Below are 243,793 nucleotides of genomic sequence, written 5' to 3' on the forward strand. Positions count from 1 at the left end.
GCACATAGGTTTTCTTTTTTGTATCAATACTGCCAGCATGTTTGCATAGCAATACCGCACCGACCCCAGCCATACAAGCTATCACATTGAATATAAGCTGCTGAAAAATGAATTCTGCTGATGGCTGCAGGTGCTTTCACCCAAAGCTAAGTACAAGGGCACACAAAGGTTTATGCAACGTTAAGAGCTGTCAGCTGTCCAGTACAGGGCCATGGAGACACGTAAGGGACCTTCTCCATGTGTATAAATACTTGATGGGGCAGAGGAGGATTAAAAAAAAGGCTCCTCTCAGGGGTGCCTAGTGACAGTATGGGAGGCAGTGAGCACAAACTGAAACAAGGAAAGTTGTTTGAAGATGAGAAAAACCTGGTTTTGCTAGCAAATATGGCCAAGCATTAGGAAGGCTGCCCAGGGAAGCAGTGCATCTCCATCCTCAGGGATAACTCAAGACCTGACTCGACCTGCTGGTGAGCACTGCGCTCCAGAGGACCCAGCATGCAGCAGGGACTGGACAAGGAGATCTCCAGAGGAGACCATGAGTGGACGAAAACAAACTTGGCTTTAGGAGAGCTTACTTTCCCTGCCCCTGCTGCACACCATGAAACTCATTTCTGAACCCATGTACTGTACTGTGCTCCATGATCTTCCCTCCCACTATAACAAAATACACCTCCTGGAAAGATCAGGTCACCATGAGTCAATGACAACACAACTGAAAAACCCAGCCCACAGAAGAGACTTGAGCTATTCCATCTTCAGATCTGAATGAGGGCAGAGGCAATACTATTGGAAATCTGTATTTCTCTGGTTAGAATAGGTTGCCCCATACAAAGCAGAAGTTAATGACTTGCCTTTTCATAGGGAATTAAATCCTATCCTGGTGTAAAAAGAAGCTCAGTTATCAAATAACTCCTATCAGATCTATAAACTGTAGTGCAATAAATGAAATGAATGATTTATAAAGACTTATCATAATAACTCAGAAGGAGCACGTCCTTTGTCAGTCTGAAACCCTGGCCAAGGATTACTCTTTTACAGCACCAGGGAGAATTGGAAAGAGAATGCACAGCTCACTAAGAGGCCTCAGAAATGACCAGGAGTGCATCCAAATCCCCAATCCTTTAGTGCCTCCCAGTGCACCTGCTTTCTCAGCACTGCACGTGCTCAGGTGTTTGTGTCACTGAACTGCACTTCACCAATTAGTCAGGGACCCAGAGAAGGGAGAGCCTTTGGAAAGCCACCAGCAGCACCCAGAACCACATAGGACATGTCAGGTGGTGCGTGGGAACAGCCTACAAAGAACAGGTAAGAAAAGGAGGAAAAAAAATAAGCTGTTATGCAGTGCTGGAAACTACGAAAGCATAGAAGATACAATGGAGAGTTTAAAAAGAATTGAAACAGGAATTGCCAGTACCTGGCTGCAATGCTCTCATGAATATTCATCTTCCAAGAGTGGGATTCTGCATCTGAATACTCATCAAGTGTCATTGCAAACAGTGGATAGAAATCCTCTTTGGAAAGCAATTCAACTCATCTAAAAGTAAATCTGCAATTAAATAGGTGATTATCTATTGACATTGTCTTTTCTAGCACCTACAAACGACAGCTAAGGGGACTAGATAAGACACAGACATTTGAAGTTTGGGAAAATAAAGCCCACCTTTAGTGCATTCTTCATAGCATGATGCTATTGAAGAGATTTGAGAGCTACTTGAGACACTGGGACCATGCACTTCTAAAGGGAGCAAATATTATATTGATAAATAGCAGATTTAGGTGCTTGCTCTGAAAGAGACGTTCCTTCCTAGAACAGTAAATATTTTTGTATCTTTTTCTTCTGAAGAACACTCAAAGACTCCATCAGATGTCAGCGAAGCAGTGAACTTACCCATGGACTCTGGGATAGCAGGTCCTGCTGCTGCTCAGGGATGGTGTGCCACCACCTCTGCCTTCAGAAAACAGTGCTCTGCCAGTAATACACACCGAGAAAGGAATTTAATTTTCTCACTACAGAAAGCCTTTCCTCAGAAAATATCAAAGTCCAGAATGGACTCTGGAATGCAAAAAAAATAATCTTAGCATAATTTGGTTAAAGAAGCAAACGTATGCCTCATTAAGAATTTAAATAAGGTAAACCCTACGCGAGCTTAAAAATGCTTGCACTGAGAAATAGATCTGAAGGCATTCGTTGTGCAATAACCCATAACACGAGCAAGGGAGTCGTTAAAGTCAGGCAGGTAGTGTTTCTTTAAAACATCCCTTCAAATATCCCTGTGACACACAGCCAGAGCACGACAGCCTGCAGCCGCTCAGCCAGGGCCGCAGCCGCCTGCTGCCTAAAGCCCATGGCTCACGCCTGCAGCAGGCTTTCTGGGGAACCACTGGACTTTTGCAACGTGTTAGAGAAGCAGACAAAAATGTTACAACGTGTGACAGGGTTACTGAGGTGTGATGTCCATTAGAAGCCACTTAGCTTTATGACACAATATGATTTGGCACCGGCATGCGAGGATATGCTGTAAAAGCCAGTATGAATTACATTACGATGTGAAGAGGGACTCATTAAATTAGGAATAGGATCTCTCATAGAAGCCAATAAGCATCAGACGGAGCTGTGGAAAGAGTTCATTACATTAGAATATAAAAAGGTGGGCTGTTACATTTTGATTTGTTAAAAAAGCCAAAAGGCATCACATGAAAAGAGCCTATCATCATGTTACAACGCGCAATAAAAGCCAATATAAATTGCATTATGATTTTAATAGAGTAGTCATTGAGTTACAACACATAATTGAAGCCAGTAGGCCTTATGTAAGGCTGTGAAGCAGGGTTTGTTATCTTCATAGAAACACACACAAACCCCAAGACTGCGCATGACAACACGAAATGGGGCTTCTCCAGACTGACACAAGAAGAGATTTTCACACTCATACTGCATTATACAGTGGAAGCCAATGGAAAAATGAACGATGACGTGTGGAAGGGTACACTTCCTAACCATAGGCAATAGCAAGGAAATAAAAATTTCAGCTAAATGGGACAGGATGGATGTAAGATTAGCAGCACCACAAAAATCAGACCTGGTAGGACAACAAGGAACAGGAATCACGCAAGCTGCTTGGCCATGTGCTGCCAGCGTACAGCACAGCACGATGCAGCTGAAGCCCCAGTGTTGTTTCATTTTCAGGAAGGTGACCAGAGAAGCACGTAAGATACCTGTGTAAGGACTGGGTCTTTTGCCCAGAACAAAAGGAAACAAAACACTGCAATAACCAGCAGAGAAACTGTGCTCATTCCTGGCGCAGCTGGTGGTGGCATTATTTTAGCAATGACACTCCAAATTGACCTGATGATACAACAAGCACAGCCAAGTCACTGCTATTTGCTACCAATGGTCAGCATTGGCTCCCACCACAAAGGTTTAACTCAGAGTTGAAAATCCTCCTTCCTATGTGCACCCTCATGTTCTCAGTGAGAGCAGGACACAGCTGTGGGCAGCACGCAGCCCCAGGGGTTCCAGCTGCAGGGCAGCTCCTGTCCCTGCTGCCTCAGGAGCCGGGCTGCTAAAGGCAAGGAGGGAAAGGAGCTGTGCCCAGCCTGGCTGCCCGCAGAGGGCAGCTTCGGTACCTGCTGCAGGGAGCGAGCAGGGAGGAGCCGGGCAATCATTTAAATCAATTAGCAAGCTAGGTTTCCATTTAGACATGTAGCTATGTCAGGAGCTTTCCAAGAGTCTGTTTCTTCTCATAGACTTTTTCCCCCGGCATGTTTTTAATTACGGCCAACGCTAATTTTAACGAGTTGTCTGCCTTCAGTTCTGCGTGACTATAATGTTCTCCAGCTGACTTTAAAAACTCAGAAGGTTTTAACTTCTCGGGCTGCATTCTCAATGAAAACAGCCGCCCGCTGCACGGCTTGGCAGCTGGCCGTGCTCCCTCTGGGCAGCCCTGAGCTGGGCCCCGGGCAGCCCTGCCGTGCTGCCACTCACCGAGCTGCCCCCTCCTCTGGCTGTGCTCCCTGGGGATCATGCAGCTTTGATACACTTTCAAGTAACAGGAAGCATTAAGAGACCTTCGAGACACCAAGGAAAAACGATGATCACCCAGGTAACCTCCTGCATGACAAAGCACGCAAAGCATCACATATGATTCCTGTCAGGACAAATCTTTTCTGTTCAGGTAAGATACAGTTAAGGGAAAGGTTTGGTCTTGACATGAAGCAATCCAAGTTAGCGTTGAAAGACTTAGCAACTTTTCAGCAAACTTTTCTTCCAAGAACAGGGGATAGTGTCAACATCAGGGGACTGATTTTGTTCAGAAAAGGAGAGAAGATTGAAAGCTGATGCCCAGAGCCTTCTGCATGCATCAAGGTGGGCAAGGGGCTGGCAGGGACGCTGTACAACACTGAGAACATCAGCACCGAGTGCATCCCTGAAACGTTCCTCACATACCTGGCTCCTGGCCCATCTTGATCTCAGGCTCTTATTACAGTTCAAGAGCATTCAGAACTCAAATTATGCAACAATGACTCTGCTGTTATCACCAGGACAGGCTTTTCCACTTCTAAAATATGTAGAGCACGTGAAATATCCCACTGGTTTTGCCTGGTAGTACCCACAGATGCAAATCATCACTTCTCTTACTTTTCATTTTTATATCACTCACATATCTCCTGAAGAAGCCTGAAAGGAAAAACATGTTCACCTGTTTCATGGAGAATTCAGAAGGTCCAAGTTCCTGTGTCACTGCAAAGAAACATGTTCTGCTGTTCTCTGAGCCCATACACCTGCTCTGAAACTATATTTGTCTTCACTTATTTTCCTAACACTTGTGCTATCCACCTGGACTCTTTTTTTTTTTTCCTCTCCACATCATAAAGCATTTATTAATTTATTTTTAAGAGCAAATGCAGCTTTCAGACTTTCCACCTCTTTGGGAGTTTTATAGTTTACTTTAACAGTTTGGAAAACCCTCTCATTTTGACAAATACTTACGTTCCTGCAATGAAGCAGAATGATGCTCAACCCTTACTGTATCCATGAATAAAATTACACCTACAAAACCACTGTAACACAGGAAAATAAATCAAGTTGTGATGAAATGGGGCTGCAGGCTGAACGGTGCCCAGCTATAGCTGCAATTAATTCAGCAATTAATTGCCGAAGTTTGGTATCATCCAGAGAGAAATGAGTTTTGGCCCCCCAATCTTGAGGTCAACTCTGCCCCAGTGATAGAGAATAACAGCAAGATTTGTATTATTTCATCAGAATGAAGAGAGCCCCTTTCTCAGACCCATGCTCTATCTCCCATGAACCTGTTTTATTTTGCTTTAGTCAATGCTGCATTTCTCTCCAGACATCCAGATATTTCTCTCCATGTATATTTGTACCACTCTTTACTGTTGTATTTTTCTCTTCCAGATTAGAGGTTAATTCACAGTGTAATGAAGTCCTACAGCTCAAGTATATTCCCAAAGCATGCCATATACCACATGTAAATGTACTGATATCTTATACTCTACGTCCATAAATCACAGAGAGCATTGAATACAAAAAACAAGACTTTCAAAACCATTACATTATTTGAGAGTGAACCCAAATGGCAAACCAAGCAAAGCAGCTGGATGGGGCCCTTCTGAGTCACTCACTGCTCCAAAGTGACAGCAAACCCCTCAAACATTTTGCACAGCATCCGTCCTGTTCCCCATCTGAAAGAGAACTCCTCTTCGTTAGCACGTAGGTAATCAAGTCCCTCAAGTTGACTCTTAGTAACACTTTGGGTGCAGGTGTGAGCCCATCTTTAGTGGGCCACAATACCTTGGCAGAATAAGCTGCTTAGGTTTAGAAACAGAAGCCCAGCTAGAGCCCCAGAGGTAGTTCTACACAGCTGCATGGAGATTACAAAAGGAGGAAAAAGGCATCTGCATCAAAGCCCTCTCAGTGGAAATCCCACTGGATCCAATCAGCTGAACCTGCCCCTCCATGAGCAACACACATCCACACGGCCATGCAGCAGGGCCCCATGGCATGGCCCTCGTGCCATCACTGTCTAAGACATCACAGGGGGAAGCATCTAGCACTGCAAACTGATGCCTGATTCATGGGCTTGTCATTATTCATGGCTATAAAATATTAGAATGCTCTAAATAAGTAAAAACATTTTTGCAGCTGCTGCAAATGTTTCATTCCTAGATGTAAGCCTGGCCGAGAGCACAGGGATCTGCATAAGTGCCAAATTCACAGTGAAGTAATTAGTACTTTAAAAATATATAGACCTAATGTGGTATGCTTAGTGCTTAGTGCTTAGTTGCATTAGCCAGTGCTTGGACACGGCCAATGCTGATAACTGGCCACAAATGCAAACGTTGCCCAGGCTGCTCTCTCCCAGACAGGTAACTTTATCCTTATCCCAAAGGTGTGGAAGAGCAAGGATGAAGTGTTACAGAATTGGAACGACGTCCCGGGTTACAGATGTGTAAAACAGCTGGGCAAATGATGTCATTAAAAATACTTTGCCACCTCTGCTACTTGCTCTTGTTATTAAAAGCAGACATTAACTTTCTTTACCTAATCGCACTGTGTAAACCTGTTGTGTCAAGTCCTCAGCGTGCTCTGTTCCTAATTAGCAAAGACAACCCACAGCTGCTTCCCATAAACTTCTCCGAGTGGCTTTGAACTTGCCGTGCTGCAACGCAGATGTATTTTGCTTCTGAAATGCACATTTTTATCTGGTTAACAGAGGCTTCATCTGAAAATCTACGCATGCTCTTTTCCAATCCCAAGGCCACGGAGCATGCATGAGCCATAACTCAACATGAGATGGAAATCAAGCCATAATGCTTTTTGTCCATCTTTCCATTGCAGACAGACAGAACTTCAACTCAAATCAACCAAGTACCTACCCAGCTGCTTGGAACTCAGCAGGAAGGTCCAAATTCCCCTGAAAACAAATAAGAAGATCTCAGTGGCCTTCTGGTCCCAAAATGCAGTTTCTATTAATAAAGAGGAAACAGTATGTGCTTCAGAAGACACGGCCCTTAAGAATTATTAATAGTGTTGTAGGTCCTGATGGCACCACCCACCCTTCCAGTAGAGCAAATTTAAGTATTTCTGGGATCCTTCTAGCTAAGCTTTCACATCTGCTGCACTACTGACAGACAAAGGCTTCAGATGAACTTGGCGCTCCCATGCCCTGCTGACTGCAGTCACCACCAGGGCACGTGGTTGATCATCACACAAATAAAATCAGGATGGCACTGAGAATCAAACTCTATCCCAAAGATGCATGCATTTTCCCTTATTTTAGTTTTATTATGATAGGATCTTGAACTACGAGCATTATAGACACTGTTTGCTTGCTGTTTCCCAATGTCCCTCAGTGCCAGCACAGCCCATCAGGGAGAGCTGTGTCTGCAGCCACATAGAGAGTATCTTCTTCCCAAGAACAGCACAGCTCCCCTCATGGTAGGAGGAAAAAAAATCTGACTATGTATTAGTAAACATGGATAAAAGCAGATTATTTGATAATCCTATTAAATTGCAATAGGTTTTAAATAACTCCAGCTGACAGCATCACAGCTGTTTTTCTCAGCTGTGCAGCAGGACATCACACCAAGCAACTTCATGGTGTCTCTTTACAATGACTGGCAGTGCACCCCAAAACCTGCATCCTGGATAACCAACCGGCCAGCTTGCAGTGGGGATACCAAAGAATAACCCAGCACACAGAGTCAGAGGCAGAACAAGCAGGTATATTCCCTCTGCTCTAAAGCTCAAGAGATGTTCACAATTCCACCTGGATTCAGCACCTTACGGCCTTTCACAGAGCCTTGTAACAGACTAAGGTCACATCTGCTGCTGCCATATCTCCACATACGCTGAAAGATAATTTAGTTCCCACTAAGGTCTAAACAAACGGTACCTTTTTTTCTGTACAGGAAGGCCCACCAGTTATTAACGACCGCAGTGACAGCACCTCATAATTAACATGGAGCTCTGACTACACCTATTAATAACATGGATTTCTGAGGGTCATCAGGGCACAGCAAGCAACCGCTCTGCCCCTGCTTTTTGTAAGTATGCCAGCAAAAGACAGCTCTGCTTCAGCATTTCTGTGGCACGGACCTCCGAGATGTAAATACACGTGTAGCAAACACACTAAGTGACTGAGGCACCAATCTTCCTAAGAAGAACTCTTATTAAGCTGTTACTACTCTGAAGTAAACACACTGAAGGAGCTAAACATGCTGGCACAATTTGATTTTTATACTCAATTACAGCTTATTCTTAGTTTCCAGCCCCAGAAAGCCTCTGTGACTTTCTACAGGTATTCATTTATTTTATTCCAGATGAACAAAAGGTATCAAAGCAGAGGATAATAACATAAGAATAATGAAATAATTCATTCCTTTGGGGGAAGTTTCACATGTGCAGCTCATTCTTCTATAATGCTATTGCAAAGAGATGCTTCTCTTTCAAGTCAAAAACAGTAATAATACCAAAAGTGCGAATGGCCTTTTTGCAAGCAGACTTCTTGCAGTTTGCTTTGTGTTTATTGTTTGGTTGGTTGTTTTTAATCCTTCAGAGGGCCTAGCAAAGGGTGTAAAATGCTTCCTAATAGATCACTCCTAGAGGCAATGAAAATGCTTTCAGCATAAGAGCTGAAAGATTTTATTATTCCTGGTAGAATCACTATTAAAATGGAGAAAAGGTGATAAAGCTCCTTACTAGGAAAATACTCACAGCTAGAAAATGCAGAGTTCTCAGCAGAGGGCACGGCTGCCTAGAGAGAAGAAAAGCAGGGATAATTCCAGGTCCATCATAGCTGCTTGGCTACACAACCAGAACATTTGCTGATTCAACTTAGCAAATTCATTTTACCCTGAAAACAGCTCCTCTATGGAAGGAGGGATTCTCTACCATGTACACTCGAAGGGACAAGCTATCCTGATAGATGTTTTCTTGTCACATTTCATAACACAAAATTCTGTTGTTTTGTTATATTATACCCTTTACAAAGCCACTAGAACATGCTATCTGTACTATATTAATTTTTCACTGCCCGAATACTGCTTTGTTCACTCAACTCACAAAAGACATGATGGCATAAACCATCACAGATAAAACAATTTTTTTACTGCTTTTCTTAACGTACCTCAAGCACTGAAACTCTCGAAACACCACGGCCCACGTGCTGTGACTGACAAGCAGATGCTAGGGTTATAAGCAAAAAAAAAAGAAAAGTGAAACAAAGAAAAGCTCTGTGTCCACCACAGCAACCAGGTTGCTCAGTTGCTGGGCTTTTTTTTTCCTATGGACTCATCAGGGGACGTATGCTCACAATCCTTATTTGATGCTCTGGTTTTACAGCCTTTTTTATTCCTCAGTCCAGCCATATGTCTTGAGTTACTCAACTTGTATCTCTGCAAGGTGTGAGAAGGCACAGGAGCACCACAGCCCGGTGATTTAACAGCACACCTCCTCTCCATCCCAGGGCCACGGGTCTGTCCTGAAGATAACCCGCAGATCTCTGCCCACACCAGCTATGACTCACTTGCCAGGAGCAGCACAGGAGGACAGGTTTGTTTAGATTAATGCTATCATTGCTGGTAGTTAAAAAAAAGAAAAAGAAAGAAAGAAAGAAACACTTTTGGTCATAAACTAATTTGACAGGAAGAAGCCATTAACATTCTTGTCTTTAAGACCACCCTGAGTCTGTAAAACTGACACAAGCAGTTTGGCTAAAACTCACTCAAAAGAATACGTGAGCCAAAACTCAAACTACTCCACAAACTACACATCAGCATGGCTTTCAAGGCCTTTCTTCTCAACAATACATCATTAATATTGATGGTTTATAGCAATACGTGTCCTCTTTGGATGCAACAACAGAGTGACAGGATTTGGCAAATTAGGGAAAGCACTGCTGAGGAGCAAAGTGAAGAGGGAAAACCCGTTCATACCTGTCTCACCTTTATGGAAGCAGTGGTGAAAGAGTTTACAATAGGCTAAGGCTGATGGACAGTGGAAAAGGCTGCTTGCCTTTAAGTGACACTTGGAGTGGACGGCAGATAAAGACATTCTAGAACAGCCTCATGACTGGCTTTGCTTTCTCCTTCTCCATTCACTCTTTTCAGGAATAAGACTCGTGCTTGCATTTTGAGGCTGCCTGGGCAGCAGGCACCTTCAGCTATGGGGAAATATGTTCTTGGGGTTAGGAGGGCAGAACCAAGAACAGGAACCTACCCAGTGACAGCACAGCTCAGGAGGCTGCAATTCACCCATACACCAAGCAGCGAGGGAAAGTCTTCTATTCTGGTCTGGATAACCTCTGAAACATTCGGATGCTTTTCCAAATCCCTTTGGCTTGGAAACCAGGCTGGCAAGCTCCCCAGCAGTCTGATTTTTTTTTAATTTTTTTTTTTTTCTTTTTGGCTGGTTTTCCAGTGCTTCCTGTTTTTGGCTGGGATGGAAATACCACAAGAATGGTCTTCCTTGAGTATTCCAGAACTTTCACTTCCAGTCCCACCTCAAGCTAGGGTGTGCCGAAGCATGCGGAAAAGACAGACTAAGAAGCACTGCCTGGTGGCATGGCAGCCTGGAGCTCCTTGCTGTGCATGCTGGCTGCAAGGCTCGGTTGCTGTGGGAGCAGCAAGCTACCTCTCTGGCAGCAAACTGCCCTTTAACCAGCAGACCAGAGAGCTGTGTCACATGGATATGCATTTTTAATGTTCCCATCGTCAGGGTCTCCGAGTTCCTCTACAAACAGCACAGCTGGGGTTGGTTTTCATCTCTGAAGGGCTTTGTTTTTCTCTCAATTCTTCCATTAGTTGAAAGTCCCTCTATAATGCTCAAGATACAGACAACATGTACTGCAGAAATAAATAACATGGAGCTCAACAGTGCTTACCCCCAATTTAATGCAGTCATTAACAAATCTCTGATGGGACTGAATTCGCTTTAATGAGCGTGCACTTCTTGATCCAGGGACCAGATCTAGATAGCCAAGTTTCAGTTGCAGCATCAAACGCCACAGACAGTGCTGATCCTACAAGCAGAGCAAGCTGACCCACTGCTGGGCAGCAGCTGGGCACAGGGGCTGGTGCTGCTGGTCTCATGGCATTGCTAGAGCTGTTAAGGCATTAAGTAACAACATCTAATGTAAATTAGATGTTTCATCATTTCATCATTTTGTTTACCTCAGAGTAATTACATGGTCACACTGTAACCTATATTCTCCCCCAGTGGCCCCACTGCAGGCGTACAGACTAAGCTCAGATACTTGGAATAATTACTGACATGAATAAAGAGCCTGAAATTCCCCAATTCCTATGGAAGCAAAATCAGCGCAGCACACACACAGACATCAACAGCAGCACCTATAGCTCACCCAGAAGGGACGACAGAAGGGCATGGCAAGGACAATTTCAGGGTTTCCTACCTGAGATTATGGAAGTCTGTGCTGCTCATGTTGTAACACACAAGTAGAGAACGATTCACTGAGGAACACTCCATTAAGAAATCCCAATATATTTCTCTGCTCACTTTAGTCAGTGCACGCTACAGTGTTTGGGGGTTGTTTGATGGCTTTTTTGAGAATACTGATTAAAATATTTCTCACCCAGGAACACCAATAAGCAGAAGTTCTCCAACAAAAACACTGGAGCACTAATGCACTGACTTTATCCCTTTTTTGCATGCTTTCATTTGTACAACCACGGGAAATTACCATCTGCTATTCACTGTTGCTGGCAATCTGCATTACATTCTCATACTTACTCGGAGTGCTGGAATAAAGGAACTCTTTTCACTAACAAACAATCCAGGTATGTGCTTCCTCACTGCCTCCAGTAGCATACAACAACCTGTTAAAGAATAACTGCCGCTGTTACCGACCGGCACTGCAGAAGTTCTTCAAATTCCTTGACCAAATTTTTCAGATCTAGAAAATCTGTTGAGACCCAGAAAGAGTTCACATATTTCCAAACCGACCCCAACTGCTGTCTCGTGTCTTCCTTTCTGCTCAAGCAAACTCCCTGATAATACCGAAGGATGCAAAGTGATGAACTACTGAAGCAGCAAAAGCATGAGAGAAGCACTTGTTCCAGGGGTTACTCATACCTACCTCTCAATAGCTAGAGACAGAACATTACACAAAGCACTTGCATACATTTCTTCTCATTGTCAAGCTTCGAAAACAAAGCTGAAAGGTTAAGCACACTGTTACAGATGCGTGGGACAGGAATTAAACAAGCACTTCAACACACCTTGAACTCTCAATGTGTACTTCAGACCCAGATTTTTCTGTGACTGAAGTACATGCTGAAGAACTTTGCTGAACAGGCAACAGTCACGGGATGACATGTCCATTTAGAGCTGATGGATGTGCTTGAGCACTTTATTGCACAGATAAAAAAATCAGATAGTTTAAATGTAATCATAGTGCTTAAGCTTCAAGTTCAGAAAAATTCTCCATAGTATTTGTTATTACAGAGTGAATGTAGGGTTTAATCTCATTTTCACTCAGCTATTCATTGCATTTTGGATTTAAAACTTTTAAAACAGACTAACAAATTAGAGCAATTCCAGCCCAATTACCAACAAAGCTTTCAGCTTTATCTGAGGCTTTTCACCTCTGTTATCACAGAAAAACCATTCCCACTATCTAAATAAGCTCAATTTTGCCAGTCATTGCAGCACACTATAAATACACATTTTAGCCTTCTGGGTCCAGAGGAGAAAAAAAAAAAAAAATGGGGGGAGGATGGGTGAGGGGAAACCACACTTTAAATGTCAGGCTGAGATCCTCTAACAACACAGTTCATGCAACAGCAGAGTAGGCATGGCTGTGTTCTGGTTTTGTTTTATTTCACTAGAAAGCCATGCAGAATACAAGAACTAAGCTAGATAGCCATTTGGCTCCAGGAGCAGTAGAGCTGCTCATCTCAGACTGCCAGCAAACGAAAGCAGCTGTGTGCACAGAACAGAGCATAGGGGCACAAGGGAAGACCACACCTCTGTTCCCTGCAGGCATTCCCCACAGCAGCAGCCTCCTCTAGGGCCAAAACCACACCGAGGTGATGGGACCACGTCTGACAGCCTCCACAAGCACAGCCTGCAGCTCCTTGAAAGAGCAATGGGATATCAAGCACTTTTCCTCAGAAGTTACTTCAGGAGGTATCCTTTGCTGCAACTCCTCTCATGTTCATGGCACATACATGCTGTTTGGATCACCTCAGCTATGACACAGTGGGATGCTATACAAATTCTCCATCGGTTATTTGCCCAAGGATGGTGTGGCCCATGCAGCATTCTCTACAGACATAATGCAGTCAGGCTGTACTCTGCCACGCTGGGAATACACCAGCTCTGCAAGCCCACAGCACGGGGAGATGGGCTCCTATCAAAAGGGGGACAGATTCACATACCATGATGCCATCAATTCAACAGGGCTTGCACGAAACTAGAGCAATTCTAACTTGCTGCAGAAGCTGGACTAGTCCCAGGATCAAGTCATCAAAAATAGCTCCAAGTCACACTTGTTTTCCCTTGCCTGGTCTTGGTTCAAACACAGCTTGGGCAAACCAGAAAATCTGGATCACATGCTTCTTTCTAAGCAACATTCTTGGCATTCTGAACTTCTGGCAAAGGAGGAAAAGTTGCAATTAGCACGCTAAGAAGACATGTACGTGTTGAAGCTAAAGCATGGACCTTCGTTGAGAACAGAAGCACCGGGCCTTGGTGAAATGTTGATAGCATCACATTACCTCTATTAACTGCCAACGTTAAGCCATCGCAGCCACATCCCTGGGCAGGTCAGTGCTGGCTGAGACACACCATGGCCACCAGCTCCAGGGGGTGGGGGCATCCATGCTGATGGAGGACTGTCCTGTCACAAAGCAAAGCAGCACTAGCATCAGCTACTTTGACATCTGCCCTCAACTTGAAAAGTCTGCTCTGAGAAAGCTTGTTCAACTTCAAATGAGAGGATGAGTGGAAAAATATATCATTTTTCTGCCCAACTGAGATACGCAGATCGTGCTATTAAGATGAACAGCACAGCTTCTCTTTCAACACTTGTTATCTAGCCAGTGCTACTCTTCACTTCCCTTTTCATCAAGAAATCAAGTCCTTTGTAGCTGAAGAGCAGCAGGCAGAACAAAGTCCTCATGTTTACAGCTGCCCTTTCACTGCAGTCACAAGCCAGCATTAAGAAGAAAAAAGAAATCACTCTCACAGGGCTGCAGTGGACTCTTTCAGCCGACAATGAATATAGTGCCTTCCAGTTTCTTCACAATATTTTACTGGCAGGATTATTTAAGGGGGTGAAAAACAGAAACACTGCAGGATGCACAAGAAAAGGGAAATTTGCACTTGCAACAATTCTTGTGTTGCAAACTTGATTGACAACTATGTTCTCAATAAACAGACCAAATGTGTTCCACCAGTTATGCATTTTAAATAAGCAAAAGAAAGCTGCAATAATGAACTGAAGGACTAAACATTATCCAATGAGTTGGTGACAGAACCCTCCTTATGAGCACAGCAGAGGAAAGAAATGGCATTTCACTGGAAGAATAACAAATAATTACACTGAAAAGCCTAATAGCACAATTTTCAAAAGCACTTTCATGACTTTAGGACCGATTTCCTGATTTTGCAAGTAAAATTTGATTTTCCTCATCTATGTTACCTGAAAAATAAGGATTTGATTTTTGTTATCTCGATGTTATTACTTAATGCACCTTCATGCCTCTTTGCCAAGTGAAAAGAAATAAGTATGGTTTGCAGAGTACAAAAATGATGACTCATATAACAAGCTCAGTGAAGCAGGAGATTGCAATATTAATCTCACCACAGATGATCTGAATACTCGTGGGTGGAGTTCACCACCAAGCAATCTCTTGAATGCAGTGCACTTCTGCTTACCAGTGCCAGCAATGGGCGCATCATACACAAGTTATAGTTACACACAGCAGGGCAAAATTTCACCTTCTCTCCCAGCGACAGCCTGAGCACTGTCTAGCATTTATTTTGTTCATAGCCTAAGGTCTAAGATTAGGTAAATTCACAGTTATCTGCCAAGAGAGATAACAGATTTCATCTTAGATTGCTATAGATAAAGAGCAAAAAAAAAAAAACCAGCACCAAATTCACCTGGACACACCTCTGCTCAGGTTTCCACCTGTCTGGCTTGGTCATGCCAGGTTAAAGGAGAAAAGCTAGAAAGAAGAAAAACATTTTGAAGGAAGAAAGTGTTAAATGTCCCACAGATATTTCTCTCAGAAAGTGACCAACAATGTGATATAGCAATTATTTAAACCATTGTAAAGAGAAATATCCCAAGTTGAGACTTCACTGGCAGTCTCTGGACACTCTCAGACATGGCGTTTGGATTTTGGGCGGTACTGTGTGGAGCCATGGGTTGGACTCAGTGATCCTCATGGGTCCCTTCCAACTCGGGTGATGCATGCGGTGGCATGGAGGCTCCCACTGCTGCAGGCTGTTCTGGAGTGATGCTGCTGGCCTGCTGTTCCCTGCTCCCCAGCAAGAACCATATCAATTTGCTGTTCTCCCTCACAGCTTCCCCATATTTAGACTCTCCTCATCTCGTACCCAAAAAAAAGCAGACCAAAGAAGACACACTGCTCTTTAAAAGTTATTTACACAGCCCATTTTCCCCACCAAACCAATAAGTGCTGCCAGCCAGCAGGTGGGGACAAAGCCAGAGGCTGCCTGCCCCCATCCCACAAGCTTCCCAGGAGGAACTGGTGCCAGGTCCCACAACACAGGCACCAAATGCACGCTTCAAACACAGCCATACTGTTTTCCTGACATGCAGAGAAGCAGCTCAGCTTTATTCTAGCAGAGCGTCTGTGTTGCTCATCTGCAGCGCAAGGTATTTTGTAGCACTACTCAGCTTCAGAGCCATTGCAACTTATTTACTACAGGAAAAGAACTGCTGAGCAGAAAGCTCCAGAATACAAACAGCTAGAATGCCAGCTACATGCCCAGTCATTGATAAGAAAACAATGTACCTGTTACTCCGCTTTGATTCAAGATGTTGCTGTCAAAGATTCCAGCAACCACTGTTTCTGTACCAAAACACAATGTGCATCTGCTTTTCACCCTGCATATTCTCTCCAAAGCTCTCAAGGTCTAATTGTAAAATAAACTTTCACTAAGTAATGAAAAATCACGTAAAACACTGATTTCAAAAGATGTGTTAATAGTGGCCATAACTTCTGTGTCATTTTTAAACTTTTCCTCCCTCTTGTCTTCCATAGTTTGCATCACACATGCAATTGGCTTTGACTATAAAACAAGCACTTTGCACCATTTGCAAAACAGGCATCAAGTACATTATAGATCCTGAGAAATTAAGAGCAGACAATTGAGCTGTTATCTCAGCATCATGTTTATGCTTTTTATTTTTGTCCAGGCTTCTCAGAAGTAACGCAGCATTTCATAAACCTCTGGCAGGCTCTGGAGAGGATCTGGGTCTTTTACATGAGATAATGTAAGCTTTCTTTCTGCTCGCTTGGAGCAGGTCGTTTTGGGAACCACCCAAACTCACTTCAAAATATTTCGTCCATGTGCCAGAAATGGCTTTTGAAGTGCTGTGCCCAAGCCACAGGCGGCTCGGTGCCAGCAGGCGCGAGAGCCGGCGCAGCAGCCCATAACAGGAAGCGTGTCAGCACTATCTGTCCAACAAGAGGGTGGGGAAGAGACAAGGGAGTGGTGCAGACACTCATTGAGTGGAAAATCATCTGACATGTCCTAGGTCTAGGATCAGATCATGGATGGGTCAAATGACATCCATTCAACTCTCGAGATCAAACAGGGCTTTATTCTTTCATATTTTTGGCTCCTGGATGCGAGAGCATGTTGTAATATCATGCTTTTTAAAGTGCAATATGCAGGAAATCATATTTGAAGGGTCTGGCATGTATGGTATTTTTACGAAGTTCACTTTTCCCTTTTGCTTTTCATCTGTTTTCTACTTTTTTTTTTTTTCTTTCCACCATGCGTTTCCTTCTGATTTATTGTTTTATTATTCTATTTTTAAAGTAAGAAATATTTCAACTTAAGAGTTTTTAATGTAACTCATATGAAAATTAGTGATGGACAAACCTCAAGCTTTTGAGAGGTTTGATCTGGTTAGGAGAAGCATCCAGAAGCTCAGAGGCTTATCCAAAGCTAATCTGAAAATGTCCAAACCTCTTTGGTCTAGACAGAGGCACAGCCACCCGTTGGCTCAGGACTCCCACCACTAACTGGGCTCGCCTCTCTCATTGCTGCTCCCTTGCCGAACATCCAGGGCTGGTTCTTACCAAGTCCTTGCTGAAGAGCACACAGGATACGCAAGCACAAAAATAGGGCTCTTGGGCATCTGTTCTGCAAAGCAACAAACAGATGTTTAAGTCTTATAGGAATCAGAGAAACTTAAAGCATGTGCTTAAGGCCCCTGTTTAGCAGTAATGGTTTGCTGAGTTTGGGCTCATACTATGATTCCGACTTGTCATGTCCCTGCCCTCCAATTGCCATCATTGTGCTTCGAAGCTAAGATCCAGTGCCTCAATGCACCTTACATAACAGCAGCTATTTCATCAAACACAGAGGAAGAAATGTCTCAGCACTGGATGTCACACGCCAGTCAGGCTGATAAGGACAGATAACACTTCTGTGACAGCTTCATAAAAGCCTCAGTGTATCAGCCTTGGTATCACCTGGAACTTGTTCTATTCACTGTTTCAAGGGGTCAAAACCTGAACTCTACTAAGATGCCAAATACCATCACGAAATCAGGTACACCTGGTACAACCACATCAATAAAGTTCCTTCACTAAATTTCAGTGGTTCCCAATATTCTCTAAAAATGAAGAAATCCAAAGTATCAAATGCCAACACTTTTCTCAGTATCACATCTCCATCTTGTCCATCTCCGACCAGCAGGACTACATTCAAAGCAGTACAAACCACAATTCCACAGAGGTGGCCTAAAGCCATGTTGAGACTTGTCACAAAATTTGCAGATCAGAGCTCAATAAACACTGGCTCAGCACGAGTCACTCACAGAGAACAGGGGCTCTGCTGTCACCAGCACCTGCTGTACACCAGAAATGAACGTGTTGAGGAAACTGAATGCAGCAGCACACAACTAAGAATTCATTGTGGCTATTAGCACTGAAAGGAAAGCAGGCTGAAGAAAAACTCGGGTGAATCCATACAAGTGGAGAGGACAAAGGACACGTACTGATCCTGAACTGGGCACATTAGAGAATAACAGCTTTGACAGGAATGATTGATTATATGGGTAAACAACACAGAAGTCTGGAATGCTTTTTTCTGCAGAAGATTCTAGGGTGTTCCTCATCAAGAAAAAGGACAACACAAAGGAAATCAGGATGGAAATAACTTGAAAATACTTTTAAAGGGGCCTGGCATCCTGGGGCAAAAAGAAGACACCAGGATAGGAAGAGAGGACTAACAGTGTATGGAGGTGCCACAGAAAAACTGGGAGGCAACGAAGTCCTTGCTCAGATAGAAACTGCTGTGTGAGGTAGAAAGTTGATGGTGATACCTTCAGCCAACGAGGAGCACAGTGGGAAGATGAGGAAGGATGCCATCTGCAGCTCACACACACACACCAGAGGCATAGCCCAGCACAGAGCTACAATTCCAACAGTGATTATAAGGTTTTACTTAACAGTTCTGTGTGGGACAATTCAACTACTTCAAGCTCTAGCAAGTTGCTAGTGATTGATATACCAATACGTCTCAGTGACCTCAACGGTTTACAATCTTTTTTTTTTAAAATAAGAACATTCCATCTCAAATAGCATATAATCAATCTACAGAATTTCATCCAGCAGGCAGTCCTGTGGCCCAATTCTGTGCTGGCAGTGGAGTCTTTTTATGAGCATTAGGAACAATCCCAGTTACAAATGAAAGCATTAAGACCTTTTACCACCTGAATTTGGAAGATCCTCTCTTACATTTTGTTTAGAACTTTAAGAACTGGGGAAGAGGAGAAGCTGAACTATACGCACGTTTTTTCTTGAGGCCCTTCTAGATGTTCATTTATCAGCAATACCATCAAGTAGCCAGAGCTGGCAGACCTGAAGGACAAGAAGCTGCAAGTCTTGCTCCACTAGCTGAGAGAAATGCCATGTCTTTGATCAAATTACAGCCTAACGTCCACTCACATAGGTAAAATAAAGATCTTGGTACTGAGTTCATTCACATCCACTGTAACTCAGAGCAAACAGACTGGCACAGTGTATCTGGAAAGATAAATTAGAAAAGGCAAAGGGCAGAACACTGGAAGACTGATTTCCTCCCTGCTCAATGCCAAATTCTTTTTATCAAAGGGATTTATACAAGCTTTCTTGGGAAAAGAACTCAGTTTCTAAAAGGGTTCTGGCTTTATTTAGGGAGCTTTACACCAGGAATCTAACTTTCAAGGCTAGAAAAAGGAGATCCTTACGGAGATTTCAATGCTTTGTCAACAAGAAGAGAAATAAATGCTTGAAATGGCAATGACTCTAATTTCAAATTGCCATTGCTTTGCTCTGCTCTTTATTTTTCAAAACAAACAAAAATACATCCATCTCCCCTCTTCTTATAACCCATTTTTCTGACCGTGACATCTTAGAAAAACTAATCAGTATTATTTTTCCAACACAGCTTCAGTATCAATGAGCCATGTTATGCATTCTACAACACTACAGATGTATTCCCTCTCCTTAGAGCTATGAGCTGCACATATGTATCTAACCGTACACCATGTTATGTGGTGTTATGAGGTGAGGTTCATGAACTACACACTTCGCCACTCTTTATCCTCAAGTGGTGTCCGATGCCATACACAGGATAACAAACACTGCTGCAGAATTCCCAGGATCGTGTTGTGATTCATCTATACTCAGACATTCTGGAAGACAAGCATCTGAGACCGGCCAGAAGTGGAGTGGAACAACTGTTTGCTGAGGGCTTCTTTTGCAAAAAAATATTTTAAACATTCTTCATTTTTCCGAATATCAATTCAGCTTCCCACTCCCTTTTCTAAAGCTTTTCCTCTAAAGCGGATAACATTTATGTCTGACCCTGAAATTCCACGTGAAATGAATTATACACCCAGTGATTTGAGCTTCCCAGAACAATAACTGAGAGACGGTTTGGCCTTCTTAAAAGAGGTGATTTGCAAGTCTAGATGCATCCAGGAGTGCCTTATAAGGCAGCCCACCAGACCTGCTTGCCATGCAGTTAACCGTGCGCTATCATTCCTTAATTTCTCACAGCTCACTATTCCAAAATACCAGTCACATCAGCAAACGCTGACAACTATCAGCACTTCCCTCACAGGCAAGGCAGCTGCAAGGCAGTCTGGCCAGCAGACTGGAATGGCCCCAGTGGCAACACGAGCCCCAGAGCCCTGCCATGTGAATGGGGCTGAGCCACAGTCAGAGCCAGAGACCCTCAAGCCCAATAAGGAGAACCATCAGCTCCCACAAAATTGGGCAGGAAATACAGAGTCCCCACCTAGGAAAACAGAAAATAAAGAAACTGTTACCCCTACCCTCAGCCAATTCCTCTCCTAGCTTTAGAAGTGAAACTAAGAGTTCAAAAGCCATGAAAAATGGGAAGAAAAAATAATCTGGTATTTCCCAGGCAAACCGCTGATAACATAGAATCATAGAATATCCCAAGTTGGAAGGGACACACAGCATCATCAAGTCCAACCCCTGATGATACACAGGATCACCCAAACACACAGTCCTTCAGCTCCAGCAGCTCGAGGCCGTGCCCACTGTCCTGGGCAGCCTGTGCTGTGCCCACCGTCCTCTGGTGCAGACCCTTTCCATAACACCCACCTGACCTTCCCCCAGCACAGCTCCATGCTGTTCCCTGGGCCCTGTCGCTGCCACAGACAGCACAGCCTGGTGCTGCGCTCCACCCCCTGTAAGGAGCCACCATGCAGCCACCACGAGGGCTGCCCTCAGCTCCTCTGCTCTGGGCAGAGCAAACCCAGGGAACTCAGCTGCTCTTCACACACCGTGCCATCAGACCCTTCCCCATCTCTACAGCCCTCCTTTGGACTCTCTAATAGCTTTACATCCTTCTTGTGTTGTGGCACCCAAACCTGCACAGGGCTGGAGTTGAGGCCACACAGCACAGAGCAGAGCAGGACAAGCGCTTCCCTCGCTTCCCCAGTGCTGGACCTGACAAGCCCAGGGTACAACTGGCCCTTCTGGCTGCCAGGATGCACTGCCAGCTCAGATTCAAGTTGCCACCAACCAGAATGCCCAGATGCCTTTTTTGCAGGGCTGCTCTCCAGCTCACCACCCCTCAGTCTGTACACACAGCCAGGGCCGCCCCATCCCTGGTACAGAGCCCAGCTCTTGCTCTTCTTTATGCAGATGAGGAACATCCCCATGTTCGTCCAGATCTCGGAACAAGGTCTCTACCCTCAACAGAGTCAACACTCCTCCCAGCTTAGCATCACCCACAAATTCACTTCATACAACTGCCAGATCTTTATTGGAATCAACAGTGAAAACATTCCAGAGAAAGGACCTTAAAATGGAGCCCCGCAGAATCCCACTGTGACAAGTAGGACAATGTCAGGCCATAGCCTCCCCTCACCCAACACAGCCATGTTTTGGTTGTCATGGGACATTCTTAGGGTCGCACTGCCATGGCCTTATGATGTCCTGAGCCACCTCCCTGCTGACGGCTATAGAAACAGGGACCCTGACAACAGAACACCAGTCGCTGACCGACTTCTGTCGAGGAAGCACGCATCTGACACACAGAGCTCAACAGACAGATCCTTCCCTCCCACTGTAGGAACTTCCAAGGAGGACAATGAATCCTCCTCCAGCAAAGAAGCGGAGGCTTCTGGGGAGCAGCAGTGAGCCCAAGCCAATGGACGTAGACCCCCCAAACAGCAATGTTGAGCCTGTGAAGGTGGACCTACCTCCAGAGAACAAACCCGGTTCCCCTCTGCTCTCCCCATTGGAACGGCTCTGCCCCACAGGGTGAGATATCAAAGTAAATTTAAAATGACTGCATAAAATAAAACTCAAAGATGCAGCCAGAGAAAATTGAAATGTTGTTTGTTTTAAGCAAATGAAGGGAAAACATACTGAGAAACATCACTGCTCTGAATTCTGCTTTACTGGTCCTCTCTGCTCATTCATACAAGTGAAAAAGAAGATTGTGAGGGAAAGAGAAAAACCTCTCTGTCGGCCTTCTGGTTTCAGGGTAACTGACACGGCTCTGATGGGCAGCACGGCACCGTGCAGCTTCACTCACTTCATCCGCTGTGGCCAAAGCAGAGAGCGCTGCCCGGTTTGTAATCACACCATCCATCATCTCAGCTTCCTTTTGCTCTCCAGCACTTCTCTTCCCATGCACCACTCAAGTCACTCCTCCTGTCCCCAGAGTGCATAAATTAATTTGTTTCCTTTTTCTGGCTTCTTTATTTCAAGGCCTCTGGAGGGGACAGGACAGTCCCCAGCACAGCACCAGCATCCTTTGGCTCTGTTTGTTTGTTTGCTTTTACTATTTTTTACTATTTTTACTATTACAATATCAAGCAGATACTATTTTAGAGTGGTGTGATTTGAAACCATTTCTTAAGTACGAGAACCGTCATTACATCCATTGTTGCTATATAATTTATTATCTCAACATACCTACTAACAGAGCAATGCTACGTTTTTCAAGCACTAGGGAACAATGAATTATGTTAGCCCACCCAATCGATGGCTTCAGGGCACTGCTCATTTAGGAGGGATAATGAAAACAGACAGAAAGCATAAATCAGGCGTGTGGTAAACTAAAGGAGAATGCTTTATATCTTCTAAAACTCTCTGCAACAAACAGTTCCTGATTTTTGTCTGAAGTGTCCACCGCTGCCCACCCTCATGCACCTCCTTGGATTGCTTTGTTTCTGGTGAAGTCAGCCCTTATACTGACTCCCAAAGCACAAGTGGGGCTCGACTCAGAAAAGCTCTGGATCAGCTTCAGAAAATTACAATATCTACAGTAATTTAGGTACTCAGAGATATAACTCAAGTGCATGAATGTAAATTCAGACTCTCAAGAAGCAACCAACATCCACATGATTCCATGTGCTCAAAAATCCACATGGGCTGCTGGCTCAAAAATCCACATGGGCTGCTGGCTATTGACAAGGAAACTGTTGGTAGCCCAAGAGCAAACAGTAATGGAAGCTGTTGTGAATGAAGGCCACAGTAACTACAGAGGAAGCAGCTCTTGCATGTTTTGGTGCTACGCCAATTAATCTGAATCTGACTCCTACATCCCCTGTGCTGCACACACAGCTTTGGGGTTTTTCTTCCTTTTTCTAGTGGGGCAGGATTTCTCTCCTGTCCCATTTTGCAAGGTATGTTCAAGTGTCTTTTGCTCCGCACACACCAATGGCTCTGCCAAGGTCAGGGGGATAATTTTTGCTTAAGGAAAGCAACACAACTACTCCTGTACTACCTAAATGAGGTCAGATGTTTAAGTATATGGCTTAATAGGGTCTCCCAGGCCTTCTCCTTGGCATCACCTCTCTTTTTCCTAGTTTTTGCTCACTATATATTTCCAGAGTCCCAACTAACTTCAGGAAGGTATCCATGAAATTGCGCAGCTTTTTACTCTCATCAGTAATGCTACTGAAGTAAAAATTAGTATTTTTTTGTAAATTTGATACTTTCAATTATCTAATCTTTCTCAAACTAAGATTTACCTTTAACACTGAATTTAAAGGTTACAAGAACAAAGGAATCTTTGCACACAAAAGGAACAGACTCCTGCATTACCACAGTTTTGAATCAGCCAGGTGTTATTGGAGCCCTAAGTGATCATTATTGAGGGTTCCTAAGCACAACTTAGCATAAAATTCCCCCCAAACTAGCACAGAACTTCTTTTGAGAAGCTTCACAATCTGCAAACATCAGCATGCACAACTCTATAACAACCATTTGCTTGAACACTGTTAGGTACTTTTTTGGGGAGAGGGAGGGAAGAGGAAGTGACTTTTTTAAGGTTTGCAATAAAACCAGTTCAACACATTCAATGTCAGTTGATCTTTACGTATTTTGAAGCTCACTGATACTTCCTTTAACTTTTAGAGTGGAAATGCTCTGGCTTATCCTGTAAGTATCTCACCTTGTGGCTGTTCCCTCATACACATACCATGGTGACATCTGCCACAGAAGAGCCAACACGGAGCAGAGCACCATAACTACGTAATACCATAAGCGACATACAAAGCAGCTGGTCTTTCAACTTGTAGAGACATCCCATAGCTGGGAAAGGCTTCATTCCTTTCTCTGTCAAATCCCTATCTTTATAATGAAGTACACTTTTTCAATCTGCAAATGTATTTATAAGGAAAAGCCTTGGCAGGTTTGTTTTGAAATGACAATTTATATACAGGACAGGAATTAATACAAGGATATTATACAGGATATTACTTTACTTCTTATTCCGAAGAGCATCTTGCATTCTTTAAACCAAGGAAACTTAGAACTTGACTTTTAACAAAGAAAAAACTATCCCACAATCCATATCTTACTGCTACATTAGACCCAACTGTCTGAAACAGATCTGTGTGCCAGGACAACGTGATCCAGAAGACTACTTCTATTCAATTAGCTTTGCCAGTAAGCACATCAGTGAAGCCATGCAGTCTCCACTGTCTTTTATGGGACTCAGCACAATCAGATCCTGGGAAAGAGATCAGACTCCTGCAACAGCAAACACACTGCATAGCTTGATTTCTAAAGGTACTCAGAAATCAAAAGTATAGAAATGCTGCCCATATGAACTGCCCCCAAATTAGTAAGCCCCAGGAAAGAGTTGTACCTCAGGCTATGAGGTGCTCTGAAGTATCACAGATTTAAAGGACAGGCATTCAGAAGATTTGAAGGCTCTGTATACCGAGGTCTCATGAGATTATACTGGCAAACAATTCACAGCAAGAGTGGCAGGCTCCAAGAATGCTGAATGCTGACAATACAGCTCCACCTGCTTTTTGCAGATCTCTGCAGACCTCCAGGATTGCGCCTCTCAGATCAGAACTGCAGTTTTCACACACATTCACAGGGTTCGTACCTTTTACTGGCCCTGTGAAGTTATAAAGGCAAATTCTTTCACATTACTGCAAAAAAAAATATATTAACACTGACAGAAAAGACATCTGCCTAGAGAAAATCAGTGAGATCAGAGGAATTAATAACGCTAGTGATATACACAAGCTTACCAGGTTCTAAATACGCTCACACAATCTGGCCATTGTCTTTAAAAGCTCAACGGTATCTGTATTGATTTATCCCAGGTGGAAAAAAAATCCACAGTAACCTACATCTGGTACAAGTGTGTTCAAACAGATATTAATGAGGAAGAGTTTTTCTTCTGACTGATGTGCACAATGAAAGTGCAATTATAAGGAGAGAAATACGGTACATCCAAGAGAACATATGTTTGAATTGTGATGGATCGTCTGTGACACTAATCCCTGAATACAGCAATCAGACTATTGACCAATTATTGTAATATGATAGAAAATGAAGCAAGCAGAACCTATCCGGGATGGTGAAATCATAGGCATTTCACATAGTCTTGCAATTTGCTACCTTCTCATATTCTCCCGGTCACTTGCCAAGACAAATCAGTTAAAATGAACGGACCTGGAGCAGCGTAACAGAAGTTTGGTGTGTTCTTCCTAAATGTAAAATTCATTGAATCTTTTCTTTAGTTTTAAATATACTGACTCTCGAGAACTATGAAACAGACTCTATCCAAACTGGAACTCATTCCTGAACGTCTGAAGTTTAATCCAGCTTCCCAGAATGGGGCAGGCTATGCTCTCCATACAGAAAAGGCAGCAGCAGATGACAGTGGGAAAAAAAAAAAAGAAAAAAAGAAAATCTAAAAGTGCATATGAATTTTGATTTGGGGGCAACGATCTTCAAAACAGATTTTAACCTGCCCTCTTCTACCTAATTCTGATATTTTAAGTTCAAATCCTCCTTCATGTAGTAGGCTCACAAAGAATTCATTTGGACCCTCAGCTCTCTACCTTTTCTGCCCAAACTGTTTGAGCCTATAATGTTATTCTGATCCATATTAGTTAATCAATCACAATCTTCACCCTTACATGATAGCTACATGCTTCAGTATTTTTCAGAATTTCCTCAAAGGAATTCCTCAAGTTTCCATAAGGACACCTAAAAATGGCAAATGATCACATATTTAGAGGACTCCTTAAGACACTCTCACCATCAGGTGAAACATTTACAATTATCATCAAAGCCCATTTGGATATTCATGGCAAGTCTTCTGCTTGCAAAATCTACATCCCAGTTCCTGCTAACATCTGATGCTGAATTTGGCAGAAGCCTCATCTCTACACGTTCAATATCAGTTGGCTAATTGACATTTCCTAGAAAATCATTCTGCTCCACCAGAGGGTTCAGCAATCAGAGCAATTCTTGCAACCTCTGACTTCTATTTTCTGCGGGGTTAAGAAAAACAAAGGCAGAATATTTCAATAACTATGATATTTATTTCGACTGATCAGTTCCTTGTAGTGCTGAACTGCTCAACAGTGACGCTTCAAATATTTCATAGAGAATGAACAATCCACACTATGCCACAAACATGGAAAGTGCAACATCTGAATGAGGTGAGGTGGGAAGAAAGCTGTTCAGGTACATGCCCAGCACTGCCGCTGATTTGCAGTACTGTCAGACAGCTCACAGCATGGATCCCAAAAGTACAATTGAACTCTTCTTGAAATCAGGGATAGCTTCTGATGTTCATCCAGTCTAAGAATTAGGCCACCCACCATATACAGTGGAACTCCTCACATCAGCAGGAAGAGCAATTCATTAAAACATACAGAGAACAAAAGCTCCCTTTAAGTAGTTGTCCTTGTTAATGACAATTCTTGAGGTGGCTTTCCATTGGCAAGTAACAAATGTCAAGGTCTCTATTAACATGGAAGAAAAGAGAAGACCTCAAAGATTTTTTTTTTTGTATGCGTGTTTGTTTTCTTTCAAATAAAACAAGAATTTCAGGCAAATCAAGGGAGATGTTCCTGACTGACCTTCATACAAACCCAACAGTAACAGGGGTAAAACATCTCCACTGAGAACTGGACAACTTACATCATTCATGTGCAAGAAGAAAAACCAAACAGATTTGCTTTTCTGAGCATCCACTTCCGAAATGTGATATAGAGAGACAGCGATGAGAAAAGGTGTGAGTGATACAAAATGTCAGCACGTCAGACTACACCAAGCCATTTAATAATCACCCAGGTCCTCGATCAGAGAAACGTGATCAAGGTTGTGAGATTCAGAGTGCAAAATATACATTTTCAAATGTGCTGATTGATAAATACTGTTTTTCTTCTAGTACCTTAGAACTACAGCAATTCTTCCCATCCTGCAGAAAGCAACCCTTTATTTCTTGGTAATGTATGGTACTAGAACAAGGAATTCAAGACTGATCACTGTATTAGGCACATTCATATTTAGCACTTCCAGCTGGAAGAATCCTAAAGGAATTCCATGGATGTACATGTAACAGTTAATTCTTCTAGATGTAGGCTCAAGTCTAAAGTCATGCCTGGATCTGAGTGCTGCACACTCCATAACTCAAAACACTTGTGCATCCCAGGCTGGGGCTTCAGCCAGTTCCTACTGGTGGGTCACTACTCCTTTGAACTCAGCACATAAGAGTCCGTATATAGAATATACATTACAGCGGTCACTCCATACTGCACTCTCTTAACCCATCCTGTTACGATATCATGCATTTTAACAACTATTGTATTATGCCTTAGAAGTAACTGCACCTCAGCAATAAATTTTGACAGCATCTCTTGCCACAGAGGTGGCATCAAAACTGCAGTGACCTGACACTTAGCCAGGGAGCATGCAGGTAACAACCCCTTCATACTGCACAGAGAGAAGGCAGAGAGACGATGCACGTTAAATGAGCCACATCAAAATCAGAGTTGGTGAAAAAGTCTACAGCGGATTTAGAAGTATGGATTCTCTATCAAAGATGTGTGAGGCATAAATATGTACTACAGAGTTGCTACAACTCTGCCTTTCTCATTTCATCGAATGTAGGAGGTCGGATAGCCTGGTAACATTTTGGCTGTCTGTAAACAACGCATGTACTGAAAAGAAAAAGGACAGGCATGTCCCATCATACTGCTCGGTATCCACAGGGGAATAGCTCCCAAAACAGAAATGGAATGTGCTGCTGCCAGAAAGAGCTGCATGATTAAGAGCCTGAAGTCTGCACCACTCCCTGTTACTCTTCAAACCAGACCCCCATGCTAGCGAGCACAGAGGTACCAAAGCTGCAGAGCTCTGGATGAAATACAGACTGCACATGCTCCTCCTTCCCTCTCAAGGGGATGGCAGGGTTTGACCCATTCTCACATGGGGAATTTTTTGTGCATTTTCACTGGAAAACAATTTATCCCTATTTCCTGCTATTTAATTTGAATGCTGTTTACGCTCACTTTCCCCAGTTAAACAGCCCTCATCTCCTTTTTCTGGTATAACCAGACCCTACCAGCTGTACATTCTCTGCTTCAGGAGCAAAGAGAGACTTTGCTGTAACTGCACTCAACCACACTTGGCTCCTGGCACCCATAAGCATCTTCAATGCATGGAGAGCCCATCAAGGCAAAGCAAGCTGTGTGCTCCCCTCTGGAAAGCTGTACTTACTGATGTACTGGGGATCCAGCAGCAAGACATCTGAAGGCTTGCTCACCATATCAAGACTAGGGGGAAAAAAACCAACAGAATACATATATATACTTCCTTGTCTGCACAGGATCAGCAGCACTACAGATCACTTAGCACAGCAACACTGAAGCAAAACATCTGAAGATCCTCTTCTGCAATGCACCACCCCTGGTCTATCAGCATGATGCGCGCAGCAGCTAAGCCATGGTAAAGCAGCTGTAGGGTGGGCAGACAGGGAGCTGGAGCTGTAAGCTATGTGCAGAGGTGGTAGAAATCAACTTCACCCTTCTAAAGGTAGCATGTACACTGACATAGATAAGTACTTACAGCCTCTGCAGAATGGCTGTCAGCTACTGCAGCACTGAGTAGAGATAAATTTGTTACTATCCATAAAAACTGCTTAATAGGGATGTAACAATAGTTTTAATTATCAATGAGTGGCTTTAGTTCTGATGAGGCTTTTCTGCATCCAAAACAAAGTCTTTTCAACATTACCATTAATGAAGCATTTGTGTGTCCCCATTTCCTTCCTCCCCTGTTCTCTTGATCAGTTGTTTTTCCAATTTATCTCGTACTTTTGAAAGGCACAACAATGACAGTTCTTCAGACAACATCTCCTTTATCTTAACAAGCAACAAGATAAAACCTCACAGCCTACCTCAGTCTTTAGTTCCAGTATTTCTGTGGAGTTTGGGACTTCTGCAATTTCAATCTCTTACTTATCTACTGAAATGCCAACAAAAAAAAAAAAAAAAAGCAACACTAGTGGCACATCCTGAATTGTTCTTTTAGCTACTGATTTTCTATATTCCTTTCCATCTCATGTCATTTGCCCCCCTTCAGACTTATCAAAATGCACAGTGCTTATTCCAAGTCCTAAATGCTGGACAACAAGTTTAAAACAAAAACCACTGCTGACCTCAAACTCTGAAACTCAAATCCAACTCACTCTCCAAGCAGAACAGCAGCTGGCACTGGAGATATCCACCTCATTTCCTTATGCTATGGATAAGCACAGCCTTAGCTGGCTCCACTCCCCATGCAGCAAAGAGTTCTGTCAATGCAGGCCTCTCCCCGAAGGAAACATCCCAGGTCCACATTTCCTATTCAGTATTTTCAGTACCTGCCAGGCTGCAGTGCATTTAGCCCAGATACGCTGCCTCTTCATGAAGCCTGTAAAGCCTGTACAGCTGGATGCACGGATGGCCTCAGGAAAAGAACCTGTTGCATTCACAAACTAGCAAGCCCATGCAGGAGTTTAGTGAAGAAAAAAGCGGATACATTTGTTCATCACTGCTGAAAAAAAAATAAGTACCTATTCTCTCCAAAATGGAGGAAAAGAATAATGCTAGGAGAATCTCTGCCATTTAGTTAGTCTTATTAATATTTGGTTTGATTTCTTGTTTTAAATCCGCATTAGAAACTATCAACTCTTTCCCCTTCACCAAGTGTTGGGCATTTTCTGCCGTGTTTGTACAGCATAGTTTGAACCCACGCACCTACGGGCAACGGGAGCATCTTCCAGTTGTCTAATGGCTAGAACCATTAGAAAACAGACTTCCTGCCCCCAGAAAGAACATACATTGGTGAATAAAAATTAATAAAAAATAAATAGAGACAAAACACTACTAAATAATCTAGCCCTTTGAAGAGCAACTTTACAATGAGCAGACGAAACAGGCAGCAGCAAATGGACTCATCGTGTACAGGTGAGAAAAGTGTGGAGGTCCCAGAGCCTCTCTCCCAGCTGGGAGGATTCTTGTTTCCCTCTGCTTTTCTTCTGAAGGTCCATATTCTAAAGGGGCAGATTTGAGGAAGGTTTTGCCCAAACCTCTGCGCATGAGTATGCAACAGCGCTGCAGCCCAACCCAAAGCAAGTCGCTGTGTACCTCTGTAGCCCAGCACATGAGAGTGCAGAGGTGTACCTTTCAACTCTGATACCTCCCCATGGATTTTAAGCTCGTATTATAAAGTTTATGTTACTGGTTGCTGTTTCTTAGGTTGCCATAGAAACCTTCAAAAAACTGACACCCTGACCTCTGCACACAACAGACACGGCCCAGAGCCTCTAGAAATCTAAGGGAAGGCTGCCATGCACAGCCCCTGTAGCTTTGAATCGGACGAGTATTCTCCAAGAAGGTGGTGCAGGAATTAAACCCAGCTCGGGCTGCTCTGGAGGCACACGGTGGAGAAGGAGCCTGGTGCTGTCCTGAGTCGGGGTCCCACAGCCCTGAGGCTGGAACAAAACAACAGCTGGCCCTGAGCTCTAGTTTTATTCAAGACACTACAAAGCATACCAGGGCACTGGTGAAGCACATCCGTTTATACTTGAACTCAAGTGTACTGGCTCTCTCCTATATTTTTTTGGGTGGAAAGGGAAACACAGTGGGTCATAGCAGGGTAATCTCTTTTTAATGTAGTGTGCTGTGCAAAATCCACACAAAGCCAGCCAAAGCAAGACAGATATTAATGATATTAGCTTGCCCACGTACAAAAATAAGACATCGAGAGTGTTATTAATCCACCTCGATGGCTTTCTCAACACAGAACCACTCCAAATTACTGTATCTGTTAAAAAGGACAGAAAGAATATCAATAGAATTAAAATGCATTTTCCAATCCTGTTGTGTATTTATTTTAGATATTTAAACGGTCTTCACAACATCAGTATCTGGACTTCGTACATTTTTAACATAATTTTTCTATGTGGTAGGAAAGCATTTCCCCCCATTTTGCAGATGGGGCATTAAAAGAGCAAGCAACTCACCCAGCAATGGCAACCAGAAGTACTTAATTAACATCAGGCTTCAAAACACATACCAAAATGTCATCTTAAAGCCCTGAGTTTCAGGAAGAAACAGTACATCTTTTTGTATTTGTCTTTTGTTTGCTGAACCCAAAGATGCTTCTTGGCTTTTGTTCCCAAATATCTCTGAGGAAATAGAAGATATTTTAAACAAAACAGGTGCACAGAGGCATGTGGTTTCTGAACACAAGTAATGGGGAAAAAAACTGTGAAATGCATTAAAAAAAAAAACATGTTGTGCCACAAGTGCAATGAGAAACACCAACCTGAGGCAAGCCAACATGTTGAGAAAAGCTGTTCAATGTTTATTCTTCTTTCTGCCTTTCTACATTTTATTGCTGTATATTCTGCTATATTTTTCTGCCTGTACAAAGCATCCCTTCTACAGCAAACATGAAAATGAAAACCACTTTGAAACCTGCATTATGGATGCTGCTGCATTGCTAGCACTGGGACACCAGGCAGAAGAAGCCCTGCCGCTTCCAGCAAGACCCAGCCACTCAGTGCAACCCATCTGGACAGCAGCAAGAGAGAGCAAGCCCCATCTTGCCACAGTACACAAACATGTCAGCACACCAAGTGTGGATCTATTAGTATTACACGACACAGGGAAAGTTCTGAGTTTGGTGAATAATTGACATATGCTCTGGTGCACTGGACCTCAACATGCACAAGTACAGCAGCAGCCTGACTAGACTGGAGGGAAGCACACAGGTTGCCTCTGGAGCAAGAGAATCTGAGAGCCTTTTTCTATGAAATCTTACACAATTACGTGATATAAATGAGCAAACAGATCCTCAGCCTTTTGCCAACAAGTTCCCTGGTGCTGCTAGAAATAGGCTCACTTCTCAGAAAACAGTATTTTCATAATCAGAATGAGGAATCTTCTGGTGGAAACATGTCTTCAAGTAAAACAACAGTGAAAAGTCAACAAAAAGACGCAGCAGTTTGGCAGGGATGGATTTGAGCCCAAGTGCAAAGCAGGCTGCACTGACCAGTGCCTTGGACAGAAACAACTGCACAAGGCAGACCCACTGGGTTCTTGATAATGACCCAAAACCAAAATGTAATAACGCTCCAAATTTTTAATTACCTCCTTTATAAGGGTAAATCTTATTTCTTCTGCTTGCTCTCTGCTTGGAAGCTCAATATGCACACCAGCACCCAGAAGACTCACCAAAACACCACGCCATGCTACAGACAGGGCTGCATGGCAAGAATTGATTTCTCCTGATCTTGAGGTGATCACCAAGGCAGGCTCAGAAAGGAGATCCTCTGCGTGGATTGGACACAAGTCCTGGAACTACAGGGTTTTCTGGTGTCATCCAGTGAGATCCCATTGGGGATTTTTCCTTGGCTGACAGAAGACATATTTGCACATTTAAACTGCTGTCTGCATTTACCCATGTGGCTTACTGCTTCCTTACACAAATGTGGTTTTCCACTGTTGTTTTTGTAGACGTTTTCACAACAGGACAGTGACATCAAGTCACTTGAGCTTGATGGTCTGGTAACCACAATGAAGTTAATCTGCCTGGGTGTCAGCTACGCTATCACCAGCTCCAAAACTTCTGAATGTTTAGGATTTTTTTTTTCCTTTTTGCTTCCAGAACACTCTCATGTCAGATTATCTTATTCCTTGACTTACTGGAGGAAACAAAATACTTTCTTTCCCAATGAAAGTTAAGATTTTGATTGCATTTCTTGCTTTATGAGGAAAGGCATTAAGAAGCAGAAGACTTGCAATTAACTTCCTACAGAATCGTTAATTCAGTCGGAAGGGACCCACAAACCCTGTTGAATCCAGCTGTCTGAGCTGAGAATTTAGAGCTGGCATCATTGAGACAAGTACCTTAATGCAGTAAGACACAATCATCCTGGCTCACCACATCTAAGAAGAAAATACACTTAGGGCTCACACCTGATTTTCAACCCAAATGATGTTCTTTGACTCTCTGGCTCTAAGAACAAGTCCCTGGACTGGTCAGTGCTTTCTGCAGAGGTGAGGAGCAACGCCCTGGGCCAGCACCCTCCCAGAGGCAGCCGCTGCTGCCCACCTGCTGCCCTGTGCCCAGCTCATGGTCCTGCCCCAGGCCAACATGCTGCTCCTGCCATATGTGTGTGCTTTCCAACCCTGTGACCCACCTCAACACCAGAGAGGATGGCCTTGTGGGACACTACTGCGTGTTGAAAGACTGGATTTCTGGAGCTGCTTGCGTGATGTTATTTAGAGACACAGAACAAGGGGGGAAGAATGAGGCTAAAGGATTTTGCAGCTCTCTCCACACCCAAATTCAGCATATCAGAATTAATTCCCAAAGAAACACTTCCTGCTTTGAGCGTGAGGGCAGCTTCTCCTGTCCTGCTGCACACCTGCTAGGTTTGCTCAGCCTTGCACTAGCTCAGCTATGGGGAACCAAGCACCAGCCTGGGCTTCAGGTCCTAACAACCCCAATCTATATCCATGCAACCAGTTCCTCTCAAGTCACTGATTGAACTGTAGTCTCTGTGGACTTTACAGCAGCCCAGTCTTTGAAGGAGGAGCTGGTAGGAGCCATTAAGTCAAGTAATGCATGCCTTGCTGATACAATGCACACTGCCCAGCAGCTCCCCACCTCTGCATACTCCCAGGATCAGTGCTTTGACATTTGCTTGATACTTCATTCCCTAAACAAAGTGAATCTAAGCTAAATACCAGCATTTATTCTGCTTTACAACTGAATCCATTAAATTTACAGATGAAATGTTAAGGTTTGCAGTCACCAAGCTCATATGAGGCCAAATTTATGTCACCTGGAGAACACAAATATTTTCAGTGACATTAGTGTGCTTTAGACCAAACACACAAAAAATAATACTTTGGATGACCAGGAACCTCTGCTTCAAAAATGATTTAACAGCTTTAATTTCATAACGAGTCACAAACAGCAACTCAAGTTTCTTATCTATTGCTCATCATTTCTCAGAGTAAGTTACAGAGATAAACCCTTCACTAAGAAGGGATGCAGCATTTACCAGGAGCAGGTATTTTGCTTTTTCTGAGCAATAGCTGGTGTTTTCAGAGCATATGGTATCCAAATGCCCTTGTGGAAACAGCACTCGCTCTCCTGGGGCAGGCATACACATACACCTCATAAAAAAAGACTTGCAAGTCAAAATCCGCTATGATTTGGAATGCAGGACCTTTTCTGTAGATGCTGCAGAGCACGAGGTGCTCCCCAGATGTGCCTATTGTAATAAAACACAAGCTTGCAGGACCAGCAACCAACCAATTCATTTTGGCTTCCCACTTATGTGATCGCATTATAGAGCACAGAACCATTAGGGCCCAAAGGGCAGGTAAGGGAGGCACGGCTTGTTAACTCTTTTTCTGCTGAATTAGAAATGGGGTGTGCATACAGGTCATAGAGACAGCCCCACAGAAATAGCTATTGCACAACTCCACCAAAATGCAGAGAAACAACCTCACTCCGATTCTCTATTAAGCTACTGGGACAGGAATGTCTTCTATTTGGGCGCAGAGGGCCAATAGAAAAATTATCCATGGATAATATCAGCGCTCTTTCATTCTTTTTGTTTTTGTAAATGAAATACATATGTTTTTGTTTGTTTTTGTGAATGTGTGTTTTGTTGCCTTTTTTTTGTTGACTCCCCTTTCTTTCCTGACTCACTTCATACTCCTTTCAGAGTCCTTTCAGCCTGTGGCTCGCTCCTCAGGTTTTGACTTCAGCGAGATGTTCACAAGCCACGGCTGCACAGTCTGACCTCTGACTAATCCCACACTCCTCACCCAGGGAAATAATGAATGGCGACCAACCTTTTGTAAACACAGAAACCTGTGTTAAGAGCAGTCATCCCTGAAATATTGGTACCAACAAAACACGCGCGTAAATTACTTCAATTGGTAAATAAGGATTAGACAAGAGTTGTCAAAACAGAGCCAGTTGTAGTAGATTTACTAAGTTTTTCTGCTGCTTAACTCTGCCCTAAGTGTAAAGGGGGATATTTTTGGAAAGTCTTATAAAATCCATTCAGCTGTTTCTGAGGTAGATGAATGTGGAAAGAAAACCTCACAGCTGTCAACTTTATTTTTCAGGTTTTTTTTTTTTTTGTGCGTGCTCGGATAATTCTGAAATGGCTTTGATTTAAAACTCCAGACTTGGCAAGGGCAAATGGTAGCCTTGACAGAAAAACGAGTGCTCTGTTTTCAGTTCTGAAATAACCAACTTCGGGATGTTTAAAACTGGCTACAGGAGCTGACGGCACCATGTTGGGTGCTCCATGTTCATGCCTGGATATTGAAGCTGGAGCTAGAAATGCAAGTGCTAGGAAGGGCCCATTTAAAGAAAAATCTCCTGAATTCTGCTCTCCGTGCTAAGTCCCACCGCTAAATATCATGCAAAACATCATCTTCTTGAAACCATACTTTTTTATTCTTTAATTTTGCACTTCTTTCTATACTGAAATATAAGACCGGTGGTGGCTCTGCCTGCAGGAAGGGGGCTGGAGCTTGATGATCCTTGAGGCTCCTTCTAACCTATTCTATGATGCTATGATAGCAGCCATGCCAAAAACCAACGCATCCAAACTGGGCAAAAATCTCACTTCTCACTCCCATCTCACTTGTGTGATGAAGCAGTGCCTGGAAACCAACAGCTGCAGCGATTGGTCCTAATCTGTGTTCAATGGATTTTCTTCCTAGTATAGGATGCCTGAGTGTTTTTACACATAACAGCACCGTTTGTTGAACACTCATCTTCAATTTAGCATCAAAGGTGGTTTTTCTATTTCTGTAAATGATCGCTCGCTCAAAAACCACACCTTTTGGTCAAGCACAACTGCCGAACTCTGTAAGTTAAGTGCTGAACTCTGACATCTTGGAATATTCTTCCCAAAGGCCAACCCAGTTTAATTCACAAAAACTTACATTAGGAGAAAAATAAATTAAGAGTTTTGGTAAAACAGAGGGCTTTTAGTAACCTCCGTTCAGTAGCCAAGAATTAGCAAGGAAAACTCCATTTCCCATTTTTTAATTGATGCTCATGCCAAAATGCCTCAGGTATGTACAATCCCAAACAAAAGCCTTTGGGGAATTTCAGCCTCAGGAAACATACTCTCCTGGGCAAAATGTGGTTTCCTGGAGTCGGTAGTTCTACTGCAGAATACTGGATGTTAACTTTGTTAATAAGAAAACATTTTTCAAATGAAAAATGACTTGTTAAACCACTTTCATGTCACTTTTTCAGTAACACATTAAAGTAAACAAACCTAAGATGTTAAATAAAATAAAAACCCACTACACCTGCAGAGTTTTACCAGCTCACATTACAAAGTCCTCTCTGAAGTGGCTGGTGAGCTATTTCCATTACAAACAGCAAGTGTTCTTGAAAGTAATTCAAAGAGTCAAATTAGGCAGATTACATCAGAGTATATTTCCCTGCAGCATAAGGAGTTTTGAAACACCTGCCTGACATATTTCAACCGCTGTAGAGAAAAATGGCACTGACTGGTTTCAGGAACTGCTGGTGCCTTGAAAGAAAGATCATTTTATATTTAATTATTTTCCAACAAAACAATTTTGTTTGCAATTTGTGCTTTTGTTTTTCAACAGAAAACAATACCAATGGAGGGTGCCAAAAGCAGACTTAATTAGAATGAGATTATTTTACATTTCACATTAAACATCACGTGTCTGCTATTTGTCCCAGTGCTTTCCTGAAGATTTTTTTGTCTGGAATATGCTCTAGCTAATTAACTACACTGCCAACAAAACTCAAGTCACAAGTTCAAGAAATTACAAACAGCACAGTGGGATAACCCAGCAGTGACAGAGATAAAATACCCCGTTGGCCTGGGGGAAAAATGTGTGTGTATACAAATAGATCCCGTGTCACAAATCAATGGCCGCAGAGGATTTTCATCCTTGGGTACTTAGAGAAAGTCTGAAAGTTTCAGAGGTCGAAACAATTGCCTCTTCACTTCAATTCTTGGAAAAATACTGGAACAAATCATTGCACAAACAGTAAGCAAGAGACAGATGACTAACAGCCAACACGGGTTTCTCAAGAGCAAATCATGTCAAAGCAATCCACCTCCTTCAGGAGCAGACCGAGAGATTTTGCAGGGTGGGGAAAAGCAGTAGATGCAGCCCAGGCTTTAAATTATCAGGAGCAGCAGACAGGGCAGCGAGACCAGGAGTACAAGTCACTTGACTTAGAAACACTTTGTCATTCTGGACATTTCTTAGTCAAGATGTATGCACACAGCTGGCTAGAAAACCATGCTGACCGATTTGGTAACACTGATTCCTGCAGTGCACGAGGCTTGCCTTGGTGATGCCCTTAATATATTTTATTTAGAGTTTTCCTGAACAGCTCCAATGATGAAATAGGTAGCATGCTTCTTAAACAAATGGCTAACACCAAGCAAGCCAGGGCTGCAAAGAAAGAGGAGGCGATTAGAAACCAAAGCACAAACATAGAAATAGTTCAGGAAAAAAATGGGATTGCATTCAATGTGGAAAAATACATCATTTAATCCCAATCTAGAATAATGAGATTGCACAAGTCAGCCTGGGAATGCTTCGTGTCTGATACTAAGTATATTTAAAACGGTGGAACTGTAATCACGGAATCTGGGCAGACAGCAACTTCATGGTGCAGGAAAAGATGGAAACCAAAGGACAGCCAGTTAGAAGCCACCTGCAGCAGCAGATGGATCTCAGCTCAGACACCACAACCTGTCTTGAAAACTCCTCAGAAAGATAACACTAAAAAACAACTGAATAAAGGTTTAAAAAATAAAAATAAAAAAAAAAAAGTCTTGAAAAATAATGAAGATTTTTGGAACAGAAGAGATTAAAAGGTGCTTAAATAATCTTCAAGTATACTTGGAATGAAAAAAAATATGTACTTCCTGTTTTCACTTATGATATTGAAGTGGCACATAGAATGTGGAAATATAGTGGGATCACCAGGTGGACGACCCGATGGATGAGCAATTGGTTGAAAGGCTGCAGACAGAGGGTGGTGGTCAATGGCTCCATGTCCAGGTGGAGGCCGGTAACAAGTGGTGTCCCCCAAGGGTCTGTCTTGGGACTGGTGCTCTTTAACATCTTTATTAATGACATCGATGAGGGAATTGAGTGCACCCTCAGCAAGCTGAGTGGTGCGGTTGATACGGTGGAAGGAAGGGATGCCATTCAGAGGGACCTCGACAGGCTGGAGGGCTGGGCTCGGGTGAACCTGATGAGGTTCAACACGGCAAAGTGCAAGGTTTTGCATTTGGGCCGGAAGAACCCCAGGCACCCGTACAGGCTGGGAGGAGTGGGCCTTGAGAGCAGCTCGGCAGAGAAGGACCTGGGGGTCCTGATGGACGAGAGACTGAACATGAGCCAGCAGTGCGCTCTGGCAGCTCGAAAGGCAAATGGGATCCTGGGCTCCATCAGGAGAGGGGTGGTCAGCAGGGACAGGGAGGTGATTGTCCCTCTCTACTCGGCTCTTGTGAGGCCCCATCTGGAGTACTGTGTCCAGGTGTGGAGCCCTCAGTACAAGAAAGACAGAGAGATTTTGGAAAGGGTCCAGAGGAGGGCGACTAAGATGATCAGGGGGCTGGAGCACCTCCCCTATGAGGACAGGCTGAGGGAGTTGGGCTTGTTCAGCCTGGAGAAGAGAAGGCTGCGGGGCAACCTCATTGCAGCCTATCAATACCTGAAGGGAACCTACACCCAGGAGGGGAGTAAACTCTTCAAAAGGGCTGACAACAGCAGGACTAGGGGAAATGGATCCAAGTTGAAGGAGGGAAGATTTAGGTTGGATGTTAGGGGGAAGTTCTTCACAAGGAGAGTGGTTAGGCCCTGGAACGGGCTGCCCAGGGAGGTTGTGGATGCCCCGTCCTTGGACGTGTTCAAGGCCAGGTTGGATGGGGTCCTGGGCAACCTGATCTGAATGTGTACGTTTGGTGGCCCTGCTAGGCAGGGGGGTTGGAACTACATGATCCTTGAGGTCCCTTCCAACCTGGGTGATTCTGTGATTCTGTGATCTGTGATCACCTCAATAACAGCAGAACTATTTGTCTGATACTTGTTAAAGCCACTTCCATTATGGCAAATTGCTGAGTCCAGAGAGTTGTTCCAGTTGCACTGTAGATTCTCGCAGTGGCAGGATGATGCTACTGACAGTCATACAGAAGAAGTACAAATTCGGAAGAGCTTTCCAACTGCAAAGACAATTATGCACTAAATCAGACTGTCTAGCAATGCTAGAACTGAACTCAGTTATTACAAGCACCATGACTGCATTCTTCCTAGAGAATTCTCTAGAGAATTATTTATGATCTCTGTAGATTCTCCATTACCCACACCATACAGAAGCAAATAGCAGCAGAACCTGCTCTACAGATCACCAGGTGACTCTACAGAGGCAGGGAGCTGAGAAATGAACAGTTGATTCCTCAGCTCAAACAAGGCTCATCTCCAAGCCTCTGAACAGAAACCACGATTTCTGCAGTATATTCAGAGATTAAAGATGTCCTGGAAGTTGTAGTTATAATTTGAAATGTAATTCAGTTTCCTAAGGAGGTCTGTTGTATTCTTCTGACTGAAGAACAGAACAGAAAAGTCAGTAAGTCGCTGTTTACTTCCTACTTCCCTGTTTTTGCAGAAGTGCACGCACACACAAAAAAATTATTGGTCCTACTGCTGCAAGCTGTTAAACGCTCTCATTGCCATGGCTGAAAAGAATAAGCTTACTGGACTACTCACAATTCAGTTTTCAAACGTCACTATTTAAAGTGAGGTTCTAAAAAGCTGATTGTGTGTAGGTCACAATCACTCACTGTGATTTCAATCAGAAGAAAAACCAAACCTTTACACATGAGAAACAACAGTTTGCTCTGGAAGGCAGTACTACACCGTCCAGCCTTGTCTCTGCACATTGGCTGCATTCATTGCACTCTGCAGAACGAGATTTGGGTGGAGTGCAGGACATCCTTTGTCTCTTCCTTTGTTTGAGAAGGGCAAGACGAATTACTAAGGTTAAAAACATCCCAGTATTCAAGTACACTGTTGCTTAGATGAAATAACAGGACCCAAAGTTTCAACTGTATATAGCGAACTGTGTAGGGAGCACCTATCCAGCAATCACAAACATGAGGACCTCTTGCATCGATTCACGTTTCAGATTCTGCTTTATGTTAACAATCTGGCACCTGAAATTAAGCAGAAAAATATTTCCTGGCATATTTCTCACTCTTACTTGATTCTATGATATTTGGAAACATAAATCTAAACTGAAACTCAGCATCAGGTTTTGAAGTTTCATCTTTTTTCTTTATAACAGGCAGAAGCTCCTTAAAGTAGCAATGTAAGCCAATATAATGTATTTCCAGGACTGCTTTTAAAAAATCAGTGATAAGAAAAAGGCAAGCCCATTCCTCACTTTAGCATCCTCACCAGTCTAAGGACAACTGTGTTCTTAAGAAGCACCTCTCAATCTCAATTACTCTTTCTGCCTTTTTAAAGCTGTTCCAATACCTCTGCAACACGATGGTCTCTGAGGAATAGAGCTCCAATTAGCACGCACCTGGCACAAGAAAGCAATTAGTTAAGCAGGGTGCATTATACCAGCAGCAGTGCTGGCCCTTTCTAGGAAATGATGGAAGAAGTTCATAAGGAGGGATAAGTATCTTTTACTAAAGAGCGCTGTTGAGGATTACACGTCCCAATTTCTATTGAAATCATTGAACTATCAATCAGTTTAAGACTTAAGAGAGTCCTTCACCTCTTATTTCTACCAACTACAGGCATGCAGCATTGCAAATTCTGCATGTTAGCATTTTTGATGAGCAGTTTTTAGCTGCATATCAGAGCCTGATCATCAGCTCACACTGACAACCCTGTACATGCTTCTCTTACAAGGAAAACATAGGAGGTGATCAAACACCTGTGGCTCTGTAACAACCTGCCTTTTCTGATCATATGAGAAGAAACACAACAATTACAGAACAGAAGTAGGTAACAGCCCCAGTAATACCCAGAAGAGCAGAGCTACATTGGGGAGCCAGCTGAGAAGTACGGGAGCATCACTCAGAGCACAGACAAGCAAAGGAAAAGTACTGCTGAATTGCAGCATGCTTCTGCCATGCCAGACCTGAGGAGTTCTACAGAGCATTCCTGGGAAGGCGAGGAGGAGGGGGAAGACAGTTTGATCAGTTCTTACCTCTTTATCTCCTCAATTTTAAGTACCAAGTAAAAGATTGCTTTCAGCAGAGTTGAAGTTTTTTCTTATTATGTAATGGGTCCCAGCAATGGCTAGAAGTTGGCTTTAATTTTCTCACAGGTACGAGCTGGGATCATTACTTTCAAAAGCAACTTTGCAGTTGTATTATGTAAAGCATTGCAGATCAAGTATAATGAGGATGTCACGGTAAAAGCATCATTTCTAATGCTGCACAAGTTTTAAAACTGTAAAACCAGCACCTTGTGAGTCAAACCCTAATTTTATGGAGTTAAGAAAAATAGTTCATAAACCTATTAGAGCACTTGTTGCAAGTAAATGAAATCAGTGCTTCAGAACAGCACTCTGAACTGGGATCCAAGAAACTGACTGTGCATCAGAAGCAGTTTGATAGAGAGGAAGGATGCTGTACATTTTTAACCTAATTACAGGTCTTGTGACCTTGGCACAACCAACACCTGTTTTCCTTCTTATGCCTGGGTTTCACACAGTATTCATCACCTGCATGACAAAAGCACGTCACACGTAGGGGCAGTTTGTTCCCTCATGCATCTAAGAAATCACACTTGCAACCTAAGAAATTACTAGCATAAGAACACAAGACTATTAACAAGGTGACCCACAAAATCAGACCCCAGTGTTTGTGATGAAGTCAAAGAAGCTTTCAGTCAGGAGAAGAACGCTCAGGAAAAAATAAAAACGTGGCCCTGAAAACTGCATTCAGAAAGATGAAAGTCTCTGAAGGGCTTCACAGCACCCTGAGCATCGTTCAGCTGTGAGATACACACAAGGACTCTTTCCGGCCAGCACATGCAGCTGGATATTGTGTAATAGATACACACACACATACACATATATATATATATATATATGTACATACATATACCAGTATATCTATCACTTTTGCTGTTCTCCTAATTGACCCAGGTCTCACATCCTTTCCTGCTTCCTGGAGTGATGACTTCCACCTCCAGGCCCCACATGACTAAAGCCACTATTTGTATCCTTCCACACTGTACTAACGACCTACGTTTATAGAAAGTCTTCCATTCACAAGCCTCTTAAATTGCTGTACAAGGTCCATAAGGCACAGAAATTATTTACATGCAACTAACAGCACAGGATCCATCTGAAACCACAGCAGGAAGTACATGCTGGAGCCTTAATACCTGAATTAACAACAGTCTTCAGGCCATGCAGCTTCAGCCAGGACTACCACACCTGGCACTACACAAACCACACAACAACAGAAACTACATTCTGAGGGTCATGAGAGTCCCTAATGCACGTAGAGAAGAATTGAGACATGAAGAGCTTAAGCAACTTATTCAAGGTTGTATTAAAAATATAGTTAATTTTACAGGTCCTTAATTTTACAGGAGCTCAATACCTTAATTGTAACGGCAGAGAACATTTAAAAAAAAAAAAAAAAAGAGATACACCAGTTCAGGGTCTACAGGGACAGCTATTTAGCCTTAGTGAAAAAAAATCCCTTACCTCGAGGGAAGCTCCCAACAGACATCATAACCTTTACAAACACTTTGTATGAAGCCATTGCTGACACAACCCCACCAAGTCTGAAGCTGCATCAGCAATGTGTCCACATACATGCTTAGTGCCTCTTGGTGGACAGCACAAGTGTGGCCAGCCAGCTGGTACAGGCTGCAGAGCTCCTCAGGTCCTTGCTGAGTACATCATTAACATCCGGAGCACTTAGCAGATGTTATTAAACATTGCGAACCACTTGACAGATAACATAAATACCATCAAGTGTTTGGCCTACAATACAACATCAGTCAATGCTTGGAAAACGTTGTCAGCCTCTTGGGAAATCCGGCAATGTTTGTAAGCAGTTTGTAAAGCTAAGCGTTGTTCCCTCCAAATGGGGCTGTTTTGTTCTGTGGGGTTTCTTTTGTTTTTGAGAATGACTGCTGCATGCTCTTGGCTTTTCTAAAAAAATGTGGAGGCATCAGGAGAGAAAGATCTGGACTGGGACCACCAGGCTTTGTACCAAAGGAACTGACATCTCAGCACGGCAACCTCTAAAACCTTCATCTTCACATTACAAAAAACTCTGATGTTCACAACAGCACCAAGTTCAGCAGAGTGGAAATGTTTTTTCAAAGCAGCTATAAACACAAAGTTTTCCTGTCTGGCCTGCTTCTTATGCTAGTTAAGTAATACAAACTTACTCCTTCATTCAGAATTTCTTTTTAATCCCAATACGCAAACATTTGAATGTTCTAATTCAAGTTTAACCCCCAGTCTGGGAACATAATCAGAAATAAATTAACGAATTATAAACTAAATTAAGCTACTGATATACTTAGTAATTAGCTTACAGTGAAAACAGATGAATATTGAAATTACTTCTCCAAACTCTGAAGAAGAGTCCCCTTGGGACATCAGTACGTAATATCCAACTGAACTCATCTTCAACTTATGCAGTGCCCTTCTCATTGAGCTATTGGTATTACATTCATGAAGCCCACAATTGCTCTTAAACTCATTATAGAACTCAAAACTGACACACTGTAATAAGGGAACATAATGGTTTATTAATTGTCTTAAAATAAGCTCCCTCTGCCAATAAACCTTCCTGAAGCCAGTTTCCGGAAAGGATGATGAGCAACAGGTTCTCCTAGAAGGATACAACTATGTGCCCAAACACACTTCCTTTGGAAGCCCATCACAAGGTTTCAGCTATTATTTACACTACTGCACTATTCCAGATCACACATACTCAGGGACTGTAGAAATAAGGATGGAAGATCATTCCCGTGCTTAAGAAGCTATAAACTAAAGAAAAGCCCACTGAGCAACTAGGAAAGTAACACTGCCACATACTGACCACTTCTCTACAGCTACTCTCACACTGGCCCTGCTGCCATACTCCTTGCAACCGTCCTGAAGACAGCCTAACTTCTTAGGGCTCTTATTGAGTAATCAGATTTTCAGTTATATATTTGAACTTCAATCAAGAAAGGTATAGAATTGCTTCAGTAATCCCTTGCACTGAGAACAAAAGCTGTACAATGAGGTCTGAGGGCTGTCATAGATACATGTTGGAAGCGTAATTCCACGTATACAACAAAGTACCTTTTCCAGGTCATTTGCCACATAGACACAGCATTCCTTTGTAACTTTGCTCTTGAGCAATCCCAACAGTTCAATAAGGCAAGCTGGATGTTTGCAGGAGTTACTTCAGCCTCTGGAAGAGCACCTATCTCCGGAGCAGAGCAAGGCAGCTGTTTAATAGCATGTCAACACCCATTCAGGGGAGGAAGTGAAGGAAAATACCACATCCACTGAAATTTAATTTGAAAGAATGCACACGTGGTTTAGGAACAGAGCGAGACAGAGTCATTTCAAGAGAAATGCTATGCAAACAACTTCCCCTTCACTGTATACCACCACTCCCATTTTTGAGGGACTGAGTTCAGAGACATAACGGGGCCAAGCTTGTTAGCTGCTGGATGGAGCCCTTCCACAGGAGAGTGTTCAAGACGGGAATCTCATCCAAGTTAGCTCAGAAGCCTTTGAAGTGGGAATGCAGTTTATAGTCCTCTGGTAATTCCTTCCTTGATAGGATGGGGATAAGGCGTTTTGCTGTTGGGCTGTTGGCTTTTTTTTTCCTCTCTGAATGGAAAATGACCACCATTAGAAGAGGGAAGACTGCACCGACCCTGAGTGCAGTTCCTAGCCTCAAGAGGGAGTGAAGGTAATTTGTAGAGATGCATCTTCTTGTGATCAAAATACACTCGTCTAGAGTAAACTTTACTGAAAGGTAAGTACACCAAAAGCTGTGAAAGGCAGAAAGCCTTGCCTTGGGCCCGCAGCACAGAGACAGAAAATGATTTCATTGTTGTCACGGATCTTGCCAATAATACAGAAAAACGTATCAAGCTGGCACTGTCCTTTTCTAAAGAATTTCCTGGGCAATGCAGCTAAAAAATCTTGGCAATAACAATATTAGCACAAGAAATGATATAATTTACACACCTGTTTGATTCCCCAGCAACACTCTTCTTCAAGAAAATCCATCTTATTACTCTCCAGTTCCTCTCTGTTTTCTCCTGCTGTTTGCAAAACAGACTGATTTTTTTTTCAGATGAGTCCAGCAGCTGATCACCCAACACTGCTCTACAGCCAGCTTGCCTCTTTACCCCACACTAAAAGTGAAAGACCTACCACTGCCATGACCAGATACATAGCATTGAATGGAGCTTTTCCCTTTTGTGCCTCACTGTCCTCACCCTCTGTCTCCCTTTCCAATTAAACCATAGGAACTTCAAAGACTCTTCTCCAGCCCAGGTTAACGGATACAGTTCTAGAAGTGTGCTGAGGCCTTTAGGAGCTACAATACCAAAGTCCTTCAGGATTTTTTTTGTTTCCAGACTGCAATCCAGCAAAGCTCTTGTTTGAAAAAATGAAGGATTCCAACCAAGTCTGAACTACAAACTGCCTTGTTAGAAGATTCAGTTCTCTGAAATGCAATGACAAACGATAAATAATCATCTGTAGTAAAAGCCAGGAAATGTGAAGATAGTCTAAAGTTCTTAGCACCACCAGCATTTACTTAACAGGGACATGGGAAGGGACCTTGAGGGCTCCTTTGAGAGATCATGTGGCAATGGGACACAAGCAGCGCTTGCAGACAGCATCTCTCTTTTGTCTGTAGGGCTACACCAGCTCTCAGTTACAGTCAGAAGTAACCAACAGGCATGAAGGTAAAAGGGGAAAAATATGGAAAGAATAAACACACATGGAATGGGGCCTCAGAGGCTCCAGCAGTGTTTCAGAATGTACTGGTCACCACATGAGTATTAGTAAAAGCAGAGAGGATCAAAGAAGCAGAGTCTATCACTGATAAACTGTACTCCAAGCAGGAGAGGCCATTCTTCATTAAGAAGTTGGTAGCCAGTAGGAAAAAACTTCATATAATTGCACTCTTTGAACCACCTACATGCAGCACCAGTAACAGATACCTTTCTGTTCTATGTGCATCTAGAGAAACAATCTTTTTCCTAAGCATGCTCAGTGCCTACTGCAGTTTCTCTTCCCTTCTAATTTTCTTAAATCTATGCTTTGAGACATTCCTTTAATTAATTTACTTATTTTAATTAAAGGAGGAGTGAGAGACTTGGTTAGCAGCAAGTCAATTTTTGGCTAGCATAAGCCATTGTAGCTCTAATTAAAACTAGGTTTCTGGATAGTCTCAGTATTTAAAGACAAAGTAATGAGTGTGCACCAGACCTTGGCACAGAACCCAGTAGAAGACCCCCCCCCCCATTTAAACCAACTAGGGATCAAACCTGTCACTAAGGTTGATTTGGGTAACACTTATATTATAGTAACACAAGTGAACTTTAATTCTGCCTGACAGCAAAGTGTGCAGAAGAAGAGCATAAGCTATAATTTACATGCAAATAACTGGAGTAAAAAGACTGAGAGACCAATGTTAGAAGCTACGCACAACACAGACCCTTATGAGAGATAAGCTTGCTGAAATCAGGCCTCAAGTGATTTCCCAAGGATAAACAATAAATCAAAGTAATTTGATTGTTTCTAATGCAAGTTAATTATTTACAGTTTTCACATCAACTTTAGGCATCCAAATGTATGTATGTAGGCATTATGTTATAAACTTTCATTTTCTGAAGGAAATGTAAATATACGTACACAAAATCATCAAGGCTACAGACTCAAGCACTCAAAACTCAGGAAATGCCAGAATTAAGTTTGCATGGCAAAAGAAAATATTTTTCTCTTAATTTCATTCCCAGAAATGGTGAAACCATTTTTTGTTTAAGCTTTCCAAACAATTCATCTGAAGCAGACATTCAGCATGGAAAGTTTCAGCCCAAACAGTTAAAATTTGGCCAACTTAGATGCCACTGAAAACAGGGTCTTATAATGGGAAATGTGAGGCAAGTTTAATTATAGGCAGCACTACCAGCATCACTTATAATGTATTTAGGATTAAAATTTCATCCTGAATTTGCCTGGTCTGTTTATCTAGAAATACTGTACAGAAGTATTTGAACCTCCTTTCATGTCTCAATTTCTTACAGTGTTTGTAGGTCTGGGGTCTTCAACTCAGTCCAAAGTACAACACAGCTATTTACATCAGTTGTCAGAAAGAGAAGCCATTACTCAAAGCAAAAATCCCAGATGCATGACCAAAAAGAAGCTGCCACAGGTATTCAGAGGGTCTCAATGCCCACCATATCTCAATTCTTCAGCCTTTCAGAAAGTGATGCATTTTTCCTGGAAAAAGTTGATTACAAAATAAAATTAAATTGGTAACAGCTCTGTTGAAATTAGCAGGTCTGATTGATGATGACTGCCTGGAATTTCATTGGGAAATTAGCTAAATTCAAAATAGACTGTTTGCTATGCTGCTGTCCATAGATCTGGCTGGCATTCTGGTATTGCCACTGCAGTGCTCTGTGTTCTCGCTGGCCCAGCTTCCTCTGCAGGCTTCTGCTGCATGCACTCTGCATTCAGCTCTTATTTTTGATGCAGCTAAAATTCAAACATTAGTCTGCAACACTGGACTAATAGCCAAGTACTGAATCACAATCTTCAACGTTTCACTGATGATAAAATAGCACATATGTATATTACAGAATTCTTAAGCTCCAAACACACAGTCAGAACTAAGAAAAATTAAGGACAATACCAGATGTTAACACACTTACTGTTGGGTTTTTTAGTTTTGTTTTCGTTCTTTTAAATCTCAGTCACCTGCTTCCTGTCTAATACTAACCTACCCACCACAGTTACCAAGTCAAACTTTTATATTTGCAAAGAAAATGGCAGAACAACCCCTGAAGTAGAAATTCAGCAGGGTTTGTTTCTATTGTAGCCTAGAGCAGAAGATGGTAGTCCTGTTACCTCATTCCTACTGACTACCAATTTAAAGAATGATTTACAGGAACTCAAATACAGTAGTGAAGGGCTGCAGAAATATTTTTAAGCATTGCAGGATGAATTTCTTTGGTCCAAGTATTAAATTCTGGTTTATTCAAGCTCTAAGAAGAATGAATTCTTAGAGCTGGGAGGGACCTTTAAAGGTCATCTAGTCCAACTCCCTTGCAACGAACAGAGACGTGAACAGCTAGATCATGTTGCCCAAGTCTTGATCCAGCCTTGCCTTGAAAGTTTCCAGGGATGGGGCATCAACCACATCTCTAGGCACCACCCTCACTGTAAAAGACTTTTTCCTTACATCCACATGAAGACATATAAGCATCAGGTTGTGCTTTGTTCTGTTATTAACCAAGATGTGTTAACCGGGAGTGAAGGAGAATGAGCTTTTGCCCAGTGCACTGCCTGAAATCTGCTTCCAGGCTTCTCACCGATTATAAACTTTGTTTAAATTTGGCTAATTCATCTGCCTCTTTCAGGCCTCAGCTTCCTATTTCCACACTGTAAATACCATCACCTCCATCCTCCTGCCCTGCTCAACTTAGACAGCAGGCTTTTCCACGCGAGCACTGTTCCATCCTGCACATTTTGTACTGCCACTTGCACAAGGCAACGTACCTCCGGTGTCTTTATGTTGTCAGTTACATACAGGCAATCCTTCCAGCAAACTTTGCACCCCCTGTCAAATGTTCATATTTTATTTGGTGCTTCTTCACTTCCTCTCTTCTGAGGCAAGCCCCCCAAACGACATTTAATATTCTACTCGGCTAAACACACAGCGGCTTCTTTATTCACGGCAATAATATGCAATATATGGACAGACTGACATAAAGGAAACATGTGAGGCAAGGCATCCACGGTAGGAAAAATAAAGGTGACCCATAAAGTACTCCACCAACTTTCCTAAAGCCTTGACATCTGTAATTTATAAATCATGGAGGTTTGTTCCATGGTGGCTTTGCCAATTTTGCTATGTTGCAGTGAACATCTTAACAAACTCAAGGTGACACAATGGCTTCTTGATGGAGTGTATTTACACAGAATTTCCAACATCAATCTTGCAGCACAAATGGAAGTGGTGTAATAAAGCTGGGAAACAACGATCATGTACAAAAAAACCCCAACAACCTAAGGAAGCAAAGCATCACATGTTATGGTTCTGTTTTTCTGTTTTCTTTTTTTTTTTTTTTTTAAATGATGTTGAAGTTTTAAGCTTTGCATGCCACATTCTTACAAAAAGAACTGAGAAATAACTTCATTTATAGCAGCACATTTCACACTAAACGTAGCAGCACACACTGCAAAAAGCCACTGTGGTCAGTAGCATGCGAACACATCCTACTGGATTCAATTCAACCACAAAAACTTGGTTCAGATTGGTACTTGACACCCAGCTGCTTAGCTGCAGCAGCATATGAGTAGGAGAATCATAGAATCATAGAATCACCAAGGTTGGAAAAGACCTAAAAGATCACCCAGTCCAACCGTTCACCTATTCCCAATAGCTCCTACTAAACCATGTCCCTCAACACAACATCCAGTCTTTCCTTGAACACCCCCAGGGTCGGTGACTCCACCACCTCCCTGGGCATCCATTCCAGTGCCTGACCACCCTTTCTGAAAAGTAATACTTCCTCATGTCCAGTCTGAATCTCCCCTGCCGTAGCTTGAAACCATTCCCCCTGGTCCTATCACTAATGACACAAGAGAAGAGACCGACCCCCAGCTCACTACAGCCTCCCTTCAGGAAGTTATAGAGAGCAATGAGGTCTCCCCTGAGCCTCCTCTTCTCCAGGCTGAACATTCCCAGCTCCTTCAGCCTCTCCTCATCAGCCCTGTGTTCCAGACCCCTCACCAGCTTTGTTGCCCTCCTTTGAACACGTTCCAGGGCCTCAATATCTTTCTTGCAGCGAGGGGCCCAAAACTGGACACAGCACTCGAGGTAAGGCACATAGATGTTCATAGTGAATAAAATTATCTGCTCCATACAATTACAGTATACTTGTGTTTCTCTGGGTTATGAGAATCACTGTGGGCCAATAACAGAAATGCAAGCAATTCCTCCATGCTTTCAGAACCAGTCTGATATATTATTCTGATAAAAGCTGCATTCAATTTGTCTCTAGGCTCAGAGTATTCCACTTCATCTCTATCTATACATTAAATAAGTTGTTCTTAGTAGTTTTCTAGCTTGCACATTTATCTACGAGATCCATACATATGGATCTTCTCTTGTTTGACACAGATGTCTATTACCATCTCTCCTGAAAATCTGGGCCATAAATCCAACTAATCTTGTTTTTATTAAAGAACTCTGGCACATTTGTTGCTCAAGGAACTGCTCTGAAAATTCAAATGGTGACCATTTCTCTCCAGCTATACTCCAGGGATTCTTTTTAAAGGAATGAGACTCAACTTGGTTTTGACATGACTCCATCTGGTGAAGCTGTAGAGTAAGGAGAAGACGCTACAGAAATGAGCTACGTGCTCTGTTCAGAGTCAAGGATATCTATCAGCTGGGGCACCAGAATTTTCAGGCCTCCTGAAAATGCAAGATGAGAAAGAAAAATCTGTGCATGCTGATACATAAAGTGCTGCCTTGCTGGACGGTGAAGCAACACAGTTTTCCTTCAATAGCCTGCAGTCAGTTGTGCACTCTAAGCATTTATTCAGACACTCTAGTAATAAAAAACAATTTATCTTCCTGATTCTAGATATACAGTAAACACTTGGCAAGTCTTCTTGCATGCCAAGACACTATAAAGCCACATGAAGACAAATCATTTAGCAGATTCTACAGACTGGTCACAGAACACCATTTCACTGGAGAAATTGTGCTATTTTAGAGGATTTCAACTAACTGCCTTAGAAATTAACTAGCAGCCATTTCACTTTCACTTAGATGTGTGAAAATACAGATTTATTCAGACTTCTCTTTTATCAAATACACAGTGGGGAATCAAAGTCTTTGTTCAAGACAATAAATCAAATTTCCAGAGCAATGTTTTAATGAAACTGATGAGATACTCCTACCATCACATTTCTGAGAGATGCAACATCACATAGCAATAAAGGGTTTGAGGAACAGCACAAGGACAGGTTATAAACTTGACAGTAATCCTGAACTACTATGTACTAGCAGGGCATCTAGAATAAACCAGACTAATTCCTGGAAGATGAAGATATACAAGAAACTGTCAAAGCTGCATCTTTTCCTCTAGAAATAGCTAGGATGCCTGCCAGCACTGCGAGGCATGAGGGGTATTAGAGCAGTGCCCCTTCTAAGCACAACTCTTGACTCCGTTGTCCGTTTCTGTTAGAGAAGAGCAGCCTTCACCCTGTGGTCCCTGAACCACAGAGGCTTGTGCTGCAGCATGGTTTCAGGGGAACTCTGTAAATGGTGAGGAACTTGGGAACACAAACGTAAACTCACATCTGCCAGCAATTACACTCACTGAAACACAAAAAAAATTCTGCTTATTTGTATTAAGCTGTAAATGCAACACAGCATTTGCTTTCAAACATAAAGATAAGCCTGCCACTATCTAAGCTGAACACTGTGGCTTACCATCAAAAACCAGATGTGCCAGCAACCGTGTTCCTATTTCCAAACTTTAATCTGGTTGCATATAAATCAGTATTGTTTGCTATCAAAACTTCAAGATTTATTAGTTCAATAAAAGAGATCCACTCTTAAAAACTAATATACTTTTTCATAACTGTATTCCTATACACGTACTCTAACACCTGAGAAATCTTCTAAGCCTAACAAGCATAGCCCCCAGGAAAAAAAAAAAAAATAAATCAACATCTAAAGCACAAAGAGAAGAAAGTGCCAATACAGTAAGAAAAAAATGAATAGTTCTTATAAGGTCCCTGTGCCACTGCCATCAGCAGTAATGGGATGGTATTTCAAGGAAAACTCAATACCTCGCAACTCTGAAGAAAGCTGAGGTAGCAGCCAGAACCTGTAAACCACCAGAGCAAAGAGAAGAACAACAAATCTCTGCACAGCATATCAAAGGAGGATGTTGGCAAGATGGCAGGAGAGGTTGAACCTCCCAGTGTTAAACTACGTTTGTGGCTGTTTGACAGAAGGCAGCAAAAGGGCAAACAAAATGGCATCTGACATGGAAGTGCTTCAGAAGTAAAGGTGTATAATTGAATTCCTCTATGGAATTCCTCTATGCAAAATTCATCAACACTTGTGGAACAATGATAAGGCCAAACAATGGATATGAGCACAGTGAGGTGGTGCATTTTAGCAAGGAACAGTGCCAGCTCAGATTCAATTTGCCACCAACCAGAATGCCCAGATGCCTTTTAGCAAGGATGCTCTCCAGCCTACCTCCCACAGACAGCACACAGAGTCAGGGTCACCCCATCCCTGGCACAGAGCCCAGCTCTTGCTCTTCTTTATGCAGATGAGGAACATCCCCATGTTCGTCCAGATCTCAGAACAAGGTCTCTACCCTCAACAGAGTCAACACTCCTCCCAGCTTAGCATCACCCACAAATTCACTTCATACAACTGCCAGATCTTTATTGGAATCAACAGTGAAAACATTCCAGAGAAAGGACCTTAAAATCTTAAAAGGACCTGCAACAAGTAGGACAATGTCAGGCCATAGCCTCCCCTCACCCAACACAGCCATGTTTTGGTTGTCATGGGACATTCTTAGGGTCCCACTGCCATGGCCTTATGATGTCCTGAGCCACCTCCCTGCTGACGGCTATAGAAACAGGGACCCTGACAACAGAACACCAGTCGCTGACCAACTTCTGTCGAGGAAGCACGCATCTGACACACAGAGCTCAACAGACAGATCCTTCCCTCCCACTGTAGGAACTTCCAAGGAGGACAATGAATCCTCCTCCAGCAAAGAAGCGGAGGCTTCTGGGGAGCAGCAGTGAGCCCAAGCCAATGGACGTAGACCCCCCAAACAGCAATGCTGAGCCTGTGAAGGTGGACCTACCTCCAGAGAACAAACCAAAGGAGGTGGATCCATCTCCATCAAGCACAGGCAAGCACTATAACATCATGATATGCTTGCCTGGAGACATCACTAAATCTGTTTGTGCCACAGCAGGGCTCTCCATTTCCATCTCGGCATTGAAGTCACCATCTGCCAGAGAGCCCCTAGGACAGCTGCTGCTCTCCGGAACCCCTCCTTCCACATCCCCCATCCTTATCCTTCCCCAAAACCTCTCACCTCTTCTTCACTGAGGTCTCAAGAAAAAGGCACCTAAGACTACAATATGATAATAGCAAGGTGGAAAAGTCTTTGGCTACAGCAAATGAGAAGGAGCCCAAATGGAGCAGCCACAGATAAAGAAATAAAGGGAAAAAGCTGCTTACCTTTGGAAGGCCTCAGGTAGGCAGCGATCTCCAACAAGACCCACACCACCACTGACAACCCTTAAATAGGGTCCCCTCTGGACCTCAGGTCTCAGTGCTGGGGAGGGGCTCAGGCAACTGAGGAACCCCTGAGTCCTCACTAAGACCAGCAATAGCTGCCAATGGGGTACAGTGACCTCCTAGCTGCACAAAAACAAGGCACAAATCCCACTAATTCTGCTCTGAAAGTAAAGGGGTTGCTCCAAAAGTAATGCTGCCTATTTGATTATATTGGCTCAAGAGATTAAAGGCAAATGTTGGTGGGATGGCAGCAGAGGCTGAACTATCCCATGTATCCCATTACACCCTTCTGCTGTACAACAGGCAGCAGCAGAGGGGAAGGCTGGCAAAATGGCCACTGAGCTGGAAGTGTTCATGAACTCCTCCCTGCAGAAAAAAATGGCAGTCATTGGCAGTCACTATCACTTGCTGAACATTGATGGAGACCAAACAGTGAATATGAGCATAGCTGTGTGTTTCATCAGTGGTGACAATGCATCACCTGTGCAGGTGTAGCCTTTGAGGAGCGCAGCTTGCAGCCTCCTATTCATCACTGGTAAGACTGCACAGCTACTGGTGGTGACTGTGTTGAAGAAGCATGCTTTGTAGCTGAGAATTTGCCCTATGAAATAGTATTTTGCCTTTTGTGTCTGCTGCTATTTCCCTGGAAATAAATCGGAGGCATTACTTCTGGAGCAGCCTACACGTTATCACTCATGAAGAATACAGCAAGCAGCTGTTTACTATATATCCCAGTGGATTTGTGTCCTTCATCACCACATCCTGAACTCCTTCTGAATCACCCTCTTCAATTTCTAGCTCCTGGAAACTGGAGTGACCTCAAGGAACCTGTTAAAATCATTTATAGTCACACTGATTGAACTGCAATACCTATTTAAGCCTCTGCTTCCCCAAACTATCGTCTATAGCTCAGAAAGTCACACTTCCACAGAGTCTGGATCAGTCTGGAGGCTGTCAAGGACTGATAACAGTGCTGCGATAATGAAACAATCTCACAACAGCTAGAACAGCCATGCTATCCCAAAATGCCAGCTAGTAAGCCACAGCTGTATAGCTGGTGGTTACAGAAATGGCTTTTAAATGGTTTGAACAACATTGAAAATGTCACCGTTAGGAAGACTGTAGATTCCTCCTGGAAATATTTTTAATATGTCCTCCCATACAGGGAGGCATTTAATTTTGGGCTTGTTTCCCTGCAGAAACAAGGCTTATGCAACCACAAAGTCTGCATTCCTACCCAGCAACCTTTGTTATTCATTACTGCAGCTCTGTGAGATTTATCTGAAACTGGCAGTCCTGTAAAAGTCATGAGAGCACATGACAGTAGGAGATTACCTTCGAGACTTAAAAGATGAACTCACACTGAAGCCTTCTTTAAATACCTCTCGTAGTTCACTCTGACACCAAAGATCCCAGCTGCTGCAAAGAAATCCCTGAGAACTCAGTTTTGTTCCTCGTGTAGCACAGTTAACAACTGGTGCTGCAAATAAGGGCAGACGAGGCAGTCCCATCTTTTGCGCTCTCCTTCAGCTTAGCAAAAGTCAGTTGTACAGCAGTAGCCAGTGGGCATGGCCAGTTTTGTGGCAGCCAAATAATGCAAGCACTCAGACAAGATACTGAGCACAATTGCAGAAGTACTAAAAATATTCAACTTTCAACATAAGATAATGTATTTGTGCCCAAACAACATAGCATGGATTATCCTGTTTTTAATGACTCCTACTAGATGAGTGTTTTCCTCAGTAAAGGTTACTGGTAACTTTGGTCATATAAACTCCTTAATTCCCTAGGAAGCATCCACACTGGTAACAGAGGGAGGATGGATGAAGAACTCCATGCTGCTTCCCTCTCCAGGCAGCATTCAAGGGAAGACTAAACCATACACATGATCCATAGCAACACTCAGAGCTGGTATGTGACAGTGTGGTAAATTAGAAGCACATGTGCAAAGGGAGAAGTGTAATGCAATTGGCATGCTTGAGGCGTGATTAAAGCAAGACATTGACTGGAAGATTGAATTACGAGAGTGTCAAATTCGGACAAGGGATGAAGGCAGCAAAGCAGGCATAGTTGGCAACATGGGGAAGAGAAACATTACATCAGCAAAGATTAAATAAAATTGCAGGTTTTGTTGACACCACAGAACCTACTTGCATTAAATAAAAATTGAGGGGGGAAAAAAAAAAAAACAAAAACATGAAGAAGTGGTAATTGACAGCAGTTGAAACACCTGAGGTCCAAAGAGGACATTGTTTTATATGAAAAGAATGTCAGCAGGGCCAGAAAGGAGAAGGAAAAAAACCCAAGACTTCAAAAGCGCATATTCCTTAAGCAGAAGCCTGTAGAGCATTCTGGGTGTCCTTCTTGAAAGGAAGCCAAACACAGCCAGCAATAAAAACCTTTGTGAACATGCACACGTCAGGAAGCAGGGTAAACACACACGATTGCTCTATGGCCAATATCACATTAACATCAGCGCAAAGGAAGCAGCAACTGCTATAAAATAAAACAGGAAAGTGCCTCTCTCTGAGAGGAAACAGAAACACAAAGATGAAGCAAATGGCCTTTCTATAACCAGAATGCTACCAAAATGTCTACTCACATGCTTTGCAACCAACCTTTCTGCCCTTTGCTTCCAAACCACTTCCAAATTAGTGAATAGCTCCTTCATTTCACTGAATGCTGGCTTGCATATTAATCTTTGACTGAGCACAGGCTGCATGTACATCCTTCCCATGCTTTAGCAGTTTCAAGACCATATCCCAAAATCTCTATTATTCATCTCTTGGGGAAGTAAGAAGATGTGGTGAGAGGGAAATCCTTCAGCTATTAGCTACCAATGTACAGATAAGTAGATATGGAGAGTAACGTAGTGTCAGTTATCAAAAGAGCACCAAAGCAGCCAGCCCAAGGCCTCAGAGGGGCAACCTAATGATAGCAATTCCTCCAGCACTCAGAATTCTCCCCTCCCAAAGAAAAGGTTTCTGAAAGCTCTGTTGCTGCATTAACCAAGTTATCTAGCTGACTGCAAACTCAGACAAGGTGCTGCCAGTGATGAATGTGACATGAGACCATACAGCCACACAAAGCTTAAAGGCAGTAGAAATAGCTCAAAAATCCCTACGGTAAATAAATGTTAAATATCCTATGCAGAATATCTACATCAACATGTAGGATAACCCACTCACACACACATAGTTAACTATTGATTTTTTATTAATTTGAGATCAGTAGATTAGCTACGTGCAAACTGTAATACCAGAAAGCTAAACATTCAGTGTTAGTTCTTTTTTAAAGGTACTGAGATACCTTAAAAAAAAAGAGTCTTGGTTTCAAAGAGCAAAATAGAAAGCTATCTTCCAAAGCAAAGTAATTCACCTTTAAAATTCAACTATTTCAGTTGCCTTCCTTCAAATTACAACAATCAGCTCAACTCTGTGTAAATACACAGAAGCTGTATAACCAGGACTATGTGTAGAAATATCAAGTGTAAAAGCCATGTCATATGAACCTGAACTGACAAAAAGAGGAAATCCCAAACTTGCCTGCTTACTGACAAAAGCTATTGGTGGCAAAAGAAAAATGGGGGGAAAAAGCAACAAGAATTACTCAACACATTACAAAGTCCAAAAAGCTAATTTATAATAATGCTAACTGATCCCAGCTATCATACTAGCTTGCGGCAAGAGGCAGGAGATGACAAGCAGTTTATAAACAGAGGCAAAGGACATGGATAGGCACTTATTCACCTTAGCTATTAACTCAGCCACTAGGCTGTGTACCAGCTAGTGTACCAACCCCCAGCTGGACAAAGCCTATGAAATGTCACCTGCTTTCTCCACACCGTAACCCTTCACAACCTTGTTTCTAATCTGTCTGCAGTGCGATCTGAACTATCCACAATGCTCTCAGACCCTGCAATCTCAGAGTACTTGAACACAGAAAAGCATTTTAAGTTGAAATGTATTCGTTTTGATCACATTTGTCCTCCAGGAAGAGTTGTATTTGTGTATAGCTTCATTTCCTCATTGAATACTCCGCAAAAGCTATTTATTGTCTCATGCAGTTTCTGCAGTGAACATTATCTCTTTAGTGCTACCATGAACCACGGATCTCTGTGGTTTTTCCTGCCAAAAAACATTATTTTGACATACCCTTAGATTAGTCATACATAACAGCCCTACAAATCAATCATCTTTTCTACTACTGATGTCAAGGTATTACTATTTGCTAATGTCATGCTATTACACTTAATCATTAGATTACTTCATTGTTAACTTACTTCCCCAAGCAGTTTACAGATCTTCAGCAAGAAATCTCAGTGTTGAAACGTGTTCTCCCATGAACACTGATTGCTCGTGCTGATCAGACTGGAGAGGCAAATCATTTTTTTTTTAACCATTGCATTTCAGCAGTGCCAGCTCACAGTCTGACAATTCTCAGCCACCCCAAGCCACTGTTTCAACGTGGAGAGATGAATGAAGTTGATTTCAGAATTCAGATCTAGACAAGAAGCCTTCTGAAGAAGGAACAAGTGGTGACTTACAAGAGCTGTAACAGGAATATATGAGCACATAGGGTTAAACAAGCTCTTTTTTTTAACATATAATTCATTTCCAAATATAAACAGTAACAACAACAAAAATTAGAGTCCATCTGCACCTGTACATTTTCCTCTAAAAAAAAAAAATATGTAGAATTGAGGAGGAGGTGTTCAGAAAACACAAGCAGCAAGCAAGTGAATAGGGGAGAAACTTGAGCGTCTTGTTCCTTTTTCACAGTATCTTACACCAGAAAAAAAAAAGCAGACAACCACTTAACACGCTTGCTTTCCTTCACATACATCTTTTTACTTTTTTTTCCCCTCTCACTCTTTTTAATAAGTATTTTAAGTAGTTCTCTTCTAACCTGGTCATCTTTCCATCTGGGAACTCAAAATCCTGACAAAAGCCACGGAAATGATTCACTCATCACTCCCTTCAGCACCCTATCTCACAAAGGAGACAAACTGGAGAGCCACTTTGGGGACCTGCAAATGATAGCCCCTACCCAAGATGGGTCTTGGGAAGCATCTGTGCTTCCCATAAATAAAGCATCACAGGCTAAATTATAAAGAGATGAGGATCTGAAAAAAAGAAAAAAAGAGGCTGCAGAAAATGTTCCTGTAGAACACAACTTGAGCAGATCAGCAGCTTTTCTGAGCATTCTGTTCTGTTTGACAGTAGATAATATGAAAAGAAATGTCAGAATCTAGTCATCCCACAATGCTCCCAGAGTTATTAGAGCATCTGCAAGGTGATGACCAGTATGTACACGGCAGCTGTACACAAAGCCATTTGCTGCTGCTAAGGAGATCTTACCTTTGCAGTGCTCAAACTGTCACTCGGGTAACCTCAGCAACTCCCCAGGCACTTGCACTTGTTTACACTGCCTTTAAAAACTGAAATAAAATAAAAGAAATTAAAAAAAAAAAAAAAAAAAAGTCAGGAAGGAAGGAATCACAAATTGCTTGTCATGAGCAAAGAAAGGAATGATCTGTAAGTCAATATCTATACCCAAAAGGCCTAGCAAGATTCTATAAATCTCCCATAGGAATAATTAAATAAAGCCTAACCCTGTAGAAATGAGCCCAATGCTGGTATCACACAGCCCACGGCACCACTGACATCCAACTTACTCAACACAGCTGTGCTGCCTTGGGGGCCAGTTCTCCTCGCCTTGAGAGGTTTTGGTTTTATTTGGTTTTAAAACCTCAGTCCAGGTTACTCAGTCCTGCACTTAGAGCATCCTTTGAATGGTTCTAAAGGTGGCACAGCAGACAATGCCAGCAATCAGCTGTTAATCTGACAAAAAAACTACATGATCTCAGCATAGCTCTTGGTCTTGGTCTGCAGTCTGCGGACAGATTTAGGAAGTGCTGGGGGCAATGGGCTTGCCTTTTCTGTTGCTCTGGGGCTGTGGTATGGAAATTGATGAGTCCCAGGGACATCAAGGAAGAGAAATCCGACAAAGGCACTGAGTCCTTCAGTACTATCTACAGAATATACTCAGAATCTTCTATTGATATTGATTATTCTAGCAGGCTACTCTCATGCACATGCAGCAATCTTTAAGGGTTTCTTATTCTGCTGCTCCTAAAAGCACCTGAACTGTTGATTCCAGAAGAAAGCCTTGTGAGTTCATGTACTTTGTGCAAGCCAACCTTGAAAGACTGAATCTCAAATGAAGAAAAACAACACCAACAGAAAAAAACTAGTGCCACAAAATAAGCTATTTAAAATTAATGCATAATTCTGAAAAACATATAAACAGTGTAATTAACTGATTTAAAATCAGTTCAAACCAATTTGCCTTACTGTCTGGTCCCAGCCAGTGCCTTTTTATCCCCTCCTTACTAGATAGTACTTCACACACTGTAATCAAAGTGTTGAAGTGTGCCTTCTTCTTTCACCCACCCAAGAGGCCATACATCAGACACAATTAAGTTCTATTCTGCCCCTCAGTTCTTTTTCAACAAAAACACTGGCATGAATGCCTCTTGGTATTCACACATCTCTAGACAAACCCTGGCAGCAACCAACCCAGCATGCTGCCTCTACCCTCCAATGCAAATTTGCCCTGTGAACACTATTACAGTCAAACAGCAATATCCTCAGCTGGCAATTAACGTATACACTCTGAAATCATACTTGCTTACATTGATGACATAGCCTAATTAGCACAGAAGCCACAGACTAACACACTGTTGTCAGCTGAGTTGGAACAGTTTAAGAAATGTATAGCCTCAGGCTGTCTGTTACCACACTTCCAGGGGCGGTTATGCTGGCCAACTTTCATTCCACCGAAACAGCACCAGTCTTCAAAGAAAACACAAAGCTGGGATTAATAATCCTCATCAGGCTACAAGGACAGCGTTCAGCCCTGCATTTCCTCCTAGCTGCTAGAAGGATGCTCCCATATTTTGCAATAGTTGTAGACAGCCCACACCCACCACTGTTCAACAGCAAAGAAGCAATTCTCGTCAAAGGCTTCCTAAAGTAGTTGAGGGGAGAATGTTCTCAGCCCTTGAAAGAAAGCACAGGTGACCCACAGTTATCCCAGCCTCCCGTGCTACAGTTGTTCTGGGCGAGTTTCTTTTTGTTTTAGGTCTAAACAAACAAGAGAGCAACATGCTTCAAGCAAGACTGTGGAGGCACATTGTTTCAGGCCAATCCAGACCATCCAGACTCTTATCTTTGGTTGCCCAAAGATGTTGTGGGTGCCCCATCCCTGGAGGTGCCCAAGGCCAGGCTGGATGATATTCTGGGCAGCCTGATCTGGTGGGGGGATGGGGAGACACCCAGCTCAGGGCAGGGGGGTGGGGCTGTGTGAGCTTTATTGTCCTTTCTGACCTGAGCCAGTCTCTGATTCTATACAACGTGATATTCTGTATATATTGACAGTAGCAATAGTTGCTCCAATAATGAAAATAACAGAGAGGCTAGGGAAGACCTCTTCCACTCTCACATCTTTTGTTGACTCCTGTTAAGGAACTCAAAGGAAACAGCTAACTCAAAGGCCACACGGGTGTCAGAGACTTCCATTTTCCTTCACAAATTGATCAGTACATGCCATAATGCAAGAGTAGCAGATCTTACAGTAAGATAATGCTCACCAGAGGCCACAACTCACAGCTGGGGCAGCCCAAGACAGCTTCTACACCATACCAGAGTAAAACTGGCTCTAAAAAAAAAGTGCTCCTTTGTCATTCATGTTAAAATAACGAGGTGAAGCTGGGGGAATTAAGCAATTCACTTAACACTGCTGCCCTGGACAGAGACTTTTCCCCTCCCACCCGTCCCCAGGCAATGGCATCCAGGTGCAAGAAGCCCCACGCTGAGGTGGTGTGAGAGCCTATTGTTGCCTGGGTTGGCTTGCACCTGGCCAGCGTTTGGGCTGAGCTGATAATTAAGCAAATTGAGATCAATTAACCACAGGTGGAGGTTCCCCTCCGGAGGGAGCTGCTAATCCTCAGAAACAAGGAGTGCATCCCAAATGAGCCCCTGCTCTTGAAGGTCAAGTAACAAAAACAATACGGTGCTGTGCGCTTGGACAGCAGAGTGACAAAAATGGCCTGAAGTTCTCCCTGTTGGGGCTGATTTCTCCTCAGATGTGTGGAACTTGGGCAGCACCTGCTCTGCTGCCAGGAGGGGCCCAGCAGCAGCTCCACGTGGAGCAGTGAGGGTTCCTGGCCTCTGCCATGGCCCAGAAACCAGCTGGCATGCAAATACTGCTGCTGTCCCACCCTCTGACATTCAGACTTCTGCCCTCCTCCCTTGTTTGGTAGTCAGTCTCACGTTCACAAAAACTCTCACTAGAACGAAGGAAAGATCATGATTTGGTATGAGATGCTAACTATTGATACGTGATTGTTAGGTGACCCCAAAACACATGGTTGCATAATTCGTTTTCCTTCTTTCGCCTATGTTTTGCCTTTGCACCTCTGTTTTCCTCAAGCCCCTGTCCCTCTACAGCCGCAGAGACCATTTTGGTGGATAAGGAATTAGGGGGAAGGTGTCAGCCAGAGGCTGTGGTCAGCAGCACTGCTCTGCCCCTCTGAGTGCCCTCCTGCAGAACTGCGTTCACAGGAAAGATGTGGAGCTCTTGAGAGGGTCCAGAGCAGGGCCACGAGAACGGTCAGAGGGCTGGAACACCTCTGCTATGAAGACAGGCTGAGGAAGCTAGGGGTGCTCAGCCTGGAGGAAAGAAGGCTCCGGGGAGACCTTGTTGTGGCCTTGCAGTGTTTAAAGGAAGATTATAAACAGGAGGGAAAACGGGTAGAGGTAGGTAGAGGTCAAGGGGGAAAGGTTTTAAATTGAAGGAAGGGAGATTTAGATAAGATGCTGGGGGAAGCTTTTCACTGAGAGGGTGGTGAAGTGCTGGGACAGGGTGCCCAGAGAGACTGTGGGTGCCCAGGCCCTGGAGGTGTTCAAGGCCAGGTTGGATGGGGCCCTGGGCAACCTCACCTAATGCTTGATTTTGTGGCTGGCAACTCTGCCCGATGCAAGGATTGGAACTCAATGATCTTCGAAGTCCCTTCCAACCCAACTTATTCTGAGATGATTCCATCATTCCTTTTCCCTCACACCCTCCCTCCTGGCTTTGCAGCTGAGAGGAATGTAGTTCCTCTGTTGTTCAGAGGAGGGCAAAGATATTTTTTTATCCTTCCTTTTGACCCCTCCTATCCCTCAATTCCTCTTAGTTCCTCAGGAGGTGAAACAGAACACTGCCTGCTTTCCCCAGCACCCAGATGTCTGTTTTGCTTGAAGAAGAAAGCAGGAAAGATATCCAACCCAAACAGAGATTTCCCCCTGACAGGCAAGAACAGAGTGTGACAACTGATGTGTTTTGTCTTCATGCAAATCCAGAAGGTTTATGAATAAGCTGTAAAAGCTGGCAATGCTGGAAGGAATTAGTATCATAGAAGGTCCTGTAGTCAGAGGAGTTTCAGACTTACAAAGACAAGGACAAAGAATCTCAAGGGAAGACAAATTCATCCCAGTTGCACTTGTGCTGCTGTGAACTGAGAGTAGTTTTCAGTGCTGTAGTTTTCTGTACCTGAAACATGAAGTACATCTGGTTTGCCATGGTGTAACATGAGACTGAACTTTGAATTTTTATGAACACAGAGAAACAGCTGCAGAAGTTAAAATGCACATTAATCCCCTCTGTAAAGTATTTGGCTCAAAAAGGAGTATATAAACTCACAAGCTTTGTGCATCATTTCTCATATATGCTATTCAGGTCTGTTGCTTCTCAGCACACACAGTGCAATAACACATTCAGCCACATATGTAACATTAGATTTAACAAAAGGATTTAGTTTGAACTACTTCAGACATTTACATCAATCCCACCTGACAAGCAGGTGGCCCTTCAACATACCTGCAGTTTATTTGTCATCGAAATAACCTAGGAGGTCCAAAATGACAAATCAGGGTAACATCACAGCATTGAATCACATTGGGAAGAAAAATAGACCTTATTTGTGAAAAAATTCTTCATTGCCAGTCTTAAAAATCGTGGTCATAATCATGCTTTTCAGGCTGTCAATAAGCACAGAAAAACAGGCTCCAGGGCAAGACAGTATTCAGAGCAAGAATTAATAGGACAAGCTTGGCTGAAATTAAGAATAGGCTGAGGGGATGACAAACTGTTGAGGTACCCTCCATAGTGATATAACATTAAATACTGCCAGTAAAGCAGTTGCTGCTCAGATCAACAAAAAAGTATTTTTTGTAAAGGGGAGACTCGTCTCAAAAGAACAGAAAACGTGTCTGATTTCATTTTGAAAGAACAGAATGCAGAGAATTTGAATGTAGCCTGCATCAGGCTTTAAGGTACTATGTGATAAAGATTGTTATTATATTTACAGGGTCCAGTGATGCAATCCTTAATTACATTGAAAGATACTTCATTCCTTAAATAAAACCCTGGAGTTCGGCGGATCTGTTCATGTGAAGTTGTATTCAGGTGAAGAGCTACAGTATACTTTGAGTGCTCTTTGCTTCTTCTTTTTCTTCATATAATATGAGAGCTCCTAAATGGTTTTCCAAAGAAGCCAGAGAGAACATTGTTTGCCTGTTCCTTTTTCATCTGTGAGAAGTGCATTACTGCCCTTGACGTCATTACCAAAGTCTGTGCTTTAGCCCTGAGACTGGTGCAGTCAGATTTACTGTTTAAATTATTTTGGGCTACCTTCAGCTTTGTCTAAGCTGACATCTTGTATAATACCCTTGTTCTGGCCTCTCCATCCAGGGTACTGTGTAGGAAAACTGGTTATCAAGTCTTTTATTGAATTCTTGGCTTTTTAAGTGTTAGAAAATATCAAAATAGCATCTCCAGACAGCAAACATACAAGGTCAGAACTGTGACATATATCGAGTGACACAAAAATAGGTTTAGGTGCTTGGGAATGAGCTTGCTTTGGGCAACTGATTCACATGAATATTACTGAACATGAATGAAAATCACTCTAGAGGATCTAGAACAAGAAGCTGAGTGAAATCTACCACTTGATTTAGTTATTTTTTAAAATACCTTTCATTGGCATGAACTTCTATTTAATGATGCAGTGGCTGCAAAGTGACCAGATCACAGCTACAATGTGAGGAAATAAGCAGAAATTTAAGTCATTAGCCAAACAACCTGCAGTTCTGATACGTTGTTCCCTTTGTCAGCGTATTCAGGACACCAGGCACTCCAGTGAAGCCCCCAGTACTGTCCCTTCTGGAGCTGCGTACCAGTGCTCGGGTGGCTGTGCTATACGTGGTGGTTCAGAATGTGAAATGAGACAAGTTGCTTTCCTCTAGTATAGTGAGCTCCAGCAGCATTGTAAGGAGACACTTTTCAAGGCACACAGAAGGGGCCAGATATCATAGTTCTACTGACTGACCACAAGTATTTAAGCAACAAACTCTTCCTTTGCACTTTAAGGGAGCATAAAGGAGCACTAAACTCCCCTAGTAATTCATCTAGCTGAAAATAATAAAGCTATTTTACAAATGAACACCAGAGCATTCTCAAAGTCATTGATAAGAGCTCTCCATCTGGAACATTCATTGGAAAATATCCACAACCACAGACAAAAGCCTTTTAAGCCTCGTATTTATGGTGAGATAGAAAAAGCCCACGTTGCTATCAGACCCCACAGGGATCCCCGACGGACAGCCATCCGATGGCTTCCAGCTCTTTGTGAAGTTGTCTCCTGCAAGACTTGCTAAAGCGTTTCTGCAGTCGTGAGCGCAGGCTGCAGGAAGCTAATCCTTGTCATCACCTTTGTGACTCACCTTGCAGTTTCAATTGGACGAGTTATTCCTCACATCTCCTCTTCAGAAAAATAAACCGCCGTGTTGAGTTGTTAGCGCAGAATGGTTGCCACGTTCCAGCCCGGGCAGCTGTGTTACAGTGGTGAGTCATCAAATTGAATGTACAGGCACAATGGATAAATTTACAGAGAAGCCTACGCCTTATTTATTTCACCGGAGTTAAATATCCAAACCGTTTACGTTCTGCTGGAAGTCCTAATCAATGTTCTAATTAGCTTTGATAAGCTTTAGGAAATCCCTCCAGCTGTGTGCTACGTGCTGCAGAAACTTCAGTTCTGAAAAACCATCAGTTGTTGAGCAATCATGCTAACTGCCACATCGCTTGCTGTGTCAGTGTGCTTTGGAACAGGGGAAGAACTGTAGATATAAAATTTTGGTTTGATCTCCTAGCAATGAAAATGTTCAGAATAAATGTGATGAAATGTTGTGTTTTATTGTTTGTTTGTTTCACATTACTATCTGCCTGTTCTGAGCCATAAAGCAATCTGGGACAGAGCCAAAAGCTTTTATTGCTAGTGGCCTTGTTTGCTTTTACAAGCCAAAAACTCCAGGAAAAGGAGTCACTACTGGAACCCATATCCACACAGGCTGCCTTGCTGATTTCAAGTGAGATAGATACACAAATGTCACTGAGTGCATAACCTGAACTGTGGTAAAGCTGAGAAGCAATTTGTTCTTCATCTTCAAGACTAGATTATATTCTATTGTATTTTTCACATTTTCTTTCTTCCCTCTTCAGTGTTCACATCAACTATTTTTCAGTTATGGTCCCCAAACCAACTAATGAGCAAGGAGCTGAACACATTGCATCAGAAGATATTGATGTAATAATCATGCAATATAAGCCTATGAGAAAAGAGAGCAGCTGGCAAAATAAATAAGGAAATGAACTCTCAGTGTAAAATAACTGGTATTGGCATTCAAACTGAAAATCATAGCATGTCAAGGACCAAGAGGAATCCTCATAAGACAGGCTGATTACTTCCTCGTTGAACAGCCTCAGATTTATATTGCTGAATCTGTTCTGATGATTTCTGAAAACGTAAGTCATCTTGTCCAGCCCCTCCTGTATCCATGTTAGAACACAATTTCCCCATGATTTCAGGTCTGCAAAGCTATTTCAAATGTCTCCTGTAAATAAAGAGTTTATCTACTGCACCCAAAGTCAGACGCCGTGGAGGTTGGGACAGATTTTTCTTCAGCTGCCTGATACAGATTGCTGCATCCTATTGTGTCACATCAAGTGCATCCTGTGTGCATAATGCTTGTCTGCTAAAGAAAGTATCCTCTGAGACGCACTCTGAGGTAGAGGCTTTAGCCCTTTTTATGAGCCATCCAGCATTCGTAAGTTACTGCTCCATCTGACACACCAAACAGCCCTCTGCTCCCTCATCACCTCATTGCCAGAGACATCTTTTGTCCATATAAAACAGGAAAAATATAAAACGAAAATAAAATGAATTCTCATTGGGAAATATGAGCAGCGTATACCTCACCCTGCTACAACACTGATGAGTGTCAGAATTTTTCTTTCTGTTTCTAACTCCAGTAAGATCCCAAACTCACACAGACTACTGTTCAACTGGAAAGAAGAGACAGCCACATTTGAGATTAATACATGCTTTCACTCTAAAACTCAAGATCTCAATTTGGATCTCATCTCAAAAGTCTCTGCCTGGAAGATGACAAGTCTTTCCCTTTCCTTCTCTTCCCAGAGAATCCAGAGAGGGGGCAGGAAAATAAAAATAAAAAAGAACTATTTTTCATCAGAGCAAGGCTCTGGGCAGCCTGGCCTTGTTTTTGGCAACCCTGCACATAGCAGGGGGGTTTTAACTAGATGATCATTGTGGTACTTTTCAACCCAGGCCATTCTATGATTCTATGATTGTAAGATCTGTCCTTACACTCTGCAGTTGAAGAATTTAATTAGTTCTAAGTCTATGTAACCTACAAACAGCTCCATCAGCTCTCTATTTAGTTACACATTATCTTCACTGACAACAAAATCGATGAATTGGATGAAGACCATCTCCTGGAATTGATTTTCCATTTTCCGTGCCATCTTATCGAGTAGCAATGATATCCTCTTCAGCTTTTCCAAACTCCTGAATAAAACAAAATGTTTGAATTACTCCCTGTCCTCTGTTTGGTGTTTTTACTAGCAGGGCAGCTAACCACTTTGGCAGTGTTGGAAAAAGCCATACCACGGGATACAAGTGGCTGTGCTGCCGCACCAGCAGAACAGGAGTAGAGAAAATGGACACAGCCAGCTTCCTCCCTAACCTCAGCTCTGGGCTTGCACTGTGGGGTACAACTTTGCATGATGTAAAGTAGCACTGTATCTAGCACTGCATTTCGAAGTGGCAGGAAGATTTGTTACAGAGCAATGGCCAGATCAGCTGGCCAAGCAGGCTTCTGTCATCCTGCAGGCCTTCGAATCTGTGAGCGAAAAAGCGGTCGTCAAGATCCTTAGCATAATGGATGGAGATATGATTGATATAAAGACGATAAAAATGATGGCTCTACCTTGTCATTATGGTGCCAAAAGCTTTTTGCTTGTTGCTATATGAGTAATTAATTGGCTTAATTATCTTTTCATTCTAGGTAAGGAAATATGGTTAAAAGATGGAGAGAGAGAACACTAAGCCACGAAGCCTGAGTGAAACTGAGTTTGGGCAGAAGAATGCTGAGGAAACCACTCACTTCAGAAAGCTGAGCCCATCCTATGGTGCACTGTCAGTGGTGTCATTCAGTTCCTTAAACTCCGCAAAACAAATCTACCCTGTGTAGTGAAAGATGGCACAGAGCGTCTGCAGGAAACCTATCACAGTACAGTGGGGGTTGGAAGGGACTTCTAGAGATCATTGAGTCCAGCCCCCAAATCTGAGAGCCTTATGAGTAGATAAGCTGCTGATTACACCAAAATTAACCCCCTCTTGGTCCTTCTCTGTCTCCATGTCAGTGGCAAACAAGGTAAAATCCTATGCTGCTTGTTAAATGCTAAAGAGTTTTTATTTTCCACGTTGCTGTTTTACCTGCCCAGATACATTTTTTGAGGTTTCAAACAGGGGTTTTGTTCATGTGTTTGCGTGCACAGAGAATTAGCATTGGGTTGGAATAAGAAGCAAAGTCAGAACAACCAGAAAGCCAAGCTGAGATGTTAAGTTGAATGGACAAGATTCTGGACTAAGTCTATACAACCTGCTTCTTTTTCCAGCTGACCATCTCTCTCTGTCAGGATGTCTTTCCAGATTAGCATCTGGAAGGAGCATCTTGAGGAAAACGCAAACGAAAGCAGAAAGAACATACAAAAATGGCTGAGATCAAAATGTAGGTGGACTGAAGTGGAAAGAACAAAGGAACACAGATGTTGTAAGAGAACGCAAAAGTAGAGTTGTGTGGGCACGAAGGAGGTGCATGAGGAAGCAGGATGGATTGGCTGCATTTGAGTGGGCCTGGAAAAGAAGCAGGCACAATGGGCTAGCTTCTCAGCCTGTTTGAGTTGGCATCGTTTCTTTGACTCAACAGAGCAGTACAATTTACACCAGCTGACAATCTGGCCTAATAGCTGCTAATTTGAGGATAGACCATATTCACCTCAAGGCTGTAAACCTTCCCCACCCTGAGAAAACAAGAAGCATAATTTGGTTCCTCCTCTTGCTGTAGCCAAGTGGAAAAGGTGCCAAATACCTCAGTATCCCATATGTGAAACTCTTTATTTTGGGGGGAAAAAATAACAACAAAAAACAATTTTGCTGCCAAACAAGCGTCCCTATTTCTTTCTTATAGAGAAACAATGACATCCAGTGGTGAGTTACATTCATCACAGGTGGATTTGTATTCGTTCAATCTCAAGAAGCCGTATCTCATACCTGTCACAGGTAAATGTTCAGTTGCTGTACTCCTGTTACCCATCAGTAGCGCTACTCCAGCCCTTAGAAACTTTTAAAAATTGTGCTTTCTTCCAGATAAGTAAAGTAACTCTGCATTTTTCTGTCAGATGCAGTTCCTGAGCCCTTCTCTAGGTCCTCATTGCGCTGCGTTTAACAGTTTGTTCGAGAAACATCGCCATGCATCAGCAGTCTTGTGTTCATGACCAACTGACGGCTTCTCAGCAGTTTAGGCAAAATAGATGTTTGCAGTGGCAGCAGAGCAGGCTGCTGCCTGGCACTGTACCTCCCCTTCCTGAGGTCAGCTCCTCTGTCCTGCCTCACCTAGATTACAGACTGCCAAGTAGCTCCAGCCTGGCAAGGCAGAAGGGGAAAAAATATTGAAGGATACCTGTACTCTGTCCCAGTTTTGGCATGGCAAATTTTTAAGTATGCCATGAGCTTACTGAAGAGAACAAAAGGGGTGTTTAGATAAAGTAAAATGAGATACTTTATCCAGAAATGTTTGGAGTAAACTGTCACACCTCTGCTATTATGAGGCGTCTGGATAAGGAACCGTTCTCCAGAACCGTGAGGATTTCTTTCCTAAGTTTCCCCTTCTTCATTTATTTATTTATTTGCTATCTAGGCACCTTCTGGACTGACATCCACTGCCACTGGGTACCACTGAGAGGAGGAGGTGCCAATAAACCTGTTGTTTTCCTGGGTGAAAGAAGACCAGATTGTTTTGTGCGTAAACTCCTGGGACGCAAATAAAAAACCTGGCAGAATTTTCAAAAGGAGATGGAAACTGGATTCCTGTCCCAAGAGGACTTTGTCAAATAGGTGCTTTCAGAAATCCCATCAGACACTCGATTTTAATGTTAATGCCTGAACACGGTCCAAAGACCGTCCCATCTGTTTCTATGAGAACTGCACAAGTCTGTAGTAGATCAGGTACTAAGAAAATGCTTGGTATACACTACTAAGAATGAAGCCCTGTTCAGTGAACAGCCTTACAAGCCTACGTTTTGGACTGATTCTCCACTCTGTTTATAATCTTCATACAGAAGAGATGAGTAGGAAAAGCTTTGTTTAGGGGCACACAAGTCTCAAAATCAGCTCTATTTCAGCTAAATTGTGCTGTTTGTACCTATTGCTTGCCTACAGTCTTTACAGTCTGAGCGAAATGGTCCATGCTGAGATATTTTCCCCACTTCATTTTAACTAACGGACCCTCTGCTCTCATATTAGGGAGCAGTGCTAATTTGGGGAGGGGATTAATTTTCATGTTATCTTTCTTAAACACCTCACTTACATACTCTCCAGACCTTCCTCTTTCCAAACCAAACAATTCTCACTTTTGCACTCTATCCTCAGATGTAAACCCCACCCAGCCTTCTAACCATCTCATGACATGCTTTTGGTGGACTTCCAAACCAAAGAGGTTTCCAAACTGAACCTCCAAAATGTTTGAGGTTTCCCCATCTCTGTATAGTACTTTCCAAGAGCACACTCCCATTGATTCTGGAGGCAGCCTTGAATCAAAACTAACCATAATACAGTCAGGAACAAGTCTGGCTACTTTTTAATGAGGAAATGTGCTCTTGGGAAGTATCGTGCAGTGATGGGCAGACCTCAAACACATTGGTGGTTCTGCTCATAAACCTCTTTGATCTAGAAGTCTCACCCAATGGCAAAAAATTGATGACCACGCATGCACAGAAGTGTGCCAGCCATGGCAGGAGAGAGCTGTTATCATGGTGGGCAGGCAGTGCAGTTCTCGCTCTGCAGCCAGGCTGCTGATTGGAGCAGTCCTAAGTTTTAACAAGAAAAAAAGAAAATTAAAAACAATAAAAGAAAAAATAACCCGAAAGTATGCAATTCAAGTTAACAGTCGTCCCTCTCCATCCCATAAACTCCCACTGCAGTCATATCTAGTAGAGCCAGTTCTAATGTTGCTTTCAAATTTGCAGCTGCAGAGAGCCCTGGCCAAGCCAGGTTCAAATAATAATGTAGCCTTTACTGCTCATTGTTCTGCAGTGACAGAACAACCAAGCTCTGCTGCCATGCACCGCCCTGTTTGTTGTTAATCAAAACTAAAAGGCTTGAGCTCGAGAAGTGCAAATTTTGCTATCTGTGTATGTCACAATTCTCCTACTGGGACAAGCCCATCTACAACACGTTCCCACTAGCCTCAGGCTCAAGGCTAATTTTTTAGTACAAACTGCAGAGCCTCGTGGCTTCTACATCAAAGATCTGCGGTGTTGGATATGTGGTGACCAAAGCTGGGCAAACCGAAAACTCAAGCTACGATACAGAAAACAAAATGAGGAACCAAGAACTCTTTGGTGCATTCTGTCCATCTGTCTACCTTTTCTCATAGCCTGCATCTGAAGACAGCAGTGATTTTCCTTCCTGATGTTTTTATTGTGCTACAAACAACTGCAAACTTTAGGATATTACCCATCTCTTAGTCATCTGTTACCTTAGACAACAGCAGGCTCCACTGGCTGGTTTTCCCCAGTCTTCTTGTCTCCTTTTTCACATCTCTGTCTCCAGACAAACTTATGTGTATTAGATGCATCTACCTGGGAGTCTCAGTGCATTGTCAATGCACTGTTAATAGGCTTTTAATTTTAAAAAAATTGTCCCTTTTTTTCTTAAGAATTCCAAGGAAATGAAGCATTGTTGTTCCACTCTTATGGACTGTGCAGTAGGATAGCAACAGCATTACAAGAGGTCAAAATGGGACCAAGTAGATGCACTCTCCAGAAAGGAGGGGAAGAGAGTTAATCCTAAACCTGTTAGAATTATTCTGAGCAGCCATACTATTGTGATGTCCAACTGAGAAATATCTCATTTCTAATTTTAACATTCAAGAGAGACATTTTGTTTGGCCTGGTTTGGCTAAGGAACCATTGGCAGTTGCCTATAGCTCAAGTGCTAATACATCAGTAATTCAGGTTGGCATCCTTCGTCTCATCACACCAACGAGGATGTGTTATTTCTCAGTGAACTCTCACCTCCCATCTGCCTCTGAAAGCTGCTGACCAGGGGCTAACTGCAGGTGGTGGGCTAAGTTCCTGTGCTCTGTAAGCTCTTGTAACTTCAGATTGTCTTTTCGTCCCTGTTGCATAGCTAGAGAAGGCAGTAACAGAACAGAAGTAACTGTAGGTAGCAGTTTTACCTTTTTTTTTAATCTTTTTTCCTTATCTGCTGTTGCCATGAGGATATTGCTCTTGAAAGGCCTGGTGAGGATAGGAAGCTGTACCTTCAGTTTTCAAACCTTCTAGTAGAGAGGAAGATTTCCAGAGGCGACGGCCACTTATCTGCCCCAGATAAAAAGTTGGCAGTACTTCTATGGGAGAGCTCAGATAAACATCTCTAAGTGTGACCCAACCTTTTGACCACGGGTTTCAGATAAGATAACCCCAAGTACATTAGTGAGATGAAGCTGAATCAGCCTTGAAATTAGAGATATAAAAGACTGACCTAATTTCTCTACTCTCATTCCTTCTCCCCTCTTCCTGCCCAAATTTAATCAAGTCGTACACTCTAATGTTTCCCAGTACTTTCATGCATTTGATTTAAATAAAATGAACTCTCAGGAGGTTCCACAGTCCTTTCTCTCCCGATTTTTCAGATTGCATCTCCTGTGCTGCACTGTGTGCTTCCCCTTCCCTTTTAAGGCTCTCAAGCATTTTAGCTCCTTCACACTTCCTTGCGTCATCACTCAACCAAATTCTCCAATACATCCTTCCTTTTTGATAATGCCCTCTCCCCCTTTTTTTTAATCTTCCACACTGGATTGTTTTTCAGTCTATTTAATCCCTACCAACTCACTCATATCTTCCATCCAATTGGGATACACACAACTGAACATAACACCCCAAGTTACATGATGCCAATGCCATCTTAGAAAAAAGCACAACCATTCATTTAGCATCTGATTTTTTGTCTCCCCATTACTTACAGGTCATGTCCAATAATACTGCTTCCCAAATCTCTGCCTGATTAAGTACTTGCATTTTCCTTTAGACATATTAGCTACATTTTTCTAAACTGAATCATGTTTGTTTTCTTCTTATTATGGTACTAATCTCTTGAGGTTTCTTTTGAACAAGCAGATGGAAAGAGCTTTTTTTCCTTTATTATTGCACAAGACGGTTTTATGTCTGTGGATGTGTCATAATAAAATGGTTTTGGTACCAGCAAACCTAATTCCCCTTGTTATTAAACCATAACACACTTCAGGACAACTTAGTCATTGTGGAATAACACTGTCCTGTGAACACCACGAATACCTAGCAGGAAGCGCTGCAGTGAGAGGCTGGAGATGGACAGAGAGGAACGACTTTCCAGCTGAGTCAAAAATTAACTTTAGCTCCTTGTGATGAGTTAGTTTAAAGGAAAAAATCAGTAACAGCTAAATGTTTATGTCAATTAAAAATGTACTGCAGTCATCCCACTTTGTGTAATTGAAGGACAGAAAAGCACGTATATAAAAGCTGTATATATATACACCCACACATATGTGTGTGTGATTTTTAACTACATACATATTTAATGAAAGAATACAATAAGAATTTATCTCATGAGGAAAGCAGTAAACATTCTACAGAAGCTATTACAGCATTTGATCTGCACAGAAGCTGCTCTCTCCTTTTGACTCGTGTGTAGTTAATGTATTTTCTGCGTTAAGGATTTACTGCCAGTCGTGGACCATTTTGGAAAGCCATTTCCTTCACATTCAAAGCTGGCCTTTCTTCAGGGCCACTCTGTCCTCTTGCCATTTAAAATCGCTGCTCGCCCAATCAGAGCTGGTAGCAATGGAAGTAGTGCATTTCTGTTCAGGAGAGTGGAGCAGCTCTCATGCATGCAGCCAATCTTCAGTTTTCCCAGGTTCCACAATTGTCTAGAAGTCAAAATTTTGTCTGTTGAAAGGTAGATGCATGTCTTCAAATTTATGCATACATACAACATGACATATATGAAGATATGAAGATATGAACATACAACATGACGTATATGAAGATATTTATATCTATATATAAAACTAGTAGGTTAGCTTTGGCTACCTTTTTGAAATGCATCTGGGTTTCTGTAGTGGCTGGTCTACCCCCAGTTAGTATATTTGGTGTATTCCCAATTAGACTGGTCAAAAATAAATAAATAAATAAATTCTTTGACCTGGACAGTCTAAATTTCAGGTTTAATAGAATGCAAACTGTTCAGCAAAAAGCTCAAATCGACAGGCTCAATGTATGGAGGAGAAAATTCCCTACAGCTTGTTCACAGCACTGGAATTACACTCTTGGAGTCTATTGCAAATCCAGCACCACCTGACAAAGCTGAAAGGTAAGTCATGGCTGAATGACAATTCGTGTGTTAAAAAACATCTTGGTGGTGAGTTAGCCCAGAAACTTCATGTCTCTTTGGGAATACTCCACAATTCTTACCTCTCTGGGCAAAGAAAAGCTTGGAAGCTAGTTGGGGAAGAGGGAAATTGGCACTCTGAGAGAGGAGAGCTCAGTGCCACCACTGTCAGCCTGGCAAGATCTAGGCTACTTCCCACAACCTAGGCAGCTGAGAGGTATGGAAGCAGTGGAACATAAAAGCAAGGAAGAAGTAAGAGTAGGAAGAATTAACTCATCCTGGAAATGTTGAAGTGGATCAGGAGCAAACACTTAAGTCAATAAATAGGGGGAGGAAACAAAGAAGAGAGAAAAATTCTCACTCAAACGTTTATAGCAACGAGTCCTAGGAGAACTCTCTTGAGTTTGCATCCCATGGAAACAAAACCATCAATAATGCAATCCTGGAAAAGCGTCCCCACTCCAAGCCTTGAACAGTATGGATCCAGGAAATATTAAATCCATCTGCTGTGGAGAAAATGTTTTATCAACAACAAAAAAAAACCATTTGATTTATTCTCTAGACATTGGGCTCAGACTCAGTCACCAAGCTGTGCTATCTAATGTGGTTAGACAACTTCTAGGGAACTAACCTCCTGTTGCTGTTACTCATAGTATTTGCTTTTCCCCTATTGCCTTACTCATCTGATTCCTCCCTTCTTATTATGACTCTGGTTGAGCTGATAGGTCATAATTTATAGCATGGGCTGAGACTTTCATGCTTTTGTTGGTAACTTGAGCCAAGGAAGTGAGTTATTCTTGCCTGTGCCTTGTTTCTCTGTCTCATTCTCTGTCTGGGAGTTTACCTAGACCTTGAACATACTAACTCGATAGTACTACTCGTGAGGAGGGAGGCTAATCAGCTTTGCTCCAGTTTTAGTTACAGTGCTTGTCTGTGACTGTTTTGGGGTGAGTTCATTCGTTTTTCTTTGCTTGTTTGCTTTCTGGATACCAGGTATTAAGTAAAAGCCTACAATTGATAGAGTGCCTTTAGTCCCAGTGCACTTTTCAACCATAAATTTATCCACCTAAGTGATTCTAACTAATGCTAGAATATAGGCATAAGTGGTGAAGAGCAGCGTAGGCAGTGAAATATGTAATGCTTGTAACCAAACTGCACGAAGGTGTCCAGATCACTCACTGGCAGATGGAAGGCAATAGATTTACATGGAGCAAAAAGTCATCCTCTCACCCACCCCATTTCTTTTTAAAAAAAGAAAAGAGACCCCAGGGAGCCCCTGCCTCAGCTGAGGATTTTCTTATTATTTCAGTTTTTCCACACAAACAGGATTTGATATACTCTCTGCATCGTCCTGCCATCAGGATTTCAGTACGTTCATGACCTCCAGCAGGGTTGGATCTGGTTTGTTCTTGCTTAGGCAACATCAAAAGAAACGTGTAATGGTTCAGTGAGGTAGCAGTAAGAAATAACCAGATGGTCAGTTGCAGCATGCTACATTTCTTCCCAGGAAAAGCTAAAAAGTGTAGCTCACCTGTCAACTTTTCAATAACCCAAGCTTCAGAACAAACAAACCAAAACACCCTCCCAGTCCAGAGGAGGGAAACTATGAGAGAACTTGAACGGGCCCCAAGAATAAGGACAAACACAAAATGCACTTTGCCAGCTTGGAAGATGCCCTGCGATCTTTCGAACGGGAGCAGCAATTCTCAAGGTGCTGTGTGATGGCTGCCGCCGCCTCGCCAAGGGTGGTTCTGAGTCGGTGGTGAGCAAAGCGATCATTGATTCTGCAGTCAGCTGGACACTGCAGCGTGGAAACCTGGGAGATGAAAGGCACCGTATAAATATACAATATTATTACTGCTATTACTATTATTTCACCGGCCTTTTGCCTCAACTTCTGGTTGAGTAAGAGAATATGAGTACTCCTGAACGTCCCCAGCCCTGCATTTAGTCAAGCCTTGTCTTTAGCACTGTAGACCTCCAGATATAATTTTTCCCATCATCGCAGTTCTCAGAGCCACAGACCACGTTTCTTTACTTGGTATGAACTTCAAAGTATTTTTCCTTCTAAAATACAAGTCAACGTTATTTGTTAAATGACTGTTTTGAACTCGAATCCAATATTTTTAGTAAAAGAAAAAAAAAAAAAAAAAGTTTTGTTTTGTTTTTTAACTGGAAGAAATCCAAACTATCCACGGCTTTTATAACCCAGCTTCCTTATGAGTCAGGACATTTATTGCCAAAAAAATATTATCTTAGCTTTATTCCTATTATATAGTAGTGACATCTAGTGGCTTTCGTTAGCGTCGTGATGAGCACGGGAGAGGCACGTCTGGACTGGCAGAGCTGGTAGAGTGGTAGATTGGGGCAGTTATTATGCCATGATGGAGTCAGTGGAATTTATGTGAGCTCTTCTAAGATGTTTCTAATATTAAAAAATTCTAATACTATCATGGCATTAAACTCTCAGCGGCCAAGCTGAAATACTGCACAGTTCACAGCAGAGAGCTCCCTCACCTCCTTCACCACAAACTAAAGAAACCACATTCTCTAATTTCTAAACCAAAGCAAGGTGATTCAGTACCACACAATATAAAGACCGTGGGCACAGCCCAGCTCCTTTTGGAAAATGGATTTTTGCCTCAGTTTTCCAAAAGCAATGTCATGTCTTAAACACTTTGTTCAAAGACAAAGCTCCTTCTCAGGCCTTCAGCCACATTTGCTTGCAGATCTAGTTTTATACTCAGAAGCACCCAAAAAGTAAAGATTTGGCCTCCTCCTAGTACAAGAATTGAGGCACTGAGTGGCAGAGACTGCTCACAGGGCTCCTGAACTAATGCTGGCTCAGGAGTTTGGTAGAAACGTCTCCTTTGCACTGATGGCCTGAAAGTTTATCATTGGCTTTGTAGATAAAGAGCTTGGTTTTTTAAATTGTGGAATAACATGAATATTATATCAGTCTTTCTTTTTTTGTCATGGTAAGATTGCCTGCAAAATTCAGCTGGCATAAAATTTGCTGGATTTTCTCTCTAGACAAAGTAGATTTTGCTTTTAAAGTTTGAAAAACAATATTCACTTGGCTTTGGAGCTTCATGCTATTAAACATTCCTCTGATTTCAAATTCTACCATAGATTTTATATACACCTTCCCATCCCTTCAGCTCAGGAAGTTCTTCATCTCCTCACCAAATTTCCCATGCAAAAAAAACATTTATTAACAGCAAAAATAAAATAAAATAAAAATGTAACATTGAAGCATGCTTAAACAGCTAGTAATAATTGCTTTGTTTCGTTGTGGACAGAAAAGGGGAGAAAAGATTGGACTGCATAGGTAAACCACAGGTTTGTTCCATAGCAGACAGAACCTTTGCATTAGCATTGCTGGGAAAGCCTGTGTTATGTAAGTGTTGTGTTACGGCTGTGCAGGTGTGTGCCTGGCTCTGGGTGTGCATGCATGCGTTTTGTTATGAAAGGATTTACTTTGCTGTGTGACAGCACCCAGGAGGAAGTCATAGCTGGGAAACATCGATCCTGATATTTGCATCTGCAGTTTGCATCAGTGCCGGAGCTGCTGCTCTGCTCTCCCCGCTCAGGATTAGCAGGGAGGTTGTGACATTAAATGGAACGGTCGCCTTTGAAGTTCAGACTTCAGAACTGAGGCGGTTTTTCCACGTTGGCAGTTCAGTCGCAGCCTCCTTCCACGGATGCCAGGCCAAGGAAACAAACAGCTCCACATCTGCCTGCAGCACCTCCACAGAGTCAACCGCCGCATGCACACCCATCCCGGAGCTCACCTGCTGCTCAGCTGCACGTCGTCCTCCCGCAGTCAGAACCAGGTCAGACCCGGGGCTGTTCTCCAGCGCTTCCCAGCAAATCCTCCTCGGGGCAGCACAGCGCGAGGCCGCAGCCGATGCCCGCAGGGCAGCGCTCCCTGCGAGCTGGAAAGCGGTGAGTCAGAGCAGCGGCCGGAGGGGAACTTCAAATGCTCCAGCAGGACTGGTAGAAATATTTACACACCTGCATTTTCGAACATGCTCCACTTTCTCACTTTATAAATACAAGGGATCCAGTTGAACGCTTGACCTAGCGGAGCCAAGCGTGCCCTTTTTTATTTGATGAACCAGCTGTTTTTCTGGCCCGTTCGTATAAACAGATTTGTGTGTGTTGATTTCGCAGCTCATCGGGAAAGAGAAATAAAAGGCAGTTCACGTGTGCATTTTTGTTACGTGTATTACTAGCAGGTAGAACATTCCCTTTGGTCCATTTACTCGTTTCCTTTGCACAAGGGAAGCAGAATGTAAAACACTTCACAGAAGGCACGGAGGATGGAGCATTAATGCTTTTTCAGCAGACAAATGCAAAACCCATTCATACGGGTGAGATATGGGAGTAGGTCAGTTTACAAATCACCATGAGCTACAATATCAGTCCACACACAGAACTGATCTAGCCTGGGCAGTGGGCTCCTCCTCACATACTCATTCCTTTGCTTTTGGCTCCCACATCTGCATTTCCACGAGCAGACCAGCACTGGCACTGAAGATTCACATTGGGATTTTCAAGAATCCAAGACAGCCCCAGGTGGCACTAAAATGAGTGTTTCATGGATTGCTTTGGCCATCTCCTTCCACGCAGGTAAGCGAGGCGTAAACCCACCCCCTGATCTCTGACATCACAAGTGGGCAGACAACAAATGCAAGCACATGAAGCTCCCCTCGTGGATGCTTGTCAGGAGCTGATGCAACACGACAATCTACCAGCTCATAAAATTATAAAGGATGTCAAGGAATTTATTGCCAAGCCTGAAAAACAAAATCATTTCAGTATCCTATTATGGCCTCACCCCAGACTTAAAACCTGCTGAGAATTAGGCTTTAAAATGCTATGCTAGCAAATCCCTGTGAACTTTGACTTCTTCTAGGAGGCATTGTTTCTTCAGTCAGCTATAAATGAGCTGCATTACGGGCTCTTTCGAGAGGGATGTCTGGAACACTGCATGGAAAACCTCAGGTTAATGCTCCTGACAGTTTGTCTGGGCAGTAAAAGGTAATTGCATGTAACACCACAAAAGCAGTGCAATCCCCTACATAAGGAACTTTTCTTCACACAAATCACTGGAACTGGACGAAGAATAGGGTATGATCCCTGGAAGACTCTAATTTCATCCTGCTAATTGTATTTATTATTTAATTCTTTAACTTCATCTTAGGAATGCACTTATAATTTAATATTTTGTTCTATTTGTCTTCAGAGCCCAGTTGAAGGAACTGAGGTAATATAAAAAGATTCATCTAGATAAACACATTTCACCAGCCATTTAAAATAGTCAGGGTATATTTTCACAGCTATCTCCCACTTCCATTCATTAGGAATATTGCTGCTTTGTGCAGCAAATGAAATTTTGAAGATCTTATTTTCTGTGCATGACCGTATTGCATGATTTCACAGCTGAGCCAAAAGGAAGAAGACAAGCTAACAAAGAAAGCCCATTTCCCAAAGGGAAGTCTTGTATTCTTGAAGATGTCAACTACAACAATGGCAACGGATGCGTATAAACCAACACGCACTGGAGAAAACAAGCCCAAATGATATTGGTAAGTTATGAGATGTTATTTCATTTTGAAGCAAAGTCATATTTTATTCTTCTTTTGGAATTTTTCACAATGTTTCATTTCCATGGGAGACTTTGAAGCTAAAATTCAAGTGCTCCCAAGGGGGGATGCTAGGGGGACAGAACACCTGCCAAAGACACCTGCAGTCGTGTGCTCTTTACAATTGTTTCACGAGGGATAAGGGAGGTATGCCCCATCTATTTAAATGCTAGCATTTATATATGCTATATATATATATATATATATATAGTAGGCAAATACTACATTTTCACTGTCAAAAAGACAACCATAGTTGGATTGGCACCAAAAGTAAGCGAGGAGAACAACCTATTTAATCAGTAGCTGAGCCAGGTGGCTGAGTTATACGAGAGAGAAATGATTTCCAAGCTGTGTGCCAAGCTCATGTTCTCTGCAGTGGGGCCCCGTTCAGTGCTGGGGAAGAGTCAGGACACTAACATGCAGTATCATGGGATGCTTTGGGCAGAGAATTGACTGCTGTTGGCTGGAGGTGCTGAAAGACAGTGCTGATCTTGCTGTAGCTCTGAAAATAGATCTGCACCTGTTATGAGTGTCAGTGTTGCCGTTAAAATCCCATCCAAGGGCGTAAATAATTTGCAAATAAGAGAGATTTTCAAAATAGACTCCACTCCTCTTTCCAAATCTTTCTGATTACTCAGAAGTCAAGACGGAGTATTACAAGCATTAGAAAGAAGGAAACATAAGATAAAATCCCATACAGTGAAACACTGTGCAAGAAAGCATGCAACTGCTCCAGGTTTAAAGTGTGATCAAAGATCAACACATTGACTTGGATGTACCTGAAGAAATACAAGGGCAATTTGAAGTGCCAGCTTCCCTCTTACTGCTCTTCTTCATTCTTTCCTTCGCACGTTGTCTCCAGGCGTGCCACAAAGACCATCTCTTAATGCTTTCCACATCATACCTGGCATCACTGTTGCGGTTGAATGTGGCTTTTGTCCTGTGACTGACAATTTAAGAAGGAAATAGAAGTTATTATAACAAAAAAATCAATCACTTCAAAAATCTTTGCTCTGAGATATGACTTGGGCTGCTTGAAATTCAGCAGCGCGATTGTGAAGTGGTTCTGCAGCACCTCCACGTTAATCTTCAAGCACAGCGACTTCAGAAAATCATGCTAAGTTTTCCAAAATCTTTTTCTGTGAGATTACAGTGGGGACCGAAAAAACAAAGCCAACCCACATATGTGTAATATGTGTACTCAAGGAGGCAAAGGACGTTTACCCACAAAAAAAGTGGACAGACAGACATTTGGAAGAAGTTCTTTTTGAAGGTGTTCACTATTTATAAGCAATAGCTGCAGTGATGCAGCTAAGAGAAAGGTGTAACAAGCAGGTACATAAGAAATGAAGACTGATTATACAGGGAATACAGACCCAAAGAGAGCAATAGCAACTTCAGCTGTAAATGTCTTTCCTAGGTGCACTCAACTGAAGGTCTGAGGTCACGTTATCACATCCTTTAAATCAGCACTTTCCATATTGTACGCATAAGGAACACATCAGTTCCCGCTACTCCCCATCTTGTGCCCAGATTTTCCTATTTGGCAAGACAGTTTTCTTTCCCAAACCCATCCAAAGCAGAGCATGCACCAGCCTGTGAGCGAGTGATCCGGACCTACAGAGGGTCTTAGCTGAGATTTTGCATGCTGTCAGCCCGTGTGACAATCTATGTATTTCCTAATCAACATGGGCACCGGCTGAGCAAATAGGACGCCCATCTAGTCCAGTAAGTTCTTCCACACACAAGAAATACTGATTTTCCTTAAAAAGGACTATCATCTGAAGGCCTGTCCTGTCACTGCAGTGAAGGAGAAGAAGCACGGCAAGCATATTTGGCTCGTGTCAGATGGGACAAGTTCAAAGCTCAGCAACGGGATCAGGAGTTGCCAAAATGTCATGGAGGTAGTGGGAGCAGTGAAAGTCCTGCCACATGAATGTGTGTTGGCTCTGGCATTTATGCTGAATGCCTTGATGTGGCAACTTGAATTTCCTCATTTCACTCCTCTTGTTTTTCATGGAAGGAAAAAGCAAAATGCAACAAAAGCACCCAAACACACACAATTAATCACTCACTCTGTGCAACTCACAGCAAATAGCCAGAGGCAAGCAATTCAGACTATTAGAAATAGGTATTTGTAGGAAATTCACCAACAGAAAAAATATGCAGTTATTCCTTCGTTAATTGTATTATTTACCTAACACAGCAGAAGGTAAAAACGAACGAGGATGGTCTCCCAAGGAAAGCAGCTGGATAGATGGAGCACATTCCACCTGCAAAGACCCTCAGATCTACTGACACGCAGGATTCAGCAATAACAAGGATGGCACAGTTTTCAAACATTTTGCTTCAAGTCAGCCCCTGTACACTGCTTATATTTTCAAAAGCATGTGGCACCAGATACACAGTAATCTCTTGGAAATCCGTTCATCCAGCTTGGTCCATATGAGGACTAAATCCTGTAGGAACTAACCATGCAAAGAGAACACCTGACTTCAGGCTCACTGTAATGTCTGAGTGGTCATCAGATGCAGGAGAAAAAAACAAAATCCTGCGGGCAAAAGACCTTATTCAAGACCCAAGACCGTAGTATGGTCAGGTTGTGGTTGGACTTGATGATCTTTAAGATCTTTCTGAGCAATTCTATGATTCTATGACCCATAGAAATGCCCTGTTCTGCAGACTTGTTTTCCGAGTGGGCTTCCCTCCCAGTGCACCCCACGTGGCGAATGGCCTGAAACACAGATGGATCCGCACCAGCACATACACAGCTGTAAATAGATCATATATAACGTGTTTCATTTTGCATTCCCAGCTTGCCAACAGATACTAGGCCATGTGTCTGGTTGTGAGAGAGAGAACTTAAGCCCTGCAATAATAGCTACACAATTTCTCTTCGTTTATGGTTGTGGGAGAAGGGCCCCTAAGTGAGACGCAGGCCCTGTTGTGGCTGAATGTAATGATTCACGTAAAGTCATGAACAAGCAGATGAGTATCTGTGCTGAATCAGGACCCAAATCTCCAGGATGCGGGAGAGGGGAGGCTGCCTAAGCAGCCCATGCTCACTGGTGCCACCTGGATGCTCTGCTGCTATTCCAGTTCCTCCCCATGAGTGGGAAATGCACCCTCTTTGCCATCTGCTCTTAGCATTGTTCCTCAAGAAATTGGGCTGCTTTAATGTTTGTTATCCAAATGCAGAATACGTGGCTCTTTCATCCATGCAAATGAATCACATCACAAAGAATCACAGCAAATGAGCAATCAACAACATTCAAAAACAGTAGAGCTTGTTTTTGTTGTACTTGTTAAATGGTATTTGCCATTGCAACAAGATGACTTTAGGCAGCCCAGGGTATTTTCACACAATCCACATCCCTAAGGTTGTGTTAAGCCTCATCACATGTGAAACACAACAGTTCCAGTGCAAAAGGCTTGGAGGTTTACATTTTTGCCCAGAATCTAGTCAAAGTAGAATGTGTAAACCTTCAGAAGGAGCTTTATAGAAGAGGCAAAACCAGTACAAGGAAGAAGTTTACACATAAGGACACAAAATTGCAGATATTCATGTTTTGGGACTCCATGCATTCGAGCAAGTACACTGAGAGGAGCACTCAAGAGGACATCCAGCCAGTTTTCATGCCCTGTAACAGGATCAAGAGTTTTTCTTTACAGAAATAATCCTGCTCCACCTGTTCTGGATTGCCTCTCTGCTCACCAACATCTCCTGAAGTTAATACAAAAAAGTGAAAATCTGATCAAGCATAAGGGCTTTCAAGGAAGGAACATGAGCAAAGACGTGCAGAACAGCACTATCACTCTAGTTGCAATGTGCAAATAAGCTCAGGCACCTGCTAAACCTGTGCCTGTCATAGTCCATCCCTGCAGCAAATCAGACCCTGTAACTGTGGCTTTGAAGGAAAAGAGAATTCATTCTGAAACGTTGCCGTTTGCCTTCCTGGTCATGCAGGGCTTATTTTGCTATTGCTTTCGTTGCTACCCTTGCCCTGAATATATAATTTTTTTGAATTCTGCTCCAGTTTTTACTCCTAACCCAGTCAAGACACCCAGTGCAGCCATTTATGCCTTTCTGTTCTCAGAAATGTGATCTTGAGCAAAGCCAAGTTTGACCTCTCTTGCCTTTCAGGCTAGTGTAACTCTCTCAAGACATCACTGGCAGTAGGCTCACAGCAGCTTTTCCACTGAGCAATAAAGATGCTACTGAATGAAAACATTTTTGCAAGGCAAACAATGCAAACACACACCCAAAGCTGTGCCTTGACTGCGTTTCCCAGGATTGCTACATACGACCAGAAATCAGAGCCATGGGGAAGTGAGGACCAGACACCTTCAGCAAGCAAGAGATTCCAGCTGCAGCTCAGGGTCTCTTACACATTTTTTCTCCCCAAACAAACACATATCTCAGTACCAGGATCCAACCTCTCACTTTGCTTAACCACATGCTTGCCTAAAAAAATCCCACAGGAACACAACTACTTCCATACAAACCTTTTTCCAAAACCCTACTTGTAATTAAACTCCCTAGCACAGAATCATTTCTCAGCCCCCCAGTCCAGCAGCAGTTTGGCAAATGTATGAAATAGTGAAGCAAAACCAAGCATCGACAGCTGCCAAACCTCCAACAAAGCCTATTCCATACTTGAGGAAATGCACCATGGCTCCTGCCATGGAAGAACGCTTTGCAGTGCATCACTTCATCTTCTCTGCTTCTCTTTTCTCTCTGACCCCTGCAGTTTGCTCTTCCTTAGCATTATAAGCCACGTTACCTTGCTTTATTGTGATTTGAGGATGAAAGCAGAAAGCACATCTGTACACCAGCATCTCCTTCCTCAGAAGTGCCTGCCTGGGCTCTCCTGACCCATTCCCATTTGTGCTTGGGCATTGCCTTTGTGAATTTGCAAACCTTTGTTAGTTTTTGACACCAACAACATAAAGAGACAAAACCAAATGGACATGACATGGAGGTACGTGTAGAGCGCATCAGCTGTGATGCAAATGTACAGCTGAAACACCCATCAGCTCCAGCCTGAGATGACCGTGTCCAAAGGAAAGCTGTAGATAAGGGGTGGAGAGGTTAAAACGTGACCTGGGCCACAGGCTTTCAACAGAATGCAAACTACTCTTCTCTTCCATGCCACAGTTCCTCAGCCTTGGACAGGGATAATACTTTCTTTCACCAGTCCTGTTTGGTCCTTGCCTTTTAGAAAACAACCTGGTCATTCAGATACACATACTTCTTTTTACCTACTTTTCTACAGCACGTGCTCCTTTTTCTAGGTGAGGCACTGGCACAGGTTGCCCAAGGAGGCTGTGGATGCCCCATCCCTGCAGGCATTCAAGGCCAGGCTGGATGTGGCTCTGGGCAGCCTGGGCTGCTGGTTGGTGACCCTGCACACAGCTGGGGGTTGGAACTGGATGAGCATCGTGGTCCTTTTCAACCCAGCCCATTCTATGATTCTATGAATCCACCCCAAGGTGAAATATTCGAGTCCACATCTTTTCTCAGATCAGAAAACCCAAGCTAAAAGGCCGGAATGCAGCTCACCATCTGAAGCCATGTAAGCCAACACGTCAGGACAGCAGGAAGTCTTGGGAGGGTGCTGAAATTAAATTTTTCCCAAGCAAAACATTTTTATTAATTTGATGACCAGCAGCATTTTATTTTGACATTAGCTAAGGTTCCAATTTAGACAATGGGAAATGGCAGCTTTCTGCTCAAAGCTGAGAGAGTTTTTTACATATATGTAACAACATTCAAATAGTTTGGAAGCATTTGCTCCATTTCTGACAGAGTTTCACCTATAAGCAGCATACCCTGGTATGTGTTTTAAAAAATATTTCCATATGCTAAAGGAATGCAAATGGTTGCCAAAGAAAGTGGCTGTTACAGCAGCAGGCTGGGGCTGTTTTTAAAGGAGAAACTGCTGCAGAAAGGAGGTATCCACAGAGGTGCACTAAAGCAACACTAACTGCAGTGACCTTGAGATGACCTAGACCTCCTCATATTACAAAAATGAAAAGGGAGTTAGAAAATCTGAGGCCAATTAGACGCTTTTTTTTCTTTTTTTTTTTTCTTTTTTTCCTGGAGACATGATGAAATTTCCTGAAACAAAAACTTGAGCAAATTCTATAAAATACTTCTAGCTTTGGTGGAAAAATAAATTATTGCCTTTTTATCTCCTCATTCCTGAGGCGCAGAACTGGCCCACTTCTGTTTGTGCAGATGGATTGGAGGGAAAACACCCAGAGAAGGGCCAAGTGGTGAGATTCTTGGCACGAGCAATTGAGTGTGAAGTTATTCTCAGGGCTGCCTATTTGTTATTGCAGCAGGAATCATTAAGATTATATGGAAAGATATTGTCTGGGAAAAAGTGTGAAGTAAGGATTATGTGTCCTGAAATGCAATTAGTGAGCAAAGCATTGCCTGCCCTCGATGGGATGTCTCTGAACCAGCAATGCAGAGGTGGCTGCGTTCAGGTGGCTACCAGGGCACTCAGCTTTACTTCTGAGGCACATCCATAGACTGGGTCTGGAAGCAGGAGCCAACATTGCTCTGAGGATAGAGGTTTGTCTCTTCGCTGCCCTCACAGAATGAATCATGGAATGGCCAGGATTGGGAGGGACCTCATGGATCACGAATCTCCAACCCCGTGCCATACGCAGGGCCACCAGCCTCCACATTCAATACCAGCCCTCCAATGTTTCATACTGTGTTCATCTCAATGGACACTGGCCATTAAAATGCAGCTTCTAGATGCTGTGGTTCACAGAGCATCGCTCCTACCAGACGCAGGCAGGGGCTGATGGAGAATTCAGTGCCCAACAGCCCAGCAGAGGTGGTTGATAACTCAGCCTCCTGTTGATTAATCCCCACGTTTGGTGAAGGCTCATGATTCTGGACTGCCTTTTCCTACAGAATGTCTGAGAAGCAGCTGTTGCTTCCAGAGAGAGGCACAACTTTGCCTGGCCTGCATAGGCTGCTGCCCACAGTTTCTTGGAGCATCAAGGCAATCGCCGTGTTTTAGGGAGACCCACCTCACAGGAGAACCGTGCCCCTGGCTCACAGCTGAAGGCAGCTCAACTGTGCAGAGCCATCTCCTCCCAAGGATTCAGGTGGAGTAGGGCCAGAAGTGCTGGTTCAACCCCACACAGCCCAGCACAAGTTCTGCTGCAGAGTTCAGGGTCAGTGCTAAACTATTTCACCGTCACGTTGGTCACCGCTGCCCTGCTGCCACCATTCCTGCTAATACCACCAAGGCACTGGTGGATTTCTCCACCGTTTTCTTTCTAGGCACAACGGTTCGTTTCTTTGTGAGGAAAAATACAGATCCTCAGCAGCATGGTGTGAATGAGACTTATAGCTTGCTGTCAACACAGCTGGAGTTAGAACACAGCTTTTGCAATAAGCTCCCGTGCTCACAAAGCTGGTCTCTGCATTCTATATGGGCGCAGACGTAGGAACACAGGGCAGTCTCCATGGTTGTCCATTGCTGCCTTCATCCAGGAGGTGCAGGATACCACACTGGTATCTCTAAACAATGGGTTCAACCAGGGCAGACATCCCTGCAAAGCAAACTTTCCCTGCCACCAATGCTTGTGGCAGAATACAGAGGCTGCTCATCCTGCTGCTTGTGTTGCTCTTCCCATCCCCAAAACCCCTCTGTATCCTTCTGCCCACAGTCTGTGCCTAGGGCTGTGACCAGAGGGGCTGCAAAGATAAATGAGAACTCTCCATTTCATGGGTTTCATGCCAAAAGGCACCAAGGTGGGGTAGGGAGCACAAAACGGGCCTTCTCAGATGTCAGCCAGACCACGAATCATGGCTTCCCAGCCCATTTATACCTGCACCCCTCTCCAAAACTGAGGGTCCATTCGAAAAGCCAATGATTTTCTATCCTGCCCAAGGGGAAGCAGAGGTTTGGGGCAACACCGCCCTGGCCGCTGCCTGCCTCTCTCCTCTTCGCTCAGCTCAATCCCATTCAGGAGGGAAATGCGTGCATTTCAATCCAAATGCTGGTGGTTTGGATTTTTCCTTTCGCAGCTTCAGCCTCGTGGCATTTGCTGTAAACTGTGTCAAGGGTTTGCGCGTTCGCCAGGAGCATGTGCTGAAGTGAAGGAATGCCTACAAGCACTGGGGAGGAGCCGGCAGGATGGCTTTACATAGCACTTGCCAAAACACTTTGGGGGATTTGGAGGCAACCATGTGTGTCTGATACTCCGAGCACCTTTTCTCAATCAAATCCCCCACATCACCTCCAAGGAGCCACTGAAACACAGACAAACGTTCTGCAGAGAGAAGGCATATGCAAAACTAATCAGAGATGTCATAGTTAGATAGGAGAGACCTGCAAGGTCATTGGGTTCATCTGCTGGCAAGAAGCTTGTTCACGCTGACACCAGGAGCTCCACAGGCAGCGGGAGCCTGCAGCCCTCAGACAGAACTGGATCCCCTCCCATCAGGGCTGCTTCAGGTCCATAGCAGTGCCCAGACAGCAGGAAATACACTGGGACAGAGAGGGGTCAAACTCCAAGCCTTTACAAATGCAGCTGTAACTAAATACTCCCTCGTGCAAAGCAGTATTCGCTAATTATCAGAGGGGAGACAAAAAGTAGTCCTTACTAATGCCTACATGGATACACCCAAATACGTTCTGCAGAGATGCATAAAACCCATTGAAAATGGTGTGGAATCTCTCTTTGGTTCAGCTGTAATTTCTACTTGTTGAATTACTATTTGGAATATTTTTTAAAAGAAAACAAAAGGATTAAAAGTTCACTATTTCAGCCACTGCAAGTAGCTTTGGTTGCTGAATATCTGCTGATAGAGGGAACACTAAGGGAACTCAAACAACTAAATCAAGAGCTACCAAGATTCCATCAGGTCCTTCATTCTGTTACGATACTCAGATTCAATGGTGACTAGTTATTCTAAGAGGATGTTAGATAGAAATGTTGGTACTTGCTGCTGATCTGCACCATCTTATGTCTGGAATCACAGCCTCTTGTCAATAGCAACATAAAAAGTGGATGTCAATGCCAATAAAAAGCAGAAAATACAAGAATTTCCATGGAAGACACACGAACTACAGTGAAGATGCTGCCTTTCACAGCAGTAGTTTTTCCTGATTTGGAAGTCATTAACAACTGACTTGCATCCCCTAACAAAGAGCATAACAGAAATGTTTTCTGAAGTATCCAGGAAAAGCTGGAGCTTGGGAAAGTCAACGAATGCTGCAAGGCCATCACACTGCAGGGCAGCAGCAAGAGGCTGCAGGAGCACAGGGCCCAACACAACACAGGGCAGAAATAAAAGCTGCCACTGACAAGAAGCACAGCAGTTTCCTCAGCAGGCTGGGTCTGGATCACAAAAAAAAAAGCCATCATCAAGCCTTGACAGAGCAACCAAAATGCAATCTTAGCATTCCCAAGGGATAAGTCAGTTGGGTTTTAAGCTGCACTGATGGTTGCAACCTGTTTCATCAGTGTGCTAAGCAATGGAGTTTGTGTCTGGCACGTGCAGACTTTCCTCTGCCCTTCTTCCAACAGAGCAGGGCTGCATTCCTGCACACTGGATCCAGCCTGGCACCGTTAGGAGAAGAACTGTTGGAGGTGAGAAGAAGAGGATCTTTCTCTCTTTTTCTTTTTTTTTTTTTTTTCTTTTTTTTTTGGCATTTTATCTATGCTCATCCTTCAAGCGAAGCTGAACTCCCCATGTCACTCAGCAAAGGTGGAGCAGTGCCCACAGCACAGCTGCTCACGGTGCTGGGCATCCCCAGGCACGTGGGACAGCTCAGAGGAAGGCCCATGCAGACCAGCTTTACCCATCCTTGTAACAGCTCTGCACTGCCAGCAATGTTGTGCTGCTTAATTCAGGCTGGATGCTTCTGGCTGTCAGAAATCTGCAATCCAACCACTACGCACCTTAGAAACTAGGATTAACACCTTGATCCTGATCCAATGGGATGTCGTGGTTGCTGCTGTAAAAATACCAGTGCTGAGGGCTTGAATCTGGACTCATCCAACAAGCCTTACCTGGAGGAGGCAAAAACATCCCTGCAGCACATCTTGGGGGAACTTTACAGGGAGTAACTGCTAAAGGATTCACTCCTCTGAGAGCTACAGATGGAGAAAAGCCTCGTGGCTGCTTGTCACAGCATTCCCCAAAGAATCTGCACAACAAAACCAAGTGACGTGGGACTTCTTAGACCGTTCTGCTCATGAAACCCCAAAGAGATGGAGTTATTCCAGTCCTCTTGACCTTTTCTTTTGTTTGTTTTTTGTTTTTTAATTTCTAAATTTATTTCTGACACCCATCCTTCAAAACCATTCCCATTTGGGAGTTCTAATTAACTGACACAAATGACAGCTCAGATTCCCAAATGAGAGCAGCCACGTCTCGCCACAGCAAGCTTGGAAAAGCCAGCTGCCTGCTGCACTGGAGACCTGCAAATCTCCCACTGCTGTTCAGAACAGTGGCTGCTCAGATCCTCCCAGAATACTGAGCCTTCTACTACATTAGACCTGTAGGTGAGAAGAATCCAGGGCATTTGGCTGAGAGCAGTACTGCAGCAGCACCTCAAGTCCCACAGCTCCATGCTTGCTTTCCAGAGATGCCCTAGGGAAGTTCTCAGTCATCAAATGAAATCCAGGAATTCGAGGCAAAAGAGTACAAATAATTGCACACAAAGAGGATAAATCTCATGGCAGATCAGGTGAGGACATGGATCAGGGATTTGAGGACTGCTAAAAGCTCTGTTGGATTTGACAGTGGGCAGACCTTGACTGTGCAGCCAGAGCTGCAGGGAGACACAGAGCTGTGCCTGCTCTGCACACCCAAAGCACTGCTGGCTTCTAACGTGGAAATCTGGCAACTCAGATCATTTTTTGGTCTCCTCACTTCAAGGCACGAATTTGGCTGTGAGAGAACTACTTTTTCTCTATGATAACAGGACCTGCAGGCACTGCTCAGAGGCGTTTCATACCTCAATCCCTCTGACAGTAACTCTGTCGCATCCATGGCATCTCTGTCTTTGAGAATACACAGATTGCTGGCACTTCCTGCCTTACTAAGGTCACACAGATGGATGCTGATGGCTCGACCACTCAAGGACACCGAGTTAACCTGCATGGCTGCAGCAGGCACCGAATTTCCACCTTACTTTTCCCTTACCTCCAGAAGGAACAGGCAGCAAAGCAGAGGCTTGCTGCTCACGTGCTCCTGTTGGGAGAGATGCCAACTCCAGTGGAGGCTCTACATCAGGTCAGAGGCTTTGCCAGAGAGATGCCTCAGGTCCTGAGCAGACTTTGCCACCAACATATCTTGATAGGCACCTCGCAGTCTCCTTCTCCACAGACAGCAGGCACCATCTCTTCACCCACTGCCTTTCAGCCAACAGGCTCAGCTGGCAAGGCTCAAGCCCCCATCCCCAGCTCTCCTCCTCCAGCAAAGAAATGCCAGCCTGTCTCAGGGCAAGATATACAGAAAAAAGTGATCTTTCCTTCTAAGCATGTGTTTGGAAATTAAAAATAAAACCTTCAAAGGCTTCCTTCAAAGGAAAAAGGAGGAAAAGAAAATAGAAGATTTTAGACTGTGGAAAGAGGGTAGTCAAGAGATACAAACGCATCTCCCTTTATTTGCACTGAGCTGTGCCAAAGAAAAGATGAAATCGCAGTTCTTTAAATTATTCAGACAAGCAAAGCTGTTTCTACTTCAGTCCAAGACCTGTCTGCAGATATTAGAAATAAAAAAAAAAAAAGAAGAAAAAGGGCCACCCAGGAGGGGCTGACTTACCACACCGGCCAGCAGGAGGTCTGGGTGCAGATTACGGTGCCTGGCAGCCCCAGAACCTTGTTTGTGCTCCTGGATGAAAGCGAAGCCATTCCTGCACTGACATTTCATACCAGCACATCAGCCCTGAGCAACAGCTGTCAGTGTGGGGCATCCACAAACACACTGGGAACGTCTCACAGTTGTCCTCTGCATCCCAAGGGGAATCGTCCCTCAGGAGCTTCTATCTGCATTCCCCCTCCTGTTGGCATGCACAGCCTCTGCTATTCATGGAGCCCTTCCAGGGAGTACCAAGAATAAACCTCCAAAAACGCACAACCCTCTCACTTCTCCAGAAGGGAAGATTGCTGTTTCCTGTCTTCCTGGAGGCTTTTGACTTGTGGAAGCAACAGCTCTGCATTGCAGCTGAGCATTTCTCGGCAGAGGAGAACAGCACCCAGCCCTCCTGCCCTCCAGCCATGCTGTTGCCCCCAGCAGGCCATGGCTGAGTTTGGCTGGGTGGTTTTGCTGTTTGGTGGAAGGGATCTGGGCAAAAAGGCAGCACTTTGCTGGGGGCAAGGGAATGCATACACATGGGAAGGGGTGGATTTCAGGAGTGAAGGAGTTGAGAGGAAAAACCCACAGTACCACAAGGGATGCTCACTTGGAAAAGAGGCAGGAAACGTCCCAGTCACTGTGCAGGTAGGGAAAGAAAATACAGGGCAGGGAGAGAAGACCCCAGACAGACACAACTGATGGCCTGAGGCAGCTGCAGGGAGCACCCACATTTGGAAGCCAGCTCAAATCATGGGCACAAAGCCTTTGGTGGGCCAGAGTGATGCAGAGCAGACATCACAGCTCCCATTCCCAAGCCCTCAGCACATATCATACATGCAAGCACTCATCATCAGCCTTCCTGTTGCCACCTCCAGGCCTTACTTGGCAGCCAGCATCTACACACTGCCTCAGTTATGAAGGGCTTGTGGTAGAACGGTTTCAACCCCATCAGTTCTGGTTTGTGGGCCTGGTATACAGCAGCCACACGCTGCCATCTTCCTCTCAGCACTGCCACGCTGCTGCCCTGAGCTACACACCACCTTAGCATCTCAGTGATGGTTTCTGTCTGATGATCCTTCCCTATAGCTTTTCTCAAATAACCCATACAAATAATAGACCAGATTCCTTTTCCTGGGCCAAGCTGAGATGCAACTTTCAGAGGACAACTGCCACCAAGCCTTACTGCACCCCCAGCTGTGATGCTTGCTGAGATTTCAGCACCAAATCCCCCTGCTCTGTGGTAGGTACCTGGTAGTAACCATTCTTAATTTATTATCTGTAATGCTCTTCTCTCTGTGATTAAGACTCAAGCCTTCAACACTTCTCACAGGGGCGTAAGCCCATTTCTGCACCACAGGAAGGTCCCTCGAATTCTATGAGCTCAGCAGTTCCACAGGAGGCAGATCTGACAGCCTCATCCCGCTGTCACTTTTGCTGTCACTTCTGAGCCAGTCTGATATTTGGACACAAGACCAAGGGCACAGCAGGTGCCTGGGGAAGGGGTTGGCAGAAGTCACCATTCGCTGCATGGGGAGGGTCTTGGGAAAAGGTGAAAGGAAGCACGTGGGGCTGTAGCAATATGGCTTCTATGGCACATGGGCAGCGTGCGTTTGGAGCTGCAGAACCACTGCAGAGCAGCAGCAGTGCAACCTCTCCCCCCAAAACAGCTCACAGCTACTTCAAATGAGGCAGAGATTCAAGCAAGGTTTAACTGAGCACAAGCAGACTGCAGGAAACGAGATGACGTTTCTCTGTCAAGCCATGCAAATAGCAACAGACAGGTGAAGAACTAAAGCCAGGAACAGAATGGAAGCCACACTTCAGATTGCATCCCCAGGGGCACTGATGCTCAGCGTTCTTCCACTGTGCTGGCAGCAATACTCAGCCCTGCAGCTAAGAAAGTCCAGTTCTCTGCTGCCCTCCGATATCATCCTGCACCAAACCCATGCAGGACAGGATGGGAAGCATCCTGGCACCAAAGGAAAGCACTTTGGAGGGGACCTGGTAAGGAAGCTCCAGCTGCTCCACGGCACTTTCGCTGGCCAGCAGGGCTGTGCAGCAGGTGCTGGGCCTGAGCCAGGGACTGCCCTACCTGCAGCACCGCCCTGGCCATGTGTGCAGGTGGCTCACTGCACTGAGCTTCAATCTCCACAAATAGGGTACAAGGAAACCTTAAAAACCCTCAGATCGGCCTCGGATTGGGTTGTTCTGCTCAAGCAGCAGGGAGGACCTGAGCACCCCATACCCTGCCCTGCTTTCCCTAAGCCCAGGGCCAGCCATGGAGGCCCTCTCTCCATTGCCCCTCAACCTCTCCAAAGCACCACCTGTGCACTGGAGCAGTTGCCTCATCCCACACAAACCACTCAGACTCTGCAAGGTGCAGCCCTCCATCCGGAGCGTGGATTCTATCAGCGAACCCACGAATGTGAGAGCTCAAAAAGAGCAACAAGGAGGGAATAACAGCCATAAAAGCCTGCCTGGGAAGTGCAATGCACCTGCACTGAGGGGAGCTCACCTCTGCACACTGAAGGTCATCTGCTCCATGCTGACCCAAGAAATTTTGCTCTCCTCAGGTCAGTTCCAGCCCTGGGAGCAAGCAGGCTCATCCCTGCTCCCTGAAAGAGTAGAGGGATAACATCTGCTAATTCTTTGGACATACACAGCTTTTTGTAATGCTTCCTGCATGTGTTTGCACAATTTGCTATAAAGCTTTGGAAAGAAAGGCCAAAAAAACCCATTCCAGATGCTTCCTTAATTCAGCCCACTAGATAGATGCTTCAGAAAGTTATTTGTAATTGGGCAAGCGTTTCAAGGGTCACCTCCTGGCTGGTAATCAACTCCTGCTCTGTTAGGAAGCAGCTTCTAGCTCCAGACTAGCAAAGAGGTTTGGTGTCTGCCCAACATATGCTGCAAGGCAGCGTTGGGCAGCTCCACCACTGATCCAGGAAAGAGCAAACACCTGAAACTCATTAGTTGTAATTGCTGCCATCCCTGGTAGGCGCTGACCCACAGCAGGAGATCTGGCACAATCAGGTTCTGCAGAAATACAACCAGAGTTATGCAGGACAGGAAAGCAAGGTGTTCCCTTGCATCCAAGTGCTCTGTGCACATGCTGTTCCCCTCCAGTCATTCTATCTCTGCAAGTTTTCCCAGTGGTAACCACCACCCTCCCAAAGCCCAGGCCGTCCTGCTCACACTCCCCACTTGGATTTCTGCATCTCACAGCTGCTCAGAGACGGAAAAAAAATAATAAAGCTTCTGGACATGGTGAGCAGCAGAGGTAAACGAAGAGCAGACATCTGCAAAGGAAAAACACAATGCAGCAGAGGAGAGTCAGCAAGTCCAAACATAGAACTTGAGCCTGCAGCGCTCAGCTCTGTAGCTGCCAAGGAGAAAGCTGTGGGCAGTTCGTAGCTCCCAGGCCCCCTCACCTCACTGCTCACTGCCACCACATCATATCGAGTGTGCATCATGAAAGACACAACACACACAACCACTGCCTCGTTTCTGAGCACAAACCTTCCACACCACCACGTTAACTAGCAGATAGGGCTAACGACAGCTTCCCTGTCCCTGAGAGCATCACGTAACAACACACAGCAAAACCACACGCTGCCGTAACACGGCACAGCAACGAGCAGGGTGAGAAACAATTCTGCTGTAAATTGAACAGCCACAGCTATTGCAAACAGAATACTCAACAGCTCATCCTTAACCACGGCCAGATTCGCCCTGCTTGCCCAGTGCCCACAGGATGTTGGACAGCAGTGCAGAAGTCACATCACACCCAGCACAGCCTATCACCCCCAACCTTTGGTAAGGATGAAGAGCCAAAGGACCCCCAAAGCACAGCATGAAGCCAGCGGGAATTAACAGATGGCTGTTATGAGCACATAAGCAAGGAAAACCAAACCCACCCAACTAACATGGGTTATTAAGTCTGACCTGACAGCGTGTATTCCAGGTATCTCTGCAGGGGCAGCTCAGAACTTTTAAGGCTTATTTGGGTCATGATACTTAGCAAGACATTCGCAGTGGCTTTAAACACTTCTGTGAGGCTACACTTTCCCCACTGCACTGCTAACACACGCAGATTCATTTTCCTCTCTCTGAAGTAATCTGAACAAAGTCTCTGGGAAAGTTATCCAATGTCAGAATAAAAGTAGCATACATCATAAATTCAGAATACCGAATTTGCTGATGCCCTGCCAGCACCTCATTCACACTCTCAGCCCCTTTAAAAGCACTTCAGGTGGAGGCACACAACTTACAGAGCAGCACTTCCAAGAGGTGATGTGAGCCCCGCGGTGGGGATGCAGTCACAGCTCGCTCAGCACAGACGGCCACACCATGAGGGGACACCAACGGAGCAGGGAACTGCTTTGGGCCTCGTTCCCAGAGCAAGGCAGCACCAGATCTGTGGGATGAATCACTTCTGGTTGGACCGATCAGAAATGAATCGTTACCCAGCAGCGATGATTTCTCCAATTACTTAAAAGCAAAGGAGTCACAACCAGAACTGACTGAACAGCAGGGGATGGAAGGAAGACCAACCTTCCTCGTGTTACCGTCTGACTGATGGCAGATACACCCCTTTACGTGACCACGGCTGCCTTAGGCAGGAGCTTCAAAGCACTTCTTCAACCTCAGCACTGCACATCAGCAGAAGGAAACCCAAGGAGAGCAGTTTTTAAGACACAGCTAACATCAGGAGTCCCCTTCTGGGAACAGAGCTCAGCATGAGCACAGATTGCTTCAGCAGCCAAGGAAATGGGTAACATTCAACACCCCTATCTGCATCCTTGATAAATAACAAGGAAATTCTTCTTGTGCTGCTTCTGCACGGGCTGCCAGTGCTGCAGCAAAGCAGATGAGTTTCTCCAAGATTTCACCGTGCCCCTGCATCAACTAATGCATAATACCAGCATGCCTTAATGACATTACCCATCCATTTATTCGACAAATTAAGTTCAAACTTTTTTTTTATTAAGCACATTCCACAGTACAAAGCTTTAGATCATGAACGATATCTGTACAATTTAACAGTTTCAATAAGCTGTTCATACACCAACTTTCCAAACAGGTAATTGGCAAACATAATTACAAGTTAGAATTAGACTATCCCAGTGCTTTGAAACATTAATATAGCAGTAATGTACAGTTGCTCAATTATGTTAGCAAATCAAAGTCCAGAGTGCAGCCAGGATCACTAGCATGAATCCCAGGAGTCGAGTTCCTTGGGTGCCAATCACAGAAGTCCACTGCTATGTTACACAAAGCACAAAGAAGTTCAGACCGCATGTTCAAATACCATCATCTCCCCAGGAAAAAGCAGGAATTTAAATCTTACACATGCATTTAGAAAAGGACTCCATTCTTCAGAAACAATTATGTTTGGTGTTTGTTTGTCTGTTTTTTCTCAGCACTGCAGCAGATTTTAGACCATTTGATGTTAAAGCTATTAGATGAGAAGGGGAAGTAAGGTACCTTCACACAGTACTGCCACGTCTCCCAACCAGGGATCTTATGGACAACCAGGAGCACGTTGTTCATCTTCTGTACTTCACCACGTTTGGTCACCTTGATGAAGACGTTGCCGTAACACGCGAATGGGAGTCGAACACTGATCCCAACACCTCTCTCAATGTGGGGAGGAGAAAACCTTAGGATGCACTGCTGGGCCACCTCGGCAACGTCTTGACGCACGCCTTCTCCGAACTCGTTTGACACACAGCGACGCTCCCTGCACTCGGGATCAGCCCCCAGCAGTCTGACAGCCCTCAGCCTTCCTGATGGCACGAAGCTCCAACAGAGCGCTGCCAGGGGACGCAAACGCCGCCTCAGTCCGTGGTGACCCATCTGTGTGCCAGCACGTATCTTCCCCAGGAAAACGGGCGCGTTCCACGCTGGCTGAAGCACTGAAAAGCCACCAGCAGGCACAGTCACACATGGCTGACGAAGGTACGATATTCACGTTTGCATCTGTCCACGGCTTACTCCAACATAAGAGAAATGCAGTAGCGTTTGTGACCACATAAATTAGAGGGGAGACCGTGACAACACAAAAAAAACCCTACTGAGATTCCAAATAAAAGCATGCTAACAAAGAGAAACCATGACCAGGACACCGCGTTATGGTTACAGCTGAGAGCTACAGGTAGGGAAACCTGCATGGCCATCAGAGCATTGACCTGAAGGGACCTCCACTCCACCACGAGGAAGGGTAACAAATCAAACATAAATAAATTTCACTTCGGCCCGTGGCACTTCCTCCACTGAGCAGCCAAACTAATGCTAAAGGACGTCAGCAGGCGATTGTGACAACCTACTGGTGGTAAAAGAAAGACAACTGTCAATACTGCGGCACAAAATATAAGATACAGAACATAAATTAACCTTTTTTTTTTTTTTAATTTTTAAAAAGTTTAGAAATTACATTTTAAAATATGTAGTTCCCATTAAAAAAATCCTAATGAATACTGAAAACCTCCTTTTGCAGAGAAAATTTCTAGATAATTCATATTATCCCCTACAAGTGCCAGTAGTCAGAACATCCTGCTGCCAAGTGCTACCACAGCTTGCGTTAGTGTGTAGTGTCAGGAAATCCTGACTCCTAGCACCTGGAGGTTACACTGTTATGTACATCGTATCTACATGCTTATACAGTATCTGAAATGAGGCAAGCACACACGGAAAGGTTTTACTATACCAAACATTAGGAAGCGCAGGACGGCTGTCGTACAGAGCACAGTTAAAAGGAAAAGACAGTGCTATACAACTAGTTTAGATAACCTAGCCTGAATTACAGGTAATCTTTAATTTAAAAGAAATTATTGGTGCAGAAACAAGTAAACTGTAATCCAAAAATATTACTGAGCAATTCAGAAATATTTCTAAGAGTCCAACGTACACTCCTATCAAACAAAACAGGCTCTGAATCTGTCGTAAGAGCAAAGCCTAAAGGACAATGATGACTTGGAAAGCAAAGCTCTGTACATTCTGGGTATGTGTTTGGCACCCAAATTTCATTGGAGAATGTTTTTTCTTTGAAGTCAGACAAAAGTGCAAAGCAATATAAATTAGGCCAAGTCCTTTCTTGACGTCTGATTTATTTCTGAAAAAACAAGCCATCTGAGTTCAGGTTCTACGGACAATATACATGTGAAGCTTTGGATTTCTCACTGCAGGGGAGGGTAGGCTTCTGAAATTCATCTACTCGAAGTCAGTGAATTTGTAGTAAATTCAAAGACGACCACTGAGAGCAGGAAAGATTAAGAAATTTAGATATAGAATTGTGCTGCTTTGCATCTACACAGCATCTAGAACCAATTCTGACTTTAGCTGTCGATCAACATCTTCAGGCATGTAGGAGCCAAAATCCAGTAGTTCAAGACTGTGAAACCCTGCAAGAGACAAAAGACAAAACTGAACTCACAGAACACGCAAGTCAAAAAGCCCTTTTGGAGACGCAGGAGAAGGTTAAGCACACACCACCTCTGGCACTCCAGGCTGAAACTACAAGACCAAACACTGTGAGGAGTACGGTGCTCACCGTGTGGAGGAGGCACTCAGCTGTGAATAATTCTGTGATAGAAGTCCTTCCTCCAAGGACGGGGCACCTCCATGGGACACTGCCTTTCCTGCACAACATGCTCCGAACATCAGAGCGCTTTTCCTACACACCTTTGGGGAGCTAAAAGGTGAACCACCTGCTCATCCTGCTAAATGCTGGGCACTTCACTGAAAGAGGGACAAATGAACTTTCCTCCAATGCTGCAGAGGAGCAAGCTTTGCTCAAAATACAAACTTGGCTCCTAATGCGTAGGATTTTAAGAAAGCAGACAAGACACTGAAATCAGTTTTAGACTTTGTTTCCCCCATCCTGTTACACGACCCTGTAAATACTTGGCAAAATTAAATCCAAATTTCAGTTTTACTCACCACTTTCCAAAATCACTTTTGTGGACCATGGTGAACTGCCCTGTTCTGATATGAAATTCCCAAGAAAGGTTAAAACATCTTTAGATGTTAACCAATGGCTTCCCTTCCCCCTAGCACAAGACCTAGTGCTCAATATAAGAATATCAGAGTATCATATGGTAACAATTTTTATCACGTTACAATAAACACCAGGAGTTCAACAGAAAGCAATAAAACTCTCACAGCCAACTGCCAGGACTGTCAAAAATGATCCACTTTGAAGAGGCAAAACATTGCAAGCCTTGTAAAAAAACCAAGGGCGTGGGGCTGTTTCAAAACACAGAAAACTATAATGTTTGAAAGCATATAAAACCCTTTCATTAAATGTCATAATGAAATATTAGCTGTTTGACCGTAATTGTATGTAGATTTATGTTTTGTGAATTCTGACTTCAGAAAAACCCTTCAGAAAATGACATCACAGCATCTCCCCTGTATAGGAAACATCATGAAGGGACAGCCATTTATCAACACTAGCAATTGCTGGGATCACATCCCTGCGTGTTCTTAGTTCTGCATCGCGAGACAAGTCAGTCATAAGCTGCTCAAAATTGTCAAGTGTGCAGAATTTCACAGGAAGAACACGCTGCCAAAGGCTCTTCATATTTCATCAACAAATCTCCATGACAGTGGATCTTGCAGGTCACATGTGGCAGGAAAGAAAATAAAGCACCAACACATTCCTCTTGTGCTGAAGACAAACTATGTACAGCTTTTCCATGAATCAAACTAGTAACCATTCCACTTCAACAAGCCTTGGAGTCTCCACAGCAAAAGTTCACCTAGGTATTGCCCCATGTGGCACAGCAGCCAACAGGACCATCTCTGCCTACAGAGTAAGGCAGAGTCCCTGGGGACACAACCATCAGTGCTGGCACCAAGCTTTCCACGTAAGAACACAACCACACACACAGTTCTGAAGTGGAAGTGAGAGGGAAGCAGTGTGAAAGGACCTCGCTGCTTTGAACAGCTTCATGATCCACCTCCCCCAGGAAAGTGTCACATTTAACTACCTCTCCCCCCAACATAAATGTTACATTATCACTTGCTTTCCAATTTCTGCTGGCCTTCCACTGCACAAAGCATAAAGCAGCCAGTGAGTTTTCACTAAGTTACCCTTGCAGCAACGTTCTTAACATCACAATTTCTTAAATGAGCTGCTCAATGTGTATTCAATACTGCAATATCTCTTCTGACACTAAGAAATAGGTCAGATTTGGGGTTTTAATTTAGAAAGGGAGGATAAGGACACACATGAAATACTGCAGGTATTCCCTAACACACAAGCAGGGCAGAACTGAAGTTCACACGAGCAATGGGTTGATTTAAATGTACCTTACACCCAAGTTCTAGTGGAGCTGGATGTAAATATATTTCCTTAGATTTTGAAGAAAATAAGCAAGCTCCATTCTCTGCTGATTCTGTGTGCTAACACTGCATCACAGCATGAGACTTCTTGCTCAGTCATGGGCCTAATTATATTAAATAATTACTGGTTCTGAAACTCAGTCTAGCAATGCCCAGCTTTTGGCCTCGATTCTCTGTCGAACCCAACAAGCCACTGGATCTGATGTCTACCCAGAGACGACACCACCACGGCCTTCCCCAAAATAAGTAGGAATTCACTCAGCAGGAACAGTAGCCAACACTTTCCTGAGAGATGAGTGCAGGTCAGAGGAAGGTGACTTTTAAGAAACTATCTCAAAGAAGCCAAGTGTTTCTTCACATGGAAAGCTGTTTCCTAGCCAGAAAGAGAGATCCTACAGAAGGAATGGAAAGAAGTCAGAGACCATAGCAGGAATAAACACATACAGACAGACAACGGAAGTCCAGGCTTACACGAAGAGCCACAGTGTTTAAGCTAACGACTAATTACCTACTTTACATAAACCCTTCCAGCTGAGGCAGTTGTACTCCTAACTCCTTTTGTTGTGGTGCTCCCACTTCCTTGAAAGCACGCGGTTATCAGCATGGGCAAACACAGGGCGCTGGAGAAAGGGGCCACTGCTCTTTGCCAAGGCAATTTCTACATTTCCAAGCCCCAGCACTCACAGCTATTTATAGTGTGAAGTGCAATTGTTGGCAGCAACGCAGATGACACAAGAAAAAGAAACCATTGTTCTCACAAACAGATCCACAGCAGAGCTTTTACCCACCGTGCTTGAACAACGACAGGAAGCGGACTTGCAGAAAAACTGAAACAAAATAGGTTAAGACCACGTGCCCTGCTTTTGACAGCTTTGTCACACTGCCTAACACAACATTATTTCTAGTTCTGAAAATCCTCCAAGATACTTATGGTCATCACAGAATTGCTCACTTGTGATGAGCGTTTGTCCAGAGATCGTATGTGTTTTCAGTTTACTAGGAGCACATTAAGATGCTCGTTAAAAGATTTCATCCTGAGATGCCTCAAAAGCTCCAAAAGATTCTGATTTCACAGGATATTTGCAATACCCGTACCAATGCACCAAAATCTCCAAGATCATTGCAAATACCCAGTAACTTCCCATATTATATCTTAAGTATCCAATTACAGGAGCTTATAGGGGACGTGAGGATGAGATATCATGACATGGCAAGTTTTGAAAGCTGAAGCACGACCATGCATGGCTAAGTAATGCAAGAAGTGGCATAATAAATGTCTGCTTTCTTAAGGAAAGCAACAGCTTACTGTTTAGAGTAATACAACCTGCAGGTGAAGTGATAAATTTATAAACATGTTCTATGTGAAGAGACAAAGACTTACCTTCTGAGGGTAGTAAAGTGCAGACTGTTATCTGGAGATGTAAGTGTATGTTCTAGATGGAGAGCGAGTCTCATTTGGGGCACTGGGTGGCACATTTAAGAAATCCCAAATCAGAATTGTATCGTCATGGGAACTACTAATGATCTGAAATTCATCAAACTGGAGCCTAAAGACACGTCCTGAATGTTCCTGTGAGAAATGAACAGTAGTTAGCAGGCCAAGAGGAGGATAACATTTCATTACGTTTGTGCTCACACAGATCTGGATGCAGAGTGGTGCGTTAAAATTTTGGTGCACTAAGAAGCCCTTAGTTATAATCACTCTTGAGTTTAAAGAAAAGCAGTTTTCATACATAAACTTTGTCCAGTGTAACACATAGCTTTCAAATAAAATACTTGTAAGCTCTGAGTCTCCCTGCAGGGGCCCACTGCACATGTTGAGGCTGACATTATGAAAAACTAAGGCAGTCTATCAATTAGGGAGCATCGATCTAGAAGACTGGCTGGCACTAACAGTCTACACCAGGGGTTCCTTTACCTACAAAAGATTTTGCATTCAACACTGCTGTTAACCCAGTTTTTTCTAGCACTAACACACCACATCATGGCTTCATCTAGGACACACTGCTGCAAGAATCAGCATGGCTCACTCATGGAGCGCGTCCAAATGCTGCCAGTAAGGAAAGGAGGTGTAGGAGCTCCACCAGCTCTTTGGAAAAACCTCAGAATGGATGTCCAGAAAAACTTTTCCTCTTCCTCCTGCTTACCCATTTGTTAATAAATTTAAGAGGAGTATGAGACCTTTACTAGAGACCTAACTAAAGCTGCCAGACTGATCTCCAAACTGGAAGCTGAGCTACAGTACACCCACAGAAGGGAAAGAAGCAACTTTTTCCAGTAAAACTACATACACATACAGATTAAAAGAATAGTTAAAGCTCATCTTCACACAAAGATTATTCAAAAGAAGAAAAAAAATGTAAGTGCTTTTAGGAATATAAGGACTTCTATAGTGTTGGAAAGGCCAAACACAGGCTGAATAAGCCAGTTACCATCATATGCAGACAGTAACTTTGGGTTGTTACGAGACTGGAGAAAGGTCTGACTGATTCCTGAAGTAAATTTAAAAAAAGAAGTGCACAAAATTTCAGTTTACTGTCAGAAACCAAAACTATCAATACAAGGAAAAACCAACAGCCTCAACTCTGATAGTCCTCAGGGGCAAGGGGAGTTCCTCTGGTAATTCTTTCCACTTATCCTCCCTTCTCTTTGCATGCCTCTTCCTTTCAAACCGAAAGGTTAGGAAAAAGGTTGAGGAAAGACTCACAGAATTTCAGCCCCTTTAATAGAAGGAAATTCGAAGCCAGCATGACAGTGGTATTAAGGAACCACGCCAGTAGCTAAAATGATTTAACATACTGTTGTGATTTATTTTTTAGAGTCTCTGAGAATGTCTTAATTTTTCATTTAAACTTCAGTTCAAATCATTGATGATATGTATATTTTATTTCATTTTTAGCATAAGAAATAGCCCAGGCTTTACAGAGAACCCCCTGAATTTCTCATCTCTCCTAAGGTGAGGGAATAAAATGCCTCATACTTTCAAATGGAAAGTCTGAAACCTCAAATTAATACATCATACATACCACTAACGTACGCAAGCATAATGTACTTGCTGGGGCACGAGGGTCAAGAGCAGCTTGCAAGTCCCAAACTTTAATTTTGCTATAAAGTAAGATAAGAAGGTTATATAAGCATTGTTTCAAATGTAAGCACAGAAACATCTAAAAGCAACAGACAGAATTCCAGATCTTTCCTTCAGCTGATTTATCAGAATCGAGCAAAACATTATAATTTATCTTCACTAAACTACTGAAGCTGAATCTCGTAGGACAGACAGTTTTGTGTTTCTTTTTAGAAGCAAATACAGTGATGTCTTTGTGATGGCCCAAGTGGGTTGTTTATACTCAAGACAAACTAACTACGTTTGTATACACAAGCCAGTTTGGAACTGCAGAGGATCTCAAAAGCCCACAACACTACTGATGAAGTGTGAAGATCCAACAGGAATTAAGCAGGGACTGCCAACCCCAGAGGGATGATAAGCCCAAATAAAAGGCTGGAGACTAACACAGTTCAAGAATTGTTTTCAATAGCTCTACTGTTCACTACAAGGACAGTTCATACAGAAATAGAACTGGAGAATTTGGATGTGAATGTACATTGTGCTGAACCTACTGCACAGCAGAAATACCACTTGCAAGGCAGAGCAAATCAGAAGGGCTCATGGTGGGGCTCCTGCCTTTAACCTACGAGAAATACCACTGAACAGTTCTGAGGGCCCTGTGTGATATATCTGCCCTCACAATAAATATCTTCAGTGTCGTTGTCTTGAAACAAACAAAAATTGAAAAGAAAGCACTGATTACTCTGAGTACATGGACCTGGAAAGGAGCAATTTCTAAGGGAAGACACAAAAGAATGCACTTTTTTAGACCGATTCTCACTTCAACCAAACAAAAGCTTATTTTCTGTAAGAAGTCAGGCACGAGTGCCAAATAAATTGTGTGTGCACTAGAATGCAGCAGAAGAGTAGTTTTAAGTAGACGAGAAACCGCAGCCTGATAGGCTGAAATGCTGAAGCAGAAGCCACTCCAACAGTGATCCATCTGTCACACCAGAAGAGACCCTTCATACCGCAAACAAGGCCCAAAGGCTTTCAGAATGCTTTGTTAATGAAGGCAGAACGTTTAGAAGTTGCTCTCAGAAACTTACCCATCATAGGCTCCACTAACAATCCTCTTGTTGTCGAACCTGATGCATCGGACCAGTTCTTCATGGCCTTCTAATACTCTTAAACAGGCACCACATTCAATGTCCCATAGCCTTAAAAGAAAAGAAGAAAGTCTGAGCACTTTAGATTCAGTGCTATCCCTTCACCTTACACACAGGGATTTAAGCATGCTTCTGAAGGGGTTTCTGCAGAAAATACCACAATTTGCTAAAAAGAGCAGCTGGTAGAACTAGGAGACATTTGCAATTCAGATAAAACTGTGTTGCAGCTGCAGTACATAAAAACTAATCTAGACACTCAAAATTACATGCGAGTAAAGGTTGTATACTTGCTAGATTATTTTAAGAAACCTCAACATACTTTTCCATTCTGCATAAATCAGTGATACTAGAGGTTCAGAATGCACGAAAACCTGTGACACTGCTATTATTATTTAATTAACTGCTATTACTATTTAATGAACTGCTATTGAAGTAAAAAACAAACTATTTACTAGGTCATAAACTACAGGAATAGACAGTTTTGTTTCTGTTCGTCTGAACCTCTCAGCCTCACTTTTTCACATGCATGTGATATATTAACTTTCAAAGTGAACAAAATTCCAGTCGTACAGCATCTGCTTTAATAGCAAGACATACTGAAGATGGTTTACAGCAAAGGTCAGGGGAAATCCTGTTATCGTGTGGAAATGCACACAGATACACAGTGACAGCCTGCTGGCACCCACCTAATGGTGTTGTCAGAAGATCCACTGACAACTAGTCGATCCCTGTACTGCAGGCAGGCAATGCCACGCTTGTGCCCATTGAGAGTACGAACAAACTCGCACGTACTTGTACTCCAGACCTATGAAACAGGAGAAGGATGTTTCTTTGAGAATTATGCTCAATGAAGGCTTCTGACTTCCAACAGAAGCTGTTACAAACTCATAAGCAGAAGCCTGAGGCTGACTTTTGCTGGGCAGCAGAATGAAAACTTCCATAGCATTTTTACAGGCAAAGAGGAGGCACGTGGTGTTAGTGGAAGATGGCATTACAGAGCCTAGCAATGTCAAGAGCCATTGGCTCTGCTATTGTGCATCACATCAGTGAGAAAGACTGTATTTTCAAGTAGTAGATACTGGTCCAAACAACCTTCAAGGGCTGATGGCACTTGAATCTTGGTAAGTAAGTAATCCTTTACAAAAAGAGAATACACATACACAAAAATAAGCTGTATATTTTACCAAATAAATTGCTAGCAATCTGCTTCTAAGAGAAGACCAAAGCCACAGCCTATTAAGGCTTGGTGGCTGTTTCTTCTTTAACATTGAAGTATTTTGATCAAATTGGTTCATTTTTAATGAACTGCTATTGAAGTTGTAATGTAAAGGATTCATGTAAAGTAGCTCATTTCCAAAACAGTGCAGCGGGTTTCTTGGCAGATATTGGGACATGGAACTTCCAAGTGCTTTTTGGCACAGTACAGAGTAGCTCTGGTTCTAGAGAAGGAAGGGTGGAAACGCTTTTGTTATATTAATACACTCTGGATAAGTCTGACTTTCTGGTATGTAGTAGTTTTCAAATACAGCATTTTAATTCTTTAAACACAGCAAAGTCTGGTTTAACTGGGAAGGTGTGGTATGGAAAGGCAACTGCTGATAAATTTCACGTCTGGAACAGGACTGCCAATTGAAATTAAAAAAAAAACCCATTTGGAAAAAGGCACAAAATGTGCCACACTTAACAAACAAACCCATCTCGAGATTAGAGTTCAGATGATGAGTAGGCTTTACTTTTTTGAAGCTGCACGACAGTAACCACAAAAATGCTACAAGACTTGTTAGATGCATGAAGACATTAACAACTAGTCAGAGGAAGCAGCTAGCTGAATGGTAAGGAGAAAGTCACAGAACTGTTTACAAAAACTTTGGCTACTCGGATTAGAATTGTAACTTCCAGAAGCTTTTCTGGCTTGGTAGGGATTCAGACCCACAGGAAAGTTCTGCCAACTTACTTTAATGGTCCTGTCACCTGATGCTGACACAATATACTTGTCATCAAAGTCCACCACGTTAACAGCAGCACGATGGCCAACCAAGACACGGCGCAGGGTGATGTCAGTAGGTGATGCCATATCCCAGACAGCAATAGATCTGTCTTTGGAGCATGTCACCATTAAGCCGTTACTGAACCTCAAATGAAGCACTGCTTCATTGTGATGAATCAACGTGTTCAGAACTTCACCTGTATTTACATCCCAAACTCTGCAAAAGAAAAGAATGTTATCCCAAATGAAGGAACTACGTGCATTGTACAGTGCAAACACATACAGCTCTGCTACCATATTCAAGAGAGCTCTCTGGTTTGGTTTGCCAACACCTCTTTAGGTTATGGGAGAGCAGAAAGGAACTGGGGAAATATCTTGGTTCACTTCTCAGTCACAAGCAATAATTAGGAGCAGTGTGCAATTAGGCCAGAAAAAGCCTAAGCTGGGCCACTGCTAAAAGAAAGGGTTGCACAGTAATGAAGCATGACTCTAGAACTCTTCTTTCTAGGTGGATTAGAACCTGTGTAATGTACAAATTGATGAAGCAAACCAAAAATAAAGTATACTTTTCACTTTTTAAGAGTTTTATATCACTGAGATAGCGATCACAATTAGCACACATTGTACCATCTGGAAAGAAGTGGCCTTGTGGACTTGCATCAAGTGAATAGCACTTCTGATTTTATAGTAACTGACAGTAACTGCTATGACCAGTTCTTAATTTCAATAGATCAGTACTGATATAGCAATGCAAGCCACCAGGAGACAAGGCCCTTCCACTGATCTGTACCTCAGCATCTGCATATTTGAAGTCTCGTGTTCACTGTCAACTGCTCCACATATAAAGTCTTCTTTCATTACAGCTCATAAGTAAAGTATGTCAAAAGGTGACATAAGAAACTAAATGAGGTAATCACCACGTAACCAGTGCATCAGCCATTCTACTTCATGTTGTGCTTTGAATGATACAGGTCACATCTCTTCACAGTGCTTAACACTACAAAGCATGAGACAGACTTGGAAAAAAATTGAATATGATGCTTTGCCAAGTGCAAATACCTTACTTTCGGAATAATGGTATCACATTCACATGAGGGATGTTTTCTGACATTTGGAGATTATTACAAATATTCCCAACCCTGATACTCACTTTTTTTTTTTTTTTTAAACTTTTAACACTCACCTCACTGTAGAATCTGAAGATCCAGTTACAATGACCCTTTCATCATACTGCAGACAGAGAACTGAGCCAGTATGTCCTGTTAATACTTTCAAACATTCCAAGCTTGTTTTGTCCCAAATCTATTAAAAAAAAAAACAAAACTATAAACAGCTTGCCAAGATCAAGAAGATAGGTTCAAAAAACTTGCACACTGCTGCTACTGAGAGGAAAGGAAGAAATCTGGACACAGCAGCAAGAACCCTTGGCTAAGCTGCATGTCCAGACAGCGACTCTTGTCCTCCCTTCTAACTTGCTGAGCCTCCTTGATGCAAGGTTTTGGCATTATAGTGAAACAACCAAGGATCACACAAAAAGACAAAAGCCTGTTTTACAAAAAGAAAATGTCATGGCACTCAGGGACAGCTTCCATGAAAGCAGCTGTTTTCATGAAAGCCAACCATTTGGAATGACAAAAAGACACAGCTGATAATAAGTGCTACACAGTTCTCTTTCATGCAGGCAACTCTGATTTCACAAGTGTTTCTTTGTAGCCAGTGGTATTGATAGCCTGTCTGCTGAGTTTCTAAGACTTTACAGGGGTACAGAAGGCATTCCTCACAAACCCTGACGAGAAGCACTGCTGGAAGAGACAAGAGAACACATGAAGGAAACAAACAGCTCCCCCTCCAAGACAGAGAAAAGACCATCCAAGGGCTTACCTTAATGGAGTTATCTCGTAGGCCACTGATTATCTTTTCATCATCATACTGTAAACAGTAGACACCTTTGCTATTCTCAGAACGGCACTGGATCCTTTGCAAATTATGTCTCCCACATCGCCAGTTAGATTCTATAGTCTAACAAGAGGTGAAACAAGGGGGGTTAGGCTGCATGCTCCAGTGTGATTACTCCAAGAGGCCCAGCAAATCTTTCTCACTGTTATGAAGTTCATCCTTAAGATTTAAATGCAAAACTTATATCCGTATCTCTCCCAACCACCCATAAAAATATCTTAAACACCATGAATTTAGACCTTTCTGTCATGACAAAAGCAGCGTTCAGTGCTGAAAATCATACTCAAGCAGCCTTCATGAGAACATTCAGAGGAACAATCAGAAAGATGCATTTCAGTTTCCCCTTGTACATATGCAGTCATCTGATAGCAGCAGCAAAGAACTCGTATGGTGTGTGCTCAGCATCACTGAGTAACCAGCACACAGACCCCTACACCTTCCTGCCCCTGCCCAGCCTTTTCCCACATTAGCTGTCATGCATCCAAGGGATTCTGAGATACACAAATTTCTGCTGAGCACCTTAAAGCATTAAAAAAAAAAAAAAAAAAAAAAATCAAACAATCTGAAGAACACCTAAAACTTACTTTTTTTTCCTCCTCCTCCTTTCAGCTAACAGACATGACACCTTAAAAGGAGGCAAACTATTTCATGGCAGAACAAGAATTAACTCCATCTTGTGATCGGCTTTCCTGCTTGTGAGAAGACCAGTGGTGGCTTCACAGACATGTGAGATATGGGACTTTGGTCAGAAGGTCTGCACACAGCTCTGGGACAACACCTGCAGTACTCTGGAGGCTAAAATGCCTTTCATCTTCCAGCACAGGCACCAGAACAGCTCATGTATTTGACTGCTTCCCTGATGCTCTCCACAGTGCTGTACGGAATCCCAGGGTGCAGCTGATCAACGATCAGATAGTTTGGAAAAATTATGTATAATCAAATCCTAACTGTAAAGCAGTATCGGGCACTTCTTCAGTTCCATGCAGTTCTTCCTCTCCTCTCCAAGTCAGAAAACAACTAAAATGATAATTAAAGACAAAAGTACAGAGCAACTATGACCTCCCAGTTCCAGGAAAATATGCCTATTTTAGCAGAAAACTTGGTTTTCCGTGCACTTACTCCTTCAGTTGTCTCCCATTACGCAACTTGGAGAGAATTATCCACAATTATAATACAAACCTGATGTACCATGGGAATTTGTCTAAATGAGAAGTACTAAAGCATGCTGGAAAAGCACACTGACAAGTTATTCATCCCTCTCATTCTCTTCCAATCTGTTGGGGAAGCTAATGAAATTAAGACAGCAAGTCATCTGCCAGTTCACGATCAGCTTTTCTGGCCAGTTAGCCTGCTGCTGATCATCAGACTGAACCAGGCTCAGGCTGCTCAGACCTGACATTGGCTCCACTTGGGCTCCTGCTCTGAAGGTAGCAGACTGCTCATTTTGCTACTTCCTCAGCATGGGATGGATGTGTCAAGAAGAAAGGACTCTTCAAGCCTCATCTGAAGATTTGTCACCTATGCTTGGAGGGCAGAACTGCAACTCGTTAATTCCCTCACTGTCAGAGCTCATAGAGTAGCCTCTGGAAACAGCAGAGCATTTAAAACACTAATAGCACGAGCCATTGTAACTAGAGATCTGAAGGCAAGATATTTGAAAATGCAGTAACTAACACTGAATACACTGGAGATGAAGTATCTCAGATTCAAGCAATCCAATTTAAATAGCTTCAGAAACCATGTAAGTTCAGACGTCCAGTTCTAAGAAGTCACCTCAGGGAGAATTTCCCCACAGGAACGTTCTTGGAAAGGTCAGAAACAAGCACTTTTATGCACCACGTGCTGGATTACTCAGACCTCCAGGCACTGCAACCCCATTTGAGCACCTCCACACCTCAGGTTCCTGTGGCAGCTACAGAATACATCAAGAACACCACCAATCGGTTGTCTGTAGCAGTTTCCTCATCAGAGCAGCAGTCGGGAGGAGTATGCTGACCAAACATTTTGGGACCAGTGTTGGCTTAATTCTTAGCAGCTCACTGCAGGAAGCGACATAATAAGCTTACTACAAGAAAACACTGGCATCAGATAAAAGAAACTAAGGTATTATTTGCACCTACATGAAGGCACCATAAAGCAGCAAGTCACGTGCAGGTGCACGTTTTAATTCTGCGAGTAGATATCATTTCATTTGTAGGTTATATAGTGTGGCTACTGTGGGAAAATACTTCATGTTTTTTGAGAACTTGTAAAATCCCCTTACACTGTGTAAATTTCAGTGTGCTGGGAAAGTAGCCACAGTACACAGAGAATATACAGCAGCATTTAAATTAGCAACAGAGTGAAAACAGATGTGTACGTATGGAGAAATAACATTATTTTAGATGACTAAATACAGCTGAGTGGGTGGGCAACCTGGAGGACCCTCTGAAAAGGAACATGTTTAATACAATACTGGCAACCACATAAAAGCTTCTGCTAGAGGAGATTTCTGGTTGTTACCGAATGGTGCAGTTAATAGGTTTTCAGCTGCAGTCCTTCCAGGAGATATCTCAACACACTACGTACACATCCAGTAGGTGTGTGTGTGTGCATATGAGCAGGGAGCAACAAACTGCTCTGTTTTATAGACTGTTACAAGCATCCTGGGGTCAATGCTGAGAGACTGCATTTATTTGCATGCTTACAGCAACAAACCTAACGCCAATTGATGCAGCACTCTCCTGCATTTTCTGTAGCAAGTCTCCAAGGTAGCAGCCCCTACACTTGGGTTTCACAGCTGAAAGCAAGCGGTGCAGAACTCTGCCTCCTTGGCTCACAGGCACAGCAGTTTCACACACTTCACTAATGCTCACTTACGGTGATAGCAGCAAGCATTCTACACAACCACCAAAATCTGGACACAAGGGATAAGGAACAAAGGTGAAGATAAAACGTCTGCCACACAGAGAGCCATTTAGCAGCTGAGGAACTGCAGAACCGGACAGAAAAAGGCACTTAGAGAGAAAATCTCCCAGAGAAGCCCAAGATACAAGTCTTAAACACAACAAGGTAAGTTCACTGGTACAAGGACAGTAAAAAAGATGCAGTCCATCTGGACTAGCAGTTGGAACATTTGCTATACTTCAGATGGTAAGGATAAACTATTATGAGCAGGGTTGTTTTTTTCCCCACGTTTGATGATGTACCCCGTGTTCAGTTCCTTGCTAAAAAGGGTGTTTTTATCCTTGTGAATATTACTGCAAAGCAGGTTTATCTTTACCCCCAAAACCAAGGAGACTGTTCCCTGAAAAAACACAATTCTCAGAACAAAAGCAGCAGGAAAAGGAACCACAAACAGGGATTCTCCCAAGGCACTGGGCATTTACAGCAAGAGCAGCTGAAGCCCCAAACTCTTATTCTTCACACATTTAGAGTTGATCCTGTGTCGTCAGGGTGAAGAGGGTCAACTATCTCATTCCTTATGAAGTTAAAAGCTTTGATATGGAAAGATGGAATGACAGGGTTGCATTTCTGAGGAATTTCCTCTTCAGACTCCCTAGGAAATTAAAAAAGCACCAAACCTCTGAACAAGGATGCTGATTCCAAAGATCCCAATGGGAGTCCCTACTTCACTGCTGGGTTTCTACTCTGCTGTTAGCCAGCAAAAGTCAAACAGCTTCTGTAGTCTCTGTAAGAGCCTTATGAGAAAAGGCTGCATGATGCATGCTGCCCAGGAGGCTTAAACTGCTCCTCAAGAGCAACCTGCAGAGTGCTGGCTGTCCTGTCCTTACTGCAGCAGCACTAAGCACAGCATTTCAGACATCACGAGGCTGACTGTCATAGGATACTGTGTGGCAAAGCTTCCCAGTTGCAAAGCCTACATAGGAAGATGAAATAAACAGTGACATGGTACTTCAATACAAGAAAGTAATCCTAAGGAAAGGCAGGCTTGTGTATTTACCTGAATACCCAAGTGAGAACAAAACCCATCTCCATAAAGAATCACAGAAGCAAGACTAACCAACAGAGAAACAGGGATTGATTATAATCCCATTAACACATACCACACATCAATAGTTACGTATTTTTTTACAGTTCAGGGCACGTGTCTATAAAATAAAAAGAAAGGTGCACTTCCACATTAAAAAAAAGGAAGAACATTTAGTAACTGGGCTTCTGATCTGACTTGTAAGAATACTGCACACTCAGGCTATGTTGTTACCTTGTGAAGAGCACTGAAACTAAAGCGAGGCCAAAGAGCTAGAAGTGAAGCACTGAGCCACTCCAAGTCCAAACAGTGCATGGGCTTTCAGATCTGCTTGGGGTAAAGTATCGCTTTTAGTCCAAGACCAGAAGAAAAGCCATAAATGGTGGAGTCAAAAATATTAACAACTCTACAGAATAAGGAATGGGAAGCTTTTCCTAGCAAGTATCACAATTTAATCACGTGGTTTTTTAGGGGCAGAAATTAAGACCTAAAAATTATGTTCCTATCATTTACAGCTGCTCAGATAAGATCCAAACGTGAGCAGTAGAAGTTGATGAAGTGCTGTCTTTCTGCTTGCAACCAACCTGACACATAAGAAGCTGCTCAATGTAAAACTATCTCCAAGACTCACTGCAGCCTTACAGAACCCTTTTTAAAGCCACAGAAAGAACAAATCAGATGCTGAATGAGATAGATATGGACAATGGAATAGGCTCATTTGTTACAGAGGAAGAGAAGACGACTTGCAGAAACTGTATTAAAGGCCAGCAACACAAAAGGGAAACCCTAGGAAAAAAAGCTGACTGAGTAATAAAGATTATTTTATAAAGATAAATGTTCTCTCAGAGTGGCAAAGTGATGTTGCACATCAGGGACACCTTAGGCAAAAAAAGAAAAAAAAAAAAGGGGCAGAGACAAACAGAAGTTTTAGGCCTAAAGAACAGTAATTTAGTATTAGGACTCCTACTGCCCAGGATGGTGGATGGCTCCTGCTGGTTTTCTCTTTGATGCTCCCCTCATCTACAATGTCCATCAACAATACACTGCATGCTTCAGAGACGCAGTGAAGTGCCAAGCTTTCAGGTTACAAATGCACTATCAAAATATACTGAGACTTTAAGTGGACTCCTGCTATTGAAGTGAAAGGAAAGTAACAGTGCAACAGCAGAAGAAATCCATCTCTTCCAGACCTGGAGAGGAAGTGTTAAAAATGTGAGCTATTCAATGGAAGCAGAGAGCTCCTGCGAAGTACCTTGATGACACACAGCTGCTGTACACTCTGATAAAAGTGCAGTGCTGATGAAAAACTGAGTTGTTGTATCTTTTAGTTCCCATTTGAAACAACTTCACACACAGCGCCATAAAAATACAGTTCTATTTAAACAGGTACTTATCAGCCCTCACCAGGGCGTGAGACCAGCTGAAATACTCAAACAGGAACACAAAATCCCTCTTTCAAACCTTCTGAAGAAAACAGCAGCCTTGGCTGCCCATTTGTGCAAAGCAGGAGTGGTGTATGCAAAAGGAATGAAAAAAAGCCCAGCCAAGGATCTGCCTCATGACATGGAGACCCCAGACCAGTTTTCTGCCCCTCTCAGTTGTGAGAGTCAAGGCCTGTGCCATTTGGTCTCTGCCTCAGTCTGTGGGCCAGCTTCACATTAAGATGTGCCTTTCAAGCAGCTCCAGTATGAAAATGTGAAGCAAAAATCACATTTCAATTCTAATCTGAATTAGGTGGACTTAAGTTTCCATGGAACCAAGATGAGAACTTGTCATGTTCTCAAAGATAAGGGGAACATTTATGAAACAGCCTTCTCAACTCATCACGTGGATACTTGTGCTAGATCTGCAGGGAAAACCAAATAGTTGGCTGGGCTTCACAAATAATATGGAAAAAATCCAGGGACTCAGGGTTCTGCAATCAACAGCATTAAGCTTCCCATCTTGGCACGCTGCCCATTAACACAACCCACTCCAAACAGCTGACCATCACACAGCCCTTCAGGACTGCATCCGGTCACAGGACACCCTGCAGCAAAAAAAATTCCATAAACCAGTCTCACAAACCCAGGTTCCGTTTTCTAAGATATGCCCTCAAATGGGTTTGCCCCTATTAGAAAAAAATCCTACAGAAGCTTGGCAATCCAACGTGGGACTTGGAGACATTTAGCACTGCTGGACCACCTCTTGTGAAATGAAACCTTATTAAATATTTGGCTTCACAGCGGAGGGAGAGACCTCTTTCCAAGAATTTGGTTTCAGATCTCCAAATGTCCTCTTATTTTCAAATCTGATGATTTCAGAAGTGACATTATGTTCCTAAAATGTGTTTGGCACAAAATAAACAAACACTGGCACTAATAAAGCTTCAGAGAGGCAAGGGAGCCTCATCTGCCAAATCACAGCCTGTCCTACCTTGTAGTTAATGACACTTGGTGGTTTCATGGACTTTTAACCTAAAATGCAAATAGAGTCCGAGGGAAAGAACTCACATTTGCTTCTTATCATTCCTCAGTTTTCCTTCCAATCATTAATTTAAGCTTTGAATTACTTTTGATTCTGTCAGTCAATCAGAAGAATAGAGGACATAGCTCTTAGAGTTCATCTCCACCCACAGAGTCAGTTCAGCACCAGCTCCTGCAAACTGAGGTCTCTCCTCACATCAGGGACAGCATAGCCAAGCTTCATCTTCATTCTCCACAGGAAAAATACTGACTGGTTTGATTTTCTGTGTCATCAAGTAGCTTTTACTGTATTAAAAATAAAGAAATTGAGTCCACCAGATGCAAGATAACAGAGATACTAAGATAATCACATTGCAGTGCTAATACAGTAGCCTTAGTAGGAGGATGAAGGGAGCGTCTGCATCTCTGGTTCATCATGAGCTGCCTAAGCTCTGACAGAAGATGAAGATCTCATTAAAGGCCCAGACAAATATTTAAAGAAAAAACATTTTGATATTCAGAGATAGAAAACTCTTCAACACTGCTAAAATGGAAGTCCTATTTAAGAGATTCTGCATACTGCTTTGAAAAGCGAAGAAATGGGAAAAGTATGAAAGTAAGGGAAAGTGTAACTTAAGGCACAAAGAAAACAAATAAAGGCAAAATCAAAACCAAGCAGAACAGAGTTAGGAAGCGTTCCAACCCTTACAGTTAAGTCTTGTTGCCATTGTTACCCACCACCTACATTTTCAAACAAAGTTAAAAGCTTCCTTTGACAGTTCTGTAGGGAAGCAATTTGTGAAAAGTGCTTTAAAAGGGTGATTTATAAGTTAAAAAAAAATCTAATACACTCTGGGAAGCAGATGAATTATAGGACTCCGGGTTATTAGCAAAAACACCAACCCCACTCCAGGTTGGAAATCTAAAAGCAGCAGTATTTCAAAAGCCTGAAACATTTAAGCAGGGCAAACACTGGCATGGTACAACACCACCCTCACCCTTCTGCCTTTGCTTCCAGCTGAGCCATTCCCAAGAGCCCATGGGGAAACATGCTGCCCGTATGAACCCAACAGTGATGATGCTGGAAGCAGCCACTGCTTCAAGCAAAGACTTCTCCACTCCAGAAGACTGGACAAAGATGCACTTGGTTCCTGAATACGGACAAACAGAAGCTTACATTTTTGCTAAAGTGAATTTAAGAATCAAGAGCCCACAGCTGACAGTCCAGCATCCTTCCAGCTTTACTTTTCTGCAGTAATACCCATGGGCCACGTACAGCTCTGAGGTCAGCTAACAGTACCTTAAATTCTACCCAAAAAGCTACAGAAGTTGTAAGAGCAGCTGGATTGGCAGGTAGTTTGGAATGGGCAGGAACTGAAAGTTCATACACGGATGAGAAGACAACTCATTTCCCATGCTCATTACTCACTTTGCTATTTTCAGGTAGTAGTGCTTCCTGGTGTTCTACACACAGCACTTTCCTCAGCTCCAACCTGACACAAGGTAACTCCTCACATCACATATTCAACATCCATCACATCATCCACCTCAGCATGATATGATGAAAAAACCAAAAATGTATGAACTGGAACTCGGAATACAAGCACAGTGCTCAACAGAACACTATTTCTTGACACTGATATCTTCTGCATATTTTCAATAGCTACTTACCAGGCACCACAGTGCAAAAATTCTCTTAATTTGAAGGTCTAATATGTTTACCATTATTTTAACAAAATTGAGTTTTTCAAGAAACATGTTTGCTACAGTATATATTTTTAGTGGCACAGTCTTCCACTTCAGGATACTGAAACATTTCACTTTTAATATTTGCATTAGTAATGGTAAGGAGTGAAACACAAGAGTCTGGTCTTTTTCCCCCTCCTCACTTCCTGCTAGTGAAAACCATCCATTTCAGGAGCACCATTTCTGTGTATCTTATCAGTGCATCTCTAGTAACTAAAGAATCATTATTAAATAACAGGCTGTCAAAGTTTAAAGGCTACAGCTTCATAACCCCTCAAAGCAACGCTCCATCTCTAGTAACCAGAATAAACCTATGTAGATGTTCCACTTATACCTTACTGAATGAGTACTGGAAGAGAACAACTTCTAAAATCTGGGATAAAATAATGTTGAATTTCTTCAGTATTCTACACAATTTCAAAGGCCATTTTTCCACACTGCTTTTCTCCCATTTTTGTTACTGAACAACATCAAAATTTTGCTGAAAACAAAAGAATATCACATCAAGAATTGCCTTTAATTCCACGGGCTTACCATTACTATAATACCACTGCCATGCCTTACACATACAAGACATCTCCTTTCAAATACTAAGATGTGCATCATTCAGCTAGCAAGTATCAAATTTGATCTTTTTTTGCCTATGCAACATTTAACCCTTAGTTCTGATCTGTAGATGTTTATAAGTTGTGTAACAGGGGTTAAAAATATTTGGAAATTGGATTATATTTTGCAGCAGTTACGTTTTACAGATAGGCTAAGAGTTCTGAATAATTTGTATTACAGAGTGCCAAGCAACACAGACTCATGCTTGCCATGGCAGAATGATTCCATTAGATCACATCTGCCTCAAACATCAAAATACATTTACCCACTAATGAACTTCAGACCAAAATTTCATATCCATCATGTGGTTGAAATAAATACTATAATGCCTGAAGTATCACTGAAGAGTTCAGTGGTGGGTATACAGGAAACCGAGCAAGACTGACATTCTGCTGCTAAGTAGAATAGATGACCCTTATCAGAAATACCTTTAAAAAGTGAGCCCAACATTGTTACTCCAGAAAGACAACCACCAGTTTTGTATCAGACAAAAGATTTGTCCTTTCTATTGCCTCCTTACCACCGATACCCCTGCTGAGTTTGCTACAGTAGGACTAATTTCTCTAACACAAAAATCTTCAAAAAGATTCCCATCTAGTGCAGAAAGCTGTACTTGTATCATTTACAGTTTTACGAGTAACAAGTTACTACAGGAGCCACACTTCGAAACGATTAGCATTTAGTGTTAACTCTCAGATCATGTTCTAAGTGAGTCTAACGAATACATCAGAACATTCTGAAGGACGAAGGATTGTCTCCAAGTTTCCTAAAACGGCCATTTTATTAAAAACCACAGACCCAAAAGAGCTCCAAGATCTTTAAATGCAAAAAGGACAGTGTTAACACAAAGCTTAGAGTAACACAAAGCTGCTGAGGGTATTTCTTACGCTTTCAGAGCCCAGAATGCAGTAGTAATACAAATGCATATAATATGCTTCATCATTCCAACATGCACCTTTGAAACATTAACCACAGAAATATCATTTCTGCTGCAGATATTACATGTCAGAAAACATACCTCTATGTCCTGTATTATCTTTGGGTATAAGGACCTGTAAAACGAATTTGGGGGGCCATCTGTTGGTCTGTTTTTAAACAGGTACTGATCCCTAGAAAGAACCAGAAACATATTTTTCAGTTTACTACAAAGAAACAGAACTGCAAAGGAATTCAAAATCTGCACAGAACAAAAACTTACGACGCATTCTTACAGAATACTTGCAATAATTTTTAGTATTGAAATTATAACCCTTGTGACTTCAGAATGTGACAGCTGTATTTGAAAAGAAACAGGTGTTTTCCTTATGGCTTTCTGATTGAGGGCTCTCTGCTTCTCAGGGCTTTGGCCAGCAGGGTGTCCTCCTCTTGCACAGCTCCTTACACCATGCCTTGCACTTTCTTAGGCACACCACTAGAGAGCACAGAGAAACAGGTTCCTAAAGCAGAACACCTGATACCTTCATATATCTTTGTGAAGGATGAAAAGCTCTTTGCCGCTGCTGCCACAAGAGTCCACAGAAAGGATAATAAGGACTGCAGTGATGCTCACTATCAATTGCTCTCTGATGGAGCTCACAATTAGCTCAGTCTATCAAGGAGAATACAGTACGAGATGAATTACTGTCTTGGTACTTACCAACACCTTCTTTCTGACAGTCCCTTCCACAGCGGATCTGTGCGTACCATTCTTTCAATCAATTTTTTCCATAGCATTCCCTCAGAGATGACTCTCTGCCACTCCTTACATACCAGCTCTGCTGCACAGAGTGATCTGGCATCAAGATAGGAAAGGATGTTTTCTGCTATGTGATCTAAGCCTTGCTCTACAAAGAAACAAAGGCAGTCAACACGTCAATCACTTCACAGTGAACTACTGAACACATTTTACAGTACACTGAGAGAAAGCTAACGCAGCTTTATTTAAGGCACTGGAGCAGATATGATTAGTTATACCATACACAGAAGCATCAGTTACAAATTAATCCCACCAGGTACACCAAAGTATCTATCTCCTATCTCCTTAGTCCCTTCCTACTACTAGACTGTCCCATCTTCACAGAAAGAATGAGAGCAAACCAAGCTTCACCAATGTGCATCAGCAGCAAGAAAGCATTTCGCTGCTTCTCAGCACAGAATCCTGGATGTTTTAGGCACATAATCCATGGGGCTACATGGTCCAAGAAGCAGGTATTCCTCAATACCTGTAATACAAGGTTGTAATATTGATTCCTGCTGCCTTACACGTAACATCAAATGACTCAACCTAGCAGAAGACTACAGCAACAGACACAGACATCTCCAGGAGAAGCATTAGCAAAGCCTGGAAAAAAAAAAAGATTAAACATGGGGACCTCTTTTGTATTTCAGCTCTACAACCTACAGGTGCCAAGGCCTCTCCTTAATTCTGGGTACGCACCATGCCCTGCAGCCTGGTGTAAGCGGGAGAAAGCAGTGGAAACACGTCAGACAAATTCATTATGTGGACGTGGTGCTTTAACACCTCAGGCAGTTATGCTGATTCATGGGTGGCTGCCACCAGCCTCCACGCTCAGGGAAGTTATTACTGAAGGACTACACCAGCGGAGGAGGGCGGCTGCAGTTTCTCTGCAGCTACAGAAAAATTCAAGAGGAAAAATTTTTTTTAAAACAACATCAGGTTTAACGTAGTCGCATTCAGTGCAGCACTTGTTGTCCCAGCAATATGATTGTTTCTAAGAAACAGCTGAAGCCTGCTCAGGATCACCAGAAGTCAAGTACTTCTGACACAGTGACAGCTGGTGGCTCAGCTTCTGAACCATACATGCTAGCCCGAAGTAACTCTGGTTTAGCTTCAGAGACTTCACAGCATATATATAAAACAGCCATAATAACACACAGTATCTTTGCATCTCCTCTTCACCTGCTGGGATAGCTTGTGGATGCCTCATCCCTGGAGGGGTCAAAGGCCAGGCTGGTCTGGTGGTTGGTGACCCTCCACATAGCAGGGGGTTGAAATTAGATGATCACTGTGGTCCTTTTCAACCCAGGCCATTCTATGATTCTGTGATTCTCCCAGCCCTGAGCACACCATGATAGAACAGAGATACGTGTTTGCCTGCTGACCACGCAGGCTTTCATAGTCAAAGAACAAGCTCAGCAATGTGCATGACAGGACTGTAAGCAAAACTCCACAGCTCCAGCTGTGCTCTTGGGAAGTACTGAGATGTCACAGACACAACATCTGCGTGGAGATTCCCATGCCCTAACTCCACCTGCAGCATAAGGCATGACAGCAGTAAGCCAATATGCAATAGTTAATAGTGGACTGGAGAAACATTGACATTTTGGATGATCCTAAAAGCAGCTTAAAACCATGCAGAAGCCACTTATGTAACATATTCCACTAATTCTAAAATAGCAAGCAAATTTCTCCTGTTCATATTTCAACTCTAGTGCCTCTGGTCCAACAAGACATCACTGGTAGGTTTCCCATAAGCTCTCCACTGCTACATGAGAAACCTAAACCAACTCCATTTTCATAGATAACATAGGCCAGTTGGTCACACATGAAAAACAACTTTCAAAGTAGGAGATGACCTACTTCAAAATACTGGGGGGGGAAAAAAAGAAACTTTTTTTTGTAAAGAATTCAAGTGCTCATTCAGTCCTCCAGTGCTCTGTACATGGGTTTAGCCTCTGTAAACTTGAGCAGCAATGAAAAGAAAACAACACGTGCAGCTGAAGAGCACTTAGTTCAGTTCTCCCAAACAATTCAGAGAACTACAAAAAGGCAGCTCCTACAATATTTTCAAGGCCAGTCATAACAATAGACTCCAACAACTGAATGGTGGCAAGGTCTAAGTAACCAGGGGTCTCCAACCCAACCACTTCCAAGGCAGGGAAGTCTCTCCCAACAACAGAGCACCTCAGGGCAGCTACGAGCAGCACCTCCTGCACTACTAGCAGCTTGTATTGGTACACATTGTGAAAGCTGTCTTCCACTCTGCTCCATCCCAACCTTGCTAACAACTATCAACTTAAGGATTCTAAGCACTGTTTATCCTTAGGACACATTGAAGTTACTGTGATTTGGCAGCTTTCCCAAGGATTCTCATGGCAATGTAATCACTGCAAGGTCCTTTCTCAAAGTTAAAAGCATAAAACCACTGGGAAACAAGTTGATAACTCTACTCGCAGTGAAAAGCAAAGGACACAGCTTGTGAAAACAAGACAGCTCTGCTTAGTAAGCAGCTCTCTGATGCTGATGGTTACAGGTGCTACCAACAGGGCACAGCATGCAACAAAACTAACTTAAGAACAACATGGTGGTGCTCAACAACTCAAGATCAGCCTATGTGGAGGACGTGGCTGTCAGGCACAGTGTAACACTCCAATCACACAACAGTTGTTTAAGTGTTTTCCCAGCACACTGCACCGCGTTCTGAAAAGGAAGAAAGTTTTCCATGTGAAGCAGTGAAGCTCCCCAAGCAAACAATGCAGAGGATATAGCAATTAACTGCTGTAAGTGTGAGTGCTACCCACAGAGCAACACACCAAAGTCTGTGCACAAACTGGAAGAGCTCAGGGCTCCATTTCACTACACCATTTCCCTTTTCAGAGCACCCTCCTCTCCCTCTTCAGACCCAGTTGGTGCTTTTGCTGTTCTCCCAGCACAGGTGCCATGGTGTGGGGCTGCAGATGCATTATGATTTGCACAAGGATCTTTAGGCAAGTCGTTAGGCAATAAGAAACACTAGGAAATTACAGAACTGATAGAGTGGCCAAGATCAGGCAGCTATGTTTCAAGCTTGAAAAGGGAGGTAATCATTGATGCCAACAGAATGTCTGTAAAACAGCAGGACAAGAGCACCGACTTTCAGTGCTCTGCCATCCCAGAGCTCCACCATGCTGTCCTGTCTCTGCCACGTGAAAGATGGGTTTAATCAGCTGCAGCCTGCCCGAGGAGCAGAGGCACACACAAAGCTAATCTTTTCAAATGACCTTAATTTTTCTTTATGTTAGAGGAATAACCCACTCCAGCTACGTCTGGGTTCCATAAAAGCTGGCAGCATGTGAATGATGACAGGCAAATGTTTCATCATCTGCACCTTAAAGGTATGAAAGAAATCTTTTACTTGAGCATCTGAAAGACTGCAGGTGAATGAGCAAACAAATCAAAGCTCATCAAATAACCTAGTTGTACCACCAAGGGAACAGCTGTCCTCAGCAGGCACCTTCTGGTTGGAGTATCACTATGTATCTCTCGTCACAGAGATGGGACAGCAGGATCCATGCTGAACAAACCCTCCTACTGGATCCTTCTCTAATTCCAGGCCTGAGAAGTGTAATGCTGTTGGACTGGCTAAACATAAAGAACAGAAAATCACCACACAGGCATACAAACATTCATAGATGGGGAAAGTTAAATGTTTTTAGCTGATTAGTCATAAGCAAACTCCGAATTTGCCCTTTTTACAACCACACACACTCAAAACGGAAGGGTATGGGAGAAAGCATCCATGCTGGCCCCCGACTGTTGCTGTCACCTTGCTCACAGCTCTCAGCAGTCTCTGAAATGTAAAGACCTCGGACATGCCATGTGCATAGTCTCACTTCCCAAGGCAGAACGTGACAGACAATGCAGGACGTTCAAGCAATGTTCATACACACTCATGCTACCATAAAAGTTTATCTGTTACTGCCATCTCCTGGCAATGAACTAAATAATTACCCCACCACAAAGCAAGACAGGAATGCCAAGGAGCTGTAGAGTTACCAATAGTCAACCCAATAAAAAAGCCATACTGCAATGCATCCTCTGAACTGAACAATGCACACACTGGCCTCAGCCCCTATTCTACCATACTTAGATCATCTTTCAGAAAGGACCAAATAAAACTAGGTCTGCTTTAAGCAGAATTGAATTGCCTTTACAGTGAGGAGGGCAGTACCCCTTGCTTTCCAGCAGCAGGGTAAGCACTTCAGAATCGAGTACAAGCAGCAAACAGCACACTCCTTTATTGGAAATCCATACGTACTATTTGAAATCCTTTGTGTAAGAATTCCAGTGTCACTTAGGCAGTTTTGGTAGCTTGATTCCCATTGCTGTTTTGAGACTACCAAAGAGCATCAGGTTCCCAATCACGATGGCAGGCAGCAAACACCATGCTGGCTCTCTGCCTTATCTCTTGTAGTGATAAGGAAAGACAGAATTGGCAAAGCCCACCACTTTCCCTACTTTAATACAGCGCATACATTCATCAGCTTCTCTAGTCCAAGTGCTTTCAGTTTTCTTTTCCTTGTGAAATACTATTATTTTTTTTTTTCAAAATAACAGTTCTCCAGATTAAATGTCATTGTGCAGAACTGATTAAGAAAAATGACAGACAAAAGCAGAAATGTTTTATAATTGTTCAGTTTTCAAACAACTGCATTTGAAAAGGCAGTAATACTCCTCTGAAAAACAGCTGCAAAAACCTGAATCCACATCCACCTCATGCTGCAAGTCCAGAAATGCAATCAAATTAAGCAGATAAATGCAACCTCATTAAATAAATATGATGGCTACCAGACAATACAATCTACTTTAAGGTATTCAAAAGATGCGGTGCACTTTCTAGCACGCAATAAAGCCAGCCAAGCTGAGGGCAAGGCAGCGACCAGCTGCCAGCACACTGACCTCAAACTGCAGCCTGAATGCCCAGCAGTCCCTCCAAAACCTGAGCTGTCCTTGAGGGGGATGATGTGCAGCTATTTGCTGACTGCCCACAGACACCGTGAAGCTGGTGATGGCTGCTGTGCTTCGAGGAGCCACTGCCCCTGCTCCTCAGGTGAGAGGAGCAGCAAACAGCACAGCCCTGGCCAGCTCAGGGCCTCCTGCAGCACGTGCAGAGCCCACAGCCACCGGGTTGGCACCCACGTCCTGCTCAGAATCCTGTTTTATAAAGAATATTTCACTGTAACACAGCAAAACTTCAGGGCTGGAATGTGGTCCCTAAGGAGAGCAAGTAATCTAATTAACTTAGAATACACAGAAAGCCTTCTCTCCTAGTAATACTTGTTTTCTGCAGGCTAGGAATGCTCTGAAGAGGGTTAATACCCGAGCACCCATCAGCAAAAAGATGCTTTAGGAACAAGGAGACCTCAGGCCCGAGGAGTCTTAAGGCAGGAGAGGTGTCTGGCTGCTGCCCATCACTTGACAGAGCTAGAACTGCTGCAGACTCCTGCGTGTGGTGCAACCCTAGTACCAAATACTCATCAATTTTGCATTGAGTTAACCGAGGCTTTTCATAAAAGCTAGCTGCAATCAGCTGCCACAGCTTCACAACAGCAAGAATGTCTCTACACATCTCGGTCTGTGGCAGTACACTTTACACTTCAACACATACAAACTGCTTTTTATGAAGCCCATGTTTCATTGACTTTTAAGGACCAACTGCAAATTACGAGGTAGAAACCCTCCATTAGCAGACACATAATTTTTACAATCCTGTATAATGGTTAAAAATAGATTTGTAAAGGTCAGCAATGAGTGCTCTCTGACGCTGTTAGAATACAACAATCTCAACTTCTGTGAGTACACACAGCCCTGAAAGCTGCATGCGAAGCACAGATGTACAACCTCTTTGCTTTGCTACCAAGCCTATTCTTACAATCCTTCCTGCTTGCAAAGACATCCAGGTTGACCTCACTCACACCAAAGCCATGTCAAGTGAAATATTTATGCGAAGTTGCACAGCGGGACCAGGTTGTTACATTGCAGCTCAGATGGGCCTGTGATAATCCTATCACACAACACGCAGGACTCCACTTTCAGATCACTTCAAGCCCGAAGCAGCTGCCAATGCCTGTTTTACATTAAAAGTCTGTGAATATTCACTTCGAAAAGCAGTTTCCAAATTAGGGACTAAAGTCTTTGAATTTTCTTCAGTAAAATGTATCCAGCATTTATTGGTGTGCTTACCTAACAGCAAATCATGTTATTCCCCCATATCTCTTCCAGAGCTTCTGCAGTTCTACAGAAGATGGTGAAAAAAGCCAGCTGTTGTTCATTAGAGGTACCAGATGAAGATTTGGTTGAATTTCAACTGTAAGTTAAAAAAATTACAATCCACAGGGATTTCCAAGCTCAATGTGCAAATATCACCTTGTGTCACAACGGAACCCAACTGCGGGATGTCAGCTCTATGAGCCTGACCAACACGAGACACAAAGCAGCCCCTTGGATCGTGCGACTGCACTCTGATCACTGCAAGATCCAGGTGGGATCTGCAGGAGCTGAGGCAGCATCAGCTGCGTGCCAGGCTCCAGGCAGCACGAAAGAGGCTGAGCACAGCCTGATCTGTAGGGACAGAGCCTGCAGGCTAAACATGCTGCCACTACTTGCAACAAAGTTCCCCAGAACGATCGCTTCTTCCACTGAGGCAAAGGGAAGCCAGACACTGCCAATGCTTTCCATCTTCCCTGTGTTCTCGCAGGTGTGAATATCAGCAGGGTCAGCAGCAAGCATGAAATGATTTCAGTTTAAAACACAGATTTAGCTAACTTCAGATCAGTAGAACCACCTTTTAGAAAGCAATACTGATTTCTTTAACGTGATATCATTCTAATGTGGCTCTGATTTCAATCATGTTCAATCAAGCTCTTGGGTAAATCTACACAGAAACACCACACAGTCCAATCCACATTCCCTCATGGCTGATGGTAAGGGAAGAATTAACGTCTCTTTCCTTCTGCTCACAGGAACTGATGTGTCCTACTGCACCTCACGAAGTAGCCAATGCACACCAGCAGCACAGAGCTCCCATCTAATGCTGAAGACTCCGGATGCAGACAAAAGCCAACAAGCATCACTATTTTCTGCAGAGGCACCTCAGACAGGTGCCTGCATGCAGGGCAGCTCCCTGCTCAGCAGCACTGCGGCACAGCACCACATGAGAACTTGGCTCCTACTGGGCATCTGGGAAACTGCGTTTTCTACTACAGGTATCTGCAGAAAAGTAACTTTTTCAAATGAATAAAAACATCACAAAGCCCCCAAGGTTTCCTCATGACCTGAGGCGGCTCCTCAGAGTGTTGTAGGTAGCGTCAAACATAAGCTAATCAAAGTAAAAGGACTGAAGACAGCAAATCATGCCCAGCATGAATAGAATTCTATGATTCTATGATTCTACGTCCAGCAAAGAGTCTCTTTTTACAATATTACCTTTAAGAAACAGGAAAATGGAACAGTTTCCAGTATTCACATCTTCCAAACAACAAAAGTTGTCAACACAAATATCTATTTGTTACATATATAAATGTGGTAAAAACAACTGTCAGTGAGGAAGCTCCCAGAGATGTCTCAGCATACAAATGTAGTACAAAGGAACCATGCATCTCCATTATATCTGCCTTGACACGTAACATAAAGGCAAACAAAAGTATAATTGAAGCTCATGCTTGCACAAGACGACTGTGATGGTCTATTTCACTTCATTTTTTTTTTGTTACATCTCAGATATTCCCCTAGAGAAATCAGGAATCAAGAGCAAAGCAAGCTGAAAGAAACGTCCACTACTGAAAGCAGAGCTCTCCAGTTAGAATGAGGAGCACCTTTCTATGCACATGCCTTGATAAACTAAGTCTTCTTTTAAAAGAAATTCCATGAAATGGAGATGTGAGAGAAAAGGCAATTTCCTCCCTTTCATGGCCTCCATTCAGACTTTCAAGACTTTCTTCTTTTAATAAAAAAGAAATAGAGCACATGAGATTCTGTATTATTTTGTGTCCTACCCCATATTCTTCATCCTCCTACTTCATCCCTCTGGCTACTATGAATTTAATTTCAACCATGCTTGACAGATGAGTCAAAATCTCATCATTACCTCCAAAAGTTGAATTCATCCAAGTTTTGAGGAAAAAAAAATGATTTTATATATATATATATATATATACACACACACACACACACACATATATAGCATTATACAGAACAGAAACCCACAGCATCCAAGCTACAACAACCATAATATTAAAAACCAAAATAGCAGCATTCAAAACTTAGATACCAGAGAGCTTGTAAGGGTCAAGCTGCTGGAGGAGCCTTCCTCACCTGTCCTGGTGTTTACCAGATCACCAATTTCCAGTCCATTCCATTTGTATCCCTTCTCACTGCTCACGGCTGTGGCGTTCTTGGGTAACAGCCACAGACCATTCCCTGCAGGTATCAGTCTGTGCTATTTTACTGCCAGTGGCAAATAGAACACAACTGCTCACTTATGTGATGTATACTTCCCACTCTGAGAATGACGTCCACTTATTTACCTTTCAGAAAAAATCTTTCCATAAATCAATGGGAAGAAAAATCCACAATTTTCCAGGAAATTAGAAGTGAAAGATTTTGTGTACCTACTTATTTATGTTCCATATTTTTCAAAGACATGAATATCTGAAGTGAAAGAATATATTTCATACTCAAACTGTTGACAAAGTTTTACTCTGATTTGTAGCACTGGAGGCTCTGAACAACCGAAGAAGGGAATCAAAGCTGGACAACGCAAAGAAATCCCTCCCCAGTTGTTTCTGCTCTCAAGTCAGCAACAAGATGAAACAAACCAGATTCATTTATCTGTGCAGGCAGCTTTTCATTCAGGATTTGGAAAACGCGCCGTTCTTCAGGATATTCTACTCAAACTGCTCTTCATGGAACAACACTGGCATCCAGTGGCCAATTCAATTAATCACAGAAGCAAATGACTCAGCTGCCCTCCTGCACTTCCTCTGACTAGGAAACATCACATTATTTAAAGCAGACAGTCTACATCTGGAGGATGTTCAGAAAAGTCTGCACACATACATTCCAAGTATCAGAAAAACGCTTTCATCAACATGCTTTTTGTGAAATGAGCATTCATTTACCTGGTAACGCAGTGATGAAGTCCCGTTGTAACATGGGCTTCAAGTAAGAGTTAATATGTCCATGCTGATAGTGACACATTCGTGAAATAAGGTGTTCCACAAATTCAACTTGATCTGATTCAGACCACTGGTCAAAATATTTAATACACAAGTCTTTTTCCTTTTCGTAGTTTCCTTCTGATGGTCTTTTTCTTGAGACAATCACAGATGAAGTTCCATTACTTATCTGTTTTTAGAAACAAAGCGTCAGTACTTGAAATGAACAAGAACAGCCTTCTAAGAACCCGCCAATGAAGAGAATGTGAGAAGAAACAAAGACAGCAATCAAACTTTTAAACACTGCTCAAGCTATGCGCAATGCCATGCACACCTCATCTTCCACAGATTAGGCCAAGCGAAACGCCCTTCTTCCAAACCAGGAGTTAGGCTGGAATTTGAATTCTCCTAACTCTTACAGTTTTAACATCAAAGACCTTACCTGTTCTAGAAATTTTCCAAACTAAGTGGCTCCTACTGCACATGCCAGTTTGCCTTTGCTGCACGCTGCAGCCTGCCTCCACAAATGCTCGACAGAGGCTCTAGCAGTTGAAATAATACGTGCTCAGTTATGTACAAAAGCTGGCTACAACTTCTCCAATTAACATAAAAACCATCCAGACCCTCCACATCACTGTCGCACTGTTTGCCCACAAACAAGGCCCATGAACGATGTGATGTCAAACTGCAACGCTTGTTTTGTTTCTGAACAACAGCTCAATCAACGTTTCAAACATCCACATAAAATAAATCCTGAGAGCTTAAGTGACAAATAAGGATGTTCAGAACACCACCCCAGGACTTGCTACTTATCAGCAAAGAGAATCAAAGGCTCATGCCAGGCTCTTCTGAGCTCTTTATGACATCAAAAAGGGCTTCTGAGGCTCTCCTAAATATTCCCAAAATAGTCCAAAGCCAACTGGTTGCAGCTCCTTTCTACGCATAAGTGTTGGATTTTTCCTTTTAAGCAAAGGCCACCTGCTCTGAAAGGCTGGACCTCATTCACACACATCCTTTGAAGCACAACTGTGTCATTTCAAGGTCAGCACAAACCACAGAATTTAAGATCTAGTCATTTCTCCACTATTGTTCATTGATGTCATCCTTCACTTGAACACTGAACTTATTTTAGGATGACAGAGTCAACCTACATGTAAGGAAGATTATGCATCTGCAGACACAGGTACGTGGAAGCTTCCCTAGGAAAGCCACGGCCCCCCTCTCCCCACGCACACACACCTACCTGCCATAGGGTATTTTTCTTTGGAGACTCATCTTCATTCTGATCCTCCATCACTGATGTGTTCTAGGAAAAACAGAATTAGGATTTCAATTTTCTGTTTTTCACACTACGGCAATTCCTCGCTGCACAAGCATGATGAAAAAGCAAATTAATTGAACAGGTAAAATTAATTTTCCCTGTGAATGAAATTATCAGAGATTTCTGGCCACAAAACCTGCGTCTTGTAAATAAATTCCCCTTTTAACTGACACATTTATCAAACCCACTTAAAGACAACTCCCCAGCCCCTCTTCAATTTCTTTGAAGGGTTTTCATGCAGCCTTTCAACGCTTTTCTCAGTGGGAAATAAATTCACTTGCATCCTACTCAGGCCAAAGTAATTAAACCTGTCAAAGCAATCAACTAGCACTTTCTGCCAAAGCAAAATCATACACATCTAGTTGAAAATAAAAAAAATTTTAAAAAAAAATCATGGTATTCTGCTTGCATGCAACAGAGTATTAAACCCTCTTGGCAGACCCAGTTCAGCATGAGAGGAGGGATCACCCTCTGCAGAATGTTCCTGCAGCTTGCAGTCAGTTTGTGGCCACAGCCCCTTGGCAGTCAGCAGCTTCCTTCACCCCAGTTTCAAGGCTCGCCCTCCATCACCACTGCTCCTCCCTGCTCCTCATCTTCCCTTTTGCTCGAGAACAACAGATGGAAGAATTTCTAGCAACATTCAGCCACAAACAGTTCTTCTTAGAGGTCACTTGACTTTACAAGAATCTTTCCTTCTTTTAATTACCTGCTCACTTCTACTGTCACTACCCAGCTGCCATTTCTTCCTGCCTGCTTACTGGTACTCACTCTTGAGCTTCCTACCAGCATGCCCTCCCCACTGCACACTGAATAACTGCCAGGTGGCCATCAAGAAAACCTGAAGGTCTTAAAACATCTCCTGTATATTTTTTTTATCCTTCCTCCCCTCTCTTAGCAGAAAGAGGAACAATACACTCCAGTCAAACACATGATGAAATAAGTCACACATCTCCTTTACTCTTGCCATTGCTGATTATGATTTAACTCCATAACAACTACATTCCCAAATCAAAACACTGTTCCACATCAATAAACATTTGTCACTTCGTCTCCCTATCCCCCTCTTATTATGAGTGAAGCACACCAAAATCAGCAAACTCGAAACCAAAAATTAACAGCATTCTCCTTACAGGCAAGCCCTGCTCCACCACTTGACTCCAGGGCTGGTTCTGAAGCATACCCCAAGCTCTTTTCTGCCTTGCTGTTACATATGAAAATCACACCTCACACAGAGGGAAGATGTCATTATGAAAGCTGTCTGCTGGGTGATAGAACCTCCACTCTGTCTGGTTATGGCACGCACAGCAACACCAAATACAAGCCCAGGAGATGCGGGCATGGAATCCAGAATTGGACAAAGGCAGTAAAGGTATCTCTGCTATTCCCTAGATAGGTGTGTTCCAGTACTTCTGGACACATAAGAACAGAAGCACTGGAGAAATAAGCCCAACCTCCCAATTATGGTCTCTGGAGAAGCAAGCCCCAGGCCCTTGCAGCCCAGCACCAGCACAGCTGTGCCCACGAGACTCCGTGCTGCACAGCTTCACTGCAGCCTTCCTGGCACCCAGCAGGTCCTCACCAGCCAGCCCGGCCCAAAAGGCAGGCATGGCTCCAGGGAATTACGCTGGGCACGTTTCTCAGTTTAAAAATCAAAAATATCAAAACTCTTCTTAAAAATCCCCATATGTTGTTGACAGCGCTTTCAGATAGCAGCACCTCAGTGAGAAAGGAACATCACCATTTCTTTCGATGTTTAAGGTTAAAGACATGCACTGATTCTATGAGCTGCCATTACCTAGGAGCCAAGAAGAAGAACTCTCAGAGAGTATCAAACTTTGAAGTTTCCCACTGCCATGTCTGGCTCGGGTAGAGCAGAAATCCCACATTCTATCAGTTCAGCCCAACCTCACTTTGCTTCAATAGGTCATGGAGTGTCTGCCACTGCTTTCCTCTGCTTCTTCACTGGGAAAATTCTCAGAGGTCATAGTTATCTTTTTCTGGGATGTAGGCTAAGAATAAAGCCCTAAATGCAATGCCTTTCATTCCAGGAACACACAACAGAGCTACAGCAGAGCAGCACTCTTAACACAAAGCGTGCAAGAAAAACCTGACCAAGATGTTCAGACTTCCACACTGTGCTACTGACTACAAAGCAAGCTCTCATTACAGAAACCCTGCTCTGGCTCTGATGCTGCTTGAGTCAAGGACAGCAGGCTTTTAGGGGGTGCTGTGTCCCTGGTACGCACACTGCTGTGCTGGAGCAATAGGAAGGCTATGTTTCTTCCACCCCTCTCCACTCGTCCCTTGTCCTTCACAGGGTCAGCACGGCTCTGCCCAAGGACAGCTGCTTGGTTCCACAGCAACTATCTGGCGCACACAGCAATGCTGCTGACTGGTACATCCATGTCCTTTTGATGTCTGGGCCACAGAGATGAGGGCAGACTGCATGGATCCACTCTCAGCTGGAAATTTAACTCTGCCTATGAGACAGTATTTAACACACAGCTATGTTAATTTAATGCTATCAACTATATTGCTTACTGTCTTCTTCTATCCTAAACCTGCTTCAAATTGCTCCCTATTATATCTTCTCTTCCTAATAAATTCTTTCTACTTCTACCCTGTACAATATTTAACTTTTCTGGTTATTCCCCAGATCACGTACATCCCAACTCATAGATCCAGACTAACACATCACCAAGACTTAACTGCAGAACACAAAATGCCCAGGTGGATCCTGTCCTGGTGCCCGGAAGAAGCAATCAGACAAGTCTAATTTGTCCCACATATCCACAGTGCTCATCAGAAGAATTCCAGAACTCTAACAGCTGGCGTCACCGGTCCTCACAGGGGAAGATCTCCAACTATTAGGCAAGAAGGCAGATAGGCATCTACAAGTTGGACACTCCTCCTTATCATGCCATTCATTCCCTGCTCTCCACCTCCGTCTTGCTGCCTACCCCACCCAGCCTTGACACACAGCTACCCACTGCCCTCCTGCACAGCTTCCCAATAGCTCCCAAGCACCAGTAACATCATCCACACCCTGTTTCCCCATGCAGCAAGCATGGGTGAAGGCAGTGAGCTCCTCCCTGCTCAGCTGTGCAGCCCTGAGCCCCTGCAATGGGGCTGAGCAGTGCTCACAGGCAGACAGAACAGGCAGGATGCGCTACTGCCAGGATCACAGAAGCCCAGCAGCTCCTCACAATAGAAGCTGAGCTTCTGAATACTGTCAATTAATCCTGCTTGTAAGTTCATTTTTTCCAGAAATTCTTGTTAACTTACTCATAGCTCTTGCAAAATTAGAATGATATTTCAAACCAGCTGTCATTCCTTAATTAGTCAGCCTGGAACAAGCACTCTCCATCCCCTACCAGGAAAGGCAGCGACAGCGACGCAGTAACAATGGGTCTGAGCAGACGTTTCATGCTGCCCTACGGTCACGCTCAGCTGAATAAAGTCACTCCATGAACAGCCCGTCTCCATCCCCACTAACAGTAAATCAACAGCTGCAATGAAGTGCACGAACTGCTCTCTGTGAGGCAGATCCCACGCTCCTCCTCTAGCCCTGCAAGAACTCCAAGCTTTCTTCAACTTCTCTGCTCGCAGTGCTTCCAGTCCTTGGGATTTCCACCCTTCTATGGGATGCAGGTGGATGTGGCGAACGGGCTCAAAAGTTTCTTGGGGAGACAGATACTGACAAGCAACATCATTACATAAAGCTCATTTCCTTCAGAAATCTGATTCCAAGAAGTTCAAAAAATAAAAACAACCATCAACACTTCCAAAAGGGAAAAGCATTGCAAGTATTACAAAACATCATAAATCACAGTGTCAATCAAGATCCTTACGTACCTGGTAGCAACTAAACTCTGGCATCTCCCCAGGATTTACAGTTCCACAGCTGTATAAATGTATGACACCAGGTACAAAAGCACCTCCATTTCCCTGCTGACGGATGCCAGCAAGGCAGGTCTTGCTCCCAGAACCCAAGAAAAGAGGTGCACCTTCCCCAGCAGAAAGCTCTCTCCTCTTCTGCCAGCCGTGCCAGCTACAGGCAGGTAGAGCTGAGCTCTGCCCCACACTTCTGTACCTGAGAGTGCTTTCAGACACTTAATCGACTGAACAGCAGCAGCACGGTGCAGCTTTGTTCTTTAACCCAGTTTTAGTTCCAGTACCGACAGAGCAATTACAGAGGTGATAGCAATAACCCTGGGAACTGGGACGAGACTCACAATCAGCTGCAGCAGCTCCCAGCCAGGCAAACAACATTGTTGAGACTCTCCAGTAACTCCTCCCTGCTGAAGGATGGATCCGTAGCTTCAGCCCAAACTAGACAGGAGCTGTGCTACCTTGAGAAATGGAATAGCAGCATTACGGTTTTCAGCCATAATGAAATAGAAAGTGGTGGCCAACAAGAACTTTCACTGCCCCACTGTTAGGTCAGTAATTCTAATCTGAGATCAAGTAAGCCGAGTCTTTCAAGTTCTCATTTCTGACCAAGTTCCCACTCACCGGAGGAATATTAGTTAAAGCTACAAGACAAACAAAACCGATCAAAGCAGTTCTGATATCCTGCAGCAAATCATGCCTACATTTAGCTTTACAGAAGTTGAAAAAAATGACACAAGTAACTTCGTACATACTTGGATACTCAGAAGTCGAACAGAGAAGCTGAAGCTGGCTCCCTGCAGACTCACACTGCCTTCTGAAACCAGCTCTGCCAGGCAGGGACTGCTGAAGGCACTAATTACCAGCACCCAGGGGAGGAGAGGCATCCACCACCCAGCATGACAACGGGACCACATCAGGAAGGGGATTAGGAAGAAAAGCAGTGAGACATCTCTAACATCTCAAAGTTGTGGGTACGCATCTCTCATGGATTCTTGCTTTTGAAATAGCTAGGAAGCCCCAGATGGCTTAAGAGTGCTTTAAAACGAATGCAATCCCTCTTTAGGAAGCAATGGTCACTATTTTCTAATCCAGGAATCTGATAAATTATGTTTATTAAAAACATCTTGACACTTGACATCTTTTAACTAGTGAGAGCCCAAACACTAAGTGAAGGAGAACCACCAATCTAAACCACATAAAGCACGTAGCAGCTCTTCTCACATCAAGGACAAAATCTCTTCTCATGTCCCTCCAAATCTGCAGAGGAATGCAAAATACTCTGGTGGCTCTGAATTCCAGCTCAGAAATAGGCAGCCGCTGACAAAATGTGCCTATGCTAACAACTGGAAAGACTCACAGCCTCAAAAAAATCTCTGCAAGTATAGCCAAAGGCTACATAGGGAGGAAGCACATAAAAGATTCTTGTATCAACAGAGTAATAAAAGGCTAGGAACAGTTACTGAAAGCATGGCAACAAAGATGTTCGGCCTCACAGCAACAGCAACATCACAGCTCCAGGTCTCAGCTCAGGATGCCTACAATAAATGGGGCCACGCACCAGCTCTTTTTGTCATTTGTGTTCATTCTGATTTTCTACTTAGTGAGATAATTAAACCATACCTGCATGAAAACAGTCCCATGAGATGAAAAGCACACAGTGGAGCCCACGGCCAAATAACGAGATTCAGAAAACATGATGGCAGAGAAAACTCTTCATCCACATCTCAGTCACTATAAAGCATTGCGAAAACAAAGCTCTAAGGGTCATCGAGTTCAACTTGAAGGGTTTCAAGTAAATTGAAAGTTAGTTCTGCTAATCACAGTCATACCTATATCTGAGATCTGTACTAACAATTTCTTGTTTCAGCTTAAACTGAACTGTTTATGTAAGCATTAGGTAACCACACACATCAGGCTCAACTGCCTTCAGTCCTCCCCTAGCAGCCAGGCTCCCCAGTTGCCAGGTAGTGCAGTTATTGCTGGAAGTTCAACCGAAAATATACTTGGAATACTGAGAGTGTACCAAGATCTAACAGCTGAAGGCAAAATTAGAAGGAAATCCTCATACTGAAAACAAAGCATCGCTTTTATTAGCCTCTGACTAACCACAGAAAGGTTTGCAAGAAGATTCAGTACCAGCGGATACCTTAAACACAAATGGGATAACAATGTGAGAACAAACACTGCTTGGACCTCAGCTCACAGACTTAACATTGCTTTTACATACCCATTTGTACAGCCCCCAGGGGCCTGATTTTCAGCAAGCCGTGCCTGATCACTAAGAGCTCCCAGTACCCAACAGCCCTGTGCTCAGAGAAAGAAAACCTCAAGTGCTTCTGCACTTCCAGCACTCTAGAACAGTTATTCTGCAGGTGAGGAAGAACACAAATGGCTACTAACAACTACAACTGTGTACAACAGGTTATCCAGTTTAATCATGAACGCTTTGAGGACTGCAATTAGCACCAGTATTTCAACTTGGCTTCTGAAGTGTCAATTTGCCTTATGTCACTGCAAAATTCATTTGCTGCTCTTCAGTAAATACATGACTGCGTATCTCTTAATATTTAGCATGCCTGGTCTAACATTAAATTAACCTTAAGAGTCAGTGTGGGCCATGCTCACAGAGTACTAAACCACACTGCCTGTTTTTAAAGTGAAATTCCGCCGAAATCATCACAAGTTTAGAATTCCTGCTGTGATCCAGCTCCATGAAACACCAAGCAAAGGCTCCAACCCCAGGGAAGGACTTAGGGTGCTGGCAGCTCCATGCCGTGGGCAGCCAGCCATGTGCAGGGCATCCTGCAGCTGCCAGCAGGGCAGTGAGCCCAACCTGCACAGCCCAACCTGCACAGTCCAACTGCTGAGCAACTGAAAAAGCAAAAATAGCACGATACAGGCTTTCACAGAGATCAGAACCATAGAATCGTAGCTTGGTATAAAAACTTAACTGACTGATTAAACTAGGAGTCAATTCAGGCTGGAACAAGGGAAAACCCTGCTACTTCTGTCCAAATTACCAGCTGTTTTCCAGCATGCATATATTTTCACTCAATAGACGTTACTGGAAAAAAAACCATATAATTACTGCAATCCCAAGAGACACCAGTGTTTCCAGCAGCAGGTGTAATTGCTAAAATTAGACAGGGAGGAGAAAATGCTTTTGATCTGTCAGACGATTTAAACTACCCGTGCCCTCCCCTATTTTTTTTTTTTTATATAATATGCAACAGCTTTGCACTTCTTAGGGGAGAGCTTACCTCAACAGGTACTGCAGGGATGGCGCCTAAAATATTCCTTGCGTAACTGTCCCAAACACACCCTGCTCTCATTTAATTCTCTGAGTGTCTGGAGCAAAGCGTCGGTAACAAAAGCTGCCTGCATCCATCACATCTTACCACGCTGTATGTGCAAGGACAGGGAGCGCTGAGTTGTGTAATTGTGGCTCAGATGAGTCAGCCCTGCACTGTTCTGAGCACCGCGGTGCAGGCTTGCCCAACACAGACATCAGGCAAACTGCTTCCCTGCACGTCAGGATGGGAGCCCTGCAGAAGGGCAGGTGGGAGCCCGCAGCCCTCAGCTTCACACCAGCACCTACCAAGCAGCTCCCGCCCTCCAAACCCACACACGAGTTTGTGCTTTCCCTCTCACTTTTATGGCTTAACTTTGCTACGCACCGATCACATTTTCCTTTCAGCTGAAAACTGGCTTTATCTTCAACCAGCTGGACTGTGCAGAGCTCTGCCAGCCTTCTCGGAGGTTGAATTCTACCTCCAGCTCACAAGTCCTGCCTGTTTTCAGGCGGGCACCCAGCCCTCCTTGGCTCTGTGCTGCATGCAGCCGGCCGCATTCCTGCCTGCAGCAGACACATCTCAGTGCTCTGCAGCGTGCACAGCGCTCCAGCTCATTGCTGACACTGCTGAAATCCCTCAAACTGAGGAGCGTGGTAATCTCTGAACTAACCGAATTAAACACAGCTCGAGCTGTCGGAGCTTCCAGTGCATCTCATCCTGAGCGGACAGAGAACGCACCGCATGTTCTCTACACAATTCTCATCCATCCTCAAAGTTTTCCAGATTAAAGGTAGGACGAGGAGCATCTCAGAAGCAAATTTCAGATATAGGCTGGTAACCGGGTCATCCTCAGACGCCTTCAGATTCATCCAAAATAAATCAGCCTATGTTAAGATTAAATATATTTGCAATTTGGCTGCCTGGTGCAAAGCTAAAATACTCGAAGGGTTATTCCTGGACGCCCAGAGGGAATTTAGGTTCAGACTTCTGGATCCACGTGAAACCAATTCTGCCCAAATTTAGTTACCTCAATGTGCCAGACAGCAGCTGAGCCCGGCTCCCAGCACAACGGTGCCTTAAAAGCCATACAAAGAACACAAATGGGCATCAGAGACTTCAGTCTATTAAAAGAACCCCAATAATTAAGCCATTCTTAACAATCTGACCAATTCTCCTTCCACCCCCGCTGCCATTTGCTGGTGCTCATCCTCCCCCCCTTCCCCTGACACCTCCAGACACACAGAAGCACGCAGAGCAACTCCCAGCAACCACAAGGCCACAGGATCAAGTTCGTTATCGTGAAAGACAGACAAACGAGGATTTAAGGATCAGAAACATGAGCTTCAACTAAACAATTCTCCACGCTTGCCTGTGTCCTTTCTCTAGTTTTTCTAGGAGCAGACCTGGCACTTTCCTCTCCATCCTCTCCCGCTTTCAGTGGCCACCAAGATGACACCAGAACTTGTTCTCTGGCTTTCACCCCTCCCCAAGGAGCAGAACTGCAGCCACATTCTGAAGAGGATCCTACACAGATTTTTTTTCTGTAAAAGTTACAAAAACATTACTCAAAAACATGGAGGAGTCTGAAACAGCAAAATCTCAGAATGTGTTCAGTAACCTCAAGTATTCGTCTTCTGCAAAACAGAAGTGTGGGAAGAAACATTCTTACACACAAGACATTATAGAAGCTAGCACAATAAAAATATTCAATAAAAATAAAGCCTAAAAGCAGCCAGCTGCTCCAAGAAAGATTCCAGTGCCATTCAAGAGCCATTGTAAGTCCATGTTTTTCTCCAAAGATGCACAGCAATGTTCTTCAATTTGGCAGCTAATGAAGCCATATTAATCCATGAAATCCTAACCACTTACTAAGTGCATGAAAAAGTCTTTGCTTAATACCCAATTTCAGTGCATTTTTGAGACTCAACCAAAAGCCCTGAGAAAGCCCTTTCTTAGAAAAAGGCTGTGGACTAGCTCTGGTTAAGAAAGAAGCTTTCAGCAATAACAGATGCTAAAATCAAATACTCATTTTTTTCCCAATCTCCACTCAGCCTTGCCTGGGCTTAGCCAAACACTACACTCAAGTGCTGATTTTATCTAGGCATTACAAGGAACATGCAGTCGCCTAATTTGGATTTCACATGGTTTATATAATGGAGGTCTAAATGCTCTTGACCTCCAAGGTCAGCACCACTTTTCCCTGCAACTCCAACTTGCAGTTAATTAACAGCAGAAAGACTCTGGTTTGAAGGCTCTACAGAAAAGGATTTGAGAGCAGGGGAAGATGTGCCCAGAGTCTCAGGTTCTGCTTTCGGGGGGATTGTTTTTCATCCATCGCTTCAGCAATTCACGTTACAGCACAGCACATTGCACCGGCCCCACAGAGAGCTGGTGAAGTTTTACAGGATCCAAAAGGCAGTGTGACAGCCAAAAGCAGCACGTTGTGCAATGAAGCCCTGAAACCAAAGCTGGGGCTGCTGCAGCAGGCCAACAATTATCTCCTCGCTTTCTGAAGACGTTCGAGTTTCGCATCACTTCAGTAGGAAAACATTAAAATCCCTGCAGTTAAGAGCACCAGGCACCCTGGATTTCCACTCTTCGGATACTGAATTCACAGGCATTTGGCCCAATATGCACTGTTTCTCCCAAAGCACACATCCGTATGCATGCTCAAGACTTTCAGATTACACTTTCTTTATCTACCTAAGCTTGAGAGTACACAACTGTTCCTGGATTCCTGCAACATTATGGATGTCTTTTTTTGTATCATGTCTTGAACGAATCCTCCAGTTCAAATACCTTCAAAAACTTAGCAGACAAGAGCACCATGACTTCCAAAGCAAGCTGCAGTGTGCATTCACACTCTGCAGCCACATATACAATTCCAAAGGTATCTCCACTAAGTCCTTCTTTGAGCAACTTTTCAAGCAGGGCATTTAATTATGAGATACTAAATATTGTACAGAGAGAATTTTCAGGTCCACTGTTCCTCACTAGCAATTTTTTAAAAAAATCTTTAGCTCTTTTCATATTTTATGTTAAACTGAACTTTGCAGTAAATATTTCTGCATTTATTAAAGAAAACCCTGCAAAGTGAAGAGCAGAGTAGATGCCCAAAAAATCAGGGTTATTCAAGAAGCGTAGTTCAGGTCATCCCTAAAATGTGGCTTAATATCTGTATCAAGAAGTATGTGCCAACCTGAAGAATGATAAAAACACTTAAGAACTCGAAAAAGTTCAGCTTCAAAAGGTAAGAACCCCTAAAAGCACCAACGCAATGCCATGCCTCAATTCAGGACTTACACCACCTGTCTGTAGCAAAGGGTTGCAAAATAGTCAGGTTTGCCATAGAAACATCCTACAGAACAGTACAAAGTTTTGGTTACAGTTCCTCCTTTCTCTACTACATCACTTCTCCCATATTTGATATGTGGGTGTCTGGAAGATTGGCTCAGTACCGTCAGGTTTGTCAACCGCTGGCATACTGTGACTGTGATTTATGTCCATTCTATCCATGAAAACTAAACTAACACTGCTATCAACACTGCAGCTCAATCCCCCACAAGCGTCCTGGCTGTGAGCCTGTGACCCAAAACCTATCAGCACTGGGTGAAGGAACTGAACATATTTAATTTCCACCTCAGCAGGAAATTTTTATTTCCTGTTTCTTTGCAGATTCTTTGAAGGGAGGCAGAGCACACATCTTCAAGGATGAGGCCTGCATCAGACATACATGGAACAGACCGCCTGCATCTCCTCTTCCCTGCTACGGCAGACTTCACTCCCTCCCAGCACAGGCATGGCATTACTAGAGGCAGGCTGAAGAACATGGCAGTTTACTTTACAGATTTCTTTGCGCCCTAACAGGGGCAGGGAGCAAAAAAATAAAACCCCACTTTTCCAACAGAGGCAGAGGAAGCGTGCGCACAAAGGCGTGCCCAGCATCTCTGCTCTCCAAGATGCAGGCTTCTGTAAGGGCTATCAGGAACAACAGCTCCCGCCCACTGCTTGTGAAATGCATCAGCCTCAGCACAACTGTGTTAGCTTTCCTGAGGAACACAAATTGATGCTTGAAATGATGCTTATCTGGGGCAGATAGAAGCCGTGGCTCGGGATTTGCTGAAGCAAGGTCTAGCATCTTCTGCTGATAGGTGAATCCATCATCAAGAAGCGTGCTTGCCTCCTTAGGGATCCGTCCCAGCCTGAGAAGGCAGATTGGGATCTCTAACAGCACCACAGAGAAACACCAGCAAAGGCAAGTTGGCAAGTGACTGATGAGGAGTGCATTTCTAAGCTCACATTTCTGTTCCAATGTTCAGAAGACTTGTGCAGAGTGCAGCTTAGTGAAATACCACAAAGAGGGTCAAGGAACTACAACTTCCTTCTGATCTCTATCACAGCCATAAAGATTACAGATTAGGCAGCTGATTTTTGAATACTAAAAGCTTCTGAAGAAAAAACAAAGGTGAGAGAAAACTGCCCTGTAATTAACAGTCATAGTCAAGTAACTTGAAACGCTTGCATTACATGGAAATATTTCAAGATGGGGGATCAGGAATCAAAACTTAGAGACATTCAGTCTGACATCAGGGAACAACACTTCTACTCCTCAGTTATGGAGGCTGCAGAGGAAGAGCTCTGGTTCACAGCTCAACACGAGGTCAAGGGCTAACACTCAAAGTCATCCAGCAAGTAACCATTCTCTTCTGCTTAAAAATAAACACTGTAAATTGACCCAATAAAGTGAAGGTCTCTCTTCTTGCCCCGACAAAACAGCAGGCCTAGTTAATAATTGAAGTCATAAAACTGAAAGCACTCAGATACACAAAGGATGACTGAAAAAAGTGCTTATCGCAACACTTTCTTCTGGATAATAAATCATTCCTGGGAGAGAAAAAAAATCATCTCCCTGCACTTCACAATTCCTCATCCCATGGGTGTCCAGCCCTCATCAGGGCTGTGCAGCACAAAGCTGTGCTGGGCACCTGGGAGATCTGCTCTGGGCACTGCGCAGTGAGAAACGCCCCAGCACCAGAGCATGGGTGAGAAGAGAATACAAGAGCTGGGTAAAAACCTTGCAATCACTGTCTGTGCAGCAAACATCAAACTGAGCTCTTGCAGCAGCCCTCAGAACCTGCAGCAGACACTAAGAATCATAGAATGGCCTGGGTTGAAAAGGACCAGGATGCTCATCCAGTTCCAACCCCCTGCTGTGTGCAGGGTCACCAACCAGCAGCCCACGCTGCCCAGAGCCACATCCAGCCTGGCCTTGAATGCCTGCAGGGATGGGGCATCCACAGCCTCCTTGGGCAGCCTGTTCCAGTGCCTCACCATGCTCTGTGTGAAAAACTTCATTCTAATATCCAACCTAAACCTCCCCAGTTGCTGTTCATTTTTGGAGGAGGCTCAGCCTCAACTAGGAGAAATATCTATGTTGGGAAATCCCACTGCTGATGAGCAGGGAGAAAAATGGGCATTTACCATCAGGCTTACAGACTTAGCACCATCCCACTGCATAAAACAGCAACGGGTGTGCTGACCACTATCTACAGCCTGAATCACAGAACATGCAGTCATTAAGGTTGGAAAAGCCCACTACAATCCTCGAGTCCAACCATCACGAGAGCCTTCTGCAAAAACTGGGCTTGGCTCTACAGCTTTGTGTCTCAAAAAGAAGCCTGTTTAAAGCAGAGGGGCAAGCACAAATATTTCAGAGACTGGAGAGAACGCTGTGTTCCTTCCAAAAAAACAAACAAGAAAAGGAATCAAATCTGCATTTCTTTTAATGGACCTGTTGGACTGTTTCCAAGAAGGAACAGTAACAGTCCGACTGTTTTGAGGCAAAATACCAGAAAACATGTCAAGGAAATATTTGTAAATGATTTCAAACCTAAGAGGAGAAGGAAAGCAGTTGTCTGGCTATTACAACTCCTTTTAACAGCTGCAGGGAGGAACAACATTTTCAGAAGGAGGCAGGTTGCACAGTGACAGGCCATTCATCATTCTCCCATTTGTGATTTTGCACACCATAGGAAAAGGTTTGAGCAGAACGCACCTACAGCACTCGGGATTGCAAGAAGCCCGCTTCAAGTCCGTGTCTGAATCTGTGCTGTGAGAACGACAGCAGGGCGATACAAAAATAAGATGCTGAAGTTTTCATATCGATAAATCAATTCTTGGTTTTCAGATACCATTTTCTCCAGCTCTAGTTTCCATTTTTATACTTCCATCTGGTCTCTGAATAGAAAAGCCAACACCAGAAACTCAAAATTAGTCAAGAATAACAAATAGAAGTGTTGGCAAATTCACATTAAATTGTATCTTTCCAATAAATAAATTAAATTTTCTTCTTCATGCCCTCGCTCGGCTGTGATAGCACTGAGATCCCCCATCGCCAGAAAATCATTTCCTTTGCAGAGTATGCCATCATAAGGCAAAGAATATTGAAGCCCTAACACTTCATAACTCCACTTGCAAATTGTAAGTTCCTCCAAGCAGCAATAAATTATGAATTGGTCAATTCAAAAGGCTTTTAAGACGTTTTTGCAAAGACAGCTTCCAGTTACGGGAGTAAATCAATGCACTCCTGCTGTAATGAGCAAGCAGGAAGGGCTCTGGCAAGAACCACACCAATGTCACCTCCCTGCGGTGCACAGCCCTGGGGGAGTGCTAAGGAGGCAAGGGACACTGCAGACAACAAAGACTGATGCCTGACAGACAGCAAATAAAAAGGAGCAGCAAGGAAACCATGTTGGAGGGCTGTGAGCAGGGTGAGCAAGAAAGACACACCGGTAGGAATGCTCAGGTAAGGCAACGGCCTGCTTTCAGTCTTGCAGTCAAATCTGTATTAAGGATAGGATGAGAACAGTAGCTATTTGAATCCAAGTGTGTTCGGAACAGGAAGGTGAACGCCTTGTTACTAAACCACTATTAAAGACAATTCAGTAGTTACAAATAAACCCTCGGATTCCACAGTATTTTCAACATGTAACTGGCATTCAGTACATGCTTTTCCATGCAGTAACACCAGCCATGGTGTGGGTTTTTTTTAAGTTATCTATCTCTGCCCGTTCACTAACAGGTCACAGAAAGAGGGCAAATATTCAAAGAATGGCTTGGAAGGGACCTCAAGGATCATCGATCCCAACTCCCTGCCTCAGGCAGGGCATCTGCCCAGAAAATCCCACAAAATAAGCAGGTATTTCTCTGCAAGAGGAAAGCACAGAGTACAAAGTATGACTCCACCTAAAGAATTAGGACGTGGCCATCCAACCTACTGGCACCGCAGGACATCTGCTTGAGTGCTGCCGTTTGATTTTAGAAACACAGCGAGGATTTATGGCATTGCTACACCTAACCTCAGCTTCCTTCTTCCAGGTTGGTGTAAGGCCACTCCTGAATATTCTACAAGGGGCTAAGATGGAGCAGAACCTCCTGAAGAAACTGCAAAAGCTTCAGGCTCAGGACTAGGATTCCTTCCTCCTTTGGACCATTCACTAGCTACCCTACACATATAACACACAGATAACTGATACAACACTGATAATTTCACGCCACTGAAGGGCTTCTCAATTCCCCTCCTTGAACTCACTATTAATCACCATTAATCTAATATTACTGATCACATATCTCCAGGTAGACGTGCCCTACCCATTTCTACACACGGGCTTATAAGCTAAAGAACAACAAAAGGCAAGTCGAGGTGCCAAAAATAAAAAAAGGGGAAAGAAAGCTGGTGCCACTTTCATTTCCAAGTTCCCCATGGGCTCACGGAGTCACATGCCTGAAATGGGAACTCTTTTTCTAAATCCCTCACAGCTGCTTCTAAAAGATTGAACAACTCTTTACCTCGGTTGCAGTTCTACAAAAAATCTGACTGCTGCACACACACACATAAAGCCCTTTATTTTGGAACACTGTTATGTAGCAGTGAGCTCTGTGAGCAGCCTGCTGAAGACAGCTCTCCAGCCTCATCTTACCAGAACACTCTGTGCAGCCAGCAGTGCATTCACCGACACAGTTCAGTATTTTATCCTACAACCAATAATACCAACAGAAGGCAGCTTATATTCATCTAACGCTCAGCCTGGTAAATGTAGCAGGTGCAAGCTCAGACAACTAACTACCTGTTAAAAACTGCTCATAATGACAAAATTTGCCATTATTTCAATTCAGTACTACTAAAGAGTCCAGTCCTCCCAGTTCCCAGATTTGCAGACATGCACACTCTGCTTGAAATCCAGACTCCGACCCAGACAGAGCCCAGCCAGCCCAACACGTGGCCCAGCAGCTTACCCCCTCACAGCCTGCAGTCACAAAACCAAGACACTCAGCCACCACCTAGAAGCCTGTTATTAACAGCAGAACTGCTGCTATCTGTTCTCAGGCCGTTCCACACAGCTGCATGCCCAAACTCCAAGGGCAGCTCCAACCCTGTGTCCCACACTGTCGTGATTACAAACATCTGCTGTTACCAGGGTTTGGCCACGATGCAGTAGCGCTTCCTGTAGGACTGCTATCCATCTGTACATTCACCTTAGAAACTTTATTCTCCTTCACTTAAAAACCGAAATCACAAAACATTTCAACAGAAAAAAAAAACGTATTGTAACAGAAATCCTAAAGTTTAATGTTGAAACTCAGAGCTGCATTTTGCATGCCAGAGGTTCTCAGGCAGACTGTTACTCTCTAAGGCAAAGCATTCACATTACCCCGCGTCTGAGTGGAAACAGACTGACTGCAAACAAAGCTCAGCTTGCTTACGTTCTCATTCACAAAAGCAATGTCTCTCAAACATTCATTTTGTGCAGACCAAACCACTGAACAACGCCACTGCGTTACAGAAGTTACCAATATGAAATAATCATGACATCTGCTACCAATAATACATCCCCAAACACTTCAGGAAGTGCCACACAGATAATGCACGCGTTCTACATTTAACTTCCAAGGTAAATATTTTGGGAGCTCAAAACTGAGCTGTTATCAAAAATCTCCGTTTCGTTATTTGTCTTTTCCAGTCCCTCCCACACCAGTAAAGCAACAGCAGCAATTCCCCATCAGTAAGAGCCACCCCCACCCCCCGCTCCTCACTTTCAGAAGCTGAATTGCTAAGGGACTCTGTGAACTCCAAGAGCTGCAGGGCTCCATGCTGACTGCCCTGCATTCAAACATGCGCAATGATGAAAGTAAGGCTGTAACCAGGGCTGTATTTAGTAGAAAATTAAAAGCTTATCCTTTCTAAATTAAATCACAAAAACATTACAGGCTATTCAGTTCATTGCAATTTAAGAGAAATGGCAAAGCTCATTATGTGTTGTGGGTTTTTGTTGTTTTTTGTTTTTGTTTTTTTTTTTTAAATTAAACAAGAAAGCAAAACGTAGCAGGCAACATGCACAACTATGCTACTTATATCACAACTTCATAAACAGGCAATAAAACACAAAAGCTCACCACCCCCCAGAGAACCTCCTGTACAGAAAGCACTCTTAAGGTTCACTCCTACAGTGCAGTTAAGTAGAAGATTTCAGAAAAAGGATGCACAAAAAACATTTAGCAGACTTAACAATTTGATTAAACAAGAGTCCTACGAGTTTAACAAAGTTCAACAGCATACGCATAACATTTACAACAAGAAAGAAGAAAGGCACCTGGAGACATCTGACACTGGGCATGCTCTGCAGGCATCTCAGTGCGCACATGCTCTCTACCAGGTTGGAGCAGCCTAGCCACAAAGACCTTGGCACAGAACACTGCAGGGTGACAAAAAGGAAGGAAGAGAAGAAGCAGTTAGATGCCACAACAAATCACTCAACGCAGGCAACTCATTAGTACGTTCACATGGGTACTTATCTACAGCATTTCTACGTTCATCGCAAGGTTAGTGGCCAAGGGTAAAATAACAACTGAAGATCCTTTTCAGGAAATAAGCCATCCCTCTGCCCTGGCAAGGATAACGAGCTGATTTGCCTCACCTGCAGCTGCACAGCTGCGGTGCCCAGTGCCCACTGAGCTCCCTCCCAGCAGTGCCCCAGCTGCAGCGGCTCAGCGGCGCGGGGCAAACCCCTGCTCAGGGCTGGGACTGCCAGGAACTGCTGGCTTCTGCCTCCCCACCTCCCACCCGGGTAAGAGGAGCACAGGAGCCCTTCATTAAGCGGCAGCTCTTCAGAACGCAGCCCTGGGGAGCTGGTGATGAAGGTCTGGCACCCCACTTTCCCCACTTGTGCTTATTTGCTCTGACAGCAAAGCCCGTATTAACTTGTGAGGTTACAGCCTAGGTGTGGGACACCGACACAACCAAAGATAGTAATTTTGTTAAAAGAGCAGCTAAGTTCAGGCTGCCAGACCAAGCTGTGCTTAGTCAACATGCACGGTATCCTGATTAAATGGGTCAGCGGGGGAAGAGCTGGTGTTATCAGTTAAAGGTATCCTGTCAGCCAAATTACAGCCCAGCAGTATTTATGGCTCATCTCACCACCCGAGCTGGGAAGAGCCATGCTTAACCACTCAGTGCCACACTGCTGACACTGGAAGCTGGGGAAAGTTTGCAAACATGCTTCTGTGAAGCTGGAGAAATTCAATGCAGACAGACTCTCCAGACCTTTTATAGCCCCGTGGTATTATTTCACAGCTCCTTGTAAGGATACAATAGTACGCTACACAACCATCAGATAAAGTTAGAGAAAAGGATTCAATTACTATCAAGCAGTCACAGGCCCAGCCCTGAAGCCTGCCTTCCTGTAATTTTCACGTGGGCTTCCAAATTAGTTGTAACAAATACCAAATCATTAAAAAGAAAAGCCACAGATGAAGGTGAGAGCAGAAAACCTGCAGATGAAGGCTCAAGGAGAGTGGTTAATAAGCAATGAGGGGAAGGAGGGAACCCAGAGCAGCTGAGGAGGGCAAAACCTTTTTGCAAATTTTATTTCATATATTACAAATAAAGCACAAGAAAGCCTATGATTTTCACTTCTGTGCTAAAGAGAAATGAAAGCAAAACCAGGACAAGATGATCCCAGCAGCACCAAAACCCACTTGATTTCTCTCCTCCAGAAGAGTGCAACTCCAAATGGAAGTTCTGCCCTATGCACATGGAATGAGATGTGGAGATTTTATGGACAGAGGTAACAATAAAATTAATGCTTTTTTGTATTTTCTTTCCTTCAATATCAAATAGATCCTTTTTATGTTCTTAAAAGATTATTTAAAACTTAAGGAAATGCGATTTTCCATTCAGCTACCAATTAACTCAGTATCTACAGCTACTTGACATGACATATCCTCACACAAACACTTGGAATTCAGTCCCCAGAACAGCTGTAGACAATCAGGGCAACTGATATCAGGGCAACTATCTGAATTTCAACAAGACAGCAAGAAAAGATTTCTGTTGCTCAAGCAGGTTGTGGATGCCCCATCCCTGCAGGCATTCAAGGCCAGGCTGGATGTGACTCTGGGCAGCCTGGTCTGCTGGCTGGTGACCTGCACACAGCAGGGGGTTGGAACTGATGAGCACTGTGGTCCTTTTCAGCACAGGCCATCTACAGCTCTGCCTTAAAAATGAAGTACTTAGGCTGCATCCGTTTTTAGGAATGGCTCTCACTAAATGAGCTCAGTATGAGGAACTGAAGAGCAACGAGGGTAACCTGAAAATAACTGTTTAATTTACTTCAAAACACATTAGACAAAGAAGCCATTTCCACACCAAGTCTAAGCCACACCAAAAACCTCTCCACGGCATTACGAAACCTTGAATAAAAGGACTTATAAAGAACACTGGACACTTCAGTGTAGCAATGATATTGCACAATGCTACAAATTAAATACTGCTTTCTACTTCACATTAAAACAGCAATGTGCAAATATTTGCGGGCTTCCCTGACGTGTTAATTTTCTTGACCTGTCTGCATCAGCGCCGTCAGTCAGAAATATGAGCACAGCACTGTATGAAGACTTTTACTTTTTGAGTAACACCCACCTGAGCTTCTGCCCTCACTTTCCACTTGCCTTGTAGCAGGTTCCCAGCGAGCTGCAGCGCTATAAATAAAGACTGGGAACGGGAAAAGGAAGAGAAAACTGCATGACTAAGTCCTTGCACAAGGCTCTGGTTCCAGAGAGGCTGGCTCCTGCCCCAGCACATCCCAGACAAAAAGTGGGGGGAAAAACATCTTCTGATATATTGAATTGTAATAACTTTTAGGACAAAGGGTAAAAACAACCTCTCAGCCCTGAGCAACACGACGTTTTGTTCACATGGGACCTCCCATATGTGCAAAGCGCTGTTTGCTTAAAGCACTGTAACAACATCTTTATTTCAGTGCCTCTACAATTACATTTACTTCCCAACTGAAACATTTGTGATTTCTTTCTTATATTATTCTGTAGTGCTCACCAAGTTAACTCAAGAAACACATATGGACTTGAGCTTGTGCTCCCAATGGAACTGACACACATTTTCGGTCTGGTGATGGCAATGCTGCAGTGTCACGGTTAAGGCAGCATTAATTACTAACCCTTATTACCACAACGTCTATAGAGTACAGGAATTGTGACCTCAACATTTTTCACCAAAATCACATTCTATTTATTTATACAGAGGTAACTTGAGGAATCTCCATTTAGCGTGCTAGGTGCACAGCGCGGGGAGTCCGTTCTTAATGCAAAGCCAGCCCTGCACCTGCAATGCTTCTGGGCAGGTCAAAAAAGGTTGGAGGAGTTACTTCCTAATTACAAACAGAAATACAGAAAATGCACTTGGCAAGAAGTGTGGCTAGCCAATGAATTCACTCCTCCTGCAATGACTTACTGATCACACAGTTGACTACAAAATCAAAATTGCTTGTATGCTCCTAACAAACCATCCGGGCTCCCACGTTCTGAAGTGCTTTTCCCATCTTCCTCATGAAAACCAACCAGCTCCTCAGTGCTTCAGCTCTTGTTCTGCATTTCCGCAGAGCGAAGATTCAGACTGGGAAGGCCAGGTACAACCAACAAACCTCAATCTTCCCCCTGAGTTCTCTTTCAGGTGTTTAGTTGTAAGAGACTCATGTGCTATTCAAGATTTTCAATTTACAGTGCAGTTTACTTTTTCTTTAGGCCCGGAACAACAGAACTGATGTCTCTTTCTTCCCATTAGTGATTAATATTGATAAACCCATAGGGTAACAGCTGGTACTTGAAATGCTCTGTCTGGGAACAACACACCCACTGGCATCCCATGTTGAGTGCCGCTGAAGGGGGATTCTGACACACAAACTTTGACTTTCAGATGGGATGACTACAGAAGTTTAATGCTCCCAAGGCAAATTTAATATCAAGCCCAGAACCTTCTCAAAAAATCAACATGAGCCACAATAAGAGAAAAAACAGAAAGCAGTTAACACCATTCAAAGGCCTTCAGTATTATTTTACACTCGGCAGGGTACAGTTGGTGACCACCCCATCCCTTTTCCTAGCTGGGACGTCATCTAGATCTTACCTGGTGGCTTTACCTGAAGTGATCATTCAGAACACTGATAAGCAAAACAGTGCTGAACCAACTGGACGTTGGAAAAAGTACCCTGAGTATTCACAAGTGGAAAAGTAGAAGTGTCAAAGTATATTCGTAATTGTGATTAATTAATTGGAAGCAAAGTGTGTGGGCATGCACATAACACAAAGAAGCACGTTCCACAAGTGACAGCCTGGCTTGGCACAGTCGTACATTCACTACGTTGCACATTTTGGCACACTTGGTATTTTTGCTGAGGTCCTCTAAACCAAAGAAAATTTGTCAGACCAATAGCAAGACTTTGCACTCTTCCTATTTTCATTTCAAAACCAAGTTGTCCCTTGAGAGGTGTGGTGTATTCACATGCGTCACACAGGTATGGACTGGTGCCATCACATCACTACCTTTCCACATACAAAATGCAATCTCACATCCAGTCTTGAGCGGCTGTTTGGAAGGCTGAGCACCACCCCCAGAGTGCAACTCCTGTGCTCAGCTGCTCTGCTTCAAGAATGGCCACACTCCCGGGTCAAGCAGGCGGTCTCCATGCAAGAGATCTGGCTTACTCTCGCTTTGCTGTGTTTGGAAGAGCTGTGAAAGAGTAGCAAACTCATTTGAACTTGTGAAACATTTTTGATTTTTCCTTTCCAATTAAAATAATAGGAAACCAATAGCTGAGTCACACCTCCATCAGAAAAATCTATTCAGATAAACGACTGCCATTCCAAAAATATTATAGCTCAGCCTCCCAGCTGTCATTCAAGACCTGCACGTAAGATTCTCGCATTTGGGGAGAACACTAAGTGAGAACTCAGGAAGCTCAAAGCAAGACAAATGAGAATTTATCCGAAAAATTGTTTTCCATTACCACGCAGTTCTTCTACATAGGGCAATGAATTCACAGAAGCGTGATCAACAATGCAGTCCCGCTCTGCTCCTGAAGATCAAAGTATGCGTTCGCTACAACAGAACAAATGCTACAAAAGGAACAGGGGTTCAGTGGAGAAAAGATTAAATGCATTTTCTTTGAATACAGCAACAACCTTACTCCATTATAATTCATTCGTCAGGATAAAACTCGTGAAATGCAGCATCTCGTTTTTGGGAGGACATGGAAGACTACAAAGAAAATCCCAGTACATTTACAGCATAGTTATTCTCCAGCGTTAACTGAAATCACTCTAAACCTTCTGAAATAGAGTATTTAGGTCAATCTTTACGTCCTTCATACACAACATCCCAGCTCCAGCAGTTTCAAAAGCTCAGAATTCCAACAGTCCTTGCTGCACTCGCACATCCTACGTTACACAGAGGCCCCCTCAGAAGAAAACTGGCTTTCCTTCCCTTATGCTGAAGGAGCAGAGGTGTTACAGGCCTTCATACAGCAGTACACCTGCTAACAGTAAATCAGAACCGGAGGAAAAAAACAGCTGTAGAGACCTGGTGCTGCCTACTGGAATTATAAAACTTACAGTGAGTAAATCAAACACTTCAAAAAATCTAGATGAAGCTTATTAAGACTATAAGAGCTGGCTCTGACTCTTTTCTGTATTAAGTTATGAAGGATAAGGACTAACGCAATCTAACAAAAATTAACCTGATTTAAAAAATCAGATATGGACAAAGCAGTGTGCACTTTAACTTGGAAGAGTTGAAGTACACGTGAAATCCAACCTCAGTGTGTTATAAAATGCTACAGACACGGTCAGTGTTTGTGTTCCTCATGCTGCAGGGGAGTATTTCAGCAGCCTTTGAAGCTGACTTGCACTTTACTCTTAAAAATGTAGGATTCAAAACCTGGACAAGAACTAAGCCTGCAATGTGCATACACTTACATCTGTGCTCAGCTTAGCTTTCTGAATGCCTCTGACAGGACTGTTCTACGTTTCAAGCAGTTCAGCAATTCATACAGTATTGAATACCAGCACACAGGGGATCTTAATCAGCAGGAATACACATTACAGCGTCTCCTTCCCTCCCCCCAGCGCGTGTTAAATTATTTTCTCATTGCAGTTCTCATCATTAGAGATGTCAAGATCAGTCCTGTCTCCCAGTTCTCTCATTTTAGAAAAGGGCACACACTCAGGGCAGCAAACGCTCCAGGAGATTCTATTGCAGTGCAGCTCCAAAGTGAGGGATGGCCTGATGGAGAAGGAGAGACTGCAAGAAATGTGTCAGACTAAGGATTAACCCTCAGAATGGGTGGGATTTTTCAGACTGTACTAAAAAGCATGCCCAGGACTTCTTCACCCTAACCTAATCACTCAAGTATTCAAAAACTCAAGCATGGAAACAACAGTATCCCATGCACAAGCAATTCATTACGTACGTGTTCATCAACTAAATGCAAGTAAGATTTTTGCAGAAAATACCATACCAGCAAATGAAAGACACAGCTAAAATATACAAGGTATCAGCTGCACCTACGAGAGTTTCTTCTATGATATATTAAATATTGAGGCCTTAACATCTGTTTGAATAGCTGTCTACAGAGGAGAGCACTCAAGCAGCTTAGTGTAATTGCTATTAATATCAAAAGGAATTGAGGTGTACCTGCTTCACACTAGCTTTAGAAATGAGTTGACAAGTTCATTAAAGCACTAACTCACAACAGAGCCGGGCCTTAGGAGAGGGGCTCACCTTCCCACTGGACATTCAAGGCACATAACGTTCTTCTCTATCAGCCAGGGATCTGACTTTTCCTCCTAACACACACAGATACCTCCCAAACTTATCTGAGACACCATACTGCAGCCTTTTACAGTCATTTCAAAGTCTCAGAGCAACAGGACTCAAAACACACCCACAGTGCTACTCTGAAACAAACCTGCTGCAGCTCTGCAGCACCTCCTCAGCACCGCTGTGAGAACCATCACTAACAGAACCTGAAATCTCCCTAAGGATTTAAAATGCTGGTTCCAAGTGCTGCCCTGAACAGCAGGACAAAGCCACTGCAATTTGTAACACAAACGAGTGGAGAAGTTCTCTACAGTTCCGATGAACTCACGAGAAAATACAGCCAGAAATCAGAGCAGATAGCCATTAGTTTCTGAACTCAACAGAAGAGTTTCAAGTCATTGATAAGGCTGCCTCCACTTTCCAGATGCAAGATCTGGGACGTGTTTCCTTAGTGCCCCTTTGTCTGTAGGGACTGCTGTCTAGCTCTGCAGATGGCACATCTATCCTAGGCCTTGCCTTCAGAGATCAGCAGCATCCTAACAAAGCACAGCTGTCTCCCCTGAATACACTCCTCACTCCAATCTCACACCGGCAGCTTGGGGCGTTCTGCAATCTGAGGGACATCAAGCAGTTAAAGCAGGTACTGAATTTGCGGACAAACTCATCTAAGCAGAAGCAGCAGGATATAGTACAGGGTGACTGCTTACCTGAAACTTTGTTTCTGCGCTTCAGATCCACCAATCCAGAATGAAAGGGGATTCGAATGGGCTTTCCTTCTTTTCTGTTAAAAGAGAGCAGCCAATCATCTTCAGCTTGGTGTATCTACTCCTTGCTTGAATGAAATCCCAATTAAGCACTGCTAGCACTGTTAGACAGGGCCAATACACCTTACCAGTAACACCTGCGTTAGTGGGGACATCGGATTGGTGGATCTAAGACAAAGAAATGGACTCACAGACAACAAATTGCCCTTTCCCATGTTCTAAATGAATGAATCCTAAACAAATTGTTTTGGGACAACAGCTCACTTTGCAAAGATCAAGATGAGAAGAAACTGCGCTGCCTACGGAGGAGTGACCACTACAGCTTCATCCACCAGCGTACAGCTGACCACCATGCTGTGTGCACTGCCAGGCTGGGAGTTCATGGCTTTGCGAAACACTGCAGTAGCTCTCCTCACCTTTCCACAAAAAAGCTCCAAAGCATTTCGTTGCCACGTTTGAGTTTTGGTTTTTTTCCTTTTCCAGACTCAAAATGATCCAGCTTTCCTCATGCACCAGCAGCACAAATGGAGCCATCCATCCGCATGAGAGCACTCAGTACTGCTGCACCTCCAGAAAAACCCGGAGCTGGGAGAGAGCAAAACAAGGCGCGCTATTCCTGACCGAGAGGAAGGGCACCCCTCCCAGAGCAAGATGGTAAAGGACTTCGTCCAGAACCTCCAGCAGCATGCTTACAGTAGGAGACCAAGCCTTTGAAGTAGCTTTAACTGTAACCTAAGAGAAAACCGAGCCTGTGGAAGTTCCAACTACAGATGTAACAGAATAATGAAAGCCTACTCTGAACAGACCAGGCCGTGTGACTCCTAGCCAGACCTTTCTGCAAGTCTGAGACAGCCGACAGAATGATTTCCTCTAACCCCAGCCAGAAACAGCAGAAGCATTTTCTAGAACACACCGCTGCACTGCCCACAGAGCAGCTAGCTAGCACCATCTCTCACACTGACCTTTCCAACCCAATCCTGGTACACCAGGAAAGGAGCATCTCCAGCGTGGGATGATGTTTTGCTTTTCGACCCTTTTTTAAAGCAGGCATCAACCACAGGGCAACATACATTTCAAAGGTGAAGCGGGGCTGTAAGTCCAATACCATATCCAATACATGAACCTTAATGCTGCCAAGTAAAGCAATAAGATGTCACGGCATATGACTCAGAACTTTAAGAGTACAATATAGCTCAGCCAGCTATCAAAATTATATAAATGTACTGATTTGCTAAATCAAAACAGAGCCAGCGGGATGTCAGCAGCAGAGGCACAAAGGCATGAATGTGAGTGTGACAGCACAGGTCTGATTTTTCTCTTGGAAGCTCCTCTCCATGGAGGAGCAATGGAGACAACATGAATATCGAGTTTCCCTGGCAAGTCCTTTGGTGCCAAGACAGAATTGCTTCGAAGATCTCCTATCAAATACAAGCTGTAATTGGAGCTTAAGTTTTGCAAACAGATTCTGAGTATAGGCTTTCCAAGAGCTTTTGTCTGAAATGCTTCAATTGGTGTGACTTAAAAAGACAGAAGATTTAAACAGCACATCAGTGTGCAAGCCGTCCTGAGTACACACACCTCCCCAGGGGGCACACAGTGCAGGCTGTACATGGCTTCTGTGACTAAATTCCACACTGTGGAGCCCCTCAGCAGCACAAAACAGAATGCAGCCAGGCCACACCATGCACAGCTGGCTGCCTCAGCCAGGCCGGTGAAGGAAACAAACTTTGCCACGCTGTATGGCCAAGAGTTGATCCAAAAGCTTTATGCCAGTTTACGCAGAAATCACACTGGTTCCCCCTATTCCTAGCAAGCAGGTATTTATCAACATCTTAGAAATCTGTCTGCATTTGTATAGGAGTGGGCCCAGGATGTGGAACTACTCTGTGCTTACCTCTAAACACTCTGCGGTTGCAGGTTACAAGCACAGGGATGCAATTCCTACAGGGATCTGTTTCAGCAAAGCAACAAAGAAACATCACACCTCCCTCAAACACTCCCGTTGTTACGTTTGCCTGTTTGAGAAAGGAATTAATTTCCCAAAAGGAGACTCCCTTTTTTTATTATTAAAGCACAAAAGGTATTGCAATAATTCTGCATTATTTGGTCTCGGTCATGCACCACTTACAGTGGGAAATGCATGGAAGTAGCACAGGAAAATGAAGCAGGCTGTCAGATGTAACCCCAATGAACTCATAAATACACCAAGAAACTGGAGAAGGGAGGGATTTTCCAGAAAAACTGGATTTGCTGTGAATAACGAAGTACTATCAGTACCATGGAAATCAAGCTGTGAAATCGGATTATGTAATAAACAGTAGCATTAGTATAAAGAAAACATCACCAGAGAAAAAAAGCTAGAATGTAAGTACTGTTATTAATCAGCATTAGTTTAAACAACTCAGTACATATCCTCGTTTCCCTTCCATTTCTTCTCTCCCTTGCAACAACAGCAGCTCGTTGCAGAGCAGCCCTCTTACGGCCGTGGTCCCTCATTCTCTCCCACACGCCATTCCTGTCTCACTGCACATTTGCTGCACCATCCATTTCATATGAAGCCCATCTTGCTTTTCACCCTTCTGCACAAGCACTCAAAGCAGCACAGGAAGATGAAACTGAAAATGCCAAAGCAAGAGTGACCTCTAAACTGCACAGCAGTAAAACGTAACGCATCAAAAGCCATACATCAAGTTGATTTAACAAGCAGCGAAGGTGCTTTAGCAAACACACACAAAATGAAAAGGTACATCCATCCTTCAGAGAACGTCCCCTGGCCTCTCTCAGGGTACAGCTTGGAAGAAGACAGCTCTGTTTGTTTTGCTGAGATGCTGGTGATCCAAATTCTTGACATCCAACAACTCTCCCCAAGGGACAGACAGACACAGCCAGCACGGCCTGAAACACCACCGCCATCCATGCGCCCTGTCAGTTCCTACAGGAGCACCCAGGAGCAGCTCAGAGGGCTGGGCTGCTGTGCCTGCCCGTGGGTCCGACCCCATCCCACACTGCCAGTAGCACACTGGGTTTTTCTCAGCGTGATTCAGGGCCTGTGCAATTTCAGCTCAGTGCCCTGGAGCTCCCTGGGGATGCTCACAAGGGCTGGAGGTCACACGTGCTTCTCAGGCACCAAGGCAACTCTGGCTGCTGCTCTTCATGTGCTCAGCGCTGTTGCAGAGGCTGGCAAATCAAGTCATGTTAGATAATTTAACTGAAATGAGGCAAAAATAATCCCAAATGAGATTTAAAAAGCCTTTGGTGAAATGCCAGCATTGAGCTTCCTGAAAAAATTGCAAGCTTCCCTTGGAAAGAATTTAAAGATACTTAGGATCAGAATTTTCCCCACAAATGGAGCATCTGCAGTCCTCCATCTGAACAGACCAGTAGCTGCTGCCATTCAAAGCAGAACTTCAGCTGGCTTTTCTCACCCCTTACCTGCCCTGAGCATCTCTGTGCTCACCACCGCCCTTCTTCCCTTGGTAATCAGTTCCCCACTCAGCCTATTGTTCCACCAAGCCCTTCCCAAAAGGTACAGCTTTCCTCACACTTCCCTCATTTCACCATAGCTCTGCTGGCTTAAATTCAGTTACCCAGCTCTAATTCATTTTCCTAAGCTCTTCCTTCCCATTTTCTGTACTGCTGCCAAAGTCACAGTAATCTATTCACTTTACATTTTCATTCCTCCTCTTACGGGCACTATGAAATGTGACTGTCAGTCTAGTGACCTCTGCAGCAGCACAGATCTTACATCTACTGCCCCAAAGGCTCTTCTGTGCCTCCCGAGCAGCCAGCAGGCAACCTCACCACGTCAGACACCTGCCCTCACCATTTCCCTTTCTGCCCCTAACTGATGAAGCAGCCCAGCATGCTGCTGGCTGCACACTCACATGTCTGACACGCAGCTCAGAACACTGCTCATTTAGCTAATAAATAAAGAGAACTGTAAAGCACAGCCTGCTGTCCTAGCAAAGCACAGTAACTAGTTAATACACAGGTCTCCAAAGGTCCTGCTGGCTCTCCATCTACTCCCAGGCTTTGATTAAGAGCAAAACAGCGACACTGGAGCCAGAACAGTGCCTCCTTTGTTCCAGATGCAAATACGATCATCGCCCAGTCCATCACTATCTCTATCACCACAAGAGTAAACCCTCTGAAGGATTCCTCTGAAACATTTGGAAAAAATTGAACAAAATGCAACTGCTTGCTTGGCATGCACTGATTGAGACACTGATTGAGAGGGAAGAAACAAGGCAGAACATTATAGGCCTACTGAGATACATCCAGCTGTTGTACGTGAGTTTCCAAATGGAATGCTCAGGTTTGTTTTGCACAGTAAAGCTTCACACCGTTTGGGGGCACGCCACCTCCAGCTGCAGTGACCCAGGGAACTCAAGTAGCACCAGCACGATCTACACAAGTTGCTGCTGGCAATACAGCGGTCTCACAGTGGTCCTGTGAGAAACGCTCTGTTCTGAGATGTTACCTTGTGAATTTGAAGACCTGCAGCTCCCATCAAGACTCTGCCAGGAGAAACCGAAAGACTTTTGGTAACATATTGAATTATAGTTCTTCATTTATTTTTTACAGAGGCACTTAAACACTGGACAGCAATGAGAGACATTCTAGACAACAAGGGTGCCACACAAAGAAAAATATTTTCCATGTAGGTAAGTTTGAGATACAAATTCCAATAACACGTAAACAAGCACATGTTGGTGGTTCTGCTGAGCACAGCCCTCCTTCCCAGCGCCCCTCCACGCCCCCCACATGGAGCAGTGGTGTGCAGAGCTCCAACCACCAGCTCTGCAGCAGGAGGTGAGCGCTGGCAGCACAGCACAGCGCATCGAGGGCACAGCAGGAAGAGCTGATGGCAGCTCAGTGAGTGGGAGCCCTCCAGTAACCATGTCCTGGGGTGCCCAGCAGGCACTGGGAGAAAAGGATACTTTTTATTTGTGATCCAGGTGTTACGATGAGGGCAGTTCCACCCGTGCCTGTGTCACTTTTTAACCTGTACCGGATGTGTTTTCCACACCTCTACGTTCTTGTACAACCGCATTTAAGGCAAACTAAGAAACTAACTATCCCCTGTCTTAAAGCCTGAGGGGGAAACAAAAGCGTGGCTTAGTGCAGCTTTCAGAGGGAAGGAGAACCACGAGGCTTTTAGCAGGTATTCAAGGCAAACGCGTGTAATGGGTTTGATGCAACTGAACTCAGATTTTATAAACAGCTCAGGATGCGTTGGTAAAAAAAAACAAACACATTTCACAAATCATTTGTTGTCAGTATTTCACCTTCAGAAAGTTTGATCCTTTAGAAGAGCAAAAGGGTTCCTGTTATCTGATTTCACGGACAAAACCAAAACCTTGCAAAGAAAGAGCCCTCTGCATCTTTTTGGCAAGCCCTCCATCTGTTCTGGATTACCTCCTTACTCCTCATTGCCAATCCTTCACCCGCTCACAGCATCCCATGGACACAGCGCTCCCCGAGCCCAGCTGCAGCCCTGCATCCCCCCAGTGCCATCACAGGCCTGTGGGCCAAATACCATCCCGTGTACAACTGAAAGCCACGGAAAGTCCTCATCAAATCACCTGCTCATCACTGTTAAAAGGCTAACGACGTGTTTTCCACAGCTAGAACTTCATAGCTAAAGCCTCCAGCTGTCGTAAGACGGCGACTCCAGAACACTAGCTAGAACTCCATACAGCAAACAGAAGTTGCCACTCTGAAACCTTAAAATATTTCTCTTAGATTTCAGCTTTAAAAATAGACCAGTATTATTTCTATGACTGATTTTTCTTTAAATAAGCATAAATGACCCAGCCAGTGCAGGAGAAGTTGAGGGCTAGAACACCCTGTTCTCTGCCTTAATGCAACATGTTGACACGTTATCTCATGTTTATCAGCCACTCAGAACTGCTTTGTATTTGCTGCTCAGAACTCCTGCATCATCCATCTGCAGCTGCAGTACTGGGGAGTCAGCTCTGGCATTGGAAGGCAGTGAGCAAGCACCCAAAGTGCTGCAAATACGGCCTCCTGGATCAGCAGGAGGCTACAACTTCTCGCCTGCAGTAAGCAAGCACCCGTTCTTTCTGACAATAACACTCTTGAACAGAGGAGCATCCATCAGGTCCTGCACCTCCAGATCATTTCTGGCTTTGCAATGTTTACTGCTGCTATTATCAACTGATATAAGAGTGCATAAAACACTGTAACTGCTGACTGAAAGCTCTGTCAATACAACTTCTACTTCTGCTCTGCTTGTTTCAGCAAACCTTCCAGAGAATCTCATCTGCCACAACAGCAGAGCACAGAACCTTTGTGCCAGGGCTCCATTTCAATGGGCTTTTGGTGACTCCAGAGAAACATTTCTGCTCAGACACAAGTGGTTCTCTGCAAGCCTTTGCCAGGATCAAAACTAAACTAAGGATTTGCTAGGATCAAAACCAACTAAGCTTTATGGAATATCAATTTCTATTGGGAACTACAGAATTAATTGTTCATTTTACTAAAATTTTATATTAATTTGCTTTGAAAAAGGAAACAATTTGTTTCCTAAGTCTCCTAAGAATTGAAAATTTTAATATCCATACATATTTGCCTTTCCCTTAGCACATTTCCAAGATGCAGCTGTAACGAGGGGACAGAGCTGCTATCAGAAATTACATTTGCTTCTGCCCGTTGGCAATTTGGCCAAAACCAGGGAAGACGTCTCAAAAGGGAGAGTTGTAACAAAGGGCAAGCAAGAAACCTGAGTGAGGCCACCGTCCCTCCCAGCCCCATTGGAGCAGCTCACACGCCCCAAGGCCAGGCGGTATTTGCAACCCGCTGGCATAGTTAGGAAAGCACTGCTGGGATCCAGTTGGCTGTGTTGGAAATGCAGAAGGCAGCTTTCTGCAGGGAGCTGCTGCTGGAAGACACAGCTGCACCGCAGCCGCTCCGATGTCGCTGACAATGAGAGGGAGCTCCCCAGATCCACTGGGACAGTGGGATCACTGAGATGGTCTTCAAGCTGCTGGCCTCACCGACGGGCAGAGAGCACCGAAATGCCATCGGGCCGTTTCCTTTTGGCCTTCCATCTGTGCTTACACACAGCAGGCAACACCAGAGGGAAGCTGGCGTTTTCCACAGCTGCCGTGTGAGCGGGCGCTAAGCTAGCTAAAAAACCCCAACCATCCGGTGCCTACACAGCGCCCAGCTCCCCCTCACAGCACAGCAACAGCCCATTTCGGGTTCTTTTACCACCCAACTCCATTGCATCGTGCTGAATTCCGTATACAGCAGCAAATACCGCATACGGCGATACAAAATAGAACCGTCGCAGTACCGGTGATTCTCACTCTTGCTCTCAGCTCCCGGCGCCGCTCCCCCCCAGCGGTGGCGATGCGGGTCCTTCCCGCCGGGCCGCGGTTCGGCCGCTCCCTGCAGGGCTGGCGGAAGGGCCGCTCCCCCCGGGCCCGGAGTTCCGGACCGGAGCCGCGCACCGGGTGCAGGCAGCCGGCCTCCAGCCCCCCCATTCACACAGCGATCATTTGGATGCGCGGTTTGGTTTTTTTTGATTTTTGCTTTTTGTTTTCTTTTTTTTTTTTTTTTCGTTAGTTTCTCTATTTCTTGAATTAGCTGTTTGCTTTTTTTTTTTTGCTTCTTTTTTTTTTAACGCTTTTTTCCTCAGCGGCCCCCCAAAGGAGGAAGGCGGCGGGAGGAGCGGCGCAGCGGCCGGGCCCGGCCCGCAGGAACCTCCAAGCAGCGCCGGGCCCATCGGGCCCACAGCGCGGCGCCGGGCCCAGCGGGAAGCTGCGGAGGGGGAGGGGCGGCCGTGACTCACCATCAGCTCGATAGTCTTGTCCTCGATCACCGAGTCGGGCTCCATAGCGGCGGCAGCTCCGCGCGGCGCCCGCCCGCCCCGCGCCCGCCAGGCCCCGCCGCCACTCGCTCGCCCGCCCCCCCGCTCGCGCGCGCGCACGCACGTACGTGACGTCACGACGCCCAGAAGAAAAGCGGCGCCCGCCGCCTCCCGCTCTCCTCGAAGCGGACCACAACTCCCGGCGGTCCCCGCGGCGCCGCGCTCTTATTGGTTGCGGCAGGCGCCCGGCGCGCTTTGCGGCCGCGCGGGGGTCGCCGGGAAGGCGCCGCGCCGCCTGACGGGCCACGCTCGGTAGCAGGCCGGGCCCCGGCGTGTGAGCGCTGTGGTGAGGGAAAATGGCGCCGGGCGGGAAACGGCGGGGCTGTGTGCAGCCTCGACCCGCAGTCAGCTCTCGCTGCGTTTCGCTTTTTGAGCCCGGTTTTCTCCTTAGCTTGGAGTTGGCCCCGCTTATTTTGGTCCTCCCTCAGAGGCGCTGAGGTGAAGCCCTGGGGCTTGGCGCGGGATGGCCCGGCCCACCTCCGGCTCCCGGCTCCCTCTGTGCCTGCCTGGCGCTGAGGCCTGCCGGTGCCCTACGCGCCCGCCAGCGGCTGCGCAGTGTTACAGGGACAGCACGGTCGAGCTGACGATGCGGCAGGCACTGAATGCGGTGGTAGGCGTTGAAGCAAAAGTGTCATCTGCAAGGGTCTGGTGTAACAACGCAGCACTGAGATGCCATGCTTCTGACAGAAATGCGCAGGGTAGCTCTCCTGCTTAGCACGTTTTACCTGTTAAAACCTGAGCCAAGTGTTTAAAAACGTGGAGTAGAACAGATGGAAATGACACAAAGTCCTTTGTTATTGACAAGAAGCCTGCTTTGTCATGCTTTTCTGTCAGCAGAAGTGTACTTTATTCGTAACAATGCTATAAAGAATTCTTCCCATCAGAACTGCGCCCTCACACAATTTAGAATCAGAATCACAAGGTTGGACCTGCAAGATCATCCAGTCCAACTGTCCTCCCACTACCACAGCTACCACAAGCACTAACCCAGATCTCACAGCTCCTCATCCAGATGCCTCTTGAACACTGCCAGGGACGGCGACTCCTCCAGCTCCCTGGGCAGCCATTCCAGTGCCTGACCACTCTGAGAAAAATTTTCCTGTGTCTCACCTAAACCTTCTCTGGTACAACTTGTGGCCATTTCCTTGGGTCCTGTTTGTTGCCTAGGAACACAACAATTTGAACGCAATTGGAGCCCAGCAGATCTCCCTGTCCACAAACCCCATCTCCCCCGTGCTGCCCAGCACCCTGTGGAGGAAATGGGACTAATGTGCCCCAGGAGCTACCACATTTACACAGCTGCAGCCAAAACTTGCTCAGCACATCCATGGCTGTGTGCTTGCCCCAGTACCCTCACAGCCTCACACTGACCCCCATCCTCACCCCAACACTCTCCATCCCCATGGGTCCCAGTCCTGGGGACTGAGAGCTGGGCTGGATTCTTTCCACCTTCACACCACTGCCTACAACTAAGGACTTGCAGATGAAGTTGTTCCCTGGTTGCTATGCAGATCCCAATCTGATCAGTCTCTTTGTTCACTCCAGGGATGAAACAAGCCAGCAGACTTGAAACATCAAAGCAAAAATTCAGTAGGTCTAATTCAAAATATACGCAGGGAAGAGCCTTGCTGGCCGGGACAATGCCATGTCACAGAGCCACCTACAAAGCACCCTGTACACCTAGGCACTGCTGTATTGTTTCCTGAAAGTGCAAAGCATTGCTGAACACTAAGAAAAGAAACAGGCAAACATTCCTGCAGAGGTTTGAAGGGAAGTAAATCCATGGCCTGGCAGCCTGAATAGCACTGCCATTAATGCATCTCAGTGACAGGCACTACAGGAGCACTTGCAGGACTCGAGCACTGCAGCAGAATGTTCCGTTGGAAGGAATCTGGACAAAAATCTGTAACTTGCTTAATCACTGGCAGAATAAAAAAGAAAAAAAAAAAACAACAAAAAAAAAACAAGAAAGAAGTGTTGGCAGTAATTAAGGTAAGCGTTATAAAAATCAGATTTTGGGTTTTTGTGCTGGAAGGTTGAGACAACATGACATACAGACTTATATTTGTAACTTAAAATTGTTTCGGAGCCAAGCTTCTCAAGACAAGGGGATTCCTCCAACCAGGCCCTAACGAGGTGGATGAAGAAATAAGGCTTTGATAAATTTAGTCCAAAATACACAGAATACTCTGCCAAGTCACTTGGCTCTGGTGAATCACTGCAACAATTTGAAAAGCATGTTTGTTGGGTGTGTGCTCTAAATCAAGAACTCAGCTGCTGGATAGAGATGGCAGGCTGCTCAATGATCAGTAATGCACTGCAGCGCAGGGAAGCAAAGGCAGATACAATTCAAATGTCCCTGCTGGAGAGCAATATTACTTCACTCACAGCTGGTAGGAGCAGGACACAAGCAAACCTTCTCCTCAGGGCAGGGACAAGCACACTCCAAGTATGAAAATGTTTCTTCCTCCTTCAAATAAATATTTTGTATCCAAAATGGATGACACAAGGTTTGATGTTTTATTATTAATTTTGATAAAGAGCTGGATGTGTAACAACTCCTTCACCTGCAGATGCAGTAACCATGGTCAGCACAGAGCCCTGAGCTCAGGCTGCAGGAAGGGCCTGCACAGCAGAACCCTGCAGGGTTGGAGCAGCAAAATCTGCGTTGGCTGCTGGGCTGCTTGGCACAGGGACGCTGCACGTGGCTTTTGTCACAGGCAGCAGTGCTGCTCAATGGGCTTCCGGGTACCCACCTGCCCCACACACAGGCTCAGCACTGTGCCTGCTCCTCCTGTGGCTTTGCTTGTTGAATACAGATGTGGAGATAATGGATCAGGGAAGGAAACGGAGATCAGGTGTGGGAAATGAGGCTGTGCCCAGCTGCAGTGCCTGGATCCTATGACTCATGGCTGGGTGGGGTGTGCTGGAGCAGCCCTGGGGTTGTGCCTCTGCTGCAACTGCATGGAACAGACAAGGGGCAGTGAGAATCGCCTCAAAGCTGGAGAAGAGATGACCTCGTGCAGACCTGTGGTCAGCCCTCATCAAACCAGCAGGAAGGGCTGTGACCCAGCTGTCCCAGCAGCATTGCTCTGCACCCTGCAGCGCTCAGGGATGCTCCCAGCTCCACTACAGTCAAAACCACACACCTTCTTCATTATTTTCTAACTCGGATGCCTGGAATATATTTGTTTTTACACCTCTGTAGACATGCTGTCACATCTTTCCAGACATGCCTTGAATTTCTCCACAGGAGGCAGCTCTAGCTCCTAGCAGGCACCTGGAAATGCAGAGGTGGGCCTAGGGGAGTGCCACCCCTGCACCCTATGGCTTTACCAAGGTCTCTGCAATCCCTGTGGGCTGTGGACAGCTGCCTAGGCTGCAAACAAAATCCACCCTGGTGTAATAAAATAAGAAGATTTAATGGAGATAAGACGTCGTGGTGAAAGAGGGAAGAAAAGAGTGACAAGGAAGAGACAGGGCGTGTTGGCGTGTGACGAAACAGCAGTGACAACGAAGGCCAGGTGCAGGATTGAGGCATCCTCATGTCCTGCCCTCCCAAAGCATGTTCCTGGCTTCCGAGCACACCTGGGCAGAGATGGACTCCAGTGCTCTCACCTGGAATGTCCCCATGCTTTATCTCATGTGCAAGAGGTTGAAGTTGTACCTTCCCACGGCGAGTCAACAGCAGCTTGCTCAGGCCAATGGCACGCTTGGGGCACACCAAGGGAGACTGCTGCTCGTGAGAAGCAGCCACGTATAGGTCTGTGCCCAGCCCCACACTGGGCTCCTACAGGCATCTCAGCTCAGCAACCTCAAAAGCCTTAAACAGATAAGAAAAGCCCTTCTATAAACAGAGACAATCTCTAAGCAAACTTCTCCTTTCTTGCTTTCTGTCCTCCAGGTCACACGCTTCACAAAGAAAAGGCAGAACGGAAGCAGCAAAGCCTTCCACAAGGGCTGTAGCACCCGAAGGACAACAAAGGCACAGTGGGAAGAAAGTGAGAGCATCACTCCCTGCCTGAGGACGGCCCCAGAGCACTGTGGCATGGGGCCACGTGGTTGTCACAGTGTGATGAGCCCCAGGAGCACAACTTGCAGGACCCACAGTTCCAGGCTGCCTATGGCCATTCAAAGCCACCTGGTTTTCCTCAAGGACAGCATCCAGAGGATGGCTCTCCCTGCCCTGTTTTTCTGCCACTTTCCCTTTTGTTTTCCATTCTCCTTAATAGAAAAAGGACTTTCCACACACTTTTAGCTCTTAGGTGAGTTGCCTGCCTCCATGCCCTTCTGTGCACAAAGAATACATTCTTCTAACTTGGGTAAATCCAGCCCTTAGCACTCAGGGATACCCCATTAGGGGAAACCCAGAGGTCTGTGCTGAGCACATCCCTCCTGAACAGCCCTCCCCCAGCAGTGGGTACCACACAGGCATGGGACAACCATGAGCTTTTCTTATGGCCACCTGGGCTGAAAGCAGCTCCCCAAACCACAGGCAAGAAACACAGAAGGATTCTGTGAGCCTGCATGTGGCCCCTGTGCCTGCTGCCCAGGGCTGCACAGCACTGTGCCCCTTTAAGCAGCAGCTGCTTGGGCATGCACATGGCTCAGGAGAACCCCAAAATCTTTGGAGGATTTTCCCCCATGCCAACACGAGCAGCACAGCATAATGGAAACCAAAGGCCCTGTCCACCTCTCACTTGCAGTGCTGTGGCTTCACCCAGCAGCATTCCCAGCTCACAGCCTGGCTTTCACCTCCCTCCAAGATCTGAACCTGGACAGTCCCCGAGAACAGGATCAGGCCCAGAACTGGCTGCTGGTTTTTGGTGGCCCTGCACAACTAGGGTCTCTGTGGGCATCCTCACCACCACGAGCCCTAACACTCAGCCCTGCCCTACCTGCATGGAGCTGCCAGAGACTGGGCAGCATCTGTCAGCACCTGGGTGCTATCAGGTGTGCAGGGTGAGAGCAGCAGAGCAGTCCTGGGCACACAGCAAGGGCTGCAAAACAAGGAAACTCAGCTGCAGGGATCCTTTTGCTGGAGAATGCTGTAATTTTGTGCCAGTGCAGAAACTAGGGGGCCCAAGAAGTGAAGCAGCTTAGCAGAGAAACCTGTCCTGATATTAAGAGAGAAACCATGGGTTGGAAACAGGTTTTTGCCCTGCAGCTTTAGAGGCAGTGGGGTTGAAAAGAATAATCCAACACTTACCAAACAGTTCAGCAGCCCAGACTCAAACACAGCATCCTTCAGGAGCTCTGCTCTCCAGGTCCTGGATTTCAGAGCTGCCACATCCACAGGGTGACCATGGCTGCTCCAGGAGCCAGCCTGCACGCACAGCACCCCAGGAATCAAGAGAAATCTCCCTCTATTTGGAGGATACGCAAAGGGAAGTGGCCTGCAAAGAGGCACAGGAAGAAGGGCAAGGATCCAGCAGCACCTTCAGCATGGCAATGATCCATAGAGCAGGACAAGCTGTGCCACCACCCCCTGCAGCCCCTTCTCCTCCCATGCAAGGCAGCAGCCCTGCAGCAAGGAGAGGGGCTCATCCCTGCTGACCCCAGCTGCGGGTTAAGTCCACTCCAGTGTCCCACTGTTAGCGAGAGGCCAGCGTTTGTCCTTTGATTTATTTATGCACTGACAAAGATTCAGAAGTGTTGGAAGTGCAGTTTTTTTGCCACCGACTAAAAATAACTGAGCGAAATTCCAGAGCTGCCTTTCAGCGCCGCCGGCTGCGCTCAGCTTACCAGGACAATGGCAGCTGTAGGCTGATGGTGACAACACACAGGCCGGGCTCCAGCACCCTGAATAACGAGTTCTAAAGGGCAAAATTTGGCTGTAATTACAGCTACGCAAAAAGCAGTGCTTAAAAAGACAATTATCCAAATATCTGAACATGCATTGCCAACTTAACACTGGTCAGGGGGATGCAATAAGGGGAATGCAATAAGACTTACTTTGCATAAAATACAAATTCAGGCAGCAAATCCAGAAAGGATCCCTTCCAGGAGGATGCTCGGTTAGCAGCCCGCAGGACACCAGGGATGCTGGGAGCCACACTGCATGGCTTTTAAGCACAAACCATCCACCCTATAAGCTACTGCGGTGGCACGTGGTCACTTCTGAGCCCTGCAGGGTGATGTCCTGTGCACACGCCAGGCAGAATAGGTGCCTGTCACCAACCCAAGCCTGTGGCACTATTCAGGGTGGAAAAAAAGACTAAGTCAGTGCTTTCAGATGAGACAGTCCTTGTGCTAACGCTGACCCTTGCAACTCAAATAGAAGCGAGCCTGCATCAAAAGCACTTTCTGAAGGGCTAAAGGGATTGGTGTCCTTCTGTCAGCAGTTACAAGCAATAACTTCACCGCTTTTCTCCTCACTGGCCTCATCCTTCTGCTGACACCTCGCTGGGTGATGTCAGGGACCCGAGTGCTGCTGCTGTCTGCCAGCTGGAAGGTACCAGACACACACAGTGAGGAGACTCGGCCCCGCTCACATGGCCACTCTGCAAGGCAGACCCAGTTGTGCTTTCTCACTGAAACGTGAAGGGGAAGAGATGCGAGAAGCAACCACATAGATTAGTACAGGAGGTAACAGCAGCTTCCAAGCACACCTCGTGGAGCTCCTGTAACAATTAACTAGACAGCTCTCAGGCATCCATTCCCAACAGCTAGGCTCTGCTGCTCCTCTTTTCTCCTTGGAATGCAAGCTTGAACATCAGAAACCAGGTTTGCTGGCAGTTAAAAGGTTAAATGAGGAATGTTTGCTTTTCCTGAAAACAACATACCTCCACAGCCCGGTTACAGCAAGCGCTGAGGCTGGGTGCATGTTTCCTGCTTCTCCCATGTCGTGCCCTGACTGATGGGATGCCTCACTCCATGCTGATCTCAGCTCAACGCTTTGATCTGCACCACGAGTTGAACGCAGTCAGCTTTTTGTACCAGGGCTGCAGACAGCATGGGATGCACACAGCAAAGCATTTTGTGCATCGTTTTTACCTTATCAGCAGAAATACCACAGCTCCACAGCCTCCAGCAACCAGGGACCAAAGAACCACCGGCCTATACAGCACAGACCAAGGAGCAAGGCAGGGAGCTCAGAAGCTGAGCTCCATATCAAACTGCCCCAGAGAAGCTGCAAATCTTATTGCAGTATTAGCCTACATAGAAAGGAAGAGCAGCCCAGCAACTGCAGCACCCATCCTGCTGTCCTGGCACTGCAGCGCAAGGTGGGTGCTCAGCTTCAGACAATCACTGCCAGGTGAGAGCAGTGGAGGGTGATTTAAAGCATCTGTTACAACTCCTGCTATTGATGGCACATTTCCATATTGCCCTCTGGCAAAGCCATCCACGCATCTATTTTGGATACAGGGAAAACCACAGCAGGTGGGCCAGAGTACAGCAAGTACAGCTCTGATCTGGGTTAGTCCTGCACTGAAGGGCTGGGTAGCAAGGGCTTCTCAGCACTCAGGTGATCTGTGATGGGAGCACTAAGCACCAGATCCTGCACCTGCAAAGTATTTTTTCAGCTCCACAGTTCTATGAGACCACCTTAGGTAATCCAGCACAACATCACCTGAACTTTTTATTGGTGTGGTGTTTTTTTTTATCCCCCTCTGAAGTCAGATTTCCACCACAGCTTAAGAGAGCAGCTCAGCATAACGAGGAAACAAGATGTTCCCAAGCTCAGCTCTGCAGCAGCCACCTTAAAGCTCACGCATACAGATCTGCAGCCTTGCAGGCACAGAACAGAGTAAAGCAGGCGTTTCCTGGACTAAAGGAAATAAATCAGGAGTCCATACTATATTCTTAAATATGGTTTAATACTCTTCTCCATTTCTGTACATCACAACACCAAGATATCACTGCTTGGGATCTCTCTGCAGAGGCTATATAGTATGCGAAGGCTAGGATTTTTCACCCCCGTTTAACGTGTTTGTATGTGTAAGTGTAATACATATCAGTATATATTGATATACACATCAATATATAATGCAATATATATCACTGAAGAGAACACATTGATTAAAGAAATACAAAAATTTGGCATCATTTCCAAACTTAAATAGTAAAAATAAAAACTACAAAAAGGAGCTGCATACCCTAAACGTATCATGTGAAACAACAAGCAGTATATTCAAAAATGTAAATTTACACCCAATTTTTCTGGTCTTGTCATGTCACATTAGACCCATTTACAATGGCAAAATCCAGAACATACCGCTGTGAAGGCCGCAGCTGTGCTCAAAGCTGGGTTTGTGCACACCTGTGGCAGACCCAGACACCTTCCGAGAGAGATTCCAGCTTTGATGTGAAAACAACAGCAAAGCCATCTGCCGGGTTATAATCCAGGGTTACAAGTTATATTGCTCACAATGACAGTAATTTTGGACCTCAACGAACAGTGTGGCAGAAGTTTAAGATGAGCTCCTCCTCCATTCAAGTGAAACAGGATTATTGGAAGAAAAAAAATAGGCAGGTATGCAACTACAGCAACAGAAGCTGCTTTTGACTGATGCATTCAGAGCGATCCCAGTGAAGAACAGAACTCCCAGGCACAAAGGTGTCAGAGTGCCCATCAGAGAACCCAATAACCCCCAAAAGAAGCAAGACGTGATCATCTTGCACCACTAACTTCATCTTCTGCCTGCAGGACCACCTGAAAAACCCTTTGCCATTCCTAACAGATCGAAACGCATCCTACATAGCAGGCATGACAAAAAAGCTTTTGAATCTTGATGCAACCAGAAGTTTTAACCCATTAAGGGCGCGTTAGAGCTCAGCATCAGATCTACAGGACACTTGAGAGCCACAGCAGAGCTCCTTAGTGCTGGGAGGTGGACGCCTCGGTGGGCTGTGCTGAAGCTCATCAGCACCAAGCGGCCCAAATCACCAGCACCAAGGCTTCAGCCAAGGACTCAGATTACTGATTATTTCTGGAAATCACCCGCTTCCATTTAAGAACTGTGGGTTCAATCAAATTCACATAATCAAGGAAACCTTACGCAGTCCTAAAGCAAAAAACAAACAAAAAAAAAGACTGAGGAACAAAACAAAGTGTACCTTACTTCACTTAAATCATGTTTATTTTTGTCAACACTGAAAAAAAAATAAATCTGAAGGCTGCACTGCTCAAATCCAATTAAGCCCAAAGACCTCAGCAGCATTTTCATTGCAATCAGTGAAGTGCATTTCCTAGTCTGTAAGAGCAGTGCTTCTGCAGATAGGCAAAAGCACGTTTGGCTGGTAAGCCTCCCCAAACCATCTGAATTTGCAAGCCACACCTCATAAAGCTAGCACAGGTAAGTGCTTTCTCATTCTTTCGAAGAGAACGAATGGCTCCAATTTCATTACATTTCTTCTTCTGCAGTCTAAGCTGAGAATGCCATGTAAATGGGTCACGTTGCTGCAAAATGCAGCAATTGATTTCTCCAATCAAAGTAAAAAGAAACAAACCAGTAGGATCTTACTTCTATTAATTTTTGAAGGAAGAGGTTTACAGCAGTTAATGCATCATGAAGGTTAAAAAAATCATTTTCATAAAATACAAGAGCAACCAATTTCACCATTGAGTAAAAGTAAAAATTGGGATTCTTTTTAAATTAGTCCAAAGTGGCATATAGGAACTTAGTAGCTTACTGCTGTACTGACACTATGACAAATCAAAGTGTAGGGTTTTGCTTTTTTATATCCAATGTTTGTGGATCAAGTTCTGGAAATGTTCCAATTCTAAGGCAGGGATCTGTTGTGTTTTCCACCATGAGTTTGCTCCTTGGGTTGGATGCTGGAGGGGCGAGGCACGTTTTGCCGGACCCAGGTCGACTACCTAGTAGTCATCAAGGTCAAAAAATTCATCGTCTCCTCCTTGGTATTCCATTCCCTGGAAGTCCACTCGGTACCGCAAGATACCTGGTAAAAACAACACACTTTAGCTTCTTCCAAATTCAAAGGGACGGCGCTGGCAGGTTGATTCCCTCCCTGCACATCAAGAGTTTCTCACCTGAATTTGCAGAAGCTAACTTTGTGCTCGCACTGCAAGATGTGTTTGGGCTGCTGGCTGGCAGCAGGCACTGCTATGGTGAGAACCCACGTGTCACAGCTCAACACAACACACTGCCAAAGAAATACCTACCTGCCCAGCACAGACCAGCCTCCTTACGGCAATGCTGGCCCGCTGCTAGGAGGACCACCAGAAATGGGTCATCTGCCCTAACACGACTGCTTTGACCAAGGCCCAGCAGTTACGTTCAGACAGCAGCTGATGTTGAAGCAACTTTACAATGGAGTGTAAGCTGAACTCAGCAGCTGTCTTCCTGGTCTCTTCTTAACCTCCACATCAAGCCAGGTTTCTGGGATGCTTTTATCTCTGGAAACATTTACCCTAGGTGAAATTTATTTGTACTGCAAGAACTGAAGCCTGGTAGCAAGCAGTATCCAACCATGCTAAAAGCCTGGATCTGACAAGACTAGAAGACTCCTACAACAATAAGCCCTCAAAAGGTTAGAAGCCTGCTGTTTCATACACAGCCAAACTCCTCAAAGTGTTTATTTCCTCCAAGTGCTGCTCTTCAATCCCTAGAAATCCTTCCTTGCTCATGTCTACTTTAGCTAGACAAAGCATTTGGCATATCAACAAATAAGCAACGGACAGTCTGGGGAGAACAAGGTGTGTGGCAGGTGTGTTTGTTCTCCTCTATTTCTGACTTTTGTCAGACTGAGGACTGTTTTCTACTTGCACCTCCACCAGATTACAAGCTAAGCTTGTTGGTGAGTTTAAGAGATGGACTGAATGACTGCAGAACTTTTGTTTCTCCACAGAGTTGGTCTAATAACACTTTCTCTTGCAAAGAAGCTTAAGAAAGGAGGGCAAAATACAGATAAGTTTTGAGAGACCAGTAACATATCCACCTGCTTCAAAAATGAGACTTGTGTTTGTCACACACCATTTCTACATAGTAGGGCATAGCATTCCACAAAGCAACTGTATGCTGCATAGAGATGGAAGCAGTTCACAGCCCTTCTGAAATTCAGCAGCTGGAAAAAAGGAGAACCCACCCCCGTGCACTCTGAAGGACAAAACAATCTGAGGAACAGCCTGAAAGTGACAGCTGCCTAACATGCATCCCATTGGACGTGGAATTCATGCTGGAGATCCCTGCTTAACATAGGTTTCTTAAACCAGTGTAATGATTAGTAAGAGGAGGACTCATCTGTTTAGTTCTCTGTTTGTGTTGGCACCAAATTATCAGATCACCCATCACAAAAAAACCAAAACACAGCAACATTTTTCTTCTGCAGTTTACCTCCGATTCCTCCAAATCCTTTGACAAATTGGGATCCTTCCTGTGATTTGTCTGTAACAATTTCCAATGTTGCTCCAAACTTCTTGTAGTTGTTTGCAAACCACTCCAGGAGGGGCATACTTTCTATCAGTTCGTGTTCTTGGCCAGTCTGCATAGACATTTGGGGAGCAAAAAATAAAGAACATTACAGTCACTGCATGTTAACTGCCAATAATACTCACGTTGCAAATTGTCTTTGCCTTCAACATCAGCGTCTTCAGAAGACACATTAGCCTTCGTGCTCTACAGGTCAGAGCAGCATGACATTTGCCCTGGTCTCAGTGGTAGACGCTGCTGGCACAAGCACATGACTCCTGGTGCTAAGAGATTAAATATTGACAGCTCTTGTTTTGGGCTTCCATACCACGGAAGTCAGTGAGGAAGTGTTTATTCTTCCACTCAACTGTCACCTCATGCTGCACTTAATTTTCACTGTTTCTTTAGACTTACTTTGTACCCAGCAAACAGTTTATTGGCATTCGTCTGACCAGGCACTGTTTACTCTGGGAAATACTGGCCTATGCAAATACACAGGCAAAAAGCAGAGTGTTGCAAGTAGAAGGTCAAGTGATTATTGGCATAGAAACACTACATCACTTCAGATAATAACGTAACCTTCTGCGCACAGAAGAAATTGGCAATTACCCCCACAGGGAGAAAAAGCTGCTGCAATGGCTGTGCTGACAGTCCTAATGCAAGACACAGATGACCACCATTTTTATAAGGGACAGACTTTTGCCCAGCTTGCACTACTATCAAACAATACAGACCCACCTTCTTGAGTTTTTCCAGCCTGTAAAGGCATGAAATGAATTGACATCAATGACAGATACATATTACAAATTTATCAAGCAGCAAATACTCCCTTACACTTAAACTCATTGTATCAGTTTATAATCTTTTCTTTTTTTTTAAATTTATATTGAAGCAGTGAGCAAAGAGCAGGAAGTAATATCTAGGACCTCAGACCACACAACACACGGCAGCTACCAAACTCCTTCGGTGCATGGGTTGATGGTGGTCAAAGACACTCTCTTGTCTGTCACCTAATCTAATTTATACAGCCTCAGAACCAGCAGGATGAAAGACTGGACAAACAAAGCAGAATCCAGCAGTTACATTGAAGCTGAACTTGAGGAGCCACAGGCTACCCTGCTCAGGTCTCCTCTGAGTGCATGAAAGGTCATCATGCTTGCAACAAACCAAGTCAGATATTCAGTCTGACTTCACCAGAATAAAGCTACTACCTGCAAAGCTAAAATACCTCTTTGTCTGTGAAGTGGGACTTATCCTTCTCTTGCTCTGGTGTCAAATACAGGATCTTCTCCTCTGAGAAGGAAGAAAAAAAATATTAGGTTAGATGAGACTATCAGAAGCAGGTTAAAGTCAGTGGGAGACTGGAAGAGTCATCACAACACAGAGAGCTGACGCTGCCTTTCTTCCTAGCAGATGCTCTGTGGGAAGCTAAACAAGGCACATCAGTGTGTAGTGTCAAGAAAGTGTACCACAGGGGAAAAAAAACCCACCCAATGACCACAAAAAAGCAGCACACCACAAATAAAGGCCAGGATCACGCCACACGCATAGGATTTCTGTATGATTGTTGTTTTTTTTCTCAAATGGCCACAGAGCTCCAGTCAGACTCCCTTCTATGATGCACTGGCATCAGTGCACTTATACTTACACTAGTGAAGGACAGACAGTGGCAGTGTTATGACAAATTGTCAACCTAGCACTGCAATTCTTTTCTCCATAGTGGAAGTTTGCTAATTTCAGACTTGTCCTATGGAGCAGCAGGGAAGCTGCAAGTTAGAGGTGGGCCTCCACAACTTTCCCTTAACCCATTTCTTAAGACCTACTTGAGGATCTTCACCGGTGTGGTCTACCTAAGTAAGATGGCTTAGGTGTTAAACTCCTGTGCAACTGGAAGGTTCATCAGAAGCACCACCTACCCTCTGTGCCTTGGCAGTGCAGAACGTATCTCATTATATCCAGATTTTCATAAACTATCAGTATTTCTACTGCTCCCATCTCCAAAGCTTTTAGTGTATCTTCAACGCCAAAGCAGTACTTCCCCGTGTCCTGACTGATTTCATCAAAGTATCGTCCTGCAGCCAAGATACAAAGAAATAGATTGTCATGAACAAAGACACACCACGTGGACTTGTAACAATGCAAGAAGAAACTGAGAACTGCAGCACTGTTGTAGGAAAGCAAAGTGTGTGACAACTGATCAGAGCACGCAACTCAGAAGATTCATCACCAGTAAATTGGCTCTATCAAACCCTTCCCTGTCAGGAATCTTGATCCACCTGAAGGCTTAGCTTAGCTGAGGAACAATCAATTGGACTGATCCACCATCATCAGAATGGCTACTTAGCATCATTCTCTTCAGTGTGAGGTAGCTACTGTTACTACTGCTCCCTTACACTCTCAAATCAGCAGCATCTGTCTGCTGACGGTTAGACAAGGCATCATTTCTACTGCCATCTCAAAAACAAATCTTAATTCTTGCACTGAAGATGCAAACGATCTGAGGAAACATTTCCTTCCCTCCCATCCCAATGTCACCAGAATGCCTGAAACCAAGGCAACTGCTGATGAAATGACAGACAGAAGGTCAGAGGAGCCCTGGTGGGGAAAACAGCAACAAAGCAAACTCTTCTTGAAGAGCCATTACATTCTGCAGTATTTAAGAAGGTGTCTGGAGAACAGAAAGCATCACTGCAAGCTGTGCTCTTCTCAATTCAGGAAACACACGCATTCAACCAGGCCTAAAACAAGATCAGAGCATTCAGTGAAGTACATTTGGCTCAGGAAAACACTAAATATGTAGTCACATACCTATTAGTTTTTTCTCTTGAATGAACTTCACATTGGAGAGGACCTCAGTTGACAATTCGATTGCTTGATTGAATCCATTTTCTCCTCCATATGAAATGTCAACTAATTTGAGCACTTTGGATTGCAACCGCTAAGCAAGAAAAAAAGAGGAGACAAAAAGCATGAGACAGCTGTACCACTTCGTAACACCTCAAGAATAAATAGCTGGCAAGAGTCACATCACAAATTTATTTTGTTCACTTGTAAGCAGACATCAGAGGGACCTCAGAAAGCTTTCAGAGTGAAAAGAGGGCAATCACTGATGACATCAAGGTTACTGTTTCTGGGCGCACACCTTACGCCAGAGCTACTGTAACAGCACCACGTCCTACCAACCGCTTACAACCCGGAGCATTACTCAGAGAAGGCCACTCACCTGATCAAACATGTCAGATTGGCTCAATTCAGTTTTGAAGTCGGCCGATCCAGCTAGAACCAGACCAGCCACGTTCACCTTGTCACCAGAAATGAACAGCTGCACGGCCGTCTCTGCTACCTTCCTCACGTAGTTGTGCCGCTTCTCCATTCTCAAACGAGCGAAACGCAGGGCAGACTGACCTCCTCTACCTTTACGAGAGAGCAGATGTGAGGTAGCACTTTGGAAGACTTTCCATTTCAGGAAGGTTGTTAGTACATGGTCCCCACTGGGCCTTGAGTAAGTGAAGCCAAGGGCAGACACAGCAAATGGAGTTATTTATTCACAGAAAGATTTTTCTCCATGCATCTCACAGCAGGTTTATTTATAAGTACAGATTGCAACTCTATGGAGATGTTGCACATCTGCACACTCTGTATCCTGCACCTTCAGTAAAGCTACTTCCACTGCCTCACACACCGTCCTTGCTGACGCATGATTACCCAGTGTTCTCTGCTACAGAAACATGTCCTTCCCTGTAGCTGTAGGGTAGGACAATAAGCCAACAGGAGCTAACAGACAATTCACTACATTCATCAGTGGCTTAGTGCAATACAGCATACCATAATGGAACTAGAGTTGTGCTTGCTCCACTACGCCTCTGTGCTTCCTGCAAGGAACAGGTCTGTGCTTTTCATTGTTGCTTGAGACCCCAAATCAAGTAAATGGCCAGATGCATCAAGAAATAACAAGTACCCCTTCAAGGAGATCAGCTGCACATTACTGTGATTCATTAATTTTGACAGAAGGCTCAGACTAGAGGCTTTGCTGTCAAATTTCAAGGGAGCAAAGAACTGAGTTCAGCTGTACACATCCAGGCTAAGTTCCCTGCTTCTACCTTCACATCCCCTCTCAACACACTGGTATTCAGCTGTGAGCAGTTTAGAGATAAACAAGCACATTACCATGCTTCTTTGGAAGATCCACAGTGAATTTGTGCAGGACTTCTCTTGTGTTTCCTTGAAGAGTTCCAAAGAGTGCACCACTACCATCTATTACAATAAAGCCAAACTTGCTATCATCAGAAAGCAGCGCTGTAAGAGCCTGGAACAGAGAAGTGTTTTCACCATGAGGAACTGGTTTGCCCTGGATCCTGGTTCAGAAATGACTGCCAGGCACAACATACCTCAGTACACTTCAGTTCAATACACAATTCTTAAGATTTTTACAAGTCAATCAGACAAAGGGTGGCAGATTCAGAAGCTGGGACTATTCCAGGTCACACCTCAAATGATGAAGGATATGGAAAGAAACTAATGTTTAAGCTCAATGACTATTTTCACAGTGTTACCAGCTCATCATATGTTGTCACATTCAAGAGTACCAGTAAAGCCTTAACGAGTGGCACTGGAAAAGCTTTGGGTTAAAGGAATTGTACCTTCACAAGGCTGCATCACTTCTCCAGCTGGCGAAAGTGGAAGAGTAATTCTCCTGGCATTCCAGCCAGGAAAGCCAAGCCTGCTTAGTGAGCTGATTGGGCTATTAGTCAGCTCAGCTTTATACTACAAAGCACCACGAAAGCTCAACTTCCAGCCATCACAAGTACTGTTCTGCTGCACCTGTTGATTTACAGGAGTCCCAAAGACAGAACAATGAGCTATCTAAAGAAGATATGACAAATTCAGCCTTCCAAAGCAAAATTCATTTAATAGCAGCAGTAACTGCCTTGTGAATAACTAGCTATAGAGTCATAACTTCCTTTTGCTGAAAAAACAGTTACGGAGCAAGTTTCTTCTCTTTATGGAGGGGAACCAAATTCATCCTGTAAGGTCATTCACACTGACTGACAATTGCACTGTAGGAAGGCTTCCAAGCTCCTACTGTCTGATTTCTTGCTCAGCCCTCATTCTGCTGGTGTGGCACATCTGTGGTTACCTCAACCCTTTTTTCAGTGGAATCTGCCACCTGCTGTTCCCTCTCAAGGCAGCCCAAACTGGTAGGCGCAGCACACAAGCAATTCTATTTGTCCAGTAAGAACAGAATAACAGTCCTGATGTTATATCTAATGCTGGCAGAAATACATTAGTCAGATGGAGAATTTGGAGAGGCCCACATTGTTTTGTCACCAATTTAACAGTGAAAGAGTGAAGGTGATTTACTCCACTGGATCCCTAAGTGTCTGCAAGCCTGCAAGCCTGATTACTGGGCTGAGCAGCAGGAATAAAAACCAGTCATCTTCATCCAAAATCCACACAACCAAGTCTACGGGTTTCAGGCTTAAAAGAAACAGACACTAAGGTTTAATGGAATCTTCTGGCCAAAGTAAATATTCTGTATTAATTCCTCAGCAGAGGGATGAATGAGATGAGGAAGTGGCATATTACATTGCAATCTATTTAACTGGGACAGAGCCAAGCAAATCGTGTGACTGGAATGAATGCTCCAGCCAAGATATCAAAATAAGTCAATGTAAATCCTAGCCTTCAGAAACACATTAGGATTCATATCCCTCTTGGGAAGTTACTTCAGTTTCACACAGGCAATAACATGTCTAGAGAAAATCTTATCAGATACCCTTGCCAGACAGCAAATGACTACGATTCTGATGTTCTTGATTTCCTCTTAAAGTATCCAGTGATCAGCAATTCCCCCAATTTCCTCTTCATTAGTCCTGTCAGCAATTGCACTACCCAACCTACCAAGGACAAAAAAGGAATTCATGCCTTTGTTCTGTTCCTTCAGCCTGGGAAGTGTCCTTTTTCCACTTCAGCCTAACGCTGAAGATCAGGCCCTTTTTTCCACTCCTTGACATGTCCTCACTTCCCCCTGTCATCTGTCTGTGTGCCCTGGCAGATACCCTGTCTCGAGTTCCAGCCACACATCAAGAACCAGTAGGTTAAAAGCATGGCTCAACGACCAAACCCAACCATCACAGACAAATCTGAATTGCAATGTTAACATCATCTCACCTCACTGCTGGAGGCAGCGTGCAGTATGCTTTCACAGCTAAATTTGACTCTGCAGTGCAGACAATACCAAGTAAAAATAAGCACACACTCAAATAAGACACAGGAGAGCAAAGAGCCACCACAGAAAGGTGCTGTTAGTAATCACGTCATCAGTAGTATCAATTACCAAAAATTCCTCTCAAGTTATTGGCACTCTCCTGCTGAGCAGTGCTGCACACCAGCAAGAGTATTAACAGCTGCCTCCTGGGAACAGCCCGTTGGGCAGCAGCTACTTTTCTGTATTGAATCAGTGCCCTGAAGCAGGAGCTGCAGCCAAGACCAAATTAATCCCTCTCCTGATAGGGCAGAGGCAGCCTATCACCATCTACCCACTGCCAACAACTGCAGGGACAAATATCTCCCCTGGCTTTCTGCCCCTGACTCTCGTTTACCCCTTGGTTTCAGACATCTATGGACACATGGGCTCAAGCTGAATTTGCAAGAGCTATACCCTGTTGCCACACCTCATAGGTCAAAGGTGTATCACACATTATTTGTGGTGAACATTATGAACACGAAGTACTGTCACCTACTGAAGACTTTCGGACTGCCACTGCTAGAGCCAAAACAGACACAGACACAAACTGACCTCATGCAGTTAAAGCTACAAGAATCCACATTAATTTAAATATGCCTCAAACCATTCATTTCACTAAGATAAGAATCCCTCCTCACCCCTGATGCACATGCAGGTTTCTTCATTGGGGGTCTCAGGTAACACATCCATTATCAAGACTGGCAGCACTGAAGCTATCTTGGCATTACTTTAAGGCCTGGCTTGGAATAAGATCTATGGGCCTCTAAGGTTAAGAAAAAAAAAAAAGACTGCTTCCAATTACAGTGAAGAGCTAATGTCTGCAGGTTACACAAACTCAGCAGCTGCTTGCTGGGCCATAAAAATCTATAAAAAAGCTATAGCAGGAGGTGGACTCGGCTCTTCATCTCCTTTCAGCAAATATCACACATTTCTGCATATTAGCCAGTCACAAGACATTCAGTGCCTTCAGCAGCAGGACATCTTAATTAAAGCCAGCTGTTCTACAAACCATGGACTCATGCACACCAAGAATTGTTTCAATGAATCTGGCAAAGCACGTCTTGACTACTGCAAAACAAGTGGACAATAAAAGTCTTCTTACCTCCGTGTGGAATTTGTTGTCACACAAATACAACGACGTATTGATTGGTTTGAAAGGTTCAAAGTCGATGTTGACTTTCTTCTCTTTTCCTTCTTCTGTCACAATTGTTCCACAGTAAACAACCAGACCATTTGGAGGTACTACAAAGCATATAACACAATTTTAGACTGCTATGAAAGAGCACAAGACATAACCAATAAAAACTATCAGGCATTGAGACTTAAGCCAGAATTGAATGTGAAGGCCCCAAGGCTTTTTTACCTACCATTTCCCCCACTGTATTCCCTCCCAGATCTCCACAATGGAAAACAGGCTGATTTAGTGCACCTATACTGAACAACTGAGAGCAGTAACCAGATGGCAACCTTATCCAACACTGAAGAGAAGACTCAGAGCAAAGCTTTAGGAACACGTACCTTATGTTAAACCCAGAAGCCTGCAAGCTCATAAAACCCAAAGAAAGAATGAATGCCCCCATAAAGCTTTCACAGCACCCAGACAGCAATTTCAAGACTGACCACCTCAGTGAAGGCCGTTTGCCAGTGTAAGGACAGGACTGGTGACCCCTCTTCCAGCACTTGTTTCTGCCCAGTGGGAAGTCACTAGTTCAGTGCAAATGAATTACAGTAGAACAGCTCTTAGGGCTGACCACGTTTATGTGAGTCAGCACTGCTCGGGACCAAACCATGAGCCCACTTATCAAAAACAAGGACCCTCCTACTACTCACTTCCAAGGGCTACCCCTAAAGCAATCACCCAAAATATCTGGAATACCAAAGCAAAACAGCAGCACAGGCTAATAGAACTGATTAGCAGAATTCTGCTTATGCATACAGGAACTTAAGAGAGCTTCCACGTGGGGGAAGTTTGCCAGCAGCCACAGATGCTAGAAGTTACCTTTGTTATAGAGTTTGAGTCTTTGCTGTACAGATGTAATGGCTCCCAGTACTGAAAGGCGATTCACTCGGGATTTAATGTTGGAGGCAGTGCCGAATTCATCCGCTAGCATTTTTGCCACTCGTGATATCTGGTCTTTGGGGGGAATGATCAACGATATCATGCTGGTACCATTGCTGAAAAAGGAAAAAGATGACTTGTGAGCAGCCACCAAAGTACCATTGTGTATTCATACCACATTCCATGCCAGCAGTCATCTCCTCCCTCCTCCCGTGGTTTCCCCAGTCTCAAAGGATGCTTCAATGCACTGCAAACAGGGTAGTTCATCTTCTGCTGGACAACGATGAGAGAAAAGAAAATATAACAGGCTATTCAAAAGATTTGCTTCCATAACCAAGAATCTGTGTTAGCCACTTATGGTCAAAGTCCTCCAGAAGGTTTAACCTGGCATACTACTTGGGGAGAACAGAACGTAACTGCAGCTGAGGACTGCTTGCAGTTATTTAAAACAATGCAGCCACATACTTTAAGGACATTTTTAAGCCCATTCCATTTGTTCTCAGACAGCTGGAGCACTAACCAGTCCAAGAGTTGTTTTAACACATTGTTCTCCTCAGATTAACACAAAAAAACTGAACTGGAAGGTCATTTTGTCGCAGCCGTTCTTTGCTACTTCCCTGCTAGCACTGTGCCTCCTAGGGAAGCCCTCTGCTTTAAATAAAAGTGTACTTAAGTACAGCACTGCTGGCTCAGAAGCACCCGCCCCAGGCACACAGTCAGGAGATAAGACCCCACAAATCACAGAGCTGGCTTAAGCTAAATGAAAAAAAGACTGATATTCGTTTTTCCAGCAGCTCTGGGACAGAACCTGCAGAGGTTTTATTTCCAAAAGCAACACTGTGGTTCAATTCCACCCAAAGCCAAAAAGAAACTGAGGGACATTCCTGTCTGTCTTCCAGTACGTATCTTTTTTTACCCATTTGCCACTGAAGTATCCCAGATGTCTGAAGTGCTGCTTCTGCACCATCTCAAATTTAACCCAGGCTTCATCCTTCACGTTTAGACTAATGTCATCAAAATGAAATGCCTCACCATGTCATGTAGCCTTCTCAAGAGCAAAAGCTGCACTCCTATCTGAACCAGATCACCAACTAAATGCTTTTCAGCCATGAAAAAAAAAAAAGAAAAAAAGAAAAAAAGAAAACAACCTTTTGCTCTTATGGATTTTTTTAAACGTTAGGACAAGATGCTGCGATGCTCTAACAGTCTTTGCCTGAAGTGTTCGGGCTACAGAGGCAGCAGGGAAGCTCTTCAGGAAGCCCCACTTCATTAGCCTCTTTACAGAAGTCGTACAGCTCTCCTGAAGATCTTCAATTCAGGCCAAGTTGAATCTGATGCTGGTAGGTCAAATAAGTCTCTGACCTTAAAGACAACTAATTGGGTTTAATATCCAAGATCCTCATACACACTAATCAAGAAAGTTGTAAAGAGCCACTCACAAGCATTATTCCCAGAAGGAGCTCTGTGCCTGCCTGACAGCTATCGCAGACTTCCAGGTCATGCCAGCCAAGAATACTGCATGTACCACTCAATTACAGCAGCTCGCTCCCTGGTGAATGGCTCACGCTTTGGGGACATGTAATGGCTTCCCTCCCCAGCAGGCTCCTTTGAGTGAGGCCTATCAGAAGGAAAGCGGCTCTTCCCAACGTTTCTCAAAGTAACGCTCCTGAAGCGAGCTCACAGTTCGTTTCTTCCTCTGAAAGCAGAGATTCACTGCTTCCCAGAGATGAAGGAGCTCAGCAGAGCACTCCTAGCTGGCTGTGTGACCTGGGGGCATTCCTGGCAGCATGAGACACAGGACCAACGTGCGCCTTGGCTCTCCTGAGAGGAACAGACCGCAGTGCAACCTTTCCTCTGTAGAAGGAACCACGCTGGGAACAAGCAGACAGCAAGGTGCAGGAGCCTGGTGGAAATAGCAAGGAGGAAGGCCTTGTGCCTTCTACCTTGAGGAGGAGTTTTAGACAATGTGTTCGCTCTCATTTATGCTTTGCACAGTAATCCATGTGATGCAACCCGTCGCTACACTCCAGCACAGATTTATAGCCAAAAGCACCTTCCATCACCAACTTGAAGCGCAGTTCTCAGGTCTGACATGCCTTCATCACTATTTACTCAGCCAAAGCGATTCCAGGCAGCGACTGCTGCAGTGCCCAGCAGGACAGCAGGTGCTCAGCTCCCAGCACTGCCACACACATCCCCACACCCTGAGGGGCAGCCCCAGCTGGCACACACCGCTGCTGCCCACCCAGCTCACTCGGCAGCCAGCTAGCCTGCTGTAACAGCACCCACTGCTGCCTGTTCATCTCCCTCTTCTTCACATGAGGGCATGGTTGAGGTCTGATCCCTAATTGAGAGCAGGTCCCTGCCAAACTGGACATCAGCTGAAGTAGATCTGCACACAGGTGGTGACGATGGCTGCAGAGCTGCCTCTTGCAGCACAGAGACCACATTCACCTGCCACAGAAATGGTTTTCCTCCTCCAAAGCTAGCTTGTACCAGCACGTGACCTTCCTGCAGAATGGCCAGGTCTGAAAACCTGCAGCTCCACCTATTAAAAGTGCCTCAGAGACAAAATGCAGCAAAGAAATTGTAAGAAAACAGCAGTTCAAAAATGCTTGGGGGATGGAAGTACTCTGCATCTCTGCATAGCGATACAGCCTCCGAGTTTCCTATTGGTCTTTGCAGCCAGTGCCTCAGCAAGACGACAGGTTACTTCTGTACCTCCCATGCCTCATCCTCCTCCACAGCTGCTGAAGGAGTTTGAGCACATTTACCTCCAGGAACACTGTATGGAAATCGTGCTGGTAAAGCCTCTGTGAACAGCACTCTCTGAAACCAATGGGCTTTGCTACTCAGGAGCACACGGGTCATTTGTGCCTGGCAGGCTGCTGCCAACTGCGATTCCTGCAGCAAGCACAGCGCCAGGCAGAACTTCATTACTGAGCTGTTAGAGTGAACAATTAAATAATCAACCTGGATTAAGGGAAGCACTCGCTTACAGCTAGGGATCAAACACGTAGCAAGCTGAGTTCTCCCCACATCAGCCCCACAGCTCTCCCCCAAGGAGGGACCCAGGGCATTGCCCATTACAATCTCCTCAGCACAGCCAGGAGGTTCTCCCCCACGGTTCCAGTGCACCCAAGACAAATTCTGCTCAATCAGCTGGAAGCTAATGCTTGCAGACTGAACAGCGCCAGGAAGTTTTAAGCAGCTACAGACAGTGGCTGTCTCTATTCCGGGCTCAGAGTGCCAGCACAGCAGCCAAATAGCTGCCACTGCAACGTAAGGATGTGCACCAAGATCCAAAATGCTGAGATGTTTGCTTTGCAAGAAACTGGTATCTTCGTCTGCAGGACAGCACAAAATGTGCCACTGCTCATAGAACTACAGAGGAGAAAACAATTGGAAGCAATGCGGGCACCTGCAAAGAAACTGGGCGGGTGGGGGCAATTAAGTGCCAACCTCTGGAAAAGTGGAAACACTTCACTGCTGGGTGCTATGGTTACTAAACACACCGTGCCAGCCCTGCCAGTAATTGGCAATTAGCTCAGATTTAGTGTGGCCTGGAGATACTGGGTACCTCCAGCACAGATCCGGGCTCTGAATTTACTCCTACCACCCGGAGAACCTCCAACTTCACTCCTAAAACCCACCAGAGCTGTGTGGGAGAGGGAGCCACAAACACCAGCATTTCATCACAGCGAGCGGCAGTGTGTGCAGCGTGAATCAATTCTGGCCTTGTCCAGAGCTTAGGGGACAGGTTCTGCTGGTGCTCCTGCAAATGGGCACCTCGGCCTCCAGAAGGTTTTTACTGCAAGATCTTCCTGCGCTTCCTAAAAATGGCACTGTCCCACAGGTCTCACTGTGCCTTATGACAGCTGTGGGATACAGCTCTGAGCAGGACACGCTGGGCTCTTCAGAAGCAAAGAGGGGACTTGAGACAGTGCTTCACCCAGCTGGACAGCCATACTGAGCCCTCAGCCAAAACAGGCATCAGGAGTGGCGCTCTGTGTCTGCACTTCTCAGTTTAGCATGAGGAAACCACCCTGACAGAACACAAGTGCACACAGCACGCAGTGCATTACATTTGAAACAAACTGCCAAAGACACCCCATGGATAGGTGCTGTTACAGCTGAGCCTCCTGCTCTGGGCAGCCATCTCCATCTGCAGGAGTTCAGTTTTCCTGCTCACAACAAACAGCTGAGCAGGGCCCCAGACCTCCAGCTGACAGCAGAGACAGGCCCAGTGGCTTCCCAAAGATCTCCCACAGCGTTACCTCAAGGAAACGGCCACTGGAAGGCCACATGTCATGTGAAGCACCAACGCAGCAGCACCAACTGCTGTCCCCTCCTCTCCTCCCGAGGTGCAGTTGGCCTCCTGGGACATGGGACAGCACTCATGTAACAGCCGTGCAGTATAAATAGCAGCTCCTGGCCCATCCTGGGGCATCAGAGACTTGACCAACAACAGCTGAGCCGTGCTTCTTCCACAATGAAGCAGTTTACACTAATAGCGCACTGTGTAACATGGAGACACGGAGGCAAGGGAGGTCAGCCATTCTCTGTGACTCAAGACGAGCCTATTTTCACATCGCAGCAGCTTACAAGTGCCTTGCTTTTCTTGGAAATCAAGGGTGCAGCACAAGGCCTACACGCAACCACCAGAGCCCGGCAGGAGTGCGAAGCGGCTTTCAGATAATCTGCCCTTACCCACAGGATACAGCTAGGAGGCTTACTGTAACTGCTGCCACATGATGCTTCAAGTGCTGTTACCTTCCCAAGGTCTCCTGTCTCCAGCCCAGAGGACGACAGATTACTGGGTAGCTCATGCTGCATGCACAGCCAGAACTACAAACGGACCCCTTCCATCAGCAGCACATCCATGGCCAGCTGCAAGATGAGTGCCAGAAATACCCACATAAACCCAGGTAGAGCTTACGGCATCCAGGCACACAGCACAGGTCCAAGAGCATTACTTCCACTGGCCTACAACTCTGCAGTGAAGGGCCATGTTGACAGAGCACAGTCCCAGGCAAGCAGCAATGTAAAAGAACAGCTGAGGACTTTTTTGGATCCTGTATCTGAGCAGAGATGTTGAATGAAAGGCTATAAAAAGCAAGTGTCCTTTGGTACAAGCAAGTATGAAATTGCTGGTTTGGACTCACTCACAGAACACAGGCCACTAGACACTCCCTATTCATGTAAGTCTGGATATAACAGCACTGACCTTGCCTAAGGGAAGTTCTATGAGTACGCTCTCACAGCTCATGAATTATGGCTGGGAAGTGCATAAACAGGTCTTAGATGTGCCCTTTAAAGACTTTGTCTTTTAACAACACAGTCTCCTTCAAATAGGAAGTGGCATAAGTTCACTTGAGATGCCAAACCCACACAGATGACCGCAGATACAACAGCGATGCAGCTTTTCCTAGAAATCCTGTGAGCCTATGAAGAAAGAGCCAGGCACCCCTTTAGTGCTTCAGAGCCAGTCATCTGGAAGCTCACCCAAGGCCTGAACTGCCTGTGCTTCAGAACAGCGGTCCAAAGCTTCAGTACTAACACAGGCAACACACTGCAATCTAACTGCTGCTTGGGATGCAACAGCTTTGTGAGGTGTTTCTACCAGAAACAAAGGGAATCCCACCCTGTTCAGAAGATGGTCTCAAAGCATAGCTCAGATGCACAGATATCTACACACAGCCCACATCACCACTTAGTGGACAGTGAGAATTACCATTACTCCCTTTAGCTTAAGGTAAAGAAGAGCTGAAAGCCATGCTGTGGGCAGCACTTTTCATTGCAGCGCTTCAGTAAGAACATCACAGCCCCCACCTCAAAGGCACTGTATTTCACCACTGCATACACCACCATTTTGGATAACCTACCAAAAGGCAACACTAGCCCAAAGTGATCCTCAGAGGTTCCCAGGTCTATTAAAGAAGGACACGAAGACCCAGAAGCAATAAATTCTCAAGCAAACGTATGCTGGAGAGGTTCTCCCTTGACCTGGTATCATCTCAGAAGCAGAGAAAAAGCAGAAGGAGGAGAACAGGCACAGGAGAAGGACCATGGAGCTGGGAGACCAAGCCATTCTTTCCTCAAGAGTACTTTTCAGCATAAGCTTTAGCTGGAGAAAGGGAAGCCCCTCAAGTCCAGGAAGCCAACTGGTTAATTCCCCAGTCATCTTTGGAGTGCCACCTCTGCCCTAGACAGACACCACTTAGCAGCACAGCACAAGGCCGTGCAGTTATTGCTACCTCAGTCCACACAGCACCAAGCTCTCATGCCGTAACCTTGACCCAGAGCTCTAGACAGGAATCATCTATCCCATCTGCCAGAAGGTCCCATGTTACAGGAAGATGATATACAAAGCGTTCTGTGTAACCAGAAACAGCTTCAAGGCAGGCATTAGTAAGAGTGCCCCAAGGAAATATTCTGTCCTCTTACCCTAACCCACTGACCCTCTCAAAGCGGAAGTGAGGAAAAGCTCCCAGGTGCCACGCGAGCTGAGTGCAGGCTATGGAGCTCAGCACCGTGCCGGCACCCACCCTGGACACAGAAAGTGAGCCCGCCTTCCTCGGCACACCGCTGCTCCAGAGCAGAGGAGAACTTCCCACAGGGAGGCAGCAGATGGCTGCTGCTGCCCAAGAGCAGAGGCAAGGCTACAAGCACATCTCAAGGGTTGGTAAGGTTGTGCGGTCCCCCAGCAGCCGCTGGACTGCTGCCAGCACCTGCCTCCTGAGCTCAGTGCGCACCGCTCCCCAGGGACAGGAGGGCAGCGGCAGAAGAACTGGCTCACTGTCTTCTTCCCCACACAGCAGAGGACTTGGCCAGGTATCGCTTGTCTGAAGGCAGCAGCTAACTGAGTCCTTGCCCACTGGCCCAGCGCACACCGCTGTTAGAGCTCAGCATTAGCAGCACCCTGTCTCAGAGCTGGTGACCTCCTGCTCCAAGATCTTCCCTTCCTCAGCTGGAAGCGGCTCCTGCACTGGGGCCTCTGCTCTGGCAGCAGTATGGGTCCCATATCGTCCTGGGGCTCCAGGAGGGAACCCAGCCTTCACCCCACACTGTTGGGGCACGTTGGATCAGCACCAGTGGAAACTGAGCGCCCCATGGGGAAGGTGAATCAATGCCACACTGAAATCCCTGGATCAAAGGCAACACATGACAAAAAGATAATTGCACAGCCACGTTTTGAATAGGCCTTACTGGCTGCATCTGACCTAATGCAGAAAGCCTGGACTTCCAATTACTGGTAAGTGGAACAGACATTTCTGCACTTCAGACACTTGTGACTCACTGGCAGGCTTGGTTTTGCCACAGCTCCCCTGCTCTCCCTCCTCACTCTCCAATTATTAATGCTCCAAGTTTTAAAGACTTGTTGCATTATGCTAATGGGCCAGTTGGGTACAAGATGTACACTGAGGGACTGAAGCACAAATCCAGATTTGCTCGTTAAGATGTTAATGCCTCAGAGCTGCATGGGAATATGGAGCCAACAGGGGAAAAAAGAACCATTGCCACAAAGCCAAAAAAGACTGTCCTCTTTCGAGGTGCTCATTCCCATCTCCTACCACGTCATTTCTCTTCAGCAGTCAGGGTCTCATTCATTAGCTCTCTGTGAATGATGATCTGTGCATGAATCATGCTGTTCAGCAATGATTCACGTGGTTATAAAGGCGGGTATCAGGCTACCAAACGACCAAAGGCTATAAAACACCAACTGCAGTTTGTCTGGCACGTAACAATTCTCCCAGAGCAGGTAATTTTCTGCCACCTGCTAGAATGTATTCTCAAAACAGCACTTAATTGTTGCTATAATTCAAAAGGAACAGGTAGAGCAGGCAGGTGAGAAAGCCCAGGAAGTGTTTTACAACGACACACAGGCAGGGCGTCAGCAGCCCTTCTGCCATGGGGGCTGTCCTCCAGTCTGGCACAGACCACCCATCGTTAACACTCTGCTCCAGACACCCCCAAATGCAAGCTCTGAAGGGACCCTGCCTTCCTCCTGAGCCCCGTCAGCCCTGCTCGCACAGAGTGTTTACACAGCTTGTCCCCAGCACATGGCAGACCTCAGCAGGCAGCCACCATGAGCAAGATGACAACCTGCCACACAGCCCTGTTATCCCCCTGCCATGAGCTATTTCCACACCAGCCTCTGCAAACGCTTCCTCCTTGCACTATCAAGAGCAAGAAGCAGTCTTAATATTCTAACTTTCCTCTCTAACAGAAACATGCCCTTCTTTGGAAAAGAGCCTGAAGACAACCAGACCGAGAAAGCACTTTTTCAAGGAAGCACTTTTTCAAGGAAGCACTTCAGCTCAGATGTGAACTTAAATCATAACCTCTTCCCTAAACACTTCACGCTTTAACGCTAGCTCATAAAGCCCAAGCAGCTATCAGCAAAGATAAACCCTGCGTGCCACACCGCCTACCCAGTCCTTTCCTCACATAGCCCTCTCACATTCCCCGCCCAAGTGAAAGCTGCTGGAAACACCTGCACACCACAGCAGCTTGCTGTGCAGAGATCTCCAGGGCTATTCGATAGCAGGCACCAACCTGACACATCAGCACAGCAGCCCAGCCAACGCAGCACAAGTTGGAAAGCCAAGGAGTACCCTGCACAGTGCTGCCCCTCGCAGGTCCCCAGCTGAGCCAGGCCAAGGTCTCTGCAATACTCCACGTCCTAAGGTGAAAGCTTTAGCTCTGCAGAAATAGATTCAGTATCAAGAGTTTAACTGTCTCCCAGAACACAAACCCTGGCACAACCACAATGACAAATGGATCCCCACTGAGATGGGAGGGGAAGTGGAGCCTCTGAGCCCACACATCTCTGGCAGCGTGGCCAGAAACGAGTCTTAGCAATGCAAGATCAAGATAAATCCTCCACCCGGTGCATGGCATCATTTAAGGACTAGACAGCCACGCTGGTGCCATCATGCATGGTACTGCCACAGTTGGGCACAATGGTTCTGGTACAGCAGGAACCATTACATCACCTGCAGTATCATGCAGGAGAGCAATTCACAATGAAGTTAGAACCAACTGTTCTAGCACATTCAACAACTGTTCCAGCACACACAACAGAGCTGCCCAGTACCTGCTATTGGCAAAATGTGCTCCTCACAGTCAAGTGCTACAAACGCTACCAGAACTGAATATTTGCACTGCTTAACTCAGGAGAGAAACACAGCTCACCAGAGTGGAACAATACAACTCTGGCAGCCCCAAGCTTCCACAGAGCTTATTCCAAAGAAATCAGGAGCAATGCAAACCTGGCTATTCTCTGACTGCATCACAGCAGCATTTACAGCTCCAGAATCCTGTCACAACTCTGTGGGCTTTGAGGTGACCTCTGGCAAGACCCACTGTGCTAACAGCAGAACAGACCACAGCTTGTCTCGCTCTCCAGTCACTGGGTTATCCCAACAGGCCTCAGCCCTGCCAACCTGCCTGGTCACGGGAGTGACACCGGCACAAGCTGCAAAGATGCACAGCCCACCACCCACCCTTCCCGAGCAGATTCCCATCACTGTTGCTCATGGCTAGGGAGCAGAAGCAGTCCAAAGCCAATTCCATAGGTGGGCCCTTCCACCAGGACCAGCAAGGCTCCAGATGGACTGATGGAAAGCCCAGCTGCTACCGCAGCTTTCTGCAACATGCACTCTGCAAGCTACAGGTCAGCTTGCAGAATGAGTATACATTTCATTTTGCAGGAATTCCTGTACATTTTCACACCTCTCTTTACTGGTTGCTTTTTATTTGCCTCCCATTTGGTTTCTCCCATAAAGCAGATGGAAGTTTCAACTCGACAAAATCCAAACCCTAGTGAGAAACAGCCTCATTTCACTTCCCCATGGCTCCAGAGACACCACGATTGCCCTCTTCTCTTGCTGTTTCTCCATCCTCCTGCTTTCATGCACTCCTTTCAGTCATAACTGGAATAAATTACTTGTTCAGGCCTGGTTTTTGAGTTTGCCCAGAAAGCCTGCATATGTCCTATTAGTTCACCTTCCAAAACACTCAGTTTGGAGACACATTCTGATCCCCAACCTCCAGCTACTGTTTGTCAGCCACAGTTGTGCTGGCAGGCAGAGCTGCCAACACCTTTCTGCTCTGTTCTGCCTCCTGTTTCAGCAGAGCAGGGTGGCAAGCAAAGGGTCCTGTCTTTAAGCTCAGTGCAGGAGAGGTGTCTCGTGCGAGCAGGTTCCTGAAGGTTTTACCATTATAACACAGCCTTACAATTTGCAGCAGCACCCACTGTGCTCTTATGCCAGGTCAGAAAACCCATCTGCCCAGCAGAGAACTGTTTGCAGGAATAGAGCCCTTGTTACTAAGACTTGGAGAAGTTTTTCAAACACTATTCAAGTGTGACATCTCAGGCCTAAGCCTGCAAGGAGACTGCTAGTTGTTGCTGATACTTGATTCTGCCAAGCATTTACAGCTTACATGAGCAGAAAAATTGAACTCAGTCCTGCTAACCATTCTTTACCATGGAAGAACAAAGAGCGATTGTCAGTTTAATACTGACACTGGAAAACTGCATGAAGCAATAACAGAAAAGCCCTGAGACACGGGATAAGGAAAATCACAGTGGCTAATACCACTCCTGCTCAAGCTGCTGCAACATCCAAGTGCAGAGACAGCTGCAGCTACCGGGGGGGCACAGTCTTTCACAGCGACTGTGTGTTACACAAACCAACTGTGGACTGCTGACTGCTCAGAAAGCAGAATGCTTTTGTAAGGGAGAAGCTGAGATGCTTGATGAGAATCTGAGCGGCTCAAGCTACCAGAGAAAAGGGCTAAACTTCTCACAAGGCCTTTCACTCTCATCTCCTCCTGGCTGGAACACGGCCTGAAGCACAGAACTCAGGCCCCACCTGCCCTCTCTCACACACATTCTGCAGACACCAGCTACTCCCTTTCCCTTATCACCATATCAGAAAGACCAATTAATTAACTTTGTACAGGGGCAGACAGCTTGCGGCTCCGCTTTGGAGGAACGTGCACAGACAAAACTAGATACCAAATGTACCTCCTGCTACTCCCTGCAAGAAGAGAGAGGGTTTGGGGGTAGGTTTGGAGGGGTGTTGGTTTTTGTGTTTTTGTCAGGCTCTTGCTAACCAGAGTTCATTGGTAACACCAGCTCTCCAGAGAAGAGCAAAGCTTGAAAAAAAATAACAGGACACTCTTGCTAGGATGCTACCTTAACATTCAAGCAGCAGCTTTCCCCTCACTGCCCTCCAGCTGATGAGCTCCTGGTAAAGCTGAAGCTCTAATCTTCTCGCCTCATTTTCTGGCCACACACTGCCACTTACTTCAATTATCCCAGGCATGATAAAAGCATTTCCTTGTTCTTGTGCTTCCTTAACATTCTGGTAGAACTCCACAAATTTTATCAAGGCTTTATAGAAACGGCTGGAAAACAGCAGAAGTGCCCAGCTGCCACAACACAACCTGAATGCCCAGCTCCAGCTTCCTCTATTTCCCGTCCCTTTGATCCACTGCAGGAACAACCAGTGCAAGAAACTGGGACACAGCTGCTGGGTCACTATTAGGAGTACATGAGTAAGGGAAGGTGGAGGAACCAAGGCTTCCACATCATCCTACTTAAAGGCTTTGCCCCCTAACCCACCCCAGAACAGGTCTTCCTACTTGGCAGGAAGAGGAAGTGACTCTCCCAAAGGCAGGAAAAGCCTGTTTCGCTGGCTCACACCTCTTGTGCCAGTGAGCCTAATGCTTCTGGTAGGAGCTACAGCATCTCTTCCCCGTACTGGACCCAAAGAGAGGAGGATAATTTTAACTGGGACTCCGTGAAAGCAAGCAGAACATGCATTTACATGTAACCGGCATAATCCTGCTTACAGCAAGGACTGCTAGCATCAGCAGCCTTTGCCAGGTGCTTTAGCAGCTAGCACACATTACGTGAAGGAACAAGAGTAACACATCTAGCAGATATGCCAGACCAGAGGGCTCACCTCAAACCCCTACATGCATTTTACTGCACTTGTAGCATCTTGAACACGAAGAGGGAACACAGATGGTTGGGGGAGGACAGCTGGGCAGCTTCCCCAGACTCAGGGGGTCACTCAGTCCAAAATGCTCCTCCTACCTCACCTTTTCCTGGAGTTCTCAGTTCTAACCTTGGCCTCTTCAACATCCACCTATTCCCAACGATGAGCAAACCAAGAGCTGCTGTTCAATGCAGACATGCTTTTGCATGCAGTTAGAATTAGAAAGATAGCCCTTCCCAGACACAGCCCAGCCTCCCTCAGCACTATACCGGGACCAGAAGGGTCTTCACGAGCTGCAACAGATGCCTGTAGCTGCCTGAGCCCTTCCACCTGCATGGCAAGAGCTGTCCTCAGGCTCCCTTGCTCACTGGGATGCCCCTGCCAGCACAACACATGCTGTCAGCAATGCATGAGGGCACAGCTGAGTGATCAGCTCAGGCAGCCAAAGGCGACTCTGGAGGAGACAAGGACAGCACCAGCTCCACATTCTCTTCTCCCACACCCCAACCCTTACATGGCTACATCATAAGTCAGATTAAAAATACAAACTAATGGAGATCTGGCTCAGGTTCTCCTCCCCTTTCCCTCTTCTCCGGGTTAGTTTCCAGCTGAATGGTTCCCCAGCCCACTCCACCAGCACCAAGAATTGGGCATTTTGGCCTGAAGCTGCTCAAAGGGAGGCACCACTGGGAGGGGTGCCCTGAGCAGGATGGCAGCAGTGCCCCCATTGGCTTAACACCATTTCAGAGCAGCCTATAGAACTGCAGCCATAAGAGTAGCTAAGGAATTGCCCTTCATTTTTACTTTACTGAAGCACATACCTTTCTCGCTTTTTTACAGCTCTGATGCCTACAGTTCCTGTAATAACGGAAGTCTAAGCAACTCCTGACCCACACATGGAGCCACTGCCCACTGCCCCACACAGACAGGCCTATGCCCTCTCTGACACGGGGCACACCGCAGGAACAGCCAGCACTTTTTACTTCTAAGGAAAGAACGGCATTAAAGTGCAACGCCAACTTCTGGGAGGGCACAGCCCTCACACTTAGTGCTCTTAGCCTTTCGGAGAAGCTTACTTCGGGGGAAAAGGAGCAAAGGACTTCCACGAGGAAAAAGAAGGGGGAGCGAAAAGACTGGCAAAGCGCGGACGAGAGGAGAGGTCCAACAAAGGGTGCTGCCTGCCCGCCCGCCCCGCGGGGCCCTTCCGCCGCGCCCGGGCCCAGCTCTCCCGGCGTCGGCGGCAGCACAGGGCAGCCTCGCTGCGGGGCCTCTCCTCCCTCCCTCCGCTCGGCCACCTGCCGGCAGCGCCGCCGGGGCCGGAGGACACGTTGAGGCCCGGTGAGGCCCGGCTCCCTGCGGAACGCCGCCCGCTCCCAGCCCCACGCGCTCCCGGTACAGCCGTTCCCTCTCGCCCCACGGTTACTCTCGGCCACAGCCACGCCGCCCGACAGCGGAGCTGAAGACCGAGCCCCGCCTCCCACCACCCCCCGGACCCCGCCGCTCACCCGCGGGCCGCCTCCAGGCTCTTGATGAGCTTCTTGATCTTCCAGATCTCCACGTTGCGGTCGGCAGCGCTGGGATCGTCCGCCATCTTCTCCCTCCTCCTCCTCCTCCTCCTCCTCCTCCTCCTGCGGCTGCGGAGGCCTGCAGCGGCGCGGCGGCACACACGCACAGCGGTTAGCCCCGGCTCGGCCCCGCCCGGCCCCGCCGCCCCGCCCGGCCCAGGCCCCGCCGCGCCCTCACCTCAGGCCCGCTCCCCCCCGGCGGCGCGCGGCTGGCGGCGGCGCTGACGTCGGACACCGGTTGCTCGCGCTCCCCCTCGCCGCGCTGCATGTGTTGCAATCGGCTCACATGGGGCCTGTGACATCACTTCCGGGGGACCGGGGCGGGGGGCGCCAGCCCGCCCACCCCTCCCGCGCGGGAGCGGGGCGCCTCGCTATTGGCCGACGGGCCGCGCGGGGGGTTATGGGACGCGTAGTTCGCAGCCCTTCCCGGCGAGGCGGGGCGTGCTCGGCGGCGGTCTCGCGAGAACAGTGGGGTCGGCAGCGGGCGCTCTTAAAGGGGCCGCGCCGGGCGGGAGCGGCGTGGCATGGCCCGGGGTGCTCCGGATCCGTGCAGGCGACGGCGGCGGCCGTCCGAGGCGGGGCCCATAGGGAAGGCGCCGCGTTAACCCTCGGAAGGGAGGAGCGGAGCGCGCCGTGCAGCCGCGTGCCGGGTCGGAAGGGAGCACCGCGTCCTAGCCGGCTCCAGCGGGAGCGACCGGCCGATGTGCGAGCAGCGCTCCGAGATTCGTCCGGTTCCGGGCCGCGCACAGCGCCCTACCGGCAGAACCTTCCCCTGCAGCACCCCGCCGATCCCACAGCGCTGAGCGCTGCCGTCCTCCGGGTTGCGGGGAGCAAAGGATGCCCAGCACAGACTGCCCAGCCCCCAAAGAACCTGTAAAGCCTTTGTAATTACTGTCATGCACAGACCAACGGGCCACACGGAGCTGCGGCACTGACACCGTGTACATCTGGGTGTGCTGACAGCACTGCATGTGCAGCAAAGCCCTCAGCCCATGGGCTGCTGCAGCTCCTGCCTCCCTGGCAGCTGAGGAAGCAAAGAACAACACATTAAAAAACAAAGAATGTGACAGGGAGAAGAATTCATTCAAGAAGGCCAGTTCTGCTCGATGATTCAGGAGCCTGGAGGCTGTGAGATGCTGATCTGCTGCCTTTGTCCTGGTGGCACCACGGGCCCAGAACTGAGGTAAGAGCTTATGAGCAGCAGGGTTATCATCACAGAATGGCCTGGGTTGAAAAGGACCATGATGATCATCTGGTTTCAACCCCCTGCTATGTGCTATGCACCAACCAGCAGACCAGGCTGCCCAGAGCCACATCCAGCCTGGCCTTGAATACCTCTAGGGATGAGGCATCCACAGCCTCCTTATCCTGGGCTGCCCTGCCTTTGCATAAGGATTTTCACACACACAAGCTGGCACAGCATAGCCACCCTAACCTGCCTCCCTCAAACCACAGCACACTGCAGCCTGGGCACAAAACACATCACCCCTCCTCTTCCCATGGCTGCACCAAGCCCCTTCCTCACCTGCTTTTAAGGCAAACTAAAATGCTCCAAGGTCCTTCTCACTTCACAGTCAGCTACTCACCACTCTTTAAAGTGGCAACAGGAGAAAAGCTTCACTGAGCTAGGTCAGTGTCTGTTTTAGAGTGGAAGCTGTTTCCAGGCTTTCTTGGACTGCTGGGAGATCAATGTCTGAAGCAGACAGTCTTGATCCCTAGCAGTCCACAGCTGAAAGGAAAAGGGAGGCTTACTTTATTAGTACTTACAGCCTTCTCTAATAGCTTCTCTAATTAGGAAACTGGGATGAAATGTTTTCCTCTTGACATCTGAGCTGTCAGATAAAGGCAGCTACAAGTGGTGCTTTTTCTCTTTCCACAAGGTTGCACACACAGGGACAGAAAAGGGAGAAAAGTGCAACAAAGGGAGGCGACTATGCAATGGGACAAGGCGACAGCATACCCAGGGGGAAACTTTGGTTGTGAGAAGCAGCAGTGGGCGACTGCTGTTTTCAGTCTACAGCCTGTTTCAGCAGACTGAGCCTAAGCACAGAGTGCCAGGACAATGTACCACAGATTACACAAGGACTTCCAGGCATCTCACGTGAGGGCAGCAGCAGTGCCTCACAGACGGGATGGACCCAAACCTCATACCAAGCACGTTCCTTCCATGCTCAAACCAAGCACAAATTCCAGAAACCTGCTGCTGTTAGAGCTGGTCACTGCCCTTGCACAGAGGCTGTTGGGCAGATTGCAGACTCATGTTTTCCACCAAAGGCCAGGATACTAAGAACTCCACGTTGGATACTTTTCTGCTTTTATTTAAAAAAAATCCAGAATGGATCCAATAACAGTTTTATTATCCAGGAGATTTTTTTGCCATAAGCAAAGAACAGACACAGGATGGAGCAGAAGGCTCAGACAAGTAAAGTATGCAACTTCCACATGGCCTCTTCTGTAAGAAATGTTACAACTACATTTGAAGTAACCCACCTCCGTCAGAATGAGGGTGCTAACCTAGCTGCAGATCTGAGTATTCTCTGGCAACACAACCAGCCTTATCATTGCATTGTTCACAGGCTTTATTACCTGTTCACAAATACTCAGATCCACAAGGAGGATCCATCAGAATTTCAATCTCCACCTTCTGATTTAATAACATGGTTTTCAAACTTTGATATCAGATGTAGCACACCATTGTGTCAAGTATTAGAATTAAATGCTCAGCAAGTCCCCATGAGCCTCAGTTGAATACCACAGGGCCAAACACTTAGAACTTCATCTTGCATGAATTAACTTTCATCATGTGACAATTTATCTAGCAGACACATCACTAAGTTTATACATTTAAGAATTTTATATATAGAATACTGCAAAAACACAGTAAGTCTGAATTCTGCCCATTTCTGCTCAGGAAGGTCCCTTCTCTCCCAAGCATCAAGAATATCCACCTCTTCTCTGTACTCTCATCAAGGTGAGACAGACTTCTTATTGCTTTTCTTCCTTCTGATCTCCTGAACTTCCAGAACTCTCTCGTTCCGAGGCCATCTGTGATAGAGTTAGCTTATCAGTTACAGTAACAACAATATGCTTCTCCCAGCCATTTTTTCCCAACTAGCTGCTTTGGTTACTTTTAGAGCCACAAGGTTTCTTCAACTTTTCTTCAAAGAAAAAAGGTAATCCTTCATTGGAGAATAGAAACCATCTTTATCTGTGCATGACTGCTACTAACACAAGGAAATTATCTTTCCATTAATTACTCTTCCCCAGTGGACATAACAAGCTTACACTGCAGCACTGCACAGCTCCAGTTTGACATCAGGAAAGCAGCTTTCCACAGGAAGGAAGCTTAGCACCACCAAGGCTGCCTGGGCAGTGAGTGCCATTTCCATTCCGATAAATATCCCTTGGACAGGTTAAGTACATCTGCCAAGGGGGGCTCAAACAGGCTGGCCCTTCACTGAGAAAAAAGCCCCAGTGGCCTTATTACGGGGATTTTAGGCAGGCTGACCAGGAAACGCGTTACACAATCATTTAAAATATTCCAAGCATCACTTTACTACTTCAGGTACCTTCTACACATTTGGAGGAAAGCCTGATCCATGTCTTCCCAATGCTCCTTATTAACAGCTTCCCCACCTTCCTATACAAAGCTATACAGTAATGTAACACAATCTGTGAGGCAGCCCACCTACAGTAGGATGGCCAGGATTGCAGGCCGCCTTCTGCTCTGACTTCCTACAGCTGCCCCTGTAGCAAGCTGTCACTCAAAGGAGCTGCACTGACACAGCATCACCTCCAGCACAGCCCCTGCCCAGATGTTTGTGGCATGACTCACCCCTCCTCATCCAAGCACTAGGAAACACAAATGACTGTGAACCTACCTTCTTGTATGCCATTTCAAAGAGTTTCAAGGAAGCCTGCTGCAGACTGGTTGCTGCCTGCCTAATATTTTCTCCCGTTTCAGTGTCTTTACGAGCCAGAAGTTCTCTCATTTTAGCAATTTCTTCCTTCAATTTGTTGCACTGCAAAGAAATCAGAGAAACACGATGAAGCACTGCACGTTGTGCACCCAGCATGCCAGTCCAGTCATTTCATCCACCTAGTGGCCACAGAAAAGATACCTTTTTTTTTTTTTGGTCAGAAGCTGTGAAGTTAGTCTCAAATTGGAGCCATATGGTCTGCAGGGACTAGAACTGTGCTCAGTTCCAACGGGCACCTGTCCACCTCACTAAATGCACCCCAGTTGGCATTAATCGGTCCCCTTGTTTGCAGTTTCAGCACTGCAGAGACTGAGCAGCCCGCCAAGGAGGAACATGCACCCCTCACCAGCCATTCGGCTGCACCAGAGCCAGGGTAAAGGGAAAAGAAAACTGATTTTTCATCTATACTTAAGGTTCTGTTGGAAAGCCAGCAAGTAACGCTGCTCACAACCCTATTTAATCCCTTTGTTACACGTGGGAGGAGCAGAGAGGCAAACAAAAGCAATGTGGTCTCATCCCAGCCCCTGTAGCCATCTGTCAAACCCTCCACACAGTCTGGCATCTCCCTGTCAGGCTGGCACGCTGCTGGCGACGCAGGCTTGGGAAGTGAGGTTACTGGGGGACAGCTGTGCCAGCAGCGCTTGCTCAGCACTGCTCGCAGCGAGGACGTGGGCAGAGCTCTCCTCATTCAGACCCATGGGATTGGGAAGGCAACTGAGGTCTGTGCCAGGCTGCTATCTCTACCCACACCATGCAGGGCCTCTTTCAAGCACTGCTGCTCGCTTTCCCTTGGTTTTCCCTCCCAAAAAACATCACTGGGAACAGTCCCTGCAGGGAACACAGATGTAAGTGCTGGAGTTTTCCCTCACAGGATAGAAAATCTTAATCCCAAGCACAGAGGATCTGAGCCAAAACAGTTTGCAGTCATCAGAGGCTACTTAACCACACTATAACTCATTCCCTCAGACACCTCACAGTGCCCTTTTATTCTTTTTCCAAGAGCTTTTAACTTGAAGACTGCGCAATCCGTTTTAAACTTGGCTTTTGAAATTCATAACATGGATCATAACATGGAAATTAAACTGCCACCAGGAATGTTATTACAAGTGCTCCCTTGACAATGAATATCCACTTCACTCCAAAGACAGAGAAAAAAATGGAGCTAAGTGAATAAAAGAATTTTCATTGCCTTCCAGTTCTCAGGTGCTGCATTCACGCTACTGAGACCACCAGGACTGCAGAGCAACTCTGCTTTGTGACTCTGCAGAGCACAGCTTTTGAGCAGTACTCTCACACAGGCCACTGCACAGTCCTTATCAAAGCACTGCAAGGCCATGCCAAGGACAATTCCTGCAGAAATCTTGGATTAACAGCTTCTCAGGCTCTCGGATCTTCATTTCCACTGAATTCACACTTTGAAATAAGATACTCGCTAGCATTCAAACCACATCCACATCAGTGGGCTTCCACATCCTCCTGGGCACACCCATCCAAGTGGGAAACCCTGGAAGTCAGTGACTGTGCTGCCCTCATGCAGACTGGCAACACACAGAGCTGGAGCCACTGGTGAGAGTCAGCTATAAGTGAGAATTTGAGCACAGACGTGGTGAAGTATCTCACCTCCTTTACTTTTAAGGTAACAGAAACTACCCACCTCATCTGCTGGCAGCTGATCCTTGAATTCCTCCATCTTAGACTCCGTATCATGGATGATGCCTTCAGCCATGTTTACAGCTTCCACACGTTCCTGGGTAAGAGAACTCATGAGGGCCTACTGTACACAGCACTGGTGCTACAAGCTACATACATATGAACTAGCTGTTAACATTGATTTTCCCAAGCTGCCTAACTCCATTCTAGCTCCCACCACAGTTCTTCACAGCAAGGTAGAGAAATGAATTGCAGATGAGCCATTTCTAGGTGTATCCCAGCACCACCAAGGCCAAACAAGCAGTCTAAACAAGGCAACACAGCTGCAGTTCTTACTCTTCAATACCCAGCAAGTCCCACTTCCCTAGAAGCAACAAACAAAGCAGTTCTACCAGCATGCTGAAAGGGTGAGCAAAAGCAGTAACAGCACAGTTCTACGTCCTGCTCATTTTCAGAAAGCTACAGAGCTGTCTGAGGATACCCTTAAGCTTCTTCATCAACTTAAGAGACAACTTAAACACTGGGTTGTTGTACTGATGCTTCCCTGGGCACTGACTGAAGAAGAGTGGTAGCCCTAAAGTACAATTTGATCCAAATGTTGGCATCATCATCAGTTTGGGACACCCAGCCCTCTTCATCTCAAAGAACAGTCTACCTGAATGAGGATGTGATGATATGCTTAGGTGGCTGAGGAAAGCTGATGACAATTTCGTTTCTATTCTATATTTTCACTCTTTATGGGATGTCAGAGTTTACAGCAGGGTGGTAAATCCAGCAAAGCATGGAATTTTGACAATTACAGTTATGCAGACCATGTAAAGAGACAGCAGCATTAGTGAAGAAAGCAACAATCACCCCAGGTGATAGCTCAGTGGACAGAGATGACTCCCACTTTGACCACAACAGGGAAAAGCTTATTCTGTGATTTAAAGTTGAAGTACAACAGAAAATTCCTGCAGCCTCTTCAAGTTCTCTGCCATTATCCACATTCTCTGGCAATGATGCAGTTATTTAAACAGTAGGACTTCCAGACCAAAGTCTTTAAATGTTCTGCATCTAACCTAAAGGTGATAATATCCAATCTTTCGTGAACCTAGAGCCTTTGAGGCATGGAAACGCTACTTCATGTGGATTTATTCCACGTATTTTCTCCTTTAGTTCTCTTCTGATCTCTTCACTTTCTGCAGGTAAGATTTATAGGGCTGTGGGAACATTTGAGACAGGTTTACACAGAGTAGGAGTACACAAGGCAGTAAATTCAGTGTGCCAGCTTCAGCAATCACTACACATATGCTGGTGCCGTATCTCTGGTCAGGCCTTCCCCATGCCCATCTAAAATCAATCCTCTGTATTCAGAAGTGTAATTCAGTAGTCCCACTCTCATTAAACCAATTAGTTCCAACCATTAATCCTATTAATAATCCCAGGTTCAGCCACTCAGCCATGGCAAGTGTCAGTCAATGCCAGTCCTTTCTGACAAAGTCAGTGAGACTTCCAAATGTCTCCTTGTGGCTTCACGTGCATCAAGGGCAAACACTGTGCTCAGATGAATAACACCCCCAAGATGCCAGACAGCAAGACCTGAAGGACTATAGAAAGCAACTTCCCACTTCACAAGGAAGAGGATGTGGTGCAGCTCTGATTAGCAGGTTCTATAAATTAAGCTCTAAAATAAACTCAGAAGCATCCTAAGGATCACAGAATGGCTTGAGTTGGAAGGGACCTTAAAGATCACTCAGCTCCAACCCCTGCCATGGGCTGGCTGCACCCACCACACCACACTACTCAGGGCCACGTGCAGCCCGGCCTCATGCACCTCCAGGGATGGGGCACCCACAGCTCCCACACAGCGTGTTGTCTGTCACAACATCTCACCACCCTCTAAGTAAAGAGCTTCCTCGTATCCAATTCTCCCCTTTTTGCAGTTTAAAATCATTCCCCCTTGTCTTACTGTGTAAAAAGCTGGTTTCCCTGCTGCTTATAAGCTCCCTTCAAGTACTGGAAGGCTGCACTGACATCTCCCCTGTGCCTTCTCTTCCCCAGGCTGAACCACCCCAGCTGCCTCAGCCTTTCTTCATAAGATAGATACTCCAGACCTTCCAGCACCCTTGTGGCCTCCTCTGGACCCCATCCAACAATTCCACATCTTTATTGTGCTGGGGACCTGCCCTGGTTGCAGTGCTGCAGGTGCTTGTAAGGAGAGAATAGAAAGGGACAGTCACCTCCTTGCCCTGCACCACCAGCTACCTGTCATCAGTAAACTTGCTGAGGGTGGCACTTAATCCCATCATTGATAAAAATGTTGAGCATGGCCTCAAGACAGGCCCCTGGAGGCCACCACTTGCAACTGGCCTCCACTTTGACAAAGACCCATTGACAACCCTCTGTCTGTGACCATGCAACCAATTCTTTATCCACTGAATAATCCACCCTTCGAATTCATATCTTTCCAATTTAGAGATGAGACAATGATGTGAGACCATATCAAAGGCCTTGACAGAATCATAGAATGGCTCACGTTGGAAGGGACTGCTTCCATTTGAACAGAACGCTGTGAGAACCTGGCTGTAGTAGGCTAACTTCAGAAAAGCAGCCAAGATAACAGGCAGCTGGACAGTAAAGTAAAGAGCACTGATGACAGAAAGCATTAGCTGCATTTGCAAAGCTGCACACAAGTGAGTTTGCTTACTGCTGCCTCCATATCCCAATAACTTTTCAGGAAGGAACTGAATTACCAATTCTACAGGGCCAGTCACCCAAACCAAATCTAAATGACCCTCTGTGCAGCTTTTTTTGCAACTTCAGAGGGTTGACTGAATATAAGCAAGCACATATCTAAATAAGTGTACAAGCAAACAGCTCGAGACTGCAGATCAGAACCTAGGGGCTCCTTCAAGGTGGTGACAGTTGATAGCACATGATGGCAATAAGCAGTGGGTAAACTACTGACTGCAAGATGCTGCAGCAAAACCACTTTACCTTTCTTCGTCTGTCTTCCTCTGCATATTTCTCTGCATTCTTCACCATGTTCTCAATTTCATCTTTGCTAAGGCCACCAGAAGACTGGATAACAACTGCATGAGAGAAGTAACATTAATAAAGAATGCACTCTCATCTTTGAGGAAAGGAGATTATCATTTCCCAAACCCTCTCACTGGCAGCTGCCTTGCTATGGGACTCTGCACCTTTCAAGGCTCCGTGGGCAGTACAAAGAACAGCCAGCCTTTGAAGTGGCAGTGATGCAGCCAGCAAGACAAAACCCTGTCATCTTAGATCCATGCTCTCCAGCTTTGCCAGATGCTTCCTGACCAGTGCTTTGCAAGTCACCTTGTCTTCTCTCCAGTTGTTACTTCTGGAAAGTAAATGAGTACAAGAAGCCCACAGACTCAAGGGGCATTCTAGCAGGTTAAAAAAAACACAAAACTCCAGGAGAAGAAAAAAAAACACAACATAAAATAATCCAGAAATCACTTTCATACAGATTTTCACTGCTGGACATCAACTCAGGCTGTGAGGTAAGACAACATTCCTACCCAGCTAGCTCCTCATGCTACCCTTCATAAGCAAGCATGACATGATTCTATGGGCTGGTTTCTGTAAGACCTCCGTTTTTTTTCCATTTGTGCCACAGAGTACAGCCCAGACATAAGCTAATGTTTTTCTGTAGAAAAGCATTATTCCATTAGGAAAGAGAAGAGTGAAATCCTGAGTATTGCAAAGTCCAGGAAAGGGTACTTCAAGACCCAAAGTTTCCTACATCGTTTTTGCCAATAGTGAAAAAACAAAACCACTAAACCCTAAACAAGGATACACAGGTGTCTTTCAGATATGTGAGATAAGGTGTTCAGCTTTCTAGTTAGAACCACACTGCATGCAGAAAGGCAGCTAAAAAGTATCAGGAGACATTTATTCAGAGCTAGAGGGCTGCCACACATGGAAAAATCCACAAGGAAATCAAAGTAGCACACAGTATGTTTTTGGAAACAAATTTAGACCCCAAACCAAGCAGCATGATTTAGACCAACAGCAAACATCATCACAGTGCCAGGAGAGTCAACTGCAGTTTTCTTAACTGGAGGCATGTATTTGTTCACTTAAGTAATTTATTTCCTCCAAGAAACAACTGAAGGACAGTATAGAGCCTTCCCAGTCAGAGGCACACAGAAATCTATTTTGTACCAGAGGAATCTATCGATGCTTCAAATTCATTTTCTAATTCCGTATCAGGGCATCAGAAGGTCAGCCAGGTCACTAACTAGCCTAGAACACCAGGCCTGATGTCCCACTGCTCTCAGAGTGCAACATACTGACAGCCTGAAGCTACAGCCTGCTATTTAGAGATGGTTCTAGCCTAAATGAATGAAAAAGGCATGAGGTGGTTGCTCAAAATACCTGCTGATTCAGTATGTCCAGATTTCAAGGTACTTGCAACAAAGCAATGAGAAACAAACTAGGGTCACAGAACAGAAGCTTTAGTTTACCAGATTTCTCCCTTAAGAGCTGGCACCTCCATGTTGCCAGGCTCAGCAGCCTCTGTGTAAGCACAGAATCACAGACAATACTCTGAGAGGAGCAGTGCACCTTGGAGCACAGCACAGCAACAAGGTGCAGGATTCCCAAAGTCCAACTTCTGTCCCCCCAAGGCACAGCATACTGCTCTGCACCCCTCCTTCTCAGCCCTACACAGCACCCCAGAGCACTTACTTTGCTGTTCACGTCCAGTGCCTTTGTCCTTGGCTGACACATGAACGATACCATTAGCATCAATGTCAAAAGTGACCTCAATCTGGGGCACCCCACGTGGTGCTGGAGGAATCCCCACCTGCGAAGGACAAGTGCTTAGTCATTAGCTGCCCTGCAAACACAGGCTCAGGGCATGAGGCTCCAGCACTGGGCACATCATCTTGGTGATTTGCCAGTTAAATTGAATATTAACTAAGCCTCTGAGCTGAGCCCTTCAAACACCCGTTGGCACCGGCGAGGTGAATTAGCAGTAACTTAAACTCAAGATGATCTAGATTTCTGCCCAGGACAACGGCACAGAAACAAGATGTAGCCCCCAGGTTTTTGTTTGGAGGTGGCCCAGGTTCAGCTTTAATGCTAAACATGGCACAACTTACCTTCAGAACACGGCTCTCCTTCCCCAGTTCTGTACAACTATACTCCACTGGCTACCCCCGAGACTGTGATATTAAAATAGTGCCACAGTTCCATTTCCTTTAGAAGTACGAAAGGAAGGCAGCCCCCTTCTTTTTGGAAGGCTCCTCCTAGCAACAGCAATTTCAGTGGTACCTGATGGAACTTTGCAGACACTAATAGCTGAGCCATCCAATTCTGCAGGGAGCAGGTTAGTCAGCCACATGGCACACATGTGAGTCACTGGAGCACGACTGTCCTCCAGTAGGTTGGGCAGTTCTACATGTGTTTGTAGAATAGTGGAACTGGGTTGGAAATGAGCCATCCTAAGGACCAAACTAGTATGGAGCTTGATTTGGTTAAGTCTCATCTTTGCAACACTAGAGGAAAGCTCAGCATTCAGATTATCTGCTGCACAGGTCTAACACTACAGAGCTCGTTAGTTCTTCATGCCCAGAAATGGAGACAGCTCACCTAGGTGACTGAATCTAGCCCCAAAGCCACAGCAGCCACTGCATCACCCAACAGTGTTCAGAAACTCTGAGCTCCATCTTAAACACTACCTGTTCCCCTACCACTAAAAAGCTGGCCAGAATCAGGCTTTACTTTCAAAAGACTGCCTTTTTTTTTTTTTTAAATACCACTAATAGCAACAAATGTCTTCAGCAGGATAAATCCCTCCTTACACTGCCCTAGGGAGTAACTCGACACAGAGAAAGCTTTGACCTTCTCAAAGAAGGTTAAGTCTAAGGTCATGAACATGAGTAGCCAACATACCAAGGTGAACTGGCCAAGAAGTTTGTTGTCACTGGCCATCTCTCTCTCTCCCTGGCATACTTTAATCTCCACTTGTGTCTGCCCATCCGCAGCAGTAGAAAACACCTGTGGAAGACAAATAAAGTAACTAGACAGCTACTAAAATGCAATATGTGAATTGATTCTTGCTTTCACATTCCTATTCCTTAAAGAGCTCTGACTAAACAACAAAGCACCAAGACTAGCAACAGCCAAGTTCACTGGCATTTCATCTTAAATGCATTTGAATGTGCAAAAGCTGCCAAAGTTATGCCAGCAGCAGGCTCCAGTGGCTGGCAGCCAGTCACACTACCAGAACATCACCTCCTGAAGCAGCAAGGCTTTTGTCCCAACCCCACAGCCCAGAGAGAACAAATGTTATCAGAAAGAGCACACACCAGTAACCCAGACAAGGCAAAGTGAGAGAACAGATCACACCCAAGTCTATTAGGGGCCCAAAGCACAGGAAAACATCTGGGAAAAAAACCACCAAAGGTGGTTTATAGGTCAAGAAAGGTGGCCTAATTAAACAGGTGCTGTGCTCAGTTACAGAAAGTCTCCACACAATTCCTCTTCAGAATGATGTGTTGACATTACATCACGGCACACACACACTGCAATCCTGAGCAGGACAAACATCCTGAGATACCCTGGCACATATTAACTCAATTCAGTTTATTCTCCTCTTTTGAGCATACTAATAAGTAACAGATATTAGGTGGCCAGCATTCAATTTTGACTCCTAAGCCTTCTCTCCTTGAGAAGACTGTCTGCTGAGATGCTCTAAGCAGCTTTTACTGGGCACTGAGACCACCATAAAACCCCCAGCACACGGACACTGTAATTCTGTACCTGGCTCTTCTTGGTTGGTATGGTTGTATTCCTGTTGATGAGCTTTGTGAAGACACCCCCCAGTGTCTCGATCCCCAAGGAGAGGGGAGTCACATCCAGCAGCAGCACATCAGTAACATCACCAGCTAACACACCACCTTGAATAGCTGCACCTATAGCAACGGCTTCATCAGGATTAACTGCTTTGCTCGGAGCACGGCCAAACAAATCCTGCACAGTCTGCTGCACCTGAATAGGGAGAAAGCAAAGTTCACGTAGAGTGAGCCATTACTGCACAGTGCTGTGCCCACAAGAACATTCCAGCCCTGGCCAAAGGTTTACAGCTTTATGTTCCTGCTGCCATGTAGCCCAGTAGCATGAGAGAAACTCTAAGCTTCGGACTTGTGATCGCTCCCTAACTCCCCATCTTTCAAGCACCCTGTTAAACGCATTCATTTCAGCCTAGAAATCCTTTTCTCTGGAGGTTTTCACACAGTGAAGTCAGCCAACTCAGCTTGAGCACACACTACATCGGTCCTCTCACAAAAACCAGCTACCCTCAGAAGGGATCAGTCCATGCTGATCAAGTGGGAGTTGAGAACTGCTCCTCCAGATCTTGTATAAGCCAACAGTGGGCAGAACACAGCTGTCAAGGGCAGCACAACTGTGGAGACAACACAACGAAGGTCACCCAGAGCACAAGGACAGTTCATCTTGTTTGTGTGTTACAAAAAACAAACAACCAAAAAATAAAAAAAGAAATGGAAAAGCTCTTTACTTAATGGGCTGTTTCACCAGGGAGGCAGATAGGCCATGTCAGCAGACAGTTTAAGCTGCATTATTAGCTTTTCACTGCTCCGTCCCTTTGGAATGACGGGTTCACGACTGCAACAGATTGAATGCTGAAGTATCCAGAAGGGAATGCAGTGATGTGTCACCAACAGTGCCACAGCTCAGTAGTTCATTTCTCTCCCTTACAGAGACGAATGTGGGAGCTGGTTCCTGTTCACAGCTCCCCTCCTCCCTGAGAGGGCCCATCAGGCAGGCATCTACACAGGTGAGCGCCGTATGCCTGGGAAACTGCACCATAAGCAAACGCCCAGTGCCTCTGCACATAAGCAGAGACATCTGCAGGCAGTGTTTGCTAAAGGGGAAGATGCTTTATGTACAACCAAATAACTAACTGCAAGGATTTCTCTCTCTGGAAGTATATTTTACATCATGAAAGAACCCTTACATCTAACCACCCATTCATGTTTCTTGGAGCACTGGCCACGCGAGCACTCCAAAGGCAAGTTCCCTCCTGGCAGGAATGAAGCAAACAACAACATATACAAAAGAACACTCTGTGCTATGCACAACATACAGGCACTGATCTCAGAGCCAGAGCTGTAACTCTGGCTTCAGGCACTCAGGAAAGTATATATAACCTCAAAGCTGTAAGTATAGGAGCTATTAATAACTGGGGGAAATAAAAATTGTAACTAAAAAGTATTTAATACTGTCTCCCACTCCCAAAGAACACATAATGCCCCAGGAATGGTTTCCCCACTTCCAGAATTGCTTTTCTCACTTTATCCATGATTATCTATTCTTTTTTTCCAGCTGGAACAACTTGGGCTTTGGGAAGGTTACTGCAACTTCAGCTTTGCTCAGAGCAGCAGCTTTTGCTTATCTTGTCCCTCTGGTTCCCCTGCCTGAGTGACCTTCTGCTCTTACTATCACACCAACTGCAGCCAATACATTTCAGGAAGGGGAGAAAAAAATGAAAAAAAAACCAACCAACCCCCCGAATCATTGGCATGCAGCATTTTTTTTTTAACTGATCACTGTAGAAAATGTTTATGTGTATCTATGAAGACAGCAGTGAGCACACATGGAGCACTGACTTCAGGGGAGCTAAACAGCAGTCTGCATTGCTCTGAACAAAAACAGTACGTTACCAGAAGGCGGTGCCTTATCTGCAAGACAGTACATGTCAGCATAGCCTCTAAGTTACTTGGAGCTTATCACCAGAACACCAGCGCCAGGTGTTAGGTAATGAGTGTTCAGAACAGCCAAGTAAATATGCTTGACAACAGCCAGTGCAGCAAGCAGACAAACTCACACAACCAGCAGGTAACAAACGTTGTGCTGGTGCAGTTTCTTCACTGCCCGCTGCACGTGCCCTGCACAGTGAAGAAAGCTACTGGAAAGCAAAGACTACCATCAGCTGTTACTGAAGTGGAATTCGGTGTGTGATAAAGGCAGACAGGAGAAGACATTCTGTACATCTCACCAATACCTCATACGTTCAGTCAACAACAGAAAATCAAGCTGAATTTGCAATTCCCAATACTTCCCCCACTTGCCTTTTTAAACTGCAACTCAGCTGCAGCCCTCAGGCCCACGCTGAGCAGCAGGAGTGCCTCACTGCCCCTCTCACCATGTGGCCACTTGGCACATCTGCTCCTGGGGTCTTCAGCTACTGGAGCTATGAGGTTAGCAGACTCCCAGCTTTTCCATACAGATCACCATTAACATTAAGCAGCAAGCAGCTGTGTCAGTTGTGTCTGGAGCAGGGACAGCTCTTACCTTTGGCATTCTGGTCATGCCACCGACAAGGATGACTTCACCAATGTCACTCTTGCTGACTTCAGCATCCTGCATGGCTTTCTGGCATGGTGCTACTGTCCTTTTGATCAGATCTGCTACAATGCCCTCAAACTGCGAGCGACTCAGCTTCATGTTCAAGTGCTTTGGTCCAGAGGCATCCATAGTAAGGTATGGCAAGTTAATATCCGTCTGCAGCACAAAAAACAGTGTGAAAAGCAGGAATGGAAAGCAAGGCAACTCCCCACAGATTTATAGATCGAGCTACAGGTTCTGTTCTGCCTATACTGAAGCACCTATGTGCATGCTCACACTAAAGAGGTTGTAAGCACCAGTATTTAATCTCTATCACAGCTAAGAAGTAAGAACTGAAACATCTGAAGTTATGACTGTAACTCCTTCTCAATATAGCCCAAAATTTCATCTTCAGAAAGACTTGGCCAAACAGCTACCTAACAGTTCATACGTGGTAAGCTACTGAATGGAAGTAACCCACCATCATTTGCAAACAGCTTGTCTGAGATCCAGTTCATTGCTACTTAACACAAACACCACCAGCACCAGGGGCCATAAACCCTCTTACTGTTATTTGTCCACAGCAAACCTGCATCTTTGATTAAAAAAAAAAAAATCCATCTTTTCTACATGCTATTTTACTTTGCAAATAGCATCCTCAGAAATAGGGAGGACAGGGCCAAAAAGGAGCTGCCTTCCCTTCAGCACTGAAGATTCTGGGTTTTTTTTCCTGGTATGCAGACTGCATTTGCCAGCTCTTGAGCCTGCTAACACAGAGCCTGCTATGTCTCTGGCAGAACTATGCAACCATTGTGACTGGTCTGAACTCTGTGCTATGAGCTTCCCACCAGCCAACAAATAAAATTTATTCAGAACCCAGAACTGGCAGAATCCCCATTTCAATTACTATATAACTGACCTTAATTTCACTTCAGCAAGAATATTACACCCTTAGCTTACTGCCTCTCCAGAATAATGGATGTGCTTGAATACATCAATACATATATTGAATAATATACAAAATGGGTGAATAAGGCATATAGGCTGCTTATTCTCTGGATAACCCCTTTGTTGGGGAACAAGATTCATTATAGAAATTGTTTCTTGTCATTAGTCCAGTGGTGTGAATACAATCACAAGATTTCAGAACTGCTCACACAAAGTCCCAAGTACTTCCAATAACACAGCAGTGCTAAATGCTCATCACACTTCTGAAATATGTAAATTGGGAACAAAGCCACATTCCCTGCAAGTTGAGAAAACACGGTACCAGAACACAAGCAAAATCCAGCATCTGTGATCACTCTCTGCTTCCAACAACTGATTTGGCTCCTAAATAGACTCTGAGAGATTATCCTGCCTAAGAACTTTCAGTTACACTGATGCCACCTGAATGAAGTTTCTCTGTTAGCACAAGACAAAAGCAGCTACTTCAGAGTTATGGAACCAAAAAAGTAATGCAGAACAGTCCAGTAAAACATTGTGATGGTCTGTTTTGAACCCAGCCACCTACCTGCACAGATGAAGAAAGCTCACACTTTGCTTTCTCTGATGCTTCTCTCACCCTCTGAAGGGCCATGTTGTCTTTAGTCAGGTCAACACCTGTCTAAGCAACAACAACAACAAATTAGGTTAGCAGAGAGTCATGAACAGCTTTCCTTCATTGCAGTCCATATTTTTTAATCACACTTGACTGCAAAAGTGTTTGCATAAATACAGCCTGACATGTTCTGCTGCTATCTCTACTGGCAAACTTCTTTAGAATTCCAAAAATGTCTGCTAGCCCTCTGTGCTCTGGAAGAGATTATCTAGCAAGTGACTGATAAAAGGCTAGAAAAGCAGCTGCACCACAGAACACAAAGGCAAGGATTCGCAATGGAGTTGGAATTACACTGCAGTTTCTCCACAGCCAACAATGTACTGTATGCATCTGTGCTGACACATTCAATCAGTCCACAGAACCATGTTAGTAAGAGTAAGCAGACTAAATATAGGATAATTAAAGAATCACACAACCACAGAGGTCTAAAGTGACTTCTGGGCATCATCTAGCCCAGCACTCTGATAAAGCAGGTTCCCTACAGTAAGATGCAGAAGAAAGTGTCCAGGTGAGTTTTAAGCAACTCCAGACAAGGAGACTACATAACCCCTCTCTGGGCAGCCTGTTGTGCTCCATCACAGAAAGTGATGTTTTTCCTCACGTGCAGATGGAACTTCCTGCCTTCATCCCAGCCTGTGTCAGCTGACCCAGCTCCTCTCACTGGGCGCCAGCAAAAAAACCCATGGCCCATCCACTTGACACCTGCCCTTTAGATTTTTATAAGCATTGACCAGATCCCCTCTCTGTCTTCTCTGCCCCAGGCTAAATAGTCCTGCTACATTAGGAGAAAAAAAAGCAGAAGTCCTACTGTTTCATCTGTCTTCCAGGAGAGGAGCGTTCAGCTTAAAGAAAATTAACGTTAGCCTGACTTCCTGTTCTTATAGGTGTCTTCAGTGTTTTTTAAATTTCAATTGTACCACAGATCTCAAATGAAGTCCCAATATTTTATTAAAATTCCCATCTTTGCGCACCAAGTGATGTTAGAAGACAATGTAATGCAAGGTTGAATTCTGATGAGATGCCTTACCTCTCTCTTGAACTCTTTAACAATATACTGTAGTAAAGCCTGGTCAAAATCTTCTCCACCTAAGAAAGTATCACCATTGGTTGACTTCACCTCAAAGACTCCTTTCTGGATTTCCAAAATGGAGATATCAAAAGTGCCACCACCCAAGTCATAAACTGCAATGCTACAAGAACAGATGGAGAAAAATATTACTTTCTAGACAAAATAGTGTGGCTCAGAAACCATTCCCACCAGGAAATGAAGAAATGAAGAATGTGCAGAACTCGTATTGCTGTCCACAGAAGTTAAAAGCCTTCTCTAAAGATAACAATAAGCAGATTACAGTGTGCACATTCTTTGAGTGCACTGAGCCTGGGTAGAAGTTTTTGCTGCAGAACATGCTGTGGAATGATGGCACATAACCTTGCCAGTTATTCCAGAGGACAGCTCCTTCCTCATGAAAAAAGGCACACTCCCATCTAGTGTGGAAGGCAAAGACACCTGAACCATCAAGAAACATGCTCTGCAATATGTGAGGCTTTCACACCACTATAATCCCAACACAAATACAAAACCAGTTACAAAAAAACCAACAAAACTACCCTGTATTTATGTGATCACCCTTGGCAGTGGTAGAAGGCTGAACACACGCATGGAAAGAAACACACTGTGGATAGAAGGCACCAAACCTCAGCGTATCTCTTATGACACTGCTCTGGCACCATGGGGACAGCCTCTCACACAGCTGTCCTGAGCCACAGCTACAGCCCCACCAGCAGGTAAAATAATTACACTGACACTCAGCTTGGATCATTAAGTTGTAGCTGCACATTATGAACTTCCTCGATCAAGCAGAGTCTGCATGGGATACAGGTGACATCACATAACACAATTCACGTCTGAGAGTTTACTTTGGCAGAATTCCAACCAGCAATTAAGATAAAAAATAAAGATGCATTTACAAAACAAATGACAGCACGCTCATTTAATCGAGGGTGTTAGGAAGAGGCACTTACATTTTGTCTTCAGACTTATCCAGACCATAGGCAAGAGCAGCTGCTGTTGGTTCATTAATCACCCTTAAAACATTCAGGCCAGAAATCTGCCCAGCATCTTTTGTAGCCTAGTGTGGCAGAGGAAGAAGGAAAAAAAACAAACAAACAAGAAAAAAGCACTGAGAACTGATACTATATACAGTTATAAGCCTGAAAATCTTAGAGCTTGCTGAATACCTGTCTCTGAGAATCATTGAAATAAGCAGGAACTGTAATCACAGCATTCTTTGCTGGGTGCCCCAAGTAGTTTTCTGGAGAAAAAAAAAATAGGAGACAAAACAGTTATCTTTAAAGTGAAAAGAATACCACCAACACTGCCACTTAGTTTGAAATTATATTCCTAAACTGACAACAGAACACAGGCTTCCTGATCAAGAACCTGCTGCTTTCTGGGAAGATGCAGGAGCTTTGCAGAAACCAAGCCTTTCCCCATCATGAAGCAGTGTGTGGATTTGTACCAGCAGTGCACCTCTGCACTTCAGACAACTGATGCCACTGAACAATGAGAATTTGAGCTCAACTTGTCTTTTTAGAGTGCAAGACCAAGGCTGTTTTCTGTTTCATTGGAGTATCTAATATGCAAAGCACTCAGAACTCATTTTTGTCCTGATTGTACAGTCCATTGCAGGTAACATTTATACAGTATAAATAACATCTATGAGCACTACATGCTCACAAGCATTTGAGACAGTAAATCAGACAAACACATATCACATCCCAATTCAAGGGTGTAATTCTCTCTTAAGAAAACAGTAGTGTCATCAAATGCAGATTCAGATATACTAAAAGCATGCATGATCCAGCAAGAATTCACAGGCAGGATTTTTACCTTTCCATTAACCCTTGCACCAGATAGCTTGTCATAATTCACGCAGCATTCAGGGAAAAAGCCAACAGAGGAAGCAGCCCCCTGCTGAAGCTTCAGCAACAAGCTTCAATCCAGCCCTCCAAACACTTCATACTTTCCAGATCAGACTGCAGAAGACAGCTACTCTTTTTTTATTCTACACAATTATGCCAGAAATCATATTAGGCATTGAAAAAGGAGAAAAAAACTTTCCAGGTGAAAGGACATTTCTGCCTGGTTAGACTCAAAGTCACCACAGCTGTTCCTGCAGCCAGCACAACAGATCCCTTGAGGATTTCCTCTCTCACTGTACTTCTGGTCCAAGCCACCTCACAGCCACAGCCCACACTGAGCTGCAGCCTGGGAGGTACAAGGATTAGAAGTCTGCATGGAAAAGGAGCTCCCCCTTCTGAAGCATGGGTGCTACGTCCAATTCAGTTTAAAATAAAAACACAACTGGTATCCCATTCTGATAAAATGCAAGGCACTGAAGCAGACACACTGACCCTCCTCGAGGCTTTAGAACTGCCCACCACCAAACCCTCCCACAATCTGTCCCACAGGACATCTCGCTATGCAAGAATTCCCATGTCAAAGAAGTTACCAGCACCCAGTACTGGGCTCACACTTGTGTTTATGCATAGCAAAGATCAAACTGTACCAACCTGCAGTCTCCTTCATCTTCATTAGTACAAAGGCACCGATTTGGCTTGGAGAATACAGCTTCCCATGGGCCTCTACCCAGGCATCACCATTGGAGGCACGGACAATTTTAAATGGAACGTTTTTACTGAAAAAATACAGAAAAAACAATAATGCCATACAGAACTTCTGTATCAACAGAAACAGCATGGAGCCACCACGATAAGCACCATCAGACCAACACATGCAAGTTCTAGACACAGAATACTGAATTATTCAGTCCAGGGTGTCCTAGAAGCGCCAGTATACTTCTGTTCTTATTCAGCTACACCATTTAATCAGAAGCCTTAGGCACAATCACAGACCACTGATGACAAATACTCTCAAGAATGCAAGAAGTCTCCTTTGGCAGACGCTGACTGCTCAGCACAGTGCCTGGGGGAGAAAGTCCAGGTGGTGTTCCACTTGAGCACTTCTCTAAGAACGTTAAAATACAGCACAGCCCTCAGAAAATAAGTAAAGCTTTGAAACACGAGGGCATAACTACCTTCTCACCCAGCCACCGCTCACACGACCTCACCCAAACATGGGCTATGCCTGCTCACATCACACAGCACTGTACTTTCTTTTCTGTGCTGCAGGTGGAACTGCCCTCCCCCCTCACTTACATATCCTTCTTCACTTCAGAGTCATCAAAGCGCCGCCCGATGAGCCGCTTGGTAGCATAGAAGGTGTTATGGGGATTGGTTACTGCCTGCCTCTTGGCCGGCATTCCGACCAAGCGCTCACCATCAGCTGTGAAGGCAACAACTGAAGGCGTTGTCCTGGCACCTTCAGAGTTCTCCAGCACCTATGTAAAAACCACAAGAGGACACCATCAGAAAACACAGCCTCTGAAAACACTAATTCAGACGTAAAGATGGTATTTATTTATTTGTTCTTACTTACTTTGGCTTGTTTACCTTCCATAACAGCCACACAGGAGTTTGTTGTACCCAAATCGATTCCAATAACGGCACCCTTAATTGCTTCTGAGCTGTAAAGGACATTACAGGATAAACAACGTTACTACTAAAGGAAGGCAGCTAAGCAAATAGCAACAACCTTTCTGTTGTGAAGACAGGATGAACTCATTTTTGACCATACGTTGAAGCAAACCCACGTTCTATCCCAGACCATAACATGCCCTCCCATTCTTATCCTGGATTTTAAACTTTGGGTCTCTATTCAATCAGACCTTGTATTTATTTGTTTAAGTACATAAAATGCTATTCTTTCACCAAGAAAATCTTGACTACGCGTGTTCCCAACATCCATTAAGATTTAGATGTAAAATAAGTTGCAATTAATTCTGGTCCTTCTCACATGAAGTCTCCTGGACTTGTTTTGGGTTACTTTTGATTTTCACACTCAGACTTGTTAGAAAGCATCTACCTGGAGTCAAGATGCAAGTAAATTGGATGAGTTCATTTATGATTGCTTAGCATGAAGTGAAAAATACTTAAATGCAGAATTAGCTAAGCCCAAGCAGGATCCTCTGAGACAGAGTGAAAAACAACCATCTTTTTGACCCTGAAAAGCAACAAATTAATTCTAAAGAATTATAATGATTCTCACACAAGACAAATTTGAACCTGCCTCTTCTTGCTAGGAAGGGTGCATTACCACCTTCAAGGCTATAGAGAACCCCTGACTCAACAGCTCTTCTTCCTAACGCCACATTCCAGGGTGAAAAGCACACAGCATCACATGTGAGTGGGGCTGGTTATGACCAGGGCATCACCTGCTCACTCCCCAAGGTGTTTGGCTGCCCTAACCACACAACACAAAGCAGTGATACTGAGAACACACAACTGCTCAGTTTCTTTGTGCTGATCAGAGCTGAGCAGTTTTCCTGACATAAACAGATCTCCCATTCTGTGTCACGAGTCAGCACTGCCCACAAGACACCTGACTGAGTTACACAACTGCCATTCTTTACTCATTATCTTGTAAAAAAGCAAGCAATTAACATGCACAAACTGATCGAAATAAGCTTTATCTGCAGTGACACAGAGGCACGCATCATCCTGCCCTCACAGAAGCATAAAGCAATTTGTTCCAGCTGTTACGTTTTATTCTTTTCATCACATACATCTCAGCAATGTGCATCTTGTGAGTGGTGGGGGCAGGGAGGATGATGAACAAAGGTTCCACCAGAAAAAGAGAAGATGAGAAGACAGAAGGATGCAGCCTCAGAACGCACACGTTCTGGTACCACCTCGCTGGTATTGCTGTTCTGGTACCAGCTCAATTCTGAGCTCAGGGCAGCGAGAAAAAACACCAAGCACACAGACACGGATAAGCAGGGTGACACTTACGCATATTTTCTGCTCGCTGCCGCTCTGAGGACATTCTGACTGAGGCCATTCCAGAAAGTCTACAAAACAAAGAGGAACGCTCAGAAACCTCCACTCCACAACTTCCAGAGGATGGCAGCTTCTAAAATAACGCAGCCCTACTGCAACACCGCGCTTCCTTTTCTAAACCTTAAACGCGAGCCGAGCGGAAATTCGCCGCAGAACCCCCCCCAGCCCCGCTCCCCACCAGCAGATCCCCGCCCCCCCCGCCCAGGCCGCGCCGTGCCCGCCCGGCCCCCTCAGGCCCCACGCGGACCTGCGCCAGCCCAGGGACGGCGGGCCCGGGGCCGCCCCGCGGCAGCAGCAGGGGAAGACGCGCGGCGGCACGGCTAGCGCTGATCATGGCGGAGCGGCGAAGGACGGGGCGTGCGGTGCCGCGGCTCTTCTGGAAGCCTCTCCCCACGTGGGCTGCGGGGGGGAGCGATTGCCGCAGGACCCCCAGCGCGGGCTGCCCGCGAGACCGCCTGCTCCCACTGCTCGCTTTCGGGACGCTGCTTTGGGGCCGACGGCCGCGTAAAGCCGTAAGCCGCCGACAGAAGCCTGAGAGAAAAAAAGAGAGCTCCGTCGGCACCACCTGACGGAGGTGCAAGAGCCGACGTAGGCCACTGCACACCGGCACAACCGCGGGCAGCTCGGGTCCTGAGAGCCGCCGCGCACTCAAGGTCGGACAGGATAAAGCGCAGGGCGATTGCAGCGAGCTTGCGTCAGGGTAGAGATGCGCATGCGCGGTTCTCCCAGAGGAGCCGCATGCGCGTGGCACCCCGTGCCTGTGCGGTCCGATTGCGCCTGCGCGCGCCGAGCGGTGTGCGCGTGCGCGGCGGTCGTGCAGGCATCTTAGGCGCTGCCTGGAGCCGTGTGGTGGGAGCTGCGCGCTGCTCGGCCCTGCATGGAGCGACGTGGGGGCTGTTGGTGTATGACAGCTTTCCGAGGAGCCCCAGCTGTTGTGGGCTTTCCTCTCCTGCTGGCTTCACCTGCAGGCCGTGCTCCGCAGGGCGCAGCAGTGTCCCACCAATACAGTCCTACAGCACTGGAGTTCTGTTTTTTGATTTACCAGAAATTCCCACCTCGGTTCACAGGTGGAAGCTTCCTGCCACGGCTTGGTGGGGCTCTGCAGCCCCAGATTGAATGCCTGACCCATAGAGCAGAGCAGGGAAGTCTGGCCAGCGTCTGTCTGTGCAGCCCAGGAGGGCAGCAGAGATCAGGGAGCATCCCCCGCCAATATAATGGCTAACACAAGACAGCGTATGCCTGGCCTAACAGCTCACTGGATGCTTCTGCAGGGCTCAGAGGGGCTGATCACCCCCAGGTGTCCTGCTGATGGAAAAGCATGGTGCTGCAGGCTGAAGCCAGCCACCTCCAACCCAGCCAGGCTGCAGGGCAGGGGGAGGCACCTGCTGGGATGGGGATGGGGTTCACACGCTGCCATGCCAGGCAGGGAGCGGTGCCACACACTGCTGTGTCAGACAGGGAAGGGTGTCACCCATTGCCATGTCATGCAGGGACTGGTGTCACCCACTGCCGTGCCAAACAGGGATGGGTTTCACCTGCTGCTGTGCCAGGCAGGATTGGATGTCAGCTGCTGCCGTGCCAGGCAGGGGCAGCAGACAGCCATGGTAGTGCTGCTCACAGACTGCTCTCTGCATCGTGATCCTGGGAAAATGACAGCTTAATTCACATCGCTGACAGCTCCCAAGCATTGGCAGGGCTGCAATTAAAACACAAACGCACTTATGTGCAGCTCTCTGCACAGCTGCTCCATGCTTCCCAGTCTTGCAGGGAACAAGCTTCACCCAGGGCCCGGTGGCAGGAGATCTCAAACAGCTCCCAACAGAACTACAAGGAAATATATTTTGGCAGTCGCTGAAGAAGTGTCAGAAACAAAAGGAAATTGTCCTGCTCTGAAGGTCTAAACGATGCCATTCCCCTTGGATGATCCACAGTGGGACCAGGTACAAGTTGCCCACAGCACAGTGCCACAGATGTGGTGCAAAGGAGCTGCCCATGGGGACCTGACTTGTTGCCTTCCTGCCATACCCGAGGTGGTTTGAAGCACGGCCAGGGCTGGTCCCACAGCAGGGCAGCCCTGCACAGCTGCAGACATCCTACCAGAGCAGCCACCCCTGCTCCATCAGGATCAGCAGCCCAGCATCTGTTGGGCTCTCACAGGAGTGGAGCGAGGCTGTAGCTGATTTCCTAAAGAGCTTCAAGCCACTTTGCCATGTCTGTCAGCTCCACAGGCATCTGTCTGAAGGATGTCACTGTAAAATGTGAAACACAGGGAGGTCGCACCCCTTCTCAAAGGAAGAAGCATGTCTGAGGCGTCTGTCAGTGCTGAGGCAGCCTGGAGCCTTCAGCACGACAAGGCCCATGGGGACTCTGCGTTAGCATCTCCACATCCATTACTTCCCGTCAGCAGAGATTGAAGATGATTCCTGCTCCCCTGCTCGTACATGAAGTTACCCTGAATGAGGAAGGCATGGCTTGAGGTGCCTTGGTACAGGGAAGCCTGGGGAGACAGCTGTCAGAAAGCAGCACTTCTGTTGCTTTCCTGTGCCCTGACATGGAGTCTGAGCAGGGTTTGGGCACAGCAGAAGGCCAAGCAGAGCCCCACCATGCTTAGTGCACAAGAGGAGAAGGTCATGTTTGAATTGGAAGTTATCTTCTTGTGCTTAGTGAAGGGCTGCTTACGGTGCTCAGGAGCAATGAGAAAAGGGCATAAATGAGACCTCCCAGCTGCAGGGAGGTGTTTCTCCTGGTTTTGGGTACTTCACAGTTCACGTGCACCGCCGTAGTAATGAGCTACACCAGATGCTTGGTTAGCTCGTCATCGTGGGAGGACTGCAGCAAGAGTGTAAAGGTTTGGGGTGGGCATTCAGCACTGAGCACTGAACGCCACAGCATCCTTCCTGGTTTCCTCCTGTGGTGCCAGTGGGACTGGCAACAGGCAGCAGCCTGTGGAGCATCATAAAATACGCCGGGAAGTAACGCAGAAGCAACAGAACCAGCAGACAGACACAAAGGCTGCCTGCGAGCCTGCCAGCAGCTCACCAGACCTTCTCCTTGCAGTGCTTGTGGCTGAGACCTGTCACTCAACCAAGGACACAGCGACCAGAGGGAGCAGCAAACCACATCTCACCCCTGCATGACTGCAGCTGCTGTAATAAGGATATGAGGTGCCTCCAGGAACCATAATAATGAGGGCAATTAGCATGTTACAAACGAAAACTTCCAAATGCAGTGCTCTGCAGATTTTTTTTTTTGCCCTGATCTGAAGCAGCTGAGGTACAAAGAGCAGTTTCAGAGAGGCGAAGCAGTGCTGACAGCTGGGTCTGTCCTGCTGCTCTGAAGGTCACACCAAGCCGTGCCACACCGACGTGGTGGGAGGGCTGATAGGACTGCACCAGCAGAAGCCCTGGGGACTTTGATAAGGCTTTGCCTCCCATTTGCCCTGGCTCAAGCCTGTCCTTTGCTGTGCAGGGATTCACTTCTCGCCCTGCCTGACTCATGGTGGGCTTTTCCCCCCAGGTCCTCTACTCTGGCCCAGTGTCCCACGGCAGGCTCACCATCTCTCCCAAATATCCCACAGCTTCCAGCATGAGCCCAAGGGTCTACGCCCTCTCCTTTGCTGTCCCTCCTGACTTCCAAGCCTCTCCAGTTCTTTTGCCCTCTCTGCTGTTTGCAGAGCCACATTCTTAGATTTCTAACAGCTGTGGGAAGACACAGTGCTCCACACTCCCTCTGGCCAACGCAAGGCACCACGGGCAGCCAGTTGCACCCTCCTGTGACCGCGCTGTTCCCTCCTGCAGCAGTTCCTTTTGCTGCCTGTCACCCACTGCCCTTTTACCACTCCAGTTTAACCTGCTCCCTGGGTTTTGTATCCACCAGCCATCAGTTCCCATCCCTGATGCAACCTAGAGGATGCAAAATCCCCAGCCAGCATGCGAGTCCTCAGGCAGTGTCTTTATCCTCTAACAGTGCAGTTGTTTTCTTTTTTTTTTTTTTTTTCATCTGAAAGTGTCATAAATCACTCCATTAATACATCCTTACTATTTCCTTTGTCATTTCCTAAACATGCATCCTCTCCTTTGTAAGCTACGAGGCAGAAAGCTTCGTGCAGCTCTACTTTGTGCTGGCTGGCTGCACGTGAGGCAGGGGGGGAAGGGCCTTCCCCAGCTGGCAGGGCTGTGCTGGAAACTCCTGCTGGAATGGCCAAGGCCAGGTAGAGCCTACAATTTATTTTATGCTCACAGTTACAACGATTTCGTTTTGAAATCAGCCCCATGGGAGGCATGAAACAAATGGGTAACATTTGGAGGAGAAAAATTCCTGATTTGTGTTTAAGAGAGAATTCACTCATTCTCTGCTACCTTGGCAATAAGACAATGAGAGGGGGAAAAAATAGAAAGCCATTCACATTCCTGACTCCCTCCTCTCCAGTAGCACCAAGATGTGTTTCAAAGAGATACGATGCAGGTTTTTACAGCATAAATAGTGACTGCGTTCTCCCCAAACAGCAGATCAAGGACATAGCCAGGCAGCCTCCAGCCTCATTCCTTCACCTCCTGCTGCTGTGCCAGCCTTTCTCAGCCCCTTCGTTCCCAAAGGAGGACGCGTCCCACAGCACCTCAGCTCCATCTCAAGGAGCTCCCCCAGTCCCTGCTTAGCAGCAGCACTCCCAGCACCACTCCTCCTGCCACCCCCGTGGGGACAGCCTCACTGCAGCCCCAGAGCAGCAACACTCCTGGAGCCTTCACTGACCTGCATTTCTCAGCTCAGGTCCCTTCATTCAGATGGAGATGGATCCAGCAAGGACAAAGGGGAGGTGCTTGCAACTGCCCCACTGTACGGCAGGGGACATGTCACAGGCACAAATCCAGGAGTATGAGGACGGCTGCAAGACCTCTGCCTGGCACATAGGACCACTGCCCTTGGTGTCTGCACAAGCTGGGGCAGTGAAGGGCACACACAGATCACACAGACTCAGATCTGAGCTGAACTCCTTGAATTGTGTCACTCACTTCCAGTCCACCAGCTCTGCCTGTCTGTAAGTCTTCCAGTGCTCTCCGTGCCCCAAAGGATTGAACCCCATCATGTGCTCAGCTCACGTTTTCTGCTTCAGCCCTCCCCATAGCACAGGGCTTCCACCCTGAGCTACAAACACACAAACAAACGTGGCAGAGCTGCTCCCTGAAACCAGCAACCTGCATCCCGATGTGAGGAAGATCATAAAAGGACACCAGGAAGGACGGGGAGGAATACAGCCAACAAGCTCAATGCCCAGTGCGTGCTTTCCGTGGAGGCATCTGCATGCTTCCTCTCCCTGTGCTTTTTGGAGAGAGGGCATCATTTAGTGCATTGATTTGCGTGACCTCCACCATTAATCTTTGCAAAGCCTTTTTTTCTTCCAAGGAAGCAGGTGATTTTAGCCACCGCGTCGTTCAGCAGCTTTGAACATATCCAACTCAAAGACCCAGTTATTCTGCCTATTTTTCCCTTACAAACTTCAGCAGCCAGAGCACATAAATTGTGTGTCATAGCTGCCTTTTCATCTGTCCCGGGAGTTATAGACTGCACACATAAGACAATTCATGTTCCTCTGCATAATGAGGTGAGTTTTATAAATCATAAATCTTCACTTAATATGCAGGTGGTGTTTGCTGCCAGGTTTAGGAAAACTGATGCAGTTGCCAAGTTCATGAATGTCATAAATCATTCATGCTAAGGTAGTCTGCAATTGCTCAGTCCTCAGAGACAGACCAATTTCAAGGTGGTTGTTTAACACACGAACACGGTCTTCATTGATTGTTTATACAAATATATGTTTTCATTAACTTTTTCCCTCTCCATTTTTGGTCTTCCTTGGGTGCCAGCTGTGACGCCCTGAGGACTCCCCAGCCCTGGCTTCTTTCCAGTTTCCAAATTCCGTCAGAAGTCCATTACCCAATGCACATAAACCTGTGGATTTGTAATGAAGAGAGCCACCTAATGCTCAAAAACACCGCCAGGATTTCTCAATAAATCCCTGTGCACACGATTAAAATAAACCAGAGCAAGAGAGCACGCCTCAATTCTTCACATGGCCGTTTTGAAGCTACAGGATTTTCCACCAAATTGCCGTTAATTAAAGGTGTGTTAGTCCCAGCAGGGTTTTCACCATTGCTGCTGTGTGCAGGAGGGAGCGCCGCGCTGCGTCGGCTCAGCCCCATGCCTGCCTCGCTGGGTGCTGTGCAGCCCATGGGATGAGTGACATCAACATGAGTCCCTGCAGATGAGGTGTTCCCCTGGGAGCTGTGGCTCTCAGCAGGGCAGAAAATGAGTGTTGTGAAGTGAGTTTGGTTCAGCAAATGTAGACCTGCCTCGTCCCCAGGGCTCTCAGCTCCCAGTCTTTGCACCTCGGCGTTCTCAACCACCAGCTGCTGGGCTTTGCAGTTTGCTGCCTCGATTTGCACAGCTGCTTTAATTCTGTTTTGCTCTCGCAGTAAAAGCACTCTCCCATCTTGGAGTGTTTAGGTCCTTTAGGGAGGGCTACCATCTCAAGTGCAAAAATAGGACCTTGGATGAGCAAAACCCTTCACTTCTCTCTCAGTTACAACTTGCAAAGATCCAAAATATCCACAGTGCTGTTGGACAGGACAGCAAATTAGGAAATGTTTAGGCTCAGAGTCACCCAGCACTGCAAAGGGGCTGATATTGGCATCCACATTAATTTTAAAGGAAAACTGCTTAGGTGGAAAAAGGGCAAAAATTTTGGCTATCTTCCATCATGCTTCACTGGCATAGTCAACAGCACAAACAGTTCAGGCACTGAAGTCTCTCTTTTCTCCCTGGGATCAACCAGCAAGTACTGAAGTTTCCCAAGTTCATGTTACTTGTTCCAAATCATGGAATCATTATTCACTGAATAATTTCTCTTCTAATCCTGAGCTTCAGATTGCTCCTAAGCATCAGATAAACCAGCCAGAACTGGAGAATTGAGTGGACTGGTTGGTTTTGGTCAGACACAGAGGTCTTCTCCCTTGATTCCAACTACATCTCCCTCGGGTGGCAGCACAGGTGATGCCCTGCACCAGAAGCAAAGTTCTGATGGGTTTGTGTCCCCTGGGCCAGCTGAGCAGGTGTTGAGCTGAGCCTTGCCCTCCTCTGGGTGCTTTCCTTTCTGTGGTGCCAACGAGCCCCTGCCAGCTCTGTGTCAGGGTGAGACTGGGAGGTGGCTGCACGGGGCCAAAAATTCCGCCCCTGTAACTAAATCCTAAAAGAGAAAAATCTAATGTTGATGGCTTAGTGGGAGAACAGACTGAGACAGCCTTGGGTTCGTGGGAAGGACTGATCTCCAAAGAGAGAATCCTGCTAAAGGGCCCTGGGGGCCAGGCAGCAAACACCGGGAGGCTGACAGGCTCTGTTTGAGCTCACCAAAATCTGTCACTGGCAAAATACCAAACGACCCAATTTGTTCTGGTTTGCAATGGGAGGAGCTCTGGGGGCTGCTTCAGTAAGGACACAGCAGGGTGCTGAGTTTAAGTCCTGTGCTATCGCTGATAGGGAACTGCATTTTTGTCCTGAACTTGCTGAGTTGAAATAAACAGCCCAAACTTCTGGGGAGCTGCATGCACACAGCAGGGCTCCTGCCACACCTGGCACATGGCAGGATGTGGGCGCGATGCAGAGCCAGCAGCATGCAGCAGCATTCCTCTCCTCCCTCTCCTTCCTTTTGTACACGTCCTACTTCTTCAAAGCTCCTGACCACCCCAGCTCTCTTTTTTTCCCCTCCTCTTTCTCCAAAAAGTGTGACATTATCACTGTCCGCAAAACTGCCAAATTCTCCTTTGTGTTTCCCTGCAGGGCTACTGTTCAATTAAAAACTTCCCTTGATGTTTAACTTTCACCTCCCTTAATTGCGGCTCCCTTCCCAGCCTCCTTCCCCTTGTTAATATGAGATCAAGCCTCTGGTTAATGGAGCTTTGCAGAGGGCAGCAAAACCCAGGATCACATTGGGAGGGTGAAGGCTGCCAAATCCAGGCTGCTCGCAGCCTGGGAGCAAGAGTCAAGGGAAATTCCAGGCTGCGAGCCACATGTGGCACAGCCCTGCCCTGCTGCCTGCTCCCCTGCTCCATCAGTCCGCGCTTGGGCTGGGAGCAGCTTTGACACACTGACAGCTCCCATCTCTGTTCATCCCACGCAGGGTGACAGAGGCACACGGGGCTGCTCTCCCCCCTCCAAGGATCGCCACCCGCAGACGTCTTAAAAGCAGGAGGTAGAAGTGGTGAGAGCAGAAATACAATGGCACATCTTTAATTCGCCTTCTAATTTACGAGCAGGTGAGCCGCTCCCCTGCCAAGCTTTACTGCTCAAAGAGAAGAGGGTTAGAAACACTTCATAAAAACACTGAGCACTTCACAAATTCTGCAAGTCCTCCCTGTGCTGGGAGCGGGATAACGTTCCTGAATTACCTACCCTGAAAATGCAGTGTGTGTGCAAGCAAGGCAACCGCGTGCCTTTATTTTATACCCAGCCTTGGGTGTGCTCAGAAGCCTTCCCTTGTACATACATACACACAGAGTGCTGCTCATTGGTGAGAAGCCAGTTTTCTTACAAAATAGTGAAAGCTGCAGGCTTTCCTGGGAGCAGGTTTGGGGAGGACAGCATGTGCTGACAACCCTTGCTGACAGCCCAGCTCTACCTTGTTCAAACATCCCCAAAATGCTGCTGTGGAGGGGATAGCCCACCGCCAGCTGTGCCCACCACTGCATCCCTTCCTTCAGCCCCAGCAGCTTAGAAATGCTTGAACAAGCCTTACTCACTTGAGCTTAGACCCTAAAACACTGCTTTAGAATACTTCAGATGGAGATTTTATCTCTGGACTTGTAAGAGCCAGAAGATTTCTGATGTTGTGTGCTTTGATGTTAAAAATTGCTGGTTTGTGGAGCACAGAGTTCTTCCAAAGTCGTGGTGGGGAGAGGGCTGGGAGGGATGGAGGGGAAGGAGACTCTGCCAGAGCCAAGCAGAGAGCCTGTGGGCTGAGCAGGCAGACACATACCTACAGCTCTGCCATAAATCCTGGGGAACGCACCCGTGTATTCTCCACAGGCAGTAATTTCAGTCAACAGACAGAAAGTCACTGTTACAAGAGGCTTTCAGGAGGATGCTTTGCAGCGCTGGGCTCTGAGGATGGTCGGGTGCAGGGCAGTGCTCCGGAGGGCTGACAGGAAGATGAGTTTTAGCTTTACAGCTCATTTAAATGCTCTAATGAAGTGCCTCAAGAGCATGGACAAGCCACCTGATAAAGTGGGATGAAAGCCCATCTGGGCTGCAGTGATTCTCCTGGAGATGCATTTCATCTTTGGCTGCTGGAAGCATTGGGGTTAAAATTTATCCTTCACCCTCCCACAACAAAAAGTGATGTTTTTACCAGAGTTTTTATCTAAATTTGCACTTAGCTCTGGATTACACCAAGAGGCGGACATGAGCAACACAGGGCGTAAATTCCTGCTCTGTGCAGCTTCCAGCAGCCTGGGGACATGGGGCTCCTGTGGGCCTCTTGTGAGGGGACAGGCCTGTGCCCCCCACTGCCAGCTGTTGGCTCAGTGCATCTGGCCTCATTGCTTACCCCAGAACCACCTGTTCAGCTGTTCTGTCTCAACAGATGGTTGCTGCCCAACCCATCCATCAGCCAGGCTGGGAAGACCTTCAGGGTCAACCAGACCTACTGAACCCATCACCAAATCACATCCCTCAGTGCCACGTTTACACATCAGTACCTCAGAGATGGGGACTCCACGCCACTCTGCAGCCCATCCCCACTCCTGACTGTGCTCTCCATTAAGATGTTCTCCCTTATGTCCAACCTGAGGCTCTCCTGGTGTGGGCTGAGGCCTCATGTCCTACACTCATTACCTGAGAGGCCAACACCGCCCCATTGCATGCCTCCTCACAGGTAGCTGTGGGATACAGAGTCATTAAAGCTGGAGAAGACCACTAACGTCATCTAGTCCAACTGCCAACCAGCGCCACCATGCCCACTGGCCATGTCCCTCAGTGCTGCATCTCCATGGCTCTTGAACACCTCCAGGGATGGTGACGCCACCACCTGCCTGGGCAGCTGTGCCAGTGCATCACCACTCCTGAGAAAAAAAAGTTCCTAATCTTTAACCTGAATATCCATTTCATCTCCCCAGCCAGTATCCCAACAGCCAGGGGCCATATCCTCATAGAATGACAGAATGGTTGTGTTAGAAGAAACCTTCACTCACCTGGTTAGAGGAAACATTCAAATTGATCTATTTCCAACCTTGTGCAGTGGGCTGGGTGTTCCCCACCAGCTCAGCCTGCCCAGGGCCCTATCCAGCCTTGGGCACCTCCTGGGATAGGGCAATCACAGCTCTCTGGGCAGCCTCACCTCTGAGTAAAGAGCATCATCTTAAAATCTAACTTAAATCTTCTACTTTAAAGCCATTTCCCCTTGTTCTGTCAGCATCAGACCATGTAAGAAGTCTCTGACCCGCACCTTCTGAGTTTGCCCTGTGCTTGTTCACTGGGTCCCTGTATCCACTGAGGACATTTCAGCTTTGTTGCCACAACCATTGGCATTTATCTTGCAAGATGTAGCACTGACCAAGGCAAACGCACCCTTGGGTCAATACAGCCTGCTATTTATATCTGCAGACCTTATTAGGAGTGCCAGATTGGGCTATAAGGCCCTGATTTACTGTAGCACTTAAGCCCGTATCTAACTTTAAGTACACAAGCAGATCCATGGACTTCAGCAGTTTAAGGCTCGACATTTGTAAGTAACTTGCTGAACAAGGACCTACATTATTCATCCGAAAGTCCAGGTAATGCATTCTCAGGAAATAAGCGTAGCAAACGCTACAAATCCCTGCTGAAAGGGCATCCTAAACCCCTGGATGGATAGAGATTAGCTGGGATTGCTCAGTAAATAGCGTGCAGGTACATATACATATATATAAAAGCACACATATTTAACATCAGGCAGCACAGACTCAGACAAGTGGAACACCAGAATAACAGCACGCACAGAGGACGGATCTGAGCACAGAGAGCTTCAGGGTCCCCATCTCATATCGCAGAGCACTCCATGGGTGCAGAGCCCCAGTACCTGTGTGAGATGAGCAGAGCCAGGCCAAGCCTGGGGGCCATATCCTCAAGGTGAGCACAGCATGGAGAAAAGTCACCCTATAGCTGGGCCGGGAGCAGGGAGCTCAGTTTAGTGCATCTCCCAGGGAAGGAGATGTCCCCATCAGAGCTGCTTCCAGCACCCAGCACCTAACTGGCTGCAGCTAGGCCACAGCAGGTGCTGATGCTTTGAGCCTTGCAGCCCTGTAAAGCCTCAGCTCCTGCCTACAGGAGGGGAAGAAGATAATGCTTGTGGGCTCTGATGTGAGCTGTGCCACTCACTGGTCACCTGTGGTTGCCATTTCTGCATATCACCATCAAGGTACTTGCAGGTGGCCGTGGGGCATTGCTGTGATGTGGCCACTGCCCAGGAAAGTGGGAGAAAGCGCACAATCACGTGAAAGAAAGGTTCAGTGCCCTGTAGAGATGCTGCTGCTGTTTATCAGACCAGAGGGGTTCAGTGGGCATGCAAAGCATAGAGCAAATGCTTGTCTCTGGGATGTGTTTGGGGCGGCTGGAGGAGAGCAGGACGTGTCCTGCTGGCAGCACTGTGCTGCTTGCGGGGTGGGATGTGCCATCAGTACAGCGTGTGCTGTCCCTGTGTCTGCAGTCATTGCTGCCAGCCATCAGCAGTTCATGGGGAAAGCACTGCTTTGCTCCTGGGGTCTGGAATGTGTCTGGAAAAACGAGCTAAAATGCCATGATTTTAAGCCATTTCATAAAAAGTAATAGAGAATTATGTCCCTGTTGCACAATTCCCCCAGAATTGGAAAGAAGAAAAAAAAAATCTGTTGAAAGGATCTCATTCTGCATTCAGCCTTATGAGTGGTGGGAGAAATCCTTGCCACATCCAAGGCCATTTGTCAGTGCCCTGCGGGATGTTCCACTGCCCCATGTGGTATTTCCATGCCTCGGGTTTGGGTTGCCCCTGGCTTGTACTCACTCCATGGTCACTTTGCCCCCTCCCTGTGCTGGGGCTGCAGCTGGGGGGGATCGTAGCAGGAGAAAATGGGGAGAGCCAAACATGATGGATCAACCCTTGCTATTTGCCCCCATGTGTATTGCCAGCATTTTGTATTAAAATATATGCTGTTAAATTTATGCCTTAATATATATATATGTGTGTAACACGGCTGAGTTACGGTTGCTGTGGGAACTATAACTTTCTTTCTTCCAAGAGGCTGTTATATGTCTTATTATGTTGTATCATCTGGAGGCTGGCTGCAAACAAGATTGCTGCTAATCCTTCAGCACCGGGCTGCCTGCAGCCCTCCCCTCGCAGCCCCACTGGGGCACAGCCCTGAGCCCTGGCACCACAACCCAGAGCCTCATCCCCACCTGTCCCAGTGCAACTGTGGGGTGATGCTGCTTTGCACAGAGGTGAGGCAGCACCTGGAGGTGTCAGACCCTCTTTAAAAGCAGGATTTCTCCTGTTCTAATTTGCAGGATATACCCATATATAAAAGCTTTGTAATTTCCAGCTGTTGCACTTCAAGACCTGGAGTTCTCCCTGAATGGGTGACAGCTACCAGGATGGGGGCAGGGGTTTTTGGGGTGTCCTGACCCCATGGGCAGGGAGTGAGCCTTCCCTTTGGCTTTGAGCATGTTGTCTCAAAGCCCAGCCAGGTGACTTCTACAGCGACCATCACACAGGGGGTCTTGTTTTCATCCCACAGTCTGACGAAGCCCTGTGCCCCCCAGCACCCCTTTCTGTGCACAAGAGGACCCATGACCCACACAGGCAGTGGTTTGCTCCCGCATCCCTGCCCGTACCTCTCACCCTGCCCAGCATGGAACGCGCTGATGGAAAAGTACCGCAGAGAAATGACAGAGATTTCCCTTCCACAATCCCAATATTTTAATGTTATTTATGCACCAACTGTACCAGAGTGGCTATTGTTGCTGCAGCTCCATTCATCGCAGAGAACAGTTGAACAGCACGTGCTGTCAGGGCTGCAGTGCCTGCAGGAAGGGTGGCTGGAGCCAGGCGCAGCTATAGAGGACTTACAGGGACTTGTGGGTCCCTTTCCATTACTGTTTTTATCATGGAAAATGTAGCACGTGGGGTTTGCTCTGTAAGGGTTAGGTCAGGAGAGCGACGGCAGGGGGCACAGTGCCACTGGGGCTGTCAGCTTTTCATCTCTCCTGCTGCAGCTCCAGCAGCCCTGTGTGCTTGCGCTGTGCTGCAGCTTGCTGTCTGTGCTCCAGACAACCTCCTTCACGCCCCTACTTCACTGCTTCATTTGCAGCTGTGCTCGGCCCATCTCAGCTCTGGGCAGTGCTGCTCCATCCCACTTGCTGCACCACTCACCTCTGCCTATCTCCTGCCCATCTTGCTGCCCTCTCCACCTATGTTATTCCTTTTCTCCATTCCCCTTTGCCTATTTTGTTTGTTACGATTTCGGTGTATGACGTTCTGTTGGGTTTTGTTTTTTCTGGCATCAACTCTTCAGGGATTTCACGCACATCATTCCGGCCCCAATCTGCACTGACAGCACTGTGGTTGTTCCTTTCATCCCACCCCATCTCCCCCCGGCGCTGGCACTGCTGCAGTTCTCCCCGGCACTGCTCACGGACGGTGCTCTCTGACCTTCCTCTAGATATTTTTCTCCTCGTGCTGTGCGATTCTTTGCTCACTTGGCCTCAGGCAAGCACAGGCAGAGCCCGTGTTTTAGCATTTCTGGGCTGAGCTGAGAAAACATCTCCAAGCATAACAGGAGCAGCTGCTGCCTGCAGCATCACTCCAGGTCAACATACCCTGCATTTCACAGATCCCTGCAGCCCCCAGCCATGCTCCTTCCAGTTGGGAAGCACTCAGGGAGTCACCGGTGTCCCTCCATCCCCTCCCATGGCACCCAACCAGCAGCTCATATGCTGTACCCCACCAATGGCTGGTGATCCGGGGCACGAGGTGGCTGGGGTGCCACTGAGGGCTGCAGGATGTCCCTCTTGCTGGTCCTGCTGCATGGCCTCAGGAAGCCCAAGGAGCTCCTGCAGTCATGGTCTGTCTTTGCTCCCGTTAATACCCAGCTTTGGGAAACACCATGGGCACATGCAGAGCCACAGGGGTCTGATGCACAATGCGGGGTGCTGCAGCCACTCTACCATGAACGTGGCCACGGATCTCCATGCTGGACTCTGTGCATCCAGGTGTGGCTGAGCTGTGGTGCTTTGCCCAGAGTTGGAGGCTGCCAAGGACAAGAACGCAGGAAGAGCAGCACCAGAGATACAGACCTGCAAGAAGATAGAGCACGGCAGGTCTGAACACAGCAGTACACTGGCAGCTCCTGCACTGCTGGGGAAAGGGATTTCTAGCAGGAACAGCAAGTCCCAAATCTGCTGGCACATCACAGAGCTGCATGCAGGCTCCCTGGAAAACGCTGGCTGGGAGGAAGCTGGCACGAAGCCTCCGTTTGCAGTCACAAGGGTTTGGGGAATCAATCTCTTTAGAGTTCTTAGGAAATCTCGCTCTGATAGGTTTAAATATTTACAGTGCTCCTGCACACAGTGCACAGAACCGCAGAGCACGTTTACCGGCAGCCAGCTGATTGGGATGCTGGGAGCTCCAAAGGAGCCTGTGCGGGTACCAACAAACACATCCTTGACGTTGTTGTGATTTCCAGGTGCAGAAGCACAAGATGCTTTAAGGTTTGAGAAACAGATCTTGTGACTGCAGAGCATCCCTGTGCTCGGGGCTGGTAAGAGCGGGACCAGGAAAGCTGATGGCTCCACCCACTGCCTCCTACTATTGTATCGGTGATGGGAACACCTGCCTGGGACATCTCCTGTGCTCTTAGATGCCTTAGCCAGGGAAACTGGGAAGCAGAGATAATGCTCGTCCTGCTGTGCAACTAATGGCATTGCCATCTTGGAGGCTCTGAAGTGGCCAGAATGATCATTAGGGGCTTTGGGATCCATACTTTTTCTCTGAGGCGTAACAGTGGGTAACATCTGTTTCTACCTTTTAAAGATGTCTCTGATGTCATCACTCGCCTGCTTCAGAGAGAGCCCTTACCCCCTGAAAATCCATTAAAAAGCATTGGAAATGAAACTTTTCTTCCTCCTGATGGCTCTGTCCAAGTGACAGATCTGTTTGCCCTACTGGCAGGCAGGGGCTGCTCTACACTCCATATCCAAGCCCATCACCATTACCAGTGATCTGCTTCACTGCATCCATGAACACCACAGCTGGGCCACAGAGCTGGGCACCAGAAAATCTGTCTTTGGTGGTGGAGATGCACAGAAGACATCAAGGACCCACAGATCCATGGTTGAATTTGTGGTGCTATTCATACTGACCTGTGCTGCTGATGGAAAGTAGAGCTGACATCCTGAGTGCTTGGTGGGCTCAGTACTAGGATCATAGATGGGGCACCCACAACATGTCTTTGCTCAGAAGGTCAGGTCTTGCTTCACATGGCCCTATTTGCACCCTACATGGATGTTGTCCTCCCCAAGAGGTATGGGCACTGCTGCTGAGCATGCTGCAAACATTGAGAAAAGATGTATGGTGCTTTGGAGAAGGACTGGGAAGGATTTCGGCCTCCACACAGCATCAATTACTGTTCAAAAATCTGCTTACTATCTCTATACTGAAATCTGGGTCCTAAAACCCACTGGGGAAGATGAGGTTGGAGCAATCCAAGCTCCAGGGTCACCGTCACTTTGTTACTCCAACCCCAGGGTTGATGTCTCCACTGGGTGACACTGAGTGATGGTGGCACCACTATGGGCTGATGGTGATGCAGAGCCACCAGCAGGGTGAGCCCAGAACTGGGGTGCCACGAGGCCACATCCCCAGCAATGCCTGCAGTCATACCCCAAAACTTGCTGAGATTCCAAAACCACAAAACCTACAAATAAGCCAGGCTGTCAGTGCCACTACTAATTTAAATGGGATCCTCCAGTTTGTTTGAAAGCTTGGGGGCAAGAAGCAGGCAGAGTACAGCGCTCTTGGTGCTGAATTCACCTGGCTATAGACTGAGCTGTATGAGATACAGGACTGTACACGTGTCTGGCAGCTCTCCTGATCACTGAGCTACCCTAGGAATCCAGTTGGAAGTTTGCTGCTGTTGTTTCAAAGCTGGCTTGCTTATAAAAGGGATAAAAAGAAAGGCGCATGAAAAGCAATATTCAGACTGGCTCTCTCACTTTAACTAAAAGAAGGAGGAAAGGAGGGTGCAGTGAAAGCAAAGCTCTGCTGGAGCCCTTTCCTCCCTAATTACTGCTGTTTGCCTCCCAGTCTGGTGCCACAGGTGCTAACAGAGCAGCATTAATTAGCAAACAAACACAGGCTTTTTCAGAAACTCAATTCAGGGGCAGGTTAAAACCATGCCAGCAAAGAGGATAGAACACCAAGGGTGGTTTGAGCACCCATGGATGGGCAGGGAAGCACACAGGGCTGTAGCCCTCCCAGCTCCAGGCAAATTAGCAACCCAGAACCACTCCTTCCTCAACAGGGGTGGGCAGCCCCAGGACTCAGACACACAAAAAAGGAAGTAAAACAGGCTGAGAAAGCCCCAGATAACTCACAGGAGTAGAGCCATGACTTCCCATGGGCACCTGCACCTCTTTTCCCCCTGATCCTCTATGCAGCACCAACCCCAGCCCCAACAAAAGCCTTGCAGCTCTTGTCCCCTTCCTCCTCGTCCTTCCCCACCTGGCCTCCTCAAGTCACTCCTCCCATTCTCAAAATTCACTGTACAGCATTTATTCATCTCTTGCAAAGAGACAGAAATAATTAATCCAGACGTTACTTCTTGAACGGAGCAGGGCTTTTTCAGTGCTTACGTGCTGTGTGCTTTCCACTGCTTGCTTTCACAGGGCAACCTCTCCTGCTGCAGTAAGGCCAAGCCACAAGGACTTAATGCAATCCGAAGGGGCAGCTTGAGGCGGCAGCTCAGCTGCTCCTACACTCGCCTGCTCGGATGAGCATCAAGTGCACAGTGACAAACACTTCAAGTGGGACAAACACCCAGTATGGCAGGTCCTGAACCTTCCCTGCCCTTACTGCCCCTGCCAGGAAGGGCAGGAATGGGGGCAAGAGTGGGGTTTTTTGTTCCGATGCTGGGATTTTCCAAGAAATACTCAGAAAAGAGTCTCCTAAGCTGTTCTGAGAGCTTAGAGATACTTGAAAATACAAAATAATTGCTGGAAAGGAATCTGAAAATGATAGCTCTTTTTTCTGCCTGGTGTTACACTTCACTTCTCTGGATGGAAAGTTCAAGAGCCAGCTCTCTTTCCTCTTTTCATTAACTCCCATGACTACGTATGTTGGAGAAGAGCTTCCATTAGTCACAGCTGCTTTCATACTCATCCCTCACACCTCTCAGCCACGAGGCCAGGCTAACTGGGACCTGTCTGAATGACAGCTCACGATGACAAGTATTTCCCTCAGCCCAGCTATGATCCGAGTACCGCTATGCCAGCATAGCATCTCATCTTTCTGAGAAGTCACTATTAGAGAAAGTGCAGAACATGACAATTCAGGACAGCTACCGCATGTCAAATAAGCTCTTGCTTTTACTCCAGGAAAACTCATGGGCATGAACACTTGGAAAAGCTCCAGAGGAAGCTGGAAACAAGGGGAAGAAAGCACCAGGAGCAGCATGAGTGCCGGCTGGCCACCCAAAAGGCAGGACACCTCTCAAAGTTTGTTTTCCTTCTTTCATAACAAAGTTCAACTCACCCCATGGAGCTGATGTCGTGCTCACCCCTCTGCTGGGGAAGCCCTGCAGAGGTAGCAAAGCGTGGGAGGACAAGGAGCTGGAGCACTGGGTACGCTCTTGGGCCTTCTGAAATCATGGTGGTTCTCCAACAGCTAGAGCAAAGCACCCTGCAGCGGCCCATGGGAAACAAACACATGCAGCAGCTGCACGCTCTCTGACCCAAAATGCCATAACAGCAAAGCAACACAACGCAGGGATTATCGCATCTTCTGGGAAGTCGTCAGCACTCATCCCATTAATGCAATTATGGCTGAGCGTTCTCAAAACCAGACTCGGTATTATCTTGCTCTTTAAGACAATTGCCCAAATCATCTTATTAATGATAACAGGCCAAGAGCCGATGAGCTCACCCAGAATTTCCCTCCAGGCTCTGCACTGTACCCATCCCTGCACCACTTTGATGTGCTTCCTCCGGCCCGCAGGCACAGGATGCCCCCACTCAGTACTGAACAGCTTTATACATCCTTGCAGAAAGCTCGAGAAGATGAACTGATCATTAGTCTTGCAAGTGCTTATCAGAAAGTGAAATGCACAATGATTGCTTGCCAGCCACCCAATTACCATTCCTGCCTGCAGCAGGACAGAAGAGCTGACCGACTGGGGGCAGAGTCAGCACCACGCACTTGCTGGGTGCTGGAGGGGCCATGGCACGTGCTGGTGTTTCCTGGCTGTTTTTCCAAGGCAGTGGTGCGTGCAGGCTTCTACTTGCCTTAGCTGCACTGTGCCAACTCAAACAGAAAGAGGCCCCCATCAAGGTGCCAGTGATCCAAAGGTGGTCCCAAGAGGCAGCATTGGCGGGGACCTGATGGAGGCTGTCAGAGTCAATGCAGGGTACCTCTGCTGGAAGGGCTCTGGCCTCACACACTGCTGGGGGTGTCCAGAAGGAGCTGGAGGGACACAGCCCTGACTTCTTGGTTCAGTATGGCCCATGACAGCATGTCAGCCTCCTCCAGCACCTCCTCTGCCTGGCATTAGGATGAGTCAGAAGAAGTTCACATCCAAGGTACTTTCCCTGCACGATGCATTCCAGCAGTGCCATTTCCTGGTGCGTTTTCCTTATTCTGGTTTTGTCCATAGCTGGATCCCTTCCTGAGCAACTCGTGGCCGTAAGATTTCTCTCTCATCATTTGACTTTCAGGCATTTCTCTCACATCTGCTAGTGGCTCCTGATGAAGAGCTGCTTCACATCACAGGTTTGCTGCAATTGTTACATCTGTGGGTCTCTGCCTTTACAGCCACACATGCATTGCCCCGTGCTGCTCTTGTAGCAGTTCTAGAGGTAGTCATTAGTTGAAGTTGTGTGGGGAAGGCTGCTAGCTCAGCACTATTAAATTCACCACGTGGTCAGTCTCATAAAATAAGCTCTAAACTCATGTAGCTTGGCTGGATCCTCCATTTATCAGATTGTTAAATCTATGCAGAGGCCGCACTCCTCTGCCGTGTAACGATGTGCTGGAAATGGATGGAATGACCTTTGCACCTCCACTGTTGGATGGGCTTCCTCAGACGAAATCCTCCTCCTCAGGAGTCACACAAACTGTATTTATTGTATATGTGGGGGAAATGCATGCAGCTGTGTGCAGTGAGAGCAGATAAGGGCCTTTCCCATGAAATATTCTAATTTCAAGCTCATGGCTTCCCTCTGCCTTATTTGGGGCTGAGCCATGCTTCTCCACCACACTGCTGTTTACCATGTCTCTGCATGGTGATGGCAGACATCTCCCTGCACAACCCTGTCACCCAGTGCCTTCAGCATCATAGCAGTAATTAGCTGTGTCAGCTTTGGGACTTCTCAGGTCTTGTCAGGCTTTGGATATATTTTAGTTAAGATCTGATGACCCATACAACTTGTCCAAGTTGCAGCAGCAGTTCCCTGCTCGTTGTCTAGCCTGTTGCTCTGGGTTTATATCAATTACATCATTATCAGTTTCTTTTAGCTTCAGTTTTGATGAAGCTTTGTACAGTTCTGTGATTTCCCCTTCCATAAACGAAATCATATCCTACAGACAGAAGTTCCATCCAACTTGAACCATCCAGGCACAGCTAACTGCACAGACAGTGGGAGAGGGAAGAATGTAACTTATAAGCAAATATGAACAAAACATCACAAAAATAAGCCCAAATGAACCCAAAAGTGAATGTGGGAGGAACTCCTATCACCAATGCTGTGCTCCTCCCTGCAAGGACAATGGGAATCTGCATGAAGATGGGGCAGCATTACGAAGTCAAATGAGCAAGGAAGGAAGGCTGGGGCATTCACCATCCACATCCTGGCACATTCCACTATCCTGACAGCTAGAAATGTCTTGATTTTACAAATGTTTAGCTTGTTTTTTGTCCTGAGGAGCATAGATCTATATGATGGTGATGACATCTGTCTCCACGAGTACGCATACGATGATGGGTCCCTCTGCCCATGCCTCCCCAAGCTAGTATTTGACAGAAGGGGAGATTGCTAACAATAATGTGTGTGGTGACAGCAGATCTGAGCTGGCCGGAACTATTCCCAGAGCATCCCCAGGGCTGCCGTAGCCCAGAGATAGCACACCATTTGCCACGCTGCCTCAAACTGACTGCTTATGAAACACAACTGAGGCGCCAGCTAATGATGGTGTGATTTGCAGACTGCTGGGTCTGGCAAGATATTAATGTGGCCCTGGGGAAAGCAGGAGCCGTGCAAAGGCAGTGGGGGATGTACCACTGAGCTGCTGGGTGCTGTGCCTCAGTGGCAGGAGGAGATGGTGTGGGATGGAATGGGCTGCGTCCAACAGCTTCAACTCAGTCTCTACTTTATTAATTACAGGATCAGAATGAAAGAATCATAGAATGATTGGAATAGAAGGGACCTTAAAAATTATCCTGTTCCAGCCCCCTGCTGTGAATTCAGGCTGCGCGGAGCCTCATGCAGCCTGGCCCTGAGCATCTGCCAGGGATGGGGCACCCACATCTCTCTGGTTCGCAGTGCCAGGTGCTGGTGCTCCCATGCTCAATATTGGCTGTGCTGATTGTGGTGGGCCAGGAGGAAGTGTTACCATGCTCTTTAAAGAAATGACATGGAAAATCCCCCAATATTTTCATGTTCTATTCCCCTCTGCTTTTGTTTTCCAAGGAAATCTTAGGGTTTTGGAAATATAATAATAACACAAAAAATTGAATAATTTCCTTTGAAACAAAAGCTGGATCTCCTCCATGTTGTCTGAAGCAACTTCCAAAAGTTCAGGAAAAAAAAAAAAATGCAGTCTGAGCAGTTCTAATGAGAGCATCACAATTACCCTCAGCCCACCACATGGGATTTCTCTTTACAGTGGCTCGGTTCATTGGGGAAATTAAGTTGTTTAAAAGTAACGGGTTTTAATAGCAGCATTGCGCCGGCTGCTCTCTTTGCACGTTGGCTGGGATCAGCGGCGGGCGCTGCTGGGGTTGGGACCCGGCGGGATTCGCTCCTTGCCCCTTGCCCACGGAGCCCTGCAGCATCTCGGCCAGCAGCAAAAGAGGAGGTTTGAGAGAGCTGCGTCAGGTCCCGAAAACTTCTTCAGTCAGCGCTCGAAAGGCGATGAATTAATGAGAAGCGGCGAATGAATCATTAAAATGGCATCACTGCTACGTGTTCCTGATCGCAGCTCCTTTAATGTTCTCGCAGTCGGAACAATTGATTAAGAAACACACCGCAGTACACTAAGCATTGGAAACAGTTAAGAAGAAACAGGATTAGCAAAGTCTTACAGGAAAGGTCAATTATTTCTCCCAATTTATTGCTAACCTGACATCTGTAAACAAATCACTAGAGGAACTCCCTGAAGACCACGCTTCGTCCAACAAGACATCCTAATTAATGAGGATGCGCTGCGCAAACACAAACAAGAGCAGGGAGAGATAATATCTGACCTGAACCTGAAAAAGCTCCGGTGTAAGCAGTTATTGGGAGGCTGCGGCAGATCGATGCGTAAGGAGCAGCTTCAGAATTTGCTGCTGGGTGAAGGCGAATGATCTGCACAGTTATCAGAGCTCAGGTGGTCCCAAGGATGGGCTGCTGCCTCTCCCAAGCCCCAGAAGCCGTGCTCTGTGCATTTCTCCATCACAGCACCCACCCCAGACTCCCCAAGAGCAAATCTGGATCGTGGCAGCCGCAGTGAGAGATTCCTCTTCCTCAGCATCCCAATCATTACATATGTACAGTGGCATCTGAGACCTAATTTATTTCTTTTGTGTTGTAAATTCCTTTTCTCATTGGCTTTTTTGAGCTGCTTATAATTGAGACCTTCAGACAGATCTCAGCATGGCTGAAAAGCAGCCACTCTGTTATTATATCCGATCTGTTCAAAGCAAACCCCCTCCCCTCTCCTAGTCAACCGTGAGATTTTTCTTTATTAATTCCAGTAATGATGTGATTTCCTTCTTTCCTAATGAGCAGAGTGACACTGCATTGAGTCACTGATGCACAACTTGCTGTTTTTTCCCCTCCCTTTGGAAAGTTTTCAAAATATTTATAAACTTTCAAAGGAATGGAGAAAGAAAGAAAATAAAGTCGCACTGTTTATTTGGCTGCCACTCCCTCTGCTTTCTCATGTGGGGGAAATGTAATCTCTTTGTCCGGGCTGCTGGGAATCTCCATCCCAGAGAGCCCCCATAGCCATGGCATGGGCAATATTCCCCCAGCCCTCTGCTCCCATTCCTCGCCACCCCAACACGCTGGAGAGGAGCAGTCCCTTCCTCCCTGACACAGTGGATGGATCTTCAGGTCTGATCCAACTCTGCCTGCATGACTTGAGGGACCCTGAGCATCTGGAGCAGATCTGGACCCTCAGCCCTTCATAACTGAATAACATAAGCCCCAAAGGCTGGCTGTGCGGTAGAGCTGAGGGCATGCTGGCCTGGGGCAGTGTGACCCCAATGACAAAAGGAGAGCTCCAGCACACTCCTGGGCTAGGGACTCCTCAGAAAGGGTTTTTTCATCTCCATTTCCATGTGAGACAAGCAGACGGAAGCCGTTCCTGATCCAGCAGCAAATCGCCACCAATCACTTCCTGCCACCACCAGCACACTTCAGCCTTCAACATCTCCTCGCTGGGCTCTGTTCAGGCATCTCTGGGGCTCCCAGATGCCTCTCAGGTCTCCAAGTACCCCTTGCTCTGCCTCCAGCCCCTCCAAAACCCTCCAAAACCCATCATTAGAAGCCCCTTTCCCTTCTCTGCCACAGTGCGAGGAGTCACTTTCCCTCCAGATGGCTCTAAAGGTTAACAAGGAATTTATTCAGAGTTACATACAAATCAGATTGTCTTTTTTTCTACGAGGGAACAAAAACAACCACATAATTTCAAACCCACACAGGCAGCGCAGCCTTCCAAGGTGGCTCAGTTGCCATAGACGACCACAGGCAGCCGAGCTGTCACGCCAAGCCTGGTGCACGGTGGTGCTCGGCGTGACACGGGGGTGAGCTGTGCTTCCGTCCCCCGGCCCGGCAACACACGGCAGGGATGAGCTGGCTGCACCGCCTGGGTGGAAGCCAGCCCTGCTGGGCCATGGCCAGTGGAGACACGTGGCCCAACTGGCTTCTGATTCATGGTACAGGATGGATTTTTCTGTGGGATGCTGATAAGGGGTGGTGGCCAACCCTAATGGGCCACGATCACTGGAGACACGTGGCCCAAGCTGCATCTGATTCATGGAACAGGACGGATTCTTCCATGGGATGCTGATAAACGGGGGGAAGTTAGAATTTGGGGCAGAAGTTCAGATCTGGCCCAAACGCCACCAGCTCCACTACATAGCATGATGTTTGTGCCTGAGCTCCTTGGGACCAGGGCCACCAACCACCTTCAGCTGAATCTACAAATCACACAGCCCATCCCTGGGCTCCAAGAGGGAGGGAAGGGGTAAAAGCAGAGGAGCACAGTGTATGTTGTTCTTCAAGGCTGACACTAACAGACTACTTGCTGCTGTGCAGTCCATTTCAGATACAAGCTTGGTGGGAACAGAGATGTTGGTGTTGAAAGCTGCCAGAAGAAACACCGCACAAGAGCTACAAGAACATCCTGCACTGAAACCTTGGGTACACAACCAACAGCAATAATATAAGTCACCCTCAGGAGCAGTTTGTAACAAGACCAGCTGGGGGAGGGGGTGGAGGGGGGGAGGGTGCTTCAGGGGGTCTGGAGGCACAGCCTTCAGTAGCAATGGGACCAACCAAGGCTTTCCCAGCTGTGATGCACGACCTGCCCATCAGGCAGCACTTCCCAGGTACCTGGGGGCTGCGTCATGAATTGTACATAGGGATGGAGCCAGCTGAGCAACCTGCCGTGAGCATTTCCAGAGCCTGGAGGCACCAGCCCTCGGGGTCATTCCTGTGCAGCAGTAGTTCAGCCCTCACCTCACACCTCACAGCTCCTACCTCCAGCCTCATAACCCTCCCCCAAAACTGCAGTTAAACAAATTCACCACCAGGTTCCCAGCAATTCCTATGGGCTTTTTGTGGGGATAAAGTAACATAGAAATGAAAAGTATCATAGAATTGCTCAAGCTGAAGAAGACCCTAGAGATCATCAAGTCCAACCGCAACTGCAACCTAACCATACTACCCTAAAAAAGGTGAACAGAGAAGGCTTGATTTGGCTTTATAGAAGGAAAAAACATGCTCTCAGCTCTGCGAGGGCACCTGGTACACTTAAGAGAAGCTCTTCTAGAAAGAATGAGCACTGCCACTGCTGACACACAGCCTTATTGATCGAGAGAAGCTGATGCCTAGGCTGCTTCAACAGAAGACCCTTCTCCAGCCCTTCCACACAGATGCCAGTCTGAGAGATGGATGCTCCCCAATG

The 243,793-nt window shown here is 45.3% G+C and overlaps 3 protein-coding genes, 3 long non-coding RNA genes and 1 other non-coding gene across 12 annotated transcripts; all 7 read right to left on the bottom strand.

The window, feature by feature from the left end:
* Nucleotides 1-49,560: 49,560 nt before the first annotated feature.
* Nucleotides 49,561-60,069, bottom strand: LOC128081586 (uncharacterized). Its single transcript, XR_008207273.1, has 3 exons — nt 59,859-60,069; nt 59,542-59,621; nt 49,561-49,890 (listed from the first exon to the last, which is right to left on the bottom strand). It is a non-coding gene; the product is annotated as an uncharacterized LOC128081586 (long non-coding RNA).
* A 37,684-nt stretch (nt 60,070-97,753) lies between these two features.
* Nucleotides 97,754-163,346, bottom strand: FBXW11 (F-box and WD repeat domain containing 11). 6 transcript variants are annotated; one of them, XM_052684906.1, is made up of 16 exons: nt 163,235-163,346; nt 155,359-155,432; nt 152,841-152,949; nt 148,134-148,235; nt 131,219-131,281; nt 129,940-130,165; nt 120,698-120,884; nt 120,080-120,170; nt 110,221-110,358; nt 109,523-109,641; nt 108,307-108,556; nt 107,039-107,157; nt 106,293-106,403; nt 105,164-105,242; nt 103,519-103,707; nt 97,754-100,192 (listed from the first exon to the last, which is right to left on the bottom strand). In XM_052684906.1, exons 4-15 carry the CDS (start codon nt 148,182-148,184, stop codon nt 103,546-103,548), a joined length of 1,596 nt encoding a protein of 531 aa, XP_052540866.1. In that variant the 5' UTR covers nt 148,185-148,235; nt 152,841-152,949; nt 155,359-155,432; nt 163,235-163,346; the 3' UTR covers nt 97,754-100,192; nt 103,519-103,545. The 6 variants fall into 6 exon arrangements, with proteins under 6 accessions (XP_052540866.1, XP_052540867.1, XP_052540870.1 ...); XM_052684907.1 differs by lacking the exon at nt 152,841-152,949; XM_052684910.1 differs by lacking the exon at nt 148,134-148,235.
* A 779-nt stretch (nt 163,347-164,125) lies between these two features.
* LOC128081589 (uncharacterized) lies at nt 164,126-168,919 on the bottom strand. Its single transcript, XR_008207275.1, has 2 exons — nt 168,522-168,919; nt 164,126-167,135 (listed from the first exon to the last, which is right to left on the bottom strand). It is a non-coding gene; the product is annotated as an uncharacterized LOC128081589 (long non-coding RNA).
* Nucleotides 168,920-171,111: 2,192 nt separating this feature from the next.
* On the bottom strand, nt 171,112-196,651 carry ETF1 (eukaryotic translation termination factor 1). Its single transcript, XM_052684926.1, has 10 exons — nt 196,513-196,651; nt 182,934-183,109; nt 182,037-182,176; nt 178,855-178,993; nt 177,911-178,101; nt 177,496-177,625; nt 176,604-176,759; nt 175,916-175,980; nt 174,613-174,760; nt 171,112-173,218 (listed from the first exon to the last, which is right to left on the bottom strand). Exons 1-10 carry the CDS (start codon nt 196,596-196,598, stop codon nt 173,136-173,138), a joined length of 1,314 nt encoding a protein of 437 aa, XP_052540886.1. The 5' UTR covers nt 196,599-196,651; the 3' UTR covers nt 171,112-173,135.
* A 2,223-nt stretch (nt 196,652-198,874) lies between these two features.
* HSPA9 (heat shock protein family A (Hsp70) member 9) lies at nt 198,875-219,529 on the bottom strand. Its single transcript, XM_052684890.1, has 17 exons — nt 219,377-219,529; nt 219,082-219,140; nt 217,670-217,757; nt 217,390-217,571; nt 216,745-216,869; nt 215,410-215,483; nt 215,194-215,300; nt 214,199-214,361; nt 213,085-213,177; nt 211,539-211,748; nt 208,986-209,213; nt 208,116-208,220; nt 206,907-207,024; nt 205,182-205,276; nt 202,207-202,299; nt 200,454-200,594; nt 198,875-199,617 (listed from the first exon to the last, which is right to left on the bottom strand). The coding sequence occupies exons 1-17, from the start codon at nt 219,461-219,463 to the stop codon at nt 199,558-199,560; spliced, it is 2,028 nt and encodes a 675-aa protein (XP_052540850.1). The 5' UTR covers nt 219,464-219,529; the 3' UTR covers nt 198,875-199,557.
* LOC128081681 (small nucleolar RNA SNORD63) lies at nt 208,671-208,740 on the bottom strand. Its single transcript, XR_008207319.1, has one exon. It is a non-coding gene; the product is annotated as a small nucleolar RNA SNORD63 (small nucleolar RNA).
* Nucleotides 219,530-224,246: 4,717 nt separating the features above from the next.
* On the bottom strand, nt 224,247-230,392 carry LOC128081592 (uncharacterized). Its single transcript, XR_008207278.1, has 3 exons — nt 230,234-230,392; nt 229,368-229,515; nt 224,247-226,369 (listed from the first exon to the last, which is right to left on the bottom strand). It is a non-coding gene; the product is annotated as an uncharacterized LOC128081592 (long non-coding RNA).
* Nucleotides 230,393-243,793: the final 13,401 nt, after the last annotated feature.

The sequence above is a fragment of the Tympanuchus pallidicinctus genome, unplaced genomic scaffold, assembly GCF_026119805.1.
Source record: "Tympanuchus pallidicinctus isolate F22 unplaced genomic scaffold, pur_lepc_1.0 scaffold21, whole genome shotgun sequence".
NCBI classification, from domain to species: Eukaryota; Metazoa; Chordata; class Aves; order Galliformes; family Phasianidae; genus Tympanuchus; species Tympanuchus pallidicinctus.

What these genes read in the sequence shown, in the direction of transcription:
- FBXW11 (XM_052684905.1), bottom strand. Translation starts at nt 163,279, where the DNA reads ATGGAGCCCGACTCGGTGATCGAGGACAAGACTATCGAGCTGATG. An exon ending in ACAAGACTATCGAGCTGATG is followed by an intron (nt 148,236 to 163,234) that starts GTGAGTCACGGC and finishes GTCACCCTGCAG; the next exon opens with TGTTCTGTGCCAAGGTCTTT. An exon ending in TACGAGATAACTCCATTAAG is followed by an intron (nt 109,642 to 110,220) that starts GTAAGCCCTTGG and finishes TTTTTTTAATAG; the next exon opens with ATTTGGGACAAAACAAGCTT.
- ETF1 (XM_052684926.1), bottom strand. Translation starts at nt 196,598, where the DNA reads ATGGCGGACGATCCCAGCGCTGCCGACCGCAACGTGGAGATCTGGAAG. An exon ending in CCCACTTCACAGACAAAGAG is followed by an intron (nt 174,761 to 175,915) that starts GTATTTTAGCTT and finishes ATGTCTATGCAG; the next exon opens with ACTGGCCAAGAACACGAACT. An exon ending in AGGATTTGGAGGAATCGGAG is followed by an intron (nt 173,219 to 174,612) that starts GTAAACTGCAGA and finishes TGTTTTTACCAG; the next exon opens with GTATCTTGCGGTACCGAGTG.
- HSPA9 (XM_052684890.1), bottom strand. Translation starts at nt 219,463, where the DNA reads ATGATCAGCGCTAGCCGTGCCGCCGCGCGTCTTCCCCTGCTGCTGCCG. An exon ending in AGCTTTCTTCATCTGTGCAG is followed by an intron (nt 211,749 to 213,084) that starts GTAGGTGGCTGG and finishes TTTGTGCTGCAG; the next exon opens with ACGGATATTAACTTGCCATA. An exon ending in AGGAAGACAGACGAAGAAAG is followed by an intron (nt 202,300 to 205,181) that starts GTAAAGTGGTTT and finishes TCTCTTACCCAG; the next exon opens with GAACGTGTGGAAGCTGTAAA.